Below are 288,358 nucleotides of genomic sequence, written 5' to 3'. Positions count from 1 at the left end.
TGGTGGAAAGTCTGCATTCCTATGGAAAGGCCGAGTCTCTCCATAGGACATCCAGTTGATTTCCCTACAATTGGGTACTTATTGTATCGATCCCAGAGGGATGATGAGTTGAGTCAACCCCTAACGAGTATTTGACCTCACAACCTCCCGAATGCAAGCCACTCACTCTACCAGTGAGTTTAGTTTGCATAGTTTAGCAACAGCAGCTGCAATAATTGGAAGCTTATGACTTCATTTTAACTGTAGATAAATGTTGTATCTGTCGGTGTTGTGTGAAACGGAACTCTGCTCGCAGCATTTGGGCATCACCACAGCTTCAGTCATGAGTTATTCCTCAACACACATTATTACTTTGTTACATTCTTCCCATGGGGGAGGAATGAACTACCATGGTTTGGAAACAGTTGTGACACATGGCTCTAAATGGGAAATCACAGCTATACTCTTACAGTACATTACGTTATTACTCTATATCACTTACCATTTTTGCTGTGCCTTTGGTCACCGAAGATATTGGCCCCTAGCGTTTCCAGCAAGCGAGCATGGCAGATATTGCTTTTGATATAAAAGCATCAATACACATACACAATAATACATGAATACTTTACTCTACATGCACAACGGGCACTGCCATGGTGTAATGATGAACACACTAGACATACAATCCAGAAGTTTGATCTCCTGGTGCAGCAGTTTAAACTATGGAATCGTTTCTTACTTTCCTTCGGCCTTTGTCCACCCAGCAGAAAAATTGCGTGCACCAATTAGACAATCGACAGCTTGTGCGTGGTGGGTTAAACTGTGGGTACTCCCAGCTCTTCCAAGATGTCTGGCCGACATAGAAGAAGAGGCCAAAATATCCTCAAAAGGGATCTCTAGAGCTGCCACTATTGGAGGCCCTTCAGCCAGCAGTAATGTGAGCAAGAAATTGTAGGGCTGCACCTTTACCTTACCTAGATCACTGAAGTTATTGGTTTGGGCATTCCTCATAAGGTAGGCCGCGTTGGTCTCATTATAACACCATCAGTATATGTACACTTGACACAATAAAACAACATGATGCAATGGTACTTGGGTAATCACGCGCATCTCGGTTTTTTGTAAAATTCATCGAAAAATGTTGAGGTTCAGACTGTCAAACTATGGACTATTACCAAAATAAAATCACAGCACATGTGCTACAATTAAATTGATAGCATGCAACACAATGATATGAAACACAAACCCTATTCCGTTTTTGAGAGAATCTCAAGGGAAAAGAGGAATATTAGAAGATGTTAAATTGTTTATATTGGCCATGGTCTTGTGCGGGATAAATGAGAATCCTTGATTTGCATGTGCATTTGTGTATGTATTTCATATATTTTACAGCGATGGATCTAAATTAATTTCATGATCCACTGTAATTAACACAAATTAAGCATTAGCATACAGAATATACTGGACTGCATTTTACTGCCAAGACAAAATACAACAATAGTATAGACTTAGATTATATATTTTAAAAAATACAGCCATTGTGAAAAATTACATATTCTTTGTTTAGGAAATCATAATTAAAATTAAATATATACATTTCAAAACGCCATATTATCTATGCTAAACATGTTGATACTTAATTGACACATGTTCAATAGTTTTATCCATGACTGCTTTTTTTAGGTTTGGGGTATGCTACAGATTTCTAGAAGCTATCAGATATCAACATCAATATTACTGGCCGGATAACTGAGTGGGCATTTACACTGATGTTGATACAAAGCAGAGCTATTAAATACATTACTCGTCCTTAGCATCACACCTGCTCTCATCTGAGAGACATAAGTGTTGCTTATCAGCATCTGCACACCTTTCGTTTGACTACATGTATAACAAGTGCTTTTTGTAAGATTTTTTCTTGTCTCATATGTATGATTTTTTCTCATCACGTTTAGCACAGTTTAGTGAGCCCATTTAACATGGTTAAATGTAAGTACCGTGTAAAATTTGTGTATAATTTTAAATAAGACTTGAATAGATTCTCATACATACAATTCGATGCAAACATTGGGAGCCTTAGAATCGATAATAATCGATAAATTCATGCATTTTCACTGATAATAATATAAATGTGCGATATATAGTTACCGTTGGAATTAGAGAACCAAAGTGTTTATGTTTCCAGTAATAATTAAAATGTAAAAGCGAGATGCAGGCAGGGGCAGAATAAGGTTTTTCGTATCCCTAGCAAGACCCACCAATAAAGCCTTAAAATTAAATGTTCCTAAAATATACTGTAATGCATTGCCACTTCAGAGCAACACATATGTAGTGTTTTTATTTCACGCGGACAACTTATTTTTCTCCTGTCACTTTTTATTGAACAAAACTCCTCGCGTTCGACACCCCGTAACTCCGTCGTGATTTTCCCACTTGCGCTGATCGCCTGCTCCGCTCCCCCAGCCTATCCACTGCTAGCCTGTTCTCTCTCTCACTCTTCCAGCCTCTCTACTGCTAGCCTGTTCTCTCTCTCACTCTCCTAGCCTCTCTACTGCCTGCCTGTCACGCTCAGCTCGCTCCGCTGTTGGCCTACCACAACACACACTGATAGCTTCCCACCGCACACTCTGCTAGCTTCTCCACTGCTATCCTATTACTATACACTCTGCTAGCTCCTCTACTGCTAGCCTTCTGCTATACACTCTGCTAGCTTCTCCACTGCTAGCCTTCCGCTTTCTACTCTGCTAGCTTCTCTACTGCTAGCTTCGCACGCTCACACTTAGGATTCCGCTAGGTTCTCTACTGCTAGCCTTTCTCCCCTCGCCTCTCCAACCTCACCCTTGCCTCCAGTCGGGGTTAATCCATCACTGCTGGAGAGGGCGAGGTGTGGGGAGCGGGGCCTGGGACTTATCTTGTCTCCCCTCTTGTCTTCACTCCGAACAACTCAACTCCCTCTCTCTCTCCCGCTCCCGTATATATCTCCCTGCTTATTAACTCCTCATTAATTAATCTGGCGATCTCCCGTCCCCTGAAGCCCGTGGCTTCCGCCGCTATCGCCTCAATCTCCCGTTAACATGGCGCCTGTTCCGCGCCTGCATTTGCAGCCAGCCAAATCCCTGCTATGCATCTCAATTAGCCGTCTCCTTTCCGTTGCTCTCTCTCGCCCCACCTGTTCGTCCCGATGCGACCTCACTGTCCGTAACTAGCACATGCGTGCACATCGCTTGCACCCCCCCCCCCCCCATATACATTACAATTCTCAAAGAGAATTGCCCGCTGGTTAATCCATGTCCGAACATTGCTCTGGGGACCCCAACAGCTAAATGATCCCCTTGAGGCTGCAGGTTTTTCAGATTTTTAAGACCACCCTTGGATTTGGGATTCAGTTGTACAAATTGCTTTAGCGTTAAACATGAATGAAACATATTTTACATGATACGAGGCTTATATTGTGAGCATATGGAACAAATACCGAACGGAAAATATTCTAACAGTTATGAAATAGCAACACATCTAAATAAAGCATCAAATGGAATGTATGCTGACAACGCCTTAATAAGACGTTGCAATGTCTGCTCTCGGGTATGTTTTTTATCAAAAAAAGTTGATGTAATGTATTTATTGATTCATTTAGTATGGTAACCATTATTTGTTTTTCGGAAAAATTGATGTCTTCTCATTAACAATACATTCTCCTTGTGTAAGTATTTACGCATGTCTATTTGAAGATGTGTTGACAGTAAATTGTAGAATGTTCTATTTTAATAAGCCAATTTTTTTACTCCATCAAAACATGCATTGGACCTATGTTTAATATCTCCTTTTTTTATAACTTTCCATTTCAAAACAAAAACTCAAAAGGGAAAACAAGAACCTTCTTAAAATGTTATTCAGGAATTGCCATATTTCACATTGCCTCACAACAGTGCCTCGTGGGGCAGAGGAAATATGGCCACAAAGGGGCCAGATCGTGTGAGTCTCCTCAGTTTTGCAATCTTATTTTTTAATCGTAAGAACAAGGAATTTTTCAAAGATAAATAATTTTTGCTTTTCACTTTGCAAAGAGGTTTACAACCATCTCAAGGACAGTTACTTGAATTATTAATCCGAATAAACAGAAATTTTTTGGTAAAAATGTATATACTAAAGTCATATAATTCATCTCTTTGCATATTCATCCAGTGCTCTGTTGTCCCTGGAAATCAATTACAAATTCATGAACATTTTCATTTTACAAGTTCTATTGATTTAAATGACAGGCTCAAATGAGTAATTGTTCTATTTGCCATATCATCATTAGTATTATGTTTTCCACAATATTCCTGGAATTGCGAGGCATTTCCTTTATTCCATTATAAGAGAAATGCACATTGAACCTGTGATTACAGTATACATGTTCTCTTTTTATACACAATCCAAGGTATTCTGGCATATATATAGAATATAAAAAAAGTGTATAATGCAATATTAAAACCACCCCAAATAAAATATGACTGTGTGCAATCAGTGTCTAAGGATTAAAAGTGTCGAAGTGGTTAATGCACTGCATTACGGACGCGACAACCCGAGTTTCATTCCCAGCCACGGCTAACATCAGTGTCATGTGAACATTAAACCGGTTCTATCCCCACTTCCACTTTGACTGACCAGTGTGGTGAAGGATGGTAAAACAATTCCCCATAACTGCCACAGTGTGGGGAGGTCTTCACGCAACAGAGGATCGTTGTTTAAATATCTAGGTGGCACTGTTGTTAAAGCTCCTGACTTACAAACTTCTGGTTGTGATTCGAGTCAATAAAATAAGTCGTATTTCATGGGAAGGCAACATTGTCCCCACCATAGGAATGTGGTACGGTATTATTAAGAATGCACTCATGACTCATTTGTGCTGGGAGACAATTTGACTTGACTTAACTTAACGTCCAATATTTCTGGTTTCTAAAATTATGGTTGTGAAAATTGTTAATTATCACATTTTCAAAACGTTTGCACGAATAGTACGGTATTCACTTAAATTCCACCTTTCCTGCATTTAATTTACAGCTTTTGTAATGTTGACTGTTTAAATTGCACAAACACACAAGAAGACCCTTCTCAGCCTCACGAATACGATTTTCTTAATGGCTGCAAGATATTGAACCTGCATAGTGCTATAGATGGGCGATCATGATACAGGCCTCATAGGCTGCATTATCAGAAGGGAGTGCAGAGAAATCCATTGTTGTACTGTCCTATACGCCTCAATCTATGCTTTGCACCTTCACCAACTTATATTGACCAGCGTGTCGAATACTTAACCCCAATTATCTGTACAAAAGGAGGTCGTCATGCAACAATGGATTAGCAACAGGATTGTACATATGCACAAATGCAAAATTGTTAGGTCACTCTGAAACCAATTACAATACATGTAAACCATGCTTTTAAAACAGAGAGCACAAACGTGTTGGCAGTACAAGCAATTATAGAGTCCAAATGGCAAATGTTCATAAAGTACCTAGAGGCTTAACACAGACCAAAATAAGTGTATAGAATTTCATAAATATTATCTACTTCTATACACAGCATGAGCCACTGGGTAGGGTACGTGATGGCGAGATGTTAATTCCCTCGCCTGGTATACAGGAGGTCGTGTGTTCAATCCCGACCTTGATGCCTGCTGTGTACTTGGAGTTTGTGTCTCTCTCCTTATGGTCGCGTGGATTTTCTGCGTTTTGAGTATATGGCTGCTATCAATTTCTACATGATAAGCCACTTCGTTGAGCTATCATTTGTGGCCACGTCGCTTCTGAAAAAGAGCTACAGTGAGGGAAAAATGTATCTGATCCCCTGCTGATTTTGAACGTTTGCCCACTGACAAAGAAATGATCAGTATTTAATTTTAATGGCAGGTTTATTTCAACAGTGAGAGACAGAATAACAACAACAAAAATCCAGAAAAACGCATGTCAAAAATGTTATAAATTGATTTGCATTTTAATGAGGGAAATAAGTATTTGACCCCTCTGCAAAACATGACTTAGTACTTGGTGGCAAAACCCTTGTTGGCAATCACAGAGGTCAGACGTTTCTTGTAGTTGGCCACCAGGTTTGCACACATCTCAGGAGGGATTTTGTCCCACTCCTCTTTGCAGATCTTCTCCAAGTCATTAAGGTTTCGAGGCTGAAGTTTGGCAACTCGAACCTTCAGCTCCCTCCACATATTTTCTATGGGATTAAGGTCTGGAGACTGGCTAGGCCACTCCAGGACCTTAATGTGCTTCTTCTTGAGCCACTCCTTTGTTGCCTTGGCCGTGTGTTTTGGGTCATTGTCATGCTGGAATACCCATCCATGACCCATTTTCAATGCCCTGCTGAGGGAAGGAGGTTCTCACCCAAGATTTGACGGTACATGGCCCCGTCCATCGTCCATTTGATGCAGTGAAGATGTCCTGTCCCCTTAGCAGAAAAACACCCCCAAAGCATAATGTTTCCACCTCCATGTTTGATGGTGGGGATGGTGTTATTGGGGTCATAGGCAGCATTCCTCCTCCTCCAAACACGGCCAGTTGATGCCAAAGAGCTCCATTTTGGTCTCATCTGACCACAACACTTTCACCCAGTTGTCCTCTGAATCATTCAGATGTTCATTGGCAAACTTCAGACGGGCATGTATATGTGCTTTCTTGAGCAGGGGAGCCTTGCGGGAGCTGCAGGATTTCAGTCCTTCACGGCGTAGTGTGTTACCAACTGTTTTCTTGGTGACTATGTTCCCAGCTGCTTTGAGATCATTGACAAGATCCTCCCGTGTAGTTATGGGCTGATTCCTCACCGTTCTCATGATCATTGCAACTCCACGAGGTGAGATCTTGCATGGAGCCCCAGGCCGAGGGAGATTGACAGTTCTTTTGTGTTTCTTCCATTTGCGAATAATCGCACCAACTGTTGTCACCTTCTCACCAAGCTGCTTGGTGATGGTCTTGTAGCCCATTCCAGCCTTGTGTAGATCTGCAATCTTGTCCCTGACATCCTTGAGGAGCTCTTTGGTCTTGGCCATGGTGGAGAGTTTGGAATCTTATTGATTGATTGCTTCTGTGAACAGGTGTCTTTTATACAGGTAACAAGCTGAGATTAGGAGCACTCCCTTTAAGAGTGTGCTCATAATCTCAGCTCGTTACCTGTATAAAAGACACCTGGGAGCCAGACATCTTTCTGATTGAGAGGGGGTCAAATACTTATTTCCCTCATTAAAATGCAAATCAATTTATAACATTTTTGACATGCGTTTTTCTGGATTTTGTTGTTGTTATTATGTCTCTCACTGTTCAAATAAACCTATCATTAAAATTATAGACTGATCAAACGTACAAAATCAGCAGGGGATCAAATACTTTTTTCCCTCACTGTATATAGCTCACGGGGTCTTATTTGGTTACATGAAACATTTGTTTAGTTTTAGTTCATCATCATCAACCCACCCATTGTCTGACCAGAGAAAGGTGGCGGCAATGCCGCACAAGCTGGCAGCAGCAGCAATCTAGATGCTCGATCCTTACTTTCCCTCTGCCATCCCTTACACCCCCTAACCTATCTCTCCTTCTCTCTTCCCGTTCTCCACCACAGGCATTTGTTTTATAAAAAAAAAATTGGAGGTGCAACTGCTCGACCACATCTCCTCCCTCCTCCCGCGCCCATGGAGCATCCTCTCTCGGGCAGACTGTCTGCCATCGGTTTCTTTGCTGGGGCCCGCACCAGCTGTAATTGTCCATTGTGGGACTTTAAGAAGCATTGTCTGTAAGTTCGTTTATGTTCTTATAATACTGGGAATGCCGTTATAATGCTGTAAATGCCTTTATAATGCTGTTACATTGTTATGATAAATACGAGGCCTAGTTAACAACGAAGCCTGCAACTTGCCTTATTGTGAATGTTCCTTGTAATCGAATAAGTCGAGTCAAACTTGTACCCAAATAACTATATTGCGATCCTAAGAGCAAGGATGACGAAATATCTCATCCACAATTTAGTGTTATGTGTAATACTGTACATTTGGGGTGCAGTGTGATGAATGCACGATGTGCCTCTATGTAACACAGCAGCTTATGCTCTTGTATAGCTATTCAGTGGTAGTGTAGGTGCCTGGTCCATCAAGGATCTATTGTTTAGAAACATGTTATCTAAGATAATGTTATGATGCTGTGGTGTTCATTCATTGTGTTGGTGTTTCCGGGTATTAACAGATGCCATATCTGTGCTGTTTTCTTACCATTTTTACCTCATTCAATTCAATAAATGACGTTTGGAGTCGGATGTTCACCCTGGCTCTGAGGGTTTATTGGACGCGAGGTTAACTACTCAGCTAGCGGTGCAACGCAGCGCACAGCGAAGCCGAGACACACGTGTTTACACCAGTATGCGATAACGGAGTTGGGCCTGTAGGCGGCTGGCAGGGTTATTGATTAACCGGACGTGTACACCAGTCACATGGTTAATGGCGACTCGGTTGACAATTGCTGTGTGTGACGCATGTGCTGTTGCATTTTACAGGTAACAGACCCAAAGGATGTTTTTGATCATCATAGAAATGTTCTAGACTTGTTCTAGACTTCAAGCTTGGCTTTGAATTGTTAAATTTCGATTTAAAGCTTTCGTGACTGCAGGGATTCATCTTTTGGTTCTTTCGGTAAAGTCACGTAGAAGGAAAATAATAAAATAATAAAAATAAAACATAATAAAATAATTATCACGACGTTTCGGCCACAACGCAAGCAGCCGTCTTCAGGTGGAGAACAGGTCTGTCGAGAAGACAGAGTCTGAATGGTACGCCCCAGGCTTGGAGCGACTGTTTATGCTGGGGTGGAGGGGCGAAGAGCGTCTTGACAAAATAATTTTATGGGAAATGCAGATATGCGATTAGTACTACTTGTGAAGTGCGTAGGAGGTTTGGCGAGGGGTTTAAAGTCATTATGCCCATGCATTATGCAGGATTAGCAGTATAAAAGGGAGGGAGTAAGGTTAGAATTAATAAAGGGAAGGAATGTTAATAATATGGCGCCGCAGCAACTAATATGCTTATAGACTATACATTGTAATATTACACTATGTATTATTCTAACCACCCAACTGTATACCACACAGCTATATATTCACTATAAAATAACGATACTATATATTACCTTATACATTGTATTAAACATTACACTTTAATACTATTTATTATTATACAATATGCTATAAACTATACCATTGACCGTCGCGAAAGGTACTAAGAGGAAGTAACGAAATATGTCAATGGGAGAGTGGTGGTAGGAAACTTGCAGCAGAGCAAAGAATCCATTTCCTGCGGAGTGCATATCAAGAGGAATTTAGCATATTTATGGGAAATGCAGATATGCGATTAGTACTACTTGTGAAATGCGTAGGAGGTTTGGCGAGGGGTTTAAAGTGTGTATGCCCATGCATTATGCAGGATTAGCAGTATCAAAGGGAGGGAGTAAGGTTAGAATTAATAAAGGGAAGGAATGTTAATAATATGGCGCCGCAGCAACTATACATTGTAATATTACACTATGTATTATTCTACCCACTCAACTGAATATTACGATACTATATATTACCTTATACATTGTATTAACCATTACATTTTAATACTATTTATTATTGTACAATTTGCTATACACTATACCATTGACAGTCGCGTGAAAGGTACTAAGAGGAAGCAACGAAGTATGTCAATGGGAGAGTGGTGGTGGAAGCTTGCAGCGGAGCAAAGAAACCATTCCCTGCGGAGAATACAAGATATATAGTCAATGTCAGTGAGTGGACTGCGGTCTGAAAGTCACCGTAAACGTGAACACAATCAGTTAAGATCCGAAATGGTTTATTACGTCCTTCCAATGATTGCTGAGCCAGAATCCATCTTCTCGGTTGAAATTGTCTCTGTGTTTGTATATGTGGATCGACTCATGGACGAATCTCTCATGGTAGCCGAATGGCTTGCAGAGAACCTCTGTCTTGGAGAAGTCAATATCATGTGAGCCCACTGAATTGTAACAGTGATCTGCCACGGCTGAGGTGTTTGTCCTACCGTGTTTCAAGTCTGCTTTATGTTCACGGATGCGGTCCGAGACATGTCGTTTGGTTTCTCCAATGTAACTGCTACCACAGAGGCAACTTAGTTTGTAAACGCCAGGGTATTGTATGTCTGGAACTACGTCTTTTACAGACGGGACCAGATCACGGATTGTATGTACTGTATTGAATCGGACCAGGTCCGATTCAACACAAGCCTCCTATCACCACTCTCCCATTGACATATTTCGTTGCTTCCTCTTAGTACCTTTCACGCGACGGTCAATGGTATAGTTTATAGCATATTGTATAATAATAAATAGTATTAAAGTGTAATGTTTAATACAATGTATAAGGTAATATATAGTATCGTAATTTTATAGTGAATATATAGCAGTGTGGTGTACAGTTGGGTGGGTAGAATAATACATAGTGTAATATTACAATGTATAGTCTATAAGCATATTAGTTGCTGCGGAGCCATATTATTAACATTCCTTCTCTTTATTAATTCTAACCTTACTCCCTCCCTTTGATACTGCTAATCCTGCATAATGCATGGGCATAATGACTTTAAACCCCTCGCCAAACCTCCTACGCACTTCACAAATAGTACTAATCGCAAATCTGCATTTGAATTGTTAGTTTGTGATATATTCAATAGGAGGGGTTTTAGCACTGTGCACTGTAAAGGATGATGTACTGTAGTTAATACTTGTAATTCTCTAACCCTAATACTGTTTATTCAATAACCATACTCATACACCCAGAGTATGACTACTTGCCATGCTATTGAGAATAGAACACATGTAAAGTAGTAAGTTGTACAATGGTGACAAGTACTGTATGTATGTTGTACACATACAGTACAGGTAATGGGTGTAAGATACCGATATAAGGATGGTATAAATAGACATACAGCTTAGGGTTAAAGTAATATGCGAATAGTGAAGTTGCAAAAGTTACTGTCAGTAGTAGAATTAGGTTTAAGAGAAACTGTGATTGATTAACCGCACTTGTACACCAGTCACATGGTTAATGGTGACTTCGGTTAAATATTGCTGTGTGACACACGTGCTGTTGCATTTTACAGATTAACTACAATAAATGTTTTTGCCCTCGATTTGGAGCACCTGCCCACATCCTTCATTTCGAGTGTGCAACACTTAGATAACATGAAACTCAACAATAGGTCCTGAATGGACCAGGCACCTACATTAGCACTAAATAGCTACACAAGTGAATACTGTGTTAAATAAGGTCACATCGTGTAATCACCATACTGCAGCATACATGTACAGTGCTGCACATAACACTGAACTGTGGATGAGATACTTCTTCATCCTTGCTCTCAAGATTGCATTAAAGTTACATGGGTACAAGTCTGACTTGACTTATTCAATTACAAGTAACATTCACAATAATGCAAGTGGCAGGCTTCGTTGTTAACTAGGCCTCATATTTATCGTAACAATTTAACAGCATTATAAAGGCATTTACAGCATTATAACGGCAATCCTAACATAACAGCATTGTCAGTATTATAAGAACATAAACGAACTTACAGACAATCCATCTTAAAGTCCCACAATGAACAGATGCACCTGTTTTCACTGAGACGCTGTTTGTGCCTCCATTTTGTACTCTGTGTAATGGCTGACACCCTGCCTCATGGCTTAGAGAATGTTATATCGTAACTTCCTGGTCACGTGACCAAACTCAACACCATATCAGGGAGTTCCTGTGTAATCATCACTCCCATACCTACCATGGGGCAAAACACACACCCCTGCCCTAAATCTTATAGAACGGCCGATATTTAATCCACACAGAAACGATCAAGGATTAATATTAACGTGTTTTAGCAAACAGATAATCCACCGCCGGACTATCTAACTCATTTGAAGGCCAATGTAGACAAATTATTATCGAGGCTTCACCCCCCCCCCCCCGCGTTTTCTATGCATACGTACATTGTCAGTATACCCCTCATACCCAAGCATACGCATTTGGGTTAACCCCTCCCCACTCCATGCGTATGTACTACATGGATGGCCCCTTACGATCGGCGCTGCTCGCCTCCCCCATCTCCTGCCTGCCTCCCCCATCTCCTGCCTGCCTTCACGCCCACCGGGCGTCCTCTTGGTGGCCCAGCTGCCGGCGGGCGACCAAGTCTAATAGATGAAATACATTCTAATAGATGAAATACATTCGTACTCAATTTGTAGCCATTTTATCACAAAAATATAGATTTTCAAATATAGTGTATCCAATGTTCCTCATTAAGACAAATACAATTCCACGGTAATTTAAAGCAAATGTGTACTTATAATCACTTCTAAGGAAAAAAATGACAAGGAAATATAACATCTACCTATGTATGTTTACTGGTCATTGCCTTCACAATTGAAAGTGGGTAAACTGCAGGAAGATGGTTGCATGATTACTTGTAGTGATTTCCCACAAGCGGTCTGTCCATTCCAATCCGAATTGTCAGAGGGAGGCCATGACTCAACGTGCTGTGGTTAATGTTACCCTTCTTTGTGCAGTTTTACATTTCGATTGCCTAATTTTTTAGATAAATAAAAACATTAAAAAGCAATGGAAAGCCAAACGAATTGACAATGTGCACGCTTAAACCTCTCAGCATGCCAGAAAGCACACTATTTTCTGCCCTGATACCTTATTGAAGATCCCCAGAAATATAAAATTTGTATCACATGTATGAAACGTGAAGTTTGTTACTAGCTCAGCAAATAACATTTTTCTAAGAACTAACATAACGGTCGGCATGACATCCTGCAATGTGATTGTTGTGTCCTGATATACTTTAATTTTCCTTTGCTGTATTTTATTTTGCTTTCATTCCATTTTGTCGTTTAATATCTCGGGTCACTCTTGAAAATTACTCTACCTCAGTCCTGGAGTTTTTACCTGCACACGAGCAGGGTGGTGTACAACCAAATAGTTGTGACCATACCCAAATGTAGAGGTGGTCAAACGCCCCCCCCCCACCCATTTTGTATTAGCCCAGCAGTGCTATACCCCTCCCCCCCACTCCATTTCTACAAACACATCTTGCATAGACACTTGCTCTACACAAAACAATTTTCCTTCAGGTTCTCTCCTCGATAGGAAAGGCCAGCGGCGAGGAAGCCTGGGACTTCTTGCCTGGGGCCCTGTCCGCCATTAAACACGAGGTGGCTGGGGTAGGCTATCTTAGACTAGCTACAAGTGTAGGCTTAGGTTGAGCAGAGCAGGGCAGGTCCAAGGCCTCGGGAACTAAGTTAATTGGGACAGGAGCAAAAGGACGGTAATAAACAAAGTCCTCCCATAGGGTTCTGGGGCATAGGAAAGAAAAGTGATTTAGAGTGGAAAAATAATAGCAAGATTTGTGGTCTGGGTTGAAGTTTAACGTCGGGTTTGGAGGGGTACATTCCAGCACTGCTCACTTGGCCATTACATTACCGGAAATCCCAAAACAATTATCTTAACGCCAACTCTGTCCATATCAACAAGCTGCATCAACAAGCTTGTTGCGGTCACTATTGTGCCAGACCACCAACCACAATGACCACTTACAAGTTACTCTTCTCTTCGTATCCCCAGGAGGTGAGCATGGATATTTGGGGAGTGGTTGCGCAGCGGCTGCACAGAGGCGTATGAACCGGCAATGACTGGCATGGAGTGGATAGAAAAAGAGCTGTAAATTATTATTATCTGCCTATATATAATGGAAGGCAAGGTCTTGGAGTATAGGGCAGCACATCCAATCAGTTTTAAAATATATTGAACCATAATATATAGGCTTTCACGGTCCCATTGCTTTTTATGACATATTCAATCATTTTTGTGTTGTTTTCTAATTTCTTTCCTGGTTCTCTTCCTAATGGTTTTACTGAGTTTTGTATATTCTAAGTTTTGTTTTGTATTTTAATCTGTCATTTTCATCAACATACATGATGGTTTCAGATAAATTGGCTTACTTTTTTTATACCCCACTTTGAGTGCTTTGGCCATGACAATGTTCGTTATCTAATTACTTAAAGTGATGGTATCGAATTATTCGTTCTTATGCTCTAAGGATTAGAATAAATTGCTTAAAATCGATCTAAACTCATATATACGTCAGAGAATAAACCCAAATCCGAGACACCATTTTAATCTTTAAGAAAGACAAATGTGCTTGAATGCAACATGTCGCTAAGAGGGACGAGGCCAGTGACAATGGCAACCAAAGGTGATAATACCAGCGTGGAGATAAGTGCGATGAGATGAGCTCGTGCACACGAGCAAGAGGGACCGTGGCATTGCAATACTGCGAGGGAAGGGTGACGACGTGGGGACGCCTTCTCCCAGCAGTGGATAGAACATGGCTCAAGATGAATAAGTCGTTATGAGGCGATAATAAATTATTACTGTCACTCGCTCATGTGTTGTTTAAAATACGTATTAACATAAAAAAAATTCTATTTTGTTCTATACAACGTACTATGTCAAAGTCATAAATGTGCAAATAAAAAACAAACTAGTGATGCTTTGGGGTTTATTTATGTTGGCGTGCATTAGCAATCTGGGACTACTCCTCTGATTAATCAAGTTAAAACCCACAGTGAGAGTATCCCGCAGAGACCCATAAAAGCACTGCCTTTAATTCATTTCATACTAATTTTATTTATTTATTCAGTCTTATCGTTCATAGAAGCATCCAGCTGCTGCCATCATCTAAAGTCTTGAAAATATTAAAACACAGCATGACATTGTGATCCACATGATTATTTATTGTTTATGTTTTAATAGCAGTATTTTATTTGTTGAATCATATGCTTTTACTTCATTAGTGTTCATTTATTTTGTGATCTGATGGTGCAGAGTAATACAAAATGTGCGGGGAAACACATTTGAAGTACATCCTTTGGGCTTCAGAGGATTAATAGCACGAAGAAATTGTCTACTTTGCCAATGTGGTTTTGGAGTTATTCATTAAATTCTGACAGGTGGCTAGATACATGCACCTCCCATAACTAAAAACCCATAACTTGAAATATGACAGTAATAAACTGGGCATGGTATTAATGTGAACTTTGCGTGTGAAGAGTCACCGCACTGCTTAGGTGTGAGGCTCTTGTATTATCATCACAGGTGCCAGTAAGATCTAATCACGTAGAGGTAGCAGGAGAAGTACAATTTTGAATTGGCAAGAAGGTTGATTTTTTTGGTGAGTTACGCAAACAATTTCAGAAGCGTACTGATGACCACTTTACTGTTAAGGAATGTGTTTAGGACAATAGTTGTGTATGTGTTATTAGTGTGCGGCCACTAACAACAAAACCAGGTTAGATCAGCGCAGTTAGAAATGTGGAAGTGATGGTGAAGAAGACACTGTGCTGTGCGGGGTGAGCTACTTTGTGTAGGGTGGTGGAAGAATTTTAGCAAAATGTGAAATGTAGCAAACACTTCGAACTCAGCGATCAAGGGACGCGCCTTGGAGAGTGGGTGTCAACTTCACTATAGCTGCGTGTTCTTATGGAGGGAACAGCGTAGTGACAATGGGATATTGTGGGATCCGCAGCAATGGTCATGTTCATATCTTTACTTTGGCTATGATCTGGCACGTGTCTGTTTAAATTGGTACTCCTCCATGTGTGGCTCATTAAGCTGCCTCCACTAGTTTAAGAGGAGGCGTGAATATATGTACAGTATGTTGAACTTACGTGGATGTATGTTGAAGCCTACGTGTTCAACTGATGTTGAACTTCTTTCAAACTATACGTAGCCAGCCATGCCCAATTGGAGGTGCCGGGGAAGGACAACAAACTAAACATAAAAAAACAGTTATAAAGAAATTAGTTTCCAATCTAGATTTAAAAATGAACAGCTCCAGTGGATTCCTAATCTCGGAAGGGTGTTCCAGACGAACGCAGAAGTGCATCTGAAAGCGCGCAATGCAGTGACCGTCTTTGTTTAATGACTATCCAAAAGCCACTGCGAGGATCACTGGTAGAGATATGAATGGTTCTCATCTATTGGGACCTGATTACATGGTTTGGGTCATATCCGAAATCAAACTGATATTAACCATGTTTTCATGGATCCGATCCATGTCAGTGATCTATCAGATCTGGTTAATTTGTGATGGTGTTTAAATTATTGGATTATTCAGGTATTACGCAGCATTGTATTAAACGCACTATAGATTATTTATCCAGGAAGGCCTCTCCTATTTAAATAGGGAATGTTTAACATGCATAATTAAACTAGAGTATAAAAAAGCACACTCTTTGTGATACCACACAAAGGTCCACAGAGAAGGGGTTGCCAAATCAACTTACTCTACTGCCACCTCCTGGTAATCTCTCAGCAAAAGCGAGTTTTGGAGTTTCAAATGTCTCTATATGATCCAAACAACAATTGCCTTGGTGACACTGCTGCGCATAGGACAGCCACTAGTTGTCAGTCTCAGATAGTCAGATCCAGCAATTGTATGAAAGAGAGTTGGGCAATCTTTCTTAATATCACCAAACACTATCTAACATCTGTGCAGAAGCATTGATGAGCGAACCTTAGATTTTGATGAAACAGTGGAAGTGGGGGGGGGGGGTGCAAAGAGTAAAATTTGGTTTGTTGATAAATAGACGTGTATGTATTATGTGTTTGATTGAGTGTGATATTCACCGTATACATGCATACTGTGTAAGCTATAGATTTAAAAAGTCGTTTTACGGATTTGCTATGTGTCAATCGGCACACTGGACACTTGCAAACGAGATGGTCCATCTCCAGGGATTTTCCAGGTATTTTTTTTACTGAGAAGGAACTATAGCAGCATTTATATGGTTTGAATGCTGAAGGCAAAATTTGTTATGTTAAAAGTCATGTTGTGAAAACAAAAGTCATGAAAATATCACAAGATTGGATGCAAGTTCAACATTACAATGGAAGAAACACATCTGGATCAAGACAACTAGTGTAATTTTCTCGGAAGCATAAGAGCAAAAGATGCCAAGAGCCAGGATTTATTGTGGTATGGCAGCAGCAGTCAGACCAAAATATGAGTTAACTAAAGGATGTATAGATATCGCTAGCATATTAAGGTCAAGACATGGTATCTACTGTGCTGTTCGGTATATACATACAATTGGATATCGAGGAGAGGTTTTTAAATATGGGCATGGCATTGAAAAGAAAACCATCTAACCTATATAATTCATTTTTTGTCTGTCTGTCTATCTGTCTGTCCGTCCGTCTGCGTACGCTCCCTTGCGGGGGATGTAGCTCTCGGACCGTGGGGTTCGCCGAGATTAAATTTTGCAGGTGGGCACGCCCCCGGCCCCGCGGTAAACTTAGGCATTTCCGATTTTTTGTCTCTAAACTTTAAATCGGCCCGATTATCGAGTTAGTGCGATTTCTCTTTATATATTTATTTAAGTCTTTATTTATTTAATATCGCCGACCGGCGCGGACCACGGCGGTTGCCCCTGGCAACGGGTAGCAACAACTTCGCTGCGGGGTGGACGCCATTTTTAATTCCCGTTAAAAATATGCGCACGCATTAACACGCGACTCTGAGGTAAATTCATCAAAGTTTCACGTCCTCTTCACTCCCCCCCCGCCCCAATGTGTGCAATTACTATTATAGGGTCGGTAGATAATAAAATTATAGCGATTAGACAGTATTATTGTAGCGCGGGGGGGGGGGGGGGGTTAACGGCCCCAGTACCCAGCCTCAGCCGAGTGGGCAATCTAGGCGAGGCCGGAGGCTCTGCACGGTACTAGGCCTCGACACGCAACTCTGTCAGGCAACGACTTTGTGGTATAAACTCGATATACCCAGCGTTGCCCGGGGGAAAAATACATTTAAAATCTTCTGAAAACTTTAAAACATAACATCCCAATGAAAATACAACTGTGTAATTAAAACTCTAAACCCGACCGCGCCAAGAATCGATTCTCTGAATCGCGAAAAGGAATCGAAGGTTGTAGATTCATTTAGAATCGCCTTATTTCCGTTTAATATAAGTTGGTTATAGAGTTGATATAAACTGCTACGAATGGGAAATATCCGGCGTTGACCGGGGCTAAAATATAATGAAAAACTCCTGAAAACTTTAAAACATAACATAACAATGAAAACAAAACTCTGTAATTAAAAATGGAAACCTCAGATGCGCAAGGAATCGATTCTTTGAATCGCGCAAAGGATTCATCGATGGTTGTAGATTCCTTTAGGATCGCCCTTAACATGTGGTGAGGGAGAGGGAGAGTGGTGAGGGAGAGTGGTGAGGGAGAGTGGTGAGTGGGGAGAGTGAGTGGTGAGAGTGAGTGTGAGTGGTGAGAGTGAGTGGTGAGACTGAGTGTGAGTGGTGAGAGTGAGTGTGAGTGGTGAGAGTGAGTGTGAGTGGTGAGAGTGAGTGTGAGTGGTGAGAGTGAGTGTGAGTGGTGAGAGTGAGTGTGAGTGGTGAGAGTGAGTGTGAGTGGTGAGAGTGAGTGTGAGTGGTGAGAGTGAGTGTGAGTGGTGAGAGTGAGTGTGAGTGGTGAGAGTGAGTGTGAGTGGTGAGAGTGAGTGTGAGTGGTGAGAGTGAGTGTGAGTGGTGAGAGTGAGTGTGAGTGGTGAGAGTGAGTGTGAGTGGTGAGAGTGAGTGTGAGTGGTGAGAGTGAGTGTGAGTGGTGAGAGTGAGTGTGAGTGGTGAGAGTGAGTGGTGAGAGTGAGTGTGAGTGGTGAGAGTGTGAGTGGTGAGAGTGAGTGTGAGTGGTGAGAGTGAGTGTGAGTGGTGAGAGTGAGTGTGAGTGGTGAGAGTGAGTGTGAGTGGTAAGAGTGAGTGTGAGTGGTGAGAGTGAGTGTGAGTGGTGAGAGTGAGTGTGAGTGGTGAGAGTGAGTGTGAGTGGTGAGAGTGAGTGTGAGTGGTGAGAGTGAGTGTGAGTGGTGAGAGTGAGTGTGAGTGGTGAAAGTGAGTGTGAGTGGTGAGAGTGAGTGTGAGTGGTGAGAGTGAGTGTGAGTGGTGAGAGTGAGTGTGAGTGGTGAGAGTGAGTGTGAGTGGTGAGAGTGAGTGTGAGTGGTGAGTGAGTGTGAGTGGTGAGAGTGAGTGTGAGTGGTGAGAGTGAGTGTGAGTGGTGAGAGTGAGTGTGAGTGGTGAGAGTGAGTGTGAGTGGTGAGAGTGAGTGTGAGTGGTGAGAGTGTGAGTGGTGAGAGTGAGTGTGAGTGGTGAGAGTGAGTGTGAGTGGTGAGAGTGAGTGTGAGTGGTGAGAGTGAGTGTGAGTGGTAAGAGTGAGTGTGAGTGGTGAGAGTGAGTGTGAGTGGTGAGAGTGAGTGGTGAGAGTGAGTGTGAGTGGTGAGAGTGAGTGTGAGTGGTGAGGGTGAGTGTGAGTGGTGAGAGTGAGTGTGAGTGGTGAGAGTGAGTGTGAGTGGTGAGAGTGAGTGTGAGTGGTGAGAGTGAGTGTGAGTGGTGAGTGTGAGTGGTGAGAGTGAGTGTGAGTGGTGAGGGTGAGTGGTAAGTGGTGAGTGGTGAGGGTGAGTGGTGAGGGTGAGGGTGAGTGGTGAGTGGTGAGGGTGAGTGGTGAGGGTGAGTGGTGAGGGTGAGTGGTGATTGGTGAGGGTGAGAGGGGAGGGTGAGTGGCGGTTGTTAGTGGTGATTAGTGAGGGGTGAGTGGTGAGGGTGAGCGTGAGTGGTGAGGGTGAGGTTGAGTGGTGAGCAGTGAGGGTGAGTGGTGATTGGTGAGGGTGTGATTGGTGAGGATGAGTGGTGAGGGTGAGTAGTGAGGGTGAGTGGTTGTTGTGAGGGTGAGTGGTTGTTGTGAGGGTGCGTGGTGAGGGTGAGTGGTAAGAGTGAGTGGTGAGGGTGAGTGACGGTTGAGAGGTGATTAGTGAGTGGTGAGGGTGAGTGGTGAGGGTTAGTGGTGAGGGTGAGTGGCGGTTGTGAGTGGTGATTAGTGAGGGTTGAGTGGTGAGGGTGAGCGTGAGTGGTGAGGGTGAGTGGTGAGGGTGAGCAGTGAGGGTGAGTGGTGATTGGTGAGGATGTGATTGGTGAGGATGAGTGGTGAGTGGTCAGGGTGAGTGGTGAGCGGTGAGGGTGAGTGTTGAGGGTGAGTGGTGAGCGGTGAGGGTGAGTGTTGAGGGTGAGTGGTGAGTAGTGAGGGTGAGTGGTGATCGTGACTGGTGAGTGGTGAGGGTGAGTGGTGAGGGAGAGTGGTGAGGGAAAGTGGTGAGGGTGAATGGTGAGGGTGAGTGGTGAGGGTGAATGGTGAGGGAGAGTGGTGAGGGTGAGTGGTGATTGGTGAGGGTGAGTGGTGAGGGTCAGTGGGGAGGGTGAGTGGCAGTTGTGAGTGGTGATTAGCGAGAGGTGAGTGGTGAGGGTGAGCGTGAGTGGTGAGGGTGAGGTTGAGTGGTGAGCGGTGAGGGTGAGCAGTGAGGGTGAGTGGTGATTGGTGAGGGTGCGATTGGTGAGGATGAGTAGTGAGGGTGAGTGGTTGTTGTGAGGGTAAGTGGTGAGGGTGAGTGATGAGGGTGAGTGGCAAGTGGTGAGGGTGAGTGGTGATTGGTGAGGGTGTGATTGGTGAGGATTAGTGGTGAGTGGTGAGGGTGAGTAGTGAGGGTGAGTGCTGAGCGGTGAGGGTGAGTGGTTGTTGTGAGGGTGAGTGGTGAGTGGTGAGAGTGAGTGGTGAGGGTGAGTGGTGAGGGTGAGTGGTGATTGTTGAGGGTGTGATTGGTGAGGATGAGTGGTGAGTAGTGAGGGTGAGTGGTGACGGTGAGTGGTGAGGGTGAGTGTTGAGGGTGAGTGGTGAGGGTGAGTGGCGGTTATGAGTGGTGATTAGTGAGGGGTGAGTGGTGAGGGTGAGTGGTGAGGGTGAGCAGTGCGGGTGAGTGGTGATTGGTGAGGGTGTGATTGGTGAGGATGAGTGGTGAGTGATCAGGGTGAGTGGTGAGGGTGAGTGGCGGTTGTGAGTGGTGATGGGTGAGTGGTGAGCGGTGAGGGGTGAGTGGTGAGGGTGAGTGGTGAGGGTGAGTGCTGAGTGGTGAGGGTGAGTGGTGAGAGAGTGGTTAGTTTTGAGGGTGAGTGGTGAGGTTGAGTGGTGAGGGTTAGTGGAGAGTGGTGAGTGGTGATTGGTCAGTGGTGATTGGTGAGGATGAATGGTGAGTAGTGAGGGTGAAGTTGAGTGGTGAGGGTGAGTGGTGGTTGTGACGGTGAGTGGTGAGGGTGAGTGGTGAGGGTGAGTGGTGAGGCTGAATGGTGAGGGTGAATGGTGAGAGTGAGTGGTGAGGGAGAGTGGTGAGTGAGAGTGGTGAGGGTTAGTGGTGAGGGTTAGTGGTGAGAGTGAGTGGTGAGGGTGAGTGGTGATTGGTGAGTGGTGAGGATGAGTGGTGAGGGTGAGTGGTGAGGGAGATTGGTGAGAGAGCTTGGTGAGTGGTGAGTTGTGAGGGTGAATGGTGAATAGTGAGTGGGAGTGGTGAGTGGTGAGGATGAGTGGTAAGGGTGAGTTGTGAGTGGTGAATGGTGAGGGTGAATGATGAGTACAGTCAATATGCACTACTGTTATCATACCAGGTACCACCACCACAATATGTACTCCTCTCATCATAGCAGATACCACCACAGCAGTATGCACTGCTGTAATCATAGCAGGTACCAACACAGCAGTATGCACTGCTGTAATCATAGCAGGTACCAACACAGCAGTATGCACTGCTGTAGTGATAGCAGGTACGACCTCAGTCGGTATACACTGCTGTAGTGATAGTAGATACTGCTATCGAGTTGGTAGATACCGCTATAGTAAATACTAAAACAGTCAGTATATACCACTACAGTCAGTCAATACTGCTACAGTCAGTATATACTACTATACAGTCAGTACATACTGCTACGGTGAGTAGCTACTAGAGTCAGTAGATACTATTATAGAGTGAGTAGATACTGCTATAGATTTTGTAGTTACTACTATAGTCAGTGGATACAACTATAGAGTCAGCAGATACTATACAGTTAGTCGTTACGAGTATATAGTCGGTAGATACTACTGTAGGCCCAGTAAATACTACTATGGTCAGTAGTTATTACAGTCACTAAATACTACTACACAGTCAGTAGCTACTACTGGCTCAGTAGATACTTGGGTACAGTCAGTAGATACTACTACAGAGTCAATAGATACCACTTCCTCTGTTGTATGTAAGGTGTTGTTAGTATATATACCTACGAGGGGTAAAGATATTTTTTAGGGGGGGGGGAGACCACAATTTTCGGAAACCTTTTGACATCAACTATTTACCCCACACTTTCTACAACTTTTTGGACTTGTGAAAGCCTCTTATATATTTGTTGGTGGAGAAATGTACAAACAGCCCACCGGGCTTTGACAATACCTTAGTATCTGTGTATATATATGTAAGGTTTTTAAGAAATATATTTTTCACCCGGGCAAAGCCGGGTACTTCCGCTAGTTAGCTATACAGGAAGGAAAACTAATGATGCAAGCTTCGGATGGAAGCAATCTGATGAGGATCGTTCAAAAAAGGCAGGATAACTGAAAGGGTCTATTGTCAGAAGTGAAGGTTTGCTGAAAGATGTTCCAGGCATCAGGATGCTGGAGAAAATAATTAGAGGGAGGAGAAAGGGGCTTCTTGATTGCTGTAAGAATGGAGTGAAGTCTTGGGGAATGAAAAGACGGTGCAAGATCACACTGGATAGAGAAGGCTTGAGTTACGAATTTGCCTCTTTATACAGAGAAATGAAGAGGAAGAATTTGAATTTGCTATATCTGAGCTCAGAGGTACAGTGTGACATGCTTTAATATTTGTAGTCTTGTGATAACGAATGGTGCTTACACTGGGTGTAACAATGCATCAATTCATGAATTAATAGTTATTCTTGAACTCACAATAATGCTTTGAATCCTGCAACGGACATTTTATGTTCGTATTTGTCAAAATAGGTCACCCCTATCAAGCGCACAGAGGCAGCTACATTAATGTCAGTATAAAACAAATCATGACACAACAGTGCAACTACACGTTGATTCTCAACGGGGTGAATCAAACATGAATAGTATTTACAAATTAAATGACACGTTGATTTACTTCTGCAGGGGTTAACATTATACATACCATGATCTCCTTCATCAACACACAATCTGCAAATTAAAAGTTTACTTTGAATTGAAGCTCTTGACCTCTATTTATGGCATCTGTAAATAGCAATTAAGAGGAAATGTAGTTTTTTCTCATTTGTGATTGCATTTTTTATTTTATTTTACGCAGCATAAAATAGGAGATTTTAACATGCGACAGCACCACGTAGTGATTGCACGTGGGAAGTGATTAGGAAAATCTGCATTAGGCCGAAATCCACAAGCACCAGAATTATACTGCTACAAATAGAAAAAAAAACCTCTTTAAGGAATACTGATAAAATGCCTATCCTTAGAACCATTAATTTAAAAAATGTGAATCACTAGAAATTTCCAAAGTCACAGCAAACTATGTCTTTGATTCTGTTGATCGTCAATCAAAATGCCAAAGGCTTGAACAGCAACATTAAAGGAACTTATTGAAGATCATGAGAATCGTGGGACAAAAAAACACCCCAAGCCGGTCTGCACGGTGGCCTTGTTGAGCACATGAATATTACCACGTAAGTGCATTTTGTTTCGTCTGTAAATTTACACGGGATAAGCCACTTCGTCGAGCTATCGTTTGTGGCCAGGTCGCTGGTTACCTGCTAAAATAAAAAAAACTGTTTATATTAGTCTCCCATGTTGTATAGTCACAGATTACCTACAGAGTGTTGACCAGACATTGTTTAAAATAAACAATAACGAGATGCACCGTACCCTTGCTATAAATCACTCTAAAACTCTGGGTACATATACAATCATTTATACCATAATTTATTAGCAATTATTAGCAATGAAGTTTCAGATCAAGTCGTTCCAGATCAAGATGCCCCATAACACTGGTAACATTAAATTAGCACTCCAAAAGAGCTGAAGCTGGGGGAGAAGGGTGGCATGGTAACCTGAAAAGTTTTTTTTCCCTGAAAGAATTTGCATGCGCAACACACATTCTGCTTTGTCCCGAATGTCCTTGTAACTATAAATGAACCTCACCAAACATACAGCCTCACTGATTGCTGCATTGGGTTTGTGTCTATATGCTGAAGCTAGGGCATGCATTAATATTTCTTTTTGCATTGATGCCCACCACTTAAACAAGTATCAAGTCGAAATTTGGTAGGTGTTTTTTTATTGTTTTGAGTGTAAATGGTATGGATATTATTAATTCTAAACAATCATGGTGATGGCAGTGATATGATGTTAAGCTATTTGCAATGTTTTTCAAATGTTTGTATTCTGTATGTATGTATGTTGAACTTCTGTTGCACCGTACATAGCCAACCATGCTAATCGGAGGTGTGCGATTATCCCTTGCAGGAGCGAGAAATGCATATATCTTTTTTGAAGTCATTTAATGCAATACTGTACTTCCTGAGGTTATTTGTTTCAGTTTCCCTTAAAATCTTATTATTGGCCTTATTAAGTTCTGTTGAGTTGAGCATGAATAGAGTACGCCTTTCTGTTTACATACAAGCTCGCAGAAGGATGCGACATGACATTTAAATATATTATTTAGAGATTGATTTTCATTCCTGCTGAAAGGTCTTAGGCACCTAAAATTTTGGCAAAAAAGTTATAATTTGCTAAATAAAAAGTCAGTGCTGTTTTTATCCAAAGTCGAGTGAAAAGGGCATTGCACTAAAATTATCTCATTAATCTTTAAATAATTGCGGTCGAATTTATTTGTGAGGAAACACAGCTGGATCTTTTAAATCCTTGCTTCATTTAACGGCTTGCACGATGCTGGCATGGGTGCACTGGGGAGGGCTATAAATGATACGTTTTGTGGTCTCATGCCTCAAACATGGCGTGTGCTCAAGGGTGCAATTTTTTGATATGCCTGCATCTGTGAGAACTGCAGGCACTATCTGCTTTGGCGTTGGCAGCAGATACTTGGCACTGCCATACAAAGTAGTAGCTTCCAAGATTCTGTTTTGGGGATTTTGTTGGCCCCTAGAGCAGATGGTAGTTAATATTCTTAGGGTAGTACTACCTATTTAGCAAGCCAAAAATAAAAGCGAATATATTTTACAAAAATATACAATTTCCCAAAAATGTTGGTTGCTTCACTGGCCAATTTGTCAAGCTGAATCATTGTATATTAAGGCTCACTAATATTTTCTTTAGTTTGTATACATGTATATAACATGCATTTTTCTGAGAATAACCTAAAAAGAGAGTTCGTGCCAAACGAGGTAACTGTGATGGTTCCTGTACTACCTTTAAAGGTACCATTTAACGTAAGTGTATATAAAGTGTGTGCTGCATGCCTACTGTGTCCTGTGATAGGCAGGTTATAAAACCATTTCATATATTGTTAAATGTGGAATATGTACATGCACAGCCATTTTGTTGTCAATCCACTGCTTGATGAGGGCATCCCTACTACCGCAAGCAGTGGGGATTATTTTACCATACTTCACCGTGCTGATCATTGCGGTTTGGTGGAGGAGGGGGGGTTAGTGCAGAACAATGGAATTAGCTGCACTACCCCGACTGCCCACAATGCCTGTCTTTTGCACATGGTGGCCACCCATCCACGAAGCACTATACAGGCTCAATTAAGCTTCGCTGCATAGCTCTGACAAGATCAGGTGTATTCCAGGAGGAATTAAATACGAACATTATATCATTATATTGCTCCAGGTGTTACATATAGATTGAGGGGTTCTCAATGTTGTTTGATATAAAAGTGCTTAAAAAAACAATGGAGGACACCTGCGTAAACAGTGGGTCTTAGCCAAAGAAGCTGAGTGTAATAGTAATATTCCTTTCATCAATGCCATTAGCACCTGTCCGATAGACAAATATCTCTCCACAATATCGTCATACATTACAGTTCCTTCATGTCACAATTTGCACATCTCTCCTGCACATGAACTGATCTTGTCACTCCACATCCACGGCGGTCATCCTCTCAGGTGTTTTCTCTCATCCGGCTGCATATTCCATCACCAGTCTCAACCACCAGCCATCCATTCTAACCACAGTCACAATGGTTTATCTTACTTACATTTGTTCCATAATCCATGCATTCCTCTTTCTGCCACTGTGTGTATACATCACTCCAATGCTTATTGGCACCCTTTTGAGCTTCTGCTGCACGTATTGTGTCAGTGTCCTCGTCTCTGATATAGGTCGTAGAGGGCATTGTTTCACTGATTGAAAACATTCTTCTTTGGGCACTATCTGTTATCAAATGCAATTTTCTAAAATAAAATAAAAACCTCCACCTTGCTCTTATTTGCATATCTTTGTCATTGATACCGGTTCAATTTCAAATGTTACTTTTCAGAAAATGCATGTGCTATTCATAGTATATATTATCACTAACTAGTACACATTTCTAAACAGCTCCACGCGTTTGATTAATGACACCATCAATAATTTCCAGGTACACCCTTACATCAGTCTTTCTATGCATTTTCACATTTAGCGTCACAGAATACGTTTTTCAAAACTACACTTCACCACCACGCTGACCACTTGCAAACGTGAAGTAGATGTGGCTAATTACATGTTCTCGTGCTAATGGAGCAAAACAGACGTGGGGAGTGGGATGGGTGGAAGTTATAGGAGTTGGTGATATGAAAAATGCTAGAACTGGTTTTAAAAAAGCAACCAATAATGAACCACGTTAATTGCTCGTCCTTTAATAGAGGAGCTGGCACGAAGGGTGGACCGTCATGGCAGTTGGTCGTGACAGTTGTCTGAAAGTCCAGAGGGACCTTGCTGCTGGCTGCAGATCACTCGCCTACTAGAAAGGGGTATTTGTGGATTTGAACCCTGAACTAGTCTCTGTTCCCTACAGCCATTCGTTAAAGGAATCTCGGGCTTTGCACAAGCTAAACCGAATGTAATAAATATAGCACTCATTAATGAGTATAGAGAACATATGGAAAATGTGTTTAACATGTGTTGTTACTGCCATGTGTTGCTCACACGCATGATACGATGTTCATTGAATATACATATACCGAGTTGTTTTTATTGTATTGTGGTGCATTGCACCATCCTATGCTTGGGGTTAGTTTTCCCTGTGTCATACTGAGATGCAACAATTAGTATTCAACATAGGGATATACAGTTACTTATTGGTCATGGCTGATGATGAACTGGATTTTATTTTTCTAATCAGAGTAAATAGTTTAAATAACAAAAAATTTGGTCCCAAATTATATTGCCAATAATACTTTTAAACATTATTGTAAATTGCAATCTGCATAGCTAAGTATTTACATTCCTGGCAATGTGAGTGAGTGCATGATGTGTGAGAAAGTCAGTGTATGATGTGTGAGTGAGTTCAGTGTCGGCGCCCTCTGCTCGCGCCTCTTGCCCATCACAAGCTGCCCCGCCAGCCGCTGGGAGCGTGCGCCTCAGGCGGCCATCTTTTTTTTTCATCACGGCCCCCCCCCCCCCGGCTCTGTCGGCCCCCCCCAGCTCCGTCGGCCCCCCCCCCGGCTCCATCGCCCCTCCCCCCAGCTCCGCCCCCCCCCCCGGCTCCGTCGCCCCCCCCCCCGGCTCTGTCGCCCCCCCCCCGGCTCCGTCAGCCCCCCCTCGGCTCCATCAGCTCCCTCCGTCGGCCCCCCTGGCCCCCTAACAAATGGCCCCGCCAGCCGCTGCTGGGAGCGCGCCCCGGGAGCGCGCGCCTCAGGCGGCCATCTTGCTCGCACTCTCTCTCACACACGACCCCGCTGCCACAAGACCCATCCTAGACATGACCCTGTCCACGTTGCACCGATGGCATCGACCGGGACAGCCAACTACTGTCTGGCCACGCAATGATCGGGCGAAGGCGGCGACGAGGGTGGTGACGACGACAGCAAGGACGAGACGAGTCCACTCCCAGAACCGGCAGCCCGGAGCTCTCACTCTCCGCTTCTTCTATTCCCCTCGGCACGACATAGATCCGCCCTAGTCGCGCCTCCCTTCTTAAACCATCTAGAGCAGGGGTGTCCAAACTTTTTGCAAAGAGGGCCAAATTTTATAAAAGTGAAGATGCCCGGGGGCCAATAGTTCCTTCTGACATTTTTTTAACCACAAAAGTTACGTGAAAATACACACTGTTATAAAACAATTTTCATTGTCACAATTACCTATATTTTTCAAATGACAATGTAACCAAATCTAAGCCACTCAGGCAGACGTGAACAACTCTAAAAACACAAATCTGCCTTTCATTCAGTCAGATAACATTGAACAAACTGTATAGAATACCTTAAATTTCCATGAGTTAAATATCTGTGCCTCATGAACATTTTGAACAGGAGTTATAAGTAATGCAAAGTGGTCTGTTATCATTAAACTTTAAAACAAGTGAATTTTGCCCTTGTCTTTTTACAAGATATTTCAGAAAGCAATAGTTTGTGTCACATCTACAGGTACATAACATCAACAGTTATAACCAAATCTTATTCAAGAGTTTAATAAAAACAAGTGCCGTAAGTCCAAGTGCATTAGTGTGCTTTAGGCTTTTCACTGTTAATAGTGACAGATGTTACCGTTCAAAACACTCAATTTCAGATTGATCAAGGAACAGATAACTTGCTGACACTAATGAGAAGGGTGATACTGAGATCTAGATTTCAGTAAAGAGACCAGGTCTGGCTTGAGGGCAGTGGTTGAGATGCGTAAAATGTCACGCAAGTGGGAGTCACTCATCCTTGAGCTCAATCGGTTCTTGTTTAAGTTCATGACTGAGAATGTTTGCTCACACAAATATGTGGAGCCGAATAAGCTCAGCATTTTCTTAGCGAATGACCGCATTTCTGGAAACCTGCTTTTGTCCAGCTGCCGGTAAAAGTCAACTAGAGAACACTGCTGGTATTTTCCGCAACACTCATCGTCACACTGCAGCTCAATGAGCTGCAGCTGTGGAGGAGCATCATTAGGGTCCACGGAGAAGGGAGAAGAGAAAAGCAACGTCCTTTTCAATAACTGCAAAGTCCCGAAAGCGTTTGTTAAATTCCACAGAAAGAGATGCGATAGCTGTTGCATAACTCTTCATTTGTGCACCGATGTTGTCCTGTGGGAAACTGTCAATGACCTCTTTCAAAGCTGGGAAGTGCGCGGTGCAGGGCTCTGTTTAGGACAAGTGTTTTTGGAAAAGTTGGAGTTTGGTTCCAAAAGCCTTGATGTGAGCGTATAGCTGGCTCACCACTGTATCTTTTCCTTGAAGATTAACATTCAGCGCATTCAGATGCTTCGTTATGTCAACCAAAAAAGCCAGATTTGCCAGCCATACAGGATCGGACAGTTCTTCCATTGGTTGTCCCTTCTCACCCAAAAAATGTCCAATTTCCTCTTTGAGAGAGAAAAATCGCTGCAGTGCAGACCCCCAACTTAGCCACCTCACGTCGTTGTGATATGTTACGTCACCGTATTCAGCCTGGATGTCACGCAAGAACTGCTGAAACTGTCGGTGGTATAGAGCTTTAGAGCGAATATAATTGATTGCCTTTGCCACTGGTTTCATAGCATCGTCAAATTTGAGATGTTTGGCGCAGAGAGCCTGCTGGTGAATTATACAGTGAAGTATAATAGCGTTACCTGCTTCTTCGCTGACTTTATTGCAGATTAGTATGGACAATCCACTTCGCTCACCAACCATGGCAGGCGCACCATCGGTAATGATCCCAGAAACTTTACTCCATGGTAGTTTCATATCATCAACAGCTTCACAAACAAAAACGAATAAATATGTTCCTCTGGTTTTCCCTTTAAGGCTTTTGAGGTCAAGCAGCTCCTCTGTCACGTTCATGTTGTCATCAACTCCTCTTTAAAAATAAGTAGTTGTGCAGTGTCAGATGCATCGGTGCTTTCATCGCAGGCTAATGAGAAATCATCAAAAGCAACTCCCCTGTCCCCCAGTTGTCTCTGAATATCTGACGATATGTCCTCAACTCTCCGTGCCACAGTGTTGCGTGCCAGGCAAACATTCATAAATTCTTGCTTCTTCTCGGGGCAAATGTTCTCCACCATTTTCATGACAGTCTTTGATAAACGCACCTTCAGTAAAAGGTTTGCCATGTTTAGCTATTAACATGGCCACTTCATAGCTGGCTTTGGTGATGTTTTCCTTTGACTCAATGGCCCGCGTGAAGAATCGCTGTTGCGATGCCAGGAGCTTGGAGTTGCTTCACTTTTTCAGCACGATCACTCCCTGTTAGCTTGTCGTATGTTGTAGCATGTGTAGTCTCGTAGTGTCTCTTTACGTTGAAATCCTTAAACAAGGCAACTGTCTCTTTACAAATTAGACAAACACAATTGCCTCGATTTTCAGTGAAGAAGTATTGTAATTCCCACCACTCCTGAAAGCGGCGGCCCTCACTGTCAAATTTTCTCTTTTTTTGCAGTCGCCATGGCAGAAATGACTCGAGAAGGGTTCGCGGCACGGATGCAGAGCCAGATAGCATTAGAATGGTGCTGCCACCGTGTGGTAAAAGGAGGAATTACATCTTTAAAGTTTTATGATTTATTTATTCTGACAGAGCTAGCGAGCCATAAATAACACATTATAAGACCGAAGCTGCGGGTCGTATGAAATCTGACCGCGGGCCGTGATTGGCCCGCGGGCCGGACTTTGGACATGCCTGATCTAGAGGGTTGCATTGGCTTCCACACGAGGTCTACCATGACCCATGCCCCAGTTCCTCTGCCCTGCCGCCACACCCGCGTATATGCTCAGCAGCGTATGCGCTAAGTGCCCACCTGCAGTTGCTGCTGCTGTATTGAATTGCCTCAGTGCATGTTTAACGTCACATATTTGTTGTAGTTTTTAAAGTGATATCTCCTTACACCCACAGTAATCGGATTTCCTCCTACTTGATAATTCCAGTAATTAAATAATTACCTTCTTCCAAGCTAAACTACCAGCACTGTAATTTGAACAGCTGGTATGAATACAGAGAAAGCTAAGCCACGATTAATGTCTGTGCAGCTTTATCAACCAAATGGCTTAATTTAATATTTCATGTAATTTTCTAAGATACTTTGAAAACTAATTAAACTGCATCATTGCCAACATTTATAATTAGATGCCTGTCATTCACAAGCATGCATATTAGTGGAGATAACTCTCTCATCATCATTATTCATGTGTTATATTCTTATGTTTTTTCGGTAAAGTCACGTAGGTAAAACATTAAAATTAATAAAAGTAAAATAAAATTACAATCACGACGTTTCGGAGGCAACACAAGCCTCCATCTTCAGGTGGAACCGTCACAGCCACGACAGCTGTATCAAGTAAATGAGAGATTGCAGGAGCTACCACTCCGTTTATATAATGGTTGGAGAGGGGGGAAGGGGCAAGTGCAGCACACTTTTTATTCATATGGTAAGGTGAGGCTTAAGAGGGTGAGCCTTTGTTATGGAGAGGTACGGTTTGTGACTCAACCTGGCCTACCTAACAATAGTGTGAAAAGGAGAAACATGGTAAACCTGTAATAGTTGTCTGTCAAATAAGATTGGTCAAATAAGTATAGTTAAATCATTTTTTTTGCATGGTTAATCACATCTTTCCAATGATTACTCAGTTTGTAACCATCATCACGGTTGAAATTATGTCTGTGTTTGTATATTTGTATGGCTTCGTGTACAAACCTTTGATGGTAGCCAGGAGGTTTGCAGAGAACCTTGGTCTCAGAAAAGACAATTTCATGAGAGCCCACCGAGTTGTAGTAATGATCGGCAACGGCCGAAGAATCAGTTCTGCCGTGTTTCAGATCTGACTTGTGCTCGCGGACACGATCAGAAACATGACGTTTCGTTTCTCCAATGTAGCAATCACCACAAATGCAACTCAATTTGTAGACTCCAGGATACTGTAAGTCAGGAACGACATCCTTCACAGATGGAATCAGATCACGGATTTTATGCACTGTACTGAATCGGACTTGGATCTTATGTTTGTTTAGAATTTTGGAGATCTTTTTGGACACGCCTGCTATGTATGGTAACGTGATAGTTTTGGTCCGAGTTTCATGTGGCTGTTTCTGTGTGGTGGGAGAAACAGCTTGGCGTATGGTGCGGTCAGAGTATCCGTTCATCCTGAGGGCCCGATGTACATGTCTTAATTCACCGGCCAGGTGGTGTTGGTCAGAAATGCCATGGGCTCTGTGGTATAGCGTTTTGATGAGAGAATTCTTTTGAGATGGGTGGTGGTGGGAATCCGGTTTCAAGTAGGAATCTGTGTGGGTGGCTTTCCTGTAGACAGAATGTCCCAAGGATCCATCAGGCCTCCTCTCAAACAGAATATCCAAGAATGGTAGTTTACCGTCTTTCTCCACTTCCATGGTGAATCTGATGGATGGGTGTCTAGATTCACCATGGAAGTGGAGAAAGACGGTAAACTACCATTCTTGGATATTCTGTTTGAGAGGAGGCCTGACGGATCCTTGGGACATTCTGTCTACAGGAAAGCCACCCACACAGATTCCTACTTGAAACCGGATTCCCACCACCCCCCATCTCAAAAGAATTCTCTCATCAAAACGCTATACCACAGAGCCCATGGCATTTCTGACCAACACCACCTGGCCGGTGAATTAAGACATGTACATCGGGCCCTCAGGATGAACGGATACTCTGACCGCACCATACGCCAAGCTGTTTCTCCCACCACACAGAAACAGCCACATGAAACTCGGACCAAAACTATCACGTTACCATACATAGCAGGCGTGACCAAAAAGATCTCCAAAATTCTAAACAAACATAAGATCCAAGTCCGATTCAGTACAGTGCATAAAATCCGTGATCTGATTCCATCTGTGAAGGATGTCGTTCCTGACTTACAGTATCCTGGAGTCTACAAATTGAGTTGCATTTGTGGTGATTGCTACATTGGAGAAACGAAACGTCATGTTTCTGATCGTGTCCGCGAGCACAAGTCAGATCTGAAACACGGCAGAACTGATTCTTCGGCCGTTGCCGATCATTGCTACAACTCGGTGGGCTCTCATGAAATTGTCTTTTCTGAGACCAAGGTTCTCTGCAAACCTCCTGGCTACCATCAAAGGTTTGTACACGAAGCCATACAAATATACAAACACAGACATAATTTCAACCGTGATGATGGTTACAAACTGAGTAATCATTGGAAAGATGTGATTAACCATGCAAAAAAAATGATTTAACTATACTTATTTGACCAATCTTATTTGACAGACAACTATTACAGGTTTACCATGTTTCTCCTTTTCACACTATTGTTAGGTAGGCCAGGTTGTCACAAACCGTACCTCTCCATAACAAAGGCTCACCCTCTTAAGCCTCACCTTACCATATGAATAAAAAGTGTGCTGCACTTGCCCCTTCCCCCCTCTCCAACCATTATATAAACGGAGTGGTAGCTCCTGCAATCTCTCATTTACTTGATACAGCTGTCGTGGCTGTGACGGTTCCACCTGAAGACGGAGGCTTGTGTTGCCTCCGAAACGTCGTGATTTTTATTTTATTTTACGTTTATTAATTTTAATGTTTTACCTACGTGACTTTACCGAAAAAACCTAAGAATATGAATCCTTGCAGTCACGAAAGCTTCAAATCTAGTATTCATGTGTTCTTGATCAGAAAATGTTAACGCATTGGATGCGAGGAGCACATTAACATATCTGACAAGATAAATAATTGAGAATCAACTATCTAATTTGTGCAGATGACTTTGTGAGTGTTTGAGGGATATCTGTTACCACAGATAGCAAAAGTTGAGGTTTATATATATTCTTAGAAAGGCAACGTATTATGTCACTAGCTTCTTTGCCCATCCTAGGACAGAAGCTTTAATATTTACGAAAAAATTGAGCAGAGTATAATTGTATGTTGTGTACATTTAATGGCAGTGAATCTTGCACGAAAGTATGTCATAAAACACTTCACTGCAGTTCACTGTAGCACCGTATTAATGGCAGTGATTCTTGCACAAAACGACATCATAAAACACCTCACTTCATGTCACTATAGCACTGTATATAACTCACCTTCAATTTGTTCAAATTCTCTGCTCTGATACTTTATTCTCTTCTGCTTTGGGTCGCTGGGGTTGAAATAAATTGGAAATCGATACAATATCTGGAAAATCACCGAGAAATGTCTATTTTACCATAATGTAGAAGCATACAATAGACTTGCCTTTTGTCTCAAGTGCTGAAGAAATAAAAAAAAAGACACCAAATCCACTTTGTTGCTGTGTACAGGGTGTTTGAAAACAATGGACCCAATTTCAAAGCAGTATATTTCACAATGGCAACATGTTACAATTACACAGAAAGTTACAAACGGTTTAAGGAGTTATCAAGTTTTACGAACCATTTTATAAATGCTCTATGTGCCCTCCACCAGCTGTACGGACAACATCGAGACGATAGTTTAATTCGTCCCAAACGCCTCTCTTCTCACGTTTTCCTCTGAGGTGCGCGGTCGCCCTGTGCTCTTTCCGTTACATAAATAGCCTGTTTCCTCAATTCTCAGTACCAACGACGAATGCTCTTTGACATTGGCGGATCAATGCCAAACCGCCGTTGAAACGCACGCTGCACCGCAATTACGGATTCTGTCTTGCTGAACTGCAGAACGCAAAACGCCTTGTGTTGTGGAGTCGCCATCTTGCGAATGACTGGGGCTAGGGGCTGTTTGTACACTGGGAGAGGCATCTCGCAGTAATCATTTGAAACTCTATGCCCCGCCCTTTCAAGTGGTAAGGGTTTCATGCATGGGCGGTTCGTGGTTGCAGAGATACAGTATAGCGATTTCAAATCGGGTCCATCTATTTTAAACACCCTGTATAACTTTCAAAAAAGAAACGTCAAACTTAAAGCGAATTTGCGAAAAAAAATCATTCCGCTCGAACTTCTTCTGCGTGAGTGTAAAAATCCACCCACTCATGAATATTAATGGGCAGGGGGCGTGCGGCATGTGGAGTGACGTCACGCGTGGGACACACAAACAGACATTCTTGGCTCATTATAGTAATAATTGGCCCTGGAAGACACCAAGATTAATTGATGTTTCGTGTCAGCTTAAATAAACGCATTCACATATTTGCGATCATGCCGGATAGGAATTTAAAATTATGTTAGAGCAGGCGAGTGTCCTGAAATAAATATCGTAAGGCTATGTATGCTGGTCTCACTCCCTCAGCAACAGTGGATGATGGTCCCAATCCCGCGGTGACGGTGAATGATGGTCGCACTCCCTTGGCGACAGTAGATAATGGTCACACTCCCTCAGCAACAGTGGTTGATGGTGCCGCTCACTCGGTGACGGTGGATGATGGTCACACTTCCTCAGCAACAGTGGATGATAATGCCACTCCTTTGGCGGCGGTGAATGATGGTCACACTCCCTCAGCAACAGTGGATGATAGTGCCACTCCCTCGGTGACAGTGGATGATGGTGCCACTCCCTCGTTGACGGTGGATGACGGTCTTGAACAACCGCGTGAGGACATCCCCAAGACGCGGCGGTGAACAACTTAAAAAAATGATTGAACATTTATCCCACCTTACTCATTAATCGTTAAAGCTCTGAAACTCACTCAGCATCTTTCGTACCTCTTAACCTACAAATAAATATATACATGTTACTGCAAAAAAGTGTTATTCCTCCATACTACACCAGCATGACTAATTTATATTGAGCGGGAGCTTGGGTGATTGGGCGAAATGCTATGTTTTATCACAGTGGAAGATAGTATATTTAGAGTGGCTGCAGGTGGCAGATGTGGTTTCAGGTTTTGATTCTTGTTTATTTACCTATTCCAGTGATTCAATACCGGAGAGGCCATTGTCGATGAATGACGCAATTCCTCAACCTGCTGAGGTGCCCATGAGATAGCATTCCAGCTAGGGGGTCTTTTTATATTTTAGGGTCATACGAGTGCTATCCTTTTTTGCACGCATGAGTTGTCGTTGCATTGCAGAGCAAGCAGTGCAGCCCCCTCTCCTATAGATCCCCAAATGGAACAAACAACGGCTGTGAAAAAAAAGAATCACAATTTCTGCATGTCACGAGAGGTGAAGAGCTCCCGTTTGATAAAAAAAAATAGTTTTCCTTCCACTTTCGTTGTAAAATCTAATTTGCCAGACCGTGTCAGAGCTGCTCTTGCCAAGTGCATAATAAATCTCTTCCTCAGTTGCACTACCTGCCAGATCTCAGCAAATTATGTTTTACTTTAATTGCACATTCAAAATGGCCTTAGCAGACACTGTAGTGGTAGTGTTACCCTCTAGTCAACACTGGTCGACTTAAAATTACTCTATATGTATGTTGTTGAACTTCTTTCGCACCGTATGTAGCCAACCGTGTTTAATCTAGATTTAAAAGTGCGTAGCTCCAGTGGCTTTCTAATATCAGAAAGAGCGTTCTAGATGGCCACAGAAACGCAAAACTCTAACCAGTGTCACTGTTATAAGCACAGTTGGCTACGTATGGTGCAAAAAAGTGCAGCATACATGCATACAACATAGCCAGGACATACGTGCAGTTGTTTCAGTCTACTGCCTTCTGAACCCTCCACCCCTACCACCGGAACAGAAATATGCCTTCTCTTGTCAGATTCGCATCAGTCACCCATCCGGATTGATTCCAACCAGGGACTCTCGCGGTTCCCGAATCATACGGGGTGATCCTTAAGAGATAACATGATCCAAAGCTTACAGACAAATCTCCTTAGGGAGGTTGGGGTTTGTGAACGTTGGCAATGACACGCATTGAAAATAAGTGTATCGATTTAAGTGCTAGAATATCTACTTTTCTTTACTGTGTCATGGTTACCCTGGCAAACGTAAGAATAATAAAACGTTCTCAATCCTCTCACAAACCCCAATGCTGTCCTCAACTCTACCCCCAGGTGAATCAGTCCGATAAACAGAGCCATTTTAAACTTAGTTACATTGAGGATCTCACCCTGCTGCAACAGCAGCTCATGAGACTCATGCGTTGGAGTGTCCTAGCTGCCTTTGCAAAGGAGGCCATGAGGAGTATATAGCCTACCTATGGGAAGGCATAAATATAATTCTCTCAACGCAACCACTAGGGCCACAAATACTTGGGTGAATACCCTCAGAGCTGTCTGAATGACAATGCCCAATATTGGAAACGTTGTCTTCCCACAGCCAACTAAAGGATCTTCCTTTGGGACAGCACTGTTCACATGTGCAGGTCTTTCAAGGCTATCGACACAAACTAGGCATCTAGTCTGACCGCCTTTGTATGGAACACAGCATCTCTAATTGAACTTTCTGGTGTTAACATTAAAGTTAAAATGCCTAAGATCTGTGGTGCCACGACCGCGGAGCAACTCCGCAAGCGCCGCGACTCCCTCCCGCCCCCGCACTAAACACACACCCACATGCAGCGCACCCACGTAGTGTCCTGGTGGGGGGTTGCCTGGCACATCGGGTTTTAATCCGAAGGGCCCCGAGGGGGAGAGTTTCACGGTTTCCCGGTGCCAGGAGATTGGCCGACCCCCACAGGAGAGGTTACATTGTGGTGCCCCTAAATTGGCTTAAAATTATATGGGCGCAAAAAGAAAAGTTTCTGTGGGCCAACCGCAATAAGTTACACACAACATTGGGGGGTAGGATGGAGGGTGGAATATTAGGCACCCTGAGCAAGGCACCCTCAGCAAGGAACAATGAGTAAGGAGCAAAAAGAGTGTAAAAAAACGAAGGCTCGAACTACTGGGCACAGGAGAACAATGGGTGGGAGGCATAGAGAGTTGACCCGAAGACTAGAAATAAAGAGCAAGACCGAAAGCTAGGACGACTGGGCATGGCAAAACAATGGGTGGGTGGAGCGGCAGCGAGAGTATAAAGGGGGGAGCCCCGGGACAATTGGGTTAGTTGTCTACAACCTCTGGGCCGTTACGACCCACTCCCTGCCTGCCGTACTGCCTTTTCAAGCCGCTCACAGCATCCGTGTGATGCCAGCGAGTGCTGCTGCGAGACAGTGATTGGGCAAGTATTCTCTCGTCCTTCTCCCTCCGACTCTCTCAGCATCCGTGGGATGCCGCGAGTTCAGTTTCAAGGTCCGTGGTAGGAAGTTTGAGTAGCTGGGTTCATAGGCAGAGTTATGCTAGGCTCTCCTCGCGAAATATTCCTCCTCCGGGTAATGCGTATTGGCGCCATTAAAAAACTCTAATACAAAATATCGGTGTAGTGTGATTTCTGTGTGTGTGGGCAGAACCTCGGCGTAGCATATGTGATCTGTGTGTAATGCGAGCGTAAATGGGGTTGCTGCTGGGCTCTGGCCCAATCACATGGCCCGGGGTATTGGGGGGCGGAGCCCGGTATGGGGGGCGTGTGGGAGGGGTCGCCGTTCACCTCGGCTCCAATGGGAAGCGAGGTGAATGGAGGTGGAGCCAGCAGGGCAGTATGGGAAGGCCGGATCGGATGATCCGGAAGGGGAGGAGTCAGGGTCACGTGGGAGAGAGGATATAGAGGGGAGCCCGGAAGAGATCGGGGTCAGTTGATGGAGTGAAGAAGCGGGACCACGTCGGGTGGCCGCCGCGCCATCAGCCACGTGGCTGATGGGGCTTCGGCACACCGTCGGCCAGCGGTGTGCGGAGCGGGGAGGAGCGGAGCGACTGACGCGAGAGGAGCGTGCGCGGCACGCGAGAGGAGCGTGCGTGGCACGCGAGAGGAGACGCTGGTCCCTTGTCAGTGCCAGCGGGGTGTGAGGACGAGTGGAGGAGCTGAGGAGGAAGCGCGTGCGGGGGCGCGCGCGAGACGACGCTGGTCCGCAGAGGAGACCAGCGGGGTGCGGAGAAAGAACTTGAATAAAAGACCAACGGAGACCAGCAGTGCCTGACGGAGTCTTTTATATCATGTGTGTGGCGCATTTGCGTGGAGAGACGGTGTGCCCGGCGTGAGCGCGAGCGCAGGGCTGCAGTGTGGGGGTGGTGTGAGTGATTTGAGCGTGCGCATGAGGTGCAGGTACTGCAGCATATACGGCTGCTGTCATTTGCGCATGCTTGCGCTCGCGTGTGTGTTTACACAGCGATTTACGCAGCACGTTTACACTGTAGAAATAGCGTTAACGGTGAGGCTGCCCCATAGTCCTATCCCCACCGTTCCTTTTCCACTAACATTAGCCTCTGTTTGCACAGCGGATTAAGGCTTATCCAGGGGGGGGGGTATGTGTGCATATTCATACAGTCGCGCCCCGCCCGCTCACGGGCTCAAGAGGAATTTGGATGCAGGAAATTCTGGGAATAGAAATCCTGGTCCTCCTGACCCACAGACATGCTTTCTAAGATCTTATAGGTGATAGAGTCCACTGCCCCCAAAATTATTTGGTCTCCACCCACCTCCTCCCACTACCCCACCTGCCCACATTGCTAATGCTGTAGAAGACTAATTCAATCATACAATTTTTTCAATTGTTTTAGATGTGTATCTCTTTTGTAGGATACTATAAGTAATTATTTGCCTAACTCTATCTTGATCTCGTTTCAGGAGGCAGATCAAGAGACTGGCTACATGACTGAGACCTGATGATGTCGGTTCTAGATCTGACTGGTGGAGGGATTTGGAAAATTCTGGGCCCCACAACTCCTTGCAGAGCATGGTGAGAGGTTCTGTGGACAGTTGACGACACTAATTGTAATTAGCCTTTTTCACACGCTGTGCTCACATCAGTTGGTGGAGTTTGAATGCAGTGACATTGAACAGAGACCAACAATAAAACATTTACAATTGCTTATACCCGTGTAGTGGGTTCACGTGAGAGACACCCTTGACTTTGGAGGCAACACGTTTATTCTATGACCACAATGGGGTAACTACATAAACGTAACAATGGGGTAACTATATAGCGGTAACCACCACGAGGTAACTACATAACCAGGTCAGGTCAGTTAACACACTGCCTGACCCACGATGCCGAGCGTGAAGACCGAAGAGCGAAGACTGAAGAGACGTAGCATGGCGTGTTCCATTCCAGTAGATCGCCCGGATCGGACCTCGGGACCTCCATTTTATGCCCCTCAGCGTGGCCTGGCTCTACCTCGGCCAAGCCCCCCTTCTAGAACTCCTTAGAAGATGCTGGGCCTTACATCACATGTCCCTTCTGTCACCTTTGGCCCACATCCTCACCCTGTCCTGTCACGTGCCCTTGCCAGCCAAACCTCACATGATCTCTCTCTGCCTGCCGCGAGAACTATGCTCCTTAGGACCATTTACCATGGCATAGGACACCCTGCTGGCAGAGAGGACTACTGTCCTCCAGTTCTCCTCTCTATAAATAACTGGCGCTGTGCGCCGTAGTGACCCAATATACATCACTACACCCGTACTGCTTTGAAAAATGTCATGACAATGCACTGTCACCTGTTAAACAAGCAACCAATATGGAATAAAAAAAGCACGGTTCAGAAATGTAACACTAGTTATTTGCTCTTCCACACAATGTCAAAAAGGGCAATTAAATTTGCTTTCATGAGATTGAAAATGTTTAATTTCGGGTATCCTATGGCTTAAAATACCACCGCCTTTAACTCCAACTAAATTCTCAACGATATTTACATATATCATGTTTTTATTTGAGTAAAAATAAAGGTCATACGTGTAGCGATTTAAAACTATGCTATATCAAGGTTTTTTTTTTTTTGCAAATTATTTTTAACTGGGAAATATTGGATACGATCATGATGACAACTGTATATGGTACCAGCAGCTATAATGTATTTTACCATCAATCTAATTTAAGGTCATAGTGCTTATGGTCATACATAAATAATGGCCTATTGTGTATGTTATTTTGCAGAAACACCTATACATAACACTAAACCCCATCGGCTGCTGATTGCTGACCTTTACAAAGCAATGCAATGAAATTTGAAAGGTACTGTATATTAAAAAAAGGAAAAAGATTAAGTTACACGCTATCATGCATTATTATGTAAATCGTTTCGCTAACCTTTGTCCTTTTGGTTGTATCCATGATGCAACAAGATATAGGTAGCTGGTTTTTTGAGGACATAAAGAGGACATGGATTATGCATCTAGTCAATATGCCTTACATAGATGATAATAATTTCAGATCTATATATCGTGATTAATGCTATTGCATCTCACGACACTTTACAGTAGTTATAATCACATTTAGGAATAATTCCTATTCATAGCAATTATCAAGTAAATGAAAACCTCAGAAAATAAAAATGAATAAACTAATCAAGAAATTGTATAAAAAACAATAAGTATAAACAACAAAACAATTATCAGACCAGATAAAGAATTGCGCTCTAGTATATCTGGCCAGCATGAAAGAGTAGGCCAAAATACCTTTGAGATGAGCTCTCTAGTGACCTCGCTAGTGGAGGCCCTTCTTCCAACAGTGGCATGAGCAAGCGGTGTCAAGGCAGCACCTTTAGCGTTTTAATGTATTTTTTGTTTAACACGTAGGCTTTCACAACCAATATCCATAACAGATGTTTTTTGGGTTAGATCGCGTAAATGCATTGAATACCAAAACCAAATCAAATAACAAGAGCATTGAAACTGCCCAAGTAATCAAAACGATGAAAATACCATACATTGCGGGAGTAACTGATAAACTAGCCAGATGTTTGGAAAAACAAAACATCCGAGTCAGATTTGGCATGGCACATAAAATACAGAAATTAATATCTGGTACAAAAGATGTATTACCAAAGCTAGCAACAGAAGGTGTGTACATGATTAAATGCATGTGTGGTAAATGTGATGTTGGGCAAACAGGATGAATGATCAGCACTAGACTTAAAGAACATCAGAAAAATATTAAATTATCCCAAATACAACTGTCAGCAGTAGCAGAACATGCATGCCAACAAGGACACTCAATAGATTTTTATAATGTTGAAGTTTCGTGCTAAACTAGCTACTACTGGCCAAGACTAATGAGAGAATCTATCGAAATTGAAATAAATCAAAATAACTTTAACCGTTCGGATAGCTACTGCCTTAGTGCTTCGTGGAAGCGAATCATCAAATTATACATTATTTTAATGCATGCCTACAAAGGGCAGCGTACTTCAATAGAGATTACCGTTGGTAGGGCTATTTTAACAAACACAATAGACAGGAAGGACAAGTTCAAAGGGCTCGCATAATGCACATGCATAATGTACGTTGCTTCAGTAATCCCCCCCCCCCACATTGTGCAAGAGCGCAGAAGCGTTGTCAACACATCTACGCCTCTATATAAGTAACGAAACAGTAAGACTTCTCCACAAATCTGGCTGTCGCCTGATTAAGCTAGTTGTAATTACGGCGAAACGTCGTACTCAGATTGTAAATGTCGTGGCTTGGCTCTCCAACACACCGGTGTGCTGTACTAGTGATGAATTGGCATGTTCTGTTTACGTGACAACCCTTACTAGTTGGCTGTCGGGTGGTGGCGGGTTTTAACGACACATTTATATATTTACACGATCTAACCCAAAAAATCTCGATTATAAATGTATTTTTAAACAGGGTGATTTTAATCGTTTTAACAGCTGTCACAAATGCATTTTTGAGTTCAAAGTGCAAATATATTCACATAGAGTAGAATCCCCCCCCCCACCACAATCTCCACTCCAATAATCTGAAAATTTTCGGCACACCCACGGTTTTCAACAACTCCCACAATCAGCGGGGGCTAAACCATAAAACAAGTGTATCTCTTCCAGAGGTGGATGATTCCTCCTAAAATTCGTGAGACATCGCAATGGGAATGATTTCTGTTTTTAAAGTACAGGGGAATTCAAAGGCGACTCCTGGCTACAAAGACAAGCATTCTCTTTGTGGATTAATGGAGACGTGTGGCGAATGCCTTCTAAAATTATCGGTACACTGCCAATTTTAGTCATGGACCTTTTTTGGTTTTTCACCTTGTGCCGTAAATTGAAAACAATTGTCTCAGAGTTCACAGAAATGTGCTATGATATTATACTAAGTTTTATATATTGGAAATGGCGATGGTTTTGCTAAGCTATGAGAAAATATACGGCATTCATACGATCCCGTCTCATATTTTAAAATAAATGTACTTCTCTGAATGTTTCTTTTTTACTGAACATATTGCATACGCAAGAATATAATTTACTAACAGTATTCGCTACAAATTGAAACTCGTCATCTTTTAAATATCCAATAACATCCGTGATGGTAGATCAGTGTTCTCCATTCTAAGGCCCGTGGGCCATTAGCGGCCCCTGGTGGCCTTCAGTGCAGCCCCTGACATGCGGGCCCCAACAATACACAAATGTGAAAAACCATCGCCATTTCCAATGCTGTCAAACCCAACGGTTTAAAATGTGTGGCGGCTCTCACATGGATTTCTTATCGGCGAAAGTGGCCCCCCTGTGAAAATTACTAAAGAACACTGTAGTAGATGTTTGTTTAAACTAAAGGGCAGTTGCTGACATGTACACATCATTATGTAGGAAAATGGCTTTGGATAACTGTATAGGCCGGCCATTCCTCCAACCCCACTGTGCAGAATTGGATAGAAAATTGACCTAAAAATGTCAAAAATATATAGTCATATCGATCTGTCACGCATATAAAATAACGAACATTATGGATCTTTATAGAACTGGGGTATTCGTCGGATTTTGTTTTATATGATGAGATGTTAAGGTACATATTAATTCGATTATTTGTTTGCTATAAATTTCCACAAGATAAGCCACTTCGTTGAATAGCTCAGTGGGCTTTACCTGGTAAAATACAACTTGTTGAGTTTTCTTTCTTTTGTGATTTGCTAACCTTTCCTATTCTTTGCTCCTACTGGACATCTGTGAAAAGAGATTTTAATCTCATTGGATTCCTCCAGCATACATATTCTGATTCTGACATATGTGCAGTATTTATTGAACTGAACTATCTATTCTGCACCCATATTTATTCATACCGCCTCACCGTGATTTATATGTTTAACGTACACATGCCGTGTACACAGCATTCAAAACAATACTTGTGCAGTAATGCCAAGGTTGAAGCAAAAACATTTATTTCACAAAAAGCACCGCATGTTGTGCAGTCTTGTTCCACAAGATGGCTCTCTAACGCCTCAAATTAACCATGTTTGCCACTTAACAGATTAGTGCCGTGTGTTCGGACTAGGTCCCTCGGGCCTATGCTCAGCAATTCCTGTTATTTCTGAGCATCAGATGTGTTTGGGCTGAAAGGATTGATGAATTTTGAAAGTGGTGACCTAATGTACTGCAGGGTATTCAAGACAGCAAAGCATTGTCCTTCTAGATGAGGAGAGAAAACTGCACCCCGTTGTTGAAATACTGTACATTATAAACTCTAAAATCTGTCATTTTCCAAGAATGGTGCTATCATTGTCGAGGCAATCACTTGATAAAAGAAACATGATTTAAGATATGATGCTAAAGCCCTAATATTCAATATTATTAACATATGCTTGACAGGACTTCACTGCATAGTTAATTTTGTTTTAAAATATTAACATTCTACAATAACATTTTAAAGTGTATCTACTATAATGTTCCATGCACTACTCATGTTTGAATTGAAAACCCCACGTACACAATTCCAATGCATGGCCCCCACTGTTTGTTTTACAACTGGCCTTAAGTGATAACTCATGATGCGCACTGCCTTAAACATACGCCTGTAAATGTGCCTTCCCCAACTCGTTTATTTCACAGCCTCAGTACAGCTGGATACGCCTTCTGAAATAAGGATGGTGACGATTGGTGATGAAGTCTAAATATGTTGCTTTAGATTCCCTGAAGGGGCAGACTATGTGCCATTATGAATGTGATCGCTAATCAGTTCTTAAAACTGAAATTCAAATTAGTATTCAGTGAGGGGATGCTGTCGTGTTGTCGTGTTATCGTGGTTAGCACACTGGACTTGCAATCCAGAGTTCGCTGGTTCATTCTCTTGGTGAAGCAGTTATAACAATGAGCAGGTTGTCTTATATCCCCATACTACTGTCCAACCAGCAGTCTAAGTGTGGACACCACAGTCTTATCGGCAAGTCGCGTGCGAGGGGTTCAAGTGTAGATCCTTCCACCTCTTCGAAGACGTCTGATCAGCATGGCAGAGTAGGATAAATACAACCGAGAGGGGCTCTATGGATGTCCCTCAAGTGGCGGCCGATCCACCAGAATCAATTGCAGAGCTGCACCTTTACCTTGTTTATACTGCTATAAACGTTGAATATGAAAAAAATTCAAGAAAAGGAAAATAAAGATCACGGTGTAGCCAATTACTGAGGATAAAGGTTTGCACAGTAATAATACGTGCTTGACCAAAGAAATATAACTGGAATATTTAGTGGAAAATATAAAGGTGTGTGTTTGCCTTACCTAAGCTAGTGTGACCAATGCACTATAAGTCAATATGAAACTGGAATGTATGCCTCCCAAACAAGCCTGGTTAATAATTCTGTCATTATGTACCCTTCCTCAAGCAGTGCATTGGTCATGGCTGCTGGTCATAATGATGATAACACCTTCAGAGGAACAGAAGAACTGAAATACAGTAACCCCGAATATGGGAATTATTCAATAAAATAGCATACAAAGTAAACAGACATATATAGGATTATGTTAAGAATGTGGTTAAAACAAGATTGCACTTTTTTTAAGAATATAAAGTATAAATAAGTAATATTTTTAAAAAAACTTTTTTTTAAACACGCTTTTATGAAATGTACTCGTAATGGCAGAACTCCACGACTCTAGGAAGTGGCCCCGAAGCTTGCCATAACGTAAGAGATCGTGGCCAATAACAGCCAACGTCAGTTGACCGTGGACAATTAGACCCAAGCCGAAACATAACATATAAAAAATATTTAAAAATATGTTTTTTTTTATTTTTTTATGATGGAATATAGTATTGTCATCAATATGACATAAGTATACCAAGTTTGCAGTCGATACCACATTGGGAAGTGGGTTAAAATTGAGTTACAAGATTTGAGGATACAACGACAACAACAACAGAATGAGTTAAATGAAAGCGTGTAAAAAAGCTAGGCAAAAAGATTATTTGAAAGAAGCCTTCAAAACATCAATGTAGAGTAATCATTGGAAGCCTATTCCAGTGTTGTGAAGCACAATTGAACGTCTGAAAACAAAGTGTTTTTAGTGAGACCCACGGCACTGTGAGCTGTGGTTGAGCACTCGGCAATATAATGAGCAACCAGTTAATTCACACACCTACAATTTAATTCACACACCTGGCTAGAATTGACGGAAAAAAATATAGTTCTCATGAACAAGAGCAACATTAGTGAGTCATATACAATGTAGATTCGAAGCATTCGTGACTGCAGGAATTACTCTTGGGTTCTTTCGGTAAAGAGACATCTTTCTGTGTGCCTATGTGTGTCTTTCTCTGTTTGTCTCTGTGTGAGTCTCTCTCTGCTTGTGTGTCTTTCTGTGTGTCTTCGTGTCTATGTTTTGTGGCTCTCTCAAATTAGCAATCTTTGGAAGAACGCAATCAACCAGGTGGGGTGTTGACTGTTGTGTTGGCCGACTCTGCGTTGTATTGCATTATATTTCCAAGTTTACTATGTTTTTTTCTCATTCATTTGTACCTGATGATGGTTGCTTGTGTTGCAATCGAAACGGCCTATTTTATTATTTAATTAAATATCTTTCTACGTGACTTTACCGAAAGAACCAAAGAGTAATTCCTGCAGTCACGAAAGATTCGAATCTAGTTTGAACCACCTCTACGGGAAGGGTTTGCCGTGGTTGTTAGTTTCACACTTAACTTCTAATTTAGCAATCTTTGGAAGAACGCAATCAACCAGTCTATGCGGTAACTGTGTGCTAACCGACTCTCTGTGTTGCATTGCATTACACTTCCTAATTTTACTAAATTTGCTTTCTACCATACTTGTTTATAAGTCCATTCTCTCCTCAGGCCGCTGAGGCCAGGAATTCCACACAACGCTCCGTGCTTGTTTGTGAAGTACCGGTGAAGACGCTGGACACCCAGGTTGAGGCACACGTATATTTATTTTCAGCTTATCGGTACAGGACAACACTAGAGGGGGTAGCGGCCCCCTCACCCGGATAACTGGGGATACCCCCTAGCTAATCTCACCTATCCCCAAGTCCTCCTCTAACGAGCTAGGGGAGGCTAACTGGCCCGACACTGGTGAGTCGGGCTACGGTCTCCGGAGTCCCAGGGTCTAACCCTGGTTCACGGAACCACGCCTCTGGCTCGCTCCTCTGCAGCCCTGACAAGGGCGGCGTCGAGGGGAGTCCAGGGCTTTAGCTAGAGGATCTTCACTCTTCCTCCTTCGTTCCCAGACTGAGCCCCGAGCTCTCTTTGTCCTCCCCCTTTATACCCCCCAACAGGATCACAACCCCCCAGGCTGCCTGATGCGGACGTCGCTGCGGGCACCCCCCCCGTGTACTCCCGTAACTCCGCCCACTGTGTTTGTTACCCATTGGATCGTATGCACTTACAGCCCTCCCGTAACAGCCCTACATCACCCCCCCCATTACAGCTCGCAGCCGTCCCGGCTGCAACAATTCCAAATAAAGGAACAATTACCCCTCGACCCCGTGTGTGCCTCATTTTTTTCAACAAAATGCAAATAGAAGAACAACAACAAGAACAACAACCATACCCCCGAAGGGAATGTCCGACGCACCCCCCCCCCGCATAAATACGAAATCCGTAAGCACGTATGTACAACTAGCCAGGAACTCCCCCATCACACACAGCACACCCACGACACACAACGCACCCACAACACACACACCGCGCCCACACAACACAACACACTCAGTGTGCAAGGAGCACACCACCGACGCAGCATACAGTAACCATGACACGTGAAGGAAAATAAATTTTTTTCTTTTTCTTCCTGCTGTATATTATAAGAGTCTGCGCATTTTAGCGCGCGTCCTTGCCGCAGGCCCGTCACACGGGGCAACCCCGGACGGCGGACCATCCGGTGGCGGCTGTCCCATGCGAGGTGAGGTCGCGATTGAAGTCGCGCGACTGTCGGCATCACCTGTGGGGGTTCCAGGGCGTGAGCCCGTCATTCCCGGTGCACCTGTGGGTGGGACAGCCGGCAACACATCAGGCGAGAGCAGCGACGGACCCTCCGAGTCGGTCGACCCCCCACATGCTTGGCCTCGCGTGCGTGGCGTGGGCCCCCGCACCGCAACAAACGGCTTCAGCCTAGAGGGGTGTACAAACCACCGGCGCCTCCCCCATTGGATTCGAACGCACTGAGGCCTCAAAACCTCAATAACCTCGACGGGGCCCCGCCACGGGCGTACGAGTTTAGAGGAGGTCGCGAGTGGTACCTGGGGACAGTGCAGCCATGCCCTGTCCCCCGGCTTCCACTGCAGCACGTGCGCGCGAGCCAGTCTGAGGCGCTCGTTCGCCTTCTGACGCCTGTCAGAATTTAGCCTCGCCGCATCCCGCGCCTCAGTCAGTTTGTCAAGGTTAAATTTAACGTGATCGTCCAATTTAGATTTGCCCAGCGGCACGGGGATCTGCAACTGTGCCCGAACAGGTGGGTCGGGTTCGCGGCCATACATAAGAAAGAAAGGTGAAAACCCCGTCGCAGCATGGGGAGCCAATCTGTATGCCGCTAGAACCCCTTGAATTTGTAAGTCCCAATCAGCCTGTGAGTCCGAAACTTGCTGCGACAACATAGACGTGATGGTGCGATGCAGACGCTCGACCATCCCGTCCGTTTGCGGGTGATAGGGGGAGGTTCGAATTTTTTTCGTTCCCAGGAGATCACAGACTTGTTTTAGGAGTTTCCCCGAAAAATTTCTACCCTGGTCGGTCAACAACCGCTCCGGGGCACCTTTGTCCATGACATAACCTTGGACAAAGGCGTCGACGATGGCTGCTGCCGACTGATTCGCCAGGGGCCAGGCCATAGGCCAGCGCGTAAAATATTCGACCCCAGTAAGCAAATATTTATTTCCCCTGGAGGTGGCGGGGAATGGCCCCAGAATATCCAGTGCGACCAGTTCATTTATTCTGGAGACCTGGATGGATTGTAAGGGCGGGTTCGACTCCCGTGCCGGTGGTTTGCGCTGCGCACACTGAGGGCATGCCGCCAACAGATCAGCGACATCCCTTGTCATACCCGGCCAAAAAAAATTCAGCTGAAGCAAGGCGAGTGTTTTCTGGGTACCTAGGTGGAGGAGGCGCTCATGAGCAGCCCACACCACCTTACCTCGTAGGCCAGAAGGGACCACCAGCCGGTGACGCTGGGATTTCCCGTCCCAATGCATAAGCAAGCCCGCATGGGTTTCCCATGCGTCGGCATGACCCGTCACACGCCCCCTCTCCCCGGCGCGACGACGCAACGCGAGGAGGGAGGCATCCTCCAACTGGAGGCGCCCCCATTCATCAACGGGCAATCCAAGCAGGGAATCTCTCCCCTGTTCGGCGATATCAATGGGGACTACCGTTTCATCGTCGGCGGCCGCCGCCAGGACCGGAACCATCACGTCCCCCACTGGCTTGCAACGCCCCGACCCCAGGAGACATGCGCATTCGGAGGCGGTTGGCATCCGTGACAGAGCGTCAGCGTTGGTGTGGCGAACGCCCTTACGATAAGTGGTTTCAAAACTGAAATCCTGGAGGACCTCCAGCCATCGGGACAATTGTCCCGATGGCTGTTGAACCTTCAGGGCGTACTGCAGTGCCGCATGATCTGTGCGGACGGTGAAATGCCGACCGTACAGATATGGGCGATACTGTTGGATGAAATAGACAATTGCCAACAGTTCCCTACGGGTGACACAATATCTTTGCTCCGTTGGAGACAACACCCGACTGCCGTACGCGACCACCCGTTCCACGCCGTCAACCACCTGGGAAAGCACGCCTCCAATACCCGTGTTGCTCGCGTCGGTGTCGAGCAAAAACGGCCTCGAAAAATCTGGGTAAATCAAGGGAGGAGCCTTCACCAGCGCGTCCCGAAGGGAGCAGAAAGCAGCTTCCTCATCCTGACCCCAGTGGAACCGAACCCCTTTAGAAGTTAACGCGTGTAGGGGTTTGGCAATTGTTGCAAAATTAGCGACGAAGCGTCGGTAATATGATGCGAAGCCAATAAAACTCCTGACCTCTCCCACCGAGGTGGGAGTCGGCCAGGAGCTGACACACTGCGTTTTGGCGGGATCGGTAGCAATACCCGAGCGCCCTACGATGTGCCCTAAATAACGCACCGACTCGCGTAACAAATGGCATTTTTGGGGCTTAAATTTCAAATTAGCAGCCCGCATCTTTAGGAAAACCGCCCGCAACCTCTGGAGATGTTCATCAAAAGTTTTACCAAAGACAATAACGTCATCCAAATAAATCAGGCACGATTCCCATTGCAATCCAGCCAAAACCAATTCCATCAATCGCTGGAAAGTTGCCGGCGCTGAGTGTAAGCCCATCGGCAACCGGTTGAATTGGAACAGGCCGTGCGGTGTACGGAAAGCAGTTTTAGGTTTAGAATCATCGTCCAGAGGAAGCTGCCAGAATCCCGAAAGTAAATCTAGTGTGGAGAAGAATCGCGCTCCCGCCAAAGCGTCCAGCGATTCGTCCATCCGTGGGAGCGGGTATGCGTCGGCAACCGAAATTTTATTAAGGCGCCGAAAATCCACGCAAAACCGCAACGAGCCGTCCTGCTTTTTAACCAGGACGATCGGCGCTCCCCACGGGCTGGTGGAGGGAGAAATGATGTCGGCGGCTAACATGTCATCAACAGCCGATTTGACATGGTCCTTTTCGGCGGGACTTAACCGAAACGGATTTTGGCGAATTGGCGCGCTGTCACCCGTGTCAATATGGTGACGCAGCAGGTGAGTGCAACCCAAATCATATTTATCACGACTGAAAACGTCGGAAAATTCCCTCAGTAGCGTTCTAAGCTGTTGGCGCTCTGAATTTGTCAGGTCCGTCGATCCCGCACAAAGCGCGTCGATCCACCCTTCATCGCTGTCCGAATGTGGGAGCATCCGGGAAGCAGTGCCAACGTGGTTCGCGACAGGTTCCTCGCAGGGCACTGGCGTCGCGTGAGCGAGCACCGTCCCTTGAGGAACCACCACCGTCTGCGATCCCACATTTAGGACCGCGATGAAAGGGTCCCCGTCCCCTCTTACGACGGTCTGGGCCGGAATCAAATGAGGCCCATTAACCCCGGCCCTAGACGGTCCCAGCAAAACACCCTGATCCCCTATGCCCTTAGCGAAGGGCTTACGAAGTTTGAGAGGCACTAGCATTTGAGCTCCCGGCGGCACACGAACAGTTTCAACGACGAACGCCGGTACCGTCGCGAACGCCGACCGAGCCGCCGCAGGGGATGGCAGGAACGCCATGCGCCGCCCCGATGGAAGCTCAATGCATCCTTGGTCGATCAAAATACGAATGGGCATTTTACCTAAGAAATCCGTCCCCAGCAGGCACGGAACCGCCAGCGAGGAGGAAACGAAAATCGGCCCCGACAATTTGATGTCCCCAATAGAAATTTGCGCTCGAATCTGTCCCATGATGCCGAGAGAGCCCCCGTTAGCGGCATAGAATGGGACGTTAACCGGCAGTAAAGGCCGGCTTTGTACGGGCAGAATATTGTAAATTAATTCCGAAATGATTGTCGCCGATGCCCCCGTATCGACCAAGATGCGTACTTCTACCCCGTCAATGTGTCCGACTACGGCCGACGACCCTGACGACGCGGCTACCACGCGATGGGCCAACACGGACCACTGTTTGGGCTCGATTTGAGTCCCCGCAGTGATCCGCGTTGGCCCCACGCAACGCGACATCGGCCCCCCGTTTGTTGTGGTGCGAGAGCGTGCAACGGGTAGGTGCTTTGGCCAAACATGTGTGGTGCCGCGACTCGCCGGGTCATGTTGCTGGAGCTTGGGAGGAGGAGGCCCGGCGTCCCGTCGAGCCGTCGTCCCGCGCTGTCGAGGAGAGCGGCACCCCGAGGCGACGTGGCCCCGGACGCCGCAGTTGAAACACCGCGGGAGCCCCGGTGGAGACGACGGGCGGTTGAAACGGCTTGACCCGTCCCGGGCCGACCGTACTTCTTGCGCCTGTTGCCGTCGATGGTCGACGGCGAAGAGCTCCTCCGTCGGAAGGGTGGCTGCAGCCACCGCACGCCCTGCCGATGCCCTGCTGGCTTTCCGCCGCAGGGACAGAAGGTTGGCGTGAAGGAGGCGCGCCGCCTGAAGAGAGGTCATCTCGGCGTCCTCCTGTGCGACGACAGCGATGTCCAGGTCGTCTGCCAGGAGGAGTATTTTCTCCGTGACCATCGCGTCCACGCCATCGTCGTCCATACGGGGAAAAGCCGTCTTAGCCAGCGCTAGGAGGCTCGTCCTGTATGCCAGGGGCGACTCCTTCTCACCCCGCTTGCGCTCGTAGAACCGCTCTCTGCATTCCGCTGAAGGTCCATAGACCCCGGCCAGCAGCTGTAGTGCTTTCGGCAGAGTAGACCGCTTCTCTTTCGGCGCCGATGTGAGGGCGGCGAGCGCGTCTGCGTCGAGGAGCGCCGGCAGCGCGCAGAGGGCTTCATCGTCGGACCACCTTGCCATTTCTTGGTGGGCGATGAAGCGTCGCTGGAAGCCGCCCCAGTCGCCCTCTGCACCAACAAATTCTTTCAGCGGAGGCAGCCGTTGTTGTAGCGCAGCGTTCGCCTTGGACGTCTGTAGGCTGCTATCCCCGGGACTCGGCTGTGCGTCGGCGCGAATGGCAGATGGAATCGCCTGTCGCGGATGTGATGACGCTCCCTCCGCTGGAGATGACGCAGCTGTCCCAGCGAGAGCGGTGTCGGACCCAAGGTTGAGCCCGGCCACGCCCTCCGCAGCTGCCGTGACGATGGCGGGAAATTCAAAGTTTGAGTTTTCAGAAATGGCGGGAAGGCGCTCAGGTTGACGACTCCCCTCGCCCCGTGGTGGACCACCAGCCCCCAGCCGCGTGATGTTTTCCAGCGTGGCGGCAGCGGCGTACAGTAGCTCCGCCAGTCTCTCGTGAGCCAGCCGTAGCGCGTCTGGCTGCGGCCCCTCTTCATGCCGATGCCCCGGTAGGAAGGCGTCGGCCCCCGGCTGCGCCATGTCTTGGTGAGCCGCCTCGGGCTCAACGACTTCAGCAGTGTCCTCCTCCGGTACTCTGGCTCGAGCTGTCTGACGTGTTTCCATGTCCGTAGTACTTCTGACACCAGATGAAGTACCGGTGAAGACGCTGGACACCCAGGTTGAGGCACACGTATATTTATTTTCAGCTTATCGGTACAGGACAACACTAGAGGGGGTAGCGGCCCCCTCACCCGGATAACTGGGGATACCCCCTAGCTAATCTCACCTATCCCCAAGTCCTCCTCTAACGAGCTAGGGGAGGCTAACTGGCCCGACACTGGTGAGTCGGGCTACGGTCTCCGGAGTCCCAGGGTCTAACCCTGGTTCACGGAACCACGCCTCTGGCTCGCTCCTCTGCAGCCCTGACAAGGGCGGCGTCGAGGGGAGTCCAGGGCTTTAGCTAGAGGATCTTCACTCTTCCTCCTTCGTTCCCAGACTGAGCCCCGAGCTCTCTTTGTCCTCCCCCTTTATACCCCCCAACAGGATCACAACCCCCCAGGCTGCCTGATGCGGACGTCGCTGCGGGCACCCCCCCCGTGTACTCCCGTAACTCCGCCCACTGTGTCTGTTACCCATTGGATCGTATGCACTTACAGCCCTCCCGTAACAGCCCTACATTTGTTTAGAAGTCCACTGTCCAGCTCGTCCGTCCTCCATGGGCAGGATTTCCACACAACTCCACCTCTGCCCCCGCCCCTCTCTCTCTATTTAAGGCCTCGACACAGAGACGTTGTCTTTCTGTGTGCCTATGTGTCTCTCTCTGTTTGTCTCTGTGTGAGTCTCTCTCTGCTTGTGTGTCTGTCTGTGTGTCTCCGTGTCTATGTTTTGTCTCTCTCTCCAATTTAGAAATCTTTGGAAGAACATAATCAACTAGGTAGGGTGTTAACTGTTGTGTTGGCCGACTCTGTGTTGTATTGCATTACATTTTCAAGTTTACTATGTTTATTATTCTATTAATTTGTTCATGATGGTTGCTTGTGTTGCAATCGAAACGTCATATTCTATCATTTAATTTAATTTCTTTCTACGTGGCTTTACCGAAAGAACCAAAGTGCAAACAACGTATTTATGTACTCCATAATACAGGGTTTTTTATTGCCGTAAGATCACGTAAATGTGTGTCGTTAAACCCGCCATTACCCGACAAAGCCAATTAGTAAGGTTTCTTACGTAAACATAACATGCCAATTCGTTATTAGCACAGCAATACGTACTTAATTACTCTTAGAAAATAATATACTACACCCATTCACATATTCACTGTCACTTTTCCCCCATAAATGTTCCTGCTTTTGATCTGCCATTGTACTATTTAACTCAAACCTTGTGCATCATATCTCAGGACGAATGCTGTATTAATGAGTTGGCTGTGACGCACCTCGCTCTAACGTACTCAGTTGTCACCGTAACGCAAGTGGCCACGTCATCGCCCGTGTGGGTTCAGTTGAGTGCTGTCCACTGTCTTTCGAGGGAGGTTGAAGCTGGGGGGCCTCTGCTGTTGAGTCAGTGATGAGCTGTTGGTTCTTTATGTTACATGCGTCCCACCACAATTTCGCCTGTCACTTATAAATTACATCACATCACACCATGAACATCTCCCTTTCCTTCCTTAGGCTACCTCCTGCTAGTTCCCAAATCTCCTTTCACCCCACCAAATCTTGATAGCGTCGGTAATAAGATGTATTAATAAGATGTATTACCGAAAGCTATCAACAGAAGGTGTGTAACGGATGAATTGCACTTGTGGCAAATGCTATTTTGTGCAAACAGGACGAATGATCAGCACGAGATTAAAAGAACACCAAATAAATATTAAATACTCCCAAATATAACTGTCAGCAGTAGCAGAACACGTGTGCCAACAAGGATACCCAATTGATGTTGATCATGTTGAAGTATGTCCAAAACTAGTTACTACTGGTCAAGACTAATGAGATAATCTATCGAAATTGAGAGAAATAAAAATAATTGTAACTGTTCGGATAGGTACAGGCTTAGTGCTGCTTGGAAGTGAATCATCAAATAATACATTGTTTAAATGCATGCCTATACAGGCCACCATACTTTAATAGGGAGTACTGTTAGTACAGCTATTTCAATACACACAATCGACAGGAAGTGCAAGAACAATGGGTCTGCATAATGCGCATGCACAATGTACGTTGATTTATTAACCACTCCCCTACTTCGCGCAAGAAGAACGCACAAGTGTTGTCATCACATCTACACCTCTATTTAAGGAACAAAACAGGTAGACTTCTCCACAAATCTGGCTGTGGCCTGATGAAGCTATTTGTAATTACTGGCGAAACGTCGTACTCAAATTGTAAATGTTGTGGCTTGGCTCTCCAACACACCGGTGTGCTGTACTAGTAATGAATTGGCATGTTCTGTTTACGTGACAAACCTTACTAATTGGCTGTGTCGGGTGGTGGTGGGTATAACGACACATTTATATATGTGTAGGACTTGAAATATCACGCGCCACGCGTTTTGTTGTTAGGCAAGCGAGCAGCGTACAGTGGGAGCATCTGAGTACACGGTTGTTGTTGTCGTGGCATTAAGGGGGGGGGTGTTAGGGGTGACTGAGGGTGACTGAGGATGCAGGCCGGTGATTGGTCAGGAGAGTGAGTGGCTAATGACTGGCGCCGGCCTGGCGGCGATAACATGGTCACGTGAGGCTGGGGGCCTGGGGGCGAGTAGCAAAGCGGGGGATGAGATAATTGATTGGGACTGATTGGTGCGGGGATAAAGGGCACAGCGTAACGGAGAGACGAGAGTCTTGGTTGGGATTGGAGCTGGAGTGGTTGGTGCCCGGGACAGAGGCGGAGCAGCAGTGAGCAGAAATAGATACAATATGGATAGAGAGAACAGAGTGTACGGTAGCAGTGGATAGAGAAAACAGTGTACGGTAGCAGTGGGTAGAGAGAACACAGTGTACGGTAGCAGTGGATAGAGAGAACACAGTGTACGGTAGCAGTGGATAGAGAGAACACAGTGTACGGTAGCAGTGGATAGAGAGAATACAGTGTACGGTAGCAGTGGTAGCAGTGGATGGAGTGAGTACAGAGTAGGGTAGAAGCGGAGTAACGGACCTTGGGAGAGAAGGAGAGTCAGCGAGCGAAGTCGCGGAGCGGAGCGAGCGAACAGGGAGACATGGAGTGTTGTTAATGGCGGGTTGTGCATCGGAGCGAACGGAGAGACACGGAGCGATGGTGAGGAGGAGGTGTGAACTCTATGCGTGAATAAACGAGACAAGAAAGACAACGAGAGTACGAGTCCTACATATGTAAGTGATTTAACCCAAAAAAACTTGTATCATGGATGATATTGGTCACGAAAGCCTACATGTTAAACTATTTACGTACTGTAGACAGCGGATTTACTTATCTGTCAGCTGTATACATTTCTGAGCAAGTAAAAATGTAGGTTGGTCACTTTACCTGTGAATTGATACACGTACATTTTGTCATTGGACAACACATTTGCGACACATGATGACTACATGAAGGAATTCTTCCCTCTGCAAACCCAACTCCAACAAAAGGATTTCACCACAAACAGTTCAACCTGATCCCCTAAATATGCCTTTTACTGTAGGTAAGCACTGCAATGATGGATAAGCTGTGAAATAAATAACTACCATTGCAAAAAGCAAATGCAAATTTAAAATAAGCAAATACTGTACAGGGAGGTAAACAATGAGAACATCTTTACAAAACACCGTTCAAAAGTGGATTACAAGCATCTGCCTGACTCAATAAATGCTGTTGCTGTGTATACCAAAGTATTCATTTAGTAAGTGGCAGTATATATTTTTTTAAGATTGGTTTGCTCTGGCCAGGTTCATTTTTCTTGCATTTAACACTGATAACCATGTCTACTAGGTATGTAAACAATTCACCTTCCCCAGTGATTCCATAAAATTGTCAAGATTCAAACCACGAATCGATTCTTTAGTCGAGTTTTTACCTTTTATTTCCCACTAATTTTCATTAGTTTTGTCATTTTTGTACAGTTGTATTAACTCAATTGGTCTAAGGAGCAAGTGGGTCTGATGAGAGAAGAATGTTATTTACCACACCTCGAGCATTCCCATTGGAATGGCCTTAGAGGAAACCAGATTGCGTTGTGTGTGGAGCCTATAGAGGGATAGGTGTTTGGAGAGGTAGGAAAAAACAGAAAATATGTAGCACTAGCAGCAAGTACCCGGCGTTGCCGTGGCGAAAAGACACACGCACACACATCGACTTACACACACAGACATCGACCCACACACACAAATACATCCACCCACACACACACACATGGACTCACACACATACATAGACTCACACACACATCGACCTACACACACACACATATGCACTTACACACACACATATTGACTAGCACACCCACACATCGACTTACACATACATAGTCTCACAAACGCACATAGAGCCACACACACATCCATTTACACACAGATATATTGACGTACACACACACAACGACTCACACACACACATGGACTTACGCACACATGGACTTACACACATATCGACGTACACACACACATGGATGCACACACACATCGACATACACACATACATGGACTTAGACACACACATTATTATTGTAAAAATTACGAACTTAATTGTTCAATAATAGTTGTCTACACACACACACCACACACACATTGACTAACACACACGCATCGACTGACACACACACATCGAATCACGCACACACACAGCGACTTGCACACATGCACATCGATTATACACACACACGGACGTACACACACCAGCATCGACGTACACACACACAGCGACTCACACACACAACAACAACAACCGCCATTCGCCACTAAGTGGCGGTGACGTCACCACGACACTTGTGCCAGGCCATGTGCACCTTAAGGCCACGTGAAGTGTCGAACGCCCGCTGGCAGGAGGTCACGGGGCAGACCCAGGTGCCACGGGTCGACTGACTGAGATGACTGGCTGATGCACCACCTGTGCCCCCTACTGGGCCAGCTTGCTGTGCTTTAGCCACCCGGCGCTCCGCTCGTTGTTGTGAGCGTCGCTCTTCCGCCCTCCGTTGTTGTTGGAGGGCGACTGCCTCCAACTGCCCAGTAGCGTCCTTCACGAGCCTCCTCCACAGAGGCCGATCTTGACACCGCTGGTACCAGTTATCGGCAAGTCGACTCAGCTTCACGTCCTCCTGTACCACATCACTCCATATCTTCTCTAGCCCGTGCTGCACCTGTTTAGCTCCCTCGATCCGGCCGAACAAAAGTTGTTTAGGCATGCGGTGGCTGGGCATGCGGCTTACATGACCCAGCCAACGCAGCCTTGCCTGCCAGAGGAGCTCATCGATGGGACTTTTCCCAGATCTATCAAGGATTGGTGAGCTCCTCACACAATCCAGCCTGGTTGAACCCAGGATGGATCGTAGGCAGGCCAGCCTAAATGTTTCTAACCGGCGAAGATGCTCCATTAGGGGGGTCCACGTTTTGCAAGCGTAGAGAAGGGAGGGAATGACCGTGGCTGAGAAGACCTAAAGCTTCGTGTGGAGTGACAGACCAGGTAGCTTCCACACAGCGTTATGCAACCAATGAAAAGATATTGCCGCTGGACTGATTCGGAGTGAGACCTCTGCTGTTAAACCAGAGCCGGTCATGAGCACACTGCCCAGGTATGGGAAACTCTCCACTCTCTCCACAACTGCCCCATCACCGATTGGGAGTTGTGGGGGTGGAGTGTCCAATGGTACAAAATACCGAGGCAGGTGCTTAGCTTTGGTGAGGCTGATGGAAAGTTCACACCTCTTAGTGGCAAGCTCCAGGTTCAGCAGCAGCGCCTCCAACTGCTCCTCTGAGTGAGCAGCAATTACCAGATCATCGGCATACATAACATGGTTGAGCAATAGGGAGCCGTCCCTTGACCGCACCCGGGCATTGATCAGCCTCCCATTGTATCTATACTAGATGGAAATTTCTCCAGTACAGCTAATGAAAGCTTCATGAACAAAGTGGTCGAAATAGATGTTAAATAATGTGGGAGCCAGAGGACATCCCTGTCGCACCCCAAGGTGTACAGGGAATGGCTCCAACTCCCGGCCACAAAGTTTTACCCGGGCTCGCTCACCATCATGAAGGTCCTTAATGATCGTGAGCAGAGGGTCAGGGACTCCGAAAGCACGAAAAATAACCCAGAGCACTGGCCTACTGTTGGTATCATAGGCCTTGACCAGGTCAATAAAGCAGAGATGCAGGTCTTGTTGGAATTCCCTACACCTCTGCTGTAGCAGACGGACAGAAAATATGGCATCTGTGCAGAACCGCCCTTTCCTGAATCCTCATTGGGGCTCCGCAAGCCTCTCCTCAGCGTGCCTAGCAAGGCGATGTTGAATAATCATTGCCAGGACCTTTTTCTGGCAAACTGAGGAGTGAGATGCTCCTGTAGTTATAACAGTCTGTGCGGTCCCACTACTTAAAGAGAGGAATCACCAGGGCATCCTTCCTATCCTGCAGAACCCCTCCAGTGGTCCAGACTGTTGTTATGATGTCATGTAGGGCAGTCTGTGCACAAATGCCACCCTCCCTCAGCATTTCGCTTGGGAGATCATCTATGTCCGGCGCCTTTCCTGGTCTGAGACTCTTGATCGCCTTCAGTACTTCCTCAACAGATGGCACCTCAGCCAGCCACTCACAGTGAGTGACTTCTTCCAATATTTGAGGTACCGCAGCCTTGGCAGGGTCATCCCCACTTTGTCCACCCTGAGGGATGCCCCCTCCCCCAGGACCTCACAGAATGCTCAGCAAATCTGCAATCCTGTTCCTGGGGGTCGGAGATTGGATCACCGTTCTTTCCCCTAATTATGGTAATAGGTGTGGCGCTGGAGGTTACTTTTTTTATGGCATTAAAGAGCGATTTGTGATCGTGGGCCATTGAGGCAGACTCCATCTCCTTGCAGTGCCTCACGGCTCTCCGAACTTGCGAGTGAAGGCTGCGGTTAGCCTCCTCATTCTCCGACGTGGGATGCTGTAGCCGATGAGAGTCGGCCTGTCCGTTTTTCTCAGCCAGCTTGAACACCTCCTCTGTCACCCAGGGTATCTGGGGAGGTCTGGACCGTGTACCCAAAGCAGCCATTGCAGCTGCATGAGCCACAGTCCTAAACCTAGCCCATTTTCCCTCGACATTAGGAGGAGTAGGGGACAATGCCAACCCCAACCGCAAGCGATGATTACATTCTCGCTTGCAACTTTCATCAGATAGCTGAGACCATGCCACTAAGGGCTTGAATTGGGTCCTGGGTGTACACCCACCACTGGAGTGGAAGAATGACAGGCACATCTTACAGATGACAAGTCGATGGTCAGTGGTTAGATCAGCTCCACGGTAGGTCCTGGTGTCAAGGACATGGGCCCGCATATGCTGTTCCGTCACTATGTAGTCCAGCAGATGTTCTTGCTTGGACCCGGCATGCATCCATGATGTTGTGTGGATGTGCCGATGCCAGAACAGCGTGTTGGTAATTACAAGCGAATGGTCTGCACAAAAATCTAGCAGCCTCCTGCCGTTATTATTGAGCAGATCTGGCCCATGCCTTCCAATCACTCCAGACCAGGTGCCAGCATCATGACCAACTCGGGCATTGAAGTCACCCAACAAGATAATTCTATCCTGAGGGGCCACTTTAGCTAGCACCTGTGACAGGAGGTCATATAAGGCATCTGACTCATCGGCCTTGCCTGAATCCCTCCACGGATGTTCATCTTCAGTGGGGGCATAAATAACCACGACCACCACTTCTTGCCTCTGGTTGATAGGAAGGCGAGCCCAAAGTAACCTGGGGCTTACAGCTTCCCACACCTCACTGCCATGCTCCCACGCCCCCTTCATTATTTTGTTCAAAAGAAGAGCCACTCCCTGTTGTTTGGCAGTCTCCTGCCCTGAGAAGAGGACTGTTCACCTCTCATGGTGGCAGGAGCCAGAGCCGGTCCACCGGACCTCCTGAATACCACAGAGATCCAGGCAATACCGGTCCAGCTCCCGAAAGAGGAGTGGCAGCCTCTCCTCTGAAGTGAGCGATCGAACATTCCACGTGGCCACACGTAGTGGTTTTTTGTTGTTTCTGGAGGAGCCCCAAGGGTAAAGATTCAGTCTTCTGGCTCTGCCAAATGGGGTTTGGACAGGAGACGTCATAGATGCCTGTCTCCCTGGGGCCTCCGGCACAAGCTTTTTAATAAAATAATTCTGTCGTGGTTTAGCGGTAATTAATTGAAGGTGGAGGGGTTACCAACCCCTCGCACCCGTCCAGAGCCTCCATTTGATCGCTGTGGTGGTCACAAACACCATGCGGGGAAAGGTCAATCGGAATTACCCCTTCCCCTACAGCACTGCCTACGACAGCGTTGCCCGTCTGGCACCACACACATAGACACACACAGAGGGACATACCCAGAGAGAAAGACACACACAGAAAGACACACCCACACACAGAGAGAGACACACACACCAAGTGACAAACAGAGAGACACACATACACACAAAGAGACACAGGAGAGAGACATACATATAGGAAGACACAGACAGAAAGACACACAAACCGAGAGACACACACACAAAGAGACATACACACAGAGAGAGACACACACACAGCAACATCACAGCCAGTTATAGTCTGCTAAACAACGAGAGCCACCGCCACATCGAGGGAAAGGATGCAACGTTGGCTTTGTAAGTGAGATATTTAGCCCTTTAATGTAAATACATTTAACTTGGTAATGTAACTCCTTTAAATTTGACGGATGGGAAAACGGAATAGCGCTGGCTCACCACAGGGCTTACGGCGTGGTACCCAGCTACTTTTTTTTTAATGTGAACGTCACTCCACATGGGGCAACCCCCCCCCCCCCCCCTCATTAATAATCATGAGCTGAACAATTTTCTATTGAATATTTAAGATTTACTGTAATATACACCTGTCCTTGGACGGGAAAAAAGCTAGTGTTCAATATATATCCATGATGACTGTCACATACATTGTGTACTATACATTCACCATTTAAAATTCATCACATAATTTAAAAGAAATATATAGTTGATAAGTTTTCATATTATATATTCTACACACTTCCTGAAAAAAAAATGAATAATGGTGGCCCAGTATCATGTTTAATGCCGATTCATTTCTTTTAAGCACCATTAGAACGATATAACATCCAGTCCAGACAATAAAATTGTACAAAAGTATAATTATTTTTGTTATGAGAAGCAGTAGACCCATACAAGACGAAAAGTTATTTAATAAAAACACGATTGCCACTGCACAAAAACATCACGACTATTCCTGATGCATAATCCAGTTGTATTCAAAATACTTGCTTGATCACTTCACCAGACATTTTTTGCACTTATGATAACATTCTGTTATTAGTGTAAAACCATTATGAACACTCCTTCAAGTAATTTAAGACGTTAGGTGAGATGGTTAAATAATGTCAAATACTGTATTCTCATAGAGAAGAACAATGATCCGTGTTTCAAATCCGTTATCTGTTCGCAAACCCGGTCTGAGACACGTTGGCGGATAATTGTTTCAACGCTGTGGGCACACATGCCATTGTTTTCTCCGAGACCAAGGTGCTCTGCAAACCCTCGGGCCACCATCAGAGATTTGTTCATGAAGCCATCCAGATATACAAACACAACTTTAATCGATAAGATGGATTCAGATTCAGCAATCATTGGAAGGATGTGATCAACCGCGCCAAGTTTTAACTGCTATGATTTTCACTCACCCACCCGGTTGTCGTTGTCGGACTAGTAATTCGAGCTCCTTTACTTGCTAATTTATCCAGCCCCACCCGTCAATACACGCCACAAACCCTCCCCCTCTCCCACCTGTGCCAGCCCCCACCCAGCCCTGCACGCCACAAACCACCCCTCCCCTGTGAACTCCTACAGCCACGACTCGACAAAACTCCCCCCCCCCCCCCCACTCTTGCCTATATAGAGCCACAACAGCAGATAATTTTCTCACCTGAAAACTGTGATGTTTCCATCTTGCCTGCCTATGTCAGCTGTTATTTCCGACTCTCTGTGTCTCTCTCTCTATGCCTCTCTATTAGATATCCTTATGCGGCGACGGAAACTTATTTCCTGCTAATCTCTCTCCCTAATCTCTCTCCTTAATTTCCCCCATTTACATAACTGGCGTGCTTGCGTGCGGGAATGGAATTCCTTTCCAGCTCAGACCCCGCCTGCTTGCCCTTCGCCAACATATATAACCTCTTGTTGTAACATCTCTCTCGCTGTGTTCTTCCTGGTTCAGCAGTTCCACTGCTGGATTATTTTTTCCGCCTGCGGACGACCGCTTGTGTTACGATCAAAACATCGTGATATATTATTTTTTATTTTTATACCTACGTGACTTTACCGAATGAACCAAAGAGTATGGATTGCTGCAGTCACGAAAGCTTCAAATCAAGATTGCTTTGACACTGTTTTATGTTCCTAATCCTTTTGGCATAAAAGGCTATTTATAAACCGTGTCATTGCTGCATATAAATTCCATTGTGGTAAAAAAGCAAAGATGAGATGTATCATGATGAAAATAAACATTGATGCCACGGATTATTTGAACAGACTGATGAAATAAATATCCACATGAAATCCTGGTGATAATGTTAATACATTTTACATTATTTGCATTAATTTAGCATCAAAATAAAATACAATAAAATGTATCTAAATTCATGCTGTAGTCAATGACAGATCAGGAGTGTCGTTACTTATAAAGTTAATTATTGATAGGGTTTACCATTTCCCATATACATTGATAAGGACAATTAATATTGTCCCATAATTTACAAGAACTAGCCCAGCGGGTTGGCAACCAAAATAATAATAAGAACCGTTTTTTTTTTCGAATTCGACAAAATAAAGTCAAACTTTCAAGAGCCACAATACGAGACGATCCTTAAGAAGTAACGTCACGAAGCAGCCGCTTAAAGAGCCACATTCAGCTCCAGAGCCGCAGGTTTGCCGACCCCTAAGCTCGCCATGGTTGCTGTTGCCAGGATCCAATGTTTAATATATATATCAAACTATATTAGAACATGTTAACTAACTTCCTCGTATCCTTTGGAGCAAGATGGGCCCACTTTGAATGTCAAGGGTTTTCTTTGATAAAAACTGACAGTGCACGATAAATGACATGGTGAATGAATTTACATTGCAATGGGGGAAGTGCATCACTGTGTATCTTCATTGCTATCCATTATACCCAGTTCAACAGCAACCTAGTTACGTGATATTATGTTTCATTGATATTGTTAAAAATGTTAGCACATTAAAATCGTAACGATATATAGTTTTACATTACACAATGAAAGTGAAGCTTTTTACTTGGAGCATGTTGACTCCTGGCATATGAAGGCATCGTGAAACTATTTTACAATGTAACACAACTTTTTGGCATCGTGGAAAATTAGCATAGACATTCCCTTGAAAAGTTGTGATGCTAGTCGTATTATGTAACATAGCAAAACAAGTGAACATATTCATCATCATCATCACTATGGCCTAAAACAGGAAAAAAAACATACCATATAATCGGTGATGTTTCAGCAACGCTCCTTTTATTAGATGTTATAAGGAAAAACCATTGAAGCACATAATGTGCTCTGAAGAAGGGCCATTTCCCAAAACGTCACCTCTTATATATCTTTATTTGATGGCAGATTTATTGACGAAGTGTGTTGTGTTTTTTGTTCATTGTGATTGTGCACCACTGCCAAAGCAGCTTCGCTATATTATTTGTTTAAGTAACATATTAAGTCAAACATAAAAAGCACACTTTTCTCCAAATGTATAAATGTTCAAACAACATGAACTCATTCTAGATTGAAGTTTTCGCGACTGCAGGGATCCATATTCTTTGGTTCTTTCGGTAAAGTCAGGTAGGTATAAAATACAATAAATTAAATTAAATCACGACGTTTCGGGCGCAACACAAGTGCCCGTCATCAGGTGGAACAACCACAGCAATAAACCATTGCTGAAGTGGGCAGGAGGAGGCTGCTTGTAACAAGATATATATAAGTAAGAGAGGGGGGGGAGGAGCCAGGGAGGAGAGATAGAGAGGGTGGGGGTGTGGGGTAGAGGGAGTGGGGGAGGAGTGCCTGCTCAACACCGAGTAAAGCACAATGCCGGGACGAGGAAGTGCAAGATCCAACACGAGTACGACAAAATGCCGGGGCTAGGAAGTGAGTGGGGCTGGGGGGTAGGAGGCTGAATAAACTGGAGATGTGGATAAGGAGGCAAACTATAAAGCAGTTAAGGTTTAACCTGGTTAATAACATCCTTCCAATGATTGCTTAATATGTATCCATCTTCTCGGTTGAAGTTATGTCTATGTTTATATATCTGGATTGCTTCATGAACAAACCTTTGATAGTAGCCTGAAGGTTTGCAGAGCACCTTGGTCTCGGAAAAAAGCAATATCATGAGAGCCCACGGCGTTATAGCAATGGTCAGCTACGGCGGAGGTATTAGTCATGCCGTGTTTCAGATCTGCCTTGTGTTCGCGAACACGGTCCGACACATGCCGTTTCGTTTCCCCAATGTAACAATCACCACAGGAGCAACTTAGTTTGTAGACTCCTGGATATTGCATGGCAGGAATGACATCCTTCACAGATGGGATTAGATCATGGATTTTGTGTATTGTACTGAATCGGACCTGGATCTTGTGTTTGTTTAAGATTTTGGCAATCTTTTTGGTAACGCCTGTTATGTATGGTAACGTGATGGTTTTGATCGGCGTCTCGGGGGGTAGTTTCTCCATGGTTGGAGAAACCGCTTTGCGGATAATGCGGTCCGAATATCCATTCATTATAAGGGCCTGGTGTACGTGTTACAGTTCACTGGCTAGGTGGTGTTGGTCAGAAATGCAGTGGGCCCTATGGTGTAGTGTTTTCATGAGGGAATTCTTCTGTGCCGGATGGTGGTGGGAATCAGGTTTCAGATAGGAATCTGTGTGGGTGGCTTTCCTGTAGACAGAGTGTCCCAAAGAGCCATCAGATTTTTTCTCAAACAAAACATCCAGGAATGGTAGCTTACCATCCTTCTCTACTTCCATGGTGAATTTGATGGATGGGTATATGAAATTAATGTGGTTGAGAAATTGGTTCAATGCTGGTAGGCCATGCAGCCAAATGACGAAAGTGTCATCCACATATCTCTTCCACAAGGAAGGAGGTAGGGTGGAAGTCTGGATGGCATCTGTTTCAAATTTCTCCATGAAAACATTCACTATCACTGGTGATAAGGGGGAATCCATGGGGGGGTACCTTCATTTTGTTTGTAGAAAGTACCATTCCAGGTGAAGTAAGTGTTGGTAAGGCAGTGCCTAACCAGAGTAGGAGCATCAGGATTTAGTCCATGTTGGACTAAATCTTCAATTATTGCTAAGGTGTCAGGCACTGGAACCTTGGTGAACAGAGAAACTACATCAAAGCAGACGAGAAGATTATCTGTGGACAGTGAAATGCCCTTGATTAGAGACCAAGTGAGCTGAATTAAGTACTGCTGAGGTAGTCTTGCCAGTGAATTTAAGCAAGGTATCAGACAGAAAACGGGCCAGCTTGTAGGTAGGTGAGTTGATAGTGGAAACGATGGGCCGAAGTGGAGTGCCTTCTTTATGGATCTTAGGAAGACCATAGAATCTGGGTGGTCGAGAAGCAGAAGGTTTTAGGGAGAGCCGTTTGAATGGTTCGATAAGAGAAGTCGAACTGGTAATGATATTGTTGGTTTTTGTAGTCAGGCTGTTAGTAGGGTCTTTGTTGATTTTGGTGTAGCTGCCATCATTAAGAAGGTCCTGGATTTTGTTGTTGTATGTGGTTTTATCCATGATGACAGTGGCATTACCCTTGTCGGCCGAGAGGATGACTATGTCATCCCTCTTTTTCAATTTTGCGAGTTCAGAGCGCTCGTCTTTGCTAATGTTACTAATGTTTTTTTTTAGCATTTTTAAGGATGGTGGCAATTTCAGCTCTAGCAACGTCCGTCGGGATGTGTCCCAAGCCTGTGAGGGCTACGTCGACCTGGGCAATTATATCATCCACTGGGATATGTTTAGGGGTGACTGCAAAATGCAACCCTTTAGCTAGTACCGATTTTAGACTGTCAGAAATTGGGATTTTACTCTGATTGATGACAATCTTGTTAACATTTAACTTTTTAACGTGTGAACCAGGATTCTTTTTGACAGGAGGTTGAATTTAGCGATCAAGCTAACTTTAAATTTGGTTGACATTGAATAAGCAGAGGAGACTGTCATGTTATCTACATGGCCCCAATCAGAAGTGGACATCTTATCTTTTAATTTTAAGTGTGATTCATCTTCTTGGTTCTTTCGGTAAAGTCACGTAGAAGGGAAGTAATAAAATAATAAAAATAAAACATAATAAAACAATTCTCACGACGTTTCGGCCACAACGCAAGCAGCCGTCCTCAGGCGAAGGACGGCTGCTTGCGTTGTGGCCGAAACGTCGTGAGAATTGTTTTATTATGTTTTATTTTTATTATTTTATTACTTCCCTTCTACGTGACTTTACCGAAAGAACCAAGAAGATGAATCCCTGCAGTCACGAAAGCTTTAAATCGAAATTTAAGTGTGATTGTAAGAGAGTCTTGTCTAAATTATCAAGTTCAAATCGGAGCAATCTTATTCTCTCCGAGATGAGTGATAGGCTAGCTTTAAACAAGATCCGTTTAGCGTTGGGAGAAGTGACAGCAGCAGATGTGTGTGTACATGCGATCGGCATTACCTTGTTATCTCGGCATCTCTTGAGAAAGGTTAGCGACTCGATCAGGTGAGCCAGCTATATATCTAGATATATAAACACAGACAATTTCAACCGAAAGGATGGGTACAATCTGAGCAATCATTGGAAGGACGTTATTAACTGATTGTGATGTTTCCATCCTCCTTGCCTATGTCAGCTGTTATTTCCGACTCTCTGTGTGTCTCTCTCTATGCCTCTCTCTTAGATCTCTCATGCTCACATGTCCTTTGCATTGTACTCTCATGCCTTTGGATTGCACTCTCACGCTCACATGTCCTTTGGATTTCACTCTCATGCTCACATGTCCTTTGGGTTGCACTCTCATGCCTTTGGATTGCACCACTCTTCGATTTTACATTAACATTCTAATCTCTCACATTTACATAGCCACTTCCGTGCCCTCGTCAAGGAGGCCGCTTTGGATTGCACCACTCTTCGATTTCATTTTACTACTTTTCATTTACTGCAAACAACACATCCATTTTGGCAACTGAATTTCATTTATGTTCATTAAACGTTATAAATATATCTAAGCAGACACGTCATCAATCAAATAACAAACAGCAATGCTGTAATACGAACAATGAAAACAAAAATATTGATGAAATATGATTAAATGATGTGAAATATAGCACCAAAATTATGATTTTTGATGTAAAAAATGCACATTTCAGCATGTGGTTTTGTGGTAGGTATTTGCAAGATTATGACAAACAATTTGCCATGCACGTATACGGCTTAATTCTTCCACTTAGACTACTCCATATGTACTAGTTTCATTAATCTGGTAATCAATATTATTGCTTTAATATCTATGCTCACATTTTAGTGAATCTTTAAAGGACTGCGATATTAAATGACAGCCGAAATGCATGATTACGAGGTGTTTTTACGAGTAAAGAGACGTTTTATTATAGTTCTGTAACCTATGTGTGATTGTGGCTTGCATTTGTCTTCAAAAGGTGTAAATGCAAGAGATACGTATCAAAGATTTGAAGCTGCAATATTAAACCATCACACAAACTCCGTTCATCCTTGCAGCACCTTTTGGCTAGTCATCGAGCATAGTCGGTCACTGCATCGCACGCTTTCAGATATGCTTCTGCAGCAATTTGAAATGCTCTTCCAATATAAGTGTAGTGGTGATACGCGCTGGGGTAGGGATCGTGTGCCAGCGCGTAGTGATTGGCTGTGTGTGTTGGTGACGCGCGCTGACGGTGAAGGATCAGGGGTCAGCGCGGGGTCGGGGGTTATGAGGCAGTGATTGGTTGGGTATCAGTGACGCGCGCTGACAGCGATGGGATCCTGGGGCAAGCGCGCGGGGATTGGTCAACTAAGGGGGATGCTCACGTCGAGGTCCGCATACGCTCCGTCTCCCGTGAGCGGGGGCTATATAAGGTGGTGCGCACAGGCGCACGGGGAGCGAGTGACCAGCGAAGACTGAAGACGGAGGAGGAAGAAATAGGGCCCTGCGGTACCTAGTCCCGCTGTCCTGTAGGGGCCGGGGCTCTGTGTGACCCAGAGGCGGAACCCTGGGACCCGGGGCCGAGCGTCCGTGAGAGGGCCGGCCCTTGGGACTCAGAGGTTGTGGCCCACGCCCAAGCTGGGGTGGGCCTGTAGGCTCCACGGACGTTACGGGGCGGAGTGCAGTGTGAGCATGCAGTGTGAGCCATAGTAACTACACGTGTCAAGTGAAGTGTGTGTAGTCAGAGGCATAGTAACTACACGTGTCAAGTGAAGTGTGTGTAGTCAGAGGCATAGTAACTACACGTGTCAAGTGAAGTGTGTGTAGTCAGAGGAATAGTGACCACACGTTGTATCGTGACAAGTCAAGGTTTAATAAAAAGTGTGCTACCCGTCAAGTGGTTTCCTGCCGTCATTCCAATACTTCATAAGGAAGGCACTGGAGCTTTTCTCTTTTAAATATATATCGAAAACGAATTTCTTTAAAACTGCTTTTTGTGTTTAGTTTGTTGTCCTTCCCCCGCACTTCCGATTAGCATGGTTGGCTACGTATGGTGCAGAATAAATTCAACACACATACATTGCGACTACCGTATGAATCAATTGGCAAAAATTTACAAACGGGTGGAATATCTACAATCAGGACAAGAGCGCGTTCGTGATTACCACAGAAATAGTATGCCAGTTGATGCGTCAACTCCAGTCCATTTTCGCTCATGGTGAGAGGCTGGAATTGGATGAGACGAGTAGTTATTACGCACATATCAGTGGTCATCGATTATTGAATTAACTGTTTCCACACTTGTCCCTGAAACCGGCTGCAGTGGTTTCACCAATTTGTAAAATGTTGCCACGATTTATACACGCGTCACAAATTTCAGTTTCACTCTTCATTAAATACCACTCATCTTTCTTTATAGCCTCAAAGGACACGGACCAATTAATAACAGCTCGATGCCATTCTAATGTGCGGTTCTGCGAGGGAAACAATATCTTTGATCTCGTCATACACCTGCCATATAGTGGTAAAGATATGGAGAGAAAAACGTGCATTTACAATGTTGAACATGAATTCCAGACTCATGATGCGTTCGTGATGCAATGTTTCCTGAAATTACATCGACATCAGTATTTTCGGCTACTGAAACACCCTCATAGTTTTGAAGATTGTCTTTTTGTATCATCAAAGATGGCACGATGGTACCTTTAATTTCGCATCGATTGCAAATGTAAAAAAAACATTATTGTTTACATGTAATGCAATGCACGTATCAGAGCTTACAAAATCAATATCAGTCGATGAATGTATGCATCCTTCTATCCGTATTATATACATAAGCATATTTAGTGTCTAGTGGTAAGAACATATTTTCACTCCGAATAATTTCTACATTAGCAACATTGTACGGAATGTCAATTTTACGTATCACCACAGTGTTAAATAATTATAATTAGACAGAGTTTCATGGATGTCAATACACACCTTTTGTAAGAACATTTTATCATGTGACTATCGTCTACCTTAAAACTCCATGTTTTCCATTGCATTTGCAACACACCTCGTATCAAGATATAAGGCATATTAGCCAACACGTGCTTGCATTGAAGAGAACTAAGATATTTTCGGGGTTTTTTGCGGAAACTTTCCATCAATCCCAAAATCCTGCTACGGAGTTTAATCTGCACAGTGTGAATTATTTAACAACTGACTATTATTTATGGACATTCTAAGTAAAACCATCTCACTTCTCTCGAAAAGTTGTACATATTTTAATAAATAATGTGGGAAAAAAATATTTGACTCTAATATCTTACATGAAGTATTTATAGATGTGGAAATTACTCACATCAAGTACATTTAACAAAAATAGTATTTTAATGGTTCCCTGTCTGTTTATTAATAAACCACTTGATTGATTCATGTAAAGATTGTCTACATAGCAACACAAGTTTTCACATTTTTTCCAAATATTATGCTACGGTTATAGAGTACTAGCAGAATGCCATAAAATCTCCAGACCACCTTGCAGCAAGTTTTTTTTTCCAACAGAAAAATATACAATATATGTAATCTATAAACTCCCGTTGCATTGAACGATAACACGAGTAAAACTTTCAGTCACACTAAAGTCCTGAGTTATAACTTACAATTTAAAGCTCAGAATATATGCATTTTGCATTGATGTTTTTTTGCCCATGAGTCATGTTGCTTATGCTCACTTGTATTCATGAACATACCAGGTTTTCGTGACATAAGCAAAAATCAGTTGCAGCAATATGTCACTACGAACTGACACTTGCCTTCCAACAAGTTTTTGTAAATGTGAAAACTGTTTTGTGTACTGACGTGGTAAACAATTATTGACATGCGGTTTCTGAATGCCATATTGTTGAGAGCTTGAATATATTCGTGTTTCAGATATGCCCATGCCATTCTATTTAAAGGGCTCTAACGCTGTCCTGTCAAAGTGTTTCTCTGCAGGAGCTGATTAAAGAAATGTATTCAATCATATCACGTAGTGATCAAATGTTAACAGAAATCTTCTGAGATATAGAACACTGTAGGTATAATGTATGCATGTGTAGTGTCAGCGGAGCGGGAGACAAGGTTTTTCAGGAGCACCTTCTTTATGAACGTCTGCACAGGTTCACCCTTGCACTCTCCCTAGTCTTTCAAGCTTGACCGTGTAACACCGATGATGCCGACCGAGACAGCCAAAAACTATCTGGCCGCGCAATATCTAGCGAAGACGGCAGCAATGAAGGCGGCAAAGACGACAGCGACGACGAGACGCGTCCACTCACAGAACAGGCAGCCCTGAGCTCCCACTCTCAGCTGCTTTTATGCTACCCAATGCGGCCTGGCTTGGCCCTGGCCTGGCCCTGGCGCGCCTCCCTTCTCGAACCCACTAGCAGGTTCCAGGGACTTCCAGATGGGGTCTTCCATGACCTTTGCCCCAGTTCCTCCGCCCTGCCGACACACACACCGTGTATATGCTCACAGTTTCCGTTGCTGGACAACAGTCGGCGCTATAACACTACACATGTATAAAGTAGACTGCTTATTGCATGCACCATAGCCAAGCCGAGATGGAAGTACAATAATTCGAATAGTCATGCTTGCCTTAAATTAATTGAATTAAGAATGTACTACCAGTAATAAAGTGTTGTCCACGTTCAAATGTGCCTCATGTGGTAAGTAAATCATGCCACATACTGTGACTCATTGGTCCCTGCTTATGCAGTCTAGGAGGCAATTACACTTTATTGAAATGTGAGGTTGCTTGCACAGTATGTTTCAGGATAAACGTTCATTAGACAGTCGTATTATATTATTGTATAATAGAAAAAAGGGTTAAGAGATACAGATTTAATTACAGTAAAATGGGTGAGCATTTTTTTATATTTAAAGTCACCTTGTAAGACATGCTTTGCACCCACTTCGAGTAGCTTGAAAAACACAAAATATAGCTGAGCATAAATTAATCAACCACCCACTGTAAGTCTGCAGCATCCATGCTACCCAGGGACCAGGTTTTGGAGGCCTCTTTAGCATTAGTCAATTAACAATTACCAAAACCCATCTTGTATCTGGTTTTCTCAATATATTAAGATGTCTGACATAAATCAATTACATTGTACCTGGTCATTGCTGTATATGAAAATACTATAAATTAGTCTTAAATATGCATCACAGATGACTCTCTAGTGGTAAGACAAAACTCCATTTTGAGGAGACAGTACTATCTGCACAACGTATTACTTATTGATCATACCCGCTGATCAATGCATTTTGCAAACCCACATAGCTTCACTACCCCACTTCAATTGGGTTGTCATTTGCATTGCTATTGCAGAGCAACTACAAAGTATCACAAAAGCATAGGTAACATTTTTCTGGGTGGCGAGATGTTATCTCCCTGACCTGGTATGGAGAAGGTTGTGGGTTCAAATCTGACCCTAATGCCTGTATATTTAAATTTTGCATGTCTTCTTTCCCTGTAGTTGCATGGATTATTCTCCTGGTCCTCCAGATTTAGAAACATGAGTTTAGATTATTTTGCTCCTATAAATTTCCACATGATGGTACACTACTTTTATGAGTTATCATATCTGATAATGGTGAATAAAATATATATTTATAATTATTAAACATCGCAACCCCACCTCATACAAGGGAAATTCGTGAGGGTTTTGTTATCCACAGAAGGGATTAATTGCAACCTATATACACATGTGTCTTCGAGGCTTCAAAAGTGTTTTGGTAATGAGTTACCCATATGATAGTTTTTGGGTGTACTCCGTGCAACGTGTGACACAACTGGAAACATGCGGTAGAACACATCGGAGATCTGTATTGCACAACCACGAAGACATACGCAGTATAGACACACCAACCTAATATTAGGCTTTTTATTTATTTTGTATTTGAAAACCAGTATTTAGGTTGTAATGGAAATAAGAATTTTGAGTCAATGTTTTAAAATGTAATACAGGAATAAAATGTGGCTTTTATTTATGCAAGGGAGCCTCACTGATCATCAATTTGTAAGGAAGTTCCTGCTTTTTAGGATGTTTGGCCAAATCTAAATATACTAGACTTTTGCCCGTGTATTGCAGTAAATCTGAAACTTGTAAGCGAAAAGCAGACCACAACGTGATATTCATTGAATTAATGCGCGTGCAATTTGTAAGGACGCGGTGACACAGACCTATTTCATTTTAAGGTTATAATCCCTTGTTCATCGTGACGTCCTTTTTACTTTGATGTCTCAATAGTGTTACGGAGATCGCGTGACGTGAGGGTTCTGCCTTTGTAGTGAGGGTTGTAAGACGAGGCGCCTCGGCCCCCCATGTTGAGTGACGTCAGCCGCTAATTATTATTAATGGGGGGGTGTCCATTTGGAGGCCGTCACCTTATAATGATTATTGATGAGGGGGCTGTTCGATGTGAAGTTACGTCACCTGCTCATGATTAATTATTAATGAGGGGGGAGGGTGCTCCATGTGGTGTGACGTCACCTGTTCATGATTATTGATGAGGGGGGTCCATGTGGAGGACATAACCTGTTCATGATTAATAATGAGGGGGGCTGGTCGACGTGGACTGACGTCACGAGCGTTGCACACAGACATTCTTGGCTCATTATAGTAGGTAATAATAATGGGGGGGGGGGGGGGTGTCTATTTAGAGGACGTCACCTGCTCATGATTATTAACGAGGGGGGCTGTTCGATGTGGAGTGACGTCACTTGCTCATGATTATTAGTGAGGGGGGGGAGTACTCCATATTGAGTGACGTCACCCGCTCATGATTATGAATGAGGGGTGGGGGTGTCCATTTGGAGGACGTCACCTGCTCATGAATATTAATGAGGGGGGGCTGGTCCATGTGGAGTGACGTCACATGCGTTAAGGACAGACATCCCTGGGTGATTATAGTAGGCATAATCTGTGTATGCGGAAAAAGAGCAAAAAAGTGTAAATAAATAATATATTGTTATTGTCCCCAATGTTGATGGAATTGTGCTGTCTATATCATGTCATTAGACAGAGAATATATTTGAAACTCTCACAGAGCAGTGTAAAGTGTTAGAGAATGACTCACAGAAGCAGATCATCACAGAACTCTTTCGAGCATCCATTCAAATGACCTCTGATCCCCCTCCAGGCAGCAGCTCGAAGCCATATTAAGTACAGAACCCAATGTAATCTCTTGGGATTTTTTTGAACAGCAATCGGTGACCAGACTGAGACCATTGACTCACTGCACTTGAGAACCAGGTTTAGTCCCCGGCGACAGCTTGAATTCAACCCCAGGATCTAAACGGTGCAAGCTCAGCCCGCTGGCCTCTCAGAAACACAAGGCGGTGTAATCTTCTATTTTTCAGTTTCTCTAAATGCTCCGTATGGATTACACCTTGGATTAGTTATTTTATTGTAACTGAGCATAGACACACTTGCATCAGTGCACTTGTAATGCAACCTACGTATTGTAAGCAGCGTAGTTCTCCATATTGCTTATATTGAAAACAAACATCTCCATTTATTTCTGCAGTGCTGGAGCTTTGCTATTCGCTACAAAGGCTATAATATGGTCACGGTTAGTTATATTACTAATATACGAGAGTGGTGTGGTGGCGAAGTGGTTAACATGGTGCAGGATAAACCCGGTATTTCAGAACCGGTCCTGCCCTTATCGTTCACCAACCCTCACTGACGACCATGGTGAAGTATGGTTAAACACCCCCATGGTACGCAGAGGCCTCTACCCAAGGTGGACTGAGAGTGTTTGAACTAAAGATTATATACACTGTGGACGTGGAGGTGTATTGATGAAGTAGAAGATATAGAAGATTCATAAAAACATGCAACATTAACCATACTCAATCCACAGTTGGGTAAATGTTCCATCAAGCTGTCGTCATCTTACAAGTTCTGCAATGTAACAATCCACCTATCAAGGGAACATTAGATTATTTCATTTCTCCATCTCCACGGTAGTCACCCCTCGGATGTTTCCTCCTTTGGCTGCCACTCCATCGTTCTTCTCGCCAATCAGCCATCACACCTTCTTATACACGTGTCCTGCCAAAGCCAGTTTACTTTTCTTAACAGTTAAAATTATGTCTTTGACATGTGTATGTTCTCTAATCTATGTATTCCTCTTCCAGTCTCTCCGTACTTCTTTGCACCACCCTCATATCTAAAATCACAAGCTTCAAGTCCCACGTTCTCACCTATCATGCTTACCCATAATTCAGATTTTAGATGGAATTTGAAAAATAAATAAAAACTGACAAGATTTCAGATCTATGCCGGGACATCTCACAAAATACGTCATGTCCCAGCAGCTGTTAGGCCGTCAGCTCAGAGGGTGGTCCTCTCCATGGGGCAGACACGAATTACCTCGAGGGTGCGTGTCACCTTCCCACGCCCTGCCGTCACTCCCTTGTTGCAACGTCCCACCAGCTCAGAGCTGGCAGCACTTTGCACGTGCATGGGGGGAGCAGCAACAAACACGGCGCTGTCAAGTTGCTCGTATCGCATGCGTCATGAGTGCAGTTGGGTGTCGCCGCAGACGAGCACGCCAACGCGCGATCACACACACACACCGCCACCTCTCCCTTAGGCTGACACACGAACACATACAAGTCAAAGTCACTTTATTGTCAAGTGTGTTACATGCATGACATACAACACAGATGAAATTACAGTCCTCTCTCTTGGTCCCACGGTGCAACCAAGCAATTAAAAAATGAATCACAATTAACAGACATAAATAAACAATAAACAATCGGCGATCAACACAAGATAAATAATCAAAAATGTAATAAACTTAAAATAAACAACAGTCAAGAATTATAAAATGTAAAATATTATTTAAATAAAATATTTAAAGAAATAAGATATTTAAACCGGTGTGGTAGTGCGATGTAGTGCAATGTGCAGTCCAGAGATCAGGATGTACGAGTGAATGTGTGTGTGGGGGTTGGGGTCAGGGGGCAAAGGGGGGAGGGTGGGCAGAGGGGGGGAGTGATGGTAGAGCAGGGAGGGAGTTGAGTCTCCTGACAGCCTGGTGAAAGAAACTGTCTTTGAGCCTGCTAGTCTTGGCCCGAAGACTCCGCAATCTCCTCCCTGACGGCAGCAGGCTGAAGAGGCTGTGAGATGGGTGGGTGGGATCACCTGCAATCTTGATTGCTTTACTGGTGATGCGGGTGTTATAAATGTCCAGAGAAGGGGGGAGAGAGACACCAATGATCCTCTCAGCTGCTCTCACTATGCGCTGCAGAGTCTTGCGGCAGGACACGGTGCAGGTGCCGTACCACACGGTGATGCAGCTCGTCAAGATGCTCTCAACGGTGCCTCTGTAGAAGGTGTGCATGATGGGGGGCGGGGCTCCTGCTCTTCTCAGTTTGCGGAGAAAGTACAGGCGCTGTTGGGCTTTTTTGGCCAGTGATGCAGTGTTGTGACTCCACGACAGGTCTTCAGAGATGTGCACACCCAGGAACTTGGTGCATCTCACCCTCTCCACTGCAGCACCGTTGATGGTTAGCATACATACACCTATCCCACACACATGCAACTCGCACATAAATGGGCCCAACAGTCTTCACCAGATCCACCCGCTATACCCCCCCCTGCAAATGCTACAGATTGGAAACAAAAGCAATAAATGTCGTGCATTAGTTATCCCCAAACTTGACATCCCTGCAAACTCTTGCCAGCACACGCAGAGATTGTCCCAGAAATGGCCTACTTCTTTTAAAAACAGCGATGTTTACAATATCTGCTTTTACCAGCTAGATGTGAATCTGTAAGCTAAATTTACGTGTGAAACGTGAGCGACCCTTTATGCTACCATCCAAAAATACCTCCACTGAGAAGATGTGAATCGTATTCTACGAGTACCAGACCTCATAATTCCCCCATGCACAAGCAATGTGCAATTTCTTCAGAAAGAGCGAATGGGTCCACTTAACTGAGATACTGGGAAAAAAACATAATTCTGTATCTCCACCTGGGCTCGCTCTTTTCCAAGATATATTTCTATGATGTGAGTGTGCATAATAATAACAATTTAAAAGCCGTTATCAATCCACTGCTGGATAGAAGCCTGCCCATGCTGTGTTGATAATATGGATTATTTGCCCATACTGCATCATGCTATTCAGTGCAGGTTGGTGAATTTGGGGCCCAGGACTGATTTAGATATTACTGGCCACAGCTGTTAGCTATGGCCAGGAATATAATAGAGGTCACTGGGTTCACAACACAGTGGCAAACAATCGTACCACTGGTAACATGTAACTTCACTGTTCTTTTGGTGTCAGTGTCACACTGGAAATGTATGATAACCACTCACAGGGCCGCCCATAAGGGGGGTGAGGGGCTCAGGGCAAATCACACACTTTCAAACTAAATCGGCAGTATCACATCTGACGCCGTGACGTTGAAGCACGGGCCCCCCAAAGTGCGGGGCCCAGGGTGCTCGCCGGGATTCGCCGAACCCTAGAGACGGCTCTGTACAGACATACACAGGGTATGCAAACTATATTTACCAGTTCTTCTTATTCTTTTGTATAGCTGATGTAGATGCAGAGCAACAACTACAATTTCATATTCAGGTGGTCAAGTCAGATAACTGCGTTAGGAGTAGCAGAGTGTATCTCTGGGATGTCTCCTTCGTATTTGTGGATTGGGCATTGCGTTGTTATATGCTGTATGGTCTCTTCTGGATGACCACAGTCGCACACTGGAGAGTTTTTAATGTTTGATTTGTGCATCAGGTATCTGCATGTGCCATGGTCTGTGCGGTTGCGGTTAAGGGTGAACCATGAGCTTTGTGGAAGATGAAACCCAGGGATCTTCTGTGTTGGGTCTTCCAGAATATGTTTTTGAGTTATTTTCAACTCCATTCAGCTCTCCAAGCTTTACCGAGGTTCAACTCACATTGTTGAGGGTTAAGCGAATGGGTCCTAAAGGGATTGTGTGACTTTAAACGATGACGAGGGACGTTATTGAGGTCCTTGGTTCGCAGGACTTCCCGGAGGGCTGCAGCGTTGCAGTGGATAGGTGGGGGAGAGATTCATGAGAGCACGGGCAGCCAGGGTGTTGGGGTCGACTTGAGGGTTCTAGTGACACACCGCATTGCAGTGCTCAGTTGTACATCAACAAGTCGGCTGTGACTACTTCTGGTCCATACTGGTGCACAGTACTTGGCTACAGAGTACACACGGACCATGGTTGATGTCCATAGCACTGATGCTGATGCTCCCCAGCATGTGCTTGCCAGTTTCTGGACCCGGTTGACCCTTGATAATTGGTTCTTTACCCTTCTATCTGGCAACAAAACTGACACCTTTTTACAAGGAGTCATGTTTGCATAGACCGCAATACCTGCAGTCATAATACAAACAAAAGAACATAACTCTGATAATGTGCACTGTCCTTAAAGTTGATTGATCCACACCCGAGACAGCTTTCCTTAGAGCCTAGTCTCATATGGGTTGGACCAGATGACGCCAAAAGGCGCACACCTCAAAGACAATGCACCATCAGAGTATGAGAGCTCGGGGCAAGCATCTACACTATGGGAACCTCATTTGCCAGTAAAAATATGATAATTGGTTCTTTACCCTTCTATCTGGCAACAAAACTGACACCTTTTTACAAGGAGTCATGTTTGCATAGACCGCAATACCTGCAGTCATAATACAAACAAAAGAACATAACTCTGATAATGTGCACTGTCCTTAAAGTTGATTGATCCACACCCGAGACAGCTTTCCTTAGAGCCTAGTCTCATATGGGTTGGACCAGATGACGCCAAAAGGCGCACAACTCAAAGACAATGCACCATCAGAGTATGAGAGCTCGGGGCAAGCATCTACACTATGGGAACCTCTCATACTCTGATGGTGCATTGTCTTTGAGTTGTGCGCCTTTTGGCGTCATCTGGTCCAACCCATATGAGACTAGGCTCTAAGGAAAGCTGTCTCGGGTGTGGATCAATCAACTTTAAGGACAGTGCACATTATCAGAGTTATGTTCTTTTGTTTGTATTATGACTGCAGGTATTGCGGTCTATGCAAACATGACTCCTTGTAAAAAGGTGTCAGTTTTGTTGCCAGATAGAAGGGTAAAGAACCAATTATCATATTTTTACTGGCAAATGAGGTTCCCATAGTGTAGATGCTTGCCCCGAGCTCTCATACTCTGATGGTGCATTGTCTTTGAGTTGTGCGCCTTTTAGCGTCATCTGGTCCAACCCATATGAGACTAGGCTCTAAGGAAAGCTGTCTCGGGTGTGGATCAATCAACTTTAAGGACAGTGCACATTATCAGAGTTATGTTCTTTTGTTTGTATTATGACTGCAGGTATTGCGGTCTATGCAAACATGACTCCTTGTAAAAAGGTGTCAGTTTTGTTGCCAGATAGAAGGGTATAGAACCAATTATCATATTTTTACTGGCAAATGAGGTTCCCATAGTGTAGATGCTTGCCCCGAGCTCTCATACTCTGATGGTGCATTGTCTTTGAGTTGTGCGCCTTTTGGCGTCATCTGGTCCAACCCATATGAGACTAGGCTCTAAGGAAAGCTGTCTCGGGTGTGGATCAATCAACTTTAAGGACAGTGCACATTATCAGAGTTATGTTCTTTTGTTTGTATTATGACTGCAGGTATTGCGGTCTATGCAAACATGACTCCTTGTAAAAAGGTGTCAGTTTTGTTGCCAGATAGAAGGGTAAAGAACCAATTATCATATTTTTACTGGCAAATGAGGTTCCCATAGTGTAGATGCTTGCCCCGAGCTCTCATACTCTGATGGTGCATTGTCTTTGAGTTGTGCGCCTTTTGGCGTCATCTGGTCCAACCCATATGAGACTAGGCTCTAAGGAAAGCTGTCTCGGGTGTGGATCAATCAACTTTAAGGACAGTGCACATTATCAGAGTTATGTTCTTTTGTTTGTATTATGACTGCAGGTATTGCGGTCTATGCAAACATGACTCCTTGTAAAAAGGTGTCAGTTTTGTTGCCAGATAGAAGGGTATAGAACCAATTATCATATTTTTACTGGCAAATGAGGTTCCCATAGTGTAGATGCTTGCCCCGAGCTCTCATACTCTGATGGTGCATTGTCTTTGAGTTGTGCGCCTTTTGGCGTCATCTGGTCCAACCCATATGAGACTAGGCTCTAAGGAAAGCTGTCTCGGGTGTGGATCAATCAACTTTAAGGACAGTGCACATTATCAGAGTTATGTGCATTTGTTTGTATTATGACTGCAGGTATTGCGGTCTATGCAAACATGACTCCTTGTAAAAAGGTGTCAGTTTTGTTGCCAGATAGAAGGGTAAAGAACCAATTATCATATTTTTACTGGCAAATGAGGTTCCCATAGTGTAGATGCTTGCCCCGAGCTCTCATACTCTGATGGTGCATTGCCTTTGAGTTGTGCGCCTTTTGGCGTCATCTGGTCCAACCCATATGAGACTAGGCTCTAAGGAAAGTTGTCTCGGGTGTGGATCAATCAACTTTAAGGACAGTGCACATTATCAGAGTTATGTTCTTTTGTTTGTATTATGACTGCAGGTATTGCGGTCTATGCAAACATGACTCCTTGTAAAAAGGTGTCAGTTTTGTTGCCAGATAGAAGGGTAAAGAACCAATTATCATATTTTTACTTGCAAATGAGGTTCCCATAGTGTAGATGCTTGCCCCGAGCTCTCATACTCTGATGGTGCATTGTCTTTGAGTTGTGCGCCTTTTGGCGTCATCTGGTCCAACCCATATGAGACTAGGCTCTAAGGAAAGCTGTCTCGGGTGTGGATCAATCAACTTTAAGGACAGTGCACATTATCAGAGTTATGTTCTTTTGTTTGTATTATGACTGCAGGTATTGCGGTCTATGCAAACATGACTCCTTTTAAAAGGTGTCAGTTTTGTTGCCAGATAGAAGGGTATAGAACCAATTATCATATTTTTACTGGCAAATGAGGTTCCCATAGTGTAGATGCTTGCCCCGAGCTCTCATACTCTGATGGTGCATTGTCTTTGAGTTGTGCGCCTTTTGGCGTCATCTGGTCCAACCCATATGAGACTAGGATCTAAGGAAAGCTGTCTCGGGTGTGGATCAATCAACTTTAAGGACAGTGCACATTATCAGAGTTATGTTCTTTTGTTTGTATTATGACTGCAGGTATTGCGGTCTATGCAAACATGATTCCTTGTAAAAAGGTGTCAGTTTTGTTGCCAGATAGAAGGGTAAAGAACCAATTATCATATTTTTACTGGCAAATGAGGTTCCCATAGTGTAGATGCTTGCCCCGAGCTCTCATACTCTGATGGTGCATTGTCTTTGAGTTGTGCGCCTTTTGGCGTCATCTGGTCCAACCCATATGAGACTAGGCTCTAAGGAAAGCTGTCTCGGGTGTGGATCAATCAACTTTAAGGACAGTGCACATTATCAGAGTTATGTTCTTTTGTTTGTATTATGACTGCAGGTATTGCGGTCTATGCAAACATGACTCCTTGTAAAAAGGTGTCAGTTTTGTTGCCAGATAGAAGGGTAAAGAACCAATTATCATATTTTTACTGGCAAATGAGGTTCCCATAGTGTAGATGCTTGCCCCGAGCTCTCATACTCTGATGGTGCATTGTCTTTGAGTTGTGCGCCTTTTGGCGTCATCTGGTCCAACCCATATGAGACTAGGCTCTAAGGAAAGCTGTCTCGGGTGTGGATCAATCAACTTTAAGGACAGTGCACATTATCAGAGTTATGTTCTTTTGTTTGTATTATGACTGCAGGTATTGCGGTCTATGCAAACATGACTCCTTGTAAAAAGGTGTCAGTTTTGTTGCCAGATAGAAGGGTAAAGAACCAATTATCATATTTTTACTGGCAAATGAGGTTCCCATAGTACGGTTGACCCTTGTTTTGGTCTTCGCAGCTACCTTTTTAAGGTGGCCATGGTAGGTTCGTGTACGGTCCAGCTTTACTCCGAGATAGGTTGGAGTGGGGTCATGTCGCAGAGTGTTGCCACAGAAGATAACTTTTAGAGTGTGTTTTGTGCTCCTATTATCAAAATGAAATGCAATGACTGTTGTTTTGTGGGGATTTTACTTGAGCTTCGATTTCTGGAAATATTTCCCCATAGTTTTTAGGAATTGGTTCCAAGTGGATTTGATGTTGTTGAAAGTGGCTGCTTGCGTTGCCAAGGCAAGATCATCTGCATATACAAATGTGCGTGACCCAGTTGGTGGCACGTTGCTCGTATTGACATTGAAGAGCATTGGCATGAGTACTGAATCTTGTGGCAATCCATTGTTGAGGAACGAGATTTTTTGCCCATTTCGACACGCATTCGCCTATTGCTCAGCCTCACCCATATCAGGCATCTTGTTTTGAGGCAGGGGATGGTCTTTGTTAACTTCAACATCAACCCCTTGATTCCAGAATCTGTCGTAGGCTGATAACAAGTTCATAAAGGCTGCGCCGGTCTTGGAGTTCTTCTGGAATCCGGCCTGATGTGTGTGTAGTAAGGAGGTGAACACAACGGTGATAGCATTCCAGTGTTATGATGAATTTGACTCACCACTCTCTGTACAACCTCCTCATAGTGGTCCTAGTTCAGCTTTTACCAGGTTCCACCTTGGTAATTGTTTTTACGCAATCATGGGGATTTCGATGTCGATGTGGATGATGATGGGCCTATGTTGACATTGGGAGTATTTTTTCGGATGCGTGAAGTGTGCTCCCACTTTTATTTTTGGAAACGATGGTGAGGTCTGAGTTGTAGTTGCGTTGCCAGAGAGCAGAGTGGAAAGTTGCTTGCCACTTGGGATCGAAAACCAGGTGCAAATTTTCGGTGGACATCCAGTCAGTGGCTTTTAAAGTCACCAATGTATAGGGCTGTGTTTGGTGCACTTGGAAGTGCTGCCTTTGGCCATTTTGAATTAGGGGCTCTGTACACATTGGTTATCTGCAGCTCCCCTATCTTGATGCTAGTGGTGTAGGTGGCTTCTTTTTTAATTGGTGCTAAGGCGTATAACTCTGTGATGGTGTTCTTCACGTATTTGGCCAAGCCATTTTTCGGGTGGTAGTGGCTCGTCATGAGGTTATATCCATGGATGTGGAAGCTACTAGCATGTAGGGCATCCAAGACGTGGGTTTTCTGGAGCATTAGGACATCATAGTTACCTGTGTTCATTATGTTCACGGCATATTTGAACTTCGCGTGACTTGTCTTGTTGCTCTGGAGATTGGGAGATCGATGATCGATATTGGGTTGCCGCGTTGATGGCATTCGCCGTGATTTCTCACTGAACAGTAGGCTACGTGAAGACTACCATCTTCCACTACATTTACCAATTTAGATATTATGCGTAAATAGGCAATTGACAATGCATGTTGTGTGGTGACATAAACCATTTCTCTGTGCTCAACTCGATTGATATTGTTTCAAGAAAACACGCTGCATTTGAACCAGAAGAACCTGACTTACTGTACGTCTCTCACCATGAATTATTCCTACCTCTGTGCGGTAATGTATCTTGCACACATGTATCAGCCAATACAGTATATTGGGAGAATCAATATGGGAACAATGTGTATTATACCTATATCGTATTCAACACCAAATATAAATGCTGTTTGTACAAACGTAATGATTTGTAAGAATGTAAAGACCCGAGGATAAGCCTTAACTGGAGCAATACTATATGCATATGATGTCATGCGACGAAGTGGAAGGTATATTGTTTTAATTGTTTTCAATACAATACAACCAATGGTAACTATATTGAGTGAAAAGGCTTGACATGTGGGTCAAGCCTTACTCACATAAAAACATGATGTTACACAACCATTTATATGCCGTATGTACTGTTAAAGCATGGCAAATAAGAAAGCGTGTGAAGAGTCCTTTGCAGGTGAACATTTTCAGTTTGGGGAAAGGGGGGAGAGGAGTAAATGTTCATCGTTAATGTTAAAATAACATGGAAGCATTTAAGAATGTGATGCCTATCCATTATCTTGTCCTTGAAACCAAATTCAGTTACCGTTATTTTTCAGAATTTAAGAGACATTTAATGATTCACCCACCCACCTCCTCCCCACAAAGCAATTCAACGAATTATGTTGTGTACAGTACATGTATATACTTTTCAGCAATCTTTATCGCGAAAGCCTACGTGTTAAACCAATCTGAATAAAATTGAAGACGTATGCATCTGTTCTATGCATGCATTGTGATTTAAGAAGCTAGTTCAACGCATAGTATTTAGCATTCAAGAAGTGACACCGCGCTTGTAAGATTTATGGCGACCACAATCTGCACTGTGTATGGTTAAAACTCATCTGCAGCCTCTCACTCCAACTTTGAAATACATTCGCGCATGTTGCTTGTCAACAAGACAGGACACTGCTGTTGCCGCGGTGCAATTGTTTGCACACTGGACGTCCAATCCAGAAGGTCGCCGATGTCGTTGGATTCACTTAGCAGTTGCAACATTGGGCACGTTTCTAAAATTCCTCCACTCCCGGCCTCTGTTCAACTAGCAGTGTCAATGGTGTACAGCACAATTAATCTAGTCGATCGGCAGGTCTTGTGTGGTGGGGGGGGGGTGTAAAAGAGTCGGTAATGCCACCTCTTCCAAGACATCTGGCCAACGCGGAAGAGTATACCAAAATACCCGATCGGGGAAGTCTCTAGAGCTTTTTCTCTCTAGCGGAAGCCCTTCCACCAGCAGTGGCGTGAGAAAGCAATTGCAGAGCTGCACCTTTACCAGAAACACATTGCAAATCAGCCTCTCCACCAATACACACACAACACGTATTGACTCAGCACATAAGCTCAATACATTTAATTATGTTAGAGAATATGCCTCGTTAAACGTTCGCATTAATATTAATGAAATGTATGGTACTCTAATTTAGACAAATTGACTGCGCTGTGGATAATGATTTACTAGGACTTGCAGTGCTTTGAGGATAAAATGGGGCAAACGCAGCGTGTGGTGATGGGGGATATTACACATTGCGTGTTGACACTATCTACTTTTGGGCACTGCATATTTTAAATATCCCTTTTGTTGAGCACAGTCCGAAAACACCAAGCTGCCAGCTGAAGTTGGCATAGATTGAGTTAATACAGAGTTTAAACTGCAGAAGATGTTTTGGAGATCCAACTAATTATATTTACCCGAGTTCTGTACTCGTTAACACCAACATTGTCATGGAAAGAGCATTGTTCGTGCCGAAAACAAGACTGGATACGGCTGACAGATAAATGTGGATGGCTGTAAGTGAAGATAAGAGTCAAGTTTGTTCAGAATATGAATAAATACCACATTAAAACATAAACCACAACAAATAAAGTCTGTTCTCCTATAGTTGCATTCATGAAGATCACCGCGTTATGGAAAAATCGCGTTATAATAAATAGTATATAATGTAGGGTACTGCACAGTCCGCGATAACACGTGAGATGCGTATGCACGCTGAACAAAGATTGATGCGCGTGGGTAGCATCTGGAAACATCGAGCAGCATCCTGCCCTGTGCGATGCAACGCCGAGGCAGCAGTACAACCACTTGTTCTGTTCCCGAATACATTAATCGCGTCATATCTAATTCGCATTATGAAAACAAGCGTTATAGGGGAACGAACTCACTTAGGAGAACGGATGGTATCATTGCAAAGAAATAATATAAAATAGGTGGGAAAATGCGTGACGAAATACACGGCAGGAATTCGCCAGTTAATGTCATAAAACCGCTTTGGAACACATCCTTAGAATTGTGTGAATTATATTTCCGTCAAAAACAGTTGAACTCCTAAGTGGCTAATGATAAAAAGCAGTGCCTTATGTTAAGCCTATATCTCGGCTTATTTAGTTTATTTCATTCTAGATTCAAAGATCGATACATTTCCCAAAACTTGCTTTGAAACTTTAACACCTGTCAAACACACAAACATGCAATGAGCTGTCAGAATACGAAGACTATACACATGCGCATTTTATGTACATACAATAACTAAATACAATATCATATTCTTATAGTGTGTCAAAAAACATTTGAATATCCGATCATCCAATCGTATTTATTTTAATCGTGAAGCAATATGAACAATTATAATTCATAACAAACACTATGAGTCATTATTTATTTGAAGCTTTCGTGACTGCAGGAATCCATACTCTTTGGTTATTTTGGTAAAGTCACGTAGATATAAAATTAATCGATCACGACGTTTCGATCGCAACACAAGCAACCGTCATCAGGTGTGAAACAAACACAGCAGGAGGACTGCTGACGTAGGAGAAAGAGCTGCTGCAACAAGAGGTTATAGAGGCTTTTGGTGGGCCCAACCCAAGGGTAAGTGGGCGGAGCTAGAGAAGAAATTTGTACGTAAATGTGAGAGATTAGCATGTCAATGTGAGACGGCTCCAGCAACCAGGAGTTGTGCCAATGAGAAGATTAGCATGTCAATGTCAGAGAACCGGGCAACAGGAACAAAAAACCCACAAGAGCAAGAGATACACATGGAGAGAGAAAGACACAGAGAGAGACACACACAAAGAGACACACAGAGAGACACACACAGAGAGAGAGAGAGAGAGACACACACAGAGGGACAACCCACAAACAGAGAGGTACATCCACATAGAGAGAGACACACACACAAAGACACACACAGAGACACACACAGAGAGACAACCACAGAGAGAGACACACACATAAAGAGACACAAGCACATAGAGAGAGACACAACCTAGAGAGATACAGGGAGAGATACACGTAGAGAGAGAGACCCACAGAGAGAGAGACACATGCGGAAACACACACAGAGACACAACACAGAGAGACACACAGAGAGAGACACACAGAGAGACAACCCCCACACAGAGAGAGACACCTACACACAGAGAGACACACAGAGAGAGCGAGAGACACACACACAGAGACACAAAGAGAGAGAGAAACACACATAGAGACACATAAACAGAGAGACAATACACAGAGAGAGACACACACACAGAGCCAACCACAGAGAGAGAGAGACACAGACATAGAGAGACACAAGCACATAGAGAGAGACACATAGAAAGACACAGAGAGAGAGAGAGAGACATACACCCAGAGAGACACACAGAGAGAGATACGCACATAGAGATACATACAGAGAGAAATACACACACATAGAGACAAACAAACAGAAAGAGACAATACACGGAAACATCACAGCCAGTTATAGTCTGTTAACAAACGAGAGTTCCCGCCACATCGAGGGGAAGGGGCAACGGTAGCTGTGTTATTCAGACACTTAGCCCGTTACTGTAAAACCATTTAACCTGGTGATGTACTCAGAGTCGGAAATAACAGCTGACATAGGCAGGTAGGATGGAAACATGACAGTCAGTTAAGACTTTACTTGGTTAATAACGTACCCATCTTCTCGGTTGAAGTTGTGTCTGTTTTATATATCTGGATGGCTTCATGAACAAATCTCTGATGATAGCCGGTGGGTTTGCAGAGTACCTTCGTTTTGGAAAAATTTCGTGAGCCCACAGCGTTGAAACAATGATCAGCAACGGCAGAGGTATTGGTCCTTCCGTGTTTCAGATCTGCCTTATGTTCGCGAACACGGTCCGAGACATTTCGTTTCGTTTCCCCAATGTCACTGCTACCGCTGTCACAACTTAGTTTGTAGACACCAGGTTATTGCATGTCAGGAATCACATCCTTTACAGATGGGATCACATCACGGATTTTGTGTACTGTGTTGAACTGAACCTGGATCTGTGTTTGTTTAAGATTTTGGAAATATTTTTGGTAACCCCTGCTATGTATGGCAAGGTGATGGTTTTGATTGGGTCCTCCAATGGTTGTCTCCCCATGGCTGGGGAGACAGCTTTGCAGATTGTACAGTCAGAATATCCATTCATCTTGAGGGGTTGGTGTACGTGCTCCAGCTCGCTGGCTAGGTGGTGCTGGTCGGAGATGCAATGGGCCCTATGGTGTAGTGTTTTGATGAGGGAATTATTCTGGGCTGGATGGTGGTGGGAGTCAGGCTTTAGATGGGCATCTGTGTGGGTGGCTTTCCTGTAGACAGAATGTCCCAACGAACCATCAGGTATCTTCTCGATCAAAACATCTAGGAATGGTAACTTGCCATCCTTTTCCACTTCTATGGTGAATTTGATGCTGGGTGTATAGAATTGATGTGGTTGAAGAATTGGTTTAGTGCTGGCTGGCCATGTGGCCAGATGACGAACGTGTCATCTACGTATCTCTTCCACAAGGAAGGACGTAGGGTGGATGTCTGAATGGCATCTATCTCAAATTTCTCTCTCTCTCTCTGTCTCTCTGTGTGTGTCTCTCTCTAGGTGGATGTCCTTCTCTGTGGGTTGTTCCTCTGTGTGCCTCTCTCTCTCTGTGTGTCTCTCTGTGTGTGTCTCTTTGTGTGTGTCTCTCTCTCTGTGTCTTTCTCTCTCCATGTGTATCTCTTGCTCTTGCGGGTCTTTTGTTCCTGTTGCCCGGCTCTCTGACATTGACATGCTAATCTTCTCATTGGCACAACCCCCCGGTTGCTGGAGCCGTCTCACATTGACATGCTAATCTCTTACATTTACGTACAAATTCCTTCTCTAGATCCGCCCACTTACCCTTGGGTTGGGCCCACCAAAAGCCTATATAACCTCTTGTTGCAGCAGCTCTTTCCCCTACGTCAGCAGTTTTCCTGCAGTGTTTGTTTCACCTGATGACGGTTGCTTGTGTTGCGATCGAAATGTCGTGATCTATTAATTTTCTATCTACATGACTTAACCGAAAGAACCAAAGAGTACTATAAGTCATATTTGTGTATTCGTAATTAGCATTGCCTGCACAGTATTCTAATTGTAATATAGGACCAGAGATTTAAACGTCTGATTTTTTTACAGCCAAATTAGAATATTCCGTGCCCTCCTACGAGTAAGTGCCCATATGCCATCCCACTGGCATCTAAACCGCGGGAATCCAGTGGGACAGTTGGTGCCCTACACAAGAGGTTGTGGTGGGAGGGTCTCTGTGTGGCGATACCGGCTGTGAGCTATTATGGTCTTCTGGGTACGACACAATTAAACGCTCCTCTCAAGATTCAAACTTCTCATCACCGATTGTGGTGAGTGGTAAATTCATTGGACGCACGTACACACACACACAGGTGCGCGCACACACACACACACAGGTGCGCGCGCGCACAAACACACACACACACTCGCCCCGGCTTAATAAGTCTAATGACCAGCCCGATAAATGTATTAATAGGTGTGCTCTCTGCAATGAGAAACATCAGCAGCAGCTTCCACTATATGCCATTCCACGCCTCTTTAACAAATGCATCGCCAATTTGTAGAATAATGTGTGCAGGAACGGCTGTTAAATTCGATGCAAAGTGGCCCCGCTCAGCGAAAGTAAACTGCAGCTGCCTGAAATCACACACGCCTCCCATTTGATACCCCGATCTGCACACACAGATGCGCTGCGATCCACACGCATTAACCACATGCGCTTGCTTATGCGCAAGTGCAGGAGAAGAGGCAGCCGCGTGGTCGGAGACACTGCAATGAAGGGGCTGCTGCCGCCACCGCCGCTGCTGCTGCTTTATGCAGGACTGCGGCTGCTGTCTCTTTCAGCACCCAGTGGTCGTTCAGTACACGTAATGCATTGAGTGGATTGTGTCCTCTCTTTCTGTGTTTGCCTCCGCAGCAAGAAAGCAAGCGGTCTGTGCGCAGGGAACTCATACTCGTCATAATGTCCCTCGCAAGAAGTAGGTTACAGTTTTCCATGGTGCTGAGCTGCATGCTTCTGTCAATGGGTAAGTGTGTCCGAATATGCTTTTTTTACGTAAGCATTTTATTGCAGTGTTTCAGTATTTATTGTAAAAAATATAGTATGCATACACACAGATGCCCTGTACGTGTGAGTTAATGAAGTCTTGAACTTTGATCAATGTAGATAACACCAAAAGGTATTTTTATTAACTCTGTTGAATAAATATGCATAAGTATTTTTATGGATTGTGGTTATATCCAATGGTGTACGAAAATGCTATAGGATAATGCACTGAAAATATAAACACCATTTCAACCTATAATTTCAAACATTGTATAGGTACAACCCTAAATTATACAACACTGTATGTGTATATATGATGTATAGCTGTAAATTTAATTTCATGATTATGTTTTGGGCTGGAGCAGTGGTGCAGTGGATTGTCCACTGTGCTATGAACTTGAGTTCAATTCGCAGCTCAAGCTAACATCATTGGCGAGTGACATCTGAACTGCTTCAGGGTAGACCTTCACCCACCTACACTGATCAGTGTGGTGAAGTATGGTCAGGTCTCACCCCAACACCGACATGGTGTGGGGAAGTCATCTCGAAACGGATTGAAAGAGGGATGTTTTTGTTGTTGCTTAAATATAATTTATTAGCTATCCTTGTCACGATAAAAAATTATTGTCTTATTAAAAAAAAAAACTAATACATTATATGGGGGCATGATACAGCTAATCTACCTGTTAAATATTTTTTGCAAGTATATTTGGCTTCGCTTAATTATGACATGTAGGTTGTAACAATTTTTTGTAAGATACGTGATGACCCTGCATCCACCATTTATACCTGTACGCACGTTGCATAACATGTCATGTACTTTTGCGCTTGTGTATTATATATATATATAACATGGGCCAAATATTTTAAGCAAATCCCACAGCAAATGAGTATTGATATACAGTAAGGCTTTTTCTACACAGACAAAATAATATCGTGACCATATAATTGTTAAACATTTTATATACAGCAAGGTATAATTCAAACAAGAAATGATTTTGCACTACGATGGCTTATTCCTTTGAGCTCGTTGCTCACACCTGTTTGGAAACCGAACATCGAATGTAAAATCACAGGTCTCCATTTATCTCCAAATGTTCTCCTTTTTATGGCAGTTGACATTTGCCCCCCCCCCCCACCTTTCTTCATCCTCCACAGACTGGTATTTTTTCCCCTTCCGATTATCTCTGCATTTGTTCCAGCTGCTGTATGATAAGAGGGCGCGTCATTATTTGGCAGAGGCATCACATCGCCGCCGCTAGTTATGGGTAACAATATGACGACGTGACTAATGTGAACATGCCCGAGCGATCGGGGGAGGGGTGGTGAGGGGGGCGGCAGCTCTCGAGATGTCCGAACCCGAGGACCCGACTTTGTCCAACCGCCACTCTCAACCTCCTCTGCAATCCCACCCTTACAGATTCCCCATGGATGCGCTACTGATTGTGTAGCAAAACAGAGGGGGGGGGGGGAAAATCCATGAATGCATCAGCAAGTGTCACTGTATATTAAAGACGAGCAGTGTGATCAATACTATATTGGCAATGTTGACAGATAATAACTTTCAAGTGACTTGAGATAGAATACATGTTTTTACATAATTTTTCACTCGCACATGTTCTTTGACAGAAACAACATGCCTTCAAATCTAATGCAGCTTTTCTAACTCTTACATACAAAAGGATAGTCGTGGTTGATGAATTGGGTTGTTTGGTGTTTGTGTGCTTAACACTGCCAAAAAGACATTGATAAATGTCTACTGACTATATATAATATATGCTTGATCAGTGTGGGGCACCACAATGGCGAGCTGTTAACTCCCTCACCTGGTATATAGGAGGACGTGGGTTCAATCCCAACCCTGACGCTTGTACATTAGGAGTTTGCATGTTCTCCCCGCGGTCACGTGGATTTTTCTCCGTGTCCTCTGGTTTTTCCCTCCACAATTCTAAACATCCATTTAGAGTATTTGGCTGCTATAAATTTCCATGTGATAAGCCACTTTCGTTGTGGCCCGGTCGCTTCTGAAAAATAACTATATACCTCAGTGGGCCTTACCTGGTAAAATCAAAACCAGTTGAAAGTAAAGGAGTTGCGTTTTTATTTATCTCATCTTTCAAATCTAAAATCACCAACCACATGTTTCAGTTTATTAAGAATAAATTGATCAAATCTTTGTGACACTTAAAACATTGCCTGTTTATAGTGTCATTTTATATTGTTATGGCATTCGTATAACCACAAAAGGTAATGGAAACTGTCAAATTCGCATTGTTTTACTGAATTTCATTTGCACGTATTCAGGAAAAGTATGCATTGCCTGTCGTGGGTTAATTAGTCATCTTTTGTCTGAATTAAAACCGAAGGACAATTTAAAAATGCATCCAATGCTTTATGTATGTATGTTGAACTTCTTTCGTATCGTACGTAGCCAACTTTGCTCACTGGAGGTGCAGGGGACGGACAGCAAACTTAACACAAAGCAGTTCTCAGGAAATTAGTGTTAAACAAAATATATAGAGCTCTAAAGTGCTCTAGCACACTTATGTATTACAATTATAACAAAATAATACTCATCAGTCAACGCACAGGAGCCTAAATGAAAATTGTAAAGGCACTTTTTGTTCTCGCTTTCAAACTCATTTTTCTATTGGCTTCTTATATTCTGGCTCAACCAAAACTTGACCATTGCACTCATCTCACTTTTGACATAATCAACGCAAATTATTTACAAACCAATTTAAACAATGAGCAGGGAACGCATGAAGGCATAGTTTTCTTAAATGTACTCTAAATATAGTAATCAATGTCCTTCTGCTGTACTCCTCTCTCATGGCAGGTTTTCTCTCCATCTGATTCATTTGAACCTCATGGTCACCTTTGACCCTATCGACCACTCCATCCACTTTGAATGCCCGCATGACTACGATGACTTTGTTGTTAATATGTCTGGTACTCTTTCCTGCTTCCATTAATACCAGTCACCCTGCTCCTTCAATGTCTCAATAAGAGGGGTGTCCTGTTCTCAGAAACCCATTTTACGACAAAGCCCAATAATTGTTCCGACCCTTTATGTCCTCCTCCCTAAGAAAATAGTTACCATTTTCAACATTGACTACCGTTTCTACGTAAATGACACCCAAATGTGCATCGCCTGATTCCACCTCACTGACAATGTATAAAACACGAGGTCCTACTTATTGGCAAAAAGTCCCATTATTGGATTTCTGAAATCTGATATTGAGCTGGTGAAGAATGTCTATACCATACCTATATGCCATCCTTCATACAGAGCTCTCTCAACTCTGCAGGATTTTCTATCTCTACTTGTGTGATATCTCTGTTTTTGCTGCATCATGTCTTGACTAGTCTAATGCTGTCTTCTACAGCCACCAAAAATCCCTGATCCATACAATGCTGCTTCCAGACTGATTTTCTCTCAAAAACACAGTTTGCTACAATAGCTCCCAATTTCCCTTCAATATTTTCTTTCACTTTTTGACGATCCGAATTAGTCCTGCTCCAGGCCTACGTCTCTTGATTCATAATCCACTAATCACCGTCTCGTAGCATGTCATTTTGGCAAAATCCACAGTTAACCTCCCATGTGAGACGTTTGCTCCTTCTCCTCAGTTGTTCCTAACATCCAGTATTTACTCCCCATAGTTGCCATCATTGCTGACTCTCGCCTCTTTAAACCCAGACTGAAGACCTCCATTTTCTTCCATACATTTGACTTGTGACCTTTTTATTAACACCCCCGCCCCATTTGCCCCACCTCTCCACATCCTCCTCTCTCAAGTTTTCTCACACTCATCACCCTATATTCCAGTATGTAGTGTTTAGAGATTGTTACATTTCCTCTTGATAACTGAAAATTGTATTTACATGCACAGCCACATTCTACTCAAATCTTGGCACGTGCTTTCTATTCTCCTGCCAATATTAATAGCTAAGTGTTAATTTATTCTAATTTATAAATTGTGTTTCTTGTAACAATATATAGAGTTATATTTTGAGAGAAAAATACTCTGCATTATTAGACTACACCTGCCCATTAATTCACGATGACTATCGGGCATTCGCCCCCATCCATACCATACATTGTCCAAATTCAAGGCCATAATTAGATATTTTTGTGCAAAATTATTATTGTTTTATTTTTCTAAATATCGTTGCTGTTATTTGGTTTGTCTTCCGTCGTGTTAATTCCATTTGTCAAAATGTAACATCTGATAATTACGTAATTACCTTAATACACAATTGTTTCATAGATGCATACTTAAATGTGAGAAGTATTTTAATTGACTTATCGATGAATAGTTACGTGCCTGGAACACATGCAATAATGAGGGTTTTTTTTTCCCATGATTAAAAAACAAAGTGTTTAAAATCGAAGGAAAACAGCATCATGACCATGAATGCACAGTTATATTTCAAAATAAATAGCTTTCAGATCTCTGTTTTGCATATAAATTATGTGCAATGGATTACGAACCATTACACAATGAAATATGAACTGTAATATTTGACAGATGCTTAAACATATTGACCTCTGTCAAATTCTGTCTCAAACTATGATCCATATTTTATGCCGATTTGCTGCACAGTACTTATAAAATTGGATTTTCCAGAAAGATAGTTGTTTGATAATTGGCATAAGCCCTCAGATATAATTGAATTGTAACAAACAAGGTCCTCACAAATCAAAATTATCATCATTATTATTTACCCGAGTTTTAATTTTATATACCCTCAGCTTTTTATACACATATCCTAAATGATCACTTTCCATTACTGTTCTATTACATTTTTGCCAGCCACGTTGTTTTTAGTTATTCACTTCCTCGGCTACTCCTTCCCAGGGCAGCATCACTACAAAGCTTTTACTTACATGTTGTATTGCAATATTTTTAACAATGATAATGATAATAATAAGAATATATTTGAGGGACAATCTGAGGCTAAAGATAACACTGAAAAATAAAATGATGCACTGTCAAACATGTTGTCGGAAACAATCCTGACATTGGCAAAGAGAATAAAACATATACCAAAAAAAAAAGAATAAAACATTTTTAAAGACAAGTATGTGTAAAGAAGTAGTTTGTCAGCTGCTGCACTTTTGTTGGGATACCAAAGTTAAACTTCCCTTCCCCAAGTGTATATTGTTAGTCCCTGAGGTCCCAAAAGCCACTTTGGCTATTTTTTTCTCTTCAGATAAAAAAATCTCTTCAGATAAAAAAATCCATTCCACTGCATGGCAGTCCTGCACTAGAATTTCTTGTGTTCTTAATTGGCTTCAGAAAAAGAATAGGTCCCTTTTTATCACATGTTTACGTGTTGTACCGTTATGACATTTTAATATTTTTCAAATTGCATCTTCAAAAGATAGTCTGTGGAAAGTGGATTTATATTTGATGGTTCTCCGTCAAACTTTAAATGCCAATATATAATGGATTACAATAATTAATAAATGTTTTAACTTGTTCCTAAGCCCATTTTATATGTCAGCTCTGCATATTCGAATGTATTTAAGTGATATAAGGATGGTGCACTATGAAGAGTAAGCTATTCAGTATGTATTTATATTGCACGCAAGCTGTTAATTAGTGGCTGTGCTATTATACAATCTGAGCGGTATAACTTATGATAAAAAAAATGGCCATGAAAATTAGGTGAATAGGATTTTGGGACAAATTAAAATCATGTAAAATACATGAAGGGTTTCGATAAAATTCAACCAGTCCAAGTAAGCTGTGAAAGTGAACTCCATAAATCATGTATATTATTACAATTATTTGGCTCTCAGTGTGTGCTGATTTATTTTTTCTTGACAAACGGCATATTTGGTATGACAAACTGCACGTAGAGTATGAATGAACATCACTCGTGATTGAATGTTTGGATATTATTAATATTACTGAATGGTTAAATTCAAGAAAAAAATTAAGGTAGTGGATTTCATGGCATTATATATATATAGGCCCCTATGCTCTACTCGCACAAAAATAGAGCCACGTGCCATCTGCATCGACATTATTAGGGATCCTCAGGGGGCGTTAAGCATTACACGATTAATTTGTCGAGGCTCTCTGCTCATGTGAAGCTGGAATGGATAACATTCTGTAACATGTGGCCTAAAACCTCCATAACCTAACCATCGCCAGTGATGCCCATGGCTATTGGCAGAGTTTTGCATCAATCGGAGCACAACCACTTAAGCTGCCATGTCACCAGTTGCACAGCCCACTGTGGGTATCGGGCATTTATTGATCCATTGATCAAAATGTATCATCGATACACCCATCACATTCCATCTAAGAATTAATAATTCATGACGCATGCAAATTCTATGCATAGTACATGTTAGGGATACTGTCGTGGTGTCATGATTAGCATATTGGAATTTTAATTCAGAGGCCCTAGTTTCAAATTGATATCCCCGTGCGATAGTTGAATCATTGGGCAAGTTTACGACCTCCCCCCCCCACCCCGGTTCTGTCTACCCAGCAGTATCATTTTTAACACAATAGTTAGCCATTTAGCAGGTCTTGTGTGTTGCTGTAAAGTGTGGGTACTCCCACCTCTTACAGGTTGTCTGGCCAATATGGAAGAATAGACAAAAACTACCCTCTCATAGTGGGAGCTCCCCAGAAAGCTCCATCTGTTCGAGAGAGAGCGCTCCCTCTAGTGGAGGCCCTTCCATCGGTAGCGGCGTAAGGAACACAATTGCAAGGCTCCAACTTTACCTTTTACACTGTGGAAATGTTCCTGCAGGCCAAATGGGACAATGAGACGCAACACATGTGGGAGGCCATATGAGACAGACAATACAAACGAGACAGGACAAGCATAACAAGTAAACCCGTAAAAACAAAGTTTTTCACTATAAATCCGTTATATGTGTGGCGGCTAGAGTCTTCTCGTCCTCTGGCTTGAGATGGCTGCCACCTATGGGTCAGATGATTGTCTGCCAGTATTAAGCAATTGGTAATTAAATATTTAATTTGTTTTCCCTAAACAGTGTAAAATTTAGGAAAAAATTTTTCACGAAAATTAATTGTCACACACAACGAGTCTGTGTGGAAAATGTCAGCTCGATTGGATCACGGGAAGTGGGTTAAAAAACGAGCGAAAGATTTGCACGGTCCTAAGCAAGCAAGCGAACTTAATATAAAGGATTTAAAAATATATTCGCCTGTGGAGGACGCGGGGATCGATCCCGCGACCTTTGGCATGGGAAGCGAGGGCGCTACCAACTGCGCTACTCCGCCACGGCCTGTGGAGGGGTTACGCTCTGGGCTCCTACACTGTGACGTTCAGCCAAAGCCATGAATGAGTTGTATTTGAATAAATGTAAAATATTTTTTTTTGCCTAAAAAGTGTAAAAATTTTAAAAAAAATTTTAACGAACATTAATTGTCTCGCACAACGACTCTGTGTGGAAAATGTCAGCTCGATTGGATCACGGGAAGTGGGTTAAAAAACGAGCGAAAGATTTGCACGGTCCTAAGCAAGCACGCAAGCAAGCAAGCAAGCGAACATAATATAAAGGATTTAAAATAAGTATAACCCGTAAAAACAAAGTTTTTCACTATAAATCCTTTATATGCGTGGCAGCGAACTTAATATAAAGGATTTAAAAATATATTCGCTTGTGGAGGACGCGGGGATCGATCCCACGACCTTTGGCATGGGAAGCGAGGGTGCTACCAACTGCGCTACTCCGCCACGGCCTGTGGAGGGGTTACGCTCTGGGCTCTTACACTCTGACGTTCAGTCAAAGCCATGAATGCGTTCTATTTGAATATATGTAAAATAAAAAAATTTTGCCTAAAAAGTGTAAAATTTTGGGAATTTTTTTTCACGAACAATAATTGTCTGGCACAACGAGTCTGTGTGGAAAATGTCAGCTCGATTGGATCACGGGAAGTGGGTTAAAAAACGACCGAAAGATTTGCACGGTCCTAAGCAAGCACGCAAGCAAGCAAGCAAGCACGCGAACTTAATATAAAGGATTTAAAAAAAGAAAAATGTTTCTTGAAATGAATGGTGGCCCTGTATCATGACAATTCATCAAACCGCTGGGGGATGGTGAATAATAATCATGACATGCCTCGTGGCTATGTTGCTACCCAACTTCCCCATGCCTTGGGTCCAACGGACAAATAATGAGCCCATGGGTTTTTGTCACACAGCAGGGTTGTAAATGTTCACGTGTTCACATTTTTCTCTTCCTTTGCTTTTGGAGCTCTTTCAAATGATGTTTTACCTAAATCGCCAGATGCACAATCGCACAGATGGTCTGTAACATCGCGGTCGGTGCCACTCGCCAGTTACTGCACAAATCGAGGTTCACTGCCACATAACTGTGATGACATAGGCCACTGTCGGGCCATATACATTTATTACATTTTAAATTAATATAGACAATTCTGTATTTATATCGGTATCAATCGATTTGCTTTGAGAAGAGTAATCTGTAAAACACTCTATGCTGAACTAATGTTGGCTTTTCTTTGAATTTGCATACACTATGTGTGTGTAGTAATCATTTACTGTTGAGATGAGTGGCAGGATTTCAAAGTCAGATTTTACTATCATGAATTGCATTTTTTCCCAATATTAGTAAATTGTCAAACAACATCATTATCATGTTTTGTCTTCATAATCATCTTCATACATCATCATCATCCATGAACTTCATCATCTTAATAAATCTTCATAACTTTTATCAACTTAATAAACATCCATAAATTTGCATTATTTTGTTTCAAGTATAGAATGACATTGTACCTTGAAATATAGGTTTAAGAAGCTGTGTTTCACTCATGGACAGAACTGTCAGGCTTATAGTAAAACTTAAGGTTGTATGACCACGGGACATTTTATAATTGTAATACCTCCATGGATTATATAATCTGTGAAGTGGGGTTAAAGCTTACACTTATACATACAAAAGGAGCCATAATACAGATCTCCTTTTCTGTAGCATATTTTGTGTACTTATAGACAGTCAATTAAAGGGATAAGAAAAATGTATTGTGCAGCCTTTGATGGAAATTAAAAACATTAGTATAAATATTTGCAAGTCACAGGTTGGGAATTACTGCTCTCAAGATTTCACGAATTCTGACTTTTCAGAGTTGTGATTCGATTCAAAGAACTGAGTTGTTTTTTTATTTAATATTTTTTTTCCGAGTTCTGTCTAAAAATATGCAGTGTCTGTTGCATTCGCCTAAATGTACAGGGTGTTTAACATTGATGGACCTAATTTCAAAGCAGCATATTTCACGATGGCAACATGTTACAATTACACAAAAAAGTTACAAACGGTTTAATGAGTTATCAAGTTTTACTAACCATTTTATAAATGCTCTATGTGTCCTCCACCTGCTTTACGGATAACATCGAGACGATAGTTGAATTAGTCCTAAACGCCTTTCAAAGTGTCTTCTTCCACTGAAGTCACCGCTGCGTGATTCTGTTTTTGAGGTCATCCAGATTAGTTGCTAATGGTGGCACAAAAACACGGTGTTTGACGTATCCCGACAAAAAAAAGTCGCAGGGTGTCATATCTGGGGATCTTGGCGGCCAAGAGTGTAGCGCCAAGTCTTGGGGTACCGTGAGACATATCCAACGTTGACGCAGTTTGTCTTGCGAATGACTGAGGCTAGGGGCTGTTTGTGTGCTGGGAGAGGCATCTAGTGGTAATCATTTGAAACTCTATACCCCGCCCTCTCAAGTGGTAAGAGTTTCATTCATGGGCGGTTTGTGATTGCAGAGATATAGCGATTTCAAATTGGGTCCATCTTTCTAAACACCCTGTATAATTTGCATATAATTTTCATCTAATTTCCACTGAGGGTGAGTTATTCTTAGATGCACCATTTGATGCATGTGTCGATGCAGTAACAATAGGTTTTAATCAATGAATCAATGCATCATTCCAGATTGCTAAAAACTAACAAAAATATTGAATAAACTTGTCAGATCTTAAGCAATGTGTCAAGGTGTATGTGATTTAAAGATGATTACTTCATATAAATATGGTAAAAAATGTTTAAACATTTCATTTATAATAATCGTTGAGTTTACATATCTGATGTGTGTACGTGATTCGAATGTGTGGGGTGTGTTATGTCGTCTGTTCTTGCTATAGTTCGCATCTGTTACATCTTGAATTTAGAAGTGATCAGATCTGAGATTTTCTAAGATCACATCCCTGTGCAAGAAATGTGTATCCAAGTCGGTTGATCGGAATCCGCTGAATAATAATGTATTACACAAAACCGGAATATAATAATGAAATAATAGTGATGGAATTATATATAGTTAAAATGTATTATTATTCTCACAATATATGCACTGCATTGTTGAGATAATAGCCGACTTTACAATTCATGTTTGATTACAGTTTTATACCACGATAGAAGCAACAGAATAATACCGCGACAGACGCACCAATAAATGATTTTATGTATTCGCCCTACTGTAGATTCTGATACACTGTATATTGACACCACTGATTTTTATAGATTCACAGACACAAAAATGAATCTATTCATAATGCGATTTGTGACCTTATATTCATGACACATTTTATTATTATAGAGGCAGTAAATTGTTACATCCCTGATAGTTATGAATCCATAGTACTGTCAGATTCCAATCGATGCACAACCAGTCCGATTACATGATACAAGCTGATCATAAACTTCTAATATTTGCAGGTGCACTTTTACGAGGATGTGCATGATCCAAGTAGCTGCTCTAAATGTTATTTTAACATCTAAGGAATAGTAAAGCCAGGAAATGCACCTTCAACTACTTTAGCTTGACATACTAATTCGATCTCATGTTTCCTCTACTATTGTATGACACACATACTTCGGCAATGCAGGACACTTAACAGTTGTGATATGTTGGATATTTGGTTATTAATATCGACCAATATGTAAATAGCATAGGCCTAACTGCTTTTAACATCTTCCACAGACTGTATAGCACCTTTCATGTGCTGCGTAGAAGGGGTATTGCCCAAAACGTCTCCTATTATATATGTTTACTTTTTAAAACCACAGTTTTATTGACAAGTGATTTTATTGTTAGCATTTCTGTACCACTGCCAATGCAGCATCATCCCCGATTAGCGCTGTTGGCTCCATACGGTGCGAATGAAGTTAAACATACGTACCTAAGTTGTTTCATATAGCACAATCGATTTATTTTCCATGCTTATAAAATGTTGTGGTGACATCAATGTATGAATTAGTCTTTACTTCCGAATGAATGGCTCATTATCAACATAGATACACCTTTAAAAAAACAATTTGCCTGGTATCATTTAATATTTTATCATACAGTGAGGGAAAAAAGTATTTGATCCCTTGTTGATTTTGTACGTTTGCCCACTGACAAAGAAATGATCAGTCTATAATTTAATGGTAGGTTTATTTGAACAGTGAGAGACAGAATAACAACAACAAAATCCAGAAAAACGCATGTCAAAAATCTTATGAATTGATTTGCATTTTAATGAGGGAAATAAGTATTTGACCCCTCTGCAAAACATGACTTAGTACTTGGTGGCAAAACCCTTGTTGGCAATCACAGAGGTCAGACGTTTCTTGTAGTTGGTCACCAGGTTTGCACACATCTCAGGAGGGATTTTGTCCCACTCCTCTTTGCAGATCTTCTCCAAGTCATTAAGGTTTCGAGGCTGACGTTTGGCAACTCGAACCTTCAGCTCCCTCCACAGATGTTCTATGAGATTAAGGTCTGGAGACTGGCTAGGCCACTCCAGGACCTTAATGTGCTTCTTCTTGAGCCACTCCTTTGTTGCCTAGGCCATGTGTTTTGGGTCATTGTCATGCTGGAATACCCATCCATGACCCATTTTCAATGCCCTGCTGAGGGAAGGAGGTTCTCACCCAAGATTTGACGGTACATGGCCCCGTCCATCGTCCCATTGATGCAGTGAAGTTGTCCTGTCCCCATAGCAGAAAAACACCCCCAAAGCATAGTGTTTCCACCTCCATGTTTGATGGTGGGGATGGTGTTCTTGGGGTCATAGGCAGCATTCCTCCTCCTCCAAACACGGCGAGTTGAGTTGATGCCAAAGAGCTCCATTTTGGTCTCATCTGACCACAACACTTTCACCCAGTTGTCCTCTGAATCATTCAGATGTTCATTGGCAAACTTCAGATGGGCATGTATATGTGCTTTCTTGAGCAGGGGGACCTTGCGGGCGCTGCAGGATTTCAGTCCTTCATGGCGTAGTGTGTTACCAACTGTTTTCTTGGTGACTATGGTCCCAGCTGCCTTGAGATCATTGACAAGATCCTCCCGTGTAGTTCTGGGCTGAACTCCTCACCGTTTTCATGATCATTGCAACTCCACGAGGTGAGATCTTGCATGGAGCCCCAGGCCGAGGGAGATTGACAGTTTTTTGTGTTTCTTCCATTTGCGAATAATCGCGCCAACTGTTGTCACCTTCTCACCAAGCTGCTTGGCGATGGTCTTGTAGCCCATTCCAGCCTTGTGTAGGTCTACAATCTTGTCCCTGACATCCTTGGAGAGCTCTTTGGTCTTGGCCATGGTGGAGAGTTTAGAATCTCATTGATTGGTTGCTTCTTTGAACAGGTGTCTTTTATACAGGTAACGAGCTGAGATTAGGTGCACACTCTTAAAGGGAGTGCTCCTAATCTCAGCTTGTTACCTGTATAAAATACACCTGGGAGCCAGAACTCTTTCTGATTGAAAGGGGGTCAAATACTTATTTCCCTCATTAAAATGCAAATCAATTTATAACATTTTTGACATGCGTTTTTCTGGATTTTGTTGTTGTTATTCTGTCTCTCACTGGTCAAATAAACCTACCATTAAAATTATAGACTGATCATTTCTTTGTCAGTGGGCAAACGTACAAAATCAGCAGGGGATCAAATACTTTTTTCCCTCACTATATCCAACGCCAGACTGCACATAAAGTATGGTGGAGGTAAACATAACTTCTGAGTATATCATTTTAAAAATGTGTTTTTACTTTCCAAAATAAATCAAGATATTGATCTAATTGCGACTTGAGTTATTTATTTCTAGTGTTTCATCTTGTTCTGTATTAGAGCAAAAAACGCAACTCGACACAATTGGACCATTAAATCAACACATGGGGCCGTCCCACCATGCCACATCTGCCCCCTCTGCCTCGCAATCATATTACCTCATTGCAAGCCAACCAGCCAGTGCCGGATTATCCGAGTAGCAAAAGTAGCTACATATGCTACGGGCCCCGCGCTAAATGCTTTCAAGCTATCAATTCCGGTTCAGTGATTCTGCACTTGCTCTATTACTATAGTACTATACTGCCTTCAACTTTTATGAACTGGGTGTTTAAGGTTAGCGATTTGTCGTATTATCTGGCCGTATAGCAAATGAAAAAATAAAATGGACTATGCAAGTAAAAAATGTTTTTTTTTTAGGGCCCCTTAAAACAAATGCTAACAGGCCCCGTCGCACTAGCTTAATCCGGCACTGCAACCAGCATAGAGCAAACATTTACATCCTCATTTTCTTCCACTGTGATTGCTGCGTGGATGTGGTTGTGATTTACATTTTGAAGAGAGCGGTAGACCTGAGTGCTGATGATCCAATCGTCACAGTGTATTGTGTGTATGTACGTTGAACTCCTTTCCCACCATACGTAGCCAACCGTGCTAATCGGAAGCATTGCACCTTCAACAAGTAAAATGACTACCTTCTGGACATGCACAGTACTTATTGTTTTTAATAAACATGAACCCCAGTTCGTCTTATCTTCTCCTACCCACCCACTCGCACCACATCCCCACCACTATTTTGTGGGCCTCTGCTGAAAAAACTAATTATTTGGTGATGCTCGGTTGGTAGAGGTGCTTGGATACACATAAGCTCGAGCCACTGAGCTGCATGTGCCTTGGGGTATTGGTTGAAAACATACCCATTAGCAAAAACAAGATCATTCCAGGATCCTCAGCAATCCATTATTCACCTAATGAAAAGAGTAAAGGAATACACCTCCAAGGATTCAATCTTGAGCACATCTTGGTTACATGCAGCTGCGATTCATGCACTAAGATTAAGTGAGAGCTAAATCATGTATCACCCATTGCAGGTGGATAACCCGAGGGCAGGGAAGAGTGGATAAAGGAATGAAAAACATTGTTAGATTCGTGTAGATTAAAATGTGGGAGCTAAGAAAGCAATAGAGATACCGCATGGAAGGATATAAACACATGCATGGCGATGCCAGTGTTGCATTAGTGCATTGTCAGGATTATATAGAAAAAAATCTGGCCATGGAAATGAAGCATGTATCATTGCCGATATTCTCAATGTAATAGGGGACGTATTATTTTCAGCTGGCATGTTTATCACCCCCATTGGCATTACTGACTGTGCAGCCTGGCAGCATTTCGTTAGATTTGTTTTCCCATTGTGTGTGTATATAATGCTGTAAAATAAATAATTTAGGAACGGTATATCAATGTTAAACAACATAATATATTGATTTGTAGATACTGCATATACAGATTATTGTTAAACTTTGTAAACCGTAATATTTTATTCCAAATGTGGAAAATTCTTGTTTTATAACGTACTTAGTCTCACTATTATTGTGAAGCTGCTACGATGTATATAACCACTAAACTCGTGCATTGTAATTTGTGACTATTAAAGCCTAATACGTACAAGAGCATTTCAATAAGTAAAGATAATTTTAGTAACGCTGTAAGCTCTGGCAGTGTTATTTTCAGTAAATATTGTAAGTGAATGCAGCATCATTCCGGTACTCCTGTGCAATATATTTATTCCAGATTTACATGCCACTAGATACGGTCATATAACATGATTCAACTTCTTGGTTCTTTCGGTAAAGTCACGTAGAAGGGAAGTAATAAAATAATAAAAATAAAACATAATAAAATAAAATAATTCTCACGACGTTTCGGCTACAACGCAAGCAGCCGTCTTCAGGTGAAGGTCACCTGAGAATTATTTTATTTTATTATGTTTTATTTTTATTATTTTATTACTTCCCTTCTACGTGACTTTACCGAAAGAACCAAGAAGATGAATCCCTGCAGTCACGAAAGCTTTAAATCGAAATTTAACATGATTCAAGTTGGTGGTGCCCTTGCACTACTGCACATTGGAGACACAGCGAGCTGTTTATAATTATCCTGTCCTAAGGGTATAAAAACAAATATTATTTGGGTCTTTCGGTAAAGCCACGTAGATAGAATAAAAACATATCACGACGTTTCGATCGCAACACAAGCAATCGTCAAAATATAGCAAATATTTTTCGTCATCGGGTGAAAAAATATATCGGGAGAGCTACTGAGGCAGGAAACAATATTTGCTATAATTTGACGATTTCTTGTGTTGCGATCGAAACGTCGTGATATTTTTTATTTTTTATTGTTATTATTTTTCTATCTACGTGGCTTTACCGAAAAATCCAAAAAATATGAATTCCTGCAGCCACGAAAGCTTTAAGTCAAGGTATAAAAGCAAGTTAAATTTATCGGCGAATGAAGCTGAAATATGTTGATCACTGTATGAACTATGGTAACGTAAAATTGATGCAATCGGGACAAGAGCATGTTAGTGATCATCAGATAAGTGGAAGATCAGTTGATGCTTCTACTGCAGCTTGTCGCTCATGTTGAAAGGATAGATGAGTCGGAATTAAATGCCTATCACCAGCCATAGGGAAAGAGAGCATGCTTGTAACGTTTATTTGATATTTTTTACAAAACATCAGAAAATACAAAAATATTCATATTTGTCATGCCGTATTGGCGAGATTGCTACAAGGCAATGCATGTTTGTATCAATGTAGCCGTTTGGTCCATTTGTAAATATTGGTATGATTCGTATAGTTGTCATCATATTGCAGCTTCACTCTGATGCATTTAACTAGTCTTTACACCTGCCGAAGACAAACAAACAAGATCTATATTCTTATCTCCCGGATAGTGCAAAAGCGCCGTCATCTTTGTCCACTTTTTGTCATGGACGTGCAACATCAAGGGGGGAAAGTGTATTGGTCATGGGTAGCAGGGCAGACTTCATTCGTTACATATCTCTTATGAAAATAACACTGACAATGGATATAATCATTAAACGTATCTTATTGAAACAACATTGTACGTATACATTAATGTTAAAATTGCACCTACTCTCGTGGTTATGTAGGTTAATTAAATGTAAAAATAAGGGGGTTTTTTTCTTCCAGTTGATTGCATTTTACATGAGACTATATTGACATATTTACACTGCAAATAGAGATACTGCAGGTCAGTAGTTTTCAGTTTTAAAGGCATAGATTAACAAGACAACACTTGCCACCATCCTTCAAACCTATTGGTAAAAAAGAGCAAAGTTTTTGTTTACATTATATATAATGTTTATGCAAGAGCCGGGGGCTTATGGGATCCCGGGGTCCCGCCATAAGGTTAATTTGGCTAGATAATGTATTGGCTTTGAAAACGTTACCATGTTGAACAAAACAATTATACCTAATTGACTGGAATGCCCATAGTGGAAAATTCCAAACACCATGCAAGAAGAAATTTGTATTTACAGCTTTGAATTAATTCATTGCTTGGCAAATGCTCATCTAAAAAATAATCCACATCAACACATGAGCACCCTATTGAAACTAAAATACACATTTAGGTTCCATGTAGTGATGTCCCAATTAATGTTATCATCTTCAGTCATGACCTAACCATTGCTGGATGAAGGCCTCCCTACGACGTTCCCATCCCTCATGATCCCACGACCCATCTTGCTCCGACACATGTGCTAATGTAATCACTCCATTTCCATCGTGCTCTTCCTTCCCAATAGTGTTGCCTCATTTGGCTGTCATTTTGTCACGAATTTCATCCAGTGGCCATCTTCTCTTCTCAAAATTCGTTCTGCTCAAGTCCACCTACAGTCATATGACATCTAATTTGCATTTTCTCATCTGCAAGTTCAATTCCAAGCATGTTTGTTGTTGCATACTTTTTCGCTTTTATTCCACTTTTCTTATTCATCGTTCATGTTGCTAGGCAGGTAATATTGTACTGGTTGAAAAAACATCCACGTATAGGGATATGTTTACGTTTATTTTCATGATTAAATTCAGTCTTGCAATATGTTTTGGTCCTATTTATCTTTTAATATGTTAACCTAAATTTGCAGCCAACTTTGGTAAGTTATTCAATCATTTATTCTGGTTTATTCCCAATGTATATAACGATTATTGTACCAGGAATCTAAGATGGTAAATCCTTCTAAGAGTATTTACTCTTTTATTTTTCTAATCCAATATTCACAATATATTTTAACATCACAATAATCGCCTTTGCCAACTCCTGGTTTGTATTTTGTTACTTTCTTCATGCAACACCAGTGTAGTTTTACCGAAATAACTTTTCATACTTAATAAATTACAGCCATGAAGGTATTGGATATGCATGTCTTTTACAGAATAAGTTATGTGGTAAATGGTAGAAAACATTTTATAAATTAAACTTGCTGACATTGTTTGTTGGCATCTACAATTGTGCATTATGCAGTTATCTAATATCTTCATGAACAATTATTATAATACATGTGTAGTGATGTTAAATGGATCACTACGGCGCGTAGCACCCCAAGTGCCGTTGACACAGGCGCAGAGGCTAACACACCGTGCAGTACCATTCAGTGGTCCACTAGGGGCATGGTACTGGGTGCTAGCACAAGGAAGCCTAATGAGCCCTACCGACAGAGTAGGGGATTGCAGCCTCCACCAGCTCCGCAGGGAATCACCACAGAGTGCGCCACTGGAAGAGTGTGGTGGGGGGCGGCTGGTGGTAGGGGCCATGTGAGGACGAGTCACCCCGGCACCGGGTTAAGCATGTGATGGGCCAGGGTGAGTAATGTGAGCCAACGGTGAACAAGTGGGCACGGGGAAGTAGCTGAGAACGTCTAGAGAGATCCCGAAAGAGGCGTGGTTAAGGACGGAGCCAGAGAGGGAACAGGTGCTGTGTCGCCTGGAACCGTCGGGAATATTCTGGACGTAGGGCGCGGCCGAGGGTGGAGCCAGGCCACGCCAGGTGAGATAAAAGGGAAGCCCCGATCACATATCCGGGCTGTCTGCAGGTGAAGTGAAACCCAAGTGCTACGTCTACGTCTTTGTCCCCGTCTTTGACATCGTGGGCCAGGCAGCATGTTGGCTGCTCTGACCCGATTTATAGTTATCCCGTATGCAAGAAAAATAGGTGTATTGTGGTCCTATGTGTAACAAGAGTGAAATAGGTGTATTTAGTCGCATGTGTAACGGTGTTGCGTAAAGTGTAGAATAAATGTTGTTGACTCCTAAATAGTGTCTCTGACTCACTACACATGTGCAAATGTGCTAATGGATCTACAATTTTTCACATGAGTTTTGCCTCCATTTCTCATTAAAATAAAGGCATTTTCCACGGTTGATGTATTTAATTGGCGTGTCTGCTAATTTACGTCTCACTTTGTTGATGCTGTTAAGATTTTACTCCATCTGGTCCAGGAGTTGTATTTTCTTTCTCCAAAGAGAAATGGTTACTTCTTGAAGATATACATCTGTTGATTTAGATGGCTATTATGTACTTGTAAAATTACCATTGTTTACCATTCATACAAATCTTAACTACAGCATATACTCACGTAGTATACTTAAGAAAACTTTAATGGTTGAATAAATATGAGTTGAATATGCTTCATGAATTCATAATGGTATTCATGCCTTTGAAAGTGCACCATGACAGATGTTATGGAATGTCTTCAGTTATTAAAATAAAATGCAAATGTTCTCTAATTGAGGCAATTGTGTACATAATCTTATTTAGAAACATTACAGCAAACACAATCTGGTAGAAGGGCCCATGCAATGTCATTCTTGCCAAACAATATGTACACTGCATTGAGTTGATTCGTAAATCACCTGTGGTTAGAGTGCAATATAGGCAGCTTTACCTTTCCAATTAATCATAATCTATAATAAGTTTGCCTTAGAGTGCTTTAAATGCCTCAGCAACTCAAGCACCACATCTCAAACATGTGAAGGACACCCCCAGCGCTATCTGTTTGTGTGCAGCACTCAGCACCAGCCTGCATGAGGACATTAGTCTGCCATTAGGGGATGCTCTTGCTATGGCTAACCACAACTGAGTGATTTGCAGATAACTTTTCAAATTTGGCAATTTTGAACCATGATGTTGGTATGCAATTGCTTATTCATTTCATATTAAAGGTGCAATATATTCTCTCTTTTCACAAATTAATGTTAAAATATTGATTTAAAGCTTTTGTGACTGCAGGAACTCGTATTCTTTGGGTCTTTCGGTAAAGCCACGTAGATAGAAAAAAAATCTAAATAATAACAATATCACGACGTTTCGATCGCAACACAAGCAATTGTCTTCAGGTGAATTTTTTTTTTATGTTTCTCAAATTAATGTTTATCACCAGTATTCCTTTGAAAACTATGCTTTTAGTAAACATGCACTTTTACCTGGTAATACAATACTTCATTGACTTAAGCCATTAATATGGATAATATTGTAAATATATATTCGCAAATCTGCTGTGTTACCAGATAACTATTTCTGGTGTAAACACAAAACACGTTGTTTAATTGAAAGTCAAATAATTTGGCAAAAATCTAATTAAAATTTGAAATCACTGGAAGTTAAATATGGTATGTATTTCAAGGGAATCCTTATCAACTCAAGGGAAGCTGTCATGACATCTCACAATCTCGGGGTGTGCTGACATAGAATTGGATCTTGTTTATAAATTCATTATCCTTTGTGGTTTTTAAAACAGCAACAGATGCTTATAGAATTTCTGGAAATATTGCTTACATTAATTATATCATGTAACTATTTTAATATTTGAATATTAACTTTCATTTAACAGTTGAAATTCATATTTTACGATTGCATTGCTTATTATAATGAAACAGAGGGTTGGTGGGTTACACATTTGTGAAACTCCCTTCCTGTGGATGTCCAGGTACCATTCCTTGACTTTCCAGAAAGCGGTACAGCAAAATATGGACCTTCATCTATTTCATATGTTTAGGATAGAGTGTTGCCCCCCCCCCCCACACTTGAGATTTATCCAATAGTTTATCTTCTACATGTAACACTCAGAAAGTGAAAGATAGCACTCATTACACACAAAGTGCTTGCCACAAATGAACTAAAACTACCTTGCTGATTTCGCCAAGGAGCATAAACCATCACGCAAACTCCGGTCATCCTCGCAGCGGTTTTTGGCTAGCCATCGAACAAAGACCGTCACTCCATCGCGCGCTTTCAGATGCGCTTCTGCCGCCATCTGGAACACTCTTCCTTCCCATATTAGACAACCACTGGCGCTGTACACTTTTAAACCTAGATTGAAATCTAATTTGTTTAGAACTGATTTTTGTGTTTAGATTGTTGTCCTTCCACGGCACCTCCGATTAGCACGGTTGGCTATGTACAGTGTGAAATAAGTTCAACATACATGTCTACGCCAAGGTTGTGCAATTCCATACCAGATAATGGTAGATACTTTAAAGTCTCGTCTTAAAACACATTTTCTGAAGTCAGTTTATTCTATTTAGCTTCGCCTTCTTACTTGGCCTTTCCTTAACCTCATTCTTACAAGGCGCCTTGAGACATTAGTGGAAGGTGCCTTACAAATAAATGTCAATTATTATTATACAAACGTGATATATAAAGAGCTTGGAAATTGTTGTCACCGTCTGGCTCCCTTCAATGCTCGTCTTCGGTTCCGCGCGCCTCAGTTGTTCTCTTTGAGAGTGAGCAAATACTATGTGTGACAAGTTGAAATTATTATAACTGGAATTTACTCAAACTATTTCAGTTTCCTAGACGATGGGTTTGATGGGCTAAAGCGAGCTGCATAGGTGTGGAAGCCTTCAATGCTGGATAATATTTTCTATCATATTTTTATAACTGGTCAAAGCAATTGCTCGACAATGTTTGGTTATACTTTTAAATGCACTACGATTTTTTTCTATCCAAACCAAATGATAATATTTATTTATAGGAAAATTATTTGTCAAGCGAGATATAGCAATTTCATTTACAATGTGGTTCTGGTGATGGTTTGATGTCACTAGGTCACATGTCATTACATCCAGAATACACGATACTTTTGCAACATCCATTCTAGCCAAAGGCATCGTATCACATCTATAACTGGCTTCTAATATATTTAAGATATTTTAGGCTGTTATTGCATTGTAACACGACAGGTCTGTTTCCCCTTCAGCTATGTTTACAGGGGCGTTATTTAAAATGAGCTTTATCTCACATGTTTTTATAGCATGGAAAAGGTCAGTAGTGATATCCAGAAAGCTACCCAAATGAATTGTTTTAAAGGTTACTTTAACTCTTTATGTAACAATATTGCAGAATCCACAATAAATGTTTAACCAAAAATTAGCATTCAGTATTTTGCAACAGGAAGTCTCATGCTCTATTTACCACATAAACTCTTATGATGCACCTTTTAATGTTTTCATATATCACTCTTTGGTTATTTCGGTAAAGTCACGTAGGTAGAAAATAAAATAAATCACGACGCTTCGGGCGCAACAAAAGCGTCCGTCATCAGGTGGGAAAGCATGGTCTGCTGCTGAGGCAGACTGTTTTAAAAGGTTTTAAATGGGTGTAGCCCAAGGATCATAAAGAAGTGGCCGGGGCTAGTGATGTTAATGTGAGAAATTAGCATGTAACTGTAAGATAGGAAAGCGGCCTCCTCGACGAGGGCACGGAAGTGGCTATGCTAATGTAAGAGATTAGCATTATGTTAATGTGATAAATTCGCATGTAACTGTAAGATAGGAGGAGAGCGGCCTCCTCGACGAGGGAGTGCAACCCAACGGGTGCAATCCAAAGGCATGTGAGCATGAGAGTGCAATCCAAAGGCATGAGAGTGCAATCCAAATGCATGAGAGTGCAATGCAAAGGACATGTGAGTATGAGAGATCTAAGAGAGAGGCATAGAGAGATAGACACAGAGTCGGAAATAACAGCTGACATAGGCAGGTAGGATGTAAACATCACAGTCGGTTAAGACTTTACCTGGTTAATAACGTCCTTCCAATGATTGCTCAGTTTGTACCCATCTGCCTCAGCAGCAGACCATGCTTTCCCACCTGATGACGGACGCTTGTGTTGCGCCCGAAACGTCGTGATTTATTTTATTTTATACCTACATGACTTTACCGAAAGAACCAAAGAGTATGGATTCCTGCAGTCACGAATGCTTCCAATCAAGATTTTAATATATTAATTGGTTAAAAAAATACAAGATTCAATTTGGAGGAGCAGAGCAGTGGTTCACACATTGGGCTATATGAACTCCACAATCCGAGGTGAGCCTCCAAACGATGTCTAACATCATTGGCGAGGGATACCTGGGCCAGTCCTAGGCCAGACCATCACCAGCACACACTACTAACGAGCGTGGTTAAGCATGTTAAACAACAACTGCCATTTGCCACAATGACGGTGATGTTACCACGGCGCTTGTGCTGGTTATGTGCACTTTGAGGCAACGTAAGGTGTCGAAGGCTCGCTGCCAGGAGGCCACGGAACAGACCCAGGTGCCATAGGTGGATTGACTGATATGACTGTCAGATGCACCACCTGTTCCCCCTTCTGTGCTAACTTACTGTGTTTTAGCTGCCCGGCTCTCTGCTCATTGTTGTGCCACTCCTCTGCCCTCTGCTATTGTTGGAGGGCGAATGTCTCCAACTATCCAGTAGTGCCCTTCACAAGCCTCCTCCAAAGAGGCCGATATTGACACCACTAGTACTAGTCATCGCAAGTCAACTCAGCTCCATATCCTCGTGTACCATGTATCCCCCTCTATCCAGTCAAACAAAAGCTGTGTGGGCATGCGGTGGCGGGGCATGCTGTGGCTGGGCATGCGGGCTACATGACCCAGACAACGCACCCTTGCCTGCCGGAGGAGCTCACTGATGGGACTGTGTCCAGGTCGATTTGTGAGGTCATCACACAATCCAGCCTGGTTAAACCCAGGGTGGATCGTAGGCAGGTCAGCCTGAATGTTTATAACTCGCGAAAATTTGTTTCGAAAACATAGAGAATGGAGGGCATGACTGCGGCCGAGAAGACACAAGGCTTTGTGTGGAGCAACAGACCATCTTAGCTTCCACACAGCGTTATGCAGCCCGATTAAAATATTATGCCGCCCAACTGATTCAGGGTGAGACCTCTGCTGTCAAACCAGAGCTAGTCATAAGCACGCTGTCTAGGTATGGAAACCTCTCCACTCCATAACTGTCCCAATACCAATGGCGAGTTGACGGGTTGGAGTGTTTGATAACACAAAATACCTAGGCAGGTGCTTAATTTTGGTGGGGCTGATGGTTAAGGCCCTCCACCTCTTAGTAGCACACTCCACGTTCAGCAGCAGCGCATCTAATTCCTTCTCTGAGTGAACAGCAATCACCAGATCATCAGCATACATAACATGGTTGACCAATAGGGAGCCATCCCTCGACCGCACCTAGGCATCAATCAGCCCCCCATTGTATCTGTCCAGATATAAATTCCTCTGGTACAGCCATGGAAACTTCTGAAACTACATGGTCGAAAAAAATGAAATCATGCTAAGGTGAACATGGGAATGGCTCTGACTCCTGGCCACATAGCATTACCCAGGCCTCCCCACCATCATGAAGGTCCGTAATAATTGTGAGTAAAGATTCAAGGACTCATAAAGTACAAAGAACAACCCAGAGCCCTGGCCTATGTATGGTATAATAAGCCTTGACCAGATTGATAAAGCAGATATCTAGGATATGTTAGAATTCCCTACAGCTCTGTGTTCTAGATTCAAAGAATAACAACAGCGGACTCGTGTCTGAGATCAGCAGCCATGTTCAGACAATGACATCATGCAATGCAATCATGTCTTGCTGTCATGCAATGATATAATTCACACGTCATGTGACTTCATTAACACTGTCCTGTAGCATGGACAGAGAATATGGCATCTGTGCAGGACCACCCTGGCCTGAAACCAAGTTGAGGCTCCACAAGCTGCTCCTCAGCGTGCCTGGCAAGGCAATGTTGAATAAATCCTTGCCTGGAACTTTCCCGGCACACTGAGGAGGAAATACCCCGGTAGTTACTAGATTGTAATATTTGCGGTCTCCCTTCTTAAAGAGGGGGACTACCAGGGCATCATTCCAATCCTGTGTAACCCGTCCAGTGGTCCAGACTGTTGTAATGACGTCATATAGGGCAGTCTGCACACAAACGCCACCCTCCATCAACAGTTCACTTGGGAGATCATCTCTGCCCAGCACTTTCTTGGTCTCAGATTCTGGTTCGCCTTGAAGCATGTCCAACAACCTCCACGACATACATGGCATGGTGCAGCCTTCATCCATCAGTGCATTGAAAACAATTTTACTTCAAATTAAATCCATATCATCAGCAGCCATGAGCAATCCACTGCCGGATGAAGGCCTCCCCAAACTGTGCAATCATTGCATCTATCTGGGAAGCTGGTGAATCTTTGCATGCTACTCTATATGATAAAAAGGTGTAATGCTTATCGTATACAGTATTCATGAGTGGCTAAGTTATAATCCTCTAGAATGTAATAACTAATTTTAATGGTAAATGTATCGCTGAGTATATGCTTATAACTATTTCAATGATATCTTAAAAATATATATTTTTTTGGGCCCTCAATTGGGGGAACGATTTTTTTTACGTTTACATTTTTTGTGTTGCGATCAAAACTTCGTGATATGTTTTTTATTTAATTTTTCTACCTACGTGACTTTACCGAAAGAACCAAAGAGTATGGATTCCTGCAGTCACGAAAGCTTCAAATCAAGATTGATGACTACAAGGTTTTGCATTTGGAGGATTTCAACTGACATTGGTAATTTCAGGCTTCCAAAAACTGACAAACTTCTTTATTACTATTTTTATTTTAAACCCTTGCCTCCAAATCAGTTTATTTTATTCTGGAGGTAAAATTGTGCTGTATCCAAATATGACATCGTATCTTTGATAACGCAATATTGTGGCTATTTTCTTTGAGTAACGTGATGATAAAAGCCATATATGGGTACCATAGTTGCTATGGCTGTGGTACACAGTACGGATATGTTTCTGATTTTCAAATTATTCTAAGAAATCCGAACACTGGGACTAATATTAGACATTTCTGATGATCGGGAAAAAAATAGGTTTCTGTTTGATCTGAAAATATGACATCAGAGGAAGTCACCTCTCACGTTCATAATGGGACACCTTTGCTTCTCCCACCATTAATGGCATCGCATAGCATCAGTTGGTGATGTCACTTTTATTAGCAAGGAAATTCGTTAAATTACATAATGTAAATGATCTGCAAATTCCCAACCCCCTACACCCCAAACAATAAACACAATTGTGCTTATTAATAAATAAAAAAATACGCAATTGTTCTATAATCCAAAACTCATCCATGGTAGATTGCCTTGTGTGTATGCATTCTACATTACTATCATTTGTAAACGTGTTTCATATTGCTAAATGTATGATAGCTAAGTTATTGAAAGGTGGTCAAATATCAGTGGAACATTTTCTTTTGAATCCCATCGATTGGAAGCCACAACTTTTTTAAACATGCTCAAATAGTGCCAGAGGAGCTTATGTGCTGGAAATGTAACGGGTCTTTGTTCAGCCATTCATAAATAATTAGACTCCACTGCAAAACACCTATTGTTGTAGCACAAAACCACGATTTAATCTGGAAACCTTACTTTGGGGAGATTTGCCAGTAAGCACATGTGAAACATTTTCTTTTTCTGCCTAACCCAAAACCAAATCTGGAGCTTTGTTTGCACATTTAGTACAGAGAAAGTGTGCGTATATATATATACACAGTTAACAAAATGTAATAACACATCATATTATAGAAATTAAGAAGAGTATGTACGGATAGAGCCGTGGCCAATTAGTTCTAATTATCGTCCCATCACTAACCTCTCGAACCTCTCTAAACTCCTTGAACGACTAGCCCTCAAATTTTGATTTAAAGCTTTCGTGACTGCAGGGATTCATCTTTTTGGTTCTTTCGGTAAAGTCACGTAGAAGGGAAGTAATAAAATAATAAAAATAAAACATAATAAAATTATTTTCACGACGTTTCGGCCACAACGCAAGCAGCCGTCCTCAGGTGAAAACCAGGTCCGTCGAGGCGACAGAGTCTGAATGAAACAGCACACGAGCTTGGAGCATATATATAAGCTGGGCGCCTTGACAAAGGAATTTGCATATCAAGAGGAATTTAGCAGCAGCAGCAACTGCAGCGGCAGCAGAAACTGCAGCAGCAGCAGCAACTGCAGCAGCAGCAACTGCAGCAGCAGCAACTGCAGCAGCAGCAGCAACTGCAGCAGCAGCAACTGCAGCAGCAGCAACTGCAGCAGCAGCAACTGCAGCAGCAACTGCAGCAGCAGCAACTGCAGCAGCAGCAACTGCAGCAGCAGCAACTGCAGCAGCAGCAGCAACTGCAGCTCCCTTTGATGCTGTTAATCCTGCATAATGCACATGCATATGTAGTACTAATCACATTCCTACATTTCCCATAAATATGCTAAATTCCTCTTGATATGCAAATTCCTTTGTCAAGGCGCCCAGCTTATATATATGCTCCAAGCTCGTGTGCTGTTTCATTCAGACTCTGTCGCCTCGACGGACCTGGTTTTCACCTGAGGACGGCTGCTTGCGTTGTGGCCGAAACGTCGTGAGAATAATTTTATTGTTTTATTTTTATAATTTTATTACTTCCCTTCTACGTGACTTTACTGAAAGAACCAAGAAGACGACTAGCCCTCGCCCAGCTAAAACCACACATCACCTCCTCCGCAAACTACTGCTGCTTCCAGTCAGCTTACCGTCAAAACTATTCCACAGAAACAGCACTCACTAGAGTGCTCGATGACATTTTAACGATCATTGATTCCGGCTCAACTGTTGCACTTGTAAGTCTGGACATTTCGTCAGCCTTCGACACCATCAACCATTCGCTCCTTACTTCCCTCCTGAAATCCGACTTCGGTATATGCGGCTCAGCACTCAAGTGGATAGTTTCGTACCTTTCTGACTGGCAATCTTCAGTCAGGGTGGGCATGTCCACATCGCCTGAAACAATAGCATTATGTGGGGTTCCCCAGGGGTCTGTACTAGGTCCCCTGCTCTTCACAGCCAACACTTCCCCGATCGGCCGGCTCATCGCAAGCTTCGGTGTTAAGCATCACTCATACGCGGATGACACGATTCTATTCACCGCCATCGATTCTAGCAATGCATCTGGATTCGAGAGGCTCTCGGAATGTACCACCGCCGTGCAACAATGGTTCACTGCACACAACCTAGCCCTTAATCCGAAAAAGTCAGTGGCCATCATGTTAGGTACCAAGCAACGTCTCAATTCAGCAGCACTCCCCACACACATACACATCTTCAGTCACAGCATCAAGTTCACCGACCACTTCAGCTACCTCGGTGTCATCCTAGATTCAACTTTATCTTTCGACCGTCAAACCAACCATATCATCAGCTCATGTAACTTTCACCTGAAGGCTCTCAGACACATACGTCCTCTCATCTCTACTGAAATTGCCAACACATTGGCATGTTGCATAGCTGGGTCTCGCCTTGACTATTGCAACTCCGTCCTAGTCCGGACCTCCGCTGGCAACCTAAAGAAACTTCAAAGACTACAAAACAACCTAGCACGCGTCGTCATTGCCCACACTCATCCCCGTCTCGACTCACTAGCTTGTCTCCGTGCTCTCAACTGGCTAAACCATCGCCAATAGGGTCACATACAAGACCACCTGCCTCTGTCACAATGCCTTCATATCCGCCTGCCTGCCGTACCTTTCTTCATTATTGACAACTTGCAGCTCAGCACACGGCAGATGCCTGCGCAGCGCGACTCACGACCTCCTCTTGACACCAAGATCCAGGATGGTCGTGTCTATGCGCCGCTTCTCGATGGCAGCCCCAACAGTCTGGAACGATATCCCTCTGCACATTCGCAGCATCACCTCAATCGCCTCCTTCAAGAGACTTAAAAACTCACCTCTACAATCATGCTTTCGAGCGACTCTGAGCTTGGCTCCGCGCCTCTGAGTTGCGGCCACTACATCTGCAAATTTGCGCGCGTTACAAATTGAACTATTATTATTATTGACATCTCACCTTCACCAATCCGCACTGCCCAGCGTAGTGCAATGTGTAAAAAAAAACGTGGCCGACAGTGTGGAGAAGCCTTCATCCACCAGTGGATTGACAAAGGGCTCTAAATTGTTATTCATTTATAATCCTACAGTAAAATGGCTTTAGAAAATTAGCATTCAACTCTAGAAGAGTTCTAACCAAGATCAACGTATTTTTTTGACTATATATAAATACACCATATGTTACATATACATAAGTAAGCCAGCACCATTATCCACAATAGTTATGTTAACAAACACATCTTTAACTTTGAAGTTAATCTGTAATCGTATACATTATCCTAGTTGTGTCTGTGTGTCTTTATTTTTCACTACCAGGAATGTCTCTTTGCCCCTACTTTTTTTATTTGTTCTTCCTCAAATCCCCAATCGTCCCTTCTTCCCCTTCAAGCAGAATTAGTTTTGGACGTCCACCTAATAGTTTTAGTTATAGCTTACTTGCTGCTGCTGCTGCAGGTGTAGAGCACATCTGAGAGCCTGTGATTCCTTGAGTGCAAATGAGAGCTGCCTGTCAGTGTTAAAACTCGCGTGACCTTTCTAGAAAATTGTTTATCATGGGGTTGCTATGAAAGAGGAAAACATTTGTTCCAAAAAAAAAGCACTTCCTATGAATTTCATACTTTTACATGTACGCTATTCATGTATTCTATTGGGAAACAATGCAAAGATTAATCGATTAATGCAATTTATATAATTACGTGATCTAACCCAAAAAAACATGTTATGGATATTGGTCGCGAAAGCCTACGTCTTAAACTGAGTATAGGCTTGTTTGAAAATCTATTTAAAACAACCAAGGAGAGATGATTAATCAAATAGAATTGTCACTTGTTCATGAATACAGGAATATCTCCTCCTATTGTCCGTGAAAATAATTCCTCATATTACCAAATGCATCGTGAATGGGAAGACATGAAAGAGGTATAGTGTGATGTGTCAATCCAGTGTAGGATGCTTTCAATAATACAGTCTTGATACTCAAATAAATATTCCTCCTGAATAAATCACATTATCACTATCATCATAATGCTGTTGCAGCTTTTTTTTATCATGAATAGAAAACCACGATTCTTAGTTTTAACATTTCTAATGGAACAACACATTTAATATAATCTCGTGTAACAATCGAAACATAAGTGTTCAGGTCTGTGTAAATGAGCATTAATTTCATTAGTTTATTCATTGAAAACAATATTATTATTATTTTACATTGACGTGACATAATAGCACATGAGTTTTTTTTCCTGCAGGGCTACGATGTAACTCGCATAATAATTTATTCTAAACATTGCATTTGAGAATGGAAGATGGTGGGTACTTAAAATATATCGTAAGGAGCAAAAACTCTGAAATTCTCTTCACAATCAAACGTTAACATAACCTCATGTATTTTCATTACGCAGGCCTCTATTCAGCAATGAATACGTGTTGATAATCTTGATTTGATGCTTTCGTGACTGCAGGAATCCATACTCATTGGTTCTTTCCGTAAAGTCACGTAGATAGAAAATTAATAGATCACGACGTTTCGTTCGCAACACAAGCGACCGTCTTCAGGTGAGAGAGAGAAAGCTACTGAAACAAGTTCTTATATAGGCCTGAGATGGGTGCAGCCTCAGGGTAAGAGGGTGGGGCTAGAGATGGTCTGCCTGAGGCTGTGGAAGTGGCTATTGTATTGTGGGAGATTAGCATGTCAATGTACGAGCTTAGTATGCAACAGCATCGGTGACTTGCCTAGTATGTCGCAGCATTGGTGACTGAGCGAGAAGGACATCCAGCCCGTCAATACAAAGACATCCAACCTAAAATCGCAGCAAGGATGGAAACATCACAACAAGACTTTACCTGGTTAATCACGTCCTTTCAATAATTGCTCAATTTGTACCCATCTTCTCGGTTGAAGTTGTGTCTGTTTATATATCTGGATGGCTTCATGAACAAATCTCTGATGATAGCCAGTGGGTTTGTAGAGTTACCTTCGTCTTGGAAAAATCTATTTCGTGTTTGCCCACACGTTAAAACAATGATCCGCAACGGCAAAGGTATTGGTCCTACCGTGCTTCAGATCTGCCTTGTGTTCGCGAACAAAGTCCGAGACCTGTCGTTTCGTTTCCCCAATGTATCTGCTGCTGCAGCCACAACTTAGTTTGTAGACACCAGGATATTGCATGTCAGGAATCACATCCTTTACAGATGAGATCAAATCATGGATTTTGTGTACTGTGTTGAAACGAACCTGGATCATGTGTTTGTTTTAAGATTTTCGAAATATTTTTGGTAACCCTTGGTATATATGGCAAGGTGATGGTTTTGATTGGGTCCTCAGATAGTTGTCTCCCCATGGCTGGGGAGACAGCTTTGAGCTTTGCGGATTGTACGGTCAGAATTGCCATTCATCCTGAGGGCTTGGTGTACGTGCTCCAGCTCACTGGCTATGGGGTGCTGGTCGGAGATGCAATGAGCCCTATGGTGTAGTGTTAAGATGAGGGAATTCTTCTGGGCTGGATGGTGGTGGAGGTCAGTCTTTAGATAGGCATCCATGTGGGTGGCTTTCCTGTAGACAGAATGTCTCAACGAGCCATGTCTCTTCTCGATCAAAACATCTAGGAATGGTGACTTGCCATCCTTGTCCACTTCCATGGTGAATTTGATGGCTGGGTATATGGAATTGATGTGGTAAAAGAATTGGTTTTAGTGCTGGCTGGCCATGTGGCCAGATGACGAATGTGTCATCTACGTATCTCTTCCACAAGGAAGGACGTAGGGTGCATGTCTGGATGGCATCTGTCTCAAATTTATCCATGAAAACATTCGCTACCACTGGTGATAAGGGAGAACCCATTGGGGTACCCTCCAATCATTGGAATGACGTGATTAACCAGGTAAAGTCTTAACCTGCTGTGATGTTTCCATCCTTCCTGCGATTTTAGCTGACTCTCTGAGTTGCATTATTAGGTTGGATGTCTTTGTATTGACGGGCTGAATGCACAAGACTACGTACGCATGAGCACACTTCGGTTTGTGTTTTTAAGATTATAATTTGTCTTTCATCTCTATTTTGTGCCGTTAAGGGTTTGGGAATTTAATGCTGCATGTCGGGAACGCTTAGCCAGCATGTCTTGTGTTCCTGTGTCAAAGCCTTCAGGCACACATCGTTGCATATAAAGTCAGAGTTCGCATATACTCATAAGTATAGCGTTTGTGCCTGGTGAAAATTAAAATGCATTCACAAAATCAATATATGACGATCAAAATTAATCTATTTCATACATGTGAGAAAACGTCCCCATAGCTCTTTAAAATAATTGAAAAATGTTGTAAAGTAATATTAAGAGTAGGAATTTAGAGCAAACATTATTTTATCCCATGTTTATCATTATGCAAGCGGTTGTTTTCATAGATTCATAACGTACACTGCAATATCCTGACAGTCCTACATCCAATAAGCGTGATATTTCTGAATAATTTCTATTCCACCTACGTAACGCATAGCCGGCACATTTGCATGAACCTATTTCACGAAATAACATGTGTATAGGCACACATATTTAAGCATGAATTACAAGCCCACGTTCATGCCATGTATTTAAAATATTACAACAGAATACATTTGCATAGACTATGCACCTTGTTATCAAGCATTTACAAAACATTAAACTGCAATGCTGGATTTGTGTAAGTTCTGAGTCTTGCATTTAATGTGTAATTTCTAAATATATTATAGTATCCTTTAAAAAATGTAAACACATTGTATTATAATGATCCTGAGAGGGAATCATGTGGCTCATAAAGAATTTCAATTTAATTTCATAGAAATAATGTGATGCTTTTGCATTAAATAGCCTTTTAATGATAATTTAACACGACTCCCTGAAATCCTATAGGAATGTTTGTGTAGGGCAATAACATGAATTTATAATTTACAATATTAACGTGATCATTCAAACCCCTTCGGGAAGATATCTGGAAGGTTAAGAAAATTATGTTCATCGAAGTGTAAAATAGACACAATATCAAGAATATGAAAATAACTTAAAGATCTTTTTCTCTAAAAATGACTTATTTGCCCATTATATCCATAAAAATGACACAAAGAGAGACGGAGAGTGGGGGCATTTAGCAGCTTATTTAAATTATACTGCCCTTAAGAGCAAGTGAGAACGATGATGCACTCCTTCCTTGACCTTGCTGTGCTAAAGCCGTCTATCCATCTTCAAATGTCTGTACGGTTAAGTGTTTTGATCATATAAACTGATATATGAATGCTTATAAGCAGCATCGAAAGTAGACTTCTATTTTTTTTATTTTCCTGATTTCACGTTTTCTCTCCCTTTGAGCAATGCCATGTATGTGTGGGTGTGTGTTCTTTTGATTATTTGTTTACAGCTACCAAGGAAAATGTACACTTAGAACAAAGCACACCCTTCGGTGAGGCTTATAGCCTGTGTAACAAAACTGGTTTGAAATGTCTTTTGGTAAAAGTGGTGTTTAAGACAGTTGCACAAACAAGTTGAGATGAAAATAAGTAATTTTCTTCTTTTTACCCACGAAAGGGTCAATATTTTAAAGATATTTCATGAAGATAGTTTATCATATTTTTTTTTACAGATGTTATCTAATTTGTTAGGAATACAGGATGGGAAATAAGTTGCAAACGTTTGGTTTCTAGTCTTGAATAATTTTTTTGCGTAATAAAAAAAACTAAAATGTTGCAGTAAAAGTACGGTCAAAGTGTGCCATATAAAATGCTTTGCAAAGCTGCAGAGGTTTCATAGCGACCGATGTGTTATTCTTCCTCACTGTGTACAAGTCCACAATGTACAGTGTACATTCATCGCTATTACAACTGAAACATTCGTCATAAAATGTACTAAAAATGCATTCACATTAATTCCTACATGATATAAACATATGAAATGTTATACATATGATCTGACATTGGATGCATTCTTTTTTTTCCATATCCCCACATGCAAACAGCAACGTAAAACACCCGATATAGAAAACAGTTGCAAATTATGCTGTTCAGCACATAATTTATGAACCTAAGTGTGTGTGTCTGTGTTATGAGGAGACCGGATGGCTGAATTTAGAAGAGTGGTAGCAGTAGAGTACTTCAAAAGTTATATTCGATTGTGACTGGCTGGTCCTTTAAAGGCAAGTTTTCTCAGGAAATGTTTTTGAACGTGTAGGACAGTTGTTTTCAATTTCTTTTCTAAACGATGGGTCCTATTTTCCAACGAATATTGCTCAGGACCCTTGTTCCTTCCAATTGCTTCCAAGCAACAACATAGCATTTCACTGCAAGGCGTGTTTGTGGACTAGAATTGATGGTGGTCCGAAACACTTTGCCTCAGGCCTTCAAATACGTCCGCAACATTCATTGAACTCCCTTTGTCCATTGTATACTCGATATACAATGGGGTACGATTAGCTAGGGGTACTATATTTGCTGATAGCCACCGCATCATGATACGCTGTCACTATCTAAAATTCACGAGTTACGATATGATTTCTTTTTCGTATTATTGACTTGTTTTTCTTGCTGCCTCATAGGCACTGTACACTTCACTTGGTGTAGCCTTTCCCATCGGCAAGAAAACCTTCCTCGTGTAAAAATAACTTAAACTTTGTTTCTCGCACAAGTGCAACATTTGTTGAAGACGCTGAGCCTGCAATGCTGTCGTCTCTGGCTTCAGGCAACATTTTTACCTGCTGTGACACATAATTGGCAGTTTGCTTCTTCCAAATGATTGTTCTCTCTCTAAAATTGCAATGTCCTCCTCCTTTTTTCAAACTGTCAACAACTGCAAATGTGACCACTAACACAACTGTATATGTATTTCAGAATACCCAGGGGTATAATCCAAATGGTATGTATATTCTACCACGTCTCATTAACTGAGGTGATTCGCTGTGTTGGACATTTTTTTTCTTCACAAATTGGCTGCTCTGGTAATTATCAAGGAGATATTGAGTTCCATAAATTCAGTACAGTATAGAACACTGCACTCCGTATTAACAAAAAATATTTAAACTTTAACTTTTCTAACTTATAAAACAATTACCGAATTCGTATTGAATGTCTCCAAAATGTAATATTTTTCGTATTATTTTGAACCATTGTAATTTTCAAGAAGGGAAGAAGATGTTGACCCTAAAATGTTGCACATTAACTAATTTTTGCCTTTACATATTCTCTTCTACAATTCATGCCTGAATTGGTGTAAAAGCAGTGTTAAGCATTCCCTATTTAATAACTTGAACTGATAGTAAACGACGAGATTGTAAAATTCACACAATCATTCCACACTTGTGTTGACTCAAGACAGTGTAAGGCAGCATGGCAGAAAGCAATAGTACTTGCATAGTACGATGGGGTGCCACGGTGGCGAGATATTAACTCCCTTGCCTGGTATACCGGAGGTCGTGGATTTTATCCAGACCACCACTTCTGTATATTTGGAGTTTGCTTGTTCTCCCTGCAGCCATGTGGCTTTTTCTCCGAATCCTCGCCCTTTTCCCTCCACAGTTTGGAAACATGCGTTTAGAGTATTGGGCTGCTACAATTGTCCATTTGATAAGCCACTTCGTTCAGCTATCATTTATGGCCAGGTTACTTTAAAAAAAATACATATATAGCTCAGTGGGCCTTACCTGGTAAAATAAAAAAAAGTTGTTTATAGTTTAGTTTCTGGTATTTTGATCGAGGATAAATACTGTGCAATATTCCTTAACAATCATATAAGAACCCAGCTGACTGTCTATATTACACAATTTCAGTAAAATAGCCACATACATAAAACTATATACACGCACGTGAAAAGGAACATATGCTCTGTGATTATATAAACATATATAAACACGACAGTATAATCAAATCCTTTGCCTGACTTTAAACAGAAACACTAATCAGTTGAATGCTGATTATGTCCGTAGCATCAGTATCTGTTCAACATGTAATATTTTGCCAAAGCTCAAAAACTATTACTTATGTTAACTTTACAATAACATTGCAGTTGAAAATGAATTACTTTTATAGTTTCTTAAAACACAATACTTTATTGTAAGAAAGCAGATGCATTTAAATTCATTGTGTGAATATACTTGTTTACTATTACAATACATGCATTCTGTAGCATGGTCTCGTGCTTGTATTTATTTTTCACTACTTTCATAGAAGATTTGAATTTACGCATGTAACCTAATTTTAAAGTAGGGTATACCATCCTCCAAACACATACTGCATATTTTAACTGCAAAATATATTTCAATTCTATAGAGTTGTATACATTGGTAGTAACAACATTAAAAGTATTTTTTTATGGCGAAAAGCATAAAAACATTTCAGGCAGAGGCTTATTAATTCTATAAAGTACTTCAATGTAGTCTAAAACGACAGAGCAGTATTGCAGTGTGGTTTTAAGTGCCTGTACCAATGACGTATGCAGTACATGCTCTTAATCTATTGACTAAAAAGATCTTAACCTTAACACCTTATTAAGCGTGTTCCCACAAACGTTAACTCAATTATCTCAGCTACCAGAGGACATGATGGACTTCGGAATGGAATCTGTGTAAAATATTCTTACATTTCACTACTGACGATGCGCTCCCCAAATTTCACCAGGCTCACTGTTCATGAACTCTTGGAAGTGCTTGCACAAAGGATAGTAACATCTCATCCTGTGTTCTTGGAATCCGTACATTATATTTTTGTGTGGATAGATGTGATGCAAGTGGGTTATCTGCCTGCACTTTTAATCCAAAAACTATAAACGAAACTATTTGTATTTTACCAAGTAAGGCCCACGGGAACTATGTAGCTCTTTTGCAGATATAACCTGGACACAAATTATAGCTCAACAAAGCGGCTTATCACGTTGAAATATATAGCAGCCAAATACTTTAAATGCATGTTGTTTCTAAATGTGAAGGGGAAAAACCGGAGGACCAGGAGAAAAAGCTACACTACAACGGAGAAAGAAAACACGCAACTCCAAATATACAGGCGTCGAGCGTCAGGATCGAACCCATTACCTCCTGTCTTCCAGGCGAGGGAGTTAACATCTCGCCACCGGCGGCGCCTCATGGACCAGTCTGGCTGGTCTTGCTCTCTCACACAATGCAAGCAGTTGCTACATTGTTAATCAACACTTGGATCACAAATTAAAGCAAACCCATGAATTCACAATGTGTATTTTGTATGTTTCCATATTAGACTTAAGTATTTTAATACTTTTATATTATACGCTGCCATGTTATGAAAAATACTACACTGATTTTGTATAATTGCCTTGACAAAAATGGACCACTTATAACATTATTTATTACTGTGGCTGTTAAAAAATATCATTACAGACTTAATCATATTCAGGTTTTAACTACATGCTAATAATGTTGCCCTTTCATATTGAAGTGCATTTTTCTACTGCTGATAGCTGAAAGCACTCGATGTCAAGTTTGATAGGTGCACGTATTTTGGTGAATACTTTCCAGAAAGGAGATATTTGTGAGACGTGTTTTATAGGTGGAGATTATCAACGGATACTTGTGTTTTACAGCCTGCATGAATTCACAGGGGGTTTTACTAGGACATGAAACGTAGACGGGGGCAACCTTTTCCAAAGTGTGTACTTGCCATGCTGATGACAGGCGCTGTGCTCACGACTTTCTTCATTCCTCATCTGCAATATTAATGGGCTTGATGCGCTCATCACAATGATGGATAATTATTAAATGAGATAATTGCATGTTCTACTTTTCAATGTGAGTTATGGTAAAAAAAGAGGTTTTAGAAATTTCCATTTAACATGTTTTAACGTAACTATTTGCGTTAATTTCATATACATTTTATGTGCAAGTTACAAAATATCACTAGGTACTAAACTTGCAAAATCCACCTTGAATCATGTTACACATCTGAAAATATATACTCTATATTTGTAATCATATACTGCAGTCCATGAAAGAACACCGTAATTGGTAATTATCAGACATTTCCAGGTGATTTCATATAAATTATCCAAGATTACGAAGTGCTTTAAAAATTTGCCGAACCATACATTTCGTCAACTAAAGCACATTTCATGTACCAGAAACAATCATAAAAAACTCACAATTATAATGTTTACGACACATTTTGGGACTGGGCTGTAAACACCCTTTGATGCTTAAGACACAATTTTCAGAATATTCAGTTATGTGCTGTGCTTTAGAACACAGGCTTGTAAAGGGAGTTTGAAACACTCGGAAGACATACAGTGAGCATAACATTTATGTCAGGTACTTTAAAGGGGAGAACATTTTAGAGGGTTTTGGGAACACCTGCGTGTGTTCGTCTTTATTGAGGAAGTGTAGTGTTTGTGCACAACTTGCCCTGCATGACATCATAACAACAGTCTGGACCACTGGATGGGTTCCTCAGGATTGGAAGGATGCCGTGGTGGTCCCCCTCTTGTGTCTTAAGCATCAAAGGGTGTTTAAGAAGGGGGACCCCGCACAGACTGTAATACTACAGGGGCATCTCACTCCTCAGTGTGCCGGGAAAGGTCCTGGCAAGGATTATTCAACATCACCTTGCCAGACGCGCTGAGGAGAGGCTTGCGGAGCCCCATTGTGGTTTCAGGAAAGGGCGGTCAAGGCTTATGATACCATCAGTAGGCCTGGGCTATGGGTTGTTCCTCATGCTTTCGAAGTCCCTGACCCACTGCTCACGATCATTAAGGACCTTCATGATGGTGAGCGGGCCCGGGTAAAACTGCGTGGCTGTTCACTTTGGGGTGCGACAGGGATGTCTGCTGGCTCCCACATTATTTAACATCTATTTCGACTACGTAGTTTGTGAAGTCTTCAATAGCTATACTGGAGGAACTTCCGTCTGGTACAGATACAATGGGAGGCTGATCGATGCCCAGGTGCGGTCAAGGGATGGCTCCCTATTGGTCAACCACGTTATGTATGCTGATGATCAGGTAATTGCTGCTCACTCAGAGGAAGAGTTGGAGATGCTGCTGCTGAACCTGGAACTTGCCAATAAGAGGTGGGGACTTACTATCAGCCCCACCAAAACTAAGCACCTGCCTGGGTACTTTTGTACCATCGGACACTCCACCCCCAGGGCAGTTGTGGAGAGAATGGAGAGTTTCCCATACCTGGGCAGTGTACTCATCATGACTGGCTCTGGTTTGACAGCAGAGGTCTCACTCCGAATCAGTCGAGCGGCATTATCTTTTCATCGGTTGCGTAACGCGGTGTGGAAGCTATCTGGTCTGTCGCTCCGCACGAAGCTTCAGGTCTTCTCGGCCAGTCATTCCCTCCATTTTCTACACTTGCGAAACGTGGACCCCCATAATGGAACATCTGTCCTGCCTACGATCAATCCTGGGTTTAACCAGGCTGGATTGTGTGAGGAGTTCACATATCCTTGAAAGATCTGGACAAAGTCCCATCGGTGAGCTGCGTTGGCTGGGTCATGTAGCCCGCATGCCCAGCCACCGCATGCCTGAACAGCTTTTGTTCGGCCGCTTCGAGGGGGGTAAACGGGCGCGGCACGGGTTAAAGAAGAGATGGAGTGATGTGGTACAGGAGGATGTGGTGCTAAGTGGACTTACCGATGACTGGTACGAGCGGTGTCAAGAACGGCCTCTGTGGAGGAGGCTCGTGAAGGACGCTAGTGGGCAGTTGTAGGCAGTCGCCCTCCAGCAACAGCGGAGGGGGGAGGAGCTACGCTCGCAACAACAAGCGAGGCGCCGGGTGAATAAAGCACAGCAAGTTGGCACAGTGGGGGGGCACAGGTGGTGCATCAATCAGTCATCTCAGTCAGTCGACCCATGGCACCTGAGTCTGCCCCGTGACCTCCGGCTAGCAGGCGTTCGACACTTCACGTGGCCTCAACGTGTACATAGCCTGACACAAGAGTCGTGGTAACGTCACCGCCACTTAGTGGCGAATGGCTGTTGTTGTCAGGCCATTTGTGGCCTGAGCTGACAAAATATTTTACGTAAATATACGGATTGACGAAAAGAAGACTTTTACATTTTGGTCAAAATATTGTATTAAATTGAGATGATTGGTAAATATTAAACGCAAGCCTGTATTAGGCTACAGTGGTTTACTACGTGCAATTCCTGTCCTTATTGGACAAAACTAACATGTGCATATGTTGATCTCATGTATTTGTCCTAGTTGATTCGGGTTATGGTTAGCTAGAACTGACCCACATGCTCACTTACACACGCATTTAGCATACACTATATATCGGGTATTCTTTGGGTTGTGACACGAGGAAGGTGTCATTTATGACTCCATACAATATGTACAACATTTCATTCATTAAGTCAATTATATTCCCATGAAATTATTTAGACTCCTTTTTAAGGAAGGGTTCTGCATTGGGATGTTTGGACAATGCCAGCTATGTGTGTATTGCATGTGCACAATCTAACATAATATATTTTTTTACGAAGATATGTACCACAATTTTGCACAAGTGAATGGTGCATTGTTTTTGCAAGAGCCCAGATACTGGAACACATTATTGAAAAAATAGTTTAGTGAGGGATGAGAAGGTCGAGGGAGCAGGAGAGTCCAGGACAATGTTGCACAGTGAAAGCATTGGGACAGGGCTGAGGAGAAGCAGCCACTCTCCTGGCTGTTGTTGTATGCACGCACGCACTGCTTTATATACTTGGTCAATGTCTATGATCCTATCAATAGGCCAGGGCTCTGGGTTATTCTTAGTTATTTTAGGGTCCCTGATCCTGTGCTCACATCATCAATGGCCTTCATAATGGTGGGCAGGCCCAGGTAAAGCTGTATTAATGGGAATTGTATCTACTTCCTGCTCAATTTGGAGTATAGACAGGCGTCGATTCTCATTGACATGATCATTTATATTGATTTTGCAAAATTAATGTAAAATGACCGTAGGAATTGAGAGAGAAAGGAGGTTTAGTAAAGCACGTGGATAAACGTGGCGTTCAAATGCACATATTCACCAAATTCCTTACAACACATAAGCACAGCTCGTGTTTTTGTAGCTTTAGAATTCCAAGTGCAAACATGCACGACATCTCCTCGTACATTAGCATGCGTATAGTGATCTGGACACAGCTTTTTGGTAAATTTCTTAAAATTACATTGATACATTTATTTTGATGGCCTTTCCATCTCATTCCGAATTCTGGCTTAGTAGAGTCTGACTTCAAGAGGTATTATTGTATAAGTGTGTCTATATGTTTGCTTGTATGAATTGGTTTGTTTGAGTGTATTTTTGTATGTGCCTACGTGTATGTGTTTATACATCTTATTATGTTTCAGTTTAGTTTGCTCCCTGCAAGAGTTGGCAGGATATTTGATTTGGCCAAATCAAAAAAATCCTCTGGTGCAACATTACAGCTCATACTGTGTGGAATATTCAGAGTAAAATGTGTAAAGTACTTTTCTTATTTGAAAACAAATCGCTTTTGAACCATTTATGCAGGATACATCCAGTAAACTTCACGCATTTCTGTAACAACAAAACGTTTTATTTTATTTTATTTGGCGATAAACAATTTTCATGGTAGATACTCTTGCCCTTAGTGCCAGCAGAAAATGGCCGAATGGAACAGTTATTCCAGTTTTTGAAATACAGTCTTCACATATCCAAGCAGATGGCATGGTCTTTGAACCAGTGCCCACAACATATTTTGAGGAGGAGCAGGCAAGAGGCTTAAAAAACTGAACCTTCTAGATATGGCCAGCTATTCCACTCACTTTTGGCTGACCATCGAACAAAGACATAGCACGCTTTTAGATGCGCTTCTGCAGCCATCTGGAATGCTCTTCCTTCCAATATTAGGAAGCCACTGGAGCTATGCACTTTTAAATCTACATTGAAAACTAATTTCTTTAGACCTGCTTTTTGTATTTTAGTTTGTTGCCATTCCCCTGCACCTAGAATTAGCGCGGTTGGCTACGTTCGGTGCGAAAGATGTTCAACATACATACACTGTCCTTGAAGCCAACTACAGCTTCCCCACAATGGCATTGAAACAAAATGTTCATTCATATGAATGAAATATATACATATAATGTACTGTGTATGAAATACATTATTCCTGAAATGAGTAAAAAAAAAATCATGGCCTGACTATGAGAAATGGTCTATTTTGGTGGGCTATTGCTCAAACCATAAGAATATTCCATGACATAAGACTTCTTCTATAAGGCTATGTTAATGATAACAGCGGTGAGGTGCTGTCAGTGAATACGAAATGGTATATGTTTGTCAAGCCAGCCACAGAATTTCATCTGACACGCAAAAAATGCCCTTGAAAAAAAATAAGTACAGTATCAGAGTATTATATTACATGACTATTTCCTAATTTATCAGCACATTCGTCAATAACACTGCCATATAACACCTACTAATATTATGGGTGCCATTGCGCAGGTCCCAAGCTACTTGCGCCACTGCTTCACCTAACCAACATGTTTACAATTATGTTGCACGTCAATCGAGTATGCTTCTATAATGAGGTTGAAGAGATGGGGAGAGCAGTGGAGCTTACAGAGGAGTAGACCTCGATATGGATTATGTATGTTCTAGAACGCTTATCCAAATTGCACCATTTAGAATAGGCTTAACAACAAAAACTACTGTGCCCTTTATTGTGTGTTGGTGTGGTCGATGCCGTCCGGTGTTGAACACTGGTAATACCGCCTGGGTGGATTTCTGAGATGTTAAGCGTCCTGTTCATGTAAGCACGCTGCACGGTGGTGTCTGGCGAGTGTTGTGTAACATTACGTTGGAGTTGTACTCACCCCATAAACATTGCTATACTCTACTAACACACAGACAAGACCATGGACAGATGCGCAAATCATCTCCTCAGATGGTAGCCATACATCAGGTGACATTGTGTAACTTTCCCCAGTGTTGCTTAGGAATTGCTTTGTCTTAGCAATTGTTAGATTGATTAAAAAAAAGTCTGAAAATGGAACACAAACATGACATTTCAAATAATCCAGAAAAAAGTGATGTTACATTTGTTATCATAGATGAACATTAAATTATTACATAATGTATATAATTCTAAATTGTGATTTGTTTTTGCTCTATGAAACTAATCCCTAGTTTGAAGTGAGAGTGCATGCACAGTACACAGAGCAGGTCACGCGGGGTAGTAACAACTGCATCACACTTACTGGTTGGTTATGAAACTTTGAAATTATAAATCCATGGGAGCAAGCCGAGAGCACTCGTGCTCATCGCTGCTGGAAAGGGCAAAATCGTACGTTCCACTCCAACTTCTACAGGATTTTTTTTCCTACTTAAATTTTTTTTTTTCAAAATATTTTTGTTTTTAATAAATAACCGCTGCTTCTGTGTTTATTAAGTATACTGCAATGATGTTAAGGAGCGACGAGAGCCCCACAAATGTTTTGCTGTTCAATCACCTCACAAAAGTGTCCCATGTGCACCATTATTGTATGACATCACTGCTGAATCCAATGGGCATTCCGATCTTGAGAAAAGTGAACATTTTATATTGATTGTCATTCCCAGTGATATGAAGTAGCTTCACAAGGTGACATTTGGCTGTGGAATATACAGATTGAAATGTTTTATTTAGGGGCGACAGTACCACATGATTTATTTCCCAGGCTTCCCAATACGTGACGTCTACTGCTTTTGCAATGAAAATCTACAATTAAAGATCGGGAATTAAAGTTCACCATGAGCAGATTTGCCACTTCACAATCCATACAGGAGACACCTCACAGTTTCACAGCAACATCTTAGCAGTGGCAGCAGAAGAATAAATGGCCACATAACAATTTGCGTCCACACTGACTGCGGTGTGTCTCTTACTACGCTGCACTTTGCAGAGGAAGAGGAATGTGCCGGCAAAGGGTAGATGATCGTTCATGCAGCAGAGAAGTTACAGTGCGAAATTCCAAGTTTGGAATTGAAGTGTTAATTTTGACCCACACGACGTATTCTGCATACATATTTAAACAATGTAGTCTGTACAACATGTTTAGTACTCTCATTGTAAAATAACAGTGTCATTGTAAGCATATATTATTTTAAATGCGTAATATTTTTAAAATTAATCTGTGGGTGATTCATAATTGCAGTTAACATTATCTGAATAAACTTACATTTAAATTTAGTATTTTATGTACTTTAAATTGTGCATAATACAAAGCACAATTAATCGCCTTGACATTTTGCAGTACTTATTGCGGCTTAAAATCAGCAATAAGGAATTTAATTCGAATTACCTCACAGTTGTACAGTAACATGTTACCAGTAGCAGCAGAAGAATAAATGACCACATTACAATTTGCGTCCACGCTGACTGCGGTGTGTCTCTTACTACGCTGCACTTTGCAGAGGAAGATTAATGGTGCTGGCAACGGGTAGATGATCGTTCGTGCAGCATCTTCTTATTCTTTGATCATTCTGCTCAAGGAAAGTCCTTCGCTCGTTTCATCCTAACTGATCTCACACCCTCCCTTTTCACCTTGTAACACCAAACTCCGCAATTAGCCACAGTTTCTATTAGTTGTGACAAGACAGTTGAACTGGTTTCCCATTGCCTTCCTCAGAAGTGGTTTTAAGTGACCTCATTCGCATAACAAGAATATTTATACTTAGAGGTTTCAACTCCACTCTTTTGTAATCTGCTATGCAGTGTATAATTATTTCCTTAATACTGCTCATATTAAACATGTACATTCAATCTTGATTTGAAGCTTTCGTGACTGCAGGAATCCATACTCTTTGGTTCTTTCGGTAAAGTCACGTAGGTAGAAAAAATAATAGATCACGACGTTTCGATCGCAGCGCGATGGTAAGGCAGTGCCTCACCAAAGTTGGTACATCAGGAGTCAGTCCCTGTTGGACCTTTAAAAGCAGCCTGCATCAGCAGCTTCCCTCTTTCTTCCGCCTGATGACAATTGCTTGCGTTGCGATCGAAACGTCGTGATCTATTATTTTTTCTACCGACGTGACTTTACAGAAAGAACCAAAGAATATGTACATTCAATTTATGTGATACATATTTTATGCTAACTTAATTTATAAGTGGCATGAAGAATTGGAGCAGTGGTTACTGCACACTGCTGTAAAACCTGACGAAATGAGTAAGACTCCTGGCCAAGGCTAACGCCCATGGCGACTGACATCTGAACTGATCCTGAGCTCCCCTTCACAATCCAATCCAATCTAATTTAGATCAAAAGAGCATATATATGAAACCATATCTGAAGTGGATGTATTAAATATTGTGACGTGTGTCATAGGATAAAAGTAGGAATATATCTCATTAATATAACAGAAAAAATAATGATTTGAAGCTTTCGTGACTGCAGGAATCCATACTCTTTCGTTCTTTCGGTAAAGTCACGTAGGTATAAAATAAAATCAATCACGACATTTCGGGCGCAACACAAGCGTCCGTCATCAGGTGGCTTTCCCACCTGATGACCTTATGACGGACGCTTGTATTACGCCCGACACGTCGTGATTGATTTTATTTTATACCTACGTGACTTTACCGAATGAACCAAAGAGTATAGAAAAAATAATGTTCAGTCATTGACAGAGAAATAGAGGGAAGTTTTGAGCCTGGACTTGAATAAGGTCAACATAATGGGTGGCTGGCAGATAGGTATTTCAAGGAGTAGTTCCAGTAGAGGAGAACCAGTTGCAATCTTCTGGGGCTCATCAGCAGAGCCAGGCTTTTGGTATGCGCTCTCCAAGAAATCTGGAAACAATTTCATCTGAAAATCGCTCACGAAACAAAAACCCGCCGATGTAAAGGCTTCACAGTCACAACGGGGAATAAGGAAAGATCACGCAGAGCGCTGCGTGCAAAGCTTCACCTCGCCTGTAACGTGCACTGCCCAGCATGCTGAAGTATGGTCAAACAACACCTATGACTGATAGTGTAGGACAGTCTTCATCAAGCTGTAGAGAGGCAAAGGGCTGCGGTTATGACTCTATTCATGCATCCATCTGCCCCATTATCGGAATATGGAATAGACCTCAAGACTTCGTGTAGATAAGCACCACCCAACGCTCATTCGAATATGAAGACACCTTCACTTGAGCTTGACATGCTCAGCTTGAAGTCAAGCTAAAATAATAGATTCTACCCTTTCCTTTCAATTAAAATACATTAATGCAATATTTACTCCTCCCCTTTTTGAAATCTACTGTATATTTATGGAAGCAATACATAATGAAATATATTTCTCTGAATACAAATATATTTTGTGTAAAAATGTCTTCCAACAAAATTTACTTTTTTTCAGAAAGGAAAACAACCAACCTTATGGTGAATGTGTGCAAAGCTTCAACGTTTGATTGTAATCGGACTAGACTACCGCTGTCTGAGCCATTGCATTGTTTATGGGTGCTACACAGTCGTAAGCCACATCAATAAAGCCAGGGCATGCTATATCTGCAAGTTTTCTGTTTGCAGATAACATGCTAATTTCGTTTTGTTGCAAAAAATACAGCCTGTAATTGGTGGAACATGTGATTTAATGTTGTATAAAAACATCATTATTGCAAATTATTCACGTCTAATGCATCCATAAAAACTACAGTTTACATATAATGTCCTAATGAGAAGCTTAGTCCTTCATTTCTTATCATTTGTATGTTATGTATCACTGCATATTTTGAAGCACATTTGCCATTAATTTACAGCCTTACGTTGTTGGTATACTGTAATTAACCTCTGATACAGTCAGGTATGAGTAAGGATGCACATATAATAACATTGTTGTTCATATATTTTGTTTTGATTAGGTTTTGTATAAATGTGTCCATAAACCCTCCTGCACCACCCGACACAACCGATTAATAAGAGTGTCCAATTAATCAAACGTGTCAAATGTATTATTGCTTCAGCAGCACACTGCTTGTGTTGTAGTTGGAGAGGAATCTCACAGCGTTTAAATGGGTGCGCCGTTTCATTGGAGATTGCATCAAGCATACTCAGGTTGCTAACGGTTTATCTGAGCAGCACGTCACACCCATTTACAAGATGCGAGACTCTTCTCCACCGGCAACACCGTTGGTGCTGCTAAAGCAGAACTACATTTGACACGTTTTATTAATGTGACACTTTTATTAATTGATTGTGTCAGGTGGAGGAGAGTTTACATGATGACCTAACCCCCCAAAAAGCAATTCTGAATCCCAATCTTGGTCGTGAATGACTACGTATTTCTGTTGTGATTTTTTAAACAAAAATGTAATGTGCAACAAAAATAATGTATTGAATAAATATAATGTAAATATGATCAAATAACACTTTTTTGTGACAAGATAAGTCACCCTTCATCTCTGTGAATATAAATGCGTATACGTACATATTGTGGTGTTTAATTATATATTATATTTAAATAAAGCAATTAAATATAGGATAGTATTCATTTTGCCAAAATATTGTCAAAAATACTTTTGGTAAATCTCAACATTTAAATTCTCCTGCTTTATTTAAGTGTAATGGGTTCAACTGAGTCGCAGACGTAGACTTGGAGGCAACACATTTATTCAGTTCCAACACACGGGGTAACTTTCCCCTTAACAAAATAACAACCTATGGTGGTGACCACGAGGCTAACTATACTAGTTACAACATAACTGTTACTACGGACCGGGACCAAAAGTTTCGGCCCGGGTCCACGTGTTGGAGACTCGTTGACTGGAGAACGTAGATGAAGGGTTTCTTCCAGGATGAACAACAACCCCAGTCCCTCTCGGAACCCGGTTTATATTCTCTGTGGCGTGGCCGGCTCCGCCCTTAGCCACATCCACCTTCCAGAATCCTCGGGAAGGATCTGCATCCCAATCACGTAACCTTCCCTAGCCCCCTCTTGGGGCTCCTTTTGTCAACTTAACTGGTCACGTGTCCTCCCGGGTCAACCAGAGTGACATGGCCTCACATAACATCATCCTTCGGCCGGCACCCACACACCCTGTCCTGTAGGTTCGGCACTGCACGTAAAATGTGGTGCCATCTCGCGCTATTATTTAGCGCTCACCGGGCCCCTCTAGGGCTGGTACTACACCCCCACCATTGTGGTATCCGCGATGTCGCTACACCGCACGCCGTGCCCCTCTAGGGCCGGCACTGCACCCAGCATGTTGACATCCAGCGATGTCACTACATAAACATTTCAAACAATAATTGATACAAAAACACTCAAATCTATAATAATATACTTTCCTCTATATTTTAATGTCTGTAATACCTTCAATAGCTCAATCTCTTCAAGCTGCACTTACAGCAAGTTACTGCTGAATAATAGCAATTGCAAAAACCTTTTTATTCCCTTAAACATCACCTTAAAATCAGTGCATAGTCTTGAAGGCCATGAAAATTAAAATAAAACGTATTACCCAATAATTTAATATCCAGCAATGATGGTTTCTATATTCTGTTTGGACCTTCAGCAACCTCATTGTTTTCCATCCCCCTGTCAGAGGAGTGTATTATAAACATGTTTAGCCAGTAAGATTAGAAGAGATCCTACCGTGGTGTAAAGTTACCACACTGAATTTGTAACAGATAACCAAGACCCGCTTCAGATAATCACCATTCACTGAAAGTAACCCTGGTAATCAAACACAATTCGCTAGGTTCATAGCGCAGTGCATAAATAACTGTACCACCACTCCTACCAGAATTGATATATATGCAATATATTATAATTCGAACATAATACAAACAGCTCTGCCACATTTGGTACAAGGACACACTTTTGAACCTCATTTGCCAGTTAAAAATATGATAATTTTTTTTTACCCGTTTATCTGGCAACAAAACTGACACCTTTTTTTACAAGGAATCATGTTTGCATAGACCACAATACCTGCAGTCATAATGCAAGCAAAAAACATAACTCTGATAATGTATGCACTGTCCTTGAAGTTGATTGGTCCACACCCGAGACAGCTTTCCTTAGAGCCTAGTCTCACATGGTGTTGGACCAGATAACGCCAAAAGGCGCACAACTCAAAGACAATGCACCATCAGAGTATGAAAGCTCGGGGTAAGCATTTACACCATTGGAACCTCATTTGCCAGTAAAAATATGATAATAGTTTTTTTACCCTTTTATCTGGCAATAAAACTGACACCTTTTTTAAAGTTACCACACCATGTGAGACTAGGCTCTAAGGAAAGCTGTCTCGGGTGTGGACCAATCAACTTCAAGGACAGTGCATACATTATCAGAGTTATGCTTTTTGTTTGCATTATGACTGCAGGTATTGTGGTCTATGCAAACATGACTCCTTGTAAAAAAGGTGTCAGTTCTGTTGCCAGATAAAAGGGTAAAAAACAATTATCATGTTTTTTTACTGGCAAATGAGGTTCCAATGGTGTAAATGCTTACCCTGAGCTCTCATACTCTGATGGTGCATTGTCTGAGTTGTGCGCCTTTTGGCGTCATCTGGTCCAACACCATGTGAGACTAGGCTCTAAGGAAAGCTGTCTCGGGTGTGGACCAATCAACTTCAAGGACAGTGCATACATTATCAGAGTTATGTTTTTTGGTTGCATTATGACTGCAGGTATTGTGGTCTATGCAAACATGACTCCTTGTAAAAAAAGGTATCAGTTTTGTTGCCAGATAAAAGGGTAAAAAAGCAATTATCAAGGACACACTTGTTCACTACAGCATAATTACCTTTCCTTTGGTATACAAATGTTGACGTACTAATTATAACGAACATGTTTTGATATGCGGCATGTTTTCAGTCCACAAATAATGTACGGTAACTTGATTGAGGCTTTCACATTTGTATTTAAATTACTAAGCCCTATTCTTAGGTTTTTTTCGGTAAAGTCACGTAGGTAAAAACATTAAAAAGTAAAATTAAAAAAATAAAAAATAAATCACGACGTTTCGGAGGCAACACAACCTTCCGTCTTCAGGTGGTACCGTCAGAGCCACGACAGCTGTATCAAGTAAATGTATCAAGTAAATGACTCATTTTTTAATGTTTTTACCTACGTGACTTTACCGAAAAAACCTAAGAATATGAATCATTGCAGTCACGAAAGCTTCAAATCTAGAATTACTAAGCCCTTTAATTAAATCCGCACGTATTTGCCTTCATGAACATTAAGTTGCTCTGGCACATGCAAACAGTTTTGTTGAATCCAACAAATACACAGACGAACAAGGGAAGCAGGTATATTCAAATTATACTTGAACATTATTTTGACATTTTGTTCATAGTACATTTAAAAACGGTAATAATTGACAAATGTTTTCAAATAAATAAATTGGCTTTAAGTTTGACCAATAATTAATAAATGCATGTAAAACTGACACATCATGTTGTAATTGATAAAACAATCATACTGATGGACACTGACTTTTGTTAATTCAATTATAGATATAGGCCTTCCCCATAGTGTGTTGATCATGGGGTTTTGACCATACTTCATCTCACTGGTCAGTGCAGGTCGGTGAAGGGTAGGCCCTGGACCGGTTAAGATATCACTTGCTCTTCATGTTAGCCATGGCTGGGAATCAAATTCTGGTCGCGTTGTTAATCATAGTGTGATAACCACTGCACCACAGCTCCTCCACTTCTTGTTACAATCAAGTACATTTTTTTTCTTACTCTTTACATGTTTTACTCATGTATGTACAACAAGGTGCCTTTGCTAGATGACCAAGACACCTTTACACTTTCATAAATGTGAATTGAAAAAGGTATCAGCTGCCCAAGAAATTAAATTTAAGATGATTTTCTCTCAGTTGCCTACTAAACATGTGCTCATTTTGAAATGCAATAAGAGTACCTCTGCGCATTGTTTTATAATAATTGCACCCTGCAGCAAGCAATCTAAAATCATGACCCAATAGCAGCACACGCTCTCCAGAAACAATTTCAGATGCGAGTCATGATGCAAAGCAATACCATGTACCAATGCAATCACATTACACTTATTTAATAGTCTTGTATCATCATACTGAATGCTCAAGTACAATTTGTATTCTGCAAAGCGGGCATAGGTAAAAAGAACGAAAGTTTGTCTTTTGAATAATATATGAATAAATGTTTTAAAATCGAGTTTTATTTATTTTACTCATCATGTGCATATCCAGTCATTTTATACTGAGTGCTTTACTTAAAAAAAATATACAATTTCATCGTTTAATTTTTCAGGGCTTGTGTTTACACAGGGATGATGGGAGTCGGTGAATTAAAGTTGAGCATATGTACATCAAATCGTTTACGTGAGAGAACCACATGTCCAAAAATAACGATTCATATTAGACATTCAGAATGTCAAATTACAGCATCGTAAAAGGAAAGCCCTGTGATTGCTTGAGTAATTAAATAAGCAACTGCCTTTCTTGTTTTAACATGTCATTTCTATCAACTTGGGTTTATGTATCCATGTTTTACTATTAAGAATTCCTTTGTTATTCAATATAATAATGAATATTCGGCATTATTTGCAGCCTTACTCAAACCATTGCAGCTATGTGGATTAAATAATTAAATTAAAAATAATTGCGTTAATATTTCAAAATAATTGTCATAAAGTCAAACTTTCATTATACAATCTTCTTTATTCATGCATTTCCTGACCTAGTGAATGCACCCTTTATTATTTGTCTTTGTGTTCAATGGAGTAACACAACTAATACACTATTATCTTTACCTAAAGGTTAAATATAATCATAAGTATGCGTCCAGCTAAATTGTGGCGGCATTACTAGCAGGTACCCTCAGGGAGTTTGTGGGGGCCGTTGGCCCCCGGGTTCCCCCCCGCCATCATCCCCTATTCCGCTTATGTTACCCCACCTCCCTAATACCCGCTAGGGTTTCGCCGGCATTCTAACGCGACGCCCCTACTGTTGCAGCCTCGCGCCGCGCTCCCACGCTGCGAGCATACGTGCGCACAGCATCATCAATCAAACGCCACACTCCCCCTCTTTACACCGCTACGTACAGCTCTCGCGAGCGGGTGCCCGTCTATAGCCCTGTGCGGCACTCGCCTCCACGTCGAATAACCACGTTACCAATGCGCATCCGTATCCGAAACGTAACGAACGTATGCGCACTCACGCACACAGCTCTCCGCGGCACTCACTCACCACTGAATACTCGCGTTATGATCGCGCACCTGTATCACACACGGAGTGAACACACGCGACACCCACTCTCGCACCGCTCTGCGCAGCGCTCCCCCGAGGCGAGCCGCAGCGCTACAGAACCACTGTGTACACACGCTCACCCACGCGCTCAGCTCCGCGCAGCGCTCACTCACGTGGCGAACCACTGTGTACACACGCGCACCCACACGCTCACACTGCTCGACAAGATCACGCGAGGCCACGCTTCGCTATTAATGATTTATTATCTGCTACCTGGTAATTGATGTTAAACCAGTTTGAGTCGACGAGGCTGGCCTATTCTACCACCCCTGAATCTATTCTCTATTTATCGGCTATGATCCTACTTTTACCTCCTTACTCCCCGTCAAGTGTCCACGGCGGTCCGCTGATCCTTGTGCTAACAGCGTACCTCGGTGCGTCGCACCGATGTCCGGGTCACTGGCTGGAGCTGCTGCTGGTCCTCTGGCGCTGGAGTCAAGAGAGAGCCCGATTTCCCCTTTGCGCCCACTATTTATCCTCCCTACCTCAAAGGGATGCGGCTCTGAACAATGGGCTCGCGCCCCTCTGGCACGCGCACCGCGGTTCCGGGCGCCTGTGATATGCTAATCAATGTGCGGCATTGCGCGGCGTAAATTCTAATTAATCCCTTTCCCTCCCTAACAATGGTGCCTGCGCGCTCAAGCGTAATTATCCCAACCATCCGTGACTATGCGCAAGAGCCCCTGCGGTCCCGCTACTCATGCTGTCCCGTCCCTCCCCTGCTTGCCCCGTCGACACGTGGGTGGTGTGTGTGGGGGATGCGCTTCAACCGCGGTGGCCGAATGCCCCTCGCCGCGGCCATGCCATCTTAAGGCAGGTCGCAGCGCCGCGGTGCAACGTAGCGTCGGGGGAGGCCGTCCAATTCCCTGATCGCCGGAAACCGTGAGAGTTAATCCCGATAAGGGTTTCTCGGATAAAAACCGGTCGATCAGGTGACCTTCCCTTCCAGCTCTATGGGAAGTGGGGGGGGGGAATGCGTGCGGGTGTGTTCATGTGAGGTGAGGTGAGGGGGACGAGGGGTTGGCTCCGTTGCTTGGTGGTGGCGAGGTCGGGGATGGGCCGCCTGCCGAACGGCTTCGTGGTGGCGGCATCACAAGTTCAATAGCACCATGCACCATATCTCATAGCCAGACTTAGTAAGACACAACAGACACTTCTCCTGATCACTGTCGCTGAGAACAAGATTAAATCGTCCATAACTAATCAGCAGGCAAGAGCTGACTGTTCTTCTACTTTTGTATGGCTCATGTCGATGCAGAACAACAACTACAATTTCACATCCAGGTGGTCAAGCCATCAGGAGCAGCGGAGTGTGTCGCTGTGAGGTCTCCTTCATATTTGTAGATCAGCATTGCATCGTTATATATCGTATAGTCTGTTCTTGATGCCCACAGTCGCACACTGGAGACTTTTTATTTTTAATTTGTGCATGAGGTATCCGCATCTGCCATGGTTTGTGCGGATGTGAATTAGGGTAAACTATAAGCTTCGTGGAAGATCAAACCCAGGGTTCTTCTGCGTTGGGTCTTTCACAACGTGTTTATTTGTGAGTTATTTTGAACTCCATTCAGCTCTCCAAGCTTCATCGGGGTTGAACTCGATTGAAGAGCTGACTGACATCACGAGATGGAAAATAAACGTGCCATTTTATTTGTCCGTTTGGGCCGTGGTTTGAGTTATGTTGGCCAAGTATGGCCACCATTTTTTTACTCCTGTTTGCAGGTTACTTGCATAGCCAAATACTTTTTAGAGAGAGATGCCACTTGTTGATATACAGTAATTATCTATTTTTATTTCCAATAAAACAAGTGTTAAAATATTAACCATGGATTCTTCAGGAGATGATCACATGGTGTAAATTTCGGCTCCTATTAGCACTGCCAACGTTGTATTATTAGAAGTTAAAATACGTGAGAGCTTACCTGACGATATAAATGTTCACTGTTTTCCATGCCTTTCCATCGTCTAATTAATTTGATTCGATATTCATAAGCCTTTTATAGAATGTATTGAAATGATATATGTGGCCAATGGTAGAGAAACCTTTCTTAACCTCGCTTGCTATTGGTTTACAAATAATGTTCGTGAACAATGTGTACATGTGATAAGCGAACAGGTGTGTAAATCTTCACGTTTTTTTTATACATGTTTTGCAAGAAAGAATGATTGAGGCATCATTCCATGATTAGGGAATTTAGTATCTTTACAAATGTATGAAAATAGGCCTAAATAAAAAAAACAACCGTATTAAAAAATATTTTAAATGAAAATATAATAAAATCAGATTTTAGCCAGCTATCGAAAAAATATGGTGGTCACTGCATGGCGCGCTTTCAGATGCGCTTCTGCGCCCATCTGGAACACTCTTCCTTCCGATATGAGGAATCCACTGGAGCTATGCACTTTTACTGGTAGGAACCTCCTGGTTACACCAGCCCACAGGGAATTATTGTGTCCGTCCGTCGTGCATCCAAAAATGGGAGGGGTGAGGCTGGGTGGAGAGGGGAGGGTGGGGAGGGGCTGGTGGGGAGGGAGGGGCTGGTGTGGCGGGGCTGGGTGGGGAGGAGAGGGTGGGGAGGGACTAGGTGGGGAGGGGCTGGGTGGGGAGGGTGGGGAGGGGCTGGGTGGGGAGGGTGGGGCTGGGTGGGGGGTGGGAGGGGTGGGGCTGGGTGGGGAGGGGCTGGTCACCCCGTGGTGCCCTTATAAAACTCAACGTTTAACCTACTCACACCGGCTTATGCCCGCCCTCACAGTCGGGCATATTTGCGGAATACACCACGCCGCCGTTGACCCTGGCCATTGACCGAGCAACCCAACGTCCCTACCAGCTCCCTCCGCAGGAATGTGTTAAATCTAGATTGAAAACTCGTTTCTTTAGAATTTAATTTGTTTGGTTTGTTGCCCCCCCCCCCCCAACTCGGATTAACGCAGTTGGTTACGTATGGTGTGAAAGAAGACCAACATACATACACATTAATACATTAAATTGCCAGGATAAAAGCTCAATTAATTAAGATATAAAATGAACAGGCCTCCCCACACTGTGTAGGTCATGGAGCTAGCTCGCTCCGTTGGCAGGGCTAGCGTGATATATTTCCAGATAACAGAAATTCACAAATGTGTGAAAAGTAGTTCTGGGACAATTAATCATTAATTAGATTAATTAAGTGGATTAATCGACTTCTTCTTCTTCCTAGCGTTGTTCCCGCTGTGGCGCAGGGTCCGCTTTTCGGCATTGTCTTCTCCATTTGGCTCGGTCCAGGGCATCTTCAGGGGATGCGTTGACCGTCTTCATGTCTTCCTTTATTCGGTCCATCCATCGCTTCTTCGGACGCCCGCGTGGACGGCGGCCCTCTGGCTCAATACGCAAGGCAGTCTTGGCCACTGATGACTCTTCACTTCGCATCACGTGGCCGTACCACCGAAGCCTTGCCTCAAGCATCTTGTCCGCAATGGGGGCCACACCAAGTCGCTTCCGAACGTCTTCGTTCCTGACACGATCCCATCGAGTGAGCCCGAGGCTCCATCTGAGCATCCTCATCTCCATGGTGTGGAGAGCTTGTTCGTGTACAGTTGTGGCTGGCCAGCACTCGGATCCATAGAGTGCCACCGGTCGGACGATGGTCTTGTATATTTTTCCCTTCAGCCTATCCGGAATTTTCCGATCACAGAGGACTCCGGTGACTTGCCTCCATTTCATCCACGCCGCATTGACTCGTGACCTCACATCAGTCGTGATGCTACCATCTGAGCTGATGGTGGAGCCCAGGTACTTAAAGTCCGTCACTTTCTTCAGATCTTCTCCGTCAATACTGATGGTGCCGTCGGTTTGGGGGCCACACTCCATATACTCCGTCTTTTTGATGTTGAACCTCATCCCGTTTTCGTCCAAACGTTCCTTCCACAGGCGCGTTTGTCTTTCCACTTCTCCTCTCTCTTCATCTGAGAGGAGGACGTCATCCGCGTAGAGAATTGACCATGGAAGGGGCGTGTGCAGGTCGGCAGTGATCGTGTCCATGCACAGGATAAACAGGAATGGTGACAGGGCCGATCCTTGGTGCACTCCAACGCTGATGGGAAATGGCGGTGATATGCCCACTGCACACCTGACTGCACTGGTGACGTTCTTGTATAGGAGTTGCACCCAATGCACGTAGGTTTCAGGGACTCCATGGGATCGAAGCGAGTGCCAGATGAGGTCGTGGGGGACCCTGTCAAATGCCTTTTCAAGGTCGAGGAACGACACGTGCACAGCTTGGTTCTTCTCTCTGTGCCTCTCCAGCAGGAGCCTCGCCGCGAATATGGCGTCCGTAGTGCCACATCCTTTGACGAAGCCGCATTGGTTGGGTGATAGGGTGATGATGTTTCTAATCCTCGTGTCCAAAACTCGCTCAAAGATCTTCATCGCATAACACAGGAGCCGGATTGGCCTGTAATTCGAGCATTCTGCCACGTCCCCTTTACCATTCCAAATTGGAACCGTCGTGCTGGTCGACCAGGCTTCTGGGACCTCACTGGTGCTCGTGATGGTGTTGAAGAGCTGGGTAAGGAGGGCAGCACCCTGCCTGCCAAGGATCTTCCAGGCCTCAGCAGGGATATCGTCCGGGCCAGTCGCTTTCCCATTCTTCATTCTCCTGATAGCTTGTTCCACTTCGGTGATGGTGATAGGTGAAACCGGACCGAGGACGTGTTCAGCGCTAATAATCGGTGGGTGGGGAAATTCCTGGTTGCAGATTCCAGAGAAGTAGTCGCTCCAGCGTTGAAGGATGGCGGGCGGGTCTCTGAGAGCGCTGTGATTCTCATCCTTTATGCATTTGACCTGACCAATATCCTGAGTCGAACGATGGCGTGCCTCTGCCAGTCGATATATCTTATTGACACCTTCTGGGGTGTCCAGTTCGACATACAGTTGGTCGTATTGAGCTAATTTCACCGCTGCAACTACTCGCTTCGCTGCCGATTTGCAGTTTCTGTATTGTTGGTAATCCAGATCTGCGAGCGTTTGGCGCCACTTCTTGAAAGCTAGCTTCTTCTCTTTCACTGCTAGCTGAACTTCTTCGTTCCACCACCATATTTGCTTGTCAATGAAGTGTTTTCCCGGCTTAGTTAGCCCCAGTGCTTCCATTGCTGCTGTGCACAGTTGGCCGGCGAGATTTTCACAAATCGCATTCGCTGGTCGGTTGGTGTTCACATCAATCTGATTAAAGGCGACTCTCAGCTGATCCTTGCATTCCTTCATCCGCCACCACTTAATTCGCTGCTGTCCAGTTGTTGGTGGGCGATGTCGCTGGCCAATGTCCATTTTTATGTCCATGACCAGGATGCGATGTTGTGGGGCGATGTTGTCCGATGGTATGACTTTAGTGTTTGTCACCGTTTTCAGCTTATCCCGCTTGACAAGCCAGTAATCAATTTGAGTTGATCTCCCACCACTGGCGTACGTAATGAGATGGGACGGTCTCTTCTTGAAGAAGGTGTTGGCGAGGACAAGATCATGGGCTTCCGCAAAGTCCAGGGCTCGGTTTCCCTCATCGTTCCGGGTACCATATCCTTGGCCACCATGGTTTCGAGGGTATCCATCCCGGGCGCTTCCAAAGTGTCCATTTAGGTCTCCACCAATTACTAACTGCTCTTCTCCATTTATCGATTGCATGTGTCCATCAAATTGTTCCCAAAATTCCTCCTTGGTATCTGCTGGGCAGCCGGGCTGCGGCGCATAACAAGATACTACCCGGAGGCGTAGGTCGTTTGAGTCGATTTCGATGGACATGAGGCGGTCGGAAACACGGTGGACGGCCACGACGCTGTCTCGTAGATTTTGGCTGACTGCGATTCCAACGCCGTTCTTGGTGTTTCTTTCACCGTTGTAGAACAGTTTGTATCCTTCTCCAATCTCCCTGGCCTTTGCTCCACTCCACTTCGTTTCTTGGATGCATACGATGTCGATACGACGGGCCTTTAGGGCAGCTGACAATTCTCGACTTCTCCCTGTCAATGTTCCGATGTTGAGTGTTCCCAGCCGTAGTCGGACTAACTTCTTTAGCCTGCCCCATCCATGAGTAGGTAGCCCTCGTCCACTTCTCGCGTCGTTTGGGCGAGGACGGCGCGCGTTTACCCCGAGGGGTGCCCTAGCTTGTTCCAAGTTGATTTGACGTTGCCATAGATGCGACACAGAAATACTTTGGCCGGTGGGTCGCTCCATCTGATGCCAAAGACCCTCACCGTTGGTTGGAATCCAGCCGGCACCGCGTGGAGGTGGTGATGGGATTTTGCCGGCCTAGTGGATTAATCGACTAATTAAGCGTATTCATGGACTGGAGTTCATAATACAAGACTTTTATCGTTGATTGCTTCGACTCATTTGAGAATGGTGGCCACCCGTACGTCCACTATAAAGCAACACCAAGTGTGACGTGACTGATGCTGATGACGTCATACAGCCCCACCCAATCACCTCCAGTCTAGTGGTACACATAAAAACAGAAGTGAACTTTTTTCAAACTATTATTGTGTTATTTCATTTATCGAGTAATCAAACCAAAAATTGGTGTTGTAATCGATTAATTAATATTGAGATATCCCAGCACTAGTGAAAACAAGCTGTATGTGAACCAGTCCTGCTATCTTAAATATGCATGCACACAAGAAATACGACTAAAACTATCAAACGACTTTTTTTATTTTAGCAGGTAAGGTTCACTGAGCTATATAGTTCTCTTTCAGAAGCGACCTAACCACAAATGATAGCTCAACCAAGTGGCTTATCATCACGTAAACATTTATAGCAGCCAAATACTCTAAACGCTTGTTGATTCTAAATGTGGAGGGAAAACCGGAGGACCCAGAGAAAGATACATGCAACCACGGGGAGAACATGCAAACTCTAAATATTCAGGCATCAGGGTTTAGGATTGAACCCACATCATCATGCACACCAGGCGAGGAGTTAACATCTCAACACAAAGTTTGTATTTCTGCAATAACTATATATATTACCTAAACATCTATTTATTGTCTAACCGTGCTCGTTCAGCTATAATTATCCTTTAGCCTTTTTAATTGAAAACGGTGTGCATAAAATGACTTTGGTGGACTTTAATTTGCAATTAGTAGTTTTAATTAACTTGGATTTATATTATGGGGAATATTTCAGCAAGTCTGTTTGATGTTTAAAAGATATGCAGTAAATTTTCTGACGACAAATGAAATAATTCCATGAATGTACTGTGCAAGTAACAAGGTGTATCTATTAATTACATCTTTTAATGGATAATTGCCTCAATTAAACATCATACAATTGCTTCAATCATGTCTAGAGTGCAGAGGGAAAACACCTCAGTGGATGCATTTTTTAATTCGAGAATATTATATTCTACTTGAAAAACACACACTAATTTTTCAATTTCTGTACAACTGAAGGTAAACCCAATCATAAGGCAAAATTATCGTTATTGATATATTGAGTAGTTTCCAATTCTGCCTCACTAGGCTCTCCTCATAACAGCATTTTTTTGCCACCTGTGTAGTTCCAGTTCCAGCTATAAAGTCAACGATTAGACATCAAGCACTAACCTGGTATTTACATTTTTACTATATTTATTTTACCAGGTAAGTCCCACTGAGCTATATAGCTCTTTTGCGGAAGCAACTTGGCCACAAATGATAGCTCAACAATGGCTTGGCTTGTCATGTGGAAATATATAGCAGCCAAATACTATAAATGCATGCATCTAAATGTGGAGGGGAAAAGGCGGAGGTCCCGGATAAAAAAAAAACATGACCACTAGAAGAGAACATGCAAACTCCAAATATACCGGCGTCAGGGTCGGGATCGAACCCACAACCTTCTGTATACCAAAAAAGGTAGTTAACATTTCGCTACCGTGACACCCGAGATATAAGATACTATTATGACTCATGAAGAATCATGCAAATGTATTGTGTTTTCAGTTAAATTTCGATTTAAAGCTTTTGTGACTGCAGGGATTCATATTCTTGGTTCTTTCGGTAAAGTCACGTAGAAGGGAAATAATAAAATAATAATAAACAATAAAATACAATTATCACGACGTTTCGGCCACAACACAAGCAGCCGTCCTCAGGTGAAGAACAGAGCTGTCGGAAAGACAGCGTCTGAATGAACGCCACCAAGCTTGGCAGCGTATATTTAAGCTGGGTTAGAGGAGGAGGGCGCCTTGACAAATGAATTTGCATATCAACATAGGGATTTAGCATATTTATGGAATATATATTATCAGTTAAATTGTCAGGAGCAACAATTAACTTAATGAATAATAGAAATATAATAATATACTCCCTGTAGTAATTTACTTCTATATGAAAGTTTCCTAATGAGTGCGGTCTCTGAGAGCAAGAAAAGACAATAAACATTCCCCGCCAAACAACAGCCCCTTATTTTTTGTGTGATTCCCATAGGTTTATAGATCGAAAAAAAATCGATAAAAAAATCGGAACATGTTCTATTGGTCATGGAGGTTATTTGGCCATATCTAGTGCCATAGGTGGGCCACACTTACCAGCAGTGGTGGACAGGGCCCATCTGCAGGTACCTCGGACCCCCAGGGGAGGGGCCACTGTGCCAGCCCAAGAGGGTAGGGGCTGCTGGGGGCTCTAGGATCCTAGAGAGCTATGCCCTCGGCGCCGGCTCCAGGATCCCAGACAACCTAGACAGCTAAGCCCCTTGGCGCCACCAACGGGGGGCTGTGGGGTATCTGGGGGCACACACAACCCCACCCCTCGATGGACAAGTGGGATAAAAGGGCCGCTCTCTGGCCGATCGGGGCCAGTCGCAGCTCAAGACCCAAGACCAGCCAGCTTAGGACCCTGGACCCCCTCGTCCCGCTTGTCCTTGTAAGGGCCGGGACGCTGTGCGGGCCAGTGGTGGGACTCTGGGACTCCCGGCTCTACGTCCTTCTAAGGGCGAGTTCCGAGGAAGCCAGAGTCCAGACCCGCACCTTGGCTGGGTCGGGTCAGGTAGCCTCCCCTAGGGTAATTGTAGCCGGAGGACTCCAGAGCGTAGCCAGAGTCAGGTACGCTAGGAGAAGGCTGTGTCCCTAGGCTGTGTTCCTAGGCTGTGTCCCTAGGCTGTGTTCCTAGGCTGTGTTCCTAGGCTGTAACAGAGTATCAGGACTGTTGGAGTGTTGTATTGTAATAAAGAAGTTACCTCTACAAGTGTCTCCGGAACCCATTACACATACTTCACACTGGTCAGCGTGCTATGGTAAAGGAGGATAATCCAGGACCGGTTTATATATTACTTGCTACTAATTTTAGCCGTGCCAGGAACTCAGGTTGCTGTTCACAGAGCAGTGCACTAACCACAGTGCCAGGAACCCCACTCCCATCTCCTCCCACCCCCCTTGCCCTCTCTCAAAATATTTAGTAATTTCTGAACAAAATTTACTCCAGCTTTACATCACTATACATATTGGGGTTTTTTTTCATTTAGGGTTTAATCTATTGATTACTGGTGGAAATGTTGTTTATATTGTCAATCCAATAACACCATCCTACACCGTTCTATGTGACCGCAATCAAGAAAATGTTGTTTTTTAATTGATAAAAGTAAAATACTTCCAGTGACTCGCCGCTGTCCCCACCCGCCCCCCTGTGACCTTACATCAGCATGAGAACAGAAAGCGCTTCAGTTTTTTCTGACTAAAAATGACCATAATCCCTTTTACAAGGGATGTGTGGTCAACCACATGCCAGTACAAACAATTGCGAGCATTATATTTGTAAAATAAAAACTGATTTTAAAACTTATTTTACAGATTTGAAGCTTTCGTGACTGCAAGGATTCATACTCGTAGGTTTTTTTCGGTAAAGTCACGTAGGTAAAAAAATATAATAAAATGATAATAAATGAAAATAACTCAATTAAATCACGACGTTTTGGAAGCAACACAAGTCTCCGTCTTCAGCTAGGACCGTCACAGCCAAATTTACTGTCAAGTGAAAAGAAATCCAGGAGACAAGATCTTAAATACTGGTTAAGGGGAGAGGGGAGGAGCTTATCTAAATGTGGCAGTCAGGGACTGGGAGGTGGGCGGGGCTAGAAGGGAAGGTACAGCTGATACACCTCGGCAAGAATTACGGCCGATGTTGGCTGCCAAAACCAAAATAGCAGCACTGTTAAACGCTGGGGATATCAACAACTCGGTAAAATAGACTAGTACCTGTCAAATAAGATGGTACAAATATATGTAGTTAAATCTTTTTTACATGATTAATAACATCTTTCCAATGATTTCTCAATTTGTACCCATCTTCACGGTTGAAGTTATGCTTGACTTTAGAGGCTAACCCCCCTTTTCCTGATGACGACCGCTTGTGTTGCGATCGACACGTCGTGGTTTTTGTTTTTATTTATATATTTTTTATTATATTTAAATTACTGAAATAACCAAAAATACGTCTACATTATAGACTGCCAGTACGCTCACCCAGGTTAAGAACCAGGCTACAGTCTACATTATAGACTGCCAGTACACTCACCCAGCTTAATAACCATTGCTACAGTCTACATTATAGACTGCCAGTACACTCACCAAACTTAATAATCGGGCTACAGTCTACATTATAGACTGCCAGTACACTCACTCCAATAAAAAAAATAGGCTACAGTCTACAATACTGTTTTTTTGTTGTTTATTATTTTTATTTTATTTTATTATTAAAATTGTATTCACTTTTTGTTTTTCTACGTGATTTCACCTAAAGAACCAAAGAATATGAATTCCTGCAGTCACTAAAGTTTATTTTTAAGTGAAATTTTAAGGACGATTCGTTGCACTTATCTTGAAAGTAGTACTTGTATATAACACATTTATAATTGCAATAGGTTTTTTTTTTGTTAAAGTCATAAATCAGTGTAAGGTTCTTGACATAGGATTCGCCAGACTTGGAATACCTGTCCAGTAGTCTCTTGTGTTTCACTGTGCTGACAGGAATTGATATGCTGTATAGCTGGCACTCATTATTAAAATTCTATGCAATTTTACAAAAAAAAGGTTTACTGAATTTTGTATTTGTGTCACTTAATAAAATATATATTTTCTGACATTCAAATCTGTCATTTTCTCTTTCAGATATATCGAATGTGGGCACAATTTATTTAGATAATGCTCATCTCTCATCATCCTTTCTGCATCTCCCTGTCAAGCTAACCTTCAAAAACATCAAATCTGCTTTCTTTCTACAGAACAATAGACAGGGCAATGAAGGAAATGCCAGCCTACAAATGCATACTCAACACCTTCTCATTATTGGCTCCACCAGTGGTGATTCTGGGGTGAATGTCAGCTATGGTCCGTATTCACAAGGCCAAACATTTCACAGAAACCCACTGTCACTTCCAAATACTTTCCAGCAAGCATACCGTGCCTTGAGAGACAACTGGAGTCTCCAAGCTTTGCTCACTGAGGAAGATGTTTTTTCAGACTGGCCAACGGTGCAGGTCCTGTTCTATATCTCTGGCAGAGACTGGGGTGACCGACAAGTACATGGCCTGCCATGTGTTCAGATGTATGCGGTCTATAAAATCCAAAAGATCAGGACTTCTTGTAAATTGCAAGGCGAACTCAGCATGTGCTTGGCTAAGGTGATTATGCCTCTCATGTGGTTCGAAAAAGAAACCCAATATTCTGGTAACACAAGTGGAAAAAGCACCAACGAAAGGCGACCTGCGAACATAGAAGTTAATTTGTATGCCACCATGGAGCCGACTGAAGGCCGCGATAATTGTGAACGTGACGCTCGTGTGAATGAAAATGGGTTTTTAATGCCACATAAAGTCAACGAAGATTTTTTCAAGCAACACTTTCAAATGATTGGGAGGGTTTTCTTGCACCCGCCTGATGACCCCTCTCCGCTTGAAGAAATATGGCTCAATGACCGGGTCGTGATTTACCTCCCCAGCATGCCCGCAAATCCCCAGGATGTTCTCAGCATTCCCCTGGGACTTCTACACAACTACACAGTAGAGCATCTCACTATCAGGTATGATGGCACAATACATCACCACAAGCTGATTCCACACATCCAAAAAAATGTGACTTGATTAATTATTGCCGCATTTTTAACACGGACATTAACCAGTAAGTAATTACTTGTGTCCTGGTTATACTTTTTACAATCCAAAATCCACGGTGTTGTCCGAATTGTTGCTCATCACTATGAGGTGTTTAGTGTTTGTATTCAGGCTAAAAATGAAAATTTTACCTGAATTAGAATTAATATAAAATATAGATATTCGTTAATTAGTGATCTTCCTTGTTTCATTTATTGTTTTATGTTGCCATTTTATTCCATGCGTTTGCATTGTGTAAATAGGAAAAATACAGGTATTGTGCAATTGTACAGGCAAACCCCACCCATTGATTTCCAATCTACTCATGCAGGCAACTCCAGCTAGATAGGTTAAGAGTGGCCGAATAACAATCGTAATAATGCCCTTCTTTTAGCCAGGAAAACCTCGCAGACTCCTTTCAGGAGGGTCCTGTATGGGAATGTTTGACCAATTGCCATTTTAAGTGACTCAAGTCTCTATTCTTCCTCACAGTCATCTTGCTCAGGTGCCCCAGCCAGAACAGCTCACTTAACAAAAGCAAGAGGAATTATGACCAGTATGGAAGAACAGTAAGCCAAAAATACCCTCTAGAGGGGATCTCTAGGACTCCCTCTTGTTAGTGGAGGTGCTTCTATCAGCAGAAGCATGAGACAGGGATTTCAGGGCTGGCTTCACCTTCACCTTTGGCTTTTTTTTACTATATTAAGTTGCAAAAACAACGTAAGAAATTGAAGCACTACTGGAAGAGAATAATGTGCACGTGTTTGTGTTCATACAATAACTGTACGGGGAATTATTTTTGATAATGGAGAATGGAGAATTTTCACTATTAAATCCATGCCTGCCTTTGCCATCGTGAAGTTTGTGGCTATTTTCCAAGGGGGATATTGCCCTCAATGATGCTATCAATCTCATATGGCCTCATTCCAACTACACTGCTTTAAATACTGTGTAAGTTTTAAGAAGTTAAAGTTTGTTCTTAATTTTTTGTTTTATTTTTTATTTTAACTATTTATAAATAGCCTGTAGAATTCCACAGCCCAGAGACACCTACAGATTTGCAGATGTATTATTACTCTGATTATATTCATCCTGTTACACACCCACAGCAGTATTGAATGGCTTGAGAATTCATCAGAACAAGCTTTGTTAAACATGCAGTAAACAGCAGCAAAAGAGTAAACCTTCCTACAGAGTGAAATACTAAGATGTGCCTATTTGGACAAAAAGTTATCGAGCATTAATCTACGATCATAAATACAATGCAAATATTATTAGCTTGAGGCGTTTACAATTTATTCATCCAGAACAGGTGCACAGAATTTAGCAGTGTTTACACGAAGATATGTGTTCAATTATCCGAGGCAACAAAAAAAATATTATAGAACACATGAATCACGATACCTTCGACAGCAGAATCTTTTGCAAATGCTCTTGGACAACTGTGGCAGATTCTGGTGGAATAAAATACATGTTTTTGGATTCTATACGGCTAGCACTTGTCACCCTATTCATCCAACCAAACCAGACCACCATTGAGATGTGTGTGTGTGCACAAGGAAAAGGTTTGATAAGCGGAGATCTCGAATTCAATAACATGCATAATGAAAGTATATTGTACATGATGAAGAAGCACTGTAGCCTGAGAAACACCATCTTCAATTTCTACCTTTTACAATATCAGCAAACATCACCTTTACAACTGAATTATAATCGTTTTATATATACAGTATAATATGACAACATACGTTTTTGCACGATGCCAATTGATCGTCAAGCACTTGCATTTTAAGACTTGGTAAGTGTTTTTAAAGGTGTCTACAATGGATTTTTTTTGGGGATGGGGAAACCCATGTGACTATAAGCATGTACATGTCTACAGCCACATTTGTCAATCCACTGCTGGATAAAGGCCTCCACCACAGTTGTTGGTCATGAGGGCTGCTTGATATTACTACACCACGTTGGTCAGTGAGAGTCGGTGAAGGCAGGCAGCATAGTCGTGGGTGCATGGTACACACATAAATGGATGAGATGTTGCTACACTGCTATTTTCTGGCAATGTAGCTCAGCAGCAGAAGCCTCACACCGTTTTGTACATTGTGGACACCCATCCAAGCACTATACAACCTCTAACACAAGTAAGACATCTTTAGCTTATTTTGGAACAGGTTACATATATTGGCATTTTATATATATGCTATGTATTTTCAACATCTATATATATAAAAGTCTAAAATTGTGTGTGGGTTTGTGGCGGGGTTTGTGTGTGGGTTTGCGTGTGGTCGTGTGCTTGGCTCTCCAACGGCGGGGTTTATGTAAAAAATAAACAGGTACCACGCCGTAAGCCCTGCGGTGAGCAAGCGCTATTCCCTTTTCACATCCGTCAACTTTAAATTAGTTTAATTAGCGATTTAGTGCGATTTGTGTGCACTTCCCTTTCATTTATTTATTCATGACGCATGCACGACCATACCAACTCGCGCGCCTTTGGTGGGGGGATGGCCCATGCCAAGTCGCATGCCTTCGGTGGGAGTGAGGGGGACATTTTCTTTTGAGTTAAAAATGCTATAAAAATACGCTAAACGCTCAGGTACATTCTTCACTGTATGATGTCCCCCCCCCACCCCGATGCGTGCAGTTATTACTACTATAGAGTCGCTAGATGCTACCACTATATACCGTAGATATTATTGCAGAGCGGCCGGGGACGTCGTGGCTGGAGGACGGGGGGTCAGGGGTAGCAGCCCAGCCCCAGCCTGCCAAGGTGCCACCTCGGCCGGCTGGACAATCTAGGCGAGGCCGGAGGCTCTGCACGGTACTAGGCCTCACCATGCCACTCTGTCAGGAGAGTTCTTTGTGCTATACAGTCCAAAAATACTGCTATAGAGTCAGCATGTACTACTGTAGTGATAGCAGATACCACCACAGTCGGTATGCACTGCTGTAATCATAGCAGGTACTACCACAGTCAGTATGCACTGCTGTAATCATAGCAGGTACGACCACAGTATGCACTGCTGCAGTGAAAGCAGGTACAACCACAGTATGCACTGCTGTAATCATAGCAGGTACCACCACAGTCACTACGCACTGCTGTTACATTTTTAAGAGTAGTTTTGAAATATTTTTAGACCCGGGCAACGCCGGGTACTTCCCGTTAGTATATAATAAATACGTAATGCCCCAGTTAAACTGTACTGAATATATAGTCTAAGTTTTGCTATTATTTTTAATATTTCGTAAGTAAATGTTATATCATTATTGATTATTGACGTACTTTTTAGGGATCTAAACATATTTATCTGATATTGTATATTTAAATGATATTTCCGCTGAAGGAAATGAAAACAATTGTATTCTTTGGGTCTTTCGGTAAAGCCATGTAGATAGAAAAATAATACAATTCACAAAAATAATAACAATATAACGACGTTTCGATCATCAACATTTAAACAATTGTGCAGATTATTTGAACAAAATATAACATTGTTGTTCTGCATAATGAAGCTTTGTTCTGTGTTTTTTTTTATTACATTCGCAATATTTCTTAAAAGATAAGTGATGTGAAAACGATAAAAAAAAAATGTGTCATTAAGCAAGTAACTGGTGAAAATTACAGCTGGCAGAGCTTTTTTCATTACGATACTCATCACAAACAAAATGTTAAGTATTTGTAATTAGAAGATGTTGGAGGGTGAAAGAGATATTGATAGGGGAAATGCTGCTGTCAAAAACTCTACAAATTATTACTTCAGGGTGTACATGAAACCAGTGTTATGATAGAAATTACAAAGGACCTCTGATTGATGGCCCACAACAAAGACGATATAGGTGAATCCGTTTGGCATGATCTTGTGTCTTGGTTTGCTATGCAAATAACTGTGGCATCAGCAAGTTTCTCTATTTGACTGTGCGATAGGTCACAGGTCAAAGATTGTCACACCAATGTGAGCGCAACATTCATACTCTTTATTGCTGATTAAATGCTGATTATGCCCGATGAGTTAGACATTCGTTTAGGCTCATTTCACAGAATTACATGTATGCAAAGTAGGATATTTCCTTTCGTGAAGTCTCAGTATATTTTCGACACAACACCTGCAGCCTTTATTTTACAGATCCTTAATACATTTCATTTCATCCACATCTGTTGGTAAGATGAAGTAATTTACTATATTTACAGTTGCCCATAAACGTAATTATAAATATAATATGTATATATGTATAAGCAGCCTATTAACACAATTCATTTTAAGCAGTCGCCAGGAATGTTCAGCCAACATGCAGCCCCAGTGGCGCAGTGGTAAGTGCGAAGCACATCAGTTGCAAAGCTGTGAATTCAAATCCCAGTCGGGGTTCAACTCAGCACTTCATCCCTTGCCAGCCTCTGATAAAACACACGCAGCTTTGTGGGAAGATAGACTCACTTCCTCACCTCCCACCATAGGAATGTGGAATTTCCAATGCTGTAGCTGGGCTGTAAACGGGAGATAGGCCATTTCCTCCACTCACTTCACTTTAATAAAAAAAAACACACACAGCACATAGCAGATAAAAGGAACAAAAGATGCAATTAATCACAATGCAGTGTTGTGCGCATACCTTTTGGTTGGTATTTTAAATTTGGAATATTTACAATTCATAAGCGCAACGCAGACCACCCCCACGAGCATATTTTTCCACCTCTTCCAAGCATACAATACCAGCATAATTAGTTTAGTAGCCTTCAGTTTAGCAGGTAGCCATCCTATTTATGGGTGGTGGAAGAGGTTGATAAATAGCTATTTAACCTCGAACCATACCCTAAAATGAGCGCCTATTGAATATTAATTCTGGGAAAACTCCATCAGCCTGGGCACAGCTGTATCACACTGATGAATCTGAATAGCTCAAAAAATAATCTGGTTCACGGTTGCATCTCTGCACCTGAGCCATCCTAAGCAACCTTAAGCACACCAGCTGCTTTTGAATGGATCTGAGAGATTCATTCTCCATTTGTTGCCGAATACATGTGTGGATTTAATGACATATACATTTCATAGGTGATGTTTGTTATTCTCATGTATAATGCACATTTTTGCAATGTTAATTTATATTGATTTGAGTACAAAAAACGTTGGCATCCTCATCAGCCATCATCTATCTATGTGTAATGTAGTAACTCGGCGGGAGACGACTTCACGGGTAACACACTCTTTATTTTATCAAACTCGTTTACAGGTGACTAACACCTACTTTGTATCTCGGGTGACAAACACCCACTTAGCTATCTCGGGTGACAAACACCCACTTAGTATCTCGGGTGACAAACACCCACTTAGCTACTTGGCGACTAACGCCCACTGAGCTACTCGGATGACCAACATCCACTTAGTATCTCGGGTGACAAACACCCACTTAGCTACTCGGCGACTAACGCCCACTGAGCTACTCGGATGACCAACATCCACTTAGCTACTCGGCGACTAACGCCACTGAGCTACTCGGGACACTCCCTGCCCGGGGTATCCGTCTCGACTGTGGGTCCCCAGCCCAACCCACGGGGACGTCGGACCCCGGGTCCCACAGCCTCGCCTCCGAGCCACACAGGGCCCCGGTCCCCACAAGGACGGCGGGACTAGGGGTCTCGGGGCACTAGGTCTTCAGCTCCGTCTTCGGGTCTTCAACTCGGTAACTCTTCCCGAGTGCTCTCGCGCGTCCCCCTTTATACCCCACCTGCGGACGTCGCTGCGAGCACCCACTTATTCGACCAATCGCCGGGCGCTGGCTACGATCCTCTTTTCCCACATCTCATCGTGCCTCACCACCCACGCCGCGCCGCCCCGTCATCTGTCACTCCCGGCGCGTGCGTCCACACCACGCCCACAACGCGTGCCCAACCCCGCACCCCGCGCCGCCCCGTGATCCCTCACTGTCACAGTCGGCGCACGTCAATACCACCACTACATCACCCCCTACCACATAGCTCGCAGCCGACCCGGCTGCTATAAAAATATACAAACCGCCCTGTGTGCCCCGTAACACAACACAACAACTAACGTAACAACACAACACGACGCGAACACTACCATCCGCAACCATCAACCAATGCCACTGCGACAATAGAACAATATATACAAACCGGCGAGTGACAATAGCAATGTGTATGCAGAAAGGAAAATAAATGGAAAAAAATTTTTTTTCTTTCGACTCGTGCAGTGTCCCATCCTTTCCGAGCGTCCCTACAACGGGACATTACCCCGGCAGAGGGGAACACCGGGCGAGCTCGGTGTTGAGAAAAAAACGTCTTCATGAAAATTGTTGTGCCCTAGCCCGAGTCCGCCTTGCCGGTCCGTCGTACGGCACCAGACGCGGTTGAACGTCCGGTGGTGCCAGCGGTTCAGAAAGACATCGGCCAGGCACCGAGGACCCGTGCGTGCCGCGGGGTTCAGGCTCCCGACGGTTAGCAGCCGTCAAGCCCGAGGCACCTGGGGGTGGGTCAGGTGGAAACACGTGAGGAGCAGCCTGCGACACCTCCCTCCCCGAGTCGACGGTCACATCACACGCCCGGTCGTTACGGCACAGAACGGGGTCACACGGTGCCGTATAGGGCTTCAGTCGGGAGGGGTGCACGTACCAACGGCGTTTTTCCCATTTAATCTGTATACTCTGGGGTCGTGCAACCCGCACAATTTCCACCGGTCCCCTCCAAGGTCTCAACAACTTGGGGGACGTAGCCAACGGTGCATGTGGACAATGCAGCCAGGCCTTATCGCCTGGTTTCCAATCATGCGTATGCACCCTCCGCTCATGCAATCTCTCGTTCGCAATTTGCCGCGACCGCGAATTCAACCTCGCCGCCTCCCGTGCTTCAGTCAATTTTGCGATATTAAATTTGATGTGGTCTGCCAATTTAGATTTTGCACGTGGCTGGGAAATCCCCAGTTGGACGTCCATGGCCGGATCGGCCTCCCGCCCATACATAAGAAAAAATGGGGAAAACCCCGTCGCCGCATGAGGGGCCATTCGATAGGCCGCGAGTACCCCCGGCACCTGTAAGTCCCAATCAACCTGATCGTCGCAGACCTGTTGGCACAACATAGACGTAATCGTCCTGTTCAGACGCTCAACCATCCCGTCAGTCTGCGGGTGGTAGGGGGAAGTACGCACTTTCATTGTACCCAACAGGTCGCACACCTCGCGCAACAAACCGCTCGAAAAATTATTTCCTTGATCCGTCAGCAAGCGTTCGGGGGCGCCCTTGTCCAAAACATAACCCTGGACGAAGGCGTCCGCCACCGCTGCAGCCGACTGGTTGGCGAGTGGCCATGCCATGGGCCATCGGGTGAAGTATTCCACGCCAACCAGCAGGAACCTATTTCCCCTCGGTGTAGCAGGAAAGGGCCCCAAGATGTCCAACGCAACCAATTCGTTTGTGCGCGAAACTTGAATGGATTGCAGCGGTGGATTAGCTGCCAATGGTAGCGGTTTTCTTTCGGCGCACCCTACGCATCCCTTAAGAATGTTCGCCACGTCGTTACCCATCCCCGGCCAATAATAGTCTCGCTGGATTAGGGCGAGCGTTTTTTGAAAACCCAGATGCATGAGCCATTCATGAGCTGCCAGAACGACCTTACCCCGCATAGCAACAGGCACAACGAGCACGTGACCCCGGGACATGTTGTCCCACTTCATCAAAAGGCCCTGTCTGCACACCCAGGAACCGACCCGCGTATCCCCTACCTCGGGAGCGCCAACTTTTCGACGTAGCGTAAGTAGGGAGCTGTCGGACATTTGGAGACGGCCCCACTCAATGAGGGGCAATGACAACAGCGAATCCCTCCCCGTGGGAGCGTCGACACCCAATTGCACTTTGGACAAGTTAGCAGAACCGGCACACAACGAGTCCAACCACTCTGTCCCCTCATCACTTGGAGGATGCGACTCGACAGTGAAATCCGCTTGAGACACGAGCCGTTCCTCAACGGGTAGCGGCGCGGCGTGAGCCAGCACCGTTCCCTGCGCAATTTCGGCCGGCCGCGACCCCGTATTCAGGACCCTTACGAACGGCTCACTGTCCCCTCTCACCATGGTTTGAGCAACCGCTAAGTCGAGGCCCCTTCTGGCCCTGTTAGACGGCCCCAACGGCACCCCCTGTGCCACCGCGCCCACCTCGAGTGGCTTCCTCAACCGACGGGGTACCAACATTTTCGATCCCGGGGGCACCCTTACAGTCTGAGTTGCCAGCGCCTGCACCGTCGCACAAACCGTGCGTATTTTGGTAGGGCTCGTCAAGAACGCAAGCCGCCGACCTGACGGAAGCTCAATGCAGGCCTGATCTATGAGAATTTTGATGGGCATTTTGGACAAAAAGTCCGTACCTAGCAAACAGGGAACGGCCAGCGATGATGATACAAAAATAGGGCCCGCCAATTTGATGTCACCAATGCAAATAATCGCCCGAATCTGGCCGATGATCCCCAGGGATCCCCCATTCGCCGCATTAAATGGCACGTCTACTGGCAGAAGGGGTCTACTTTGGACGGGAAGAATGTTATAAATAAGGTCCGAGATGATGGTGGCCGATGCACCCGTGTCAACAAGCACCCGGACCTCAACCCCGTCAATGAAGCCCGTTACCACGGACGACCCGGCCGACGCAGCCACGATCCTGTGGGCCAATTCGGACCACTCGACTGCTTGCGGGCCGCGTACGGACCCCCCTCGCCGAAATGAACCCCCGGCACCCAGCCGCGAACCCCCCACCGCGAAGCGGCGACCCGAATGTGCCGTGTTTGTGGACCGAACGTGTGAGGTGCCGCGACTTGCCGGGTTTTGTTGGGATGACTTGTGGCCCTGGTCGTCGTCCCGACGTGGTCCTGTGGCGCGCTGACGCGGGGCCCGGCACCCGGCTGCGACGTGACCCCGAAGGCCGCAGTTGTAGCAGACGACGGACGTCGTTGGTTTCAGTTGCTCCAGCTTGCGGGGTGAACGTGTGGGCGAACGACCTCCCGTTCTCCACTCCCCCGGACGCGATGCAGCGAAGGCCTGCTCCTGATCCGCAGCTGGCTGAGGTTCGGCGATCGTGGCTGCCAGTACCGCGTTCCCCGCCAAATTGCAGACGACCCCCGGCCTGCGTTTGAGGACCTCGTACGCGTGAATGCTCGTGGCGATCGCCAGGGAGCAGATATCCATCTCGTCCGCCACATTGATGGGGACCCCCAACTCGTGGGCCAACACCAGCAGCTGCTCCGTCACCATGGCGTCCTTCCCCTCCTTATCCATGCGGGGAAAAGCTGCGTCCGCCAAGGCGAGTAGTGCCGTGCGATAGGCGAGCGTCGTTTCTCCAGCCACCTTCCGCCGATCGTAGAACTGGTGGCGACACGTGGAGGGCGGTCCGAACACCTTCGCCATCAGGTGTAGTGCGGCCTGGAGCGTAGAGCGGGACGACCTTGCAGCAGATGTGAAGGCTGCAAGCGCGTCGTCGTCGAGCATCGCTGGCAACGCACGCAGGGCAGTGGTGTCGGACCACCCCGACATCTCCTGATGAGCGAGGAACCTTCGTTGGAAGGCTCCCCAGTCGCCCCCATCCGCCTTGAACGCCGACAGCGCGGGCAATCTTTGCTGGAGGACCCGATCGTCGTCGACGTCGGAGAGATTTCCCCGCGCTCCGCTGTAGTTGTGTAAAATGTCGGCTCGGTTGTCAGGCGCAAAATGGAGAGCTCCGGTGCGCGCTGATGATGTGGGCTGCGCTGAGCGGAGGTCTCCGGTCACGTGGTGTCCGTGTTTCCCGCCAATCAATGGCGGCCCCTCAAAAACGGCGGGAACTTCCAGACTTTTGGCGCGAAGCGCCTTTTGGCGGGATCCCGCCAGCCTCGCTCCTTCCTCCAACCCCGCAGCCGTTTTCTCGCCCGCTGGAACGGAGATCTCCGCCAAGATTGCAGCGGCGGCGAGCAGCAACTCCGCCAACCGGGAATGTGCGTCTTGGAGGCTGGTGTCGGAGGCAAGCAGAGCGTCGGCCATCACCGCGAGGTGCTGCATCGGCGGCCACTCCTCGTCCTCTCCTCCCGAGGTTGGTGTCCCCGGTACGCCGTCGTCGTCCCGACCTCGCTCGTGGGTACGGGTAGTCTTCCTCGTGTCCATACTTCTTGAAGACAGGATCCCACTTCTGACACCAGTTGTAATGTAGTAACTCGGCGGGAGACGACTTCACGGGTAACACACTCTTTATTTTATCAAACTCGTTTACAGGTGACTAACACCTACTTTGTATCTCGGGTGACAAACACCCACTTAGCTATCTCGGGTGACAAACACCCACTTAGTATCTCGGGTGACAAACACCCACTTAGCTACTTGGCGACTAACGCCCACTGAGCTACTCGGATGACCAACATCCACTTAGTATCTCGGGTGACAAACACCCACTTAGCTACTCGGCGACTAACGCCCACTGAGCTACTCGGATGACCAACATCCACTTAGCTACTCGGCGACTAACGCCACTGAGCTACTCGGGACACTCCCTGCCCGGGGTATCCGTCTCGACTGTGGGTCCCCAGCCCAACCCACGGGGGCGTCGGACCCCGGGTCCCACAGCCTCGCCTCCGAGCCACACAGGGCCCCGGTCCCCACAAGGACGGCGGGACTAGGGGTCTCGGGGCACTAGGTCTTCAGCTCCGTCTTCGGGTCTTCAACTCGGTAACTCTTCCCGAGTGCTCTCGCGCGTCCCCCTTTATACCCCACCTGCGGACGTCGCTGCGAGCACCCACTTATTCGACCAATCGCCGGGCGCTGGCTACGATCCTCTTTTCCCACATCTCATCGTGCCTCACCACCCACGCCGCGCCGCCCCGTCATCTGTCACTCCCGGCGCGTGCGTCCACACCACGCCCACAACGCGTGCCCAACCCCGCACCCCGCGCCGCCCCGTGATCCCTCACTGTCACAGTCGGCGCACGTCAATACCACCACTACATATGGATGAAGGCCTCCCCAGCTGTCACCATCTCAAATCTGATTTTATTGCTCAATCTCCACAGGAGCCGTCCCCTCTCTCCACAGTGGCCAATCCTTCTATTGGAAACATCTTTGCTGTTATTCTCAACCACCAGCCATCGTCCCCTTGTGTTGAGGTGTCCTACCCAAGCTCAATTCCTTTTCTTAATCGGTAATATGATGCCTCTAACGTACATGTGTTCGATAATGCATGTCTTTTTCTTAGTGTAATTACAAGCATAAGCATCACTCTATATGTCTGTGCATGCTTAAAGCTTTTGTTCCATATCCTTTGTCAACGTCCATATTTTTGATCCAGTATCATAGCAGATAACATAAACGAATGAAAATGTCTTCTCAACGCACATTTGTAGTTTGCTTTTCATTGAACATTTTCGAATTACAAAAGCACTCAAAACTACTTTCATCCTACTCTTTATTTCATCATATTCATCTCAGTATGCTTAAACAACTGCCCTAGGCAAAATTCTCTGTTTAAAAGTTGTCCTTTCAACATTTTTCTTCAATTCTTTAGTAAACTTTTTATATACGTGACTTTTGTGTTGCTCACATTCATCTTGAGCCCTGCTTTGCAGCCTTCTTCATGATTTCGTTTTTACATTTCCCACAGTGGGATGCTATAATAACAATGGTGTCAGTAAATCTAAGAGGGTTAATATTTTCTCCATTTTTGTTGATACCTTTGTTTTAAATAAATTTTCAGAAATTATCTTCTAATGTCATTGTGAATTATAACGTTGGTAAAGGCATACCTCCTTACGTGACTCCCTTTCTCATAATATGTTTTGGTACTTTTCACATATTTTGTATATTCATTCATTTTTACATGAGTATACTCCATTATAAATGCAGCATGTCTTGAATGCCTCACATTAATGGAGCGAAACGATATTCCTGTTTGTTGTTAAATAAGTACAAGTTATTCAGCTATATTTTCCAGATACTGCATATTTCAGGTATGTCATTGTACACAGTATGACATCGCTATGTATCCACATTAAAATAACTGCCAAAGCCCACTCTCAATGCACAAAGCACATGTTTGCACACTCATTGAATAATTTAATACTTCTGAGCCAATACAACCTGGTTTTATTTGTGCTGCAAGTTGTCAGCACTATCAAAAATAAAATCGTAATCAGTTACTGTTTCATTAAATCAGTTTACACGAGATATTGTTTTCACAGTTTAACAAACTTCTATGAATAATGGCCTGTTCAAAAGGCACTTATTTCACACATCTTATACAAAAATAATCGCTCTCAGTTTAGTGCAAAAAAATGAATTGTGATAACACCATATGTTGAAATAATTTAAATCTGCATTTAGAAATATCAAGCACTTGTAATGTGTCTCTCTTAAAATTATTTAATATGCTATAAATAACGCAATTATTTGTTAAATACGTATGTATTATCCAACACACTATCACTGTCCATAGTATTCACCGACTGACTTGCAGACACATCCAAACGTTCCCATAGTGTATGATAATATGACTCGCAACTGGTATGGGATCAAATAAGCTCAAATTTACACTGAGATACAGACAAAATTAATACATGGATCAGGAAACAAACATAAATCAGAGACATATTTAAAAAACACCTCATCGGCTTGAGCAGGACACATAAATAGGTGTAATGATGAGCTTGGTAATGGAATGGCAGCCAAAGGCTAGAACGCTGCAGAGATGGAGTGCTGAGATCAGTTCTCCCAGTACAGGAGTGAGATTGATGGTGGCAGCACTGGCCCATGAGGAATGGTGGCAGCATAGGGAGGCCTTGATCCAGCAGTGGATAGAAAATGGCTGGCCGATGATGATGGAGCAGTGATATTTCCCTTTATTTGTGATATGGTGACGTGTATGTCCAGTGCAGGATGTATAAGCCAATTGACAGTGTATTACAAAAGCAGCGGTTAAATCTTGTGCTAAATAAACCACTCATGAGCAAATCCCTACATTGACCTCACCAGTATAAAGAAATATAGTAAAAGTATCACTTTTACCTACATAGGAGGCCTTCATCCAACAGTGGATTGATAACGGGACGTCATAATTAGGAAGTAATTTAGTAGCTGATGTGTACGTACAAATTAAGTCGAATTATACGTGAAAATACTGTACAAATGAGTAGGTGGAGGTTATGAAAATGAACAGAAATACAATAATCATAATGTACATGTTTGATTAACCTCCATTAAAACATGCGTGCACTAATGCATATACATATTTCTGCCTGTTACAACATTCATTATTAAAAATTTGTAAGCACTATCATAAAGATATATGCATATATGTGTTTGTCATCGCAAACAATAATAATGTAATTTCATTGTTGGAAACAGGATAATTCCGCAGTGTATTCTGTGTTTTATGTTTTTTATGTTTTGAAAGCATTTAATTGGTCAAACGATAATGTAACCTTACTGTCTGCAGTCACGCATTACTCACGTGTTAAGGGGTTTAATGCGTTTACCATCTCTGGCATGGCATATGAATAGCTTACCTACAAAATTGGATTAATAATACATCTGCAAAGAACATTACTTGCAGTCACCCGATCATCAGTTCAAGCACTTTTGAAATCCTTAAGATCAAGGATCAAAATACGAGCACTTTAATCTCACACAAAGTAAGATAATGACATGTATCCACGACATTTCCAACACCATCAATTTGGAGTCCATATTTCATGTTTACGGATCACAATGATAAATGTCAAAAAGTACTATTTGGGCACACTTAATAGGATTTCACAAGTACTTTTTGTTACAGCCAAGGGCACCGTTTAAAAACAAATCAGGATAATTGTAGATGGTTGGTGAAGAAAGCACGGTGTGTTTCGATTGTTTGATACCTCTATTTATGTCATACATTCAACATTAAAGTCTGGGTACTGACACCTCTTCCAAGATGTCTGCCTGGCCAGCGTGGAAGAGTCAGAAAAATTGCCTTTGCATGGGGCTCTCTGTCGCTCCCTCTATTGGAGGCCTTACCGCCAGCAGTGGTGTGAGCAAGACATTGCAGGACTGCACCTTTAACCATTCAACCACAAACATATGAAGGTGACAGCTTAACACAGCACTGGAAAAGGAGGGTGGGTGGACATATTCGACACTAACTTTCCTGGCACCCCCTGAAAATTGGCAAGGCCACAGTCTAGGGCTGTCCACATAGGAGGAAATGGTTGCTCTGGTAACCTATAAGTATGTCATATCATAATATAGACGATAAGAACGTCCACTCCACCGCTCAGTTATTCTACTTTACAAATGCTTTACTCTATCCTTAATATATACTATCCAGAATAGATCATGCAGCGTAACAAATGCGGCCTCCTCCTCCATCACCCACCGAAACCTCTGGCCCTTTGCCGTGAGAGCATGGAGCGGCTTTGCGATTGTCACAAACCCACTTACGCACGCAGTCTTGTCAGGGTCCATGGCGATCCCGGACTCACTAACAAAGTGCCCCAGGTATTGAACCGATTTTTGCAAGAGGTAACATTTCTGCGGCTTGAATTTCTAATTATCCGCCTGCACTTTAACAAATACCACACGCAACCGCTGCAGATGTTCCTGGAACATGTGGCCAAAAACAATCACATCATCCAAATAATTCAGATATGACTCCCATTGGTGCCCCGACAGTACCAACTTCATAAGTCGCTGGAACATGGCCAGAGCTGAGTGAAGCCCCATCGGAAGCACGTTAAATTTAAACAGCCCTTGCGGTGTCCGGAATGCAGTTTGGTGTTTTTAACTTTCATCCAGGGGCAACTGTCCAAACCCTGACAATAGATCCAGGGTGGAGAAAAACCACGCCACCGACAGAGCATCCAACGAATCGTCCATCCGTTGGAGCGGATACGCGTCCGCCACGGAGACGTAATTTCCGAAAGTCCACACAGAACTGAAAACTCCCATCCTTCTTTTTAACCAGGACAATGAAGGCACCCCACTGACTGGTTGACGGGGAGATTATATTGGTGGCCAACATCTCGTCAACCGCCTGACGAATGTAGTCCTTTTCCTTCGGACTAAACCGAAATGAGTTCTGACGAATGTGAGCGGCGCCACCCATATTAATATGGTGATGCATCATGGACGTGCGGCCCACATCGAATTTACCCTTACTAAATACATCTGAGAATTCCCGAAGCAATGCCCGCAACTCGCCCCTCTGCTCCAATAACAAATCCTAATTATTCATGCACAACGGATCCATCCACGAGTCATCCAACACCGCTTCCCGTTCAACCGCAACCACGACCCGAGTGGTTACATCATCCATTTCTTCACAACACGCAGCCGTCGCGTGGGCTAACACCGTACCCGCCTGTATTAACGCGGTATTTAACCCAGCATTCAATACTTGCAGGAAGGGCTCCTGATTCCCCCTCACTATTGTCTGAGCTCCTATCAAAGTGAGCCCATGAACCGCTCTATTTGAAGGGGTTAAAATAACTCCACCCCCAGTGATTTTCTGATTGAGCCGTTTCCGCAGCCTCAAGGGTATGACCATCTGTGCACCCAGGGAAACCCTAACAGTTTCACGCACCATGGCCCGAACCACAGCATTAGCCATACACCACCCAGTAGGGGACTCCAAAAACCTCAACCGATGCCCCGACAGTAACTCCACACAACCCTAGTCAATTAAAATCTGGAGGGGCATCCTCGTTAAAAAATCCATCCCCAATAAACAAGGCACCGCCAATGAACTTGAAACCAACATCGGGCCTGTCCTTTCAATATTTCAAATCCGTATCAATGCCTCAATTTGGCCCACAATGCCTACATTCCCGCCTTTAGTGGCAACACATGGACTATCTCCAGGCCTAAGGCAACCCACCATCGATGACAGAGTCCTAAAAACAAACTCATAAACTATGGTGGCAGATGCCCCCTTATCTATGAGCACCCGCACCTCAACACCCTGTACAAATCCACATACTGTGGATGATCCCGCTCCTGCCGCCATGACACAGTGTGTCAATGTGGTCCATTACCCGGATCCCCGCGGCCAACCATCACACACCGAAGCACCATCTTCCTACCCTGTATCACTATAAGGGGCGATGGCTTGTGCACCCGACACTGACTGCAATGGGGATGCATGAGGTGGCTGTATCGGCCGGGTGGTGATGTATCGCGACCTGCCTTTGGACTCAGAGGAGCGGAGGCTGGCAGGGCAGAGGACGGCGAACCAGGGAAAAATTGACCCAAACCAGTACAGCAGCCCCTGGAGATGTGGCCCGGTAGGCCACACCTGAAGCAGGTAATGGGGCCCCGCCATGACGGAGGCAAGGTGCCCCCCCCCCCCCCCCACTGGTCCCGTCGTACCGCTCCGACTCTCCCCCACAGGCTCCAACCACCCGACGCGCAGATCCAAGGAGACTCTCAACGCTCCTGAATGCCCTCTTCTCCCGGAAATCTACCACCCCAGCACGTCGTCGCAGGTTACAGTGAGCCTGGATGCATTGGGCTACCTGAATCAAAGACAGGTCATCCTCCTCTGTGGCCGGCAAAAAAACGTTCATTTCCTGAGCCAGCTGAAATAGTTTCTTTAGCACCAAAGAATCCAGTCCTGCCCACTCCATCCTTGGGTACGCATCCTGTGCCAGCATAATAGTGCACTGCGGAAGGCAAGGGGTGTCTCTGTCTCCCCCCGACTTTGTATCACGAATTTCTGCCGCGCGTTGGACGCCACGTTAAAAATTGCCACCAACTGGGCGTACGCTTGACGCAGCGTCATTCTGTCCGCCTCAGGAACGGAAAAAAACGCCACCAAGGCTGCGTCGTCCAGCATGGTGGGAAGAATACATAACGGCTCCACATCGGACCACCCCGCGAGCTTGCAAGTAGTGGCGAACCACCGCCGGAAGGCCGCCCAATCACCCCCGCAGCCGAAAATTACTTGAGAAACGCCAGCTGCTGCGTGATGGAAGGCACCCCCGGACGAGCCGTCAGCAGCAGGTTACTTTTGGCAGGACTCGATACCCGCCCTTGGTCGGCAGAGTCGCCCATTCGCTGCCCCCGATTCGCAGCCCCACTGGCTCTTCCTTACCCAGCTGCCCCACCAGCACTGTCACCACGGAGAGCAGCTCCACAATGCACGCGCTGAGTGCCCGCAGCCCTTCTCCAGCTGGCAGCGGCGCGGGATCATCGTCTTCCACCTGCTGCCCCACCCGAACCACCACTTCGGGACCCCCCGCCGGGATCTCGACTGCTGGGGGCTGCCCGAGAACCCTCATCACCGTCGCCCTCTTCGTCCGAGGACGTGCCGATGAGAGCCTTCCTCTTCACGAACTTCGACATAGCCTATATCCCCCTCAAGGATTCGAAAGGGAAAAAAAATTCTAACAACCCTACCATAAAAAAAAAAAATTCGTTAACACTCCTGACACCAAATGTAGTGTATTAATTTACACACTAGTAGGAGGTACTCTCTCTCTTTCTTTTATTCTGGTCTTCACAGCCTTAGGGGATAACTGCATACCAACATGCTGCCAGACCCACAGCTTGAAGAGGGCGAAGATCACGATGACGACGATTTCCATTCCACATCGCAGCAGCCCTGACTGTCAGTCAGAGCTTGCCTTTTTAGCCTGCCCAGCGTGGCCAGGCTCCGCCCTCAACCCCGCACCCCTCTGGATCCCCCAAAAGGCTCTGTGCCTTGCCCACAGGTCCAACTGGTAAAATGGGCTGCAACCCCTAATTCCATTGTCTACCAATCTCCCAGCAGCACGCGCTTCAGTGACTCATTCAATGTCACTACACATATATACAGACAAAGACACAATTTCCACTGAGAAGATGGGTACAAACTGAGCAATCATTGGAAAGACATTATTAACCAGTTGAATTCATAACTGGCTGTGATGTTCCCATCCTACCACCTTCCGATGTTAGTTGTTATTTTCGGCTCTCTGATTTTACATTCACAGGTTACATTTTTCACACTAACACAGCCACCTCGCGCACCCGACCTCGAGGTTGCTGTTCTGCGATCGTCCATTAAAATGCTAATCTCACACATTAACATAGCCACCTCAGCATGCTCACCGTGGATGCCGCACAACAATCTTACATTAACATACTAATTTTTACCTGGCAGACCTTTAGTGGAAAACCCACCACCGTCGCGGTCGCTGCCCACCACTTACATTAACATTGGCTGCTGATATTTGGGCAACGCCCATTTCAAACCTTTATAAACAATTTACTCTTAGAACCGCTTGAGTTGCGAGCGAAACATCGTAGTTTTTGTTATTTTTTTTGAACCTATCTACGTGACTTTACCGAAAGACCCAGATAATATTAATTCCTGCAGTCACGAATGCTTTAAATCAAGATTTTACTTCTTCAAGTTTGACATCGACAATTTCCACCTCTTCATCTCAGTCAATCTGATTCCTGGGATGTATGATTGTTGTAGAGATCTGCCGAAAATCCTTCATTCATTTTAAGATTCTACCTCTGTCCTGAGTGATGTTTCCATCGGTCTCTCCAAGGGATGCCATTTGTGAATTGCCAAAAGGAATGAACTGCAGGACATGTTAGAAGAACGTGATGAAGAAGGCTGCAAAGTTGGACATCTAAAAAGTTCACCAAACAATTGGAGACAGTGTTCAGAGGGACAAAACTGGGAAATAGAGCAGAGTATGTGCCCTGAAGGCAGTTATTGAAGGTAGGCCAAAGCAAAAATGATGAAATGCAGTGGTGGAAAAGAGCAGGTTGGAGTGCTTTTGGAAAGCCTCAAATTGAGAATAAAAAGTAACGTACAGTTTAAAATAAGTTATTACTACCTGCTATGACTTATGGCTCAGAAACATAGTCAAAAATCTAAAATATGGAGTAAAAACTGAACAGTGTACGAATAAGCATGGATAGATGCATGTTTGAAATTGATTACATTAAGTGACAAAAAGAGAAACACGTGGATTATAGAACACACGCAGGTTAATTATGTGATCCAACTGTTCACAAAAGTAAGTGGGCTTGAGCCAGAGGTCGCAATCCCGTACCCTACCCGATACCTGACTACCCGTACCCGGCCGGGTACGGGTACCCGTTTGCGACCCTGGTGCAGCTGGGTACAGGTACGGGTAGGCCGTGAGTCACTGGTGAGTAACCGTTTGTCACTCATTTCCCAACGTCTTGTCTCTTCTCACAATTCAAGTTCCTAGAATCAACCCACCCGCGTCTGCAACATGGCTTCATCCCAGAGGTCGCAATCGGGTACCCGATACCCGTACCCTACCCGATACCCGGCTACCCGTACCCGGCTGGGTACAGATACGGGTACCCATTTGCGACCCTGGTGCGGCTGAGTACGGGTACGGGTAAGGAATCAAAACTCGTTTGCGACCTCTGGCTTGAGCAGGACAGGTCACTAGAAGGGGGATGATCGATGATGATCAAGGATAATTATGTAGTGGCAGCCAAGGAGTGGAATGTATCCAAGAGTACATTCACCGAGGAGATGGAGCATTGAAATCAGTTCCATTTCAGGAGCTGTATAGATTGTTAAATTGCAAGATCTATGAAATATCTTTTGGAGGCTTTCATCCAGCAGCGGATTGATCATGGCTTCTGGTGAGGATGAATCATGGTTTAAATTAAACCAAGCCTGAACTTATAACAATGTTAAAACTTTAACAAAACACAATCCATAAAAATAACGAATGAAGAAATATAAAACAGGGATTTCTCAGTGCATTCATTAAGTCCTATTTTTTTTGTTCCAAAGGCAGAGCCAGATTCTTTGGTGAAGTAGATTTTAGATCATTCATCCATGGTGCCTGGGAGATGTTGGTAATAGCCACCAATTACATCGATATTAACACATTTGCTAAGAAATGTAAGTAACTTTTCACTTCAAGGTTATTGCTGAAATTAATTTTAGTCTAGTATAAGCCTGTATTCTAATTTTAAATACATTTTAAAAAAATATGCTGATCATTTGTTTGATTGTATTAGAGTTGGCTGTGTTTGTTTATTTATTTAGTTTTCTATTTTGCAAAGAAGATGTGAGAAATAGATATTGTTTTTACAAACAACAACAACATATAATTATATATAGCCTCTTTTATGACGAAGACCTAAAACTTCACGCTGATTCTGTGAATCTTTCCAAGGACGATAAGAAGCTCCACAGGTTGGGAACATCATACGTGACAAAATGTCCTGTAACTCTAATTGCACACTTTGAATTGAATGAGCCTGAACAGCTTTTCAAATTCAGTAGAGGCACACCAAAGTTTTGGATGACTTAGGTATATGAACCCATTGAAATGGTATGTTTGACAACCATCAAAACGACTGAACTATTGCATTACTATGAATCTGTGCCAAAGCATTCAAAGGCCTTGCGTGGCATGCTACTCATCACCATCAGCCATGATCATTCCACTGCTAGATGAAGGCCTCCCCAAGCCGTCACCATCTCTCAATCTATCCTTCACCTGAGCTAATTTCATTGCTTCATCTCGGTGACGAATAATCTCTCAACCTTGCGCTACCACTTCATCATTAGTCAACACCGCTGGTAATCATCCCAACTAGTGACGTGGCTTACCTAAGCCCAACTTAACTTGATATCTGTAAATATCTCTAGATTGCTTATGTTCTCTATTCCACGTGGTTCCTATTGCTGTCCACGTACCTGTCCATGCTCATTTGCGCACGTTTACAGAGTTCGTTCCACTTTCCATTGAATGCTGTATTGTATTGGTGGTAATCAGCAGATGTGAGTTCTACAACATAAGCTAGGCAGGATGTCTTGCGCAGACAAACAATATATGACATGGGAGAGCTTTAAAAAAAAAGACTTCACTCCTCTTCGTGACAGAGGTTGGCCCTGCTTCGCCCATGCAGTGGTATGGGGGTCGGAAGCATGAATTCACAAAGTGTCGCTGTGGACTTGAAGTCAATTTATTTCAGTCCCTCAAGCCTTCAGAGAGATTGGCTATCAGAGCTGTCAAGGAGCATAATGTCAATTTTCAAACGCTACGCTAAGCTTACATACGTCCTGTCTGTATACCGTTATGTTTACACGTGGACAACTCTATCTACGAGTGCAACACATGAACTACGTATAAAACACATGCTAACAGCAACATTTGTGCATTGTTCTATTGATATAATACTAATATTATAATGTATGTATGTTGAACTTAGCACCGTATGTAACCAACCGTGCCAATCAGAGGTGCGGGAATTTAGATTTTTTTTTATTTCAATTTGTAATGCGCACATTATCCGCTCCCTTTTGTAGAGAGAGAATGACTCCGAGGCGCGAGGAATAACAGACGAGCAGGAAGGCAGCGATGTGATGAGCTGGCACCAACAATTGCCCAAGCTCTACGGCCCTCTATATATTATGTTGTTATCCACCAATTAACAAGTGAATATTGCAGTGACACTGGAGAGTTTGTCAAAAAGTGACTTCATAAACACTGCACTGTAATTCAATTCGACAATTAAGATAAAGTCCTCTTGTTTTACAAATAATGCAAGGACAAACTTTATTTTAACTGCTTCAAAATGTAGAGGTACAAACATGTCTTGTCTGTCGTAGAAACAGCTTTTCAAGACAATAATTTTGAAACGTGGCCCCACATGGGCACATACAAGTACATATACTGTACAGGGTGTTTCAAAGGATTTACCCAATTTCAAAGCAGTATATTTCACGATGGCAACATGTTACAAATAAAGAAAAAGTTACTAACTTTTAATGAGTGATCAAGTTTTACCAACCATTTTATAAATGCTCTATGTGCCCTCCACCTGCTGTACGGACAACATCGAGACGATAGTTGAATTCGTCCCAAACGTCTCTCAAAGTGTCTTCTTCCACTGAAGTCACCGCTGCCGTGATTATTTTTTGAGGTCATCGAGATTAGTCGCTAATGGTGGCACAAAAACACGGTCTTTGACGTATCCCCACAAGAAAAAGTCGCAGGGTGTGATGTCTGGGAATATTGGGGGCCAAGAGTGTAGCGCCAAGTCTTGGGGTCCCGTGCGACCTATCCAACGTTGAGGCAGCGTGTCTTGCGAATGACTGAGGCTAGGGGCTGTTTGAAACTCTATGCCCCGCCCTTTAAAGTGGTAAGAGTTTCATTCATGGGCGGTTCGTGGTTGCAGAGATATAGCGATTTCAAATCGGGTCCATCTTCCTAAAACACCCTGTATTGCATATCTGCACATGCGTACACCCTCACGTGTGCATTTCAAGATGCGCATCATTTACGATGAGCATTTAAACAACCATACGTTCCCTCTCAAGCATGCGCACAAGTACAGATTCACAAAGTAAAGCCCAAACGTGCAAATTGTACGAGTACACTCAAGGAGTACACTCACAATCATGCACTTATGAGTACTTATTTTTTACACATGGCCAGACTTCACAATCATCCAATAGCTTTACTTGAAGCACTGGTAAGCCATGACCGTTGTTGTCTAAATCAGAAGACGAATCGCCAGGTATATATGCACACCTACAACAGAGATGAATATGGTGCAGGATGTGCAGCATTGTAAGTATTTTCATAGAACAAAAACATTTTGCATTTTTAAAACACGGCCACGAGTAGTAATGACCGCACAGCTCGTTCCCCATTGAAAATCACGACCACAGATTGTTCAATGACGTTCTGCCGTCTCCTCCTCACCAATGAATGCTGTCTGCAGAATATTTTTATGGCGGCACACTTTGGCCAGTTACATTAAAAACCACTCCTGCGAGAGCCGAAATTCCATTTTGCCTTTTTACTCTGCCACCGCAATACCCTCTGCACGAAACAGAGCTTCTCGATGTCTTGCGCGGGCTGCTCGAGTCCCCAGAGCACACCTCCCTGCACGCGGAGTTCTCCGTGCCGCCTCAACAGATTGTTTTATCCTTCACACTCAGGAAACGTACACACGCGCATCAAGCTTCCCCCTCCCCCCAGTACAACTTCCCCTCAGCCAACTCTCTCTTTCTCTCTAAGTTGCCTTCCAAATTTATTCATTCTGCTGTCGCTTGTGCCCGTACTAACGCTTGCCTCACCTCCGTTCCCTCTCATGGAGGGGTTTGTGCAAAGAGATTACTTATCAACTGTGCCACACAACGGATGCTTCTTCGCACTTGTTGACCGAGACAGGTCCGTGGAGCCGTGCCTTCTGTAGACTATCATACGAGAGAGAGAGAGTGTGCTCACATGTTTCATAAACCGTTCAGGAGCAGGGAAAGAACAGTCTTTGTCGAGTCATATACCAACTGTTGGTGTTTTTCAAGCATTCTAACTATATAGACCAAGAAAAACACTCAATTATTTGCGTGGTCTAAGTGCTGATTAAGTATAAAATATATAATAATTTCCAGCCCTTTACCAATACACTGCTGGATGAAGGCCTCCCCATACTTGGTCAGCCATGGGGGTTGTTTGACCATACTTCACCACTCTGGTTCATTGCAGGTTGGAAAAGGTGGGTGGGGTGCGGGTGCAGGACCGGTTAGAATATATCACTCGCCATCGATGTTCCCCACGGCTGGGAATAGAACTGGGCTGTCAACCCACTGCAGCCACGATGCCACCGTTCCAAACAAGTAAACAATTTTAAGTGTCTTAGAGTATTACTGAACAAAGTGTGATTAATGGAGAAATGTGCCCTGAGTTCGGCAGAATTAGAAAATACATATACGGGAACAGACGCAAGAAACAAATCCCATTTGGGCACAAATATGACACACGAAACGTTTCAGATTCAAAAGTTAAACATCTAAGATTGCAATAAATTGTAGTGCTCTCCTTTCTTGTCACACAAGAATGTCACTCAAAAATTGCAATTTTATATTTTTCTTACAGACTTTCTTCACCACAGTGTTCCTAGCGAGTTGCAATATTACCACTGACACACATTATTGCAGGGTAGAAAACAATCTCTATATATGTGTCGTCATTACTATTAGCTTGGTACGACTGCATTGGGTGCCCAGGGATTATCTTAATTAGGGCATGATAATTGACAGCCCCATGGTAATGGATGGAGGAGTGATTGTCTCAGTTGCAGTATTTATGTGAATCCCTATAGACTAATGAGTGTATGCATTTATCTACAGGACTTCTCAAAATTAATACACATGAGCTTGAGGTCACATTTTAAGCAAGTTATGCATACGTAAAAAGCTGACCTCTCTCCAGAGGAAAGTATCGTAATTTGAACGGGCAGTTTAATTGAGATAAAAAATAAAATGTTACTTTTAATGGACTTTTCCTTAAGTTTGTCCAAGTGAAAACCGCTTATATTTATTAGGGTGAGCTCATAAAAAAATATCATGTGTTTTTGCTGTTCCTCTCAAGAGAAACATAATCACCATATTTTGTTTATTTTTACTCTAGCAACATGCCTACATCTTTTCGGTTCTTTCGGTAAAGTCACGTAGAAGGGAAGTAATAAAATAATAAAAATAAAACATAATAAAACAATTCTCACGACGTTTCGGCCACAACGCAAGCAGCCGTCCTCAGGTGAAGAATGAAACACCACCAAGCTTGGAGCGTATATTTAAGCTGGGTTGGAGGGGGGGAGGTGGGAAGAAGAGCGCCTTAACAAAATAATTTGCATATCAAGAGGAATTTAGCATATGGAAAATGCGTAGGAGGTGGGCGGGGGGGTTCAAATTAATCTTATGCCCGTGCATTATGCAGGATTAGCAGCATCAAAGGGAGGGGGAAGGGGGGTAGCATTAACAAAGGAAAGGAATGTTAATAGTATGTAGCTGCAGTTACTAAACAACCACGTAGAAAACTAAAGTAAAAACTGCATAACAAACTAAAATATAAACTACATAGCATCATCAGTATACTTACTATACTCTACAATAAGCTGAGTTACTAACAGTAAGTAATACATAAAAAATTCTACGTTGTAAAAATTATATAATATGCTTCCATCTAAACTTTATTCTCTTACATCGCACGCGTCTATACCGTACTATATACTGCCATAGGCCAACCCAACATTAAATTACATACTGTATTGCTATAAACCACCCTATAACTTATACATTTTAATATAACACTATGTATTATTCTACCCACCCTAATGTGTATCACACTGCTATATGTTTACTATACAATTACGATACTATATATTACTTTGTACATTGTATTAAGCATATAAATGTCACACTATTTGTTATTATACACTGTACCATTGACCGTCGTGTCAATGGATGAGTCGTGGGGGGAAACTTGCAGCGGAGCAAAGAATCAATTCCCTGCGGATAATACAATGCCAGTGAGTGGAACGCGGTCTGAAAGTCACCGTAAACGTGAACACAATCAGTTAAGATCCGAAATGGTTTATTACGTCCTTCCAATGATTGCTAAGCCAGAATCCATCTTCTCGGTTGAAATTGTCTCTGTGTTTGTATATGTGGATCGCCTCATGAACGAATCTCTCATGATAGCCAGATGGCTTGCAGAGAACCTCTGTCTTGGAGAAGTCAATGTCATGTGAGCCCACTGAGTTGTAACAGTGATCTGCCACGGCTGATGTGTTTGTCCTACCGTGTTTCAGGTCTGCTTTATGTTCACGGATGCGGTCCGAGACATGTCGTTTGGTTTCTCCAATGTAACTGCTACCACAGAGGCAACTTAGTTTGTAGACGCCAGGGTACTGTATGTCTGGAACCACATCTTTTACAGACGGGACCAGATCACGGATTTTATGTACTGTGTTGAATCGGACCTGGATCTTGTGTTTAATAAGGATTTTGGAGATCTTTTTTGTGACCCCAGCAATGTAGGTTAAGGTGATGGTCTTGAAAGGCTCCTCAACAGGATCCTTCTTGATGGTTGGAGTGATGGCTTTGCGGATTGTGTAGTCGGAGTAACCATTCGCCTTAAGAGCTTGGCGTACGTGTTTGAGTTCACTGGCAATGTGTTCCTGGTCGGAGATGTATTGGGCTCTATGGTATAGAGTCTTGATGAGGGAATTCTTCTGGGATGGATGGTGGTGGGAATCCGGTTTTAGGTAAGCATCCGTATGGGTGGCTTTCCTGTAGACAGAGTGGCTCATTGAACCATCAGGTCTCCTTTTAATTAGGACATCCAAAAAGGGTAGCTTGCCATCTTTTTCGACTTCCATGGTGAATCTGATGGCTGGGTGTATGGAATTGATGTGGTCGAGAAATTGGTCTAGAGCAGGCCGGCCATGTGGCCAGATGACAAAAGTGTCGTCTACATACCTCTTCCATAAGGTCGGGCGTAGAGTGGCAGTCTGGATGGCGTCAGTCTCAAATGTCTCCATGAAGATGTTGGCTACAACCGGAGATAGGGGGGAGCCCATTGGGGTGCCCTCAGTTTGCTTGTAGAAAGTTCCATTCCAGGTGAAGTATGTATTGGTCAAGCAGTGTCTCACCAGGGGGGGGTACCTCAGCATTCAGTCCTTGATGAACCAAGTCTTCAATGATTGCGATGGTGTCAGGTACAGGAACTTTGGTGAATAAGGAAACCACATCAAAACTGACAAGCAGGTCGTCTGGGGACAGGGCAATCCCCTTGATTGTCGATACCAGGTGAGTAGAGTTTAGTACCGCAGAGGTGGTTTTTCCAGTGAAAGGCCGTAGGATTTCAGACAAAAAACGAGCCAATTCATAGGTGGGGGAGTTGATAGTAGAGACAATGGGACGAAGAGGTGTATCTTCTTTATGTATCTTTGGCAAGCCGTATAATCTTGGCTGCAGAAGGTTTCAACGATAACTGTTTGGTCTGGTCAATTAATGCGGTTGAATCAGAAATTATTTGCTTGGTTTTAGAGACGAGGCTGTTGGTGGGGTCTCTTTTTATTTTTGTATAGCTGCCATCGTTGAGTAGTTCTTGGATTTTGTTGTTGTATTCTGTTTTGTTGTTTATGTAGTTTACACTTTAGTTTTCTACGTGGTTGTTTAGTAACTGCAGCTACATACTATTAACATTCCTTTCATTTGTCAATGCTACCCCCCTTCCCCCTCCCTTTGATGCTGCTAATCCTGCATAATGCACGGGCATAAGATTAATTTGAAACCCCCCCGCCCACCTCCTACGCATTTTCCATATGCTAAATTCCTCTTGATATGCAAATTATTTTGTTAAGGCGCTCTTCTTCCCACCTCCCCCCCTCCAACCCAGCTTAAATATACGCTCCAAGCTTGGTGGTGTTTCATTCTTCACCTGAGGACGGCTGCTTGCGTTGTGGCCGAAGCGTCGTGAGAATTGTTTTATTATGTTTTATTTGTATTATTTTATTACTTCCCTTCTACGTGACTTTACCGAAAGAACCAAGAAGATGAATCCCTGCAGTCACGAAAGCTTTAAATCGAAATTTAACATGCCTACATTTAAACGTTTTCAATCCCTAAGTAAAATAATTAGGGAACCTTTAGTTGTTTTTTTGTTTCTGGAATATATGGATTGGAATACAATAATAAGAATAATAATGAAGTGGCAGTTAGAGAGGATGTGCCTACCAAGGAGATGGAGTGATGAAATCTGGTCATACGCAAGTGCAAGGTGTATTATTGCATCGCAACATTGTGAGAGGAGGTGGCTTGGGGAGACCTTCAACTAGCGGTGGAATGACCATGACTGATAAATATGATATACATTGGAAGTTGCTGAGAAACATTATTCGGGGTGACACGGTTGCGAGATGTTAACTACCTCGCCTCATATACAGGAGGTTGTTAGTTCAATCCCAACCCTAACGCCTGTATAGTTGGAGTTTGGATGTTCTCCCCGTGGTCGTGTGGATTTTTCTCCGGGTCCTCCGTTTTTTTCCATCCACATTTAGAAACATGCGCTTCAGAGTATTTGGCTGCTATGAATTTCCAAATGATAAGCCACTTCGTTGAGCTATCATTTTCAGGTTGCTTCCCAAAAAAGAGCTATACAGCTCAAGTGGGCTTACCTGTTAAACTCAAAAATAAAGAGTTAAATCGTCATCTAAAGTACAATATACACGACATTTTTTTTTATATATATGCACGTAAAAAATGATGCAATAAAACAACCATGGCAGACAACCATGAAATGTGCAACTTCTGCACACATGTACTCCTCTCGCAGCTCGTGGTGGCGAGACACACGCGCGTCGGGTCTAGAAAGCTCCAACGCGTGCAGCGCTGTGCTATTGGATATTTGTGCAATGTGCTACCACAGAAACATTTCGAAAATAACGCTTATTTTACTTCTCACAGTTGGACGAATGGGAACGTTTTTGTTGGGAAAAAACACAACAATATTCGGGGCGATTTATCGGAAACAAAAAAAAGCCCGTTTGTATGCGTGAATAATGGAATGTGTTGACTGAAATTATTAGTAAGGCTCCTGGGGCCTGGAACACGGCAATAGCCGAAATATAATTTATCAAACTAAAAACCTCCACTTTGTTGTAACTCCTAATCGACCCCAGAAGTGCAATTTACGCTGAGAGGCCTTTTCCCATATCTGCAGCCTCAGTGTATATTTTTATTTTGGCTTGTACGAAATGAAATGCTCCTAAATTGTGCACGAGGGCCTTTGATAAATCGGCTGGAAATAATGGGGAGGACTGAGCAGTTTTAATCCCTTTGAAGGAAATGTTAATCTCGAGGGCACATGTGCTTTGTATGCATATCTGCAGAGGATATTTGCAGTGAGTTCATGTTGCATGTCACTAGAGGTACAGGGGTCTGACATATTGGCTGCTGCCTGACAGCGCGTGCATTTTATCGATGATGAATTAACTGCTCACGTTTGGTATATTTGGCTGGACCTGATGTAGCCACGCAGTCTTCCAATTTTGGGTCATTGATAGCGACCATCGATTGTGAACTTTTATGCACGTTTTTAGATGGGTTTCATAATAAAATAAAATAAATTGAATGTCTTTGTCAGTGCTGAATAAAGATCTCGCCAGACAAGATCGTGAGGGTCACTTGACCCTACTTCACCACACTGTTTCATGTAGGTTGGTGAAAGACAGGGTCCAAGACCAGTTCAAATATGAATTGTCAATTGTGCTAACCATGGCTATCAAACCGCAGTGCCACTACTTCTCCCTTAGATATATATCAAACAGAGATTAAATATTATTGTCACAAAGCAGGACAGTGATTTGATTTAATATTTTGACCATGCAGTGAATAGTTTGTAAATAACCCTATGTTTGATCAATAGCCAATGTAACTCATCTAAACTACGAAAGTAAACTGTTTTTACTTCACAAGGTATAGCCCGATGAGCAATATATAGCTCTTTTACCGAAGCGACCTGGCCACAAATAATAGTTCAACGAAGTGGCTTATTTATAGCAGCCAAAAACTCTTGACACACGTTTCTAAATGTGGAGGAAAAAAGCGGAGAATCCGGAGAAAAATCCAAACGACCACAGGGAGAACATGCAAACTCCAACTTTCCAGGCATCGGGGTCTGGATCGAACCCACGAGTTCCTGCATGACAGGCGAGTAAGTTAACAGCTCGCTACTGTGGCGCCCTCTCGTATTAAGGTCATGATCAGATAAAATTTCCGCTTCCAAACTGTCAGGCGATCCGCAGCTGTCTGGAGTGGATGCAGATGCACACGGCGCTGGCTCAGCCGGCGACGAAGACTGCTCCCTGCTTAGAGCAACCACTTATTATCATCCTGCAAATTAGTGCTCACCAATTAGTACTCATTTTATTAATCCTGGAGGTATAAATGACTAATTCAGCTGCTAGTTCATAATCTTAGCTAACCGAGCTGTTAATATTTTTATTTAACCATTATTTCTGCAATAAACATGATGCTGTATTCTGCACGTTTGTAATTAGGTATACTATCATCAGATTCTACGTTGCTTGCCCACTTACACACATGCTTGCAGGATAAAATTGGCACAATAATTGCCTGTTATTAATCCAGATTCGAGAACCCCAAAGAAAAGAACCACCCCCTGCAGCTGTGCGGTTTTCTGATGTGCAATACCAACCAGGGGATGATTATGCACAAGTGAACTTCTGCAGCATTCCAGCGCATCAGCATTTGGCCTCGTGTTGCATGGACCATACATGTGGGATGGAGGATGATATGGTCTGACAACCTCAGCAAGCCATTTACTATCACTCAAAGGGGCTAAGTGATTCCTCCGAGTTCCACATGTAAAACACTAAATTACCAGCCATCGCTTACTTACTTCAAATTGCGTTAGCAAGCGAGCGAGCGAACGAGGGACATGCTGACTTGCCAAAAATCCGCTGTGTATAGATGCACGCATCAAAAGTATTTACCGGCGTTCCGTGACGTGTTGACAGAACGTACCCGACAAAAAGCATAACTAGCAGGGGTGCAGCTGTCCCAGACACCATCGAGATTCATCTTATGGGAAATTCTGCAGTGTCCATGAAGTTATCACCCATAATCATAATCGTACTCTTTGCATGGTGTGCTAGCAATATTGGCAAGGTGTTCGTAAAATACTGAAAGGGTTTTTTTTTCTTCACAAAGTGCCAATTAAGTCTAGATTTGAAGCTTTCGTGACTTTCGTCACTTGATACAGTAAATTTGGCTGTGACGGTCCCACCTGAAGAAGGAGACTTGTGTTGCCTCCGAAACGTCGTGATTTAATAGTTATTTTCATTTATTATTTTATTATCATTATTTTACCCACTTGACTTTACAGGAAAAACTTAAGAGTATGCCAATTAAGTATCCTTCAATAAAATGCATCCTTAAAAAAAGAAAGAAAAATGTGGAATTTTCTACGCATTTTTCTTCCCATGTGTACATTTGAAATAGATATCCATATGAAATGAGAATTCCTAAGACTATTTAAAAATCACTACCATGTGTCACATCATATTGTGCAACATGACGTCCGTTGTGTATTGCCACTTGCTGGGAGTTCCTGAAGAGGCTCGCAGAACGTGAAGCAAACGTTGGACACCAAAACCAGAATACACGCCGGAGAACCACACAGCACAACTGCAAAAAAGTACGACAGTGTGTTAAACACTCCCATGTGTCGGAAAGTTAGCACTTGCTTTATAACGTTGAAAATACGTGACACAACGTTGATATGGAATCACGCTGCCAGGTTCCCCATGTCCAGAGAAAGTGTCAAAGCAACCATGACACACAGTTCGCAAAAGACGATTCAAAGAGCTTCGATGGAGCTGAGTGTTGCTTATAGCGCAGTTCAAAACTCGTACGTAGAGCATTTCAAGATACATACGAGTGCAGGCACTCGGAGAAGTGTACAATAAATACGGTAGTGAGTTCTGCATTTTAATACTTTACAAAAATAGAGGAAACACGACGTTTATCTAAAAGCGATTCATCATCACAGATGAAGCAATATTTCATAGCAGCGAGCCGACGCTTCTCAAATGCCATGTAATGGGGGCAAGCGAAGCTCCTCCTGTGCCGATTGATCAAGAGCGTGCCGGTCCAAAGTCTCCGTCTGAACACGTAATGTGCACCAACAAAGGTATACCGTTCTGGCAAACATCTCAACACGTGACTCGAACCGTACGCCGTACAACAACTCGCAGAGGATGCCCAACTCGGCTCTCTCATCTATCCCTCCATACTTCTCAGTGGCTGTTATTAAATCAATCTAAAACACCTCCTTCGAGACTCAAACATCGCACCTCCTGGCTTTGATATTCTTTAATTTAATTTTTTACCTACGTGACTTTACCGAAAAAACCTAAGAGTACCGATGGAACCATTAACTGCATCAGAACATCAGCAAGCCGATGCACACGTCTCCTTCATATGTGAAAAATTCAATACAAACCACAGTAGTGGCCATGAAAATAAACCTTTAGACGCTATTGTAGTCTGAGCTCATTCAATGTAGGAATAGCAAAACTACACAAGTTCTCTCCTGAAGCCCTCTTGTGGCTAGCAGGCCTCCAAATTGGAATTTAGTTCCTAAACATATTTTCATACACAAGAAAATAATAGTGGCTGTTTGTTACATAGATGGCATAGGCCAGTCTCATGGCCAAAAATCTCAGCAGACCTGACATCCAAAGACCACTTTATGCAGCGTTGTGTGAAAGATAAAACAAACCAAAATAACTAGACAGCAGCCTTGTAAACAATCAAATCTAAGAAATTGGTAAACATTTCAGCTAGGAGATGAACATACATAGTACAACTCATACGAGAACATTTTCGCAATACCAAGTGTGTATTGATAGTTGTATCAGCTTCTCTACTTGTTATTTAATTATAATTCTGTACAAATGCATAACACCTTCATGGCCACTCCATATCATGTATCCTTTATTGGAATATTTACACTGCCTTACACTGAACGATGCATACAGAACCACTTATGCAACCACAAACAATGTCATCTGTAATTTTAATAAAAATGGATATTATTATTTTTCATTATCTAATAGCTAAAACAAAGTAAAGTGTATTGTGTTACAAGTATGGATGGAACAAGACAACAGCAGAGATTGCCGTTTTAATTTTTCCAACCATTATGATCTCCGTGTTAACGTCTTATTTCTTCACCAACCTATCTTTTCTTACACTACTGGTTTGCAAATTTATTACAAATGACATCTCACGCATATCACACCAACTGATGACAAATAAAACGAGATGACTAATGTCCCTGCCCACGATGGGATCTACAAATAGTTTATAAATCTCAAACTGAAGGCAATTATTATTATTGAATAAAACAAACCAACAGGTGATGCATGCATGGCTATCTTCCTGGATAAGTGATACTGGTAGGAACCTCCTGGTTATGCCAGCCCACAGGGATTATTGTGTCCGTCCGTCGTGCAGGGAGGGGCTGGGTGGGGAGGGGAGGGTGGGGAGGGGCTGGGTGGGGAGGGTGGGACTGGGTGGGGAGGGGAGGGTGGGGAGGGGCTGGGAGGGGAGGGTGGGGAGGGGCTGGGTGGGGAGGGTGAGTGGAGCTGGGTGGGGGTGGGAGGGGTAGGGCTGGGTGGGGAGGGGATGGTCACCCCGTGGTGCCCTTATAAAACTCAACGTTTAACCTACTCACGCCGGCTCGTTCCCGCACTCACAGTCGGGCATACTTGCGGAATACACCACGCCGCCATTGACCCTAGCCATTGACCGAGCAGCCCCAACGTTCCTTCCAGCTCCCTCCGCAGGATTGTGTTTATGGAGCTCCTCCAAGGAGCTACTTGATGCAATAAGTGGGCAGGCAATTGCCGATCCGTCCCATAGTTGGCTGACCCAGCGAAGAACTCCAGCAGTTCGCGAGGTGGCTGGGTGGCTCAAAGGTCATGGCACTGACCTCTTAAGATCCTGCGGTCGAATCAGGGTTACAGGCGCATGTGATTAAACCCGATTGTCAACTGTGGAGTTGCGATTCTCAACCAGGTCACCAACAACTGCACACATGAAAAGCCACCATATTAAATGAGATTTTGCACTTCATTTGGTGAATTCCAGCCAGATCTTGAGAGTTACATGTACATATTTAAATAGTATGCAGCAATCGCACAGCAGAGTGCATGGGGATGTATGTTCTCTGACGTGTAAGGGATAAAGGTCCACTTAAAATATTTTTGGGAAGTCTGATGTGAGGTTACTCTTCCACAGGCAAACTCTCTGACACACATACATGGTGCATGCGACGCTGTTAAATTGCTAAACAAATTATGTCGTTACTCTTTCGTTCTTTCGGTAAAGTAACGTAGGTATAAAATTAAATAAATCACGACGATTCGGGTGCAACACAAGTGTCCGTCATCAGGTGGGAAAGCATGATCTGCTGCTGAGGCAGACTGTTTTAAAAAGGTTTGAGAAAGGTTAGCGACTCGATCAGGTGAGCCTTCTTGTCTCACAGTCTGTTAAAAGCTCTAACAGATGTGTGGAAACCCTCCCCGTAGAGGCGGTTAAATCTTGATTTTATTTTATTTGTATTTTATACCTAGCAGGCGCAACCACAGAAGCAACAGGCAGTGACTTGCAAAAGCAGCAGGAGCATTATGGAAAAATATATATTTTGGTACTTCAGAAAATCTTGTGTTTAGAAAGGCATGTCGTCAAAATATTTCCTTTATCCAGCCTTGAAAGTTAAAATAGCATCCAGGGGCGCCGCGGTGGCCAGATGTTAACTGCTTTGCTGGGTATACTGGAGGTTCGATCTCGACCCTGACATCTGCTGTATATTTAAAGTTTTTTTTTTCCCTGTGGTCACGTGGATTTTTCTCCGGGTCCTCTGGTTTTTGCCTAAAGGTTTAGAAACATCCGTCTAGAGTATTTGGCCACTATAAAATTCAACATGATAAGCCACTTCGTTCTGCTTTCATTTGTGACCAGGTCCCTATCATGGTAACTTTATTCTCACAAAAAACGATTTCTCATTGGCTGCTAATGGAGGCACTATATCTCTTGGATCTCACCACCACAAACATGAATGAATAAGTCAACAAGAATTGCGAGCACGAAAACAGCAAAGGAGGTGGCTGATGTTTTGTAATTCATAAATGTAGCCCTTGGGGCAGATAGTTGGAACCATAACTCGTGATAGAGGCAGAATCCTCAAACTCGTGGAGAAAATGTATGCATATCTCTGTCGAAAGATATATCCATATCCCATAAATCAGATCATTTTTCATATGAAGAGAAGCAAGTACAAGAGGTCATGCTTGAAAAGTAACCAATGCCCTTCACAGTGTGAACAATGGGAAAGCTCCTGCACGAGATACAATAATCATATACACTCAAAACGAGTGGACTTAATTACAGTATTTAATGATAATTGGTTTTTTACCCTTCTATCTGGCAACAAAACTGACACCTTTTTTTTTTACAAGGAGTCATGTTTACATAGACCACAATACCTGCAGTCATAAAGCAAACAAAAAAACATAACTCTGATAATGTGCACTGTCCTTGAAGTTGATTGGTCCACACCCGAGACAGCTTTCCTTAGAGCCTAGTCTCACATAGGTTGGACCAGATGACGTCATCTGGTCCAACCCATGTGAGACTAGATGACGTCATCTGGTCCAACCCATGTGAGACTAGGCTCTAAGGAAAGCTGTCTCGGGTGTGGACCAATCAACTTCAAGGACAGTGCACATTATCAGAGTTATGTTTTTTATTTGCTTTATGACTGCAAGTATTGTGGTCTATCTAAATATGACTCCTAGTAAAAAAAAGGTATCAGTTTTGTTGCCAGATAGAAGGGTAAAAAAACAATTATCATATTTTTACTGGCAAATGAGGTTCCAATGGTACAGTATTTAATGTTTACAATATATAATACCTCAATCATGGCGTGTTCTTTCAATTTATCTTCTGTTCAAAAGAGGAGACAAAATAGACTTGAAAAATGTAAATCCATTCGCCTCCTATCATACTTATATCAATTGTGCATGACGATTATTGGGGACAGAATAATGGATATTTTACAGGTCAACCAACCACATGAGCAAAGCAGATTTAGAATATACTCTTTCTCGACCGTGAACCACACAATAAAACGTATTTTGCAAAAGACTAATTAATATCAAACACCATTATGCCTAGCGGTTGTAGACTATGGAAATATTTGACACATTGCAGATTGATGCAGTAATTAAAGCGCTCATAAATCAATGCCTAAATAAAAATGGTAATACTACAAACGATTAAAGAAAACTTTACATGGATGTTCATATTCTTTGGTCTTTTTACATGGCTTTACCGAAAGACCCAAAGAATATGAATTATTGCAGTCACGAAAGCTTTAAGTCAAGATTTACATGGATGCAAAAGTTACATTGAAATATATATAAATAAATGTGCACGTAACATTTAAAAAGAGTCGGGGAAACAGACATACTCTCAACCAACGTTAATCACAGTGACATAATAAGATGTTTTTTTTACTAAACTTTGAATTGGAGAAACATAGCCAAGAATGCACATGGTGGACATATTAACACTTTCTGAAAAATATGAGTCATAGTCAGGATATGAAGTTGGTGCTAAAAACTAAGGGAATACAAAATTATCCAAACAAACCAATTCAAGCTGAAGGAGCACTCATTGGATACCCACGCCAGCAATGAACCAGGGTAGCTGGTGAGAAAACATGGCGATCCCTTTCACCTCTAAATCAGGCTCCGCATATTGCTAGGTTCACGTAAATCGATCTTGCCAACTTGATAGAGGTCCTGTGCTATCAATTATTTATTTTTAATTGCTTGCACTTATATTTTTACTATGTCAAGGTCCAATTTAAATTTATTTTCAAAGCATTTAAATATGAATGTTGACATTCTGCAATGTAGACAAAAATATTTGTCGATAGCAGGTAAAATATGGCTTGTTTATTCCATCATACATCACTATACAGAAGGAGTGTCACTTGGTAATGATCTTCAATTAAGTTAGAGAACCAAATGACTTTGAATAAATAGGTTGTGTGCTAAGTTCCCAGTTTCATTCTGTATACATTAAAATCCAACTGAATAGTTGGTCCTATGAATTAGGTATTGTTTTTCTCTTTGCTTTTTATAGAAGTTGATCATAATTGTGCTCTTTATATCATGCTAAAAGATGAGGAATCCATTCAGAACTCTCAGAGATCAGTGGATTCCCTTGTGTTAGAGAATGGTCCGAGCAAGCATATATCCCAGAACGAATTCTGAAGATGACTTCCAAGTGACCTCTTATCCAAAATAGGGGGCAGAACATTCCCACTTGTCCTGTTACAGATTAATGTTGATTACATGAGTAAAAGCGATATTCAGAATTATCAGCTCTGGAATGTATCAAAAGTAGAAAACGAAGTGTAATGCTATAGAATTCTTGTGCAGGCTAAGACCATCAACATGCTAAACTTGAGAACCTCATTTAATCCCCATTTAATAACTGACAAGCTGCCTCATTTGCATCCCAGATACCAGTCGTGCCAGCTCAGCAATCGGACCTCCCAGCCACCCGGTGACCTTTAGTTGTCTTAATCAAATATATCTCTAGACTTTTCAAAACTCTGTATGCTAGCCACTCTTCATTCTGACCAAATAAATTAGAGTATATACATTAAAATACTGTTTTGCGAAGTTATTGGTTTTTTCTCGTATGTATTATCTAATATTTTAATGAATATAACATATTTTGCAGCTGTGTAATACATGCTTTCTGTTGAAGTAAATATATGTGCATATCATTGGTAAAGGGAAGGCCACGTTTTATACTGCGCATAAGTATTTTAAATATATTCATTAAGTTGAGAATATGAGCATTATATCCCTTTTAAAATGTAATGCACATTTAACATACGATTAACATTTGCACCTCAACGTTAGGGATTGCTCGATTTAAAACTAAGTATGGATATATTCATGAATTTGAAAGGTCTAAAAAAATATCTGGCATCGCTTTACACAAATCTATACCACATATGCGCATTTGAGGCCCGATTGACATATCGGTGAATGTTCATTTTTAGCAATTTTGGGGGGAAATGTGCCAATGCCTGCGTTAGCGAAAATGAACAAAATCGCCAAACCGATGTTTCGCTGTTTCTGCAAGATGGAAACTTGACCCATTGCGTTAGCATATTAGGGGCCGTCCATAAATGACGTCACGCGATTTTGGACGATTGTTGACCCCCCCCCCCTCGTCATACAGTATCACAAAAAGTCAGACCCCCCTCAAATATGACGTCACAAAGCTCTGCCCCCCCCCAAACCATATTTCCATTTTGAAAATAAAACATGATTCAAATCGCTTTAAACTATCGTCATTGTAGTGCATATTTAATGTGGCCCTGCACTCTAATGTGGCCCTGCACTCTGATGTTGTTAAAAAGGAGGCGTTGGAAAGCTGAAATTTAGCATAAAATTCGCTTGAAAATATTCATCGTCTAACTAAAACTGCAGATGTTCAAAATATTATATTGAAATTCTGTTATAATTATCATATATTAAACTTAATTATAACTATAAAAAATACTTGAAACTTTGTAGTAGAATGAAGCAAAATGGAGAGTACAATTATAACAATCACATATTCATTCGACAGAATGAAAAGCCCTGGTAGAATCATTAAAATCAAAATGTTGAATATCTAAATTTATGCTTCTCCATTCTCCATTCTCCGAAGGAGAAGCAACATTCTCCTTCATGGAATAAATAAAAGGTGACCTTAGTAAATTTTAATAATCAAATAGTTAATAATGAATATTTATCAAAATTAGTGTTGTCATAACAATTATATTTAATTAAGTAGAACGTGTTTTAATTTAAAGTTACGCATTTTGATGTGACGTCACATTTCTCACCCCACGTCCCACATCGTCACAAATTTCTGACCCCCCCCCCCCCCTAGGTGCGTTACGTCATTTATGGACGGCCCCTTAGCCCATTGTCAAGATACTGTATATGCCAGATTCGAAGCTTTCGTGACTGCAGGAATTACTCTTTGGTTCTTTCGGTAAAGTCACGTAGAAATAAATTAAATTGAATAATAATACAATACGACGTTTCGATTGCAACACAAGCAACCATCATCAGGTACAAATGAATGAGAAAACAAACAAAGTAAACTTGGCAATATAATGCAATACAACACAGAGAGTCGGCCAACACAACAGTCAATACCTCTACCTGATATTTGATTGCTGGGTGAATGGAATTGACCATGGAGGTAGAAAAGGATGGCATGCTACCCTTCTTGGATGTTTTAATCAAAAGGAGACCAGATGGCTCAATGAGCCACTCTGTCTACAGGAAATTAACCCACACCGACGCTTACCTAAAACCTGATTCCCACCACCATCCATCCCAGAAGAATTCCCTAATCAAAACACGACACCATAGAGCTCAATGTATCTCCGACCATGAACACCTGACCAGTGAACTCAAACACGTACACCGGGCTCTCAAGGCGAATGGATACTCTGACTACACAATCCGCAAAGCCATCAACCCAACCGTGAGGAAGGAGCCATCTGAAGATACTATCAAAACCGTCACCTTACCTTACATAGCAGGGATAACCAAGAATATTTCCAAAATCTTGAACAAACACAAGATCCAGGTCCGATTTAACACAGTACACAAAATTCGTGACCTGATCCCACCTGTGAAGGACAAGATTCCTGACATGCAATATCCTGGGCGTCTACAAACTAAGCTGTTCCTGCGGCAGGAGTTACATTAGGGAAACCAAACAACATGTCTTCTTGATTCTTTCGGTAAAGTCACGTAGAAGGGAAATAATAAAATAATAAAATAAAACATAATAAAGGCAGCGTCTTTCCGACAGACCTGTTCTTCACCTGAGGACGGCTGCTTGCGTTGTGGCCGAAACGTCGTGAGAATTATTTTATTATGTTTTATTTTTATTATTTGATTATTTCCCTTCTACGTGACTTTACCGTAAGAACCAAGAAGATGAATACCTGCAGTCACGAAAGCTTTAAATCGAAATTCAAACAACATGTCTCGGACCGTGTTCGTGAACACAAAGCAGATCTGAAACACGGCAGGACCAATACTTCTGCCGTAGCTGACCATTACTTAAATGCGGCTGGCTCACATGAAATTGATTTCTCTAAAACGATGGTACTTTGCAAGGCGACTGGCTATCAACAAAGAATTGTTCACGAAGCCATCCATATATACGGACACAGACACAATTTCAACCGAGACGACGGTTTTCAACTCAGCAATCATGGGGAAGATGTCATCAACCACTTTGAGTCATGATTTGAAATGGTGTTTCCTTGTCAACCTCTACCATCAGCAGTGTGGATGGGCGTAGCGAGGTGCAATTTCCGCCCTCCCATCTCTACCCCTCCCCCTATCTCTGCTCCACCCCCTCTCTCCCCCCCTGTCTCTGCCCCATTCTTCTCCCCCCCCCATTTTCTGATGGGTGTACCGAGGTGCAATTCCTCCCTCCTCCCATCTCTACCCCCCCCTCTCTCCCCCTGTCTCTCGCGCAGCCCTTCCCCCCCCCCCCACTCATTCTGGAGCCCTTATAAGCAGCTTCATGTGGAAGCTTGCCCCCTCTTTTCTCTCCACCTGAAGAAGACCGCTTGTGTTGCGATCGAAACGTCGTGGGGTTTTTTTTGCTTTTAATTTAGATATTTTTTTCTATCGACTTTACCGAAAGAACCAAGAATAGTCATTTGTACGTGTGTGTGATAGAGAGAATTCGTGCACGCATGTGTGCAGCGGTAGTGCAGCGGTAGTGCAGTGGCTGGAACAATGCGCTCCAGCCAACTCGACCATTCATGTTTCACCATCTCTCATGGTCACGCAATGTAATAATCCACCGAGTATTTGCGCACAAGCTCATTTCCTTGTTCCAGATCCACAAAGGACATGCTCTGCGGTGTTCTCTCCCTTGGCTGCCATGCCATTGTTAGTTTTGCCTACTGCCCAGTCCCACTTTTCTTGACAGTCAAAATTTGATATCTAACGTATATATTCTCCGTAATCCATGGGCTCTTATCTCCGTCACGAATGTATTCCAAACAAAGAGCTATCTGTGCTTCTTTGAACAAGCTCAGCATTTGCTCTGTTGCCTTTTTCGATGTCCATGTCACAACAAGTAATGTGCATTGATTAAAAGTTCTTCGTTAGGCACATTGCTGTGTTGCTCTTTATCACCAAATTTGTCTTCGAAAAACACTTCAACCTGCTCTCGTCCACCTCTTTATTTCATCACTTCGATCAAAATCCACCCTCGATAACTGTCATAGGTGGACATCTGCCTTATTCAACAGTTTTTTTCCGGATGTGTCCCTCCAGACTACATCAGCTGCTGATAAAACTTGGTTGCATGTGACCTTGCAGCATTATTTATAAAGATTTTAGAAAATTCCCGGTAGTTAATTTACGTGTTATAATGACTATGTCACCAGCAAAATCTGGGCTCTTCATGTTTCCTCCATGTACACATATATGCATATCTTATGATGTCACTGTGAATAACTTTGCCGAAAGAATATCATCCTCCCACTCCTCTTCCATTATGTATTTTGGTAATGTATTCGTGTAATATCAATTTTTTGAAAATGGTTATTATTGCTTAAATATTTGTTTTCATTTGGGCCTCGGTTTGTGAGAGAATTGGATGACTGCATCAATTTCCACCGAGTCAAATGCCTTTTCATAGTCTACAAAGGCTACGAAAAATGGTAATTGAAATTCATATTTATTTTCCCACATACGCTATATAGGCTATATAGAGGGTCTGTTTGTACATACTAAGTTTAGTTATTTTAATGTATTTATTCAGTGAGAGCCCTGATTGTATAAAAACATTTCTGTTAAAATGGAATGGACAGCAAATTGTGCAAAGGAATGTCAAAATTAATAATAACAATTCAAAGTAGTGTATTACCGAAGAATGATTTTGTTATAAAGTTAAATTATACTCTATGAAGTAGTGTCATGTAAGCCACACTTTAATGTTTTTTAAAACAATCATGATCGAGAAAATGTGTTGAAATAACGAGGGAGAGTTCGTGGCATCATTCTGTAACTGGAAGCAATACATAATCAACGCATTCACCAATAACACCGTCGCATCAAAAGTAAACATATAATAGGCAACGTTTGGGGCAATGGCCCTTCTTAATCACAACTCATACTGTGTTGCCAACGCAGCATTACCAAATAATTTGTCAGTGAAAGCATGCTCTATATTCACATTCATTCCTTATGGTGTTGCATAACACTCTCATATAAGTTTGTGGTATATTAAACTAAATAAATGTGGTGTGTATGCAAACAATGCATTGCATCTTCTTGGTTCTTTCGGTAAAGTCACGTAGAAGGGAAGTAATCAAATAATAAAAATAAAACATAATAAAACAATTCTCACGACGTTTCGGACACTTCGCAAGCAGCCGTCCTCAGGTGAAAACCAGGTCTGTCGAGGCAACAGCGTCTGAATGAAACAGCACACGTGCTTGGAGCATATATATAAGCTGGTTTGGAAGGGGGGGAAAGAGCGCCTTGACAAAAGAATATGCATATCAAGGCGCTCTTTTCCCCCCTTCCAACCCAGCTTATATATATGCTCCAAGCACGTGTGCTGTTTCATTCAGACGCTGTCGCCTCGACAGACCTGGTTTTCACCTGAGGACGGCTGCTTGCGCTGTGGTCGAAACGTCATGAGAATTTTTTATTATGTTTTATTTTTATTTTTTTATTACTTCCTTTCTACGTGACTTTACCGAAAGAACCAAGAAGATGAATCCCTGCAGTCACGAAAGCTTTAAATCAATGCATTGCAATTAGTAATGGACTAATTAATTAAATATAGTATTACAAACACTACCAACAATCTTGGATCTTTGTGGAAATACTACTACGTCACAGGTAAAACAAGATTCATCCTCATCATGCGCCATAACAAATCCACTGCTAGATGAAGGCCTCCCCAACCTGCCACCACTTTCCACAATCCTGCGATGTAACAATCCAACCACTGCACACGAATTTATCTCATGTCCACACTTCATTACTGTTCTTGACCATCGTCCGTCATTCCCTCTAACGATCTGTCCTACCCAATCCCACTTGTCTTGGATTACATCATTAATATGCTTATGTTCTATAATCCATGCGTTCATCCATTTATTTCAATGTCATTACAAGCATGCTTCTTTTCAGTTTTTGTTCAGTATTTTTCGTGAATGACCACGTTCTGAACCATACATTACAGTCGGCAGTACGCACTGATTACAAAACGTCCTTCTTGAGGCACATTGGTATATTGCTTTTCATTATCAATTTCAGCTTTTCAAAAGCACTCCACCTTTTCCTATATCTTAATAGGCTGAGCAACCAGAGGGTTCTACCAGGATAAGCAAGGCCTAAACAACAGACGGGTGACCATTAAAACATGTCTATTCACATTTCGGTGCAGTGTAAATAATTAAAGAGTGACACATGCTCTTAGTCAAGGCCAGTCCCTGGAGAAGGGCCATGGGGGATGGGGCAAGAGCGGCAAGAGACAGGAAGTCACTCTCAAGCAAGACCAGTTGGAAACCACTGGGCACCAGAGGTGGCTGAGTGGTTCAGGGGTCACGGCACTAAACCGGGCCCGATGAGACCCTTAGCTCAGGCACAGTTTTAGGATGCGACGGTGGCGAGATTATAACTTGCCTCACCTGGTATGGAGGAGGTTGTGGGTTCCATCCCCACCCTGATGCCTGTATATTTGGAGTTTCCACGTTCTCCCTGTGGTCGCGTAGATGTTTTCCCGGGTCCCCCGGTTTCCCCCTCCACATTTAGAAACGTGTGTTCATAGTATTTGGCTGCTATACATTTCCACATAATAAGCCACTTCATTGAGCTATCATTTGTGACCAGGTCGCTTATGAAAAAGAGCCAGCTAAGTGGGCCTTACCTGATAAAATAAAAAATAGTTTTTCATAGTTTTGTTTTATATCACCGGTGACTAAACTGGATTTTAAAGTGTAGCAAGTTGACGGCGTCAGCCCAGTCACCAATGACCAGTCACCAATGTGCACAACAACACATTATATTATATTTGCTTTTTCACTGAATTCGACTCAATTCCTGTCTTGAGAATAAAAATAAAATGTTGGACTACCGTGCGCCGAACAGTTCTCTCTTAACAGAGCTCGTTGGAAAGTGTACCCCAATTGAATGTTTAGTGGAGGAGTTTAAGTACCTCGGGGTCTGTTTCGCGAGTGATGGTAAGTGAGAGTGGGAGATCGGCTAGCGGATCGGTGTGGTGTCCGCAGTGCTGTAGGCGCTGTATCGTTCCGTGGTATTGAAGCGGGAGCCGAATTCTCGAACAAAGCTCTCGGTTTGCAGGTCGATCTACATTCCCACCCTCACCTATGGTCATGAGTTTTTGGTAATGACTGAAAAGATGAGATCGTGGGTACAAGGGGCCGAAATGAGGTTTCTCCACAGGGTTGCCGGGCTCGCTCTCCATGATCGGTTGAGGAGCTCGGTAATCCGTATGAGGTGGTTCAGACACTTTGTAAGAATGCCCCTCCCGATAGACTCCCCCTGGATCTCTACCGGGCACATCCCACTGGGCGAAGACCCCAGGACCGGCCCAAGGCATGCTGGTGGGTCTATTTCGTTCAGCTGGCCCTACTGAAGAGGATGCCGCCGCGACCCTCACTAGGACAAGTTGACTGAGAAACGAACGAACGAACGAAAGTATCACTTTCAGGAATATCAAAAGTAGTTGTATGAAATATCGTTCCACGTGGAGTTGCACTGATCTATGAGAGTTTGGAATTAAAACTGTCTCATGGTATAAGGCCGAAAGCACAATTGTGATCAAATTTGGAAAAAGCAAAACCAATTATATGCAGAAGGGTGAGGGATTGAAATAATGACAGGAAAGCAATGTTTTGGCGATGCCATGTCGGAAATGCCTCTGGCACTCATTAATATTCATGATGTTGCAAGCATGATATGAATATTGATCAGATGAGAATTATATGCAGTTTGTATCCTCAGAACAAGAATATTCAAACTGCATACACCGATTTGATGAAGACTACAAGCAAAATTGATTAAAATCGGTGAGAAAAGAGTCCCGCTTACAGCTTAATCAGATGCCTTGTTACAGACTAAGATTGTACGTCTGCCACGAGAAAGACGAGGCACATCGAAATACATGTCTGGTTTCCTCATTATGTGGCCGTATTGCAGTGTGGCGTGCTCAGCTGTATACACTAAGTATGATAATCTCCTGAATATGGGATATTGTCATCCAGGCTTAGGGGCACTATGGTGATTGTGTGAATATTATATTCTGAAAATGCCCATTACTTTCATCATAATAGCCTGCCTTGGCCATATCGAGTCCTATTGATGGTATATGGTAATATAATTTAAAATATAGCACAAGAGGCCTCATTCGCATTCATGAATTAGCACCATCATAATACCTTCAATGTAATGAATATTGGCAATGTATGTAACATGCATGCGCACATCATGAATTTCATATGCACGATGAAATTCAAGTAAATGTCCAGGGGTGGCGCGAGAAAAAGGGGTCAATGACGATCAGAGTATCCCATCAAAATAGTGAGATGTCCAAAAGCTAATTCCCAATATTAGGGTGACCAATTCATAACAAATGGTGTGCATGCATTTGTTAGGAATAATTAAGAACAATTAAATTTTGCCTAGGGTTCTCATATCTCTCTCTCATCTCTTCCTACTTCTTCCAACGATTCAGGACCTTCTACTTATGTAACTTCTGCCACTCCCTCACCAGAGCTGCCCCTGACACTCTTGTCCATTAATTCTTCATCACATTTCAACTAGATTAATTCAATGCTCTCCCTTACGGCTCTGCCAAATCCATCCCGACGAACTCCACATGATCAAAATGCCGTTGGCAGACTCTTTAACCAAACCTGCAAATGTGGCCAGATCACCCCCGTACTCTAAACCCTCCACTGGCTCCAAATCTAATTCGAGATAAACTGCAACACTGCCCTTACTCTCTTAAAGATCCTCCATGGACCTGGCCCTGTCTACCACTTGCTTCTCATCACACTCTGCTCCCTCCTCACGTCATCATTGCTCCGGCAACCATGGATTTTCGTTGAAGCCCCCAGGATATCTTTGCTCAGAGGGAATTCACTCCTTCTCATCTGCTGCCCCAGTAGTTTTAAACTCTGTCCCCACCAGCGATCCAAGTTCTTGACTCATTTAAATCCAGGCTCAGGACATTCATCTTCTTCCCTGCCTACAACTGATTGTCTCGTCTCTTTAAAATAAATATCCAAAGTCTGTCCACACCTCCTTGTTCCCCTTGATGAACATTCCCCAAATATTTGTACAGCATCTTGATGCAGTTTCATTCAAATTCTGAATTAATCCAAATAGTATTGTATAAATTGTGTTGGGTGCATACTCGAATTATTATAATCGAATCAGGGGGGACTGTAAGATAGGCATGTGATGCTTGGATTGGATATATAGGACTGTACTTGAGATTCCTGATCAGTATGTAAATCTTCAGCTTTTCAGAGGCCCGTTGTTTTAAATGTATAACTTTTATTTCGTTAAAACAGTTCCAATTGAAGTCATATTTTCATGCCAAGTGTCTCGCAGTGCATACTCGGAATGTAAGCATTCTATCTGCTTCCACTGCCCGGTGGCTCCCTGTCATGTTCAGCGACTCGGTGAGAGCTTGATTTTCTCACTGTGCACAACACAACATTTGGTTTCAGATCATGCACAAAGGCTTTCCCAAAAAAAGGATGAGATTCAATTTGCACAGCTCAGAATATAGCAGATAGAGGAAACGAATGGAAAATACCCTTTATAGCTACAGTATGAGTAGAGGCGGATAACCTCGAGTGAGTGGAGCCATAAGTAGGCAGGACCTACCATCGGTCAATTTTGCTCTACTGAAACTAGCCAAACAAACCGTGACGTCATAGTTTTCCACATTGGTCTTAAGCAACTGTGGTCTTAGAAATATGTGCCCATTTATTCCGTTTGCGAATTTTCAAGTTCTGAGTTTAATAATATGAATGCATAGTATAGAAATATCTAAGCCACCTTAACACGCAGGACAGGACAAACATATACACACAGTGGTGCACATGAAGTGTCGGTGACACACAAATAACTAAAACTCAACATATTCCTCAAGTATACTGCTGGAACACAAAACTACATTTAAGAAGAAAAAGTTTCGGCCAAAGCCCTTCTTCATAACAGAGGTAACACGCCTTATAACGTCCTCTGGTCTAACACCGTATGAGACGAGGCTCAAAAGAAAGCTGTTCTGTTGTGGACCAATCAGTTTCAAGGACAATGCATATATTATCAGAGCATGTTTTTTTTATTGCATTCTGACCACAAGCATTGTGGTTAATGCAGACATGATTCCTTGTAAACGGTTTCAGTTTGGTGCTTTAACATCTTAACACAACTGTTTTGTTGCCAGAAAAAAGGGGAACCCCCTGTTTATCAGAGGTAACATTATTTGGTCATTATATATGTTGATGTCTACCTGCAGCGTCTAAAATAGTAGACAGGCATCGATGCGATGAGTCATCATGGTTCGTGGTTGCAACTTGATTTTTTTAATCGAAGTATTTTTCTTCATTTTGCTTTCTCATTTGTATTCTAGTTTTTTTTGTCACATGTTACCAGTATTGTTCACTCCATTAGTTGAATTATAAACATACAATGTGCGTGTGAATCTTATTGTTTATTATATGCAGGATATAAAAAGGACAGAAACATCCTTAAATGAGCACAAACTCATTAGCTGTTAGAAACTAATCAATGTTCGAACCTGGATAGTGGTTTGATGGGTGACCACCATACATAAAATCACGTGTTGAACACTGCTGTGGGGCTATGATTAGTGATATCGCTGCTAATAAATGCTACGGATGACCACATCTACATATCTAAAAGGGAAATTAGTGAATATGTGTGTCTGTTCAAAATGTTTAGCGTACTTCCCGACATGCAATAAACTTCAAATTTGCCATGTGGGTACTTTTCAGACTGTGCACCATGCAAAAATTATAAAAATCGACTTTTGTATATATTTTTTTTTGTGGGGGGGGGGGGGGCGCAATTATGCATATATTTTGCACGGCATGTGAGCTATGACGTCACATCTGTCATATGACCCGTGTGCGGAAGCGTAACGGAGTGTGCCTGCTGATTGCGGGAAAAGTAAAATACAAATGTTTTGCAGGTCTAAGGGGTTCTTCGCGCAGCATTGGTTTATTATTTGAGACGTTTACTGCCATACGCACCCTGAAAGTTGTGTGTCTGCAGCAAGCACGTGTATGTGTACCTATGGACGCGCGCGCGTTTGTGTGTAGGGGGAGCGGTAATGTAGTGGTTAGCGCTACGCTGCGCTATGAACCCGGCGACTCGAGTTCTATTCCCGCTCACGGTCACCACTGGTGCCGATTATTTGAACCGGTCCTGGGCCTCCCCTAGGTCGGCTCAGCCTCAAACAAGTAACTGGTGTGGTGTGTGAACATCGCCACTTGGGAGACAAAGGCGGCCAGCCGTGGTGAATCCAAGTCCCAGGCGAAGCCGGGTAGTAATGCTAGTCAATAATAAGAATGAGTGATATGTATGACGACGATTATAATTATATGTACGACGATGGATTATGATCGAGTACGATGGTTGCCGACCATGATAACAAATGGTGATGATTTATGCAATCATGGTCACATCGCTACCTTCGTCGCCACGCGCATCATCGCCATCCCCATCCCCAGCCGCTTGCGCCAATCACAAACATGGTCGCCTCCGTGCTCGTGAATGTGAGCATGCGAGCAGTGGCTTGCACGTCACCACCCGAGTTCACATGGAATGGCAAAAGCAAGTGCTGATGGATACCGAGTTCCACGGTTAACGTCTCGAGGCAGCTCTGTCTGATTCTGCTTACATCGTCCTCCTCCAAGAGAAGTGCATGTCAATGCAGCATAAATTAATTAATCGATACATCTGTTTGTTGATTCATTAATGTATCAATTGTGGCACAGGTTGACATTGCTCTTATATATATTGCTCCAAATATATATAATTAAATATTGCCAAGTCTAATTGTGGTCTTAGAAAAATATACACATTTGTAAAATTATAAATATTAAAAGTTCTGAGTATAAAAGTACAACTTGCAAACATGCAAACAATGTAAATGATAAAACATATCAAAACAAAACACTAGCCGGACAGATCGAACAATGGCGTGTCGCACAAGCCATCCTGTGACCCCATGCAGAGACTGTATTGTTCTGTGACAAGTAATGCGTGAGCTAACAACATCTCTAATAGGAGGGTGACAATATGAATGGAGATGGAAGGGCAAAGGGGTGTGAGAAATTAAGCAAAGTGTTCTATGATGTATGACTTGTGACCAACTCACTCAAAATTCACACGATCTCACAAGATTTCAGAAGCTCTGCAGGGGTTGAGCCTGGATAGTGCTCGGATGGGTGACTACCATGCACACCAAGTTGTCATAGTTGGCTGTGGGTCTACGCTGTGGGTAGCAAAAGGCAGTGCAGCATAATGCATCGTTATAGTGTACTTTCTATGCCCTGCATGTTGCTCCCTGCCTTCATCAACCCACACGAACAAGGGTAGTGAAATATGGTCTATTAATCCCGAAGACCTACACGGCATGGGGAGGCGGTCATCCAGCAGGGGAATGACAAAGGGGCTGTATTGTACATGTTGTTAGGATTGCAGAGAATTAAGGTAGAGAACGAATGTCTTGAGTCTGGACTTCAATAGCAGCAGGAGAATAAGGAGGTGAAAGATTGATTCAGGTAGATCAAGACTACTGGAGTAGACCTTCTGCTTGTGACATTTTGATTGTGGCGCCTATTGAGCTACAAGTAAACAAGATTAAGGGTGATCTATTTATAGATACCCCATTAAATAATATAGATACATTATAGAGAAAACAGCGTTTTTATATATATACACATGCGTTTTACATTTATCCCACCAATATCAATACACTCTCCTTTGTAAGTTACGTTTTCAAAATATTCATGTTTGGCTATGTACGGTTCGAAATAAGTTCAACATACATGCAGACATGAATCAGTGGGGGGGGGGGGGGGGTCTATGAACGAATCACTATAACACACACAGCATCCCTTTACAGGAATGACTAAAAAACAATAAATTACATGTTCATAATCAACGATTTTTGGGTTTAGATCGCGTTATTTATAAATGTGTCGTAACCCTCCACCACCCGACACGGTGGGCTAAAGCAGTGAACTATTTGTCTTTTGTCAGCGTGACACTTTTTTACTAATTGGCCGTGTCGGGTGGTGGAGGGTTACGACACATTTATAAATAACGCGATCTAAACCTAAAAATCGTTGATTATGAACAATATTGGTCGCGAAAGCCTACGTGTTAAACTGAATAAATTACATTTAAACATAAAAATATGGTTCGGGTTTCCATCTTGCTAAGAACATGGTGTAAAGAGGGGATATTTAGAAATCCTCAATGTGATCCCTTTGAAATCACCAACATCAAATATAACAATAATGATATCGCAAACACAAACGTATACAAATAACCTATCGAGTAAGTGAGCATTCGGAATCATTGCAGCTGTGGCCAGATATTCCATTAAAATTAGTTTTGAAAAAAATAGGCTAATATAGTCTTCTAGACAGGCAGTCTGTCGTAATATATGGATTATTTACAATGAGGCAGGAAAATACAGAGAGCGTAGATTGTAGGTTTCATTTTCAAACAGGGACCACCAATCTGAGAGCAATCGTCTCTCTTAGCTTCTTGGCAGTTCAATCTAAAAAAAAACACAGTGTCTTTCCTCCAAATGTTTATTTTTGGAGGTCAAGGTTAAAACTGACAGTGTTGATTAAATCGTTTTTTTCATGACTCAATGTATAGCATTGCTGACGTTTTTTTGTTTCATCCTTTACATTTTATTTTCACCGGCAGAGTTGCTCTCAAGGTGCCACTGATGAATATTGCAGAGAAACCTAAGTTGTAAAACAAGCAGAGCCACAATTGCAAGGGTGGTTCAATATATTGTGGGAGTTGGCCCTGATTTGTGTTAGCCACTGGACGTATTTTATTGTTTCGTTCTTGCAGGTGGTCGTTTCGTCTTGGACGTATGTTTTATTTAACGTCTTTGGCTACAAGACTACAAAGACTAGCAAACAGGAAGTTTGGCTCGTCAGGCATATAAAGTAGAATTAGAGCCTTAATATAGGTGGTTCCGTTTAACCGTTGTATAATGTTTATGCACATATACTTCGCAGATGACGATGTGCAGAACCAAAGACAACTGCATAAGAATAATAAATGCAGGCGATGTAAATGCCAGATACATACTTTTCTTCCAGCCCATATTTATGAAATGGCACAATAAAAAAATGTGTATCTTAGGATTGTATGACTACCTTTAATTGATGGGCAGTTCACCTGTTGGTCTTAAATACATTTCAATTTTTTGGAAATTAAGAGGTTTAGCTGCAGGTGGTACAAGAACATCCAAAAGGGGTAGATAGGAGTTAAAAAAATAAAATAACAAATGCGAGACTGCTCTCTGCGATTTGTATGCCGAGGCGTGTGCTTAATTTTCGGAATAAATCCAAGTAGCAATAGTACAGTCAGCAATGCAACAGCTACACAAGTGCCAATGAAAGCAAACAAACAGGGCCATAAGTTAGATTAAAAAGGGGTACCAAAGGCACATATTTTGTTTAAAGATAGCTATAAATTGTCAGCTCTTGTAAATGCCCAGCTAATGTATTGCACTTTGTTAAAAATGATGGGTGATAATTCCTGTGCAAATTGTTTGGAAAATAACAATAGCACCACCTAGCCAGTGAGTTGGAGCACGTACACCAAGCCTTTAGGATGAACGGATACTCGGACCATACAGTCCACAAAGCTGTCTCACCAGCCATGGGGAGAAAACCTTCTGAGAATCCAACCAAAACCATCACTTTACCATACATAGCAGGGGTTACCAAAAAAGATTCCCAAAATCTTAAAAAACACACAAAATCCAGGTTCGTTTCAACACAGTATACCAAATCCGTGATTTAATCCCATCTGTAAAGGATGTGATTCCTGACATGCAATACCCTGGTGTCTACAAACTGAGTTGTGGTCGCGGCAGCAGTTACATTGGGGAAACGAAACGACATATCTCTGACTGCGTTCGTGAACACAAGGCAGATCTGAAACACGGTAGGACCAATACCTCTGCCGTTGCGGATCATTGTTTTAATGCTGTGGGCTCACACGAAATTGATTTTTCCAAGACGGAGGTACTCTGCAAACCTACTGGCTACCTTCAAAGATTTGTTCATGAAGTCATCCAGATATATAAACACAGACACAACTGCAACCGAGAAGATGGGTACAAACTGAGCAATCATTGTAAGGACGTTATTAACCAGGTAAAGTCTTTACTGACTGTGATGCTTCCATCCTACCTGCCTATGTCAGCTGTTATTTCTGACTCTCTGTGTCTCTCTCTATGCCTCTCTCTTAGAACTCTCATGCTCACATGTCCTTTGGAATGCACTCCCATGCCTTTGGATTGCACCACTCTTCGATCTTACATTAACATGCTAATCTCTCACATTAACATATCCACTTCCGTGCCCTCGTTGAGGAGGCCGCTCTCTGTTCTTACATTTTCATGCAAATTTCTCACATTAACATCACTAGCCCAGCCCACTTCTTTATGACCCTTGGGCTACACCCATTTCAAACCTTTTAAAACAGTGCCTCAGCAGCAGACCATGCTTTCCCACCTGATGACGGACGCTTGTGTTGCGCCCGAAACGTCGTGATTTATTTCATTTTATACTTACGTGACTTTACCGACACAACCAAAGAGTATGGATTCCTGCAGTCACGAAAGCTTCAAATCAAGATATAATATAAGTGCTAAAGAAAAAGCATGTGACAATTTCAAAAGTGGATAAGTTTCATCATAATTTAATACCAGCATACAAAACACCTTGAAAAAAGAAAAATGTCCCCCTAAATATGTTAAATAATGCAAAAGGTAATAGCAGTGGTTTCCTTTTCGTACATCTCGACACAGTGGGTGCCACAGTGATGAGATGTTAACCACCTCGCATGGTATACAGGAGGTCGTGGGTTTGATCCCGACCCTGACACCTGCATATTTGGAGTTTGCATGTTCTCCTCGTGGTTGCAAGGATTTTTCTCCGGGTCCTTCGGGTTTTCCCTCCAGATTTTCAGACATGCATTTCGAGTATTTGGCTGCTTTAAATTCCAACATGATTAGCGCCTTCGTTGAGCTTTCATTTGTGGCCAGGTCGCTTCTGAAAAAGAGCTATATAGCTCAGTGGGCCTTACCCGCTATTTAGTGGAGGAGGATAACAGGACCCTGCGGGGTGGGCCGGTAGGAACGAACAATTGAATGGCTATAATAAAATAAAATGGCAAAAAATGGCCGCCAATAAGTGGATGCCCCGTGGCCCCGCCCTCCACCCGCGTAACCCCGCCCCGGCCACCCGTGGCCCCGCCCCATCTCGGTGTCCCCACCCCCAGCTCGTTGCCCCGCCCCTTACCGCCGTAACCCCGCCCTAACCCCGCGTAGCCCCGCCCTCCACCTCGTGCCCACGCCCCCTGCCGCCGTTGCCCCGCCCAGCCCCGCGTAGCCCCGCCCCCTGCCGCTGTAGCCCCGCCCAATACACCCCTAGCGGGGGAGAGATTCCCAGGCCTGGCTCGGCTGGAGAGCCGCCGACGAGGGGGGGGGGGGTAGGGAGTTGTTTTTAATGTAAAAGCTTTAAATGTAAATGTTTCTATTAAAAAACATCAGGGAATGTAACATTGTTAAACATTAACTCCCTTTCACACACGCGGGGGTACGATACGAAGGGAGAGTTTGAGGCCTAGGTCTAGGCTTTAGGCATAGCTGTAGGCCTTAGGCCGCCGTGAGTTAATTGTTAATATAAATGTTTTAATTATTTATGTAAAAGCTTTAAATGTAAATGTTTCTATTTAAAAGCATCATGGAATGTAACATTGTTAAATATTAACTCCCTTTCACACACGCGGGGGTACGATACGAAGGGAGAGTTTGAGGCCTAGGTCTAGGCTTTAGGCCTAGCTGTAGGCTTTAGGGCGCTGTGAGTACATTTTTAATTTAAATGTTTTAATTATAATGTAAAAGCTTAAAATTTAAATGTTTCTATTAAAAAAACATCAGGGAATGTATCATTGTTAAACATTAACTCCCTTTCACACACGCGGGGGTACGATACGAAGGGAGAGTTTCAGGCCTAGGTCTCGGTTTTTGTAGGGTCATGCCAAGTGTTTGCAGTAGGGGGCGATGTTGCTACACGGACGGACGGACGGACAAACGGACGGACGATATAATCTATTGGTGGCTGGTCCACTTCGTTCCTACCAGTATAACCGCACTCTACTGCCACCAGTTCATGAGCTTGTCTTACATCTGTGCCCCTCATATTTGTTGCATGCACCTTGTGTGTGTCTTGTACTCGCTTTCGTTCAAACGTTATTACATCAATCGATGATGTAGCATACTGTCAGTATGCACAGTCATCTCGACTTACAGCATGAACAATGCAGTCTCATTTGTAGTTCCGTGGCGTAGCTTTTGTTCGAATCATGCTCTTGTGGCAAAACCATATTGCTTCATAGTCAGCCCTCTTCATGTGTGTTTGTTTTTCTGGCAAAGTTCTCGATTTGTGATGATGATATTTTTCTTTAACTTAAGCAAGTATTTTTACATTTATTTGTCATCCCACCACGAAATTCTATTTGATACATCACACCATTATTCACTGCATAAAACAAATCTATTTCCTATCCCATACAATAGTCCAATGAAAGAAAATGCTGCACGAGGATACTCAACTTAAAATCAAGTATATAAATAAATGCATACAGCATTCATTTACAGAGCTGTTTTTCTTTCTTCACATCACAAAAGACCATACCTCTATATTTCATCGTGACAGAGTCATGGATGATTTCATTCACAAGCCCTTTCATTTCGCATGATACTCATAATGAAAAACATATGCAGCCTTTCAATGATGGCTTCCTTAATACAATTCTTGAGTAGGTGCTATATTGCTTCATAAATACAGTCATTCTTCCAGAGCATCATCTGTATTTGCTTTTGCATCTGACAGCGTGTAAAGCTTGGCTCATCGAATGACGTTTAGCTTGAATTGCACACATACCATGCCCTAGATTTCTCTCTTTTATATAATATCACTTTCAAGATTTCTTGACTCTGGAGTGGCCAGATTTTGGGTTTGAGTCAGGGCAAAGTTAATAGTCTCATTCCAATCACCAATGATTATGTAAAACAACGATTAGGTCATATATATTATTTTTTACTCTGAGAACTAAAAATATGGTTTCATGACATACAGGGCATTTTGAAGGTGTGCCATCAATGTGGACAAAGGACTAATGAAGTGACTTTAGAATAAACGACGTTGAGCCAATGTTGGCCCAACGGTTCTAACCACATGCCAACGTTGGCTAAACGTTGCCTGTTAACTGGGTAGCTGCCTGGCATCCACCATTTTTTAAATGGTGATGGTGGCTATGCATGTGGCCTGCAATCCAGCACTATGCAGGCCAGGTTTTGTGAATCGCACAAATGTTGTGAAATGCCCTTCCATGGGCGTCGAAGTGTCATGCCCTGGCTCACCAGAGGAAGGCAGTGCAGCAACTGAACTAATTGCCACCTGTTTCCATCTGTATGGAGATAGAGTGTTTCCCCCTTGCCACACACGTGGGTCTTCTCCGGGTTCTCCGGTTTCCTCCCACTTGTATAAACACTCATCTTGACAAAGAGTCCCAAAATCCAGGTTGACTTTTGTAAATAAATAAGTAAATTATTATCATTTATAAGTGAGAAATACACATATAGATGTTTGCAATCAATTAATCGGTGTAATAAATTGCTAATATCAATGATCAGATGCTTTGATACGTAATATACATTTCTTGTACGTTTCTGCTTCGGGTATATAAAAACCTGGTAAAGTTGTCTGGCACACAAGAGCACATTCGGTGCCCTGTGCATGTACAGTGATGGAATGCTGCTCCATGAGGTGTGCATATTGTGTTTCTCTTGGCAGGGTGCAAAGCAGTCATGGCGTTTCATTTTTGGCTGTTCTCCCAAGCAACCCTACGTTGTATGATGTAAGCGCAGAGATTATCCATGGAGGTAACATCTCTTCAGTGAAATTACAAATCCATCGGAAAAAAGGCACACCACTGGAAAGGTGAGAATGTATTTTCTATGTATGATGTATGTTGAACGTCTTTCCCCCCGTACATAGCCAACCGTGTAAATCGGAGGTGTGGGAAAAGATTGGTTGAAAATCGAGAGCGGTTCTCGAGTGGTTGGCCACTTTGTACTGCAATGTGTCGACTTGTTAAATCTAGAGGACGCGTGTTGACTCACTCAATTTACTGTGCAATGTGATTCACCTCGATGTCCTTGCATTAGTGCCACGCTGTTTGATGATTATTCTGAACGCAACGTTTCTGAACCATCTTCTTCTTTCGTGTGGCTTTGTGAAAAGCAACAGTTTAATTTTTCTTAATGATCGTCATAAATGAATGCAAAGGTTCCTCACCCAGTCCAATGAGGTGGTTGACGCAGTGTGGATTTCAGCGATACTGCCAGGATGTGCCATAATTGTCTGTGACTCATATTATATTCTATGAGTGGCTGGCCGGGTTGCCTAAAAGCAGTCAGTGAGTGTGTGGAAGGAACAGAGTTAATTCCACTTCGTTGCTGTGCAGAACGGGGCAAATAGGTGAGTGGGATTTGACGAGAGGGACGGAGATTCTGGCACCTGAGTACTGAACTACTCCCGTAATTCTGGAAATTGCGCAACTAAACTCACAAACACACGTGTGCCCAGCCACATACAATTACTCTCCCCACACACAACAGTTATAAATATGCATAGAGAATAATCCCCCGTATAATCTTTTACCAGATGTTAGCTAGCACTTATTATGGCCATCACGGCACGTGATAATTATGTAACGGTCCTCCATAACAGTCCCCACAATATCAGCATTCCCTACCTTGCTCATGCTGACATTAATCCCTGCAACGAGTTGACCTGGACTAACCCCGAGGTATGAAGAGGAGATTGGTAGCTGGAGATGAGGAGACATGGTCCCAAGATGTGACGATATAATGGTTTGTGGCTGGAAATGAGATGACATGAGGGGGATGGAATGCGAGAGGGATGAGAAAGGAGACCGTGGAGGTAAGAGAGGACATCGGAAGGGAGACCGGCATATGAAGGAGAGAGCGGTGTATGAAGGAGGGAGCTTCTGTGAAATGGAGGTGGAAAACATGGACTGGAACCTTTACCTGTATCTGCATGTTTGGTGGGAAGAGTATCATCTACAAATACATAAAAAGAAAAAGAAAAAAAAGACACCGTCACACACACGCATCTAGACATCTCCACGCTATGTTATCCCGAGCAATACCTGGCATTCGTCCAGCATTGCAATATCGCTGGGCCATGCACATATACTCTGCATCTTGCACTATGCAGAAATGAGCCTACGCCCATTTCTGCCTTGCAGATTTTACGCACATTTTCTATACTCAGACCCCAGGTGCTGATAATGAAGTGTATCTGCGAGCGTGGTGGCTGGTAAGAATCTGCTTGAAGTTCCAGATAAGAGAGAAGGGGCTAAGGGCCCTGATTAGCATGCCAGGTGCTGGGTATATTCGACAATGAAACGACCAGCAAAGAGAGACTGGCGTGGAACATAGCCCGACAGTGCAGATTTAGACTTTAAAACTTTCGTGACTGCAGAAATTCATATTCTATGGTTCTTTCGGTAAAGTTACGTAGATATAAAAAATAATAACAATAAAATAATAAAAATGAAAATAAAGTTAATAAAAAATATCACGACGTTTCGATCGCAACACAAGCGGTCGTCATCAGGACCGCTTGTGTTGCGATCGAAACGTCGTGATATTTGTATTATTTTGTATTCACTTTTCATTTTTATTTGTATTATTTTATTGTTATTATTTTTCCTATCTACCATCGAATATGAAGACCGTGCAGATATACAGATTTCAGTCAGAAACAACCGTATACAGTTGAATAGTTGATATTGGCTCCTTTGGAATACAGTGTAGCTTTAGATAGTTTTTAATACATACTATATTCTCAAGTTCTCAGGTTTTTTCGGTAAAGTCACGTAGGTAAAACATTAAAAGTAATGAGAGTAAAATAAAACAAAACAAAAATAAAAATAAAATTCACGACGTTTCGGAGGCAACACAAGTCTCCGTCATCAGGTGGGACCGTCACAGCCAGATCAGCTGCATCAAGTGGGAAAAAACCTGAGAATATGAATCATTGCAGTCACGAAAGCTTCAAATCTAGAATTATATTCTCAAGTTCTCACTATAAACTGTAGATTAGTGCTGGACATGCTATGTTGTGTTGCTATTGGATCGTCATTGTCATCAGCCATGATCAATCCACTGCTGGATGAAGCCCTCTCAAAGCCCCGCTGCTTCTAACGATCTTGTGATGCGACGATCTATCGAACACCTGCACACGAAATGATCTCATTGCTCCGCCTCCGCGGTGGACACTCTCCAAAAATATCCACCGTGATGTGTCCTGCCCAAACCCACTTACTTCTCTTGATCGTTTGGATGATGTATGTATCCTGCGTATGCTCTCTAATACAAGTGTTCCTTTCTCTCTCTCCTCTCTCTCTCTCAGTGTGATTCCTAGGATGCATATCTCCATGTTTCTTTGCACACTTTTAATTGTTTTCATCTACATTGTTCGCGATGGTCTTAGTTTATTGTTTAGACCATTGGAACCTCCTTTGCCAGTAGCAAAATATGATCATTGGTTTCCAATGGTGTAAACGCTTACCCCGAGCTCTCATACTATGATGGTGCATTGTCTTTGAATTGTGCGCCTTTTGGCGTCATCTGGTCCAACACCATGTGAGACGAGGCTCTAAGAAAAGCTGTCTCGGGTGTGGACCAATCAATTTCAAGGACAGTGTATACATTGATAATTGTTTTTTTACCCTTTTATCTGGCAACAAAACTGACACCTTTTTTACAAGGAGTCATGTTTCTATAGACCACAATACCTGCAGTCGTAAAGCAAACAAAAAAACATAACTCTGCTAATGTATGCACTGTCCTTGAAGTTGATTGGTCCACACCCGAGACAGCTTTCCTTAGAGCCTAGTCTCACATGGTGTTGGACCAGATGACGCCATGACTACTTGTAAAAAAGGTGTCAGTTTTGTTGCCAGATAAAAGGGTAAAAAAACAATTATCATATTTTTCTACAGGCAAATGAGGTTCCAATGGAGTGCATACATTATCAGAGTTGTGTTTTTTATTTGCATTCCGACCGCAGGTATTGTGGTCAAGGCAAACATGAGTCCTTGTAAAAAAAGGTGTCAGTTTTGTTGCCAGATAAAAGGGTAAAAAACCAATTATCTTATTGTTTAGAGTTTACGCGCTGTGCTGTTTCACTACGAATGAACACTTCCTAGCTTCTTTCTCCTCACACTCTACACCAAATTTCGATTTAAAGCTTTCGTGACTGCAGGGATTCATCTTCTTGGTTCTTTCGGTAAAGTCACGTAGAAGGGAAATAATAAAATAATAAAAAATAAAAGTAATAAAATAATTCTCACGACGTTTCGGCCACAACGCAACCAGCCGTCCTCAAGTGAAGAACAGGTCTGTCGGAAAAACAGCGTCACCTGAGGACGGCTGCTTGCGTTGTGGCCGAAACGTCGTGAGAATTATTTTATTATGTTTTATTTTTATTATTTTATTATTTCCCTTCTACGTGACTTTACCGAAAGAACCAAGAAGACTCTACACCAATTGTTACATTTACATAACCATGAAGGAAATGCCTCTTTGCACTGTATATTCTGCATTACAATTATCCAGATGGTTCTTTCACATTTTGACATTCCTAATGAGTTGGATCATGATAGCAGCCACATGTATTCATTATTAATATTATCGTCATGTGCCACCGTTGGTTATTATTCTTAATGCCCGAGTATGTCATTGTTTTTTAATGGACACACCTGTACCATGGTGAAGCCATTATGTAAGATGTGTGCTTATAAGAACTGAACTACAACTTATTTCTTAATTCCCGCTAATGATAATCATAATGTTGCAGATAAACACAGCGATTCAAGGGACCTCTGCACACTCTAGAATTTCTGGTAATGCAAGGTAGACGCTAAAACATTCCAGGGCCATATCATATAATAAGTGGCATAACTTGCATTCATTTATAACAGCTTAATTGCAATCTCAACGGTACTGCACAAAATGTGAAACACAACAAATCCAATATTTTACCATTATGTATACGTAACAGACTCGCAATGAACACAGAACTACATGCTACCACCGCCTTAGTTCATTCATCAATATGTCATGTAAAATACCATTCCTTACAACAGCTGTATTACCCAGTCAGCAGTGCATACCTTTAAGTGCTTTTACCGGTGACTCCTTTGAATGTAAATCAATCCTAAAATGTATATAATTTATGTTATTATTTAGTGAAAAACTTTTGCCCGTTATTAACGCTTCATGGCACGAGCCAGAATATGTGTCAATAGTGAATAAGAGTTGTGATGAGAAAGTAAGTCACCTTCATGATCTTTATTCGAGCAGGATGCCCAAATCCATAGAACCGGTTCACAAGATACAAACAACTTTATTTTAATATAACACACGCGACAGTATGCATTCATGACATTGTGCGCACACTAATTTGTGTCACGTTTAGGAGTACACTGGGAAATTGTTGGCATACTCTTAATTTAATTTCCTATCCTTACAATAATCAATGTAAAACACGCAAAGACAATTACAGTCGTGGCATCCTTACTGGATGCAGCTCGATTGTAAATTATCTACTGGGGGAAGTCCTCCGCGCACCATGTTATTCATGAGGGTTGTTTGACCATGCTTCACCACGCTGGTCGGTGCAGGTTGTTGAAGGGGGACTTCTGGGACCGGTTCAGGTAACAACTCAGCACCGACGTGAGCTGTGGCCGGGAATCGAGCTCAAGTCATAGGGTCACTAGCGCAGTGCGCAAACCACTTTGTCGCTTTGCATGAGCCGATTTTTTTTTTATAGCATTAGGAATCGCATATCCTTGTCATTCTTTGCCAAGGCAGCACAGATGGGAACACTGACAATTTCTTCCCCCCCCCCCCCCAAACACAAGACATGATGTTTCTTATGTTAAACTATTAGATACGGACAAAACACGTCCACGATAGTACACAATGCAGAGAAGCCAGTTTAATAGCCATTACACAGCCTGTGCAAAACAGCCACAGACGGAATTATATTATTAGTCACATGCCATTTAAAATATAGTAAATATTTGCACAATACTGTACTAGTGTTAATTTTAGAGCTTTCGTGACTGCAGGAATTACTCTTTGGTTCTTTCGGTAAAGTCACGTATAAAGATAAAGTAATACATTAAATACGTGACTTTACCGAAAGAACCAAAGAGTGTACTAGTGTTCTTATATTACAACACAAATATGCCACAGAGGAAGACTCATAATTCAGCAAAAAACACCCATTAGAAAGGGCTGCATATACATATATGGGGTGCACATATATTCTCAATAAAAGATACCATTCCTCAGTTCTAAGCAGTGCGATGGAAGCTCTCTTATACACAACAGCATGGGTCGTCCCGATCCCAGGTAAACAGATTGGACAACGCAGACAGCGTTCTGTTATGCCAGCTACACCGTGTGATGCTTCGCAACGAAATGTTGTTTTGCAAGTGGTTGCAGCTATGCAGCTTTACGTTAAAAATGTATTTTACACAGCGTTACTCACTCCATCCTGCTTAGCATAAGATTAAGATACAATTACTTGGAATTTATTTACCACGCTTGTAATTAAATTTGCACACAATAAAGCAAGCTTGCACACGATGTATCGATTTAATCAAATAAATACCGGGCTGAAATGTAATGCACTTGCATATATCGTGAGTTTTCAATATCCTGTCAAGCTGAACGAGTGCCTGTTTAACATAGCTTCAGTGGGAAGCGAGGATGTGTTTTGTTACTGATAACACGTAATGTCAAGCAGGGCAGTGTTACAGAGTGTTCCATCTCCCATACATTACATTCAGCCTGCGGCTGTATTGTAGCTCTGCAAGTAACGTACTGTAATAAATGTTGTTGGCCTGCTGTAATGTTTTGGTTTATTCAACTTCCGAATTAAGTTAGTCAAAACAAGAGGCCGACAAAGCACGTGTGGCCTGGGCGTCAACGCCCGAGGGACACTTAAAAGTTGAACATGACCTGATTTATTATACAGTTCGTAAGACTTCCCACGCTTTGTGATTCAACCGCTCATTACATATCCAAGCAAATAAAAGCCACTCAAATAAACCTTACCACAAATAAACCGTTACACATAATCTGGCAATAGTCGGAGCTGGGGAAAAACGTTGTTATCTTATCAAATTAAAAGCTGCATTTTACTGGTATAATTGATTGTTGACTCCATTAATTTCGTAAAAATATAAATGAATAAGTCCAATCATGTGACTCAACAAAAAGTTCCAGCAATGCTGTTATAGTAGTACGACAAGGCTAAGTGCTAGGAGTTCATATTTTTATTATGTGAATTTACCATCAAAAAGAAAAGAATGTCACTGTTTGCTTGGTGCTCATTAGTCAATTGACACTAGTAAATTTGAAAAGATTATTCCCAAATGCTCAAAATGAAGCTAAATATAATAATCGAACTGCATTGTCAGTGGTGCACAAACAGACTGCCTTATAAAAGCATGTAATAGGCCAATGTTTTTGGGGTATTGGTCCTTTTTCATTCCAGAACGAGAAATTCTAGGGAAGGCCGGGAAATGTACTGACTTAAATCTAGATTTGACGCTTTCGTGACTGCAAGGATTCATACTCAATGTTTTTTTCGGTAAAGTCACGTGACATCATGTACGTGACTTTACAGAAAAAACCAAAGAGTATGTACTGACTTTATCAAAGTTGACAATCACAAGTCACACTGCAGTGGCCTGAACAAACTGGGACATTTTAAGAACTGGCAATTTGATCTCACTGACCCTACACCTACATTTAGAGGCACACCACCTCCAGCACTTTAGCAGAGGCCTTTTTGTGTTTTGTTTGCCATTCATTCTTGGTGTTCAAAGTGTCATGGAGGAAAAGCTCTGTTAAAGATGAATTCAGCTTCTGGTTTTCATGTTAAAGTGCTTTCTCTCTCAGCTGCCTAAGTAACTTGTGCCCTCTCATGGGCCTGAGGTCATTTTCAGAGGGGATTCTATATCAAAAATTCACTTGTGGTGGATCCCATATTCGTAAATGTCCTTTGGACTGAACATATTTCCATAGGACATAAATGTATAACAGTGGCGTCACTAGGGTTGGTGTCACCCCCATGGACCTCCTCCCATACCAGACTATACAGAATCCTTAGTAATGTTTTTTGTGCTAATGTTACTCGAAAATCGTAATTCCCGTATATCACTGAATGTAATGGCAATAGTAGTGACATAAACAACGAGCAAAATTAAAATGACACCTTTAAATTACAATATCATACGTACAGCCTAAATGTATTTACTTTTACGTAGTTTTAGGTGGTTAAAGTGAAAATGCGGTAAGAAAACAATAGATTTCTCAGTATAAAAAAACGTTAAAACATTTAAGAACTACATTGAAATCAGATATATATTTGCAAGACAGTAATGTTTTTAAAGACAATTTTTAAAAGACTAAAGTAAAAAAAAAATTTAAGATTTAAGTTATATTTATAAACATGTATCAAGAAACATAGCATTTCCCCCCACTTCATGTTTTAAATTGTCAAATTGTCTATTTAGTTATCAAGGAGTTATATAATCAATAATTGTGCTACATGTAAGTTTTATTATCAATTTTAATCATAAAATAACATGTGATACAGTTGTAAATTGCTTAAATATAATATTTATTAGATTATATGAATACTAACAATACAATTGTTTTGTAAAATCTTTCTACATTGAATTACAACATTATTAGTTACAATATTATTCGTAACGGAGCGGAAGCCTTTTTAGATTTTTATCCTTTTCCTTTCATTACTACTTCATTCTCAAAAAAGTTATTGATATAGATTCAAAAATACGAATTACCACAATATTGTAGCTAAAACACCAAAAACTTTGACAAAATCAGCGACTATAAAAACACGACCAGCAACGAAAGCAACAGCGCGTGCTTGTAGCGCGTGCAGACGAAACCACGTGACTCGAAGCGTCACTGTAGTTGGGTAACAATGACAGCTCTGACCGGAGCGCATTAGAAGGTTGAAAAAGTTAATTAGCATAGAGTTTTAGCCTTGTAGGTATATTGATACAGTCCACGTAAGCTGAGCTTACGAAAAAAAAATGTGTTGTCATAACTTACAGGGATATTTTTATAAAAACTAATACATTTCTGCTGAAACACTGCACAAAAATTGTATAGACAGTTATTGTGGTTTAACACGTAGGCTCTGATGGTGTCACCCGATGCGGTCCGCATCCCCCCTAGTGACGCCACTGATGTCGAAAAATATAATGCTTTAAATTGAATTATGTGTAGTGTACTGGATGACAATTGAGCCGACACATGAATAATAGTGAGAATAATGTATAGTTCTTTGGCAATGCTTTCCTGGATGAAGGCCTTCTCGTACTGTGTTTTTAACCTTACTTCACAATCCTGGTCAGCGTAGGTTGATGGAGGGTGATGAGCACATAACCAGTTTAGATATCACTTGCAAATGATGTTCGCTGTAGCCAGATATTTCAAAAAAAATGTCAATGAATCCATGGTGTAGGGCACTAATCACTGTGCCAGGGCACCACACCATGAAATAATGTAACCTAAATAAAAAACAATGATACTTTTTTTTATAAAAATAATAATAATAATCAAGCTTGTGATTGTTATTTCCATTAACACAAATGTATTAAAATTGCTTTCAAAGAAAAAACGTAACTTCTACATATTTATCGTTTGTATGTATCAATTGCCTTGCCAAGCACTGTGTAAGAGAGCAGTTTGGCTCAAAGCATTGTTTGCATAATTTTCCATCAGTATTAAATTGCAAGTATACGTAAATGAAACTCTGTTCTGTGTCTCCACGTATAAATACAAATATATATATATATATCAGTCCATCAGCCTATTTATTGAATTTGTATACAAATATTACTAAACAGTATTTTTTTCGTGACTGCAGGGATTCATAGTCTTGATTCTTTCGGTAAAGTCACGTAGAAGGGAAATAATAAAAATAAAAAACAATAAAATTATCACGACGTTTAGACTGCAACACAAGCAATCATCATCAGGTGTGAAATCCACAACAATAAAATGTTAAAAATTTTAAATTTTCTTGTTGTGGATTTTGATATTTTTATTATTTTATTATTTCCTTTCTATATGACTTTACCGAAAGAACCAAGAATATAAACAGTATTTGTTTGAGAAAGCAAACTCTTGACTGCGGTTGGCCTTCCAGGTCTCATCAGAAGAGTCAGGCTTGTTAAAATATTGTGTTCTCCACACTGTTTAAATGTATTTGACATTGCACAATGTATACTGTACATGTTGTAGATCAAACAAGATTTGTCATTATGTGTTTGCCATTTATGGGTCACTTGACACCCTGGACATTGCCAAATGAGATGTTCAATCTCAAGGGAATTTCGAGGTGAAAGAGTTTAACAAATAACAATAAATAAAATAGGTTATACGTGGAGACACCACACTGAATTTTTATTATATTTGCTTTTACCCACAATGCTTCACGTCAACCCATCACGAGTCTATGCACGGAATTGTAAGTATGTGTTCGTAAAGTGAAGTACTTTGGTAATTCATGAAGGGCATTAATGATATTGCTTGTGACGGCCACATCGCAACTTGCTAAGCAGTTAGCCTGCAGTGGCAATTTGGCTGTTGAGCAATTGCGGACGCTCTCATTGCTCATGCCTACCCCAGCTCTGAGCACTCATAAATAATTGTACAGGGTTGCAGTCTCTGGTTGTGCATGAAGGTAACCGGGAGTTCTCACAGGTCTCACATGTGTCATGATATAATGTAATAGTGTCTGTCTTTGAAAAGCAATGAAATGTTCGATTTATTAATTTAATGTTTAATATGTTTGTTTATTTATAACTAAAATTATTTACTACCCTTCTCGGTCAAGAACAGCCTCTAACATCCTGCCATGTTCGCTTCTGCATATGCTGTATATGCTTTAAGAAAACTATGCCAGAAGCATATTGATTAGTATCCTCTCACTGTTTATTTGGATTATGCAATAAATCTTGTGCCATATCAATTATCATCATTTATTAATTATTCTTAATTGCATTAAACCCTTGCAAATCAGATAAATGGGTCCAATTCCTGTTGCTATTTTGGCCATTGTTCCACTACTTTTGTCAGAACGATGGCTAATTATCAGAGGTGTGGACTCGAGTCATGTGACTTGGACTCGAGTCAGACTCGAGTCATGAATTTGATGACTTGCGACTCGACTTGGACTTGCATAACAATGACTTTGTCCCACCTATGAGATGTGGACTCGAGTCATGTGACTTGGACTCGAGTCAGACTCGAGTCATGAATTTGATGACTTGCGACTCGACTTGGACTTGCATAACAATGACTTTGTCCCACCTCTGCTAATTATGCATACAATCAGAAATAAATTCTAGAATTTGCGATTTAGGTGTGGCCAATTCCTCACAAAAAATTAACCATTCCACCACGAGTCACTGCACAACTTTAGAATGGCCCAGAGTGAGCAGGTCTTTGGTGCTCTACTTTTTACCAAATGTAATCCAATATCTATGTATACAGCACCTTCACTTAAATGCCAGACTGGAGGCTCTCACGCACATAGAGATGACATCGATGATATAAAGACAAACATGTGCTAACCACCATGCCACGGCTGCCCCATTGTGTTTAAGTAGTGCTAAACCATATTTAACTACATTAGCAGACCTCTAAGAATAGGTTTGCATGTTCACCACAAGTATGTGTGGTATGATTCCATGCAAAAGGTTTATGTTTGGTATTTGAACATCTTAACACCTGTTTTATTGTCAGAAAGGGTAAAACCTATTCGTATACTTTGATACTGGCAAAAAAGGACCCATGTTGTAGCAGACCTCTGTTGAAGGTGGAGCAACTGTGTGTTCATGCGTGAGACAGATCAGAATCTGATTAGTCGGCCTCATAACAGAGGAATTCTACAACAGTGCGGAAACGAGGGTTACGTAAATCAGGCCTTTTTATATCAATGAGTGCTCACTACGTTTTGAATCGACCCGCTACAAGCTGCTGCTGCGAGTTCACGTCGTTCCTACATGTATTACAGCACTAGTAAGACCCCATTGTTGATTGAGACACTGATTACTTAGATGAGACACTGATTACTTAGATTGAGACACTGATTACTTAGATGCTTGAAGGACATTTGATCAACACGCTTGACCACAATATAAGCTCCAAGCTCAAATTTAGAAAGTGCAATTTACGACTTTCAGACCTGGAGATATATATGTAGATAAAGAGATTGAGATATAGATCAACAAATTAAGTGATATATGGATTATTGGATGTGTTGCTTTACAGGTAAGTAATACAATGATTTAGGTAAATACTTTTGATGTAGGGATGGCTCGATGAAAATGTATTTACATTTGTTGCAAACGTACTACCGTTGAAAATATTAATCGAATTAATGAATGCGATATGATGATCATTTCATCATGATTATATTTGACTTAATATCCTTTTATATGCTCAACCACTAATTTTTTCATGTTTCTCATATACTACTGTTTTCTACTTTCCCATAATATAATTAGAACAATTGCTTTTCATGGCAAATGCTTTCATACAATCTCTTCATATTCATCAGGAAAAATAAACTCAACTAAATTTCACAGGGCCAAAGTCATGCGTCTTGCAAAAAACATGCGAGAGTAAAGCCTGCTTCTGCCACCCCATGTTCTGGAATCATGACGAATTGAAAAGTATAGGAAGTGTGATATATGGAGGCATGGCATCTCTGCACAGTGGGCACGACAGGTTATTAATGTCTTCGCAATGAAAGGGCCATTAACATTTAATGCTCACAGTGACTTATATTAGATTCATGTGGGCTAAGGTTTCTTGCAGAAAGTATGTCTCGGCATCACTTTAAGTGGACATGACATACAAGTGTGATGAATGTAATTGAATGACCTTAACAAACCCTCTTGGCTTTCCACGCACCAACTCTGGAGTGCGAGTGAGCATCTGTGGGGTCATACACAAACACAGGTTGCTGAGCTGTATAATTGATGTTTTCACTAATTTATCAATTTGCACCACATTTTTTTGTTTCTGTCAGATTATTCCAGTTACACGTGCCTTACTTCACGTAATAATACCCTTTTTTGTATTCAGGATAACATCGCTGAGTCTCAGGATACATTTGAGCAATTCTATAAATGAGTGTTGGCATGGTGGAAAGAGTCTGCAGTACTGTGAGAAAACAAATGCATAAGGGGACAGCACACAGTGCTCCATATAGATGGATTGAATCACGACCCAGTGGGTGAGGGAGTTTAAAAAATGCGTGATCTTCCAGGCCTCTCTTGTAGATCACACCGTGCACCAATTACTTTTAAAGCAATGCATTTTGTAATACTTTATACATCATGTGTTAATGTCAAAGTGTCTTAACATATAAATGGCGTGTTAATGTATAATCAACTCCAGAAAATATTTTAAGCGTCAAATGCCACTTTAAAATATGCATAGAACAGAATGTCAAGCGTGTCATTCAATTTAGAATGAATGAAAGCTAGCATTTACTTGTTTATTTGCAAGACTACATTTGATACCAATGGGTTTCAATCCTGAAATTTGATCCCTGCAATGTCTTGCAGTGTGATATCAAATTATTTAATTGTAAATGTCAATATTTGAAGACTGGTCCAAAATAAGATTGGGATGGGTGTACACACTTTATTAACAATGGGTTTTTAAGTAATTCTTTATCAAATATAGTTATTGAGTGGAGGTGGCCAGGGTGGCACAGAAGCTCTCTGGCATAGAGAGTCGAAGGTCTCATCCCAGTCACAGAAGAACAAAAAAAACATCACATGATATAGGATTTACACTTGATATGACTAATTTTAGCTGATGTGGTAGCAACATGGGAAGGAAGTCAGACCTACATATATCAGTGTGTCCACTCTGCAATCACCTAATAGAAGAACTTCAGTGAGAGTTCACCCCTGCTATGGAATGGATAAAAAGGCCATTTGAAAGATTTTTCATATGTCCTGTGAAAAATCACTTCCACGGTCTATTCTGCCACACGGGGTGCTATTACTGTGTGCTTCAGAATGGATTCTTTATCTCGTGACATTAACTCCAATGTCACAATTGGACATTGTAAAAGACTGAAGCAAATAAAGAAATACTTGTTTTCTTGGCCAGGAACTATTTTTAAGTGTAGTGAGAACCCTGACTGCACTTCATGGGAGTAGTTTAATAACCACAAAAATATGCTTTTGAGAAATATACTGATATAAATGATTGCAGTTACCAGGTAGTTCATTGTCCTTTTGTCAAATCATCACTCATTTTTTATATTCCACAAGACATTTGTTATACTCTGGAACCTTTTAACAGTAGTAATATTTGTAAACTAATACAATGCTTGTGTCCTGTTACCTGTGGAAGTATAAGCTCTTGTACCCATTCAAGATGCTTATTTTGATGCTTTCTAGGCTTGAATTGCATTGGATGCTGATTCCACAAAATGTTATAAACAAAACTTTTGAGAATACTTTGCATTGTGGGACAGATGGAAGCAGTTCACACTCTTAAGCTGTCACCCATGAGCCATATACACATAAGTACTGTAGTGTCATGGGGAAGTAGATTACAGCAACATTATTCACATTTACATATGTATCAGGGGTGTAATGATGCGTTTATTCATATCAATTCTTAGGCTCGCAAGAAATGATTCGAATCACATGCATAAAAGCCATTGTTTTTTGGCGTCATACATCCTGTACGAAATAGGTTCATGTTTGCCCCCCCCCAGCTGCTCGAGGCCGCTACATTTGCCACGATGTTTAAAAAAATATATATATCCTTGAAACAAACCGTGACCCTCAATAATTAATTGACTTGCGAGTCAATTAATTATTGCGGGGACGAAGCGCTACATCTCTAAATGTCCACAGCTGTTTCAGTCAAAACACGACCATTACAGAACTATAACCTTCAAGGGCAACTATCAATCAATCGATGTTTATTTTTGATAAAAGCTACCACCAGCACTCATTTATCAACTGAGTGGATTGTACTTCAAAGTTGTTGTGGCGTTTATTTTGTTTTTGTTTCCAAGTAAGGTTCACTACAGTGCAATATTTGCTCGGCGTCACCAGCGTGAGCCTTGACAACAGCGTGGAGGTGTGCACGCAGGTTGTACATCACCAACCACGTCGACAGGTTCACCGTCGATTCGCAGTCAGAGGCTGGCCGGACAGCTCCCTTTGAATGCTTTTGTTCCTTGCTACATCCGCGAGAAAGGAAAGTTTCACGGATTTACGTTGGGGCCTGTTGAGGCGCCATGATCCAACCACCGTTTAAACAAGTTGTGAATATCGGTTCTATACTCAGACGTATTGAGGAGAGAGAGAACGTCCTCGATTATGCGGATGGATACTGCCGTGCTTGACATATTGATGACGTTCTATTTATCACAATAGAACACTCGAATTAGCCATGAACATTTGGTTGCACTGTGATTGGATGCTTACCCTCTAAAAACTACTCCACATCTTTAAAGCATACGCTCAAGTATCAATCTGTTGTCCGACAAGTGGCGAGAATTACGTAACGCAAGGGTTGCGAACTGTTGTTGAAATAAACGTTGAAGTGTGCTATGCTTTGTTGTTAAAGTGAGTCATCGTGCCTGGTGGCATTTATACTTGATAAGTGGTTAACAAAAATCTGAAATTGTGGTGTATTCGCTGAAACAGCGTGCATGTGAGGTGAATGCTGAAAGGATGTCGATGGTGATATGATGCTCATCTCTGCAACGATTTGTTTCTGTTCCCCTGTCTTAGCAGGGCCCCGTCCACCCTCGAGATAGCTCGAATAGAGCTGAGGGTGCAGAACACGTCCTCGGTCAGGCGAGCGGTGTGGCGCCTGACCTGGCTGGTGGGGCCCACGGGGAGGGACCTCCCCTACCCTCCAGAGGTCAACACAGACATTCCCTTCAGCCCGAGTGGAATTCGCAGCATCGTCCCCCTCGCCATGGTGCGCACCACTGATGAGTGCTGTTACCAGGGGCCGGATTAACGCGGGGGGCTTCAGAGGCCACAGCCTCACAGGGCCTTGGACTTTGAGAGACCCCCAAAAAATATCCTGTAAACTGAGTTATAATGGTTGAAACGCATGACTCTGATAAATCCTATAGGTCAGTGGTTTTTAACCTTTACTGCAACTTTGCACCTCTTGGGTTCTCAATCGTTAAATCATGTGTAATGTTAATACATACATAGGTTTGATCAAACGGAATAGTTGTATTTACGTGCCCGTGCTTAATTTGTGTTTCGATGATTTACCTTCTAAAAAAATCTGGCAATGTCTCGCACTCCCAGAAAGGTCATCTCGCACCCCCTAGGGGTACCTGCACCCCAGGTTAAGAACCACTGCTATAGGTAAAATGCTCGTTAAAGACATAGCATCACTCAATGTAATATTACCTATTATGTGTTTCATTGTGAATATTTTATTTGTTTAACTCTGGTTTAACTTTACAATTCGTTTGTCACATTTAATAACCAGAATTTTAATAACAACGATAAATAACAATGGAGTTTTTTGGCATCGGGCACAGATGGTGGTAAAACAGTAAAGGGAAGAAATTTAGCTTACAAAGAAGGCCCCAAAAATTCTAACAACCCTTGGGCACCTGTCCAACTAAATCTGGCCCTGAGTGTTATGTGTGTGCATGGTGTGAGGCTACATAAAACAGTAGCATAAACTCATGTATAAACTCCAACAAACCTTTCCCAGGGATCTTGGAGCTTAATTATGGTATGTGACCGATACAGTACATGATAATGGAGGCATCTTTCACATGGAGTCTGGAATCCGTTATAATTGGGAGTTATGAGCTCAGAGGACACGTAAGTGAAATACTACCAAAATATAACACTGTGTATATTCAACATTTCCAACCACAGAAGCTAATTTATGGAATTTATGGCCTTATTGGGATTTTCACGACTTTATTTCAATACACTGCAATTTGGATATATAGAGGAGAAATGTGACTGCATCGTAAGATGCAGTACAAAACATGGAGACAGATGAATCGAGATAATTTGACGTTAAGGGATGGTGTAGTGTTTTTTATGGTGTAGCGAGGTGTAGTATTTTGTTTCGTTTCAGAGGGAAAGGACTGATGGATGGAAGCTACCATGAAGAGAAAGGAAAGGAGATGCACATATCGTGTAGTGTGAATAAGGACACTTAAGATAGTCAGTAATCAGAGGAAAAGTCATAAGGTCTTTCGCTTATACTTGGACAATCAACAGCATTTATCAGCCACTGCAAGGGAATTTCAGACAATGAGGCAGCAACCAAGAATGTGCAGACCTCCCAATGAATGGAACTGACAACAAGACTTTGACGGAAGGCCTTGGCTGCTGAAATATAAAGAAAATTAAACAAAGCAGTTCAACATAAGCGGGATAGATTGGCAGAGATAGGTCCATGGAGGGCATTGAAGGCATGGAGGGTGATTTTTGTACTTCGACTGATCTTGGATTTGGAGCAACTGGAGGGATGTGAAAATTGGCTTTACGTCATGTAATTAAAAGTTCGAGATGAAAAGTTTGGAACTTTGAAAGATTGGAAGGGAGTTGAGGCTTTAATTTGAAGGTCTTTGTCGCAGATGGCCAAGAAAGTGGCAGATGCAGATGTTGTACAAATGAATGTAGGATGTCCTGAAGAGTTCAAATGTAGGGTAATAATGATAATACATGGCTAATTCTGACTCTCAGGGTTCTGACATTCTTGACCAGCTTGATGTTGGTATTTGTGAGGAGCATGCCAAACGAGGTCTTTATTGAGTATGGACCCTTTACTGATTTATGAGACTTCATTTTTGGGAAGATGTAGCTGATAAAGATTCAAACCCATCCAATATGAGTGTGCAACAAAACAGGATGGAAGAGTAGATAGTGAGATGGGGTCTGTTAAGTCAACCTGAGTGTTATCAGCAGAACAGGGCTGGTTTATATTGCAGCTTGAAGTGATGTTTACAAATGGGAAGAAATTAGATTGAGAACAGCAGCGGCCTGAGTATCTAACACCGTGTAATACCATAATCAGAGGGGTTTCTGAGAGGTCAGTTCTTACATGAAAACCTAAGTTCTCCTTACATGATAAAAAAAAATAAACTGATTTCGTGAAACTATTTGAATCAAAACTACTATACGTGTCCAGGTGGTGTGAGGCCCAGATCACTGTGCTGGTACCACTGGGTTTCTGGGTTTGAATCTGGGTTTTAGCCACCCATGGTTAAACTGGGATCTCAAGTGTAGAAAGATAATGGTCTCAGTCTGGCCACCAATGACTGCACAAAAAACCCATGATGCATACATTTTGTTTGCACTTAATTTGAATAAATTCCAGGTCTGAGAACTAAAAACATAAGTTTGACTATCGCATGACAAAACTTCCCAACGGCAGAATGGGATGTGAAAGCGTCACCCTCCTGTGTAAATGACAAAAAGGCCACTTGAAGTATTTTTACGGAGAATTCCTGATAAATATGTCCTCCACAGCCAGTCTCTGACACACAGGGTTGACGGTTCTGAGAGATGTATTTGCGTATTTTTCATCTCAAGATATGAACCTGAGAGAACAGTTGAAATAACTAGTTGGGAAAAGACCAAAGAAAGAAAAAATACTTCCTTGAGGAAAGGTATAATTAACAATTATCTGAAAAACAAATAGTTGTTTTAAATAACGATTTAGTCAAAACACTAGCATAGTTTGTGTGTCTTCATGTAAAAATGGAATGTAGTCGGAGAAGTGTGATAGAGAAGAGCAGAATCTGAGAAAAGAGCATGCGAGAGAAAAGAGAGTTTTGAGTGTGTGCATGGGAGGATGGCCAGTGGTGTCGAACGCAGCAGTGAGTCAAGAAGGGCCCAGAGGGAAAGAGATCCACAGTCAGAATCAAGGAGGGGGGTCAGTGACAACAAAAAGGAGGGCAACCTCAACCAAATGGTCCTGTCAGAAACCAGATTGGGCTTTGTCGTGAAGACCATGGACAGCAAGAAAGATATATTTATAAAGGTGCAGAAAGATAACCCTTCTCGGACATCCTCCCCCCCCAAATAAGGCTATATTTTTTTTCTGCAACATTGTTATTTTCATAGCTGTACATACTACAACTATAAATAAAATGGCATCGTTATTGCAAATATTAGCTAGAACTATCGAGTACACTTACAGTCTCACACATAAGACTCTAAAATGACACAGTGCTTCCCTGTGATATTTATTCGTAGCCTCAGGGCTTGGTCAGAGGCTCCAACCAACGTAAATATTAATAGTGTATTGCATCAAGGTAAAAGGTCAGTGGAATCGGGTTTTCTCTACAGCGGCTGTCTCCGCACATTTTTCAAGACAGCTGAATGCCATCCATTGCCGAGCATGCCAGAAATCTATCAGAAACGATTAAATAAATGCACATTGCTTTGTGCTGTAAATCTGGATTAACACTTAAAATAGTCAAGTTAAAGCAATGTTTTCAATGCTCTGTAGCATTCCACAGTGATGTTTTTATTTTTGCAAAAATATTGTCCATTGTGTGAACAGATCGTTTGCAAGTGTGGCTGTTGTAGAACACCCTAACTCGGTCATCTCAAAAATGTGGCTCACGGGGAAAAATAGAAGAATACAAACTTAATTTGACTATAATTACTTAGATTTGAGTGTTGTACAGAAATGTGTACATATATACCAATATGTGAATGATGCTGTGTCATTATAAATTAAATTTTCTAGTATTTATGCTTCATGACTCATTTAAGTCGTAATGAACCCCCTAACAACAACACTAACTGTTATTCCCAGACATTCATGGTGATTGTTCCCGATATGCATCTGCAGACTTGCTTTTTCTTGCCATCTTTCAGTGGCGTTAATCTTCGGGTTATTTGCTGAAAGGGAACATTCGTGCCATTTTGTTTTTGTCAACGCTACAATTGTTCCACCATCTGGCAGATGACGTTGTTCTCGTACCAACATAGCCGAAATGCGCATTACGATAATGAAAGATGGCAACAAATGATTACGCCCACTGATTCGACAAACAGGGCCCTGACATGGCAATTTCACCTGTGCTTTGCGCAGTGATTGGCACCTTTTCACGTTCTCGGTGATGTACGGACCAAGTACAAGTTGTAATGAGAGGAGCCATTGGAAATCAATAACAATGGCATCACAAAGGAAACCAGACTCATCCTTCACGATGTAACTAGAGTGCCTTCGGGGCGTTCGGTACAGCAACTAGCTAATGGCAGCAGCTCTTGAGAACATGATTGGGCTACTGTCACAATCTATATTGAATCGTGGTTGTTTTTCATCCTCTGCTCAGGTTATTGATGATGTAAAAAAATGAATGCCTCAAGTTGCTATCGATAGCAACACAAAGACATTTCAAAATGGACTAATCTTGATTATTATATACTCAAGGTTTAGTGACCCTTGGTATTTAAAGGTGAAAGGTAGCGGGGGGGGGGATGCGGTATAAAACGTGAAATTCTGTGTGACGTTTCAGCCACTTGTCTGATCTGTGTCTGGCAGTCCCATGAGCTGGTGAATACAGCAGTGCTGACAGGCAAGATGGTGAAATTGCCTCTCAGAGTTGTTGCTATTTATTCAAATGGAAGAGTGACAGATGTGTCTCAGCATGCTGAGTGTGTCTCGCTGGATAAAGACATCATAAAGGTACCTTGTGCCCATGTGCTCACTGCCTTATATGTATATATGTGCAATAATGTATCGTCGCTTCTGTCCTTTTATCAGTTTTTGAAAATTCCAGATAGATGACTCAGTTTTGACCAACATACCCTTTTTATGAGGCCATATATGACAGCAACTCGCTTAGAAGCATTATAATTCATCCTTATATTGTGCTGCCCATTTGAATACATGAGCTAAACATTTAAAATAAATAAATAAGAATCCCGTCGTAGTAAAAATATAAATCAGTCTGGATGATCAAGTATGTAAAAATGAGTCACGATTTCCCTCAACGATGGCCACTCTCGTAGACTTCTTTACGTAGAAACAAGAAAATGTAATGATAGCCCTGCCAACTTCACACCATAATTTCTGACTGGAGTTCCTGAAGACACATATAAGGCTTCGACAGGTCACAAATTATGGAGGTGTTTAAACATGTGTAGTGAGTTCAACTGAGTCGCAGACATACACTTGGAGGCAACACATTTATTTGACACCAACACACGGGGTAACTGCCTGTTCACAGAATAACAACCTGTGGTGGTGACCACCAGGCTAACTACACTAATTACAACATAACTAGCTACTACGGACCGGGACCACAGCTTGGGACCAGGTCCACGTATTGGAGACTCGGTAGGACGTAGAACGTAGACGAAGGTTTCTTCAGGATAAACAACAATGCCGGCCCCACTGGGGGACCCGGCTTATATTCTCTGCGGCGTGGCTGGCTCCGCCCTTGGCCATGACCACCTTCCAGAATCCTCGAGCAAAATCTGGACCCCGACCACGTGACCACCCCTAGCCCTCACTCGAGGCCCCTTTGTAGACTTAACTGGTCACGTGTCCTCTCGGGTCAACCAGCGTGCCATGGCCTTTAGTAACCCCATTTCTACGGCCGGCACTCCCACACCCTATCCTGTAGGGCTAGCACTGCACACCAAGCGTGGTGCCATCCAGCGCTATCAATCAGCGCTCACTGAGCCCCTCTAGGGCCGATACTACACCCACACCATAGGGGTATCCGCGATGTCGTTACACCGCACGCCGTGCCTCTCTAGGGCCGGCAATACACAGTGACATCCGGCATTACTTCATATTTAACCAATGCTATTTTTATATATATGACAGCATGTAATTTCTTCAATAATGGTGCGATTCAATGTGTTTTTTCATTATAATGGATGGGTTTTGTGTGAGTTATAATGTATCACACATTTGAAAACTATTCATGAAGATTACAGGAAATGCAATTTTAGAAAGGATTAAGAGACCAAAACAACACCATGAGAGAGCTCGGGATTTAGCAAGCTATTTTTCATACTCGTTAACACATACATATTTCCAAGCAAATCTTTAAAAATGCTATTGATTATGAAATAACACAATGCTTGATTTTTTGTATGATGAAAAGGATGTTGTTTCAGTGGAATTGATGCAGTCATCCAAGCCTTCACATACTGAGGCCTTGACAGTAAACATGCCAAAATTATCCCATTCAGAGAATGCACAAAGTCGCAAAATACAAACATGCAGATTATTCTCATGACAAAACATTTTCTTGAATTTAGATTGGTTAAAAAAAAGCAAGCCAAGAATGAGCCATCTCAGATTTACAGCCAATAAAATGCAGCCTATGAAAATTAATTGAAGCACATTATTGAAGAAACCACACAAAAGTTGCAAAGCCAGACTTAATATAAAAATAAGCAAATCAAAAGGCAAGTTTTCAAAGTGAAAAGAAAACTGACCAAAAAAAACATGGACCCTGACCAAAAAAATATTACAAAAGCTGAAAATACACCAAGTGATCTAAATGCAGTTTTTTTGCAAACATGTTTCAGAAATCACAACCTTTGTACTTATATAGTAATAGGTTTTTACCCTTTCAACTGGTACAAAAACTGACACCTTTATACAAGGGATCATGTTTGCAATAACCACAACACAAGCAGTCAAAATGCAAAAAAAATAAACAACTCTGATAATGATAATGATATGCACTGTCCTTGAAGTTGATTGGTCCACACCCGAGACGGCTTTCTTTAGAGCCTAGTCCCCATTGGTGTTGGACCAGATGACACCAGAAGGCGTACAACTCAAACACAGTGCAATATCAGAGTATTGAGAGCTCGGGGTAAGCATTTACACTATAAAACCTCCTTTACCAGTGGCAAAATATAGTAATAGGTTTTTACCCTTTCAACTGGTACAAAAACTGACACCTTTATACAAGGGATCATTCTTAATTTAGGAGCTTTCGTGACTGCAGGAATTATTCTTTGGTTCTTTTCGGTTAAGTCACGTCTAAAAATAAAATAATAAATTAAAATAACATATTACGACGTTTCGATTGCAACACAAGCAATCATCAGGTATAAAAGAAATAGCAACAAAAATCTAACTAGAAAACTATAGACAGACATACAAGCAGACAGACATCACAACGGCACACAGAGAGAGGACACAAATCGGCACAAAGAGAGGGGTCGTTTCTGTGACGGTCCCTTAAATATAGAGAGGGGGGGGCGGGGACGGAGAGAGGGAGGGGGCAGAGAGAATTAGCATATCAATGAGTGTACGGCAACATACTGCTGTTGCAAGTAAGATGACAATGTGGAACGGGCACGCAAAATTGAAAACGGGCACGCAAAATTTCTGGCTATTTGTTCTCTCTGCCTGTGTCCTCTCTTTGGAATTTTCACACTTAAAATTCTAACTTAGCAAATTTTGAAACACGTAATCAACCAGGCTATGCGTTAATTGTGTGTTAACCGACTCTCTGTGTTGTATTACATCACATTTCGATATTTTGCTAGGTTATTTAATTTTCGTGTGCCTGTCTCCTAATTTTCAATTTTGCGTGCCCGTTTTCAATTTTGCGTGCCCGTTCCACATTGTCATCTTACTTGCAACAGCAGTACGTTGCCGTACACTCATTGATATGCTAATTCTCTCTGCCCCCTCCCTCTCTCCGTCCCCGCCCCCCCTCTCTATATTTAAGGGACCGTCACAGAAACGACCCCTCTCTTTGTGCCGATTTGTGTCCTCTCTCTGTGTGCCGTTGTGATGTCTGTCTGCTTGTATGTCTGTCTATAGTTTTCTAGTTAGATTTGTGTTGCTATTTCTTTTATACCTGATGATGATTGCTTGTGTTGCAATCGAAACGTCGTAATATGTTATTTTAATTTATTATTTTATTTTAGACGTGACTTAACCGAAAAGAACCAAAGAACAAGGGATCATGTTTGCAATAACCACAACACAAGCAGTCAAAATGCAAACAATATAAATGCAGTTTTTTTGCAAAAATGTATCAGAAAGCACCACCTTTGTACTTATATGTCAGTGATTTAGATATCTGCTGCTCAATGAATGATGGTGATATGTTTCATCATCCCAACAAATGAAGCTTGTTTATTAAAGGTCTGAGACTGAATGTGTAAAATATTTTTAAACTGATGAAAAAACTGAAGTCAATGTGCATGGACCCAATCGTTGGGCTAGTGCTGCATCCAGATGATTCTACAGCTGAACCAAATAATTGTACGAACAATGACTGTGAGACACTTGAATACCCTATCACTTTAAACACATATCCATTACTCCTGTAAAACGGTTATGTCTTATCTACATAACATTGCCCCAGGCCACACATTTGCAAAGCAAACACAGCAAATTCTCATACATGTGTTTTCCAATATCTTGTCTAGACTACTGCAATGCCATTGATGGTGGCCGGTCTTCCTAACTCTCCCATGTATACATTACAGTTGGTTCCAAATACAGCCACCTCTGTTAATCTGCAGCGTAAGGGAATACGAGCACATCACTCCTCTTATCGGAAAATGTATGTGTCTTCCAGTAAAAGAACACATCCATTTTAGGCATTCCATGGACTTGTATTTGCTTATTTCATGGAACGCATTACCCCGTGAAACTCACGTCAGACATTATGATCAGTGGAATCCAATTTCCTGGTAGTCCCACCAACCCATCTGGCTGGCATCAGTGACAGAGCTTTCGTCAAAATACCTCCAACATTACTGAACCATTTTTCATGGCGACTTCACTGATGCCTCTTTATAGTTTTAATTCCAGCCTCCAAGCCTGGCTCTTTCGTAAGAAATATTCAAAATGATCATGGCTTATTAAATGAGGATGTGTGTTGAATGGTTGAATGCTGCACGGTAAATGTGAGTGCGATATGATGATACATGATATGTAGGCTCAATGTAAGACGCCATGGAGTGGTTCCTTGACGAGAGGCACAATATCAATGTGATTTATCATAATTACCACATCAGTCGGCGGTAATAATTATGATATTTTCAGTGAATTTTTAATCTTGGTGGCCTTAGTTTTGCCTCTTTGTAACCAGGGGTACAGCCAATGTGGTCGTCCGGACACCCACGAAAAATATTTCGTATGGCGAAATAAGATGCCCACCATATTTTGGACAAAAGTCCTGGTGTGTTTTTTTATTAGTTGACGTTTTTCTCGTGGAACAATGTGGCACTTCCCATGAAGACGTGGGGGTGGTGAATTTCCCACAGCATGTCTGTAATCTGACCAATCACCACTGGGAAGCATTCGCTGGGAGGGCAGTAGGGCATCCCCAACTTCCGAAGTGTTGCTGCGCCCCTCCCGTGTGTAACCATTTGAATGCTGCCACTAGAAGCCAAACAAAGAACCACAACTCAGCGTTGTGAGATACAGTATGCACGAGCGATGCTATAGATATATAAACACCCGTTAACGTTATGTTTAACTCTGATGAGTAGGCATGTAACAATTTACACCCTTGTACAGTTGGATGAATTGTCACTATTCGGGGTCTTTCTTTGCCCTTGGGCACATGTAATATGCAAAGTGGTCGATAATTGTCTATAAGTCTGCAGGGTTTTCAATGAACCAATCATATACAAGATTAATTTATTTGTAAATACTGTAACTGAATCTTGCACCCATAGTTATATGCATTCATCATAAACTTAAGAATGTTTACTCTTTGGTTCTTTCGGTAAAGTCACGTAAAAAGAAAGTAAATTAAATAATAGAATACGACGTTTCGATTGCAACACAAGCAATCGTAATCAGATAGAACTACATTTTTACGTTTCCAAAAAATTGCTAAGTTTGTTTTCTCAAACTGCCTATTTCTCTCTCTAAAATTTACCAAGCTCTCATAGGTCAATTCGCTCTTTCTCTCCCCCGGCCGCCGCGGGGTGGATTTCCACACAGCTCTCTCATTGACATGCTAATTTTTCTGCTCCAGCAGACCCACCTCTCTCTCTGCCCCACCCCCCTCTCTCTATTTAAGGCCTCGACACAGAGGCATTGGGTCTCTGTGTGTCTATGTTGTGTGTGTCTCTCTCTGTGTCTCTGTGTAGTCTCTCTCTGCTTGTGTGTCTGTCTGTGTGTCTCCGTGTCTGTGTTTTGTCTCTCTCTCAAATTTAGTTCTACTTAATGACGATTGCTTGTATTGCAATCGAAACGTCGTATTCTATTATTTAATGTATTTTCTTTCTACGCGACTTTACCGAAAGAACCAAAGAGTTCCTGCAGTCACGAAAGCTTCAAATAAAGTTTAAGAATGTTTGTTACAATTCAAAACATGAAAAATTATTAAGCATCTCGGGGGCAACCGCAACAATAAAAAAAAATGTACACAAAACATCTTAAAATGACGATACGCAACAGAAACATCCAGGAAAAAACTGTTTTGAGTGCAGATCTCACAGGTAGTGATCCAAGTTTCAGTTTATTGGCGATAGCATTCCAGAACCTTGGGGCATCAACAGCAAAGGTATTTGTACGGCAATAAGGAATGTGAAGCTGGGAAATGAGAGAATACCTTAGGTTACATTTGTTCTTCAAAACAGTGAGGAGATCCAGCAGGTCGTCTGCTGACTATTTTGTAAGTACATCGTGAATAAATAAGATCTGATGCACAAGCCGTCGATCATTAAGAGATGGAAAGTTTGACCCAATGTAGAGATCGCAGTGGTGGGTCCTATATGGGCAGTTCAATGCAAATCTTAAGGCCGAATGATAAATTAGGTAAAGCTTCTTCAGTACAGTACTGGGGGCTGATTTATATACGATGTCACAGTTATCAAGTAGAGGAAGTATGGTAGCTTTTATCAATTCCAAACGGAACATAGTGGGGAAGCAATGCTTGTGTCAATACAGAAAACCATTTTTTATTTTGTCTTTTTACCAATATAATCAATGTGATCTTGAAAATTTAGTTTTGAATCAAAAAGGACCCCAAGATACCGCTAGATCTTAACTTGCTCTATTTTATCATTATTTAAGGAATGTAATTGGGGGAAAATTATTTCCTGCTTTAGTCCTGGTTAGAAGCATAACACCTTGGATTTGAAGGTAATCAGGACTCGTTTAAGAGCAACTAGCTGATGTTGTAGTTTGTTGAAATCACACTGGAGCTTAGCAATCACGCCATCCAGAGAGTGGCCAGCAGTAATCAGTATCATGTCATCTGCAAACAGATGTGCGCTGGAATGATCCAGGTCAGTGCCCAAGCCATTGACATAAAGATAGAACAAGAGGGAGCCGAGGATGGAATCTTGTGGAACCCCTTAAGTCATCTTAACACTGTTTGAGCTCCAACCATCTATGAATACAGTTTGTATGCGAGAAGAAATGTAGTTTTTTAACCATTCCACTGCGTGCTTGGAGAAACGGAGGCAACTTATGCTACGATATCTCCACTATGAAGAACACCCATTGCCCAAAATGTCGCCTATTATACAAATGCAGTCTCCTCAAGGCAGAGTTATATTGATGTATGTGTTGAACTCTTATGTGTGTGCACCACTGCCAATGCACCATCACAAACAACAACAAAAACATGTGTACTTGTGTAGTGATGCACTCAGAGACACTAGGAGTAGGAGGCACTCTATTTATTATTAGCCTTCACAGGGTACAAGGGGTAACTACACTTTCAGTCAGGACAGCTAACAGACTGCCTGACTGACAACGCTGAGAAGGTGAAGACGGTGATGAAGACTCCAGCAGCCCGACGGGATTCCACTCCAAGCAACAGCCCCGAACCTTCGCTCGGAGTCCCCTTTTATCCTCCTTGCTCGGCCTCGCTCCGCCCCCGGCCACGCCCCCTTCTAGAACCTACTCGCGGGTTCCCGGGCTTACCTCACGTGCCCCCTCTATCACCTTTGCCCTACATCCCTCTCGCTGCTTATCACGTGACCTGCTGACAGACAGGGCTGCTGCAACCACAGGTCCCTTTCTCTGCCAGCAACCAGCGCTATGCTCCATAGTGACCCATTCCATGTCACTACACTTGTATTTAATCTGGACTTTTTGTTGAGCACCACTTGAGCATCCTTCTAATTCATCGCTGCGCACACTCCAGGTGACCGAGTCGTGCGACTACGTGTACGTGGACGGGCGGGAGAGTGCCGGCTCCACCCGTGCGCACATCCAAGTGACCCACGAGCACTTGCGGGCGGGGCTGGAGCTGGCCGTGTGGCTGCCCCGGCTGCCGCTTCACATCCAGCTCTCCCACTCGCAGCTCGGCCAGGTCAAGGGCTGGAGAGTGCCGATTTCTTACAGCACAAGGTATAAGCTTTGGGCGAACGAGCAGGCCGTCTTTGATACTGCGCTTCCTCGGTAGAATAGCAAGTTTTCTCGAGCGTGTCAAACTACTGACACGCATGACGAATTGTTGTTGGCTTGTTAAATGAGGAGAAAGGAAACTGGAGCGTATCTCTTAATGTGAAGGAGCCAAATTCAACAGATTACTCACAAGCGCAGGCACCACATCGCTTACTTGCCCAAGCTGAAAATTCAATGTTAATGGCCAATCTAAGTGCAACACAGCTGCTCTAAGTGAATTGCGTCTGTTACATCCACTGAATTCACGTTTGGGAAATACTAAATTGTTATATTATTCAACAATTTGGAATTCCTAAAATCTCGCCCTTGGGTTAGAGTTAAAACGGGATTCTTTTTTTACTTAGCCATAATTATATACATCACTAGGCCTGGCTTTCTCCTCATCAAAGTTTTTTTAGGATTTTATAGAGCATTGCATTAAAAAATCAATACCTTTTAAAATGTGTTAGCAATATTGATTACGACTGATGGTAATTGTTCAGGAACGTTTGACCGACGTGCAATAATTTTTACAGACATTGAACAATAGATAAGCATACACTGCAGTGTCAGAATGTGTAATTAACCAGTGCAAACCATGTGGGGACAGTGTGACTATGCCATATGACTTCGTGCGAGTGTGTTTAATTGCAATGTGTTGATTTATTGAACGTGAAGACCATTGTTTTCCTTCACTGCTATTCCAATATCATGTGCTTATCAGTCCTGATACTTAAAACGTTAAACATAGCCATATTTTTTTTTTAAAGAGAATTAACAAATGAAGGGCTCGTTGGTAATTATCTGGGTTCATAGCACAGCCCAAGTATATCGGAACGCATGATACAAGGCGCTGGAAGATAGAATATTCCCTCTAGGTGTTTGACAACACAGGAGAGAAGGGTGCCACAGTAGAGAGTGGATTACGTTTTTATGGATCAAGGTTCTTTACGTTTTCAGGTCAAATAGGGTTTTTTTAATCTCTGTTCCACAGTACAAGTATGGTCTAGACAACTGCAGTACTCGCAGCTGTGTATCACAGCACAGAGGGAAGACATGTCGTTGACCATTATGGTGCCCAACGTTTCCCCTAAAGCAGCATGCTGATGTTACTCTTTATGTCTATTTGTCCTTGAAGAAGGTAAACTCTAATGATGCATGTATACAACGTACAATTTACTTGGACATATGTCACAGACTATAGAAGATTATTTCACTTGTCACACATCTCTGTAAATAAAAAAAAAACTGCCTCCCTCCCTTCCAGCTATCACAACCCAGTGTTAAGCATTTTTACATTAACAGGATTTTTTGCTTCAAATATATTCATGAAAACCCCAAATTGGACCCACTTTATTTTCCATTATGAAATTTTTTTTGAGTAAATGTGTCATCTATATCGCTCATCTGAGGCGGTTTATTAAACCATTTAATTTATTTTATTCTTTTTATAACATTTTCGTATGATATATATACTGGAGGAAGCTTCCATGCTGTATAAGACTTGCCACAATGGGCTCAAATTCCGCACCACTGTTCACCCAGAGGCATAAATGGTACACCCCAGTCAATCGACCGGCACGTCACGTGTGGTGTGGTAAAATGTGGGTACTCCCATCTCTTCCAAAAAGTCTGGCCAGAGTAGGGTACATACCAAATACCCTCTAGAGGGGCTTTCTGGAGCTTCCTCTGATGGAGGCATTTCTGCCAGCAGTGGCGTGAGCAAACAATTGTAGGGCTGCACCTTTACCTCGTATTATATATACACTATATTTATCCATTAATTGTATACATTTTATGCATAAATATAGCATTGCATTTTATACAGTGTACACGGCGTATTTGCTCGTGTTGTCTGATGTTAGCTGTCAAGAAGTACAGCTTCGGCTTCATCAATGACCAAAAAACCTTTAATTATCTCTTAAGTCAGCAAAATGGCACCCAATCACACTTCAAAAATCACTGCTGACTGGAATTACCCCCTAATTATGCTAATAACGGTGATGTGATTTAGTTTACCGTGAAGTTGTTTTACATTTGACTGTTGTTTTTTTACATATTCATTATTTGCTGTTACATTTTTACTGCCTTGCTACTCCTGCCATCACCATCAGTTATGATTAATCCACTGCTGGATTAAGGGCTGCAGAGTACAAGTCCCCATGTCAGGTATCTTCACCAGCCTAAATTGATTAGCGTGGTGATGTATGGGCACATATCTTCCTCCACGACGGTAGTGCAGCCATTCATTGACCTTGAAAATCTAGCAACATTTTCTGCACTTCAATGATGCCTTTCAGAATAATTGCTACAGATCGCTATTTCCTTTATAGATGTACTTATGTTCACTCATTCAATAGAGGACACTAGATCTGGCATTACCAAACAACTATATTTTGCAAATAATGTTGGTGTATCGTGTTAAAAACTTTTATGGACTATTATAGACGTTTATGTTAAATGTATACTTGCCCTGCCGATGAGATTACTTGTATATAAGCCATCATATATTCATAATGACATTGTCCTCTGTTATGTTGCTGTTGTTGCAGAAGTTCGATCAGTCAGTTACTAAACTGCTAGCTTTTTGAGCCTTGAAATGTGCTTAATCATTCTTTGTTGCCGTGATATGGCACTCAAAACTCTCACCTTTTATATGAAATGCGACAATGTATGTAATCCTAACCTTTTTCATAGAAATAGCACAATACAAGCACTTCAAAACAGCTTCTACGTCATTCTCTTTCAATCAATTACTTTCTAGCAGTGTTTTTGCCAAACGGGTACGTTAGGTAATGGCATATGCAATTTCCGTTTTTCTCAATGTTTTCCTGCCACTGACACCAATCAATAATTATATTCTCAGCTTTCTCCATATTCAGCTGCATTTGAGCCCAATTGCCTAATGCATTTCAGTGGTATAGCCAAAAATAAACTGCAATCCTGTGTCACCAGCAAACGTTTTAAAGCTCCGTTGGCAAAGGTCCGCTATGAATAATGGTAATAATATCGTTGCTCTATAATACAGCTTTTTTTAGGATAGATCGCATAAATATAAATGTGCCATTATACCCGCCACCACGGGACACAGCCAATTATTAACAGAACATGTCGATTCGTTACTAGTACAGCACACTGGTGTGTTGGAGAGCAATTTCATAAAATTTACAATCTGAGTATGACGTTTCGCCAGTAATTACAACTGGCATCATCAGGCGGACAGGCAGATTTATATTTACGTGATCTAACCCAAAAAACCTGTATTATGGATGGTATTGGTGCGAAAGCCTACATGTTAAACATATTGTTGCCATTTCCCAAGATCCACAGGAGGAATCAACTCCAAAGGCAGGAAGTCAAATGTACGAGGTTGCACTCTCCAGTCCCAGCACACCCCGCTCAACGTCTTGACACAATTTTGCGCCACGTCGCCTCAAGAAACCGGCGATCTGACCTTGATGCTGGATCCCGAGTGGCTGGTGGATGTTACAGACCTCGTGCAAGGTCACATGTTTGTGGAGGACACACGAATAGCTCAACTCAAGGATGGAAAGACTTTGATTGGACACAGGCCAGGCATGACTGCCATTCAGGTGGGAATTTCGCTTTTACTTTATGCACTCTATGTTGTTGTTTTGTTGTTGGGTTTTTTCCTCCAAATCTGTGGCCTTGAGATAATGAGTTGGAGAGCATGCTCTCGCAACCCCATTTTTATACGTGTATAATTTACCAACAGAGATGGCACGCCGTGAAGGTATGTCACTACCAGGGTCTGTCTGGCCTTCAGTTCTATGATTGATAAAAGCTCCTCCACAAAGAATCTCAGGCAGCAGAGCTTTCAGGGGTCATGGCCTCTCCTGCTCCCTGCCCTACATCCTCCCACTCATTACCCCTCTTGCCCGCTTCCTCACCGTTTGAACAGATGCAGTGACAACTGATAGAAAACAATGTCTATATTGCAATTCACCATCTGCCACTTGACAATACTCTGGATGTTTGTTCCATTCTGAAAAAAAGAGTGTTATAAAGATCTTGGACTTTACTATGTATATTTCTATGCTGAACAAATGTATTTCTTAAACATCTGCGAATGCCTTCAATTCACTGCAGACGTCTAGTGACTGCACATGCGACTCAATTGTACGCTTTCATGATGATGTAAGCCTTCACATTTCAAACTGCCAGATACGTCTGATCATTCTCTCTTGTTCATACATATAATTCCAGCGTTTATGTCTCGGCATGTGTTAAAAAAAGCATGCAATTAGGACAAAATAAATTGGAGTAAAAGGCTTCTTTAATCTAAAAAGTGACTGCACGTATTAATCACCAATTTAAAGAAGCCATTCATTACTTTGTATCACAACCCTTACCTCGTCCAAAACTGCAGTCCAGCATTAAAAGTAAAGTAACACAGATATGATGAAAATGTGTGTAGCACATAGTGCATGTACGAGAGTTCTGCTGCACACCAACATAAGTAAAAACATTACCACAATGAACACGGTAAACAAACAACATGATATTAGAAGACAGATTCCAGTTTTATTCAGTAATGTTATTCTGCATGACTCGGCCAAATATCTCTTTGGTGCCAATGTTACAAGAGTGGATCGGCTGTGCTAGTAGTGTGATACCTTTGCCCCACAATTCCTGGAAAAAAATATTCATCAATCAAATCCATTCATCTGGAGAGACAAGATTTTTGCACTATGAAAATTGAGGGCAAATAATTTTGCTTCTCTTTGTTGAGTACAAATTTCATTTCACCAACATAATAGCGACAAAGAAAAAAAATGAAAATTCATCTACCCACACCGCAATCACTTTACACAAAAATACATTCAATATCTGCTGGTTATTTCAGTTTTAATTGTTTTTTTTATTGTTAATGTGCAGTATTATTCTTCTTCTTGCATATGGGAACATTCAGGTGAGTAGCAATGTTTATGTCCAGGATATTTCGTTTCGGTAGCCAGGTGTGTTTCAACTATTCATCCACTGATATATCTTATAGAGCATTGAATAAGAATGTCATCCATCATCTTAAACATGCAGCTGCAGTCAGTGAGGGCTACATTTTTATTAGCATTTTTTCATGAGATGGGCTTATCTGCCATCTGATGCCCTAATCGGATTGATCTTCGACCGTGGTCTCCTGGTCATGCCGAAGGCTGGGGGTCCTATCATTGCCTCTGGCACGATGATGTTGGTTGTGGATGTCAACTTCTGCCCACTCCGAACGCCCGTGTTCTTTCACGAATTAGGACCTTTCTTTGCCCTCAATGGGTCATTCCAGTTTTGATTGTATTCGTGAGCACTCGCTGATGATCCTCGGCGGTGGTGTGTGTGCGCGAGGGCTGCGCACCATTATACAGGCATTGATTTTACAGTGCCTGTCATTCACCTCATAGCCTCGTTAAGCTGGGTATGCACGAGCTCTACGTGCAAACTCTGAGCCCAGGCTGGTTAGCAGTCCTCTGTGACTGAGTGGGCAGTGTTTGGGCCCCCCCCACTCCCCCCCCACCCCCCCCTCAACCTTTCGCCAGTTATCTTGCGAATTAGGATCGTTTGTTTGTGGTCGCGCCGAGGGACTTCGATGAGCTGACGTTCGCCACACTGCTGTAGGAAGTCATGTCGAGTGGCTCATTAGCCGCTGCAGTAGCCGCTGCAGTAGCTGAGATGAAAGGGGGTGACCACTGCACTTTAATGAATTGGACCTCAGTTAGTGTTCGAGTACCCGCAGGTTGCTTGTGGGTGCTCTGCCACTTTCAGCGAGGTCTTTAGCTTGGGTAGTGATGTACAATATGTATTGCTCACTTTGCATTTAGATTATGTAGGAGGTACATTTTCTTTTAAATAACTGATCACATTATTCAATCAATTGTATGCATTAATATCACTGGCTCACTCGCTTTGGTTGTTATGAAGACTACATCATCAGTTCATCTGATATGGTTCATATTTATTAATTTATGTTCATACCATTATTTATTCCATCCAATTTTCTGAAAATATGTACATATTTCAACGCGAATAACTTTAGCAAATGCATGTCTCCAAGTCCAACTCCCCTTCGATTCATATTGTTACATCTCTTCATGTAATCTCAGTGCAATTCCACGTTTGAAAATATTTTTTCTGATTTCAAAGTATGTTTTATTTAGACCTTGGTAAAGTATATATATATTTTTATTAATTTATTATTTATCTTCTACGTGACTTTACCGAAAGAACCAAAAATATATATGTTATTAAGATAAGTGTGCAATTTACATTGATAAAAGATAATTTAATTGCATGTTTCTATTTAAAAATCTCTAAGAGGTCATATGCAGAAAAATATGCAGCCATGTTGGACCAGACCACCATGCCGACCTAACCCCCCTCCCCCCCCCCCAATTATTGCACCATATGTTAAACAGAACTGTACAGTCAAAAACACCGTTGCTACCAACATCATTGCAAGAAAATTGCATTATTTAACTTGTGAGTTTACATGCTACTCTAACGAGCTGCATTGCAAAATTTCCTTAGTTGGCATGCGATTCTTGCATGTAACCAATATTTTGCAAGTTGTTTTTTATTCATGCAGGTCCAGATGCACCAGAAGCACCCTTTAAATAAAATATGCCTCCTGGAGTTGTTAAAAATTGTATTTGTATGCAGATAATATCCCCGGTGTCGGACATGATATTGGGAGAGCGCGCGGTGACAGTGAGTGAACAGAAGGTGTCCATCAGCTCGCTTCACGTACAAGTCGTGTCGGGTTTGTCTCTCAGCCTGCACCCCAGGAGCAATGCCCCTGGCATCATGGAAGCCACGACCACGACTAAAGAAGTCCTCCAAACTTATAAGCAGGTACCCCATGGGCATTCCGTAGATTGAAAACTCACTTCTTTAGAACTGCTTTTTGTATTTAGTTTGTTGTCCTTCCCCCGCACCTCCAATTAGCATGGTTGTCTACGTACGGTGCGAAAGAAGTTCAACATGCATACATGCCCGACTGCAAGTACATCACCTAACACCTGTATGGAACTCGTAATATTAGCGCAACAATGTGTCAAGGAGTTCCTCGCAGGTGTCCATTTCAACAAGAGTAAGTCTTTATTTACAACTAGCCTTTTTCCCGTCCAAGGACGGGTGTATTGCAGTACATCTGAAAGTTGCAAGCGAAAAGCAGACCGCGACGTGATATTCATTGCATTAATGCGTGTGCAAATTGTAAGGGCGCGGTGACACAGATCTATTTCATTGTAAGGTTATAATCCCTTGTTCATCATGACGTCCTTTTTACTTTGATGTCTCAACAGCGTTACGGAGATCGCGTCACATGAGGGTTCTGCCTTTGTAGTGAGGGTTGTAAGTTGACGCCGAGGAGGGGGGAGGAGATGCCTCCGCCCCCCATGTTGAGTGACGTCAGCCGCTAATTATTATGAATGAGGGGGGGTGTCCATTTGTAGGACGTCACCTTATAATGATTATTGATGAGGGGGGCTGTTCGATGTGGAGTGACGTCACCTGCTCATGATTATTAATGAAGGGGGCTTGTCGACGTGGAGTGATGTCACGAGCGTTGCACACAGACATTCTTTGCTCATTATAGTAGGTAATAATGGGGGGGGGGGGGTCCATTTGGAGGACGTCACCTGCTCATGATTATTAATGAGAGTGGCTGTTCGATGTGGAGTGACGTCACTTGCGCATGATTATAGTAAGGGGGGGAATACTCCATATTGAGTGATTATTAATGAGGAGGGGTGGGGGGGGTGTCCATTTGGAGGACGTCACCTGCTCATGAATATTAATGAGTGGGGCTGGTCGATGTGGAGTGACGTCACGAACGTTAAGGACAGACATTTCTGGGTGATTATAGTAGGTATTAGAGAGTCGGTACAGCTGCGTTGAACCCAGCCCAGCTGCACTCCCATACCTGTCAACCCATACGTTTTACCCGTACTCTTGTACAGGAGATGTAGTTTTTGTCTATTTGTTAGTGTTTCTTTCTTTTGATGGGACTTTGTAGGATGAACGTTGAGATTTATAAGGGCACGGGGTGACCAATAAGGTCTGAATTGGTCTGTAATAAGGTAGGCACTGATAAGGGTTTAATAGGTATGCATATCCAGTCTTGTCCGAGCCTTACACCCTGAACTGTTTCGGGCTCTCTCTTATATTCCCGAATATCCCCCCGTACAGTTTCCCAGTCTCACACACCTATGCGTCCACTGTAACTCAACGTGTACCCCAACCATAACTACGATATACAGTCCCCTACAAATAGATGCTTCCACGCGCAGCAAAATCTGGCTTGTTTATCAAGGCAGACGTGCGTGTGTATGGTAGCTGGCATCAGCACACTTTGTTCTTGAGGATAAAGATGTGCATTTATGTGGTGCTTAAATGTCCCAGGAGGTCAAAGTAACTTGCAACATCATATCTCAACCATTCCAATGCCCTGCTGAAGTCTAGCCAAGGTGAACCCTGGTGGCAGCTATCACCGTGCAGCACGAGGTGTTTGCAGCACGACCCTGTTGCTGGGTAATAGCCTGTGAGTAACATGATGAATTTCACTTCATACCTTGCTCATCACCAGAGATATTAAATGAAAACGCACAAGCTTCTCATAGGCATCGGTACAATGTGGCTGAATGTCATTTCCACCCTCATCAGTGTTTCAGATTTCTGGAGCCCATCACCCAAAAATTATCCAGTGCTTGTGCGCCTGTAATTTTCATTATAAATATATTGGTGTATGTAATATCCACCAATCTCGTTCTACATGGCTTAACCATGCGAAAGGTACATCATAAGGACACAGTGTGTACAGGCAGGTGTGGTGAGTTCACGAGCCATTCGTGGAATAATCAGATCCTACGTATGCTCGCCTTGTACCACCGCTAAGCACATGGCTGCATATGAGGTCCTGCACCCAGTATGCCATTGCCACACCTAGTACACAACCATAAGGCAACAACCCCTTGCTGTCTTATGCCTCCTTAGCAGCCTGTTGCTGCCAAGGTGTATTTGAATAGATTCAAATGCTCTGGGAATTAAGGTGTATTACATTGGTCTCGCTAACAATCGAGGTAGGGAATTCTATTCAAGAATTTGTTATGGTTCCATAGACAATGAGATGATTCAAGGTCACTTCAGACCTCTAATGTCTAACATATTACTTGTGCACAGTACATTTCAGATAAAATCTCTACACAGTCTAGCCAGGAGGTGTGGCTAACGTAGGACTGATACCAGACCTGAAATATAGGACTCTTCATGTGTCAGTCAGATCGGATCATAAACGGCTCTAGTAACTGATGTGGGGTGTATCACCCCGAATTCAAGATTCTTCCATTTGGCTCGTCCGCCTGAGACATTACCGAATGTGGCGTTTCTTTAGCCCACGAGTATCAATGTTGATCTTCATGCGCATTATCATTGCAGAGAAGAGCAATCAACCTCAGTGGACAAATCGGTGTATAGGTTAGTAATAAATATCCCAAAGTGTATTCTCTCGCCTTTTCAGAAGTTGAAACATCTGGGCACAATTTCACATGAAGTGTTTTTCTGCCACAGGAAAGGTACTGCAGATGATTCAAACAAGAGAATAGAAGTTGGTGTCAACGGAATATAATTCAACCAGGGCCTCTTTAAGTCGTCTATACCACATTGCAGTCACGTTGAAAATTATGTATTTTACCCATTTTCAGAATGAGAGCCTTACCCATGGTCTCTGTTGAGCCAGTGGGATCCATTTTCAGGAAACACGAATTAGCAAGTGCTTCTCTCCAGAGATAATGGTAAACCAATCTCAATTACTCTTAATAATCTTAATGTATTATGTGGAATCAGAAACCGACGAGATTATATTCGGTTCGGTGGCATTTTGTTAATAGGTTGCTCTCCAATCATCATTTCTGAAGATTTTTAAGAACTGAAGGCTTTACAGCTAGCCTTGGAGGAATTGGATGCCAATGTGTGGAGGTAGATGATGTTAAATACATTGTGACAATAGTCGTTGTCATGATAAACTAGCAACATTTTACAAGGCATAATCTTCTCATGAGAAAATACTCTCTTTTGTTATCTCAGACAAAGAGAAGGTATTTATTCAGGCCAGGTAGTTAACAAAACAAGAGAACACGATGACCAGTTGGCTGGGCGAGGTAAAATATGTCAAAAGTTAAAGTTTTCTAACAACTATGTTTATTTTAGCATATCACTATAACCTACAAAGGCAAAGATCCTCGGTATAGCATTGACAGATTGTTGGGGCAAGTGCTGTTAAGGCACAGCACACGAGGGAGTGGGTGGCCAGCACCACGCCCAACGGCATTTGTTTCCCAAGTGGCAATGTTTCCAAGTACTCATTTGAGGCTGAGTCGAGCGGACCGGTTCAGATATTCGTCACTGGGGTCGAACGTGAGCAGGAATTGAAGTCGGGTCCTCGGGTTCAAAGCACAGCGCGCTAACTGCTGCACTTCCCCTCCCCACACTTTAAACTAATCACCTGTTAACGTAAGTTTAGCCTGGAATTAATATTTAACTCCCCAGATTTTGCATGAGATTCTACCTCTCAGGGCTTGTGGGTTTCGATGCTTCTGCTATGCTCTTGAGGAGAGGAAATGGAATTAATATTTCCCCCCATTGTCCCTTATAGAAGAACTACGGCAGAAGATATGCAAATTTAACGTAGATCCCAATTGGTCCAGTAGAGCTTACTTTTTTAGATATTTGAACATTGCTGGTTGAAGTACTGTAGTTTCTGCTGGGATAACATCACCTTCTGTCTAATCCGGAGAACTCCATGTCATAACCTAACTGTTTATAACCCCACAGCAAGAGTTCCCAAGAAAACTGCACGACCTCCAATTGAAATACAGGAAGGAGTCTAACTTTGAATGTGTATAATAGTAGTGAAAAATGTTTCCTCCCTCGTATTCTACAAAGGCTTTTAAGTCGAATGAACAAGCCAGACAGCATATGTTAGACGTGTTAAAGGAATTGTTTTTTTACCTCAACAGAAGTCTTAACAGAAATCGCAGCAGAACAGCTTCAAAGCAATTAATAATGTCTTCGGAAGGGCAGTGTAATCTTGACGGCGTTTCAGACAAAATAAGCTCAATGCTGTCGTACTCCTGAGGAGGGATAGTAAAAAGTAAGACATTTTCTGTCTAAAGCTAACGATAGGTTAATTAATCAAACTTAGATAGGTTGATTAATGAAACTGTACTTCCGTATCTTCTCATTATTCATACGCACTCTATGCAGCAGCTCAATAAGGCATGCTAAAGATAGTTCACATACCTCGGCACATGTGTAAGCTGCAATGACCTAGTTCAGTAAAAATGCGTAATATTACATTACTATACATAAGCACATATCAAATGAGCTGAGAAGCAAAATATGAAAAATATCCCTTGTACTGCTAAACAAAGCTGAATAATCATTCATACAATATCTCTCTTTTCTTGAGAGATGAACGTTCATGATGGAAAGCAGTCACGGTTTTAATAACAATCTCATATCAAACTCATCAAATCCTAATGTCAAATTCATAACATATTTATAAAATACTAAATGATTAATTAAATCTCAAAGGTAATTCAATAGTTTGGTAGAATGTTATATTATTCAACTATGTGCTCAAGTTACTTTCACAAGTATGGCATGTACTGTCACTTGCAATCATTTATATACTACTAGCGGGAAGTACACGGCGTTGCCCAGGGGAAAAGTATATTTCAACATTTATCTTAAAAACATAACATATACTTACACAAATACTAAGCTATTGTGAAAGCCCAGCGTGCCATTTATCTGTCTATTTGTCCATCAACAAAATTCTAAGATGCTTGCAAAGTCCAAAAAGTAATAGAAAGTGGGGGGTAAATAGTCGATCTAAAAGGTTTCCGAAAATTGTCGTAGCCATATATACCTACACACCCTACATACAATAGAGTTGGTAGTATCTAGTGACTCTATAGTAGTATCTGACTATACAGTAGTATCTGGCTCTACAGTAGTATCTAGTGACTCTATAGTAGTATCTACTGACTGTATAGTAGTATTTATTTACCCTATAGTAGTATCTACTGCCTCTATAGTAGTAGTATCTACTGACTCCCCCTCCCTCTTACGTATATATACCCTGGTGTCACAAGCAGCCTCCTTTTGCCCACTTCAGCAATTGTTTATTGCTGTGGTTGTTTCCACCTGATGACGGGCACTTGTGTTGTGCCCGAAACGTCGTGATTTAATGTATTTTTACCTACGTGACTTTACCGAAAGAACCAAAGAGTATTGACTTCTACAGTGATACCTCGGTTCACGAACGCTTCGGTTCACGAACAACTCGGTTCACGAACAGAAAATTTCATAAAAATATGCTCCGGTTCACGAACTCCGCTTCGGTTCACGAACAGGAGCCGCGGCCATTTTTATGCTAATTCCAGGCTGTCACATGGTCGTGACTTCCTGTAGGAAGATCGTGGAGAGAAGCAGAGACACAGAAAGAAGTACTGTGAGTACTGTGAAGACACTTTCAGTGACTTTTTGATTCTTGGTGTGCTTTTTAGCACATACAGTACTGTACTGTACTACTGTACTGTACAATACTGTACTTACTGTATTGTACAATTCACCCGTTTGAGTGCTTACTGTCTCCCACCCGCCTCCCACCTGCCTTCCTCCATGCCAGAAGTAATCTCAAGCAAGGTTAGTGTTCTCTCTTTATACATTACTATACTGTACAGTACTACAGTAATGTGTATTGTCATTTGTTTCATATTTTTGTGCTTCAAAAACCAAAAAAAAGGTCAGAACGGATTAACCGGATTTACATTTAACCCTATGGGAAAATGTGCCTCGGTTCACGACCAATTCGGTTCACGACCAGAGTCAGTTCACGAATTAAGTTTGTGAACCGAGGTATCACTGTATAGTAGTATCTACCAACTCAACGGTAGTATCTACCAACTCTATAGTAGTATCTACCGACTCTATAGTAGTAACTACTGGTTATAGTAGTATCCACTGACTATAGTAGTAACTACTAACTCTACAGTAGTATAAACTGACTCTACCGCTACAGTCTACTGACTGTAGCGGTATTTACTCACCATCGTGGTATCTACTGACTGTAGTAGTAGTATATACTGACTGTAGCAGTAGTATCTACTGACTCAATAATAGTATCTGCCGACTCTATAGTAGTATCAACCAACTCTATAGTAGTAAATACTGACTCTACATTAGTATTTAAGGACTAGAGTAGTATCTACTGGATTTATACTTGTATCTATTGACTCTAAAGTAGTATCAACTGACTATAGTAGTAACTATTAACTTAATAGTAGTATCTGCTGACTACAGCAGTATCTGCTGACTCTATAGTCGTATCTCCCGACTCTACAGCAGTATATACTGACTGTAGTAATATCTATTGACTATATAGTAGTATCTACTGACTCTATAGTAGTATCCACTGACTATAGTAGTAAGTAACTCTATAGTAGTATCTGCTGACTCTATAGCAGTATCTGCTGATTATAGCAGTATCGACTGATTCTATAGTCGTACCTACTGACTCTGCAGCAGTATATACGGACTATAGTGGTATGTACTGACTGTAGTATTACATACCGACTCTATAGTAGTATCTACCAACTATAGTAGTAACTACTGACTGTACAGTAGTATCTAACTCTATATCAAAATCTGCATAGCAGTATCTGACTCTACAGTAGCATCTACCGACTCTGCAGTAGTATTTGCTGACTTTATAGTCGTAACTACCGACCCCTAGTAGTATCTAGTGACTCTACAGTAGTATCTACCGACTCTATAATGGTATCTATCGACTCTATAGTACTAACTACTAACTTCACAGAGTGCCGTGGTGAGGCCAAGTCCCATGCAGAGACCCTGGCCTCGCCTAGATTGCCTAGCCGGCCGAGGTGGCACCTTTGCAGGCTGGGGTTGAGCTGGTACACCCCCCCCCCCGCCCACCTTCCACCCTGCCCGCTCTACAGTATTAGTATCTAAGGACTATAGTAGTATCTACCGACCCTATAGTCGTAACTGCACAGATTGGGGTGGGGGAGAGAGAAGATGACATCACACTTTGAAGAATTGACCTCAACGTTGTGGTTTTTTTTGCATTTTTAACACGAAGGAGAATTTTTCCCTGCCCTCACCGATCGCATGCATGCTTTGCTAGGGCAACCACGGGTCAGCTTTTCCACGCATGCGCAGATACGTGCTTTGGCATGCGCTCAGGGTAGTAATATAATATTCATTGGTTCTTTCGGTAAAGTCACGTAGATAGAAAAATAATAATGAAAATAAAGTGAATACAAATAATAATTTTAAAAAATGAATTGAAAATAATAATAAACACTAATGTAGACTGTAGCCTGGTTCTTAATCGGAGTGAGTGTACTGGCAGACTATAATGTAGATTGTAGCAATAGTTATTAAGCTGGGTGAGTGTACTGGCAGTCTAAAATGTAGACTGTAGCCTGGTCCTTAACCTCGGTGAGCGAACTGGCAGTCTATAATGTAGACTGTAGCAATGGTTAATAAACTGAGTGAGCGTACTGGCAGTCTATAATGTAGACTTATTCTTGGTTCTTTTGGTAATAAAAATATATATTTTAAAAAATTCACGACGTTTCGATCACAACACAAGCGATCGCCCTCAGGAGGAAAGAGGAGGAACGTCACCGAAGGCAACCGTTTATAAAGGTTTAAAAAATGAGCATGGCAATGGCACCGTCACCATGGACAAAACCGTGTACAATAGCAACATTCAGGACCTACTTAATGATGGTAGCTACACAAAAATGTAAAGAGATCCCACCAACGGCCTCGTTACAAAAACGAACAGTATCATCACTGATTCAGCTTCATTAATTGAACAGACCAAACGGTTTTCCTTAAAACCTTCTTTTGCTAGACCACCCAGATTATATGGCTTACCAAAAATCCCTAAAGAAAGTACACCCCTTCGTCCCATTGTCTCCACCATTGGCTCACCCACCTACAAACTGTTCCGATATCTGTCTGAGACCTTGCAGCCATTCACTGGTAAAACCACCTCTTCTGTACTTATCTCAGCTCACTTGGTATCGTCAATTAAGGACATCTCACTTTCCCCAGGTGATTTGCTCGTTAGTCCGGATGTAGTTTCTTTGGTCACCAAAGTTCCTGTGCCCGATAGCATTGCAATTATTGAAGATTTGGTCCAACAAGGATTTAATGCTGATGTACCAGCCCTGGTGAAACACTGCCTCACTGATACATATTTCACCTGGAATGGAACATTCTACAAAAAAACTGAAGGCACCCCAATGGGATCTCCTTTATCTCCGGTTGTAGCCAATATTTTCATGTAATAACTGGAGACGAACGCCATCCAGGTATCCACTCTACGCACATCCTTGTGGAAGAGGTATGTGGATGACACGTTTGTCATCTGGCCACATGGCCGACTGGCTCTGAACCAATTCCTCAACCACATCAATTCCATACACCCAGCCATCAAATTCACCATCGAGGTAGAAAAGGATGGCATGCTACCTTTCTTGGATGTCCGAATCAAAAAGAGACCAGATGGCTCAATGAGCCATTCGGTCTACAGGAAAGTAACCCATACTGACGCCTACCTAAAACCTGATTCCCACCACCATCCATCCCAGAAGAATTCCCTCATCAAAACGCTACACCACAGAGCTCAATGTATCTACGACCATGAAAATCTAACCAGTGAACTCAAACACGTACACCAAGCTCTCAAGACGAATGGATATTCTGACTACACAATCTGCAAAGCCATCACTCCAACCGTGAGGAAGGAGCCATCTGAGGATCCAATCAAAACCATCACCTTGCCATACAAAAAAATATTTCCAAAATCATGAACAAACACAAGATCCAGGTCCGATTTAATACAGTACATAAAATTCGTGATCTGATCCCATCTGTGATGGACAAGATTCCTGACATGCAATATCCCGGCGTCTACAAACTAAGCTGCATCTGTGGCAGCAGTAACATTGGGGAAACTAAGCGACATGTTTCGGACCGTGTTCCTAAGCATAAGGCAGATTTGAAACACGGTAGGACCAATACTTCTGCCGTGGCTGATCATCATTTTAATGTGGATAGCTCATACGAAATTGATTGATGGTACTTTTCAAGCCCACGAGCTATCAACACAGATTTGTTCATGAAGCCATCCATATATACAGACACAGACACAATTCAACCGAGAGGATGGTTATAAACTCAGCAATCATTAGAAAGATGTCATCAACCACTTTGGGTTTGGCAGGGTTGCTTTGGAAACTGCAGTGAAATGAACTTCTTGGGGTCTTTTTTTACCTGTGTCCTTACACGCTAATTATTATTCTTGTTGTTTGGAGGTTTTTATTTCTCTACTGCCATCCAGTTTTAGGAAATGGAGCTGCCATAAGGAAAACCAGGTTTTCAACAATGTTAAAACCTGGTTTCATAAGGCACGTGACAAGCAGCTATGTTCTTACACACCTCGCAAGTTGTGAGAGAGACAAAATATGAATACTGTAGCGTACTTGTTGTGGAGGTTGTTATTATTCTTAGGTTTTTTCGGTAAAGTCACGTAGGTAAAACATCAAAATTAATAAAAATAAAATAAAAAATCACGACGTTTCGGAGGCAACACAAGTCTCCGTCATCAGGTGGGACCGTCACAGCCGGATTAGCTGCATCAAGTGAGGCAATGATTCAAGATGTAATCCCTTAAAAGCAAGTTGAGGGGGGGAAGAGAGGGGGGGGGAGCTCATCAGAATGTGGTAGCCAATGAATGGAACGTATCGAGGTTGTTATTATGTTTAAACGTCGTATCAAAGGGGTGGGTACCTATTTGGAGTGTTCCGGTGTACCAGGAGTCCATTTGTCTCTTGGTGCATTGTGGGATATTCCGTGATGTTTCATTAACGAGAAGTGAAAATTATATTCAGCCAACGATGTACAGCTGATGCCCTCGGGAAGCGTGTATGGTTTTTGTTTTGTCAGATTCTCGTGATGGCTGACTTCCGAAACAAGGTTAACATTTTGACATAAGTGCTCAAATCTAGTGCTGTATTCACCCCGAGATGGGTATATGTTTGTAAAGTAGTACATACTGCTGGGTGTTATGTTGGAATACAGTATGTACTTCAAACATTAAATGGATTCACTATAAACCAATACACGAGCATACTACTTTCTTTATGAGAAAGAATAAAAAATGCCGTACATTGAAGAAAAATATTCATTTTAGGTCCGAATACAGATTTTTTAAGATGAATTTTAAAATATGTAAAAATAGGCGCAACAATGGAATAATGTCCATGGTAACCAATTAAGGCTAAAAGCTTTAACAAGACGGAAATATTTACTGGCTCGTGATTCAATGACCTGTCACGAACTGGGGTGACGATTCAAAACCAAGAATAGATTCATTTATTTTATCAATGTGGTAAAAGTAAAGTAAAGTCGCATGGTTCATGTGAACCCTTACACAGGATATACAAACATAAAAAAACATTGATTCTCAAGCAGACATTTTCATGTAGGTCTTGTGAGCATAAAAATTACATTGACTCAATTCATACATGTATTTTTACAACACAATCATAGAAAGCACTGCTGTATTAAAGTCAATATACTGTAGGTAAATGTTGGTACAGCATTTAGATATCCATGTATGTTCTAATACAGTATGCATTTAGTCGTCGAGTATTTACGGTTATCTGATTATGCTAATGATGGGCTGCTGCTTATTAATTACTGACAATTATGAAAACGTGATGCATTTTCTTCACGGACACTCGCTGGAAACATTTTCTTCGTCTTAAATTGCAAACACTAATGGCATTGTCAAAATAATGGCTTCGTTTTGCCAGTTGTGAGGATACACGAGGCAACAGAAAGGTGGCTTTCTCCCGTAGTGTGTGTCGCTTTGTATCTGTGTGAGGAAATTACAACTAAAGTCTGCAAAGAACAGAAACCGCAGGCATTTTTTAAATAAAGAAATTACAACTAAAATTACGTATTAAAATGTAAAAGATGTGTCTTATTCTCATTAGGGGCCATCCATAAATGACGTCACGCATCTGGGGGGGGGGTCAGACATTTGTGACTGTGTGACGAGGGGGTGAGAAATGTGACGTCACATCAAAATGCGCAACTTTAAATAAATATAGACAACACGTTCTACTTAATTAAATAGACTTTTAAATAAATGTTTTCTCCTACAACATCAGCGTTCAGCGCCACATTAAATGCGCACTACAATGACAATAGTTTAAAGCGATTTGAAGCATGTTTCATTTTTTTGGGGGGAGTTGGCAGAGATTTGTGACGTCATATTTGAGGGGGGGTCTGACTTTTTGTGACACTGTGTGACGAGGGGGGGGGTCAAAAATCGTCCAAAATCGCGTGACGTCATTTATGGACGGCCCCTTAAGGAAAAAAAAATACTAGACAGCATTTACAAAGAAAGTCATGTTATAATCTGCATGTGTGAAGTAGGGTCATATGGTGAGTAAGAGCAACTATAACTCATCAGAAATAACAAAATATCAGTGTCATTGCTCCTGGCCCTATGGATCTACGTTCACTGTTTTGAGCACAGGGAAAATTCCACATCTTCACTTCTGGATTCAGTAGAAGAGTTGAACGAACAGGTACTGCTACCTTGAACGGTGTAGTTCACTAAAGGTTTCACAAATTCCCCGCATTTGAATTGCAATCTTGACATGACTACCTAACTTTTTTTTGTGAAATCCGAATGAAACACTTGTTGACTGAAGACACAGGACTATGAGAAAAAATTGTGCACATTGCAAACGTTGCTGAACTGGTTAATAGGGTGTCTATACCTTTTACAAACTTAACGTCGAGCAGGATTTACATGGACTTTGGTTGTCAGTCTTCCAGTGATACCATTTTATTATAACTTCAAAGCTGCAATAACAGACGCAGAAGTGAATGTTCCGAAATTATCACAAGGCGTTGCAGGAATGTGTAGATCTTTGCACGCTAATGCTTTACAAATTACATGAATGTGTTTAATGAGCCATTAGACACTTTGATTCACGTACATGTCAAGTGGGAAGGTACCAGTATATTCTTTGGAGGCTAAGAGGAAACAATTATTGACTGCATCAATATAGAAAGAAACATCCGTATGACTTAGACCCTTTTAAATGTTATGTTCACTGTTTGGTATTGAAAGACTATGCATATATATAAATAAATGCAGGGCTATTCACGTTTTGAGAACTTGTGAAAGCTCATGCACCTGCAAAAGCACTGTAATAAAGTGCTTCCTGTTTCTTACAATCCATGACTGATAATTATAAAATATTTGCAATTAATGATGCACCAACTACATAATAGTCATTCGGTATATGCATGTGAAAATTATGTGCTGCTGGTGGTGTTGATAGCCATGCTGATTGGGCTCCTTGTCTTGTACTTTGCTTGAACAAACGTGGCTACATTTTTAACTATGTACTGGATGTCCTCAAATGTAATAACATTTAATTCTAGCGTGAGAGATATTGATTATTGACATATATAGAACAAACATTGCACATGGAATACAGAGGTTGATCGAAATGAGCATAAATCAACTTTCTTTAGCAGCAATAAACCCACTCGTTGCTTCCTATTTTGCCGTCCGTCTCTTTGCAACTGCTGATACAACCCAACTGTGGACAATAAAGCAGAGCCGTAGCCCATCACTCCTGCACCAAGGGGATGGTTGGTGGCACATTTGCAAAGTGATTTAATGGCATTTTTTTTTCAGCACGTCAATGATTTTTTTTTCTATTTCGAGACTTGCAATACTTTGAGAAGAGATTCAATGAAGAATGTTTGATCACTTCTGCATTGATTTTAGAGAATGTTGGTTGTTTGTTTTAAAGGGGGCACCTTTAGCCTGATAGTTTCCTCCAGGGATGTTTTTTTTTCCTCTCCGTCTCTCTCTCATAAATCCTTTTATAAAACTATTGATCAATAACCCCCTCTCAGACAACTAAGATAATGTAGTTTCAGAGTTCAATAGAACACACAATAAGTCTCGTCGTTAAGCGTAAACATACCAAGTGTGCGGTTTTTATTTTCAACCCCATCATATCCCAGGTCTGCCTAACATATGTCATTTCTTTAAGACCGAAACAGGATTTCTGCACAATTCTGGCTGTCGCCTGACGAGGCTGGTTGTAATTACTGGCAAAACATCGTACTCGAATTGTAAATGTTGTGGGTTTACTCTCCGACTCACTGGTGTGCTGAACTAATAACTAATTGGCACGTGTTTTTACATGACAAACCTTGCTAATTGGCTGTGTTGGGTCGTGGAGGGTTTAACGACACATTTATATTTACAACCCAAAAAAACTCTATTATGGTTAATATTGGTCGTGTTTACATTGCAACACACGTGTACATGTTTGTATTTTTATACATGTGTAATAACAGCCATAGAGGGTTCACGTGGGGATTGGCTTGCCGGTCCTGCTTTGTAGCCAATAAGGGATGAGCCAGGGAGCATGGCCTCGGCGTGATCGCGGCGTGTTAGCAGGGGTGATTGGCCTGGCCAATCAGAGCCTCAGCTAATGGGGAGCCGGATCAGAGGCGTGGTCCCGGGATTGACAGGGAACCATCGGGAACGGTCAACGCTGTCGATAGATGATTGGCTGGGGGGTACCACGTGACGAAGGGATTAAGAGAGAGGGAGAGAGGACAGTCGTGAGCAGACTTGGGGACAACAAGAGCAAGAGTCACGTGCGTACGGGGCTCTGGGTGCCACGTGTGCGGTGGGGACTTGGCGAAAAGTCTGCCCTCTCTCCGTTGTCTGCCAGCAACAGGGAGTGTGTGTAAAGTGTAACTGTGGAAGTTGAAAATAAAAAGGACTGATTCCGGAAGCCGTCTCAAGGAGGTTTATTACATTGGTGTCAGAAGTCCTTCTGCGACCGTTGGGACGATCGTCAAGATGTCCAAACACCTCAGAAAAAAGAACCTGCCCGTGCCTCCATCGGAGGAAGAGGTCGAGACGGATGAAGATGAGCTGTTGGGGGCTACAGCCCCTATGCCGCCTGCTGATACTTCTCGACGCCTCTCCGCGTCGACTGGGAGAAGATGCGACCATCGCAGGAACAAAAGACGGATGGCGGCTGATGGCGGAGCAGATCGAATCGTTACGCGCCATTCTGCTAAGTCTGGTGACCGCGGTGGCGTCCTCTCCAGCCATGGGTCGCCAGATTGCGGATCAGCTGGACGCCGCGGGAAGGGGTCCTGAAAAAGAAACTGGGTCCGCCATTGCTCCTGCCACGCGGGAAAAAGCCATCGTTGTGGGCGGGCCGGCTGCGCGGGAGCAGTCGGCCGCCATTTTGGGCGCGCCTGCCAACACGCGGCCGCCGGACGCCATTTTGCCTGCGACGGGTGGGACGCAGGAACAGCAGTCGGAGACGCCCGCGGCGCGCGCTTGCCACCGCGGACATCGCCTTCCACAGATCAAAGAATTTCTCGCCGGGGGCGATTGGAGTGCTTTTACGTGGCGCTTCGAGTCAGCTTTTAGATCCGTCAACTGGACGGAGGATGAGGCGCTGGGAGCGTTACCTACACTGCTTGATCACGTTTCTTTGGGGGTCTTCCGCTCCGTCCCAGCGTCCAAGAAGAAGACACTGCGAGATGCGTTCGCAGAGATTGCGGAATTTTACGACCCACCGACGTCAGCCACCAGAAAATGTATGTCGCGTCGCCGAGGATCGGAGGAGTCACCTTTGGCTTATCGGGGGGCGTTGATGGCGCTGGCCATGGCTGCCTACCCCGACGCGACGGCCGATCATTTGGATCCTCTCATCCTTTCCTGTATGCTGGAGTTGTCTCAGGAGCTCAACATTTCTCTACCAGTCTGCGGCCACGAACCGATCACATCGCGATGGGTGGCGCGCTGCTTGGACGCTAAGTTTAATATCAAGCGTTGGGACCAGATGGCGGCGTGGACGGGGAAACCTGAAATCGACCGGCCGCCCTTGGGGTGGTCTCCACGACTGGTTGTCCACTGCTCCGACGACTCCGGCGACGACGACATGCTGGCTGCTGCTGTTCCGCATAGGGTTCCGGGACGGCAGCTGCGCGACCAGCGAGGCGACTACGCAGGCCGTCCACGTGCGGGGGCCGGGTCTTCCGACCGCCGGCCGACGACGGCCGCCTGTTTCAAGTGTGGCAGACGAGGCCATTTCGCCCGTGACTGCCGCTGCCGACCTCTGCTGTCGCCTCTTCCGCCAAGGGGACCTCCATCTCCTCCACCTGCTGCGGAACTGCAACAACCTCGGGCGAGTCGGCACAAATCGGACACCCGGCAGGTCGTGTCACATCACTCATCCACTCGCACTCATTCTTACACTCCTAAGGATAATTTCACTTCTCCTGCACCACTTACGCGCTCTGCTACACAGTGGAAGAAATTGGCTCGCAGGGTTGTGGCTGCGGCGTCGGGCTCGTCGACGGTACGGGGTACCATCGACGGCGTTGACGTCCATATCTTGGTGGACACTGGCGCATCTGCTACCATCATTTCAGATGTTATTTTTCATTTGTTGTCCATTCCTGCGTCGCGGATACGCAAGGTTAATGATGCGTGTGTTGCCGCGAATGGGGGAAGCATGGGTATCTGTGGTCAGGTAGATGTGAGTATCGCTATCGGAAATATTACCGCCCAGGGACCTGTGTTGATCTCTCGCTCTCTGGCTGTCCCATGCTTGCTTGGTACTGATTTCCTGCGCCGGATGCCGCTGAATATACGGGTCGACCAGAATTGTTTGGAAATGCCGGGGGGTTGTAGGATGGCGTTCCTGCCTTCCCTGCTGGCCAGTGCGCCTACAGGTAACGCAGTTACGGCCGTAGTCGCTGCTACGGTGGAGGTTCCGTCGGGAGCTCAAATGCTCATTCCGCTGCGTTACCGAAAACCCCTTCAGATTGGAAGGGATGCGAAGGGCGTGCTATTATCTCCATCGAATTCGGTATCTAAATCCTTTTCTTTGGCGGCGGCACAAACGATCGTGCGACCAGGTCAGGCACCTTTCATACAGGTGTTGAATGGGGGACCTGACCACGTTGTTGTTCCGGAGGGATCGGTGCTGGCTCACGCCACTACCGCTTTCGCCTCTTGTGACGAAACGCCGCGCGCCCGGATGCCCGCTGGTGGGCCCCCACACGATCGTTCGCAAAAACGCTGGATCGCAGATTTATGTGGGGAAAATTCTTCCTTGTCGAATGAACAAAGGAACGCTCTGCGTTCACTATTACTACGGTACGCTGATGTTTTCAGCAAAAATGATTTGGACCTCGGCCGCACATCGCTTTTATCGCACCATATTGACACCGGTGCGGCACCTCCCATCTGTATGCACCCTCATCGCATGAGCTCAGCGGAAAGGGAGCACGTGCGCGGGGCAGTAGATGAATTGCTGGCGGCGGAGATTATTTCGCCGTCCAACAGCCCTTGGGGCGCGCCCGTTGTTCTGGTTAAGAAAAAAGATGCTGGTACAAGATTTTGCGTTGATTTCCGCCGGTTGAACAAGATTTCGGTGGCGGACGCGTACCCCTTACCGAGGATAGATGACTCATTGGATGCTTTATCGGGTGCTAAATTCTTTTCCACCCTTGATCTGTCCTCAGGCTTTTGGCAGCTTCCCCTCGATGACGAGTCAAAAGCCAAAACGGCATTCCGCACGCCGCAAGGTCTCTTTGAATTTAATCGGTTGCCTATGGGCTTGAATGCGGCTCCGGCGACGTTTCAACGGCTCATGGAATTGGTGTTGGCCGGACTACAATGGGAAACGTGCCTCATATATCTAGACGATATCATTGTTTTCAGCCGCACGTTCGAGGAACACCTCCAACGCCTAGAGACGGTTTTTCAAAGAATGCGGGCGGCTGACCTCAAATTTAAACCTAGGAAATGTCACCTTTTGCAACACTCCGTCCGTTACATGGGTCATATTGTCAGCTCGGACGGCGTGTCCACTGACCCTCTGAAAACAAAATGTGTTCGAGAGTGGCCCACACCCACTTCCGTGGGTGATGTTCGGCGGTTTATAGGATTCGCTTCCTATTATCGCCGCTTCGTTAAGAACTTTGCGACGTTGGCAAAACCATTACACGTTCTAACGGGCAAAAATCAAAGGTTTAAATGGGGAGTTGAGGAAGAAAATTATTTTAGAGCGCTTCGGGACCACCTCGCCACGGCGCCTACGCTAGATTACCCAGACTTCTCGCAGCCGTTCATCCTTGATATGGATGCTAGTGACATCGGCATTGGGGCCGTTTTGTCGCAACGTAAGGACGGTGTTGAGCGAGTGGTGGCGTACGGCAGCAGGGTTCTGTCCCCTGCGGAAACGCGATATTGCGTGACGAGGCGGGAACTTTTGGCAATTGTGCATTTTGTTCGATTGTACCGGCCGTACCTGTATGGAAGGAAATTCCTTGTTCGCACTGATCATGCGGCTTTGCAATACTCCTTGAAATTGGACCAGCCGTCAGGCCAATTGGCTCGGTGGTTGGAATCGTTACAGGAATTTTCCTTCCATATTACATATCGAAAGGGGGCCCGTCACGCGAACGCTGATGCGCTCTCGAGGCTGCCACCTGTTCCTCTGTGCACTTGCCTGACGGGCACGCACCGCTGCGCGGCACCGCCCACCTCGCCCTGCCCGGCTATGGGGGCGATAGCTAATGAGGACGATACAGGGGCGAAAGCGAATGAGGACGACCAGAAGGTGTCGGTGGACACCGATGATACCTTACGGCTGCCGCATGCGGTCTGGTTACGTGAGCAGGAGGCTGATGCCTCGCTGTCTCCGCTACGGAAATTGGTAGGGAAACAAAAATCTCAATTGGCAGGATGGAAGTGGCAGATGTTCCGAGGCAAGTCGGGATTGTTAATGTGCACCGACGGGTTGTCTGACTGACCACGCTTGGTCGTGCCTACTTCGCTTCGCTACGACCTGCTTCGCGCTCTGCACGCTGATAAGTTGATGCACCTCGGCATCCAAAAGACTTTGGCCGCGATGCAAAAGGATTTTTTTTGGGGCGGTATGACGACAGACGTCAATGACTTTGTCCGCTCATGCCATGATTGTGCGAAGAGGAAACCGCCTCGGAACCACTATGTACCGCCGTTACGTTCCATTGAGGTGTCCCGCATCGACGAATTAGTTGCTCTGGACATTCTGGGCCCGTTTCCCCCGTTGGCTAGGGACAATAAATACCTTCTCGTCGGAGTGGAATATTTTTCTCGATGGCCGATGGCCTGGCCTCTGCCCGACCAAACGGCTGCGTCCATCACCGACGCTTTCTTGAACGGGTATGTCATGGATAAAGGGGCACCTGAGAGGCTGCTCACAGATCAAGGGCGGAACTTCTCCTCTAAATTGCTTAAGGAGGTTTGCGACGCGCTGGGTACAAAGAAAAGTCGCACTTCCCCATACCATCCGCAAACAGATGGTATGGTGGAACGATTCAACCGTACCCTCTCGGCTATGCTTTGTCACACGGTCAGTGAAAAGCAAACCGATTGGGACTTGCACATACCAGGCGTCTTAGCGGCATACCGCATGGTTCCACACACGTCCACGGGATACTCACCATTTTTTTTTATGTATGGCCGTGAGAATGTTCCACCCATCGATGTGCAACTGGGTAAGCCGAGTAAACAACCGTCTCGCTCCTTGCCTGATCACGTGCGGGACTCACTTGAATGAGTTACGGAGGGGCGAGAGGCTGCCAGGTGTGTGACGGCCCGTGCCCAGGCAAGGAACGAACGGTATGCGCGTCGATCGCATACTCGCATGCCTTGGTTAGTGGGAGACCTGGCGTGGCTCCACTGCCCCCAGGTACCGGTGGGCACATCCCCTAAACTGCACAGGCCATGGCGGGGGCCCGTGACACTGATAGATGTTCGGAACGCACAGAGTATCCGCGTTGAATACGGAAACCGTCGGTGGTATGTTCATTCCTCGCGACTTAAACCCTATGTTGATGCGCGTGTCGGTCCTTCATCCCCACTAGCTGACCTGCCGGGGTCTGCCGGGCCGATTACGCCGATTGCCACACCCGTTGATCCCAAGGAAGACTGTGTTGTGCCTCCTACAGATGAACAGGTTCTGAGGGCTGAGGAAGCCCCCGCTGCCCCCCCTCCAACGGGGCCTGCCCTGGACATGACCGAGAACCAACAACCTTCTTCTTCTTCAAGTCTACCACCTCCTGTCGATCTGAAAGCGAAGCGACCATGCGCCGGAAGCGGAGAGGGTCCCGCGTCGCGTACGCGATCGAAATCTCTCCCGTTTCGTTAACGTTTGATCGTCTAGCTGTTCTCCCTGTTGTTACCTCGCTGCAGGGGCGCCCTAATGTATGTTGGGTTTTACATGGGTGACTGTTTTGAAGTGTTGTTCGGCGCGGGGACGCCGTCACCCTTTATTGTTAAACGCACCTTGGTGCCCTAATAAGATGTTTTACGGAATTGGTTGATCACCCTTTTCCCAGCCGAGACGGCTGATTTTTTTCACCGGGGGGGGGGGGGGTGATGTAATAACAGCCATAGAGGGTTCACGTGGGGATTGGCTTGCCGGTCCTGCTTTGTAGCCAATAAGGGATGAGCCAGGGAGCATGGCCTCGGCGTGATCGCGGCGTGTTAGCAGGGGTGATTGGCCTGGCCAATCGGGGCCTCAGCTAATGGGGAGCCGGATCAGAGGCGTGGTCCCGGGATTGACAGGGAACCATCGGGAACGGTCAACGCTGTCGATAGATGATTGGCTGGGGGGTACCACGTGACGAAGGGATTAAGAGAGAGGGAGAGAGGACAGTCGTGAGCAGACTTGGGGATGACAAGAGCAAGAGTCACGCGCGTACGGGGCTCTGGGTGCCACGTGCGCGGTGGGGACTTGGCGAGAAGTCTGCCCTCTCTCCGTTGTCTGCCAGCAACGGGGAGTGTGTGTAAAGTGTAACTGTGGAAGTTGAAAATAAAAAGGACTGATTCCGGAAGCCGTCTCAAGGAGGTTTATTACACGTGTTTTGACAACCAGTATTTATTCATATAATTCGTTTTCTTGGGGTTATGTCGTGGAGGTGCAATGTTATTTCCTTTAACTGTAAACCTCCACCACTCGACAGAGTGAATAAAGTCTCACTGGAGATTACATCCAGCATCATTCGGCGTTAACAAAAGCTGAGCTCTCGAAAATGTGTACTTGGTTTGCTGGAAAAGCAAATCAATTGGTATATTTCCCCACGTGGCAACTTGATTGGATTGGCTCTATCAGGTGGTGGAGGAATATAGTTCAAAGCAAATTGATATACTTACAAAATCCAACCCACAATAAACTGATTATGTATCTTATTCGTATTTGTGTCTCACAATTGTGTGTTACTGCTGCATGCATTTTAGACACAGCACGTTACAGTCGCCACTCAAACGCTTTTTCTGATATATGTGAACAATTCAAAGATAGGAGGAATCACATGGCAAATGCATCCTATTACCCATGGGTTGTCCGTGGGTGTTGACGAGCCCCTTTTCCCAGCATGCACTTTGGGATATTATGCTGTAATGTTATTATCCACACTTTCACTGTGGATCAGAGTCCATTGAAACATTCAATTTATTATTCACAATTTCTTGCACAAAAACGTGGAGTAAATTCACCGATATCATTGTGTATGATACTATCCATGTTGTACGTCCCCCATCTAACTGTGGACAAGAGGGATTCAGCTGTATTGTAATATAAGATTATTTAAAGTGACTTAGATTGTTTTACACATGGTTATTTCCTTCTTTGTGGCTTACATTAATGCTAACCTAAATATATTTCAATTAAGCCCCCTCTCCCCAGAAAATGCTGATGAATTGTCACGATTCAGGGTCGAAACATTTATTTTTATATATTGTGGTGAATTGAGTGACCTCTAGAAAATGCAGGGGTCATTTGAACTAATTACGTACAACATTTTTACGATTTAAAAAACATCGATTCTTACACACACAATTTGATGCAATTACCATTAGTAAAATGATCGGTATTAATACATGAAATAGACATTTAAGATAACAAATACAGTCTGTTCTCCTCTAATGCGAATTGCATGTAAAGCAATGAATATATTAGGGAACACATTTTTTTGTACGTGGATGTGAATTGGATATAACGCGATTGAGTGAACAGCTAAGAATAAACGGTTGTATGGCTGCCTCGGCCGTACAACCGCGGGATGCTGCTGGATGCTTCTAGATTCTACCCACGTGCCTCAGTCTTTGTTTAGCATGCATATGCATCTCACGTGTTGTCGCGAACTGAGCTTTAACATATAATATATTATAACGTGGTGTTCTTCAGGAACGCAACTACCTCATTATAGGAGATCAGACTGTAACAGCATGTGTTCCTCTTTTAATTTCCTGCAACTGCTGTACGTCACGATGGTAAGACTTTGCTACGAGCCTTGCCGATGCTGTTCTTTCTTGACCCTAGCAGAATTCACCACCGCCCCATTAGTGGGGGGAACTGAATAGGAAGCTAAATACGTGTTTAATGTGTTCAAATTTACATTGAGTAGCTTGAGTTTCCACGTCTCAGAGCTCAGTTGTAAATCCACATGACCATTAAATCTTGACTTAAAGCTTTTGTGACTGCAGGAATTCATATGAATTGTCCCCCGCGATAGCTCTAATTGAACGTAGATAGGTTAAAACAAAATTACCTATTAACATGACTTTCCCGAAAGACCCAAAAGAACAAGCATATGACCATTACTCTTTGGTTCTTTCAGTAAAGTCACGTAGGTATAAAATAAAATGAATCACGACGTTTCGGGCGCAACACAAGCATCCCTCATCAGGTGAGAAAGCATGATCTGCTGCTGAGGCAAACTGTTTTAAAAGGTTTGAAATGGGTGTAGTCCAAGGGTCATAAAGAAGTGGGCTGGGCTAGTGATGTTAATGTGAGAAATTAGCATGTAAATGTAAGATCGGAGAGCAGCCTCCTCGACGAGGGCACGGAAGTGGCTATGTTAATGTGAGAGATTAGCATGCTAATGTTTTAAAACAGTCTGCCTCAGCAGCACACCATGCTTTCTCACCTGATGACGGACGCTTGTGTTGCGCCCGAAACGTCGTGATTTATTTTATTTTATACCCACGTGACTTTACCGAAAGAACCAAAGAGTATGGATTTCTGCAGTCACGAAAGCTTCAAATCAACATGACCATCGTTTGATGCGTAACACAGACCATGCTATTAATTTGAGTCCAATATCCGATGTGCCTTAACTTGTGGCCTGATATACCAACCACAAATGCAATGGCCAAGAAAGGACTTAGATGCAAGAAATGCATTACATTCCTCCTCATTCAACAGCCTATATAAGCATGTTTGTTAGACGTGGTTATAGTACACAATTGCGTAAAAACTGTCTATTGTTCAATCTGTATGCTATGTTCTTCCAATGTTATAAAATGTAAAAAAGTAACCCATGTGATAATTGTGCTCACCCATTACCAGAAATGTTTCTTTGTTTCAGTTTAAACATCGTCAATTTAATATCATATTATTCAGGTCGGGTCTATCGTGTCATTAGCGTGGGGAGCAGTGAGTTCCTTGCCCCCCCTAGTGGCCAAAGCTACGAGTTGGTGCTCCCTTGACAACCACCATGAAATATGTTTTTAAACAACAGTTTAAAAGAACAACAACTTGTATAATGATGCGATTAAGGAAGAGGAGCGTAGACATAGAGCCTAGCTGCGACTGTGCGAGACAAATCAAATATTGGGGCCCCACCTGACCAATTGTCGCACCCCCTGAGCTGATAACGTGGTCACTGCGCCACTGGGTAAAGGGTACGTGGCTCAAACAGAGCTGAGCTCTACAATTATTATCAGTTCGATTGCTCAACAAAGCAGATCACACGAAAATAGTTGGCAACAACGGTCTCACCTCTGTTCCCAAATGTGCCACTGGACGAGAGGTGATGGGTGGAGCAGAGCTTGGTGATGTCATCGGCTTCATCTGCCGCGTCTTGCTGGCCGTGGCTTTGTCCAGGGGAGTCCTCACCTTCGGAGAGCATAATGGTCAAATTACAATGTTTTTTTTTTATTCTTGGATCTTTCGGTAAAGTTACGTAGAAGGGAAATAATAAAATAATGAAAATAAAACATAATAAAATTCTCACGACGTTTCGGCCACAACGCAAGCAGCCGTCGATCAGGTGAAGATTGATTGACTGAACTGTCGCCTGCGATAGGTCGAATTGAAAGCCATTTCCAGTAGTCAGGCCAAAGTAAGATCTTCATGGTTTGTATTAGAATGTCAAAGCAGTCTTCTCAGCACTGTGGAGGCACCTGCTCTTGTTGCAGTTGGTGCATCTTATTCCGTACCTTCGCCATTTTCACCTCATTCAACGCAGGTTCATACACAGCCTTAAATTTTCCATCGCATTAGAGCGCGCTGAAAAGTGCACGTAGCCTTGATAACAATGTACACCGGACACAGCATTTCCACATTGGCAATGCATACAAATGTACGATAATTAGGTGTCTACAGGCAATGCGAGTATGTACAAAGCGCACCTGAAAAACTGCACCGGCTGCATTCATTGCGTGAAATGGCAAGCTGTGAAAATGCCATGTGCTGACGAATAGGATCACAGCTCCTGCTGATTTAATGAAGGTTAATGAAGCTCTGCAACTACCCGAAAATATTTTCAATCCGCACTTTCTCATCTGATCATCTTTGTCGACCACCTCTTAATGGGTAGTACTCTACTAATATTACGCCGGGCTTATCTAAGATACCTAGGTGAGATTCATGTACTAGTTTTAGATGTAAATGGCCAGGAATTTAACCATAATTGCATGGTTCATGTGATGCACTAACCACTAAACCACTGATCTCCATACACATACAATACACAGTAAAGTGGTTCTATTTATCAAATACTCACGAACACAAATCTGGAGACACTGAGAAGCTTTCCTGGATTTTGTTTAACAGGGCTACTACTTTGAAGCAAACACGTACACTCCACATTTCATGGCAATAACGAAGGTCCAAACATACCATTCTTACGTAAAGTTTTAAATGCAGTACTCTAATACTGATAACTATGATCATACCACTCGGATAGATTACACACAGAGCGAGGATATGTGTTTAATCACAGTTGAGCCACTGCTCAAACATGGCAACACAACAGTATACATTTTTTATTCACTTTGTGTTCCTTGATGAATTCCATATGTGCGAATCGGATTTGAAGAGCTTCAATAAGTATATATAACCCCATTAATTCTAAATGACTACAGCATGAACTGCGCGGTTTCTTTACATTTGTCTCTTACATTTGCTGTGTAGGAAGCTGTGCTGTCTGTATGGCTGGGCTTCAGCGATGGCTCCGTGACACCACTCGACGTGTACAACCCCCAGGATTACAGTCTGTCTGTGAGCTCACTTGACAAAGACGCGGTGTCTATCCGCCACTTTTCCTCAAATGCCTGGCCATCTGTGGTGGCCGAAGGGGATGGGCAGGGAGGCCTTGTGAAGGTGAAGCTTATGATCAGTAACTCTTGCCAGAAGTCCAAGCGGAGGAGCACACTTGCCGTGTCTTTGCCCGGTGTGCGCGTGCAATTTGACAGAAATGCCACGATGCCTTCTATCAAGGGCGGAGTAAACCCTGGTCAAGAGACACATGTGGGAGAGGATGATTTGTTGGATCTGGAGCAGAACACAAGTGTCACCACGCAAGAGAAGTCCGTCGATAATCAAGAAAAAACTCAATTTGGACTGCCTGAGGTTGTGAAAAAGCAGTTGGCGAGCGAACAAACGTATATTCGAGAAAACATGACCGCCCTGACCATCAATAACTGGGTCGTGCCAACAGTATTGCACAATAGCACTATAAATTCTGACCAAACTGTTGGACAACAACTCTCGAGCAGCCATAAAAGCCTCAGCGACTTGCAGGTCGGAATGTACACATTGCTGAGTGTGTTCTTGCTGACTTTCTGTGTGTTTTTGATTAACTGCGGGTTTCTGGCAGCCAGACACCAGCTGCGGCTGAATCGACAGGCGCAGGGTGAAACGATCTCTCACCCTCACATTAGCATCGAGCTCCAGGACAGGGAGGAGGCGGGCAGGCCTCAGTTCGGCACTCGCGCGGTCGAGGTGGCCCGCGACGCAGCGCACACGAGCAGGGAGAACGGCGGCGTCTACGTCGAGAAGCACTGCTACAGAACGAACAGCGACAGCCTGAGTTACAGCCCTCTCGATGCCCTCCCAGACGAGGGCGAAGACGAGAGCACCTCGGTGACATTCAAGAAGAAAGTCAAGTTTTCGCTTTTTACAGAAGTGCGTGAATGACAGCATGTGTGAAATCCGGGACGTTTTTTTTCGGTACCTCATGTATATTATGTACCATACTTTTGAACACATTATACAACGTATATTGCATACTGTGTGTGTGTATATATATTGGATGTCCTGGGATGCACCCTTCGCAGCAGAAAAAAAAATGTGAACATTTTTGCTACGTGAAAATTGTGATTGATTTTTATTGACTTTGTACTTTGGTGTTTAACAATGGAACCCATCACGCACGCACTTATTATGATGGCATTGTGGGCCTCTGCTGTGTGTTTAATATTTGCAGAACACGCAGCAGCATACTTCAACCACAGTGCGAATCGTCGTATTTTCACACTTCTGATGGCCAGTTTAGGGACCATTCACAACATCCAGCATATTTACAAGCTCCGGCTTCCGTGCGTGGCATCCAACACTTGCCCAGCAGGGACTGACATCACACTGCCTGCTAATGTTGTCTCCTGTATCAACGTGTTTGCAACTCACGTGAACAATATGCTCTCATTCATACATTCATTCATTTCAGAATTGCTTTTGGTACACGAGACGCAATAGAATCTGGTTAAGAGTGGCAGGTAAATCGGTCCCCTTTAACCTGCTCGCTCGTGAAATATGGAGATGATATTTTACAGTATATACAGAAAGCTGTATTGTGAAATGTGACCTTACAAAAAAAATATCCGATGGTTATATACCATACTACAGTATATACTCTGAGTTTGTATTGGAATACATACGCTGTATACGTCCCCTATACTCAACAATTACATTTTAATTTGTCATGCAGCCTACCGATGTTTAATACGCAGGGTGTTAGTATAATACTATATTACGCATTTGGTATATTTAATAGTGTATATTGACATTAAATATAAAACTTACGTTTAAAATATGCCATGATTTTTACGAAAGATTTTCACGAAAGATTTTCACGATATTGTCATGCTCAAGAACCCCCTCGGGACTTCAAGAGACAACACCAGTGATTGTGTTGCGCATTCAGTAGCCAATCATTGGCCAACACATGAACACTGGACTCATCCATGCTCCTCTTAAGCTACTTAAATTGCCACATTGTGTTGCCAAATTGACCAACAGTCCTTAAATTACCTTTTGCTTGTCTTTGTTTGCAAGGGTAGTTTCTATGTACTAAGCTAGGATGAAGATGTAAAAACACTATTGGAACGTGTCAACGTACTTGTAGCCATTTTCTGATTTTACCATATACGCCGACTAAAGCAGAAAACCAGATCTGCAGGCTGCATTTTATTGTGAAGAGATATCCAATGCAAACTCCAATATGGCAAGTACTCATTTTCAAAAGGTGAATGTGTGCGTCCATCTGTCTGTGTGGGGGGTGAGCGGTGGTGTAGCGGTTAGCGCACTACGGTACGAACTCGGCGACGCAAGTTCAATTCCCGCTAACGGCCCACACCAGTGACAATTATCTATAGTCCTGTGCCTCCCCTAGGTCGACTTAGCCTCAAATGAGTATCTGGTGTGGTGTGTAAACATCATCACTGGGGAGACAAAAGCGGCCGGGCGTGGTGTTGGCCACCCACCCAGCACTTATAGTCTGTTAAAGGCTATACTGGGATCTTTGTCTTTGTTGTGGTCCAGAGCTAAGCCTACATATTCACAACAATGGGTAAAATCATTAACTAATCCAGCCTCTGCTTGTATGTGGTAATTGTTATTAATTATGGACCACGGTATGAAAATAAAAAAGGTAATTAGGCCTACACTGTTCAGAATTCAAATATGTACTGACAGTATTAATATTGTTTTACTTACTCAAATAAAAAAAATAGTGTTTGGAGAGTAAAACAAATTCCAAGAAGGCATTCTAAAAAAATGTATCCTAAACATTGTTTACACCGTGGAATAATAAGGGAATCGGGGGCCGTGTCGTCAAAAAGACGCGTCCGAGTCACGGGCAAGCTCTGTGCTTAGTGCAACCTATTAGGAGGAATGAAGTCAAGACGCTCCCAGGTGAAATCGCGTGTGTAATTAGTTTATAGCTCGCTCGAGCCGGCACACAGCCTCCACGCTTCGTTGAGCTCAGACTCGCTTTCCTGAACACACACATACAACGCACGCATGTGAAATCCTTCCCGAAATGTTTTTTTATTGGCTGCACTGGAGAATATTTGCAGCTGCTGGTTGACCGGCAGTTGCAAAACGTGCTTTTGCATTGAGCCTTTTTTTTTACTTGCTGGTGCATCTCGCACCTCTGCTCAAGCTGGGGTTTTACACTTGGCTGCGCCGAGTCGCATACAAAATATGTTGTTTTGCACACGTTTTCGTATAAATTGATTCGTCTAAAACAGGGTTTCGGCAACCAAAAATAACAAGAGTCATTTTTTTCGAATTCGGTAAGAGCCACAATGCACGTGAATACGAGACGGTGGCGCCTTAATAAATAACGTCACGAAACAGCCCTTTAAAGAGCCGTACGGCTGAAGGCCTCCTGGTCTGGAATAACGGTGGCCATCCCCTTTAATTCCAGTCCGGAGCCATATGCACCATATCCTGACAATCTTAAGCATCTTATGCTTGTTGACTCTATTGGGATAAATTTTGATTTAAAGCTTTCGTGACTGCAGGGATTCATATTCTTGGTTCTTTCGGTAAAGTCACGGAGAAGGGATGTCACACCTCCTTGTGTTGCAGTCGAAACGTCGTGATAATTTGTATTGTTTTATATATTTTATTATTTTATTATTTCCCTTCTACGTGACTTTACCGAAAGAACCAAGAATATCTATTGGAGTACTTCAGAAATAAAGCTTACTAAAACAAGGCCCACTGGTAAGCGTTTAACTAACGTGATGTAGATATGTGTACCTTCACAGTGAGCACTAAATATGTGTCCCACCGCACAGAGAGAACGACCTGTCATCACCGGTACTCTTGCTTTGCAGCACGGCAACATGCACCAGCACCAATAATGTCGATACGAAGGTAAAGGTGCAGCCCTGGAATCGCTTGCACACGTCACTGCTGGCGGGTATCCTTAGAGGACCCCTTGAGAGGTCATTTTGGCCTCTTAAACGCCGGCCACAAGTCTTGAAAATGCTTTGGCGTGCGCACATTTTACCCCACCGCACGAAATCTTTTTTTTATCGTGATACCTTTAGAGTCCACAAACATATGAACTCGAGACACCACTGGTGGAAAACAATGTGCCAAGTATTGACCTGCATTGACATTTTACCTTAAATCTAGCGTAACACGTGTAAAGTAACTTGTAATATACCAAATACTGCACTAAGTTGATTAGAAGGGAAACAATATGTAATTGTAGAATTAACTTTAAATACACAATATGGTGTAAAGAATATGCAACGGCTCAAGACAAACAATGATAGAGTTATAATATTAGAACATTTTCGGACCTTTGTCAATCCACTGCTGGATGAAGGGCTCCCGATGCCGTGGGAGTTGTTCTCACCACGCTGGGGGTGGTGGTGATGGGGTTTGGAGGGTGGGGGGGGGTTGGCGGGACAGGAGCTGATCAGATATCTCTCACCACTGATGTTAGCGAGTGGCTGAAATTGAACTCAGATTGTCGGGGTTCATAGTAGCATAGTTCGTGAACGACACTCCGCCACGGTTCCCCACAGCACGTATGAAAAAGATGTACGTCATTAAAACTCCATCCCGTTCATTATCTTCGCACGTTTTCAAGTATTTCAGAAAAGTACATTGCTGGGACAACATGAAGTAGTGCACTCTGACCTCGCTCAAGTAAATACTTGTCGATAGCGTTCACAACTTCTGCTTGACACATACAACTCATTAAAGAACTCGCTCATCTATGATGTGCGGCCATTGGCAGTGTCACCTATTGATCAGTTTTGTAGCAATCGATGCAACATCTTTTAAGGTCAATTTTACGGGGAGTATATGTCGGCTGCAAAGTCGTACAGTGACTGGTCTTGGCCCATAGACACCCTCCCTGACTTAATATTTACGTCCTCTCGGCCATCTCTCGTGGAGATGGAGCAATAAAAACGGTGCGTGTAGTAACATAATTCGATGCTTCGTCAAACACCGGACCTGTTTAATTATGTGGCGCTATAATTCACAATGATTTTAGTGCCTAAATTCATAATTCATCTCAAATAACTACACGCAATAATGAACATCCAGAGCAACTACTGCAGCAACAGCGGGAGGGACGAGACGAGCAATGAATAACCAAATGGAGGTGGAGACAAAACGCAGGAGACCCAGAGCAACCCTGGGCACAACCTGCACGGGAACTCAATGCTCTGAAGCTCAAGTGCTCAACACCGGCGAGTGTCAGGATTTTTAATGCCAGTAGTCCGTTCAACTGTCCGGATCATGACATCCATCCGAACCGAACCAACCCACACACATCGTCCTGAAAGGTCCCAAGAGTAACCCCATGTATCGTCTCAGATCACCGCCTGCAAGTCCCAATTTAACTCTAGATTTGAAGTTTTGGTGACTGCAAGGATTCATACTCTTTGGTTTTTTCGGTAAAGTCACGTAGGTCAAAAATTAAAATACATTAAATCACGACGTTTCGGAGGCAACACAATCTTCCGTCTTCAGGTGCTGTGACGGTTCCACCTGAAGACGGAAGCTTGTGTTTCCTCCGAAACGTCGTGATTTAATTTATTTAAATTTTTGACCTACAGTGAGGGAAAAAAGTATTTGATCCCCTGCTGATTTTGTACGTTTGCCCACTGACAAAGAAATGATAAGTCTATAATTTTAATGGTAGGTTTATTTGAACAGTGAAAGACAGAATAACAACAACAAAATCCAGAAAAAAGCATGTCAAAAATGTTATGAATTGATTTGCATTTTAATGAGGGAAATAAGTATTTGACCCCTCTGCAAAACATGACTTAGTACTTGGTGGCAAAACCCTTGTTGGCAATCACAGAGGTCAGACTTTTCTTGTAGTTGGCCACCAGGTTTGCACACATCTCAGGAGCGATTTTGTCCCACTCCTCTTTGCAGATCTTCTCCAAGTCATTAAGGTTTCGAGGCTGACGTTTGGAAACTCGAACCTTCAGCTCCCTCCACAGATTTTCTATGGGATTAAGGTCTGGAGACTGGCTAGGCCACTCCAGGACCTTAATGTGCTTCTTCTTGAGCCACTCCTTTGTTGCCTTGGCTGTGTGTTTTGGGTCATTGTCATGCTGGAATACCCATCCACGACCCATTTTCAATGCCCTGGCTGAGGGAAGGAGGTTCTCACCCAAGATTTGACGGTACATGGCCCCGTCCATCGTCCCTTTGATGCGGTGAAGTTGTCCTGTCCCCTTAGCAGAAAAACACCCCCAAAGCATAATGTTTCCACCTCCATGTTTGACGGTGGGGATGGTGTTCTTGGGGTCATAGGCAGCATTCCTCCTCCTCCAAACACGGCGAGTTGAGTTGATGCCAAAGAGCTCCATTTTGGTCTCATCTGACCACAACACTTTCACCCAGTTGTCCTCTGAATCATTCAGATGTTCATTGGCAAACTTCAGACGGGCATGTATATGTGCTTTCTTGAGCAGGGGGACCTTGCGGGCGCTGCAGGATTTCAGTCCTTCACGGCGTAGTGTGTTACCAACTGTTTTCTTGGTGACTATGGTCCCAGCTCCCTTGAGATCATTGACAAGATCCTCCCGTGTAGTTCTGGGCTGATTCCTCACCGTTCTCATTATCATTGCAACTCCACGAGGTGAGATCTTGCATGGAGCCCCAGGCTGAGGGAGATTGTGTTCTTCCATTTGCGAATAATCGCACCAACTTTGTCACCTTCTCACCAAGCTGCTTGGCGATGGTCTTATAGCCCATTCCAGCCTTGTGTAGGTCTACAATCTTATCCCTGACATCCTTGGAGAGCTCTTTGGTCTTGGCCATGGTGGAAAGTTTGGAATCTGATTGATTGATTGCTTCTGTGAACAAGTGTCTTTTATACAGGTAACAAGCTGAGATTAGGAGCACTCCCTTTAAGAGTGTGCTCCTAATCTCAGCTCGTTACCTGTATAAAAGACACCTGGGAGCCAGAAATCTTTCTGATTGAGAGGGGGTCAAATACTTATTTCCCTCATTAAAATGCAAATCAATTTATACAAATTTTGGCATGCGTTTGTCTGGATTGTTTTGTTGTTATTCTGTCTCCCACTGTTCAAATACACCTACCATTAAAATTATAGACTGATAATTTCTTTGTCAGTGGGCAAACGTACAAAATCAGCAGGGGATCAAATACTTTTTTCCCTCACTGTACGTGACTTTACCGAAAAAACCAAAGAGTATGAATCCCAATTAAACACCTGATAATTATAGCTTCGTGAGAGCTCCGGCACCACCTCGTGGTGCTGTGATGTGGCCAGAAAGTCCAACAAGGCCCCCGGTATCATCAGAGCAGGCTGGTACCAACAAGCTCCGGGAGATGCCAGGATTCATCGCGAGTACGCGGACCATTGCACTACTCCCACTCCTGGAGCTTTATGGATAATACGATTAAACACCGACTTCTTTCTCTCTTTTCACATAAAATAAAAGATGTGTTAGTCCATCAGTTTTCCAGACGACTGCTATCCAGCAGCATAAAATAAATGTACTTTATCTGAACATGCCTCCATTGTGAAAATACATTGCTCTGGCCAACATCTAGCTAACCAGTAGTGGCTTAACATGATCCAGAAGATCGAAACAGGTCCAGGATCTGATTGCTTAAGTAAATACTGCTCGATAATATCAGTCTGGAACGCCTACAGGTAAATGGACTAATGTATATGATGGGAACAAACATTTTTCTCTATCATGCCTCTTTGCGATTCTATGTATTTGCTAGAAATACTTCCCTCAAGAGTCAGTGCATAATTTCCAAATGTTGTAGTTATTGTTTGGTTGGCCACATATGGTGCGCAATAATTTCAACATACATGCATACATATTCCCAGCAATGTGGGTGACAAACATCGTGGAACATATCCGGAATGTTACCCGTGAATATACTCCACTTATCTTTGTGGAAAACAAAGCAGATGCGTTTGACCACCGTAGAGATGGAAAGATTAAATTAGCTCGCAAGCAGCTTTTGGGTGGATTGCTACATCGCAATACCGTGGGGGCTGGCGGTGGACGATGCATTCCTTCACACAGCGGTGTATTGGTCACGATGAACGTCATCTCCTGAGTCGCAGGGTGCATCTAATTTACATTCATAGAGCGCTTTCACTCAAGGCGCTTGACGTAGATTTCAAAGCGGTGACAGAATGGAATGATGTAGTTGGCAGGGGCGTACAAGGTTCGAGGAATGAGCGACCGCGATAGAGGGGTACTTATGGATCACGGTAAGGCTAGAGGAGGGAACGGGAAAGAGTGGTGGGGGCAGGAGGCGAAGAGGAAGAGAATGGGACAATATTGAAAAGTGATGAGCTTTCAGAGAAGAACGAAAGGAGGTGAAGGAGGGTGATTGCTCTTCATGTGCGGGGGGAGTTTATTTCAGTGGAAGAGTGCAAGGAGGGATAACAATGGCCGAAAACGAGATTGGGCACAGGGAGAAGGAGGAACAGAGAGAGACAGAGAAGATTGTGAACGAAGAGGATGAGAGGGGATATGGAAGGAGATGAAAGAGGCGAGATACATGAAGTGGTGTTAATGAAATGAGGTCATCGCAGAGGCCCATGGCACATGACGTTCGCATTTCCATTGAGAAAGCTTATAACCACTATCCGCTGGTTGCTGTTGCCAGATGCGTGATAACCCTGTGATAAATTCGCCCAGTTTTCTTGAGAGTAAGTCCCTAATGGCAACATAACTTTATACGAACATTTTGCTGACATTAGATCAATATTGCGAGAGTTAGTATGACTCCTCCGTGTTAAATAGCGAAATCATTCACCTTTGTTCACTCAACCTTTGTTGAAAACGTACAAAAAACAGAATGGTATTGCAACCCTGAATCACCAAATAAAAGCAGAAAATTGAGGAGGTGTTTGTATGCACAGGGAGAAGCAGTGCTCACAAAATGTGTGCTTTTATATAAAAGGCAGTAAATGTTGGGGACTGGCACGTGGAATTTTTTGTTAAAAGTTATGAGTGCGGACCTTAGGGGTCAGGCACATTTTCGCGTGGCACGAATCACATCACAATATTTTGGTATGCTGGCACAAGAATTCCATTTTTTCCAAATCGTGGACAATAATTATTACAAAGCAGTGCACCACTGCTCTCTGTCTCTCTGCCTTGTAAACAGTACAACAGCACAAACGCAGCCACATACATTTATGTTTCGACGGGTTTATGTGTCGACAAATAACAGTTTTGCTTATTTACATCCTTAAAAGGACTTGAAATTTGCTTTACAATCAAAGTAAAAGTTGAACCACTTCTCCATATGAGTAATACATTATAGCATTATCACCAAGTCATGTTAATCCCGCCAGAACATCATATATAAATCAGCCCCCAGTACTGTACTGAAGAAGCTTGACTCAATTTATCACTCAGCCTTAAGATTTACATTGAACTGCCCATATAGGACCCACCACTGCGATCTCTACATTGGGTCAAACCTAACATATCTTAATGATCGACGGCTTGTGGATCAGATCTTGTTTATTCACGATGTACTTACAAAAAAATCAGCAGACTACCTGCTGGATCTCCTCACTGTTTCGAAGAACAAATGTAACCTAAGGTCCTCTTTCATTTCCCAGCTTCGCATTCCTTATTGCCGTACAAATACTGGAGGAAGGGCCTTTGCTGTTGATGCCCCAATGGTCTGGAATGCTATCGCCAATAAACTGAAACTTGGATCACTACCTGTGAGATCTGCACTCAAAACTGTTTTTTCCTGTCGTCATTTTAAGATGTTTTGTGTACATGTTTTTTTATTATCGCGGTTGCACCCGAAATGCTTAATAGTGTTTAATGTTTTTGAATTGTTACAAACATTCTTAAACTTTATTTGAAGCTTTCGTGACTGCAGGAATTACTCTTTGGTTCTGTCGGTAAAGTCACGTAGAAAGAAAATAAATTAAATAATAGAATACGATGTTTCGATTGCAACACAAGCAATCGTCATCAAGTAGAACTAAATTTGAGAGAGAGACAAAACACAGACACGGAGACACACAGACAGACACACAAGCATAGAGAGACTACACAGAGACACACAGAGAGAGAGAGACACACACAACATAGACACACAGAGACCCAATGCCTCTGTGTCTGTGTCGAGGTGACACAGAGGCATTGGGTCTCTGTCTGTCTATGTTGTGTGTCTCTCTCTGTGTCTCAGTGTTGGTACCGCCATAAGGTTCATTTGTAGACACTTGGAATTCTTATTCTATGGTTCTTTCGGGAAAGTCACGTAGATAGAAAAAAATAAAATATATATATAGAAAATAAAGTTATTAAAAATATTACGACGTTTCGATCACAACACAAGTGGTCGTTATTATTTTTTTCTATCGACGTGACTTTAGAACATGAATTACTGCAGTCACGAAAGTTTTAAGTCAAATTTTTACTTGGCATTCTCTTGCAGGACAAAATGCACCGTTTCTCGCGATGGCAGAGCTACTCTCGATTATTGAAAGAACCCCCCTGCTGACGAACTTTAAGGTGAACTTCAGGTGACTTCTTTTTAATACGCACAATATCTGTTACCGAGGTGGATAGAACACATTCCTGCGGAGGGAGCTGGTAGGAACGTTGGGTTGCTCGGTCAATGGCCAGGGTCAACGGCGGCGTGTTGTATTCCGCAAATATGTCCGACTGTGAGGGCGGGCACAAGCCGGCGTGAGTAGGTTAAACGTTGAGTTTTATAAGGGCACCACGGGGTGACCAGCCCCTCCCCACCCAGCCCCACCCCTCCCACCCCCCACCCAGCCCCACCCTCCCCACCCAGCCCCTACCCACCCTCCCCTCCGCACCCAGCCCCTCCCCACCCTCCCCTCTCCACCCAGCCCCACCCCTCCCATGTTTGGATGCACGACGGAGGGACGGACACAATCATCCCTTGTGGGCTGGTGGAACCAGGTGGTTCCTACCAATATTAATTAAACGGAATTTATTATTATTTTAAATGCCATACCACATACCGAACAAATACAGTAGAAGGTGGTCCAGATGTCTTGTGACCTCCAATCAATTGGATCCTAACATTTGTTCTCATTTGCATATTAATTTCTGTTTTAAATAACGGTCACTTAAAAAATGGTTTAAGAGAATTAAATAGGGGTCACAAGACATCTGGACTATCCTGTACTGTGTATCAATTTATCCTGTTCGCAGGCCTGGAAAACAGTAGACAGGACATGTTTTGATAACTGTTTTTTTACCCTTTTATCTGGCAACAAAACTGACACCTTTTTTACAAGGAGGCATGTTTGCATAGACCACAATACCTGCAGTCATAATGCAAACAAAAAACATAACTCTGATAATGTATGCATTGTCCTTGAAGTTGATTGGTCCACACCCGAGACAGCTTTCCATAGAGCCTAGTCTCGCAAAGCGTCATCTGGTCCAACACCATGTGAGACTAGGCTCTAAGAAAAGCTGTCTCGGGTGTGGACCAATCAATTTCAAGGACAGTGCATACATTATCAGAGTTACGTTTTTTGTTTGCATTCCGACCGCAGGTATTGTGGTCAATGCAAACATGGTGTCCAGTTTTGTTGCCAGATAAAAGGGTAAAAAAACAATTATCATATTTTTTACTGGCAAATGCGGTTCCAAAGGACATTTCTTTAGAAAAGTAGACATGTTTTATTTAAAGTACATTCAATTAAGCTTAAGCGAATGTATGCACCAAAGGGAACTCATTATTGACCCTGAAAAGGTCACGAGGCATGTGTTATACTCGCTGTGTAAATTAATGTCATCTTTTATGAATGTCTCCAAATGAGGTACATTATAAAATAAAATAAACGAACTGTCAAAAAGTTAAAGGTTTCTTACTCATTTGATCTGGATGCCAACTACAAAAATGAATGCTCTCGGACATTAATGTACGTAAAATGTTATCCTTCCAAACGGGGTTGCCCTTCTTATAACACGTGCACCACTTTTATTAGCATCGCAGATCTCCTTTATGAATTGGAAAATTAAAGTCAAGCCGCAGTCGAGAGATTGTGCCCATGCAACCACAACGATAGACCATATCGTAAATAACTGTGGTCTGCGTTCATTTAGCAGAGGAGGAGGAAGAGCCAAACTAGACCCAACTCTCTCCCGAAGCACTCTCGTCGTGGCTAGCAGACCTCGATGATGGCATTTAGCTCCGGAGCATATTGCCGTACGCATGAATAGAACAGAATCGGCATCGCTTTTGTTGAAAGTTGGTGTCCGGAGGCGTACTGTGAATTGGCGCTTATTAAAACATACTTCCTGCGGAGATGTGTGCAGAAGTTTTCTAATGAGCACAGCGCTCTTGCTATTACATTGCAATCAAAGAAGGTTCTCACCCATGCGACACAGTGTGTGCAACATGAATTAAGTAACAGATGACAGAGCCACTGTTATAAAAAAAAAATCAGTATTACGTATAGTCTCTGTAGGTTTTATCCATTTTTTGTGCATTTTTTTAGTATTCAGAAATAAAACCCATTTTCACACTGACTTTTCAACCGGTTAATATTCTGAGCAGTATTTCTAAAAGAAGCAATGTTCCATCTATTGCTCGGTTTTTTTTTCTTCACAAAAACATTCAATGCTCTCCCCACTTTTCGAAGTTGCATGCTCCTTTTTTATTCTTGCTTTAATCCTTGCATATTGCAAGCTAAAATGTGCAATATTGTGTGCGTGGATATCGAGATTATTGAGCCATTTATTTAATATCCTCTGTGGTGGCAGGGTGGAGTGTTTTCTAGACCTGAACTGGGCTCCACGACCACGATCTCTTAGTATATTGGGTACGAATAGAGTAGTAGCGTGCTAAACTGTACCTGTACCAAAACCTGAAAAATATGCTTACTGGGGTTATATAACCTTTTCTTACGTCTGTTGAATACAACATCTTCACAATTTTGACTTGAAACTTTCGTGACTGCAGGAATTCATATTCTTTCGGTAAAGTCACTTAGATAGAAAAAGAATCATAAAAAATAAAGTGAATACAAATATCACGACGTTTCGATCGCAACCCAAGCGGTCTTCATCAGGGAAAAAGGGGTGATGACCACCGTTTGTGTTCTATCTACGTGACTTTATCGAAAGAACCAAAGAATATAAACATCTTCACACTTCTATATTCCACTGCAAGAATACGCATTTTTTTTTTTTTTAAAGTTAACGATATTACTGGAGTAAAATAAAATCTAGTGCTTATTTCAATGCAGTACTACATTTGCAACCATCGTTCGACCACATTTTATTTATACAATCTTTTTTGGCGTGTTGTTGTTAAATGTGTTTTTGACGTAACAACGATGAATGGAGTGCAAATGATAAGTGCTCTGTACTGTGGATTAACACAATGACCCAAGTCTAATTCCCATTTCGTGATTAATATTTGGTAAAGTGATATCAGAACCAATCGTGGTGAAATATGCTCAAACATTCCTCTTGGTCAAACAGCATGGAGAGGCTTTCCTCCAACTGTAGATTGACATATTATTATTATATATCAAAGAATGAACAGATCAACATTCGGTGCGACAAAGTAAGAAGGCTGACATTTATATAATATAAACATTATCTAGGTGTAAGTAGAGCTGACTAATGGATTTTGAGGAGCAATTTCCCAACATACATTTAGTAAACCGTGAAGCCTTCTCAAAAACACATTAGCCTAGACACACATTTATCTCCGTAAATTGCGAAAACAGACACAAAACACTGCATAAGCTTGATTCATGATGACATCAACAAACATCTTCTTGCTCAAGGACAAAGAAACCATACTACACATGATGCATTCGGTTCTGGAAAATTCCTCACTTTAATGTGTCAAAGCTGTCATGACATCCAGCTTGTACCCTGCATGGGAGTTTAAATGAGCAAGGCATATTGAAACCAGTGAAAATGCATTACTAATGTCCTGCAGTGAACATAATTGCCACCATTTTCTGGGTTCTTTTGTAGGCTTTCAGATATACGTACAAAATAAGGACCATGGTATCTAAATGAGTTAGGCAATATTCTTTGACTATTTAACTTTTTGTGTTTTTACGTAATATAGTCTTTCACCAAATTGCAGGCATATACTGTCTTTGTAACCCTCCAAAATGGTGTATGTAGGTAAATACTATTTGAGGATATAATGTGAGATGTGTAGACATACTATGATGAGCCACTTCATTCTGTCAAAGTCTGGATTTAGGTGCACCTCTCTCACGAAGATTGGGGTCAAGATGGCAGAATTGATTGACATTGTCTAAGTGACATTGCTAAGAGTGTGTAACATGTAATAAATGTGCAGCTTGAACTGAAAAAACGATCCACTAAAATCAAATGCAAATAGAGCTTTGAGGTTCATGAAATGTCACTCAAACTTTGTAATTATGCTAATTTGTGTCTCAGGCTACAACATATTTGGAATGATTTCCCCTTCTGCAACATCATGTGCATTTTACAAATTTCCCCCATAGCCGGCACATACGCCTGTCATCATATTGAACAATACTGTCATGCATTACGGTAACCTTATAGATCCTCAACCTATAGTAGTGTTTACATAACATAAAAAATATATAGATTTGAAGCTTTCGTGATTGCAGGAATCCATACTCTTTGGTTCTTTCGATAAAGTCACGTAGGTATAAAATAAAATAAATCACGACGTTTCGATTGCAACACAAGCAATCATCAGGTTGGGAAACCACAGCAATAAATTTTTTTTTGCTGAAGTGAGAGAAAGATGCCATGGTAAGAGGTTATATATGTAAGAGAGGGGGGTGTGGGGTAGGGGGAGGGGGGCGCTCCGTGAGCGCTCGGAGGAGAGGGTCGTGAGGCTGGGGGGGGGGGGAAGTGGGCGGGCTAGAAGTGGGAGGCTGAGAGAGCTGGGGATGCGTGACATATTGCCAACGACATGTTGAAAAATAGCGTATTAGTACCCGGTAGATATGATATAAAGCAGTTATGGTTTTACCTGGTTAATAACATCCTTCCAATGATTGCTCAATTTGTATCCATCTTCTCGGTTGAAGTTATGTCTATGTTTATATATCTGGATGGCTTCATGAACAAACCTTTGATAGTCGCCCGAAGGTTTGCAGAGTACCTTGGTCTCGGAAAACCGAGAAGATGGATACAAATTGAGCAATCATTGGAAGGATGTTATTAACCAGGTAAAACCCTAACTGCTTTATGGTTGTTGTCTATCATATCTGCCGGATACTAGTCTATTTTCCAAGTGAACTCCCCCCCCTCAGCCTTGCGTCCCCTCTCCTCCTAGCGCTCACGCAGCGCTCCCCTCCCCCTACCCCACACCCCCTTCTCTCCCCCCTTGCCCCTCCCCCCTCTCTTACCTATATAACCTTTTACCACGGCATCTCTCTCCCACTTCAGCAAAAAAAAATCTTGCTGTGGTTTTCCCACCTGATGACGATTGCTTGTGTTGCAATCGAAACGTCGTGATTTATTTTATTTTATACCTACGTGACTTTACCGAAAGAACCAAAGAGTATAAAAATATATATTTTTTCCTAATATACCTTTATACTGTATTTCTAAAATAATAACGAGGATGTTTTCCAGTTACTAAATGATGTATTACTTAACTACTGTACTATTAATCGAAAATCTAATATTTCAGGCTCCGGGACTGAACTTTGAATTAAACATTTCTACCTCATGTGTATATCCAAAACGAGTTACACAAATGAACAAAGCACATATTTTGATTACCGTTTAAAATTTTCACTGTGAGAGAATAAATAGCAGCTTTACAAATGAATGAGGCATTGGTGTAATTATGATTTTTTTAAATATATAGATTTCTTCGTTAAAAATACTGCACTGATTGCTGATCCATCACAAATACATATATAGGGTCTAGCAGTGGTTTGTTGTACAACGTTTTTTTTCCTGAGCAAAACCTGCACGAAGATCAAAAAAATCCTATTCCAAATATAAACTGTTTTTTTTTACCAGCTAATATAGTCAGACTCCCACTGAACTGGATACAAACTTTAGACGACAACAACGCGATCGCTGTTCAAGATCTCACGCATTAAATACGTTTTGCCGTGACACATTCCCGACGACATGTTGAAAGTAATTGAATATTTTCGCTCAGCGTCATGTGGGTTTTTTTCTTCCTCTGTCCATCCACAGCTTTCACCATAAGACGTATGAACAAAAATTAACATGCATAATTATATGGCATACGGTGAATTTTAAGTACTAGCTCTCTTTGCACAACACGCATCTTTCCCATGGTTCCCACACCAATTCTACACCCCTCCCCCAAACTCCTACTCCCCCCCCCACATTCTTTCTCCACTAGTCATATTTTCAATCAAGTGTGTTAATAGGCGAAATAGGCTTTGTGTCCCAGTGAGACACCGTTCTGAGCACTATATCAATAATCAATCTGCTGCTGTGCATCTCCCTGGATTGTTTCAGCCCAAACACTGGGTCCATAAATCTTTCCGAGCAGGCGCAGCGTTCTGCCGGTGTGCCCCACACACCCCCCTCCCAACACACACTCCCCCACCCCCCCCACACACACACTCCCCACCCCCTCCCCACATACCCCCCCCCCACACACACCCCCCCACACACACCCCCACACACACACTCCCCCACACACACGCCCCCCCCACACACCCCCCTCCCCACACACCCCCTCCCCACACACACACTGCCCCCCCTCACCCCCCCCACACACACACCCCCCCCACACACACTCCCCCCCACACACTCCCCTCCCCACACACCCCCCCACACACACCCCCCCCACACACACCCCCCACACACACTCCCCCCCACCCCACACACCCTCCCACACCCCCCACACACACTCTCCCACACACCCCCCACACGCCCCCTACACACCCCCCCCACACACACCCTCCACGCCCCCCACACACCCCAACCACACACCCACAAACAACAACAACCGCCATTCGCCACTTAGTGGTGGTGACATCACCACGGCGGTTGTACCAGGCTATGTGCACGTTGAGGCCACGTGAAGTGTCGAACGCCCGCTGGCAGGTCACGGGGCAGACCCAGGTGCCACAGATCGACTGACTGAGATGACTGGCTGATGCACCACCTGTGCCCCCTACTGTGCCAACTTGCTGTGCTTTAGCCACCCGGCGCTCCACTCGTTGTTGTGAGTGTCGTCCTCCGTTGTTGTTGGAGGGCAACTACCTCCAACTGCCCAGTAGCGTCATTCACGAGCCTCCTCCACAAAGGCCGATCTTGACACCGCTGGTACCAGTCATCGGCAAGTCCACTCAGCTCCACATCCTCCTGTACCACATCACTCCATCTCTTCTATAGCCCATGCCGCGCCCATTTAGCCTCTTCGATCTGGCTGAACAAAAGCTGTTTAGGCATGCGGTGGCTGGGCATGTGGGCTACATGACCCAGGCAACGCAGCCTTGCCTGCCGGAGGAGAAGCTCACCGATGGGACTTTGTCCTGATCTTTCAATGCTATGTGAGCTCCTCACACAATCCAGCCTGGTTAAACACAGGATGGATCGTAGGCAGGCCAGCCTTAAGGTTTCTAACCCGCGAAGATGTTCCATTAGGGGGGTCCACATTTTGTAAGCGTAGAGAAGGGAGGGAATGACTGTGGCCTAGAAGACTTAAAGCTTCATGCGGAGCGACAGACCAGGTAGCATCCACACAGCGTTATGCAACCAATGAAAAGATAATGCCACTCGACTGATTCGGAGTGAGACCTCTGCTGTCAAACCAGAGCCGGTCATGAGCACACTTCCCAGGTATAGGAAACTCTCCACTAACTCCACAACTGCCCCATCACCAATTGAGAGTTGTGGGGGTGGAGTGTCCGATGGTACAAAATACCCAGGTAGGTGCTTAGTTTTGATGGGACTGATGATAAGTCCCCACCTCTTAGTGGCAAGCTCAAGGTAGTTTAGTGGTAGTTAATTGAAGGTGGAGGGGTTACCAGCCCCTCGCACCCGTCCAGAGCCGCCATTTGGCCGCTGTGGTAGTTACAAACGCCATGAAGGGAAAGGCCAATCTAACTTGTCCCTCCCCCCATGACACTGCCCCCCACAGCGTTTCCGTCCGGCACCTCCACCCCCCTCCTCCACATTCCCCTTCCTCCACACCCCCCTCCTCCACCCCCCTCCTCCACCCCCCCCCTCCTCCACCCCTCCCCCTCCACCACACCCCCTCCTCCACACTCCCCCTTCTGCACACCTTCCCCACACCCACCTTGCGCGAGGCTGTGCGCACCTCCCAGGGCTCTCCATCAACCCACGTGGGCGGTGGCAATGCCCCTCTTTATGTTTGTTCGTGCCGTGACCAGTGCGATTATAATTCCAGCTAACATTTCCAGTTTTTGGTATTTTGGCATTCATTGGCGACTTTGCGTGCTTGAAAGTGTCCATGAGAATAAACATTTGCCCCCACATTTACTATAAGGACAGGTGAAATTGTTAACAATGAGTCAAATGAGTACTTGAGTGAATACGCATTTGAACAGTCAATTATATGAATGACTGCATAAAATGTTTTTCATCAAACAGATGTTCGAAATGTTTAAATTTGATGACAATGCTAGCTGATCTACCAATGCATTAACCAAACAAGGGGAAGCCAATTTCAGTCAGCAGGATCTATTCGGCCAAACAATCAACAAGCCTGTTATTATAAATGCACAACAGGGTAACTATTAGGCACGTAACAATTTATAAATTCATCGATTAAAATGTATTCTCACCATCTACGCATTAAATAGTGTGTCTAACAACTGCTTACGATTTATGCTAATTGTGTGCTGATATATTTACAATATAAGGAACCAAACAAGACTGCATAAAAATAGACAACAGTTGCGAAAACAACCCAAATTAACCAATGA

The 288,358-nt window shown here is 42.9% G+C and overlaps 1 protein-coding gene across 1 annotated transcript; it reads left to right on the top strand.

Annotated features, from left to right (window-relative positions):
- Positions 1-77,299: 77,299 nt before the first annotated feature.
- Positions 77,300-270,472, top strand: LOC144719661 (transmembrane protein 132D-like). Its single transcript, XM_078595799.1, has 11 exons — positions 77,300-77,380; positions 90,050-90,197; positions 90,782-90,886; positions 153,583-154,492; positions 210,197-210,343; positions 225,339-225,528; positions 230,098-230,241; positions 237,662-237,867; positions 241,226-241,496; positions 244,573-244,764; positions 269,349-270,472. The coding sequence occupies exons 1-11, from the start codon at positions 77,300-77,302 to the stop codon at positions 270,351-270,353; spliced, it is 3,399 nt and encodes a 1,132-aa protein (XP_078451925.1). The 3' UTR covers positions 270,354-270,472.
- Positions 270,473-288,358: the final 17,886 nt, after the last annotated feature.

Source organism: Lampetra planeri, chromosome 6 (genome assembly GCF_965212315.1).
Source record: "Lampetra planeri chromosome 6, kcLamPlan1.2.h2, whole genome shotgun sequence".
NCBI lineage: Eukaryota > Metazoa > Chordata > Hyperoartia > Petromyzontiformes > Petromyzontidae > Lampetra > Lampetra planeri.
The sequence above is the reverse complement of the archived record's forward strand: the minus strand, read 5'-3'. Positions and strand labels throughout refer to the sequence as shown.

Bases quoted from the DNA above. Each gene is read 5' to 3' on its own strand.
- LOC144719661 (XM_078595799.1), top strand. From the start codon at position 77,300: ATGCGCTGCAGAGTCTTGCGGCAGGACACGGTGCAGGTGCCGTACCAC. The intron at 154,493-210,196 runs GTATGATGGCAC...TTCTCTTGGCAG, and splicing joins GTAGAGCATCTCACTATCAG to GGTGCAAAGCAGTCATGGCG. The intron at 210,344-225,338 runs GTGAGAATGTAT...CTGTCTTAGCAG, and splicing joins AAAGGCACACCACTGGAAAG to GGCCCCGTCCACCCTCGAGA.